Here is a 286,437-nt window from a genome sequence, read left to right on the forward strand (position 1 = left end):
TGTTCCATATCTAAGACACTCAGAACCTCTACAATTGCCTGTTGAGATGACTGGTTAGGACATTATTTTAATCATAGTTCCTTCCATCCAGACTGGCAACATCTATCTTATACTCAAGAATCTCCTTTGCAGGTGGGGAGTTGCTGTGCCAGAAGAAAAGCTATGGTTGACCCAAGTGACTTAACGTTTTTATGGCCTCTTACCAGCAGCTATATAAAAAAATTAAATATCTAAACAGCTGTGATGTCGGTTTGTCTCCTGGTGAAGAAGCAGAACATTTGTAATGTGCATCTCTAGCAAAGATACTGCCAGAGTTCTAAGAATTTTCAATCTGAGCTGCTGAACTTTTGTATGAAGTCCAACTTCAATCCTTGGTATTATGGAAACAAGATGCTTGCCCAGCAGAAAAACGCTCCGAATTATCTAAGGGAGATCTGCAAAATGAATCATTGAGTAAACTTGACAAACTATAATGAAATTTGCTGTCTAGTAGAGATGCCAAATATTATGAGTGCACACTGAAATGCCTCGAAGCAGCCACTTAATGCATTTTTCATGGTCTACCCTATACTTGTACACTCACATATTTTTGGGTTATCAGAAAATGTAGCGTATAATGAATGCTTAAAAATGATTGAAAAATAATTATTGGGTCATGTTACTACAATGCGCTATTTTATTGGTGGTTTAGATGCTGCGGTAAGTTACCACCACTATGGTTCATAATAATCAAAAGGATGTACTTCTCATCTCCACAATCCAGCAGAGTGTGGATTAGACAAATATAATGATGAAGAATAATGGGGGACATGTATTATCGTATCTGCGCCCAAAAAATGCCGGGATGTTACATTTTTGGGGCGCAGAATTGTTGAGGATCATTTATAATGAGTTTGTGCCAGAAAGAACAGATGTTTCCGACTATCCCGACACCTTCAGGTTTTTTTTTGGCGCAAGTGGGCGTGGCCTAACGTTTCCACATTATCCTCCATATGTATGTGTATCTTGCCAGCATTTTTAGGCGCAAATTTAGGCGAATAATAGACCAGGAAAAAATTGGTCTGAGAGCAAAATTAAGAGCATTTGGGCACACACTTCATTACTGTCTGCATTTTTCTGGCGCACGACTGATTAGTTCCGTCTGCCCAGTAATCACCAACAGCCGTGCACCACTTTAATACATCGGGCTGTGCTTTGCGGAGACTGCCGATGCCAACAGTCGTCCTTGCGGCACAATTAGTAAATCCCCCCCAATGTGTCAAAACAATAAAGGACACAGTGTTACAGCAGCTCTACCCTGTGAATAATGTACCGCATTTACTAAAAAGCACACGGTGCACCTGGCATGGCTTTCTGCCTAATATGGAAAGTGGTTGTAATGTTGTTGTTGGTGTAGAAAAAAACATTTATTACAAAAGAAACATAAGAAGACAAGGCAAAAGCAACAAAACCAAATTCAGAATACCGGAAGCGTAAAACTTAAAAGTCCCAGGGTAGGCAAGCAGGAAAGCTGGGCTCCAGGGCAGGCTGCTAGGTTCCTGGGCCGCTGGCAGGATTTCAGGCTGTTGAGTTCCTGGGCCGCTGGCAAGACGTCAGGTTCCTGGGCTGCTGGCAGGATTGGAGGCTGTTGGATCCCTGGGCCGCTTGCAAGACGTCAGGTTCCTGGGCTACTGGCAGGTTTGCAGGCTGCAGTGTTCCAGGGCCGCCGGCAGGATGTCAGGTTCCAGGGCCGCTGGCAGGATTTCAGGCTGTTGAGTTCCTGGGCCGCTGGCAAGACGTCAGGTTCCAGGGCCGCTGGCAGGTTTGCAGGCTGCAGTGTTCCAGGGCCGCTGGCAGGATGTCAGGTTCCTGGGCCGCTGGCAGCATACTGGGTTTTATAAAGTGTATAAAACGATAGATAGTTAGTATTGCATTGGGAGCAGCTGTGTGCTGTCTGTTCAGAAAACATCACATGGCCCATTTTCATGTCGTGTATCTGCCCTAAATCTCTGACTTTTTACCTAGGACCAATAGCAATACTGTATGTGAACATACAATTAAACATCTCGATATCCGATGCAATACAGTGCAATGACAATGAGCCAACTAATCCATATCCCTTTTTAGGTAAAAGGGTATAAAAAGAATTTTGAAAAATATGAAACAAAAAATACAGTTTATTTTTCCATGATTGATGCCACATTTTTGTGTTTATCTCTCACACTGTGTTGTGTTGTTCCTGTGCATTAAAATTAATCTCTGACCTCAAATGAAGCTCTTACCCTTCTTACCTAAAATGGTAACCTTACCATATAACCAAAGCTTTACTGTAACTCAAACCATCAGGCACTTTAATTCACAGCAGAACCCAAAATACACGTGCTACCTGCACTCATATGTTGGTCCGACCCCATGATCTGCACACATTGAACAGGGCAGGAGTCCTTGCATCATACAGAAAAATGATGCAAGGACTGCCCAACAGTTAGTACAGAACCAATGCAGCAGTATGGCTGTAGACAGGGAGTCATTGCCTCATATTTCTGTATGCTAGGACTCCCATTGTGTGCAGTCCGTGGAATCAGACCAACATACAGGTCCGTTTCTACGGGTTGCAGACTTTCACATGCTGCTACCTTTAGTATGGGACATTAAATTATGGCGAAATTTCCTTAAAACTTTTTTTACTGCTTTTTGTCTAAGCTACTGATCACCAATGTGGTAGATTAACATTGGTTGGACATTTCTCTCTGGTTTCCAACCACTTACTTCATGTGTGAAGAGGTTGAATGGCGGGGAACGTGTTTCTTGTGCGTTATAGGGGAAGTGAGCAAGCATGCAAAACTCAGCAGATGCTTATTCTTCATGCCCGCTGTGTCAGCATTTCTAACTGTCAGACCAACTCTCGATTAAGGCTAAATTCACACGGACGTATGAAAACGGCCGTATCCGGTCCGAACCGTTTTTCTACGGGTTACATACGGCCACATTCATTTCAATGGACAATACGTCCAACCATTTATATTGCCGTTTTTGACACCGCAGCGTACCGGTGTCATATAAAAATATAGAGCATGTCCTATTTTTCCCTGTAATTCAGTTCCGTATGCCCTAGAAGTCTATGGGGACATATACAATACGGGATACATACATGCTGCATACGGATGAAAAACGTTACGTATATACGGGCTCATACGGCCCGTAAATACGGGACTGGAGAAATCATACGGTCGTGTGAATGTAGTCTAGGACTAAGATTAAAGGTCATCTACCACCAGGATGAAAGAACATATGCAAATGAGCCTGAGGGGCTCCAGGCTGCATTAACACCCATGGAGCAGCAGCAGTAATAAAATACAAGGCATAATGGTGAAGGGAGAAGATGGGCTAACCCCTTTTATGCCCTTGCATCAGGTGATGGTGAAATTCACTATAACTGAAATGTCAAGAAAGGTGACAGATCCTCTTTAAGTAGAACCTTCTAGCAGGTCTACTCCGAATATTCAAGAATTAATATTCCACAAAAGAAAGAAAACACATCTGCTTTTAATATAAATTGTTAAATGTGGCAGGATGTCAAAACAGCCACAATAACTGAACCGTGTAATGGAGCCTGACTCTGGGTTCTCCGAACTAGGATGGAAAAGCTATTGTCAGGACAAGTCAGATAAGGAAACCTCTGTGTATATTTGGTTATATATGTCAGGAGAAGAGGATAAAATTGTGAGGGATTTGTCTCGAGCCAGGCGCCAAGAGGTTTTTATGCACAGGATGGGTGGTGAATGGATAATGAGAAGGAGTGGCAGCGTCAACCCCGGGAGCTGGATGTGAATCCAGATGTATTTGTGAGAAAGTAGAGGAAAAAAACGGGGTTATAAGAGTGAGACGCCCTACATCCAAGGAGTAATAATGGTTTGGTAATTTTTTGTAATTTTTATTGGAAAAGTGACAACGCGTTTCAACGCCGTAATGGCGTCTTCATCAGGTCAAAACACTGTGGAGTTACATGGTAAAAGAACATAAGGTGACATAATTAGTTAGTTAATGGGTTAGTGGGCACAGACATAAATACAGACATAAATAACAACAAAAAAAAAAAAAATTTTATAAAATACAAAAATACAATATATAACATATAAATATGAAAATACAGTGGTGTGAGGTAAAATATACACTGTAACAGAGAATAACCAGTAATTGGTCAAATAGTAGAAGGGTGATGGGCTGTATTAGTGAATCTATTCGAAGGGTCAGATGGTAAATTAATTGATTAATTAAATAGTTGATTAATTAAACAGAGTTAGAGTCAATAAATGCATAGATTGATGGTACATAGGGTGATTCAGTAAATGAATTAATAAATAAATTAATTAATTAATTAATTAATAAAATTGATAAATTACTGAAATAATAAATTGATAAAATGATAAAAAATTGATAAAAAACACACTAAGAATATGAGAGTAAGGTAGAGTAAGTGTGGAGGAGAGAAGAGAGAGGTACCTGTAAAGTAGAGTAAGTGTGGAGGAGAGAAAAGAGAGGTACCTGCAGTGAGACCTGCGGTGTTGAGGGCAGATGCTATGCTGCCTGGGAGTCCAATCCTGGGGGAGGAAATGCAGAGTGAAGAACGCATAAGAGACCGATGGAATGAAGGCAGTGTAGGGGATGGAAAGAGGCGCTTAACTTACCGCTGCGAACGGTATAGCGGGGAGGGAGGCTGCGTGCTGACACCGGCGTGAGAATGGACAGGAAGCGCGCCGGGTAGACACGCGGTTTTTTATTGTGACAGGCAGCTGATGATGATGCGGGGGCAGTGCGCCTGCGCGGGTTGCGGCACGGACAGGTGGATTGGGCGCACGGTAAGTTTATAATGTAATGTGCTGTGTGCAGGAGATGTGTGTATGTGAGGGGATGAAAAAAGTGAATAGATAGACTGGAGAATAAGGGAAGATGAATGAATGAAGTGAATAGAGGGATGAGATGAAGGGACATGGGAACCAGGAAAGATATGGAGGAGAATTGAATGGGCAAATAATTAGCAATGAAGGTGGATTGGGCGCACGGTAATGTAATGTGCTGAGTGCAGGAGATGTATGTATGTATGGGGATGACAGAGGTGAATGGATAGACTGGAGGAAGGGAAGATGAATGAATGAAGGGTATAGAGAAAAGAGATGATGGATAAAAAACATGGGAACCGGGATGGATGTAGAGGAGGATTACATGAATTAACATGAATTAACAAGTGCAAAAATAGGTAAAATGCTAAAAGATAATAAATGAAATGGAAGTTCTATTGAAATTACAATGAACAAATAATAATAATGAATAAAAATGAAGGTAGAAATAATGAAGAATGAAGAATGAATCAATTAAGATTAAATAAAATAAAATAAAATAAAAGCTAGGTTGAGCACAAATCAGACTACAAATTTGAAATTTAAAATTAAAAATTGCAATTTCCATAAGAGGGTAGATAAAGAACGATAATGATGGAATACAGAAGAGGAGGGGGTGTTGATCATGGGATTAGAATGATGTTTCGACCATGTCGTTAAGACCAGCGGGGGAGAGGGTGTCCAATTTGTAGATCCAGTATGATTCTCGCTGACGGAGTTTTTGAAATCTGTTGCTAGTGGTGGAGGGGATCTCTTCAATCGGGGTGATCCTGATGCCACTGAAGTCCTTGCTGTGTTTGAGCGCAAAATGGCTCGAGACGCTGTGTTTCAGGAAGCCGTTAGTAATATTGGACCTGTGGTTATTCATGCGGATGTGTAATTGCTGTGTGGTTCTGCCGATGTACTGTAGGTTACATGGGCATTCGAGCAAGTAGATGATAAAGGAAGAGTGACAGTTAAGGAAGGAGACAATTTCGAAAGCCTCACCGGTGGTGGTTGAGGTGAAAGACTTTCTTTTGTGTTGGATGTTGAGGCAACATAGACATCTGGATGTGCCACATTTGTAGGATCCTTTGAATGCCAGAAAGGTGGTGGATTGGGTCTTAGTAGGTATCTTGAGTTTGTTGGGAGCGAGTATGCTACGGAGGGTTTTGGCTCGTCTGAATGTGACTGATGGACGGTTGGGTAGGGAGAGTTTGAGATGAGGATCACTGAGTAAAATGGGCCAATGTTTAGTCAGAATGCGTTTGATGTTGCTGTGGCTACTGTTGTATGTTGTGATGAAATTGAGTGGGGGAGTGTTGATGTGGTTAGGTTGTTGGTGAGATGATGGTTGTTCACTTGATTGGAGACAATGGTTCTGGGTAAGGGATAAAGTTTTGGTATATGCATCTTGTACTAACTGTTTGGGATAATGTTTGGCCTTAAATCTTTGCTTGAGGATTTTGGCCTGGTTGATGAAGGTGGTAGTGTCAGAGCAGTTTTTACGGATGCGTTTGAATTGGCCGTAGGGGATATTGCGGAGCCATGGGGTGTAATGTGCACTGTGAAAGTCCAGGTAGCTGTTGACGTCCACGGATTTGAAGTGCGTCTTAGTGGAGAGGGAGCCTGTATCACTGAGTTGGATGGTGAGGTCCAGGAAGTCAATCTGTGTGGTGGAGAAATTGTGGGTGAAACTGAGGCCCATGTTGTTGTTATTCAGATGGTTGATAAATTCAGTGGCTGTGTCTATGTTGCCTTCCCAGATGAAGAACAGATCGTCTATGTACCGACGGAAGAAAATGATATGATCACGGAAGGGGTTGGGGTTGAGGATGAATTCTTGTTCAAACGTGCCCATGTACAGGTTAGCATACGATGGGGCGAATCTTGTGCCCATTGCGCAGCCTTTGGTCTGGCGGTAGATGTTATTCTCAAACGAGAAGGAATTGTGGTGGAGTATGAAGTTGATGCTTTTGAGGAGGAAAGCGGTCTGTGCTGGGGGCATCTTAGGGTTAGATGATAAAAAGTTCTCAATGGATTTGATTCCTAAGGCGTGTGGGATATTGGAATAAAGTGCCGATACGTCAGCTGTTAGTAGTGACCAGGTTTTGCGGTTCATGTGGGGGTTGGTGAGGTAATTTAATGATAAAAGTTCCTTGATCAGTTGAGTTGAGTCTTTTAGATACGATGGTAACTGGAGAACAAGGGGTTGAAGGTGGAGATCTATGTAGTGTGACAAATTGCAAGTTAGAGAGTTTATACCTGATATGATGGGGCGGCCAGGTGGGTTGGTAAGGGATTTATGGATCTTGGGTAGGTGGTAAAAGAAAGGGAGTGGTGGATTGCTGACAGTAAGGAATTGTTTTTCTTTCTTGTTGAGCAAATTTTGAGAGGAGGCTTCATGAATTAGATTGGTATAAGTGGAGTAATCAGTTGGAAGAGGGTTTGTTTGCAGTGGTTCATAGAAAGATGGATCAGATAGAATATTGTATGCTTCGGCAGTGTAATCTGAAAGGTCTTGGATAACGATTCCTCCGCCTTTGTCGGCTGGTCGTATGATAATGGTGGTATTGTCCTTGAGGGTTTTGATTGCTCTTTTTTCAATAGCAGACAGGTTAGAGTTGGTGCCTTGGAGGATTGAATGGGGAAGTTTTTTGAGGTCATCGAGAGCTAAGTTGTAAAAGGTGTCGATGGCCGGTCCTTTGTGATGTAAGGGGTAGAAATGGGAGGGAGGGTGGACCTGGACTGGTATCGGAGGGAGGGTCGTGGGGGAAGGGGGAGGTAATACGGGAATGGGGGTAGTGGACATACGTGTTGCAGATTGGACTGACTGTATAGCGAAATGTCGGTTGAGAGTGAGTTTACGGATGAAACTATTGAGGTCTAGGAAAAGTTGGAAGTCGTCAGCCTTAGCGGTGGGACAGAAAGATAACCCTTTAGATAGGAGGTCGAGTTCGTTCTGATGGAGGGTGTATTTGGAGAGATTGAAAATCTTGATGGGTTGGTTGGGTTCGACTTTCATGTTTAATGGATTCTTGTATTTTTGGCTGCTGGCTCTTCTTTTAGTGGTTCCACCACGGCAGCCTCGTGGTCTATTTTTCTTTTTGTGGAGGTTTTGTGACTTAGAGAGAAGAATTGAGTTATTTTGATTGGGCTTGTTAAGATGGGAAGTAGAGGTAGGACGGAGGTGTGGGGGGAAGGGTTCGGGGATCGGGAGAAATGAGTGGGACTCGGGGATCTGGAGAGATGGGTGGGAAGGGCTAAAAAAGACTCAGTAGAAGAGGTGCTGGAGGTGGAGGGTAACTCGGGGGGTGTGGGTAGTGAGGGAGGGGAAAGGGTAGGTGATTGGGGTTCGTCATGGGTCGACAGTAGAGACAGATGGAGGTTGTCTATGGGCTCGCGTGTAGTGTGGATGGTGAGATTAGTAGGGAGGCTGGCTAAATGGGCATCCAAATCAGCGGCTTTGAATGCATGAAGGGGAATGGGGCCAAGGGGGTTAGTAGGGGGAGGGGGGGGGTGGGATGGTTATAGTTGGGTAGGGTATGGGGGTTTGGATTGTTGGGGTGGTAGAAGCGACGTTCATGTGATCGGGGAATGGTGTGGGTGCAGAGGTTTTACGGAAGGTTCTGTTCTTAGTTGGTATAATGTGGGAGGGGGGCACCCTCCGGTTATTGTTTCGGTTGTGTTCCGGCCTTTTATCTGTTGTTGTAGAAGTCTGTTTCGGATGGTGGGTGTTGTTGTGTCTGTTTGTATATTTGTTGTGTTCTGGGTTGGTTGGGTGGGTGTGTCGTACAGGAGCGGCTTCAGGTGATCGCGGTGTGGGGTTGTCTGGAGTGTTATAAGAGGTGTGATGGTTGCGTGTATTGACCAGTTTAAGGCATTTCCGCTTGATTTCGCTTAGGTCGTGTTGTTGGGAGCGGAAATGGGTACTAGTAGCTAGATTTTGAAAATCGGGGTGATCTTCATAGGGTGATAGTAGTGTGGAAATGATGTTGATTTTGAGTGTTGCCTCCTTTTGGAGGTCGGATCGTTTTAGTATGATGAGGTCTATCAAGTCTCGAGTGAGGGTTTCCAGGCGGGTGTTCCATTTCTCGTTGAAGAGCTGGTCATTCGGGAAGGGAGATTTTAAGTCTACCTGGAGACTTTTGGGATAAAGGTTCTCTTTGAGGTAGAGTCGTAGAAAATGGGCATGGATGCTGTTGGAGGATTCCTTTTTCAGTGATTCTTCCAGGTCCAGGAACAGATTGGTCATGGACCTGGTGTCTTCCCTGGAAAAATGGTTCGTTGTTGGAGGTTCGGTGGTAGTTTTCGGATCAGTCAATTGGTCGATGAGGTGGTCCCTCTGTGCTTCTCGTGCAGCCAAAAACGAGAGCATTATATTTATCGGTGGGGTGGGGGGGTTTTCGTGTGCAAAGGCAGCCACCGGTGGATAACGGTGCTCGATCCCTTAGCCGGCTGGTTCGGTGGAACCCGCCCTGAGCCGGTATGGTTTCAGGAGAAGAGGATAAAATTGTGAGGGATTTGTCTCGAGCCAGGCGCCAAGAGGTTTTTATGCACAGGATGGGTGGTGAATGGATAATGAGAAGGAGTGGCAGCGTCAACCCCGGGAGCTGGATGTGAATCCAGATGTATTTGTGAGAAAGTAGAGGAAAAAAACGGGGTTATAAGAGTGAGACGCGCTACATCCAAGGAGTAATAATGGTTTAGTAATTTTTTGTAATTTTTATTGGAAAAGTGACAACGCGTTTCAACGCCGTAATGGCGTCTTCATCAGGTCAAAACACTGTGGAGTTACATGGTAAAAGAACATAAGGTGACATAATTAGTTAGTTAATGGGTTAGTGGGCACAGACATAAATACAGACATAAATAACAACAAAAAAAAAAATTTTTATAAAATACAAAAATACAATATATAACATATAAATATGAAAATACAGTGGTGTGAGGTAAAATATACACTGTAACAGAGAATAACCAGTAATTGGTCAAATAGTAGAAGGGTGATGGGCTGTATTAGTGAATCTATTCGAAGGGTCAGATGGTAAATTAATTGATTAATTAAATAGTTGATTAATTAAACAGAGTTAGAGTCAATAAATGCATAGATTGATGGTACATAGGGTGATTCAGTAAATGAATTAATAAATTAATTAATTAATTAATTAATAAAATTGATAAATTACTGAAATAATAAATTGATAAAATGATAAAAAATTGATAAAAAACACACTAAGAATATGAGAGTAAGGTAGAGTAAGTGTGGAGGAGAGAAGAGAGAGGTACCTGTAAAGTAGAGTAAGTGTGGAGGAGAGAAAAGAGAGGTACCTGCAGTGAGACCTGCGGTGTTGAGGGCAGATGCTATGCTGCCTGGGAGTCCAATCCTGGGGGAGGAAATGCAGAGTGAAGAACGCATAAGAGACCGATGGAATGAAGGCAGTGTAGGGGATGGAAAGAGGCGCTTAACTTACCGCTGCGAACGGTATAGCGGGGAGGGAGGCTGCGTGCTGACACCGGCGTGAGAATGGACAGGAAGCGCGCCGGGTAGACACGCGGTTTTTTATTGTGACAGGCAGCTGATGATGATGCGGGGGCAGTGCGCCTGCGCGGGTTGCGGCACGGACAGGTGGATTGGGCGCACGGTAAGTTTATAATGTAATGTGCTGTGTGCAGGAGATGTGTGTATGTGAGGGGATGAAAAAAGTGAATAGATAGACTGGAGAATAAGGGAAGATGAATGAATGAAGTGAATAGAGGGATGAGATGAAGGGACATGGGAACCAGGAAAGATATGGAGGAGAATTGAATGGGCAAATAATTAGCAATGAAGGTGGATTGGGCGCACGGTAATGTAATGTGCTGAGTGCAGGAGATGTATGTATGTATGGGGATGACAGAGGTGAATGGATAGACTGGAGGAAGGGAAGATGAATGAATGAAGGGTATAGAGAAAAGAGATGATGGATAAAAAACATGGGAACCGGGATGGATGTAGAGGAGGATTACATGAATTAACATGAATTAACAAGTGCAAAAATAGGTAAAACCCCCACATGAACCGCAAAACCTGGTCACTACTAACAGCTGACGTATCGGCACTTTATTCCAATATCCCACACGCCTTAGGAATCAAATCCATTGAGAACTTTTTATCATCTAACCCTAAGATGCCCCCAGCACAGACCGCTTTCCTCCTCAAAAGCATCAACTTCATACTCCACCACAATTCCTTCTCGTTTGAGAATAACATCTACCGCCAGACCAAAGGCTGCGCAATGGGCACAAGATTCGCCCCATCGTATGCTAACCTGTACATGGGCACGTTTGAACAAGAATTCATCCTCAACCCCAACCCCTTCCGTGATCATATCATTTTCTTCCGTCGGTACATAGACGATCTGTTCTTCATCTGGGAAGGCAACATAGACACAGCCACTGAATTTATCAACCATCTGAATAACAACAACATGGGCCTCAGTTTCACCCACAATTTCTCCACCACACAGATTGACTTCCTGGACCTCACCATCCAACTCAGTGATACAGGCTCCCTCTCCACTAAGACGCACTTCAAATCCGTGGACGTCAACAGCTACCTGGACTTTCACAGTGCACATTACACCCCATGGCTCCGCAATATCCCCTACGGCCAATTCAAACGCATCCGTAAAAACTGCTCTGACACTACCACCTTCATCAACCAGGCCAAAATCCTCAAGCAAAGATTTAAGGCCAAACATTATCCCAAACAGTTAGTACAAGATGCATATACCAAAACTTTATCCCTTACCCAGAACCATTGTCTCCAATCAAGTGAACAACCATCATCTCACCAACAACCTAACCACATCAACACTCCCCCACTCAATTTCATCACAACATACAACAGTAGCCACAGCAACATCAAACGCATTCTGACTAAACATTGGCCCATTTTACTCAGTGATCCTCATCTCAAACTCTCCCTACCCAACCGTCCATCAGTCACATTCAGACGAGCCAAAACCCTCCGTAGCATACTCGCTCCCAACAAACTCAAGATACCTACTAAGACCCAATCCACCACCTTTCTGGCATTCAAAGGATCCTACAAATGTGGCACATCCAGATGTCTATGTTGCCTCAACATCCAACACAAAAGAAAGTCTTTCACCTCAACCACCACCGGTGAGGCTTTCGAAATTGTCTCCTTCCTTAACTGTCACTCTTCCTTTATCATCTACTTGCTCGAATGCCCATGTAACCTACAGTACATCGGCAGAACCACACAGCAATTACACATCCGCATGAATAACCACAGGTCCAATATTACTAACGGCTTCCTGAAACACAGCGTCTCGAGCCATTTTGCGCTCAAACACAGCAAGGACTTCAGTGGCATCAGGATCACCCCGATTGAAGAGATCCCCTCCACCACTAGCAACAGATTTCAAAAACTCCGTCAGCGAGAATCATACTGGATCTACAAATTGGACACCCTCTCCCCCGCTGGTCTTAACGACATGGTCGAAACATCATTCTAATCCCATGATCAACACCCCCTCCTCTTCTGTATTCCATCATTATCGTTCTTTATCTACCCTCTTATGGAAATTGCAATTTTTAATTTTAAATTTCAAATTTGTAGTCTGATTTGTGCTCAACCTAGCTTTTATTTTATTTTATTTTATTTAATCTTAATTGATTCATTCTTCATTCTTCATTATTTCTACCTTCATTTTTATTCATTATTATTATTTGTTCATTGTAATTTCAATAGAACTTCCATTTCATTTATTATCTTTTAGCATTTTACCTATTTTTGCACTTGTTAATTCATGTTAATTCATGTAATCCTCCTCTACATCCATCCCGGTTCCCATGTTTTTTATCCATCATCTCTTTTCTCTATACCCTTCATTCATTCATCTTCCCTTCCTCCAGTCTATCCATTCACCTCTGTCATCCCCATACATACATACATCTCCTGCACTCAGCACATTACATTACCGTGCGCCCAATCCACCTTCATTGCTAATTATTTGCCCATTCAATTCTCCTCCATATCTTTCCTGGTTCCCATGTCCCTTCATCTCATCCCTCTATTCACTTCATTCATTCATCTTCCCTTATTCTCCAGTCTATCTATTCACTTTTTTCATCCCCTCACATACACACATCTCCTGCACACAGCACATTACATTATAAACTTACCGTGCGCCCAATCCACCTGTCCGTGCCGCAACCCGCGCAGGCGCACTGCCCCCGCATCATCATCAGCTGCCTGTCACAATAAAAAACCGCGTGTCTACCCGGCGCGCTTCCTGTCCATTCTCACGCCGGTGTCAGCACGCAGCCTCCCTCCCCGCTATACCGTTCGCAGCGGTAAGTTAAGCGCCTCTTTCCATCCCCTACACTGCCTTCATTCCATCGGTCTCTTATGCGTTCTTCACTCTGCATTTCCTCCCCCAGGATTGGACTCCCAGGCAGCATAGCATCTGCCCTCAACACCGCAGGTCTCACTGCAGGTACCTCTCTTTTCTCTCCTCCACACTTACTCTACTTTACAGGTACCTCTCTCTTCTCTCCTCCACACTTACTCTACCTTACTCTCATATTCTTAGTGTGTTTTTTATCAATTTTTTATCATTTTATCAATTTATTATTTCAGTAATTTATCAATTTTATTAATTAATTAATTAATTAATTAATTTATTAATTCATTTACTGAATCACCCTATGTACCATCAATCTATGCATTTATTGACTCTAACTCTGTTTAATTAATCAACTATTTAATTAATCAATTAATTTACCATCTGACCCTTCGAATAGATTCACTAATACAGCCCATCACCCTTCTACTATTTGACCAATTACTGGTTATTCTCTGTTACAGTGTATATTTTACCTCACACCACTGTATTTTCATATTTATATGTTATATATTGTATTTTTGTATTTTATAAAAATTTTTTTTTTTGTTGTTATTTATGTCTGTATTTATGTCTGTGCCCACTAACCCATTAACTAACTAATTATGTCACCTTATGTTCTTTTACCATGTAACTCCACAGTGTTTTGACCTGATGAAGACGCCATTACGGCGTTGAAACGCGTTGTCACTTTTCCAATAAAAATTACAAAAAATTACTAAACCATTATTACTCCTTGGATGTAGCGCGTCTCACTCTTATAACCCCGTTTTTTTCCTCTACTTTCTCACAAATACATCTGGATTCACATCCAGCTCCCGGGGTTGACGCTGCCACTCCTTCTCATTATCCATTCACCACCCATCCTGTGCATAAAAACCTCTTGGCGCCTGGCTCGAGACAAATCCCTCACAATTTTATCCTCTTCTCCTGAAACCATACCGGCTCAGGGCGGGTTCCACCGAACCAGCCGGCTAAGGGATCGAGCACCGTTATCCACCGGTGGCTGCCTTTGCACACGAAAACCCCCCCACCCCACCGATAAATATAATGCTCTCGTTTTTGGCTGCACGAGAAGCACAGAGGGACCACCTCATCGACCAATTGACTGATCCGAAAACTACCACCGAACCTCCAACAACGAACCATTTTTCCAGGGAAGACACCAGGTCCATGACCAATCTGTTCCTGGACCTGGAAGAATCACTGAAAAAGGAATCCTCCAACAGCATCCATGCCCATTTTCTACGACTCTACCTCAAAGAGAACCTTTATCCCAAAAGTCTCCAGGTAGACTTAAAATCTCCCTTCCCGAATGACCAGCTCTTCAACGAGAAATGGAACACCCGCCTGGAAACCCTCACTCGAGACTTGATAGACCTCATCATACTAAAACGATCCGACCTCCAAAAGGAGGCAACACTCAAAATCAACATCATTTCCACACTACTATCACCCTATGAAGATCACCCCGATTTTCAAAATCTAGCTACTAGTACCCATTTCCGCTCCCAACAACACGACCTAAGCGAAATCAAGCGGAAATGCCTTAAACTGGTCAATACACGCAACCATCACACCTCTTATAACACTCCAGACAACCCCACACCGCGATCACCTGAAGCCGCTCCTGTACGACACACCCACCCAACCAACCCAGAACACAACAAATATACAAACAGACACAACAACACCCACCATCCGAAACAGACTTCTACAACAACAGATAAAAGGCCGGAACACAACCGAAACAATAACCGGAGGGTGCCCCCCTCCCACATTATACCAACTAAGAACAGAACCTTCCGTAAAACCTCTGCACCCACACCATTCCCCGATCACATGAACGTCGCTTCTACCACCCCAACAATCCAAACCCCCATACCCTACCCAACTATAACCATCCCACCCCCCCCCTCCCCCTACTAACCCCCTTGGCCCCATTCCCCTTCATGCATTCAAAGCCGCTGATTTGGATGCCCATTTAGCCAGCCTCCCTACTAATCTCACCATCCACACTACACGCGAGCCCATAGACAACCTCCATCTGTCTCTACTGTCGACCCATGACGAACCCCAATCACCTACCCTTTCCCCTCCCTCACTACCCACACCCCCCGAGTTACCCTCCACCTCCAGCACCTCTTCTACTGAGTCTTTTTTAGCCCTTCCCACCCATCTCTCCAGATCCCCGAGTCCCACTCATTTCTCCCGATCCCCGAACCCTTCCCCCCACACCTCCGTCCTACCTCTACTTCCCATCTTAACAAGCCCAATCAAAATAACTCAATTCTTCTCTCTAAGTCACAAAACCTCCACAAAAAGAAAAATAGACCACGAGGCTGCCGTGGTGGAACCACTAAAAGAAGAGCCAGCAGCCAAAAATACAAGAATCCATTAAACATGAAAGTCGAACCCAACCAACCCATCAAGATTTTCAATCTCTCCAAATACACCCTCCATCAGAACGAACTCGACCTCCTATCTAAAGGGTTATCTTTCTGTCCCACCGCTAAGGCTGACGACTTCCAACTTTTCCTAGACCTCAATAGTTTCATCCGTAAACTCACTCTCAACCGACATTTCGCTATACAGTCAGTCCAATCTGCAACACGTATGTCCACTACCCCCATTCCCGTATTACCTCCCCCTTCCCCCACGACCCTCCCTCCGATACCAGTCCAGGTCCACCCTCCCTCCCATTTCTACCCCTTACATCACAAAGGACCGGCCATCGACACCTTTTACAACTTAGCTCTCGATGACCTCAAAAAACTTCCCCATTCAATCCTCCAAGGCACCAACTCTAACCTGTCTGCTATTGAAAAAAGAGCAATCAAAACCCTCAAGGACAATACCACCATTATCATACGACCAGCCGACAAAGGCGGAGGAATCGTTATCCAAGACCTTTCAGATTACACTGCCGAAGCATACAATATTCTATCTGATCCATCTTTCTATGAACCACTGCAAACAAACCCTCTTCCAACTGATTACTCCACTTATACCAATCTAATTCATGAAGCCTCCTCTCAAAATTTGCTCAACAAGAAAGAAAAACAATTCCTTACTGTCAGCAATCCACCACTCCCTTTCTTTTACCACCTACCCAAGATCCATAAATCCCTTACCAACCCACCTGGCCGCCCCATCATATCAGGTATAAACTCTCTAACTTGCAATTTGTCACACTACATAGATCTCCACCTTCAACCCCTTGTTCTCCAGTTACCATCGTATCTAAAAGACTCAACTCAACTGATCAAGGAACTTTTATCATTAAATTACCTCACCAACCCCCACATGAACCGCAAAACCTGGTCACTACTAACAGCTGACGTATCGGCACTTTATTCCAATATCCCACACGCCTTAGGAATCAAATCCATTGAGAACTTTTTATCATCTAACCCTAAGATGCCCCCAGCACAGACCGCTTTCCTCCTCAAAAGCATCAACTTCATACTCCACCACAATTCCTTCTCGTTTGAGAATAACATCTACCGCCAGACCAAAGGCTGCGCAATGGGCACAAGATTCGCCCCATCGTATGCTAACCTGTACATGGGCACGTTTGAACAAGAATTCATCCTCAACCCCAACCCCTTCCGTGATCATATCATTTTCTTCCGTCGGTACATAGACGATCTGTTCTTCATCTGGGAAGGCAACATAGACACAGCCACTGAATTTATCAACCATCTGAATAACAACAACATGGGCCTCAGTTTCACCCACAATTTCTCCACCACACAGATTGACTTCCTGGACCTCACCATCCAACTCAGTGATACAGGCTCCCTCTCCACTAAGACGCACTTCAAATCCGTGGACGTCAACAGCTACCTGGACTTTCACAGTGCACATTACACCCCATGGCTCCGCAATATCCCCTACGGCCAATTCAAACGCATCCGTAAAAACTGCTCTGACACTACCACCTTCATCAACCAGGCCAAAATCCTCAAGCAAAGATTTAAGGCCAAACATTATCCCAAACAGTTAGTACAAGATGCATATACCAAAACTTTATCCCTTACCCAGAACCATTGTCTCCAATCAAGTGAACAACCATCATCTCACCAACAACCTAACCACATCAACACTCCCCCACTCAATTTCATCACAACATACAACAGTAGCCACAGCAACATCAAACGCATTCTGACTAAACATTGGCCCATTTTACTCAGTGATCCTCATCTCAAACTCTCCCTACCCAACCGTCCATCAGTCACATTCAGACGAGCCAAAACCCTCCGTAGCATACTCGCTCCCAACAAACTCAAGATACCTACTAAGACCCAATCCACCACCTTTCTGGCATTCAAAGGATCCTACAAATGTGGCACATCCAGATGTCTATGTTGCCTCAACATCCAACACAAAAGAAAGTCTTTCACCTCAACCACCACCGGTGAGGCTTTCGAAATTGTCTCCTTCCTTAACTGTCACTCTTCCTTTATCATCTACTTGCTCGAATGCCCATGTAACCTACAGTACATCGGCAGAACCACACAGCAATTACACATCCGCATGAATAACCACAGGTCCAATATTACTAACGGCTTCCTGAAACACAGCGTCTCGAGCCATTTTGCGCTCAAACACAGCAAGGACTTCAGTGGCATCAGGATCACCCCGATTGAAGAGATCCCCTCCACCACTAGCAACAGATTTCAAAAACTCCGTCAGCGAGAATCATACTGGATCTACAAATTGGACACCCTCTCCCCCGCTGGTCTTAACGACATGGTCGAAACATCATTCTAATCCCATGATCAACACCCCCTCCTCTTCTGTATTCCATCATTATCGTTCTTTATCTACCCTCTTATGGAAATTGCAATTTTTAATTTTAAATTTCAAATTTGTAGTCTGATTTGTGCTCAACCTAGCTTTTATTTTATTTTATTTTATTTAATCTTAATTGATTCATTCTTCATTCTTCATTATTTCTACCTTCATTTTTATTCATTATTATTATTTGTTCATTGTAATTTCAATAGAACTTCCATTTCATTTATTATCTTTTAGCATTTTACCTATTTTTGCACTTGTTAATTCATGTTAATTCATGTAATCCTCCTCTACATCCATCCCGGTTCCCATGTTTTTTATCCATCATCTCTTTTCTCTATACCCTTCATTCATTCATCTTCCCTTCCTCCAGTCTATCCATTCACCTCTGTCATCCCCATACATACATACATCTCCTGCACTCAGCACATTACATTACCGTGCGCCCAATCCACCTTCATTGCTAATTATTTGCCCATTCAATTCTCCTCCATATCTTTCCTGGTTCCCATGTCCCTTCATCTCATCCCTCTATTCACTTCATTCATTCATCTTCCCTTATTCTCCAGTCTATCTATTCACTTTTTTCATCCCCTCACATACACACATCTCCTGCACACAGCACATTACATTATAAACTTACCGTGCGCCCAATCCACCTGTCCGTGCCGCAACCCGCGCAGGCGCACTGCCCCCGCATCATCATCAGCTGCCTGTCACAATAAAAAACCGCGTGTCTACCCGGCGCGCTTCCTGTCCATTCTCACGCCGGTGTCAGCACGCAGCCTCCCTCCCCGCTATACCGTTCGCAGCGGTAAGTTAAGCGCCTCTTTCCATCCCCTACACTGCCTTCATTCCATCGGTCTCTTATGCGTTCTTCACTCTGCATTTCCTCCCCCAGGATTGGACTCCCAGGCAGCATAGCATCTGCCCTCAACACCGCAGGTCTCACTGCAGGTACCTCTCTTTTCTCTCCTCCACACTTACTCTACTTTACAGGTACCTCTCTCTTCTCTCCTCCACACTTACTCTACCTTACTCTCATATTCTTAGTGTGTTTTTTATCAATTTTTTATCATTTTATCAATTTATTATTTCAGTAATTTATCAATTTTATTAATTAATTAATTAATTAATTAATTTATTAATTCATTTACTGAATCACCCTATGTACCATCAATCTATGCATTTATTGACTCTAACTCTGTTTAATTAATCAACTATTTAATTAATCAATTAATTTACCATCTGACCCTTCGAATAGATTCACTAATACAGCCCATCACCCTTCTACTATTTGACCAATTACTGGTTATTCTCTGTTACAGTGTATATTTTACCTCACACCACTGTATTTTCATATTTATATGTTATATATTGTATTTTTGTATTTTATAAATTTTTTTTTTTTTTTTGTTGTTATTTATGTCTGTATTTATGTCTGTGCCCACTAACCCATTAACTAACTAATTATGTCACCTTATGTTCTTTTACCATGTAACTCCACAGTGTTTTGACCTGATGAAGACGCCATTACGGCGTTGAAACGCGTTGTCACTTTTCCAATAAAAATTACAAAAAATTACCAAACCATTATTACTCCTTGGATGTAGCGCGTCTCACTCTTATAACCCCGTTTTTTTCCTCTACTTTCTCACTGGTTATATATGTATAATATACAGAGAGATAAGACATTGCTCATCATACTAATAATGCTAAGAAATCATCAAGAAGATTTACAAAGTTTTATGTACTTGGCGTTACTTCTTCTAAGAAAACACTGGCACGTGAATACGTCTTAGGGAATATTCATTCCAGGACTGCGGATCAAATCATTTTTCTTCCCCCATCTGCAGAGGTGACTGCAAATTCAATAGTAAAGCCATAAAATAAGGGAGACTAAATCAACACGTACAGAATAGCTGAAAGACTCAAGAAAATCCTGCACTGCTTAATCTGGATCAAAATATACTATTTCATTTTTAATTTCAGAACTTCACAAGTCATAAAGTAATGTAAAATATACTGTAGGTCATTACAGGGGCTCTGACCTCTTTTTTAGGACAGCTAAACCCATGGAGTTTAGGCTGCAAAAACTGCTGTGCTGCAATGTTAGTCATTGCCAGCTACTAAAACTGTATTCTTACCTTACAGCTAGGCCAAAACTTTATCTGTCAGAAGACCTAAAATGGAGTGGCTCTCTCAGAGCTAAGCCGAACTATGGGGGATGGGGGGTCTATTGAGGTATCATTACATTATAGAGATCATACAAGAGAACTTTACTCCAAAGCCAAACCCTAAATCTTACAGTTTAACCCAAAACGTAATGCTTACCATCCAGGAGGACTAAGATTGGGAACTTACCTCTAGGATGACGCTAAAATGGAGCAGAAAGGGGCATGAAGAAATTCTTACCTACCAAACGGGACTAAAAGAGAATCCTTGACATCAGACACATACACACTGGGGTTGCCATGTTACCCGACAGTCGGATCCAGGACAAAGCTATGGTACTTACCTTACAGCCGGATCCTTGCCAGAGCTACTTACCCTACAGCTGGATCCAGGACAAAGCTACTTACTCTACAGCTGGATCCAGGACAAAGCTACTTACCCTACAGCTGGATCCAGGACAAAGCTACTTACCCTACAGCTGGATCCAAGCCGGAACTACTTACCATATATCCAGATCCGGTACAAAGTTACTTACCCTACAGCCGGATCAGAGACAAAGCTACTTACCCTACAGCTGGATAAAGGACAAAGCTACTTACCCTACAGCCGGATAAAGGACAAAGCTACTTACCTTAAAGCCAGATCCATACCAAAGCTACTTACCCTACAGCCAGATCCGGTACAAAGTTACTTACCCTACAGCCGGATCAGAGACAAAGCTACTTACCCTACAGCTGGATAAAGGACAAAGCTACTTACCCTACAGCCGGATAAAGGACAAAGCTACTTACCTTACAGCCAGATCCAGACCAAAGCTACTTACCCTACGGCTGTATTTGGGACAAAACTACTTACCCTACTGCTGGATGTGGGACAAAGCTATGAACCCTACAGCCAGATCTATGACAAAGTTACTTACTCACCATACAGCCGGATCAGGGATAAGGCTTCTTACCCAACAGTAGAATCCATGACAAAGCTACTTACCCTACAGCCGGAATCATGACAGAGCTACTTACCCTACAGCTGGATCCAGGACAAAGCTACTTACCCTTCAGCCGAATCCAGGCCAAACACTACTTACCCAACAGCTGAATCCAAGAAAAAGCTACTTACCCTGCAGATGGATCTTTGACAAAGCTGCTTACATAACAGCTGGACCTATACCAAAACTACATATGTTGTGGTTTCATCTATAACAGAACATTTTCCATTTAGAAGGATCAAAAAAAGAACACTTACCTTCTACCTGTATCTGTAACAGAACACTTACCTTATACCTGCATCTGTAACAGAACACTTACCTTATACCTGCATCTGTAACAGAACACTTACCTTATACCTGCATCTGTAACAGAACACTTAACTTCTACCTGTATCTGTAACAGAACACTTACCTTATACCTGTATCTGTAACAGAACACTTACCTTATACCTGCATCTGTAACAGAACACTTACCTTATACCTGTATCTGTAACAGAACACTTACCTTATACCTGTATCTGTAACAGAACACTTACCTTATACCTGCATCTGTAACAGAACACTTAACTTCTACCTGTATCTGTAACAGAACACTTACCTTATACCTGCATCTGTAACAGAACACTTACCTTATACCTGTATCTGTAACAAAACACTTACCTTATACCTGTACAGGCGGTTCCCTACTTAAGGACACCCGACTTACAGACAACCCATAGTTACAGACGGACCCCTCTGCCCACTGTGACCTCTGGTGAAGCTCTCTGGATGCTTTACTATAGTCCCAGACTGCAATGATCAGCTGTAAGATGTCTGTAATGAAGCTTTATTGATAATTCTTGGTCCAATTACACCAAAAATTTTGAAACTCCAATTGTCACTGGGGCAAAAGAAAAAAAATTGTCTAGAACTTCCATTATAAAATATACAGTTTCGACTTACATACAAATTCAACTTAAGAACAAACCTCCAGACCCTATCTTGTTTGTAACCCGGGGACTGCCTGTATCTGTAACAAAACGCTTACTTTATAGCTGGATCTGTAAGAGACGTTTTACCTTACAGCTTTATGTATAAAAGACAAAGCTACTTACCTTATAGCTGCAGCTATAACTGCACTTGTACCATATAGCTGGCTTCATGACAAATCTACTTACCCTACAGCCGCATCCAGGACAAAGCTACTTAACCTACATCTAGATCAAGGACAAAGCTACTTACCCTGCAGCCAGATCCAGGACAAAACTACTTACCATACAGCCGCATCCAGGACAAAACTACTTACCCTACAGACGGATCCAGGACAAAACTACTTACCATACAGCCGCATCCAGGACAAAGCTACTTAACCTACATCTAGATCCAGGACAAAGCTACTTACCCTAAAATCGGATCCAGCCAGAGAAACTTACCCTACAGCAGCATCCAGGAGAAAGCTAGTTAACCTACAGCCGTGTCACGGATGCACCTGCGGATCGCAGGTACACCCGGGCTCCTCAATGTGAAAGCCCTCCTGTGTTGCTGCGTTTCCGGTGTTCCTCCGAGTTCCTGTGTTACCAGTATTCCTCTGTGTTCCTGTCATCCGCTCCTGCCTGCATGATCCGCGTGCCAGTCTGTCGCTGCTTGCCTGTACCGTGTGCCATCTCCTGTGTCCAGCCGCAAGAGACTCTCACAGTTGTCCCTAAGAACTGTGACAAGCCAGATACGAGACAAAGCTACTTACCCTAAAGCTGGATCCAGGACAAAGCTACATACCCTACAGCCGGATCCAGGACAAAGCTTTTTACCCTACAGCCGGATCCATGCCTGAGCAACTTACCCTACAGCCACATCTAGGAGAAAGCTACTTACCCAACAGCCGGATCCAGGACAAAGCTACTTACCCAACAGCCGGACCCAGGAAAAAGCTACTTACCCTAAGGCCGGATCTGGGACAAAGTAACTTACCCTACAGCTGGATCCAGGACGAAGCTTTTGACCCTAAATCCAGATTCATGCCAGAGCTACTTACCATATAGCCATATTCTGGACAAGGCTACTTACCCTACAGCCAGATCCATGCCAGAGCTAATTGCCCTACAGCCGGATCCAAGACAAAGCTACTTACCCAACATCCGGATCCAGAACAAAGCTACTTACCCTACAACCGTATCCATGCCAGAGCTATTTACCCTCCAGCTGGATCTGAGACAAAGCTACTTATCCTTCAGCCAGATCTGGGACAAAGCTACTTACCCTACAGTCGGATCCAGGAAAAAAGCTACTTACCCTACAGTCGGATCCAGGGCAAAGCTACTTACCTTATAGGCAAATCCGGGACAAAGCTACTTACCATACAGCAGGATACAGCACAAAGCTATTTACCCTACAGCCAGATCCAGGACAAAGCTACTTACAGCCGCATCCAGGAGAAACATACTTACCATGTGGCCAAATCAAAGACAAAGCTTCTAACTCTACAGCCGGGTCCATGCCAGAGCCACATGCCCTAAAGCCGGATCCATGCCAGAGCTACTTACCATACAGCTGCATGCAGAAGCACACTTACCCTGCAGATGGATCCAGGACAAAGCTACTTACCCTACAGCTGGATCCAGGGCAGAGCTACTTATCCTACAGCCAGGTCTAGGACAAAGCTACTTACCATACAAGCGGATCCAGGATAAAGCTACTTACCCTACAGCCAGATCCAAGCCAGGGCTACTAACCATATAGCCAGATCGGGGATAAAGCTACTTACCATAGAGCCGGATACAGGACAAAGCTGCTTACCCTACAGCCGGATCCATGTCAGAGCTCCTTCCCTACAGCCAGATCCAGGACAAAGCTACTTACCCTACAGCCGGAACCATGCCAGTGCTACTTAGGACAAAGCTACTTTACTCTACAGTCATCTCTAGGACAAAGCTACTTACCCTACAGCCAGATCTGGGACAAAGCTACTTACCCTAGATCCGGGAGAAAGCTACTTACCTACAGCCGGATAGCTCTATGCCAGAGCTATTTACATGACAGCTGCATCCAGGAGAAAGTTACTTCCCCAACAGCTGGATCCATGCCATTGCTACTTACCCTACAGCCAGATCCATGCCAGAGCTACTTAACCTACAGCTGGATCCAGGACAAAGCTACTTACCCTTCAGCCACATCCGGGACAAAATTATGTACCATACAGCCGGATCCAGGACAAAGCTACTTTCCTTATAGCCAGATCCATGCCAGAGCTCCTTACCCTATATCCGCATTTAGGACAAAACTACTTACCCTAAAACTGGAAGCGGGACAAAGAAACTAACCCTACAGCCAGATATATGACAAAGTTACTTACTCACTATACATCCAGATCAGGGATAAGGCTACTTACCCTACAACCGGATCCAAGCCGGAGCTACTTACCATATTGCCAGATTCAGGACAAAGCTACTTACCCTACAGCCAGATCCAAAGCTACTTTACTCTACAGTCATCTCCAGGCCAAAGCTACTTACCCTACAGCCAGACATAGGACAAATCTACTTACCTTGTAGCCGGATACAGGACAAAGCTACTTACCCTACAGCCAGATCCAAGCCAGAGCTCCTTATCTACAGCCGGGACAAAGCTACTTACCCTAAAGCCGGATCCATGCCAGGGCTACTTACCCTACAGCTGGATCCAGGACAAAGCTACTTACCCTACGGCCGGATCCATGCCTTTGCTACTAACCTTTCAGCCAGATCCTTGCCAGAGCTACTTACCCTACAGCTGGATCCAGGACAAAGCTACTTACTCTACAGCTGGATCCAGGACAAAGCTACTTACCCTACAGCTGGATCCAGGACAAAGCTACTTACCCTACAGCTGGATCCAAGCCGGAACTACTTACCATATATCCAGATCCGGTACAAAGTTACTTACCCTACAGCCGGATCAGAGACAAAGCTACTTACCCTACAGCTGGATAAAGGACAAAGCTACTTACCCTACAGCCGGATAAAGGACAAAGCTACTTACCTTAAAGCCAGATCCATACCAAAGCTACTTACCCTACAGCCAGATCCGGTACAAAGTTACTTACCCTACAGCCGGATCAGAGACAAAGCTACTTACCCTACAGCTGGATAAAGGACAAAGCTACTTACCCTACAGCCGGATAAAGGACAAAGCTACTTACCTTACAGCCAGATCCAGACCAAAGCTACTTACCCTACGGCTGTATTTGGGACAAAACTACTTACCCTACTGCTGGATGTGGGACAAAGCTATGAACCCTACAGCCAGATCTATGACAAAGTTACTTACTCACCATACAGCCGGATCAGGGATAAGGCTTCTTACCCAACAGTAGAATCCATGACAAAGCTACTTACCCTACAGCCGGAATCATGACAGAGCTACTTACCCTACAGCTGGATCCAGGACAAAGCTACTTACCCTTCAGCCGAATCCAGGCCAAACACTACTTACCCAACAGCTGAATCCAAGAAAAAGCTACTTACCCTGCAGATGGATCTTTGACAAAGCTGCTTACATAACAGCTGGACCTATACCAAAACTACATATGTTGTGGTTTCATCTATAACAGAACATTTTCCATTTAGAAGGATCAAAAAAAGAACACTTACCTTCTACCTGTATCTGTAACAGAACACTTACCTTATACCTGCATCTGTAACAGAACACTTACCTTATACCTGCATCTGTAACAGAACACTTACCTTATACCTGCATCTGTAACAGAACACTTAACTTCTACCTGTATCTGTAACAGAACACTTACCTTATACCTGTATCTGTAACAGAACACTTACCTTATACCTGCATCTGTAACAGAACACTTACCTTATACCTGTATCTGTAACAGAACACTTACCTTATACCTGTATCTGTAACAGAACACTTACCTTATACCTGCATCTGTAACAGAACACTTAACTTCTACCTGTATCTGTAACAGAACACTTACCTTATACCTGCATCTGTAACAGAACACTTACCTTATACCTGTATCTGTAACAAAACACTTACCTTATACCTGTACAGGCGGTTCCCTACTTAAGGACACCCGACTTACAGACAACCCATAGTTACAGACGGACCCCTCTGCCCACTGTGACCTCTGGTGAAGCTCTCTGGATGCTTTACTATAGTCCCAGACTGCAATGATCAGCTGTAAGATGTCTGTAATGAAGCTTTATTGATAATTCTTGGTCCAATTACACCAAAAATTTTGAAACTCCAATTGTCACTGGGGCAAAAGAAAAAAAATTGTCTAGAACTTCCATTATAAAATATACAGTTTCGACTTACATACAAATTCAACTTAAGAACAAACCTCCAGACCCTATCTTGTTTGTAACCCGGGGACTGCCTGTATCTGTAACAAAACGCTTACTTTATAGCTGGATCTGTAAGAGACGTTTTACCTTACAGCTTTATGTATAAAAGACAAAGCTACTTACCTTATAGCTGCAGCTATAACTGCACTTGTACCATATAGCTGGCTTCATGACAAATCTACTTACCCTACAGCCGCATCCAGGACAAAGCTACTTAACCTACATCTAGATCAAGGACAAAGCTACTTACCCTGCAGCCAGATCCAGGACAAAACTACTTACCATACAGCCGCATCCAGGACAAAACTACTTACCCTACAGACGGATCCAGGACAAAACTACTTACCATACAGCCGCATCCAGGACAAAGCTACTTAACCTACATCTAGATCCAGGACAAAGCTACTTACCCTAAAATCGGATCCAGCCAGAGAAACTTACCCTACAGCAGCATCCAGGAGAAAGCTAGTTAACCTACAGCCGTGTCACGGATGCACCTGCGGATCGCAGGTACACCCGGGCTCCTCAATGTGAAAGCCCTCCTGTGTTGCTGCGTTTCCGGTGTTCCTCCGAGTTCCTGTGTTACCAGTATTCCTCTGTGTTCCTGTCATCCGCTCCTGCCTGCATGATCCGCGTGCCAGTCTGTCGCTGCTTGCCTGTACCGTGTGCCATCTCCTGTGTCCAGCCGCAAGAGACTCTCACAGTTGTCCCTAAGAACTGTGACAAGCCAGATACGAGACAAAGCTACTTACCCTAAAGCTGGATCCAGGACAAAGCTACATACCCTACAGCCGGATCCAGGACAAAGCTTTTTACCCTACAGCCGGATCCATGCCTGAGCAACTTACCCTACAGCCACATCTAGGAGAAAGCTACTTACCCAACAGCCGGATCCAGGACAAAGCTACTTACCCAACAGCCGGACCCAGGAAAAAGCTACTTACCCTAAGGCCGGATCTGGGACAAAGTAACTTACCCTACAGCTGGATCCAGGACGAAGCTTTTGACCCTAAATCCAGATTCATGCCAGAGCTACTTACCATATAGCCATATTCTGGACAAGGCTACTTACCCTACAGCCAGATCCATGCCAGAGCTAATTGCCCTACAGCCGGATCCAAGACAAAGCTACTTACCCAACATCCGGATCCAGAACAAAGCTACTTACCCTACAACCGTATCCATGCCAGAGCTATTTACCCTCCAGCTGGATCTGAGACAAAGCTACTTATCCTTCAGCCAGATCTGGGACAAAGCTACTTACCCTACAGTCGGATCCAGGAAAAAAGCTACTTACCCTACAGTCGGATCCAGGGCAAAGCTACTTACCTTATAGGCAAATCCGGGACAAAGCTACTTACCATACAGCAGGATACAGCACAAAGCTATTTACCCTACAGCCAGATCCAGGACAAAGCTACTTACAGCCGCATCCAGGAGAAACATACTTACCATGTGGCCAAATCAAAGACAAAGCTTCTAACTCTACAGCCGGGTCCATGCCAGAGCCACATGCCCTAAAGCCGGATCCATGCCAGAGCTACTTACCATACAGCTGCATGCAGAAGCACACTTACCCTGCAGATGGATCCAGGACAAAGCTACTTACCCTACAGCTGGATCCAGGGCAGAGCTACTTATCCTACAGCCAGGTCTAGGACAAAGCTACTTACCATACAAGCGGATCCAGGATAAAGCTACTTACCCTACAGCCAGATCCAAGCCAGGGCTACTAACCATATAGCCAGATCGGGGATAAAGCTACTTACCATAGAGCCGGATACAGGACAAAGCTGCTTACCCTACAGCCGGATCCATGTCAGAGCTCCTTCCCTACAGCCAGATCCAGGACAAAGCTACTTACCCTACAGCCGGAACCATGCCAGTGCTACTTAGGACAAAGCTACTTTACTCTACAGTCATCTCTAGGACAAAGCTACTTACCCTACAGCCAGATCTGGGACAAAGCTACTTACCCTAGATCCGGGAGAAAGCTACTTACCTACAGCCGGATAGCTCTATGCCAGAGCTATTTACATGACAGCTGCATCCAGGAGAAAGTTACTTCCCCAACAGCTGGATCCATGCCATTGCTACTTACCCTACAGCCAGATCCATGCCAGAGCTACTTAACCTACAGCTGGATCCAGGACAAAGCTACTTACCCTTCAGCCACATCCGGGACAAAATTATGTACCATACAGCCGGATCCAGGACAAAGCTACTTTCCTTATAGCCAGATCCATGCCAGAGCTCCTTACCCTATATCCGCATTTAGGACAAAACTACTTACCCTAAAACTGGAAGCGGGACAAAGAAACTAACCCTACAGCCAGATATATGACAAAGTTACTTACTCACTATACATCCAGATCAGGGATAAGGCTACTTACCCTACAACCGGATCCAAGCCGGAGCTACTTACCATATTGCCAGATTCAGGACAAAGCTACTTACCCTACAGCCAGATCCAAAGCTACTTTACTCTACAGTCATCTCCAGGCCAAAGCTACTTACCCTACAGCCAGACATAGGACAAATCTACTTACCTTGTAGCCGGATACAGGACAAAGCTACTTACCCTACAGCCAGATCCAAGCCAGAGCTCCTTATCTACAGCCGGGACAAAGCTACTTACCCTAAAGCCGGATCCATGCCAGGGCTACTTACCCTACAGCTGGATCCAGGACAAAGCTACTTACCCTACGGCCGGATCCATGCCTTTGCTACTAACCTTTCAGCCAGATCCATGCCAGAGCTACTTACCCTACAGCCAGATCCGGCACAAAGCAACTTAACCTAGAGCCATATCCAGAACAAAGCTACTTACAATATAGCCAGATCCGGGACAAAGCTACTCAACCTATAGCCAGATACAGGACAAAACTACTTACCCTACAGCTGGATAAAGGACAAAGCAACTTACCCTACAGCCGGATCCATGCCAGAGCTACTTACCCTTCAGCCAGATTTGGGACATAGCTCTGTACAGCCATATCCAGGACAATTCTACATAACTTACAGGCAGATCCAAGCCAGAGCTACTTACCCTATAACTGCATTTGGGACAACACTACTTAGCGCGGAACATGCATAAGGCTACTTACCCATCAGCAGAATCAATGACAAAGCTACTTACCCTACAACCAGATCAATGAAAAATGTACTTACCCTACAGCTGGATCCATGATAATGCTACATACCCTACAGCCGGATCCAGGACAAAGCCACTTACCCTACAGTCGCATCCAGGACAAAGCTACTTACCCTACAGCCAGATCCGGGACAAAGCTACTTACCCTACACCCAGATACAGGACAAAGCTACTTACCCTACAGCCAGATCCAAAACAAAGCAACTTACCCTACAGCCAGATCCATGATAAAGCCTCTTACCCTACAGCTGGATTTGGGAAAAAGCTACTTACCCTTTGTCCGGATCCATGACAAAGCTATTTACTCTACAGCAGAACCCATGACCAAATTACTTAACCTACAGCTGGATCAGTGAAAAAGCTACTTACCCTACAGGCGGATCAGGGAAAAGGCTACTTACCCTACAGTGGCTTCCAGGGGAAAGATAATTACCCTGCATATTGATCTGTGAAAAAGATACTTCCCTTACAGCTAGATCTATAACAAAAACTACTTACCTTATAACTTAAACTATAACAGTACATTTTCCGTTTACCTGCCTTTGTTGCAAAACACTTACTTTATAGCTGGATCTGTAAGACACGTTTTACCTTATAGCTTTATGTATGAAAGACAAAACTACTTACCCTACAGCTGAATCCAGGACAAAGCTACTTGCCATACAGCAGGATCCAGGACAAAGACACTTACCCTAAAGCCGAATCCAGGACAAAACTACCTACCCTACAACCGGATCCATGATAAAGCTACTTAGCATACAGATGACTCAAGGACAAAGCTATTTAGCTTTAAGCCATCCAAGCCAAATACTACTTACACTACAGCAGCATCCAAGAAAAAGATACTTACCCTGCAGATGGATCTGTGACAAAGCTACTTAGATAACAGCTGGACCTATAACAAAACTAATTATCTAACAGCTGGATCTATAAGAAAACTACACATCTTATAGTTTAATCTATAACACAACATTTTCCATTTAGAAGGATCAAAAACAGAACTCGATTATCCAAGTATGTGTAACAGAACTCTTACCTTATACCAGTATCTGTAACAGAACACTTACCTTCTACCTGTATCTGTAACAGAACATTTACCTTATACTGGTATCTGTAACAGAACACTTACCTTCTACCTGTATCTGTAACAGAACACTTACATGAACAATTACCTTATACCTGTATCTGTAACAGAACACTTACCTTATACCTGTATCTGTAACAGAACACTTACCTTATACCAGTATCTGTAACAGAACACTTACCTTATACCTGTATCTGTAACAGAACACTTACCTGAACACTTACCTTATACCTGTATCTGTAACAGAACACTTACCTTCTACCTGTATCTGTAACAGAACACTTACATGAACAATTACCTTATACCTGTATCTGTAACAGAACACTTACCTTATACCTGTATCTGTAACAGAACACTTACCTTATACCTGTATCTGTAACAGAACACTTACCTTATACCTGTATCTGTAACAGAACACTTACCTTATACCAGTATCTGTAACAGAACACTTACCTTATACCTGTATCTGTAACAGAACACTTACCTGAACACTTACCTTATACCTGTATCTGTAACAGAACACTTACCTTATACCTTTATCTGTAACAGAACACTTACCTTATACCTGTATCTGTAACAGAACATTTACCTGAACACTTACCTTATACCTGTATCTGTAACAGAACACTTACCTTATACCTGTATCTATAACAGAACACTTACCTGAACACTTACCTTATACCTGCATCTGCAACAAAACACTTACCTTATACCTGTATCTGTAACAGAACACTTACCTTATACCTGTATCTGTAACAGAACACTTACCTTATACCTGTATCTGTAACAGAACACTTACCTGAACACTTACCTTATACCTTTATCTGTAAAAGAACACTTACCTTATACCTGTATCTGTAACAGAACACTTACCTTATACCTGTATCTGTAACAGAACACTTACCTTATACCTGTATCTGCAACAAAACGCTTACTTTATAGCTGGATCTGTAAGAGACGCTTTACCTTATAGCTTTATGTATAAAAGACAAAGCTACTTACCTTACAGCTGAATACAGGACAAAGCTACTTACCCTACAGCTGGACCCAAGACAAAGCTACTTACCCTAAATCCGGATGCAGGCCAAAACTACCAACCCCACAACCGGATCCATGACAAAGCTACTTAGAATACAGATGACTCAAGGACAAAGCCATTTACCTTTCAGCCATTTCCAGCCGAATCCAGGCCAAAAACTACTTACCCTGCAGCCGCATCCAGGAAAAAGATACTTACCCTGCAGATGGATCTGCGACAAAGTTGCTTTTAATCTATAACAGAACATTTTCCATTAAGCAGGATCAAAAACAGAACTCTCACCTTATACCTGTATCTGTAACAGAACACTTACCTTATACCAGTATCTGTAACAGAACACTTACCTTATACCAGTATCTGTAACAGAACACTTACCTTATACCTTTATCTGTAACAGAACACTTACCTTATACCAGTATCAGTAACAGAACACTTACCTTATACATGTATCTGTAACAGAACACTTAGCTTATACCTATATCTGTAACAGAACACTTACCTTATACCTTTATCTGCAACAAAACACTTACCTTATACCTGTATCTGTAACAGAACACTTACCTTATACCAGTATCTGTAACAGAACACTTACCTTATACCAGTATCTGTAACAGAACACTTACCTTATACCAGTATCTGTAACAGAACACTTACCTTATACCTGTATCTGTAACAGAACACTTACCTGAACACTTACCTTATACCTGTATCTGTAACAGAACACTTACCTTATACCTGTATCTGTAACAGAACACTTACCTTATACCTGTATCTGTAACAGAACACTTACCTGAACACTTGCCTTATACCTGTATCTGTAACAGAACACTTACCTTATACCTGTATCTGTAACAGAACACTTACCTGAACACTTACCTTATACCTGTATCTGTAACAGAACACTTACCTTATACCAGTATCTGTAACAGAACACTTACCTTATACCAGTATCTGTAACAGAACACTTACCTTATACCTGTATCTGTAACAGAACACTTACCTGAACACTTACCTTATACCTGTATCTGTAACAGAACACTTACCTTATACCTGTATCTGTAACAGAACACTTACCTTATACCTGTATCTGTAACAGAACACTTACCTGAACACTTACCTTATACCTGTATCTGTAACAGAACACTTACCTTATACCTGTATCTGTAACAGAACACTTACCTGAACACTTACCTTATACCTGTATCTGTAACAGAACACTTACCTTATACCTGTATCTGTAACAGAACACTTACCTGAACACTTACCTTATACCTGTATCTGTAACAGAACACTTACCTTATACCTGTATCTGTAACAGAACACTTACCTGAACACTTACCTTATACCTGTATCTGTAACAGAACACTTACCTTATACCTGTATCTGTAACAGAACACTTACCTGAACACTTACCTTATACCTGTATCTGTAACAGAACACTTACCTTATACCAGTATCTGTAACAGAACACTTACCTGAACACTTACCTTATACCTGTATCTGTAACAGAACACTTACCTTATACCTGTATCTGTAACAGAACACTTACCTGAACACTTACCTTATACCTTTATCTGTAAAAGAACACTTACCTTATACCTGCATCTGTAACAGAACACTTACCTTATACCTGTATCTGTAACAGAACACTTACCTTATACCTGTATCTGCAACAAAACGCTTACTTTATAGCTGGATCTGTAAGAGACGTTTTACCTTATAGCTTTATGTATAAAAGACAAAGTTACTTACCTTACAGCTGAATACAGGACAAAGCTACTTACACTACAGCTGGACCCAAGACAAAGCTACTTACCCTAAATCCGGATACAGGCCAAAACTAATAACCCTACAACCGGATCCATGACAAAGCTACTTAGAATACAGATGACTCAAGGACAAAGCCATTTACCTTTCAGCCATTTCCAGCCGAATCCAGGCCAAAAACTACTTACCCTGCAGCCGCATCCAGGAAAAAGATACTTACCCTGCAGATGGATCTGCGACAAAGTTGCTTTTAATCTATAACAGAACATTTTCCATTAAGCAGGATCAAAAACAGAACTCTCACCTTATACCTGTATCTGTAACAGAACACTTAACTTATACCAGTATCTGTAACAGAACACTTACCTTATACCAGTATCTGTAACAGAACACTTACCTTATACCTTTATCTGTAGCAGAACACTTACCTTATACCTTTATCTGTAACAGAACACTTACCTTATACCTTTATCTGTAACAGAACACTTACCTTATACCTTTATCTGTAACAGAACACTAACCTTATACCAGTAACAGAACACTTACCTTATACCAGTATCTGTAACAGAACACTTACCTTATACCTTTATCTGTAACAGAACACTTACCTTATACCTGGATCTATAACAGAACACTTACCTTATGCCTGCATCTGTAACAGAACACTTACCTTATACCTGGATCTATAATAGAACACTTACTTTATACCTGGATCTATAACAGAACACTTACTTTATAGCTGGATATGTAAGAGACGTTTTACCTTAAGCTTTATGTATAAAAGAAATCTTACCTTATAGCTGCAACTATAACTGCACTTGTACATATAGCTGGCTCCATGACAAATCTACTTACCCTACAGCCGGATCCAGGACAAAGCTACTTACCATACAGCAGGATCCATGCCAGAGCAACTAACCCTATAGACGGATCCAGGACAAAGCTACTTATCCTACAGTCGGATCCAGGAATAGGCTACTTGCCCTACAGAAGAATCCATGACAAAGCAACTTACCCTACAGCTGGATCCAGAAAGCAGGTACTTACCCTACAGCTGGATCCGGGATAAAGCTACTTACCCTACACCCGGATCCAGATTCAAGATACTTACCCTACACTCAGATCCATGGCAAAGCAACTTACCCTACCGCTGGATCCAGGACAAAGCTACTTACCCTACACCCGGATTCAGGGCAAAGCTTCTTACCCTACACTCGGATCGAGGACATAGTTATTTAACCTACAGCCGGATCCGTGAAAAAGCTACTTACCCAATAGCTGGATACAGAACAAAGTTACTTACCCTACGGCAGGATCCACGAGGAAACTACTTATCCTACAACAGAATCCAAGACAAAGATACTTACCCTACAGCCGGATCCATGAGAAATCTATTTATCCCACAGCTGGATCCAGAACAAAACTACTTACCCTATGGCAGGAGCCATAAGAAAACTACTTACCCTACTGCCGGATCCAGAACAAAGCTACTTACCATACAGCCACATCCGGGAAAAAACTACTTACCCAACAGCTGGATTGGAAGAAAAAGCTACTTGCCCTACAGCCGCATCCAGGAGAAAGATACTTACCCTGCAGAAGGATATGACAAAACTACCTACCTAACAGCTGGATCTATAACAAAACTACTTAGCTTATAGCTTAATCTATACATTTTCCATTTAGAAAGGCCAAATTAAAGAACACTTTCCTTATACCTGTAACAGAACATATACTTTATAGCTGAATCTGTAAGAGACGTTTTACCTTATAGCTTTATATATAAAACAAATCTTACCCTATAGCTGGAGCTATAACTGCACTTGTACCATATAGCTGGGTCCATGACAAATCTATTTACCTAAAATCCAGGACAAATCTACTTATCTTACAGCCGGATCCAGGACAAAACTACTTACCCTACAGCCAAAACCAGGAAAAACCTACTTACCCAAAAGCTGGATCGGGGAAAAGCCACTTACCCTACAGCCAAAACAGGGAAAAAGCTACTTACCCTACAGCTGGATCTAGAACAAACCTACTTACACTACAGCCGGATCCATGGCAAAGCAACTTACCCTGCAGCTGTATCTGAGACAAAGTTACTTATCCTACACCCAGATCCAGGACACAGCTACTTACCCTACATCCAGATCCATGGCAAGCTACCTACCCTACAGATTGATCCGGGACAAAGCTACTTACCGTAATGCTCGCTCAAGGACAAAGTTACTTAAGTTACAGCTAGATGCTTGACAAAGCTACTTACCCTACAGCTGGATCTGTGAAAAAGTTACTTACCCCACATCTGGATCCAGAACAAAGCTACTTACCTTACAACCAGATCCGTTAGAAAGATACTTACCCTACAGCTAGATCGAGGATATAGCTGCTTACCGTACACCCAGATCCATAGCTACTTACCATACAGCAGAATCCACGAAAGAGCTACTTACCCTACAGCAGAATCCATGACAAAGCTACTTACCCTACAACCGGATCCATGACAAAGCTACTTACGATACATCCAGATCCATGCCAGAGCTACTTTTCCTACAGCCAGATATGGAAGAAAGCTACATACCATAGAGTCAGTTCCAGGATGAAGCTACTTACCATACAGCCAAATCTATGACATAGCTACTTGCCCTACAACCGCATCCAGGAAAAGGCAACTTAGCCTACAGAAAAATCCATGACAAAGCTACTTACCCTACAGCTGGATCCAGAACGCAGGTACTTACCCTACAGCCGGATACAAGACAAAGCCACCTACACTACAAACGGATCCATGAGAAAGCTACTTACATACAGCCGGATCCATACCAGAGTAACTTACCCTATAGCCGGATCCATGTCAGAGGTACTTACTCTACAGCCGGAACCATGAGAAAGCTACTTAGCCTACAAAAAGATCCAAGATATGGCTACTTACTGTACACCCAAATCCATGACAAAGTTACTTAACCTACAGCCGGTACCATTGCAGAGCTACTTATGATACAGTCGGATCCACGAAAAAGCTACTTACCCTACAGCAGAATCCATGACAAAGCTACTTACCCTACAACCGGACCCATGACATAGCTACTTAACATACGTCCAGATCAATTCCACAGCTACTTTTCCTTCAGCCGGATATGGAAAGGCTACTTAGCCTACAGCCAGATCCAGGATAAAGCTACTTACCATACAGCTGGATATGGAAAGGCTACTTAGCCTACAGCCAAATCCAGGATAAAGCTACTTACCATACAGCCAGATCCATGACAGAACTACTTACCCAGGAAAAGGCTATTTAGCCTACAGTAGAGTCCATGACAAATCTACTTACCCCACAGCTGGATCCAGAACAAAGCTACTTACCCTTCAGCCAGATTCGTTAGAAAGATACTTACCCTAAAGCTTGATCCAGAATATAGCTACTAACCCTACAGCCAAATCCATGACAGAGCTACTTACCGTACAGCCGGGACAAGGCAACTTACCATAAGAAACAATTTTTCAAATGACCGGAGCTCATAATCTCAACATCGATCAATGCACAGTTCTTCCTTAGTTGTTCACCACTCCAAACACGAGAGATCACTTTCGGGAATAAGTCACCATTCAGACAAGAAACCGCTATATTTTCACTTCTGTCCCAGTCTCCTCCATTCACTGTGTATAAGAGACATATCCAGACATAGTGTAGACAGTTTCAGAATTTTAAAAGCTTTTATTATAAGTTGTACTCACATAAAAAGGTAAAAATGCGCATATCAAAATTTTTCCACGAGGACGCCAATCTCTGCCCGACCCAGGGTTTCGCCTCTCAGCTTCTTCCGGGGCATAAGGCTGGATCCAGGTCAAAGCTACCTACCCTACAACAGGATCCATGAGAAAGCTACTTACCATACAGAGGGATCCATGCCAGAGCTACTTACCCTACAGCTGGATCCGGGAGAAAGCTACTTACGTTACAGCCAGATCCATGAGAAAGCTACTTACCTTACAGCTAGATCCAAGAAATGGCTTCTTACCCTACACCCAGATCCATGACAAAGTTACTTACCCTACTGCCGAAATCGTGAAAAAGCTACCTACCCTACAGCCAGATCCAGGACAAAATTACTTACTCTACACCCGGATCAGGACAAAACTACTTACCCTACACCCAGTTGTATGGCAAAGCTACTTACCTTACAGCTGGATCTGGGAGAAAGCTACTTACCCTACATCGGATCCAGGACAAAGCTACTTACCCTACAGCCAGATGCTTGACAGAACTACTTACCCTTCAGCCGAATCTGTGAAAAAAAAATACTTACCCCACAGCTGGATTCAGAACAAAGCTACTGATCCTACAGCAGGATCCATGAGAAAACAGGATCTGGGAAAAAGCTAGTTACCCAACAGCGAGATCGGGAAAAAAGCTACTTACCTTGCAGAAGGATCTGTGACAAAGGTACTTACACAACAGCTGGATCTATAACAAAACTACTTACCTTATAGCTTAATCTATAAATCTATAATATAATATTTTCCATTTAGAAAGGTCAAAATAAAAGAACACTTACTTTATAGCTTGATCTGTAACAGATGTTTTACCATATAGCTTTATATATTAAAAAAATCTTACCCTATAGCTAAAGCTGGATCCAGGAAAAAACTACTTATCCTACAGACAGATCAGGGAAAAAGCGACTTACCTTACAGCCGCATCCAGGATAAAGAAACTTACCCTGTAGATGAACTCTATGACAAAGCTACTTCCCTAACAGCAGGATCTATAATAAAACTACTAACTCTACAGTCGAATCCATGCCAGAGCTACTTACCATATAGCCACATCCGGGACAAAGCTACTTACCCTGCAGCCAGATCCAAGACAAAGTTACTTACCCTGCAGCCAGATCCAAGACAAAGTTACTTACCCTACAGCCAGATTCGTGACAAAGTTACTTACCCTAAAGACGGATCCAAGACAAAGCTACTTACCCTACAGCTAGTTCGATGAGAAAGCTACTTAACCTACAGCCAGATTGATGAGAAAAGCTTCGTACCCTACAGCTGGGTCCAAGACAGAGCTACTTACCCTACATGTGGATGGATCCAGGAAAGAGCTACTTACCCTACAGCAGAATCCATGACAAAGCTACTTACCCTACAGCCGGATCCAGGACAAAGCTACTTACCCTACAGCCAGATCTATCACAAAGTTACTTACCCTACGGCTGGATGCATGTCAAAACTACATACCCTACACCCAGATCCATGCTAGAGCTACTTACCCTAAAGCAGAATCCATGACAAAGCTACTTACCCTACAGTCGGATCCAGGACAGCGCTACTTACCCTACTGCCGGATTAAGGATAGAGCTACTAACCCTATAGCCGGATCCAGGACAAAGATACTTACCCGACAGCAGAATCTAGGACAAAGCTACTTAACATACAGCCGGATCTATAACAAAGTAATTTTCACTACATCTAGATCTAGGACAAAGCTACTTACCCTAAAAGCCGGATCCGGAACGAAGCTACTTACCATACAGACGGATTCGGGACAAAGCTACTTACCATACAGCCGGATCTGGGACAAAGCTACTTACCCTTCAGCCGCATCCAAAACAGAAAAAACTTACCTCACATCCGGATTCGTAACAAAGCAACTCACCCTACAGCCAGTTCCAGGACAAAGCTACTTACCATACAGCCGGATCCAGGGCTAAGCTACCTACCCTACAGCCGCATTCGGGACCAAGATACTTACTCTGCAGCGGGATCCATGACAAAGCTAATTACCTTCCAGCCGGATCCGGTATAAAGGTACTTACCCTACAGTGGGATCTGGGACAAACCTACTTACCTTACAGCTGAATCCGGGACAAAGATATTTAACCTGCAGCCGAATCCCTGACAAAGCTACTTCTAATATAGTTGGATACGGGACAGAGCTACTAACCCTACAGCGGACCTGTGAAAAAACTACTTACCCTACAGCAGAATCCATGAGAAAGCTACTTACATACAGCCGGATCCATACCAGAGTAACTTACCCTATAGCCGGATCCATGTCAGAGGTACTTACTCTACAGCCGGAACCATGAGATAGCTACTTAGCCTACAAAAAGATCCAAGATATGGCTACTTACTGTACACCCAAATCCATGACAAAGTTACTTAACCTACAGCCGGTACCATTGCAGAGCTACTTATGATACAGTCGGATCCACGAAAAAGCTACTTACCCTACAGCAGAATCCATGACAAAGCTACTTACCCTACAACCGGACCCATGACATAGCTACTTAACATACGTCCAGATCAATTCCACAGCTACTTTTCCTTCAGCCGGATATGGAAAGGCTACTTAGCCTACAGCCAGATCCAGGATAAAGCTACTTACCATACAGCTGGATATGGAAAGGCTACTTAGCCTACAGCCAGATCCAGGATAAAGCTACTTACCATACAGCCAGATCCATGACAGAACTACTTACCCAGGAAAAGGCTATTTAGCCTACAGTAGAGTCCATGACAAATCTACTTACCCCACAGCTGGATCCAGAACAAAGCTACTTACCCTTCAGCCAGATTCGTTAGAAAGATACTTACCCTAAAGCTTGATCCAGAATATAGCTACTAACCCTACAGCCAAATCCATGACAGAGCTACTTACCGTACAGCCGGGACAAGGCAACTTACCATAAGAAACAATTTTTCAAATGACCGGAGCTCATAATCTCAACATCGATCAATGCACAGTTCTTCCTTAGTTGTTCACCACTCCAAACACGAGAGATCACTTTCGGGAATAAGTCACCATTCAGACAAGAAACCGCTATATTTTCACTTCTGTCCCAGTCTCCTCCATTCACTGTGTATAAGAGACATATCCAGACATAGTGTAGACAGTTTCAGAATTTTAAAAGCTTTTATTATAAGTTGTACTCACATAAAAAGGTAAAAATGCGCATATCAAATTTTTTCCACGAGGACGCCAATCTCTGCCCGACCCAGGGTTCCGCCTCTCAGTTTCTTCCGGGGCATAAGGCTGGATCCAGGTCAAAGCTACCTACCCTACAACAGGATCCATGAGAAAGCTACTTACCATACAGAGGGATCCATGCCAGAGCTACTTACCCTACAGCTGGATCCGGGAGAAAGCTACTTACGTTACAGCCAGATCCATGAGAAAGCTACTTACCTTACAGCTAGATCCAAGAAATGGCTTCTTACCCTACACCCAGATCCATGACAAAGTTACTTACCCTACTGCCGAAATCGTGAAAAAGCTACCTACCCTACAGCCAGATCCAGGACAAAATTACTTACTCTACACCCGGATCCAGGACAAAACTACTTACCCTACACCCAGTTGTATGGCAAAGCTACTTACCTTACAGCTGGATCCGGGAGAAAGCTACTTACCCTACATCGGATCCAGGACAAAGCTACTTACCCTACAGCCAGATGCTTGACAGAACTACTTACCCTTCAGCCGAATCTGTGAAAAAAAAATACTTACCCCACAGATGGATTCAGAACAAAGCTACTGATCCTACAGCAGGATCCATGAGAAAACTACTCACCCTAGAACAGAATCCATTACAAAGATACTTACACTACAGCCAGATCCATGAGAAAGCTACTTACCCCAAAGCTGGATCCAGAACAAAGCTAATTACCCTACGGCAGGAACCATGAAAAAACTACTTACCCCAAAGCTGGATCCAGAACAAAGCTACTTAACCAACAGCTAGATCCAGAACAAAGCTACGAACCTACATATCCTACATCCATATCCATCACAAAGCTACTTACCCAACAGCCTGATCGGGAAAAAAGCTACTTACCTTGCAGAAGGATCTGTGACAAAGGTACTTACACAATAGCTGGATCTATAACAAAACTACTTACCTTATAGCTTAATCTATAAATCTATAATATAATATTTTCCATTTAGAAAGGTCAAAATAAAAGAACACTTACTTTATAGCTTGATCTGTAACAGATGTTTTACCATATAGCTTTATATATTAAAAAAATCTTACCCTATAGCTACAGCCGGATCCAGGAAAAAACTACTTATCCTACAGACAGATCAGGGAAAAAGCGACTTACCTTACAGCCGCATCCAGGATAAAGAAACTTACCCTGTAGATGAACTATGTGACAAAGCTACTTCCCTAACAGCAGGATCTATAATAAAACTACTAACTCTACAGTCGAATCCATGCCAGAGCTACTTACCATATAGCCACATCCGGGACAAAGCTACTCACCCTGCAGCCAGATCCAAGACAAAGTTACTTACCCTACAGCCAGATTCGGGACAAAGTTACTTACCCTAAAGACGGATCCAAGACAAAGCTACTTACCCTACAGCCAGTTTGATGAGAAAGCTACTTAACCTACAGCCAGATTGCTGAGAAAAGCTACGTACCCTACAGCTGGATCCAAGACTGAGCTACTTACCCTACAGGCGGATGGATTCAGGAAAGAGCTACTTAACCTACAGCAGAATCCATGACAAAGCTACTTACCCTACAGCCGGATCCAGGACAAAGCTACTTACCCTACAGCCAGATCTATCACAAAGTTACTTACCCTACGGCTGGATGCATGTCGGAGCTACATACCCTACACCCAGATCCATGCTAGAGCTACTTACCCTAAAGCAGAATCCATGACAAAGCTAATTATCCTACAGTCGTATCCAGGACAGGGCTACCTACCCGACAGCAGAATCTATGACAAAGCTACTTACCCTACAGCCGAAATCCTAACAAAGCTACTTAACATACAGCCGGATCTATAACAAAGTAATTTTCACTACATCTGGATCTAGGACAAAGCTACTTACCCTAAAAGCCGGATCCGGAACGAAGCTACTTACCATACAGACGGATTCGGGACAAAGCTACTTACCATATAGCTAGATCCGGGACAAAGCTACTTACCATACAGCCGGATCTGGGACAAAGCTACTTACCCTACAGCCGAATCCAAGACAACTTACCCAAAAAAACTTACCTCACATCGGGATTCGTAACAAAGCAACTCACCCTACAGCCAGTTCCAGGACAAAGCTACTTACCATACAGCCGGATCCAGGGCTAAGCTACCTACCCTACAGCCGCAATCGGGACCAAGATACTTACTCTGCAGTGGGATCCATGACAAAGCTAATTACCTTCCAGCCGGATCCTGTATAAAGGTACTTACCCTACAGTGGGATCTGGGACAAACCTACTTACCTTACAGCCGAATCCCTGACAAAGCTACTTCTAATACAGTTGGATACGGGACAGAGCTACTAACCCTACAGCGGACCTGTGAAAAAACTACTTACCCTACAGCAGAATCCATGACAAAGCTACTTACGCTACAGCTGAATCCAGGACAGCGCTACTTAAAATACTGCTGGATTCCGGATAGCGCTACTTACCCGCAGCTGCATCCAGGACAAAGATACTTACTCTACAGCAAAATACATGACAAAGCTAATTACCCTACAGCCAGATCCAGGACAAAGCTACTGACCCTGCAACTGGATCTATGACAAAGCTACTTACCCTACAGCCAGATCCAGGACAGAGCTACTTACCCTAAAGCCGCATCCATGACAAAGCTACTTACTATATAGCCGGATCTATAACAAAGTAATTTACACTTCATCTGGATCTAGGACAAAGCTACTTACCCTAAAGCCAGATCCGGAACAATGTGACTTAGCGTACAGTACTTACCATATAGCCGGATCCGGGACAAAGCTACTTACCATACAGCCAGATCCAGGACGAAGCTACTTGCCCTACAGCTGCATCCAAGTCAAAGATACTTACCCCACAAGTCCAACATTTTCAAAAAAGCCGGAGCACATTTAAGATAAAATCCAAATAATTTTATTTGATATACATTTGATATACAAATTTTGCACTGGTCATGTCCATAGAGGGTGCAGGACATAGAGTCCTGACCATGATTAAGGCTTTGTTTTAAGCTGAGGTCGAACGCGTAGGTCGAATGCCTGCACCCTCTATGCACATGACCAGTGCAAAATTTTTTATGGATATCAAATAAAATGATTTGGATTTTATCTTAAATGTGCTCTGGCTTTTTTGAAAATGTTGGACTTGCCGGACGCTGTAGAAGCGCCATCTTGAAAGGATCCACCTTGTAGACAAGCCAAGGTTATGTGAACCTTTTTTCTTATTATATGTATACTTACCCCACAGCCGAATTCGTAACAAAGCAACTCACCCAGCCGGTACAGCCGGTTGAAGGACTAAGCTACTTACCATTCAGCCAGATCTAGGGCAGCACTACCTACCCTAAAGCCGAATCAGGGACAAAGCTACTTACCCTACAGCCAGTTCGATGAGAAAGCTACTTATGCTGTGCCAGATCGATGAGAAAGCTACTTATGCTGTGCCAGATCGATGAGAAAGCTACTTACACTAAAGCCAGATCGATGAAAAAGCTACTTACCCTACAGCAAGATCGATGAGAAAAGCTATGTTCCCTACAGCTGGATCCAAGACAAAGCTACTTACCCTGCAACCAGATCCACAACGGAGCTACTTACCCTACAGGCGGATGGATCTGGGAAAGAGCTACTTACCCCACAGCAGAATCCATGACAAAGCCACTTACCCTACAGCTAGATCAAGGACAAAGCTACTTATCCTACAGCCGGATCCAGAACAAATCTACTTACCCTACAGTCAGATCTATGACAAAGTTACTTACCCTACAGCTGGATGCATGTGAAAGCTACTTACCCTACAGCTGGATCCATGACAGAGCTACTAACCCTGCAGCGGATCTGGGAAAAAACTACTTACCCTACAGCAGAATCCATGACAAAGCTACTTACCACACAGCCAGATCCGGGACAAAGCTACTTACCCTACAGTCGCATCCAAGACAAAGATACTTACCCCACATCCGGATTCGTAACAAAGCAACTCACAAAACTACTGACCCTACAGCCGGATCCGGGACAAAGCTACTAACCCTACAGCCACATCCATGACAAAGCTACTTACCCTACAACCGGATCCATGACAAAGCTACTTACGATACATCCAGATCCATGCCAGAGCTACTTTTCCTACAGCCGGATATGGAAGAAAGCTACATACCATAGTCAGTTCCAGGATGAAGCTACTTACCATACCACCAAATCTATGACATAGCTACTTACCCTACAACCGCATCCAGGAAGAGGCAACTTAACCTACAGAAGAATCCATGACAAAGCTACTTACCCTTACAGTTGGATCCAGAACGCAGGTATTTACCCTACAGCCGGATCCAGGACAAAGCCACCTACACTACAAACGGATCCATGAGAAAGCTACTTACATACAGCCGTATCCTTACCAGAGCAACTTACCGTATAGCCGGATCCATGTCAGAGGTACTTACCCTACAGCCGGAACCATGAGAAAGCTACTTAGCCTACAAAAAGATGAAAGATATGGCTACTTACCGTACACCCAAATCCATGACAAAGTTACTTAACTTACAGCCGGTACCATTGCAGAGCTACTTATGATACAGTCGGATCCACGAAAAAGCAAATTACCCTACAGCAGAATCCATGACAAAGCTACTTACCCTACAGCCGGATCCAGGACAAAGCTACTTACCCTACAGCTGGATCCAGGACAAATCTACTAACCCTGAAGCGGATCTGGGAAAAAACTACTTACCCTACAGCAGAATCCATGACAAAGCTACTTACCACACAGCCAGATCCGGGACAAAGCTACTTACCCTACAGTCGCATCCAAGACAAAGATACTTACCCCACATCCGGATTCATAACAAAGCAACTCACAAAACTACTGACCCTACAGCCGGATCCGGGACAAAGCTACTAACCCTACAGCAATATCCATGACAAAGCTACTTACCCTACAGTCAGATCAAGTACAATGCTACTTACGCTACAGGCGGATCGAGGACAGCACTACTTACCCTACTGCCGGATTGCGCTATTTACCCTACAGCCGCATCCAGGACAAAGATACTTACTCTACAGCAAAATCCATGACAAAGCTACTTACCATATAGCCGGATCTATAACAAAGTAATTTACACAAAATCTGGATTTAGGACAAAGCTACTTACCATACAGCCGGATCTGGGACAAAGCTACTTACCCTACTGCCAGAGCCAGGACGAAGCTACTTACCCTACAGCCAGATCCAGAACAAAGATACTTACCCAACAGCCGGATTAGTAACAAAGCAACTCACCCTACAGCCGGTTTAAGGACTAAGCTACTTACCATACAGCCAGATCCAGGGGCACGCTTCCTACCCTTCAGCCGGATCCGGGACAAAGTTACTAACCCTACAGCCAGTTCGATGAGAAAGCTACTTACCCTAAAGCCAGATCGTTGAGAAAAGCTACGCACCCTACAGTTGCATCCCAGACAAAGCTACTTACCCTACAACTAGATCCACAACAGAGCTACTTACCCTACAGGCGGATGGATCTGGGAAAGAGCTACTTACCATACAGCGGAATCCATGACAAAACTACTTACCCTATAGCTAGATCAAGGACAAAGCTACTTACCCTACAGCCGGATCCAGGACAAAGCTACTTACCATACAGCCAGATCTATGACAAAGTTACTTACCCTACAGCCGGATCCATGACAGAGCTACTAACCATGCAGCGGATCTGGGAAAAAACTACTTACCCTACAGCAGAATCCATGACAAAGCTACTTTCCCTACAGCCTGTTCGATGAGAAAAGCTACCTACCCTACAGGTGGATCCAAGACAAAGCTACTTACCCTACAACTAGATCCACGACAGAGATACTTACCCTACAGGTGGATGGATCTGGGAAAGAGCTATTTACCCTACAGCAGAATCCATGACAAAGCGACTTACCCTACAGCTAGATCAAGGACAAAGCTACTTACCCTACAGCCGGATCCAGGACAAAGCTACTTACCGTAATGCCGGATCCAGGACAAATCTACTTACCCTACAGCTGGATCCATGACAGAGCTACTAACCCTGCAGCGGATCTGGGAAAAAACTACTTACCCTACAGCAGAATCCATGACAAAGCTACTAACCCTACAGCCATATCCATGACAAAGCTACTAACCCTACAGTCAGATCAAGTACAATGCTACTTACGCTACAGGCGGATCCAGGACAGCACTACTTACCCTACTGCCGGATTATGGATAGCGCTACTTACCCTACAGCCACATCCAGGACAAAGATACTTACTCTATAGCCGGATCTATAACAAAGTAATTTACACAAAATCTGGATTTAGGACAAAGCTACTTACCATACAGCCGGATCTGGGACAAAGCTACTTACCCTACTGCCAGAGCCGGGACGAAGCTACTTACCCTACAGCCAGATCCAGAACAAAGATACGTACCCAACAGCCGGATTCGAAACAAAGCAACTCACCCTACAGCCGGTTTAAGGACTAAGCTACTTACCATACAGCCAGATCCAGGGGTACGCTTCCTACCCTTCAGCCGGATCCGGGACAAAGTTATTAACCCTACAGCCAGTTTGATGAGAAAGATACTTACCCTAAAGCCAGATCGTTGAGAAAAGCTACGCACCCTACAGCTGGATCCCAGACAAAGCTACTTACCCTACAACTAGATCCACAACAGAGCTACTTACCCTACAGGCGGATGGATCTGGGAAAGAGATACTTACCATACAGCAGAATCCATGACAAAACTACTTACCCTATAGCTAGATCAAGGACAGAGCTACTTACCCTACAGCCGGATCCAGGACAAAGCTACTTACCATACAGCCAGATCTATGACAAAGTTACTTACCCTACAGCTGGATGCATGTCAGAGCTACTTACCCTACAGCCGGATCCATGACAGAGCTACTAACCCTGCAGCGGATCAGGGAAAAAACTACTTACCCTACAGCAGAATCCATGACAAAGCTACTTACCATACAGCCGGATCCGGGACAAGGCTACTTACCATACAGCCGGATCCGGGACAAAGCTACTTACCATACAGCTGGATCCGGGACAAAGCTACTTACCATACAGCCGGATCCGGGACAAAGCTACTTACCCTACAGCCAGATGCAGGACGAAGCTACTTACACTACAGCCAAATCCAGAACAAAGATACTTACCCAAAAGCTGGATTCGTAACAAAGCAACTCACCCTACAGCCGGTTCAAGGACTAAGCTACTTACCATACAGCCAGTTCCAGGGCCACGCTATCTACCCTACAGCCGGATCCGGGACAAAGTTACTAACCCTACAGCCAGTTCGATGAGAAAGCTACTTATGCTGTGCAAGATCGATGAGAAAGCTACGCACCCTACAGCTGGATCCAAGACAAAGCTACTTACCCTACAACTAGATCCACAACAGAGCTACTTACCCTACAGGCGGATGGATCTGGGAAAGAGATACTTACCATACAGCAGAATCCATGACAAAACTACTTACCCTATAGCTAGATCAAGGACAAAGCTACTTACCCTACAGCCGGATCCAGGACAAATCTACTTATCATACAGCCAGATCTATGACAAAGTTACTTACCCTACAGCTGGATGCATGTCAGAGCTACTAACCCTGCAGCGGATCTGGGAAAAAACTACTTACCCTACAGCAGAATCCATGACAAAGCTACTTTCCCTACAGCCTGTTCGATGAGATAAGCTACCTACCCTACAGCTGGATCCAAGACAAAGCTACTTACCCTACAACTAGATCCACGACAGAGATACTTACCCTACAGGTGGATGGATCTGGGAAAGAGCTACTTACCCTACAGCAGAATCCATGACAAAGCGACTTACCCTACAGCTAGATCAAGGACAAAGCTACTTATCCTACAGCCGGATCCAGGACAAAGCTACTTACCGTAATGCCGGATCCAGGACAAATCTACTTACCCTACAGCTGGATCCATGACAGAGCTACTAACCCTGCAGCGGATCTGGGAAAAAACTACTTACCCTACAGCAGAATCCATGACAAAGCTACTTACCACACAGCCGGATCCGGGACAAAGCTACTTACCCTACAGTCGCATCCAAGACAAAAATACTTACCCCACATCCGGATTCGTAACAAAGCAACTCACAAAACTACTGACCCTACAGCCGGATCCGGGACAAAGCTACTAACCCTACAGCCACATCCATGACAAAGCTACTTACCCTACAACCGGATCCATGACAAAGCTACTTACGCTACAGCCATATCCATGACAAAGCTACTAACCCTACAGTCAGATCAAGTACAATGCTACTTACGCTACAGGCGGATCCAGGACAGCACTACTTACCCTTCTGCCGGATTACGGATAGCGCTACTTACCCTACAGCCGCATCCAGGACAAAGATACTTACTCTATAGCAAAATCCATGACAAAGCTACTTACCCTATAGCTAGATCTATAACAAAGTAATTTAGACAAAATCTGGATTTAGGACAAAGCTACTTACCCTACAGCCAGAGCCGGGACGAAGCTACTTACCCTACAGCCAGATCCAGAACAAAGATACGTACCCAACAGCCGGATTCGAAACAAAGCAACTCACCCTACAGCCGGTTTAAGGACTAAGCTACTTACCATACAGCCAGATCTATGACAAAGTTACTTACCCTAAAGCTGGATGCATGTCAGAGCTACTTACCCTGCAGCAGATCAGGGAAAAAACTACTTACCCTACAGCAGAATCCATGACAAAGCTACTTACCATACAGCCGGATCCGGGACAAAGCTACTTACCATACAGCTGGATCCGGGACAAAGCTACTTACCATACAGCCGGATCCGGGACAAAGCTACTTACCATACAGCCGGATCCGGGACAAAGCTACTTACCCTACAGCCAGATGCAGGACGAAGCTACTTACACTACAGCCAAATCCAGAACAAAGATACTTACCCAACAGCTGGATTCGAAACAAAGCAACTCACCCTACAGCCGGTTCAAGGACTAAGCTACTTACCATACAGCCAGATCCAGGGCCACGCTACCTATCCTACAGCCGGATCCGGGACAATGTTACTAATCCTACAGCCAGTTCGATGAGAAAGCTACTTATGCTGTGCAAGATCGATGAGAAAGCTACTTACCCTAAAGCCAGATCGATGAAAAAGCTACACACCCTACAGCTGGATCCAAGACAAACTACTTACCCTACAACTAGATCCACGACAGAGCTACTTACCCTACAGGCGGATGGATCTGGGAAAGAGATACTTACCATACAGCAGAATCCATGACAAAACTACTTACCCTATAGCTAGATCAAGGACAAAGCTACTTACCCTACATCCGGATCTAGGACAAAGCTACTTATCATACAGCCAGATCTCTGAAAAAGTTACTTACTTTACAGCTGGATGCATGTCAGAGCTACTTACCCTACAGCCGGATTCATGACAGAGCTACTAACCCTGCAGCGGATCTGGGAAAAAACTACTTACTCTACAGCAGAATCCACGTCAAAGCTACTTTCCCTACAGCCTGTTCAATGAGAAAAGCTACGCATCCTACAGCTGGATCCAAGACAAAGCTACTTACCCTACAACTAGATCCAAGACAGAGCTACTTACCCTACAGGTGGATGGATCTGGGAAAGAGCTACTTACCCTACGGCAGAATCCATGACAAAGCCACTTACCCAACAACTAGATTAAGGACAAAGCTACTTACCCTACAGCCGGATCCAGGACAAAGCTACTTACCCTAATGCCGGATCCACGACAAATCTACTTACCCTACAGTCAGATCTATGACAAAGTTACTTACCCTACAGCTGGATGCATGTCAAAGCTACTTACCCTACAGCTGGATCCATGACAGAGCTACTAACCATTCAGCGGATCTGGGAAAAAACTACTTACCCTACGGCAGAATCCATGACAAAGCTACTTACCACACAGCCGGATTCGGGACAAAGCTACTTAGCCTACAGTCGCATCCAAGACAAAGATACTTACCACACATCCGGATTCGTAACAAAGCAACTCACAAAACTACTGACCCTACAGCCGGATCCGGGACAAAGCTACTAACCCTACAGCCATATCCATGACAAAGCTACTTACCCTACAGTCAGATCAAGTACAATGCTACTTACGCTACTGGCGGATCCAGGACAGCACTACTTACCATACAGCCAGATCCGGGACAAAGCTACCTACCATACAGCCGGATCCGGGACAAAGCTACTTACCATACAGCTGGATCCGGGACAGAGCTACTTACCATACAGCCGGATCCGTGACAAAGCTACTTACCATACAGCTGGATCCGGGACAAAGCTACTTACCATACAGCTGGATCCGGGACACAGCTACTTACCATGCAACCGGATCCGGGACAAAGCTACTTACCATGCAACCGGATCTGGGACAAAGCTACTTACCATGCAGCCAAATCCAGGACGAAGCTACTTACACTACGGCGAAATATAGAACAAAGATATTTACCGAACAGCCGGATTCATAACAAAGCTACTTACCCTACAACTAGATCCACGACAGAGCTACTTACCCTACAACTAGATCCACGACAGAGCTACTTACCCTACAGGCGGATGGCTCTGGGAAAGAGCTACTTACCATACAGTAGAATCCATGACAAAACTACTTGCCCTATAGCTAGATCAAGGACAAAGCTACTTACCCTACAGCTAGATCAAGGACAAAGCTATTTACCCTACAGCCGGATACAGGACAAAGCTACTTACCCTACAGCCGGATCCAGGACAAATCTACTTACCATACAGTCAGATCTATGACAAAGTTACTTACCCTACAGCTGGATCCATGACAGAGCTACTAACCCTGCAGCGGATCTGGGAAAAAACTACTTACCCTACAGCAGAATCCATGACAAAGTTACTTACCATACAGCCGGATCCAGGACAAAGCTACTTACCCTACAGCCAGATCCAGGACATAGCTACCTACACTACAGCCGCGTCCAAGACAAAGATGCTTACCCCACAGCCGGATTAGTAACAAAGCAACTCACCCTACAGCCAGTTCCAGGACAAAGCTACTTGCCATATAGCCAGATACAGGGCAACGCTACCTACCGTACAGCCGGATCCGAGACAAAGCTACTTACCCTGCAGCGGGATCCGTGACAACATACTTACCATGTGGCCAAATCAAAGACAAAGCTTCTAATTCTACAGCCGGATCCATACCAGAGCTACTTACCCTACAGCCAGATCAATGAGAAAGTTACTTACCTTTCAGCAGCAATAATCACAGAGCTACTTACCCTACAGCAGGATCCAGAACAAAACGACTTACCTTACAGCTGGATCCAGGACAAAGCTACTTACCCTACAGCTGGATTCATTAGAAAGCTTCTTACCCTACAGCTGGATGCATGTCAGAGCTACTTACACTACAGCCAGATCCAGGACAAAGATACTTACCCTACAGCAGAATCCATGACAAAGCTACTTACCCAACAGACGGATCCGGGATAAAGGTATTCACAATACAGCTGGATCCGGGACAAAGCTACTTACCTTACAGCTGGATCTTGGACAATGCTACTTACCCTACAGCCTGATCTGGAACAAAGCTACTTACCATACAGCCGGATACGGGACAAAGCTACTCACCCTACAGCCATATCCATGACAAAGCTATTTACCCTACAGTTGGATCAAGTACAATGCTACTTACGCTACAGGCGGATCCAGGACAGAAATAAACCCTGCAGCCTGATCCCTGACAAAGCTACTTCCAATATAGTTGGAAACAGGACAAAGCTACTTACCATACAGCTGGATCCGGGACAAAGCTACTTACCATACAGCCGGATCAGGGACAAAGCTACTCACCCTACAGCCATATCCATGACAAAGCTATTTACCCTACAGTTGGATCAAGTACAATGCTACTTACGCTACAGGCGGATCCAGGACAGCACTACTTACCCTACTGCCGGATTCCGGATAGCGCTACTTACCCTACATCTGGATCCAGGACGAAGATACTTACCCTACAGCAAAATCCACGACAAAGCTAGTTACCCTACAGCCAGATCCAGGACAAAGCTACTGACTCTGTAACCGGATCTATGACAAAGATACTTACCATACCGCCAGATCCAGGACAACGCTACCTATGCAGCCGGATCCGGGACAAAGCAACTTACCCTGCAGCGGGATCCATGACAAAGCTACCTACTCAGCAGCCGGATCCAGGATAAAGGTATTTTCCCTACAGTGGTATCTGGGACAAACCTACTTACCTTACAGCTGGATCTGGGACAAAGATATTTACTCTGCAGCCTCATCCCTGACAAAGCTACTTCTAATATAGTTGGAAACAGGATAAAGCTGCTTACCATACAGCCGGATCTGGGACAAAGCTACCTACCGTACAGCCCAGAGCCGGGTCAAAACTACTTACCCTGCAGCGGGATCCGGGACAAAGCTACTTACCCTGCAGCGGGATCCATGACAAAGCTACTTACCCAACAGCCGGATCCGGGATAAAGGTATTTACCCTACAGTGGGATCTGGGACAAACCTACTTACCTTACAGCTGGATCTGGGACAAAGATATTTACCCTGCAGCCTGATCCCTGACAAAGCTACTTCAAATATAGTTGGAAACGGGACAAAGCTACTTACCCTGCAGTCAGATCCAGGACAAAGCTACTTACCAAACATCCGGATCCATCTCTCAGAAAGTAGATTTCTCATGGTAGGTTTCCTTTAAGGTGAGAGTTACCTTTTAGCCTTAGCAGCCAGATAAGTCTTTTCTCCTCAGTTCAGTGTCTCACACAGTTTCAATGCATTTTCAATTCGTTTCAATTCGAATTGTCCCGGGTTTGTGGCGCATTGGCGCCGGCATGCAAGTGATGGAAATGGGGGGGCGTGGCTGTCGGTATTTAAAAAAAAAAAACTCTCGCTTGACACGCGCTTACCTGCACCCAGCAGCGGATGGTGAACTCCAGCTAACTTCAGCGCAGTAGCGACACCTGGTGGACATCGGGCGCACTACCTTAGTGAATCGCCGGAAGACTCGAATCCTTGACAGAGAACGTGCCGCTGGATCGCAACAGGACCGGGTAATTAAATCTGCCCCATTGTACTGCATGTTAGTTGTAAAATTTAAGGCCCCTTCCACACTTGCGTTGCAGATCACGTCAGAGTTTGATCAGGGTGCAATCAGGGTTTGGTCAGTGAAAAACGCAGTGAAAAACTTCAGCGCAGTAGCGACACCTGGTGGACATCGGGCGCACTACCTTAGTGAATCGCCGGAAGACTCGAATCCTTGACAGAGAACGTGCCGCTGGATCGCAACAGGACCGGGTAATTAAATCTGCCCCATTGTACTGCATGTTAGTTGTAAAATTTAAGGCCCCTTCCACACTTGCGTTGCAGATCACGTCAGAGTTTCATCAGAGTGCAATCAGTTTTCAGTCAGAGTTTGTTCAGTGTCTCAGTTTTTCACGCGCGTTTTCAATGCAATTTCAATGCGTTTTTCATGGACTCAGGACTGAGCTCTATCTTTTCTATGGCAATTGCTGCGTGAAAAACGCATTGCACTTGCATTGCACTTGCAAGTGTCTTAGAGTGCGATGCGTTTTTGATGCATCTCCATAGACTTGTATGGTGCGTTTTTCACGCGCGTGACTTGCAAAAGTAGAGCATGCTTAGATTTAAACGGGCGTTAAAAAAAATGCACACGCGTGAAAAAAAAATGCAAGTCTGAAAAGAGCCATTGATTACAATGGGTCAGAGTGCAATGCAAGTTCTGCGCGTCAAAAGCACGCGCAGAGAACGCTTGTGAAAAACGTGTGAAAGGGGCCTTAGTGATAAGTTTTTCGTTTTGTTCTGAAAAAAAGTTCAATTTGGCAAAAGTTTGTAAAAATGCTTCATTTTCCAAATTTGAAATGCTCTGCTTTCCAGACAGGAAGTAAAACTACCCAAAAAGCTTGATAATTAACATTTACGGAATGTCTGCTTTATGTTGAGATGATATTTTATGCATCCTCTCATTTTTCTAGGATTTTATAAGGTGCAGAACTTTAGGTGCGATTTTTCTCATTTTGATGAAAATTGCCATTTTGAGGGACAACTCAGCTTTCAAGTGACTTTGAGAGGCCTAAATAATAGTAAAACCCCATAAATTACCCCACTATAGAAACGTATGTAAAACAACTTCTAATAAAGGGAACCTACCACCACGATTCTACCTATAAAGGTAGAACGGGTGGTAGGTGGATGTAAGGGACGTGAGGAGAGCTCTTTTTAGAGCTAATCCTCATGTCTCCGCTAACTTTTGGTAAACTTTATTCCCCTAATATGTAAAGTTTGTTATGCGGCTACTGGGGCGTGGAGTAGCCGGGCACGAGGCTACACGGCACAGCTACTCCACGCCCCCAGTAGCCACGTTACTCCTCATACCCTGTTGTGTGCGGCGCGGCTGAGCAGCCACAAATCAGAGGCCGGGGCTACTGCGCATGCGCAGAACTCTGGCTCGTCGGACGAGGGCGTGCAGCTACGAGGAGCTGCGCACCACACACAACAGGGTAGGAGGAGTAACGTGGCTACTGGGGAGTGGAGTAGCTGTGCCGTGTAGCCTCGTGCCGGCTACTCCACGCCCCAGTAGCCGCATAACAAAATTTATATATTAGGGGAATAAAGTGTACCAAAAGTTAGCGGGGACGTGAGAATTAGCTCTAAAAAGAGCTCTCCTCACGTCCCTTACATCCACCTACCACCCGATCTACCTTTATAGGTAGAATCGTGGTGGTAGGTTCCCTTTAAGTCTATTAACCCTTTAAGTGTTTCACATGGGTTAAAACAATATGGACCTGTGACCTGTCACCCTAAAAAACTGCAATAGGAGCTGCTTACTAAAGTCAGCAGCTTCTAGTGCAAAAACAGATGCAGCAGTGTTACAATGATAGCGTTATCGAAAATCTCGGATAAGCCTAACTAACACTGCTGCGCTGTACTAACACTGTTGCGCTGCCTCTTCCTCGGACTGCTCCCCTCACTCCTTAGGCCAGCGGTGACTGCCGCGCGTCATGCTGCAGTCAACGTCTCTAAACCCACCTCCTCATGTAAACGCCGGACGGCTTTGATAGTGGTCCGGCATTTGTACTGTACTGCGCAGCAGAGGTTTCCGATAACGCTAGCAGTATAACAATGCTGCATCTGTTTTAGCACTAGGAGCTGCTCACTTTAGCAAGTAGCTTGTATTGCAGTTTTTGAGGGTGACACGTCCTCTTTAAATACTTCAATTAACTGGAAAAATAGAAATACTTACCTTACAGTAGGACCTACATGAGAACCTTTACCTTATAGCAGCATCTAAAGAAGAATCTACAGAGGCCAAACCTTGATGTAAGTGTCATTCTAGAACTCTCACCTCACAATCCTACAATGGCATCTTACCGCATATAAAGGTAGAAAACATCTCTTTTACCTTATAGCCAAACCAAAAATGGAACCCCCACTATACAGCAGGGGCCACAATGGAAACTTTGCGTTACCCATGTGCCTATAATCTACCTTACCAGAGGGTTAAGACTAAAAGAGAACCCTCCTCTTTTACATCATCAGCCAGACATTCCTGTCCATAAAATGGCCACAGATGGAGGGTCATGTGATCTCTAACTGTCCATGAACAATCACCCTGCCATGACCTTAAATTAGTATTTACAAATATAAAATAAGGCCATAGCAGGGCAATTGCTCATGGACAGATAGAGATCACATGACCCTCCATCTACAGCCATTTTAAGGACAGGAATGTCTGGCTGTTTCACTTTACATATCAAGAAAGAGGAGCAGAACTTCTAATAGATGTATAAATTGGTAAATTACCTAATATCCGGCCTCATTGCACATCTGCCTTTCTGCTTTCTCTAAGCATTTGAATTACACTATAATTGTGTGTTATAACTTACCTTGCTTCCTGACAGAATCCTCTGTGTAGTCCTAATGGTTGGGCTTTGGTTTGGATGCATTTCAAAAAACAACAAGTGACTTGTCTGTGCTGCAGACTGCATAGCTATTGTCCCCCACCTTTGTGCTCCTGTACAGCTCCTCCCTACGGCTCCTTAACAGCTCACAACCTGGTGAGCTGATATCAGTGGGAGAGAGAGGAGCTGTACAGGAGCTCAAAGGTGGGGGCTGAGAGGTGAGCAGTCTGCAGCACAGACAAGTCACATGTTCATTTTTGAAATGCATCCAAACAAAATCCCAACCCCAGGGACTACACAGAGGATTCTATCAGGGTGCAAGGTAAGTTATAACACACAATTATATTGTATAGCAATTGCTTAGAGAAAGCAAAAAGGCAGATGTGCAATGTATAAGTGTCGTGGGGGTTCTGTAAAAAAAATAACAACAAAAAATTATACTTACCTTATCTGACGCTCCCGTTGTCATGCACGGCCATCCGTCGGTGCCGTCCATATGCACAGTAGCAGACACGCTCCTCTCCAACTACTTCCACCCACCTGGCACACGCAACAGTCCCCGCACCTGATACAGCATTAATTTCAATGTGTACCCAACGACACAGCAGGGACAGTTGGGGGCATCCCAGGAGGGTGGAAGTTCTTGTAGCTCCGGACAACAGGAGAACCGGGGAAGATATGTATAACATTTTTTTTTTTAGCAGCCCCTCCCCATATATTTTCTGGGCTCTGTCCCAGGCAACATCTGAACACCAATAGTTTTGAATATATTGATAATGCAAAGAGCTTCCAGTTAGGGGGTTCACAATAAGAAGAGGAGCTGATGGGGGGCACAATATGAGGAAAACTTGCCCGGGGTTACAATATGAGGGTCCCACAATATCAGTGGGAGCTGCTGGGGGGGAGGGGGTGAGGGGCATAATATGAGGGTGAACTGTTGGAGGGACATAATATTAAGGGGAACTGCCGAGGAGTGCATTATATGAAGAGGTTACTGTTGGGGGGCTCAGGTCTCTTCACATACATCAGTTTCCAACAGTTTTGTTATTTTTTTTTTAACTAAAATCAGAATAACTGATAGTAATACTGAAGTAAATATGCTGATTTGAGGATGAAAGAAAAACGATGGTAACTGATGTATGTGAACAGACCTCTAAGGGCCAATGCCGGTTTTATCGCGGTTCTGCCCAATAATAAACCCTCCGGATTCCCACACAAAACCCCTAGTAAGAGGGCAGAGGACATATTGTAGAGGAAACTGACTCCTATGGGGAGAAATCATCAGCGGGCGATGACCACAACACTCTGCATCCAACGCATCTTTCATGTGTGAACACAGTCCTCAAATTGTACGAAGGTTTTGGAAAAGCGCATCATTACCGTCTATGGGGGATTTTATATTCATTTACTCACACGTTACATGTATTGGGGATGACGTCATGAGGCTGCGCTGAGGAGTAACCACAACATTTGGGAGCCGGTTCCCGCCGCTGGAGAGGTTATCTATAAAGTAGGCGGGTAGTCGCTATGGAGCCGCAGCGTGTGTCCCGCCACCGCTCAACGGTCAGCCGACAGGTAACCGGCGCGCAGCACCTACCGTCATGTGTGTACCCACCTGTACATGTATGTATTCATGTGTGCAGCCATCACGAGGAAATTATACACAATCACCAGGAAATACCTAAGAGTGTATTCACATTGGGCCTTTCCTCATCCAAAACGCATGAGAAGTTCTCTTCTCTATTACTGTGCAGTTTTCTTCCTGTGTTATCTTCAGTCAGAAACACAAATGTAAATCCCATAGAGATCAATAGGAGGCAAGGCAGTTTTTTTGTGTGTGTTATTATAATGTCGGTATTACTTTTGTCACATTTTCCCCATTGTGACCCATAATTACTTTCAGAGGGCAGTTAAAAAAAAAAAGTCACAAAAAGCGTTGAATCTCATAACTTTAGCGCACAGGTGCGGGCCTCGGCCCCATCGCATATGTGTTTCCGGGGAAACGCATGGGATAAGTAAGCAGCCCCCGATGTCTTGATACAGCAGAGACCTGCCCCTCCGCGCGCTAGTGTTGTGTTATAAAACGCAATGTTAGCGGCTTGTGTGACCGCGGCCTTAACGTTTTTTCAGTGTTTTTTGACAGAGTAAACAATCAAGATTAAACGTAACACTCTGCAGATTTTTAGAACACCTCAGGCCATGTTCACACAAAACACAATGTTAGGCCCCGGTCGCACCGGCGTAGTTTCGACCATGAGGCAGCGTTTACGCAATGCGTTGTCGGGTTGTTTGCTGCGTTTTCTGCGCATTCCAAATGCTTGAATCGTGATCACATGCTGAGGTTACTTTTCGTTTTAGCAAATGCCGTGGAAACGCAATGTAACCTTTGTATGTAATCAAGGCTGAAGCCTTGGGAATGTGTAAAAAAAAAAAAAAATACAAAAAAAAAACCGCAACGCATTGTGTGACTGCGGCCTGATGTTGTCACACAAATTGTTACCACAGGTTTTTTTGTGCCCATTACCAGTGCGGTAAGCACGCGGTGTGTCACCGTACCGTGACCAAGCCCTAAACAATAGGACACGTCTTATATTTTGCAGGATTTGCTAAACTTTCAGGGGTGAGGAACGCGGAACGCTCCCCCCTCTCCATTCTGCACACAGTATGTGCTAACCTTAGGATCAGGTCCAGGCGAGTACACAGCCGTGTGAATGAGGCCTAAGGGTGATGTCACACACGGCGCTTTGAAAGCGTTTTTGGGCCGTTTTTAAGCAGTCCGTCAAAAAACGCATGCATTAAAAACCGCATGCGTTTTTGACCAGTTTGAATTGAGATAATTGGTCAAACCTGTCAAAAAATGCATGATTTGTGACGGACGGCTTAAAAACGGGCCAAAAAAGGATTCAAAATGCCGCGTGTGCTTTCACCATTGGGGTGAAGACACGCGTGGCGTTTTTGGGCCGTTAGTGCGTTTTCACATCGTTAAACGCATCCATTTTTGAAAACGCATGCGTTTTTAACAATGTGAAAACGCACTAACTAAAAACGGCCAAAAAACGCCACGTGTGTCTTCACCCTTAGGCCGGCGCCACACGTAGCGCCAACAAACGCAGACAAAGTCGAGCCCACCGGAGCGGGCACGCAAAACACCGGCGGTTCGTTCCCGATCGCAGGCGTTTCCATAGAAACGCCAATGCGATCGGGCCGAGGCCCTCCCCGGTCGGCGCGACTTTGTTTGCGTTTGCAAGCGCAGACAAAGCGCTAAGTGTGGCGCCGGCCTTAGGGTGAAGACACACGTGGAGTTTTTGGTCCTGCATTTTAAAAACGCATCCATTTGGCTGCTTACAACCTGTTTACCTATTAAGATAATCGAGAAATATGGTCAAAAACGGATGGGTTTTTAAACGGTCTGAAAACGCATGCTTAAAAACTGACCAAAAACGCCAAGTGTGGCATCACCCTTGGGCTACATGCACACAATGTTATGCCACAGATGTGTCACGTCCGTATTTTATACAGCAGTCACCTTTCAATGTAGTTTTACTCGCTGCCATATTATTACAGTTCTGTATCGTTGTCACATCCACAGGGTGATGCCACACGTTTTTGAAACCGTTTTTGGTCCGTTTTTAAGGAATCCGTTAAAAAAAGCATCAGTTTTTTAAAAACGCATGCGTTTTTTGGAAACTCGTCCGTTTTTAATTGTGCAAATTCGGAAAACCTGTCAAAAACGGATGCGTTTTTTAATGCATGCGTTTTTAACGGATTGCTTAAAAACGGACCAAAAACTGTTTCAAAACGCCATGTGCAGCATCACCCACAAGGTGTTTCTGCAGCAGGTCCTATTCCTTTGCTGATTTGCACCTTCTGCCTTTACATAGAAGTCCATGTAGGTGTCAATCGCATGCTGTCCTTAATTACGTATCGGTTGTTGTTTTGTAATACAAAATTGTGTGACTGTAAGAAGCCAATGAAATCATTTTCCAGCCTTCTGTATTTTATATAGACCCTAAATACAGTGGACGTACGGGTGATACGTGAACCGTATTTGTATCCGCACTGGGGACAAAAGCTGGATACATTCGGTGGAGGGAGACTGTGCCTACCCTGCCACCCAGCACAATCCAGGGGTGCTGTCACATGGTGTGTTCTTTAGAAATGAAGATAAACAGATTCAAACCAGCCAAACACATGGTAAACATAAAAAAACAAATGCGTTTTCAGTCCGTTTAAAAGTGGTCAAAGGGTGATGGGTGTGGAGTTTTGAACGTGAAACGCATGCGTTTTTTGAAAAACGCATCAGTTTTTGACCAGTTTTAATTAAAGGGGTTATCCGGATTTAAAAAATGTCTTCTGGCCGGGCTGGGGAGGGCTATTTAAACACAATAAACATGTACTTACCTCCTCCGGGGCTGCCGATGTCCCGCGCCGCGGCCGGTCTTCTCTGTGCGCCAGTTTCAGCACAAGGGCGCACAGGGAGCTTCCGGCCGGCCAGATGCTCCCATGCGCACCATTTCCCAGCGCTTACAACGCTGAGAGATAGGGACGGATGGGAGGAGCCGTCCACATCGCAGACCGGAAGCTCCCTGTGCGCGGCTTCCGTGCCCCTGTAAACAAACAGGGGCACGGATCGAAGGGACCGCGGCGCGGGACATCAGCGGCGCTGGAGGAGGCAAGTCCATGTTTATTATGTTTAACTAGCCCTCCCCAGCCCGGCCATAAGAAATTTTGTAAACCCAGATAACCCCTTTAAGATAATTGGTAAAACCTGTCAAAAACGCATACGTTTTTTAACGGACTGCTTAAAAATGAATCAAACTGGTTTAAAACGCCATGTGTGGCGTCACCCTAAATCGTCCCCCGCTCCGCTTGCCCAGATATACTAAGAAGCTCTGGCCTCTTGGGGTAATGCAACACACGGCGGTTTTGGTTTTGGCTGTTTAAGCATGCATGCCAAACGCATGGTAAAGAGTAAAAAAAAGGATGCTTTTTGAAAACACATGCGTATTTGACCGTTTACCATGCGTTTGGCTGCTTACAACCTGTTTATATATTAAAATAATTGGCATTTTGGCACTTTGTGAAAATATGTGGCTTTTGGTTGTAGTTTGGGCACTCAATCTCTAAAAGGTTAGCCATCACTGGCCCAGGCCAACATTTCCCATAGATAACTGTGTAATATAGAATTGTATGGTGGCTAATTGCTTTATGTAGATTTCCATTGATCTTTGGTGTCTGTCTGTTTCAGGGTTATGTGTGCCCAAGGAGTAAACTGGATTGACTCACCATGTCAAGCAGACAGCTGCACGTATCAATTGTGAACCCAGCTCCACCAGAATACATTAATCGCAAGAAGACGGGCCGGCTCACTAACCAGCTTCAGTACCTGGAGAAGGTGGTATTAAAGGCATTATGGAAACACAACTTTTCATGGCCATTCCAGCAGCCTGTAGATGCTGCAAAGCTGAACCTCCCTGTAAGACTCTACTTCTGTAACGTCTACCTCTTGTTACTGTGTATGACCCTTCCCAGCTCCGATACATAGATGAAAACGGACTGCATAAGTACTAAGCTGCTTGTAACCTTCCACCTGCTTGGTGCGGTTTAGTACGTCCAAGGAGGATTGTGCATGGATCTGTGCTTGAAAAGCCATTAGGTTGTTTCTTGGGGCTTTGATTGTAAGTCTGTAGCAGATCCATTTTAAAATGTTCCAAGAAAAACCCCCCAAAACATTGCAAACAGAAGGGTATCATTTGCTTTCATAAATCTATCATCAAAATCGAGCACGGATTGTAGAAGGAAGGAGACCATGAAGATGATTAACAAAGTCACATCAATGATTTGAGGAAGTGTCCCTGGTTTATCATGATGGATTTTGATTTCCTTTTATTTATTCTTTTATTAGACACAAAAAATTAATCTATTTCACTTTTGTGTGTAATCTGAGAGGAAATAAAAACGGCATGCACTTCCATTGTTATCTGCTTTGTCATTTGTCAAGCAGATGAATGTAGCCCTATGCTGCATCTGTTTACGTATCCCTTTCCCCAACTGAATGGCTGCGTTCTCATGCTGTTTTAGAATTTCCATTAGAAATGCATTGCAGAAGCAGCATGAAGGAGAATCTACCAATTGCAGATTTATTTCCACCTCAAGACTTGCAAACAGGAATGAGCAACATTGCTCAATGGAAAAACAGTTGCTTGCTACAGATTTTAAGACTTACGGTCTATATATGTGATTTGGAGAAGCAACTACCCGTTGTACCTGAATTGAGTTTCTGAACAAGCCCTATCAGTTTTGGAGTGTACAGTACTCTGGGATCATGAATTTGCCATAATGTTGGTGGACTACCAAGAGGTACGATAATTATTTTATCAGCCTGGCGCGGTTGTTCTGTGCAGAACACTAATATAACTGAGGCTTGGAGTCCTCACCCAAAAACAGTTTATAGTACAAGAAATTTGGTAAACAAGCGGTCCTTGATTTTATAGATCAAGCATGTCCATGTGAAATAGACTGGTCGGAGCTTGTGAGGCTTCCTTTATGTGCCGGGGTGTACATGTCTTTCAATGTTGTGTTGGACACTGTAATTGGGAAAGTAAAGGGTTACCTAAAAAATACTTTAAAAACTTTTTGATCTATTCTTCCAGACAAATGACCCTGTATCCATGTATTGGGTTGATTGTGTAAAATCAATATCCAAATAATAGCAGCTTCTGTACTTCATCTCTACTCTAGTAGTAATTGGCTTTTACGGTACACAACGATGACCCAAATTCAACTCTTAATCCTGTTTTATGATTTTGATTGCTTAATACCTGTCACATTCTTAAGCTTTATGTGCAATCAAGCGATTAGACCTACCAATCACATTCTAGAAAAATTGTTTTTTTTTTTTTTTTTGTCTTGTTGTATGGGGCGGATGTGTGTGAAGGGTCTGGACTGAAAGCACAATAATTAGTGCAAATACTAGATCTTGGGGGCATTCCCCATACATCATTGTAGTGTCCTATTAAAACCTTAACCCGTCTATAAATATTATGCAAGGCACATTAATTGTCTAGTTCTTGACAAGTTATCCCAATTAGTCTGTTTTTCTGGGATGTGAGGAATAATTGTCTCAATGGGTAAAGATAGAAAGGTCGCCCTATCAGTCTTGCAGCAGCTGAAGTATTTCATCACGCGCTACTTAGTCTGTGAACGTTAAAATGAAATTCTAATAATTGCTGCTTATTATGTATCACTTTTACCAGTTAGCCTTAAAGGGATTTTCTTTCTAAAGCTATATGAATATCTAATTGGTTAAATCCTGCCTTCTGAACTCCCCTCCATGCCTAAAACTGGGCAGGGAAAGTGGTCAGTAAAATGCAATGGCCATTTCAACTGCCCATAAGTTTGTGCCCCCCTTGTGGAGAGTATGTGGGGTACATTCCATGTAGTTACATCATGCAGGACTAGGAGCCATGTTCATCTGAAGTGGGGTCACCATGTGATCAGATCAGTCTAACCCCTTCATGCTCCGTGGAGGATATATCCGCCACGGAGCTATGAAGGGTATATGAAGAGGGCTCACGGGCTGAGCCCTCTTCATACAGAGATGGGCTTTGCTGCATATCACAGCAAAGACCCATCGCTAACACCCGTGGTCGCTGCTTGCACCGATCGTGGGTGTTAACCTTTTCTTCTTTGCCGCCGGCATGGGCGCCTCCATGTTTCCACCGATCGTCGCTTCCCCGAACGTCATCGGGGGACGGCGATCGGTTGCCATGGTATCCTCGGGTATTTGTCTGACCCGAGGCTGAATGGCTTCTGCCTATCCATTATAATGAGCCAGTGGCTCATTGTAATGTATAGTGTGCAGAAATGCCATATACTGCGATACAGTTGTAGTGCAGTATATGGTAGGAACGATCTGACCATCTAGGGTTAATGTACCCTGATGGTCTAAGAAATAGTGGAAAAAAAAAAAGTTAAAGTAAAAAATATAATAAAATATTAAAAGTTCAAATCAACCCCCTTCCCTAGAACTGATATAAAACATAATAAACAGTAAAAATCACAGACACATTAGGTATTGCCGCGTCCCAAAATGCCCGATCTATCAAAGTATAAAAACGGTTATTGACGGCGGTGACCTCCGAGACAGGAAATGGCGCCCAAATGTCGAAACGTGACTTTTACACCTTTTTACGTGACCTAAAAAATGTAACAAAAAATTATCAAAATGTCGCAAAGTCTTCAAAATGGTAGCAATGAAAACGTTGACTCATTTCGCAAAAAATGACCCCTCACACAGCTCCATAGTATGAAAAAGTTATTAGCGTCAGAAGATGGCAAAATTCTTTTTTGTACACATTCGTTTAATTTTTGAAAATTGTATTAAAACACAATAAAGCCTATATAAATTTGGTAGCATCGCGATCGTACCGAACCAAAGAATAAAATAGTAGTAAAGATGTTATTTGGAGCGCAGAGTGAAAATCGTAAAAACTGAGCCCAATTTTACCACATGTGGAATTTTTTTCCGGCTTCCCACTACATGGCAGGGAATAATAAATAACATAACGGGAAAGTAATGTTTGCTATGCACAAAATAAGCCATCACACAGGTCTGTACACGGAAAAATGAAAAAGTTATGGATTTTTGAAGATGGAGAGCGAGAAATGAGCGAAAATACCCTGCGTCCTTAAAGGGTTAAAAGGAATAACTAAATAAGGCTAAGGCCACATCACCGCTTGTGGTGTCCATTACTCTACTCTATGCTATGGAATAAGAATCATAGACACCTAAAACTGATAAGAAATGGAAAGCCTTTCAATTATCATCTGTTCCTACTTTGAATATCAGAAAGTTTCACCTGTTATTTCTAATGGCAAAAGCAGTGCCGCAGTCTGCGTTATTTCACCGTTAAAAATGACAGAATTTAGCGATGGATAGCACGAATGGTGTGAACTGGACCCAAGGCAGTAGTGGTTACCTTTATATATTTATGTGAATAGTATCGTATAGAAAGGTGAGAAATGCTGGTGTGTCCCTTTAAAATGTAACAATGGGCACCAAAATTGCACTTGAATTTTTGCAGGCAACATATTGGATATAATTTGAACAAGACTGCCTGCCTAAAATTCAGTGTTGGCCACTGTGATCAGTCTTGTACATTCTAGACAGTATTACTAAATTTACCCACCTAGAGGCACAAGTATAAAATTGCATAAAAGAAAAACTGTAAACTGTTTCTCTCTCTCTCCTATCACTGTTAAAACTTGGTGCACTGAAAATAACTAAAATTTAAAGGGGTTGTCCACTTAATAAAATCTATTAAATACGGTTTGCATAATGAAAAGTTGTACAACTTGGCAATATACTTTCTGTATAAATTTCTCGCTATCTTCTGGATCTCTGTTACTGTGATTTAACAGGAAGCTTCATTGTTTAAAAAGTGGTCCCTGGTCATGTGATGTCACACAGGTGCACGATTCGTTAGCATCACACAGAACGGATTACTCCGCGTTGTAACACAGGGGCACGGCTTGTTATATCTGATGACCAGTGACCGGTTTTTACCCACAGGAAGTTAACCTTGAAATTTCCTGTTAAATGACAGCAAGCGGAGATCTAGTAAATTGCAAAGAATTGATACAGACAGTATATTGCAAAGTTGTATAACTTTTTATAACACAAATATACATTTTTGCAGTAAGTGGACAACCACCAAGTTTTATCACATTTGATTAAATATGTGTTGGTCAAGCACTTTCATATGAGTGTATGGTTTAGGGATACAGGTAGTACCCGGGTTGCGTACAAGATTTTAATTAAAATCATTTACCATATATAAACATTTCCTTAATTGGAATTTATTAAAAAAAGATCCTATTTGAAGATAATTGCTTATAAATGTAGCCATGTTTTCCCTTAGAAATGATATAGCTTCCTCGGATATGACCATCTCACATTTAGGCAGCAGTGGCTAGACATGCGCTATTGAGCCCTGTCTGACCACCTGGATTCAGCAATCATTACCACAGGACGGCTGCGGGACCTGCAGTAACTCCCGGACATTTTATATACAAAAAATATTTAGTTTCTTTGTACAAGTACGTCAGCAGAGGTGGCCGTATCCAAGGACACAGTCTTGTCTCTAAGGGACCATATCACTACATTTATGAGAAGTCGGAACAGTATATTTTAGGTCTGTTTGTCACTAGGGGTCGTCTGTAAGTTGGGTGTTCTTAAGAAGGGGACAGCCTGTATACAGGCTGTGTGTTCTCTATTGTTCTTGGCAACACTGTCCTATATTATTGAAAAAAAAAAAAAAAAAAACCCTTTTAACTAGCTAATCTCTGCTCTAAGCTGCCTCCTGTCCCAGTATTTTCCCAGTACAGCCGCTTGACACTAGCCAACTAGTGGGATCACCATACTCTAACGGAAGGTTGCTTTATTTTTTCCTCTATTTCATAGTTCAATGGGAAAGAGGGAACCAGACAAACACAGGTCAACCGAGCTTTAGCTAGTTAGTGTACTGGGATAGGTCCTCCAGCATATGAATTGTATGACCCGGCTAGGATGTGGTACTGCTCAATAGAGGTAACCTACACATCCAAAATACTGGGACAAGAGCAGCTGAGTTAAAGGTGTTTTCAGTAACGTATGAGAACAATTAGGGATACACTAGCAATGTTCCCCACAAAGCATCTGTTTATTCTTGCACCATACACTCAGATATTTGAGGCTGCTTGGCCATCAGATATTTTCAGATATTACATACTAATATTTTAGTATTTTAAGTAAAATGGATATGGAGCAAAGCTAAGTGATTTCTCGGATCTCATTCTGCTTTGTTCCAGCTTCCAAACTTATACCAAATGCACTAGCAGTGTGTCCCGGAGACGTCAGTGCTGGTCAGCTTCTAGCCCCTCCAAAATTCCAACATTTTCTGTACGCGTGCAAGTATGAAGTTATCGCTCGTTATGAGACACAGGTTTTTAAAATTGCATAGATGTATAAGAAAACTATTTAAAGTGGATTTCAACTCCTCAAAATGTGTTTATATCAAGTTAACTAATCGAATTTGCTTAGCATTAACGAAATTAAAATGGGGGGGGGGGGGGACCACAAAAGTATGTTTTCAATCACTAAAGGCAGGTTGGTAAATATGTGAGGTCTTTGTCATGATCCTTGACAGCCATCCTTCAGTGTAGAGATGTAATGCATACCGGTGTAGACTGGGTTCTTCTCCAGATGTTCCTCTGAAGCAAAAGCTGAGAGCAATTCCTCTAGAACAGTGGTGGCGAACCTATGGTACTGGTGCCAGAGATGGCTCTCGGAGGCCTCTCTGTCGGCACATGGGCTGTCTCCCAGGCACAGAGTTTGCCAGACATGGCATCTTCCTGCAGTCTCGGGCAGTCCAAGTAGTGCCCTGCTATTTTAAAGTGACCCATCCTGTGCTGCTTGGTCCTGTCCGAAGAGTGAAAAGGTGTGGACAGGGTCGGATTCTGGTAGCAATAAGTTTGTTACTGCCTAAATTGCTGTGTTGGCACTTTGGGAAAAGCTAGTGTTTTTTGGGTCTCATTTTGGGCACTCGATCTCTCAAAGGTTCGCCATCACTGCTCTAGAACATTGACTTTTTCTTAGGTTTGCTGGTCCATATAACTGTGTGTAGAGTCCTTCATATACCATTAGTTCAAAATGCAGAGAAATAGAGCTCTATTCTGCTCTGCTTGTAAATAATTTCATTGTGCAATAGAGAAACCGGGAGTCCGATGTATTTTCATATACAGTGACATTTGCCTAGCCACGAGTTTTGTTATTTTATAATTATATATATAATTTTTTTTTTAATGTTAGAAGATGAGTGAATCGAATTGGATGAAGTGAAATTCAATCTGAATTTCATGACTCAATCGATTCTACACAAATCTGAAGTTTGGAAACCGGGAGGTCATGGAACACTTGACCGAGATCCCGGAATGTTTTTTGGCGGGGCCTGATGCTTTGTCCCAGTCGCAGCTGATTCTCAAGACGTGGAGTCTTTAACCCCTTCACGCTCCGTGGCGGATATATCCGCCACAGCGCTTATGCCGGCTCGGCTCTGGATCAGAGCCAAACCGGCATCGGGAAACACGGGGTGCCGGCTGTAACTAATAGCCGGCACCCCAGTGTAACACCCGCGATCGGAGTTGTCTCCGATCGCGGGTGCTTAACCCGTTAAATGCCGCGGTCAGCGCAACCGCGGCATCTAACATGCATCTGGGGGATCTTTCCCCCACGATCGGCCCCCCCGAACCGTTTTCGGGGGGCGCCGATCGTTGCTATAGCAACTCTGGGGTCCGATCTGGACCCCAGAGTTATTTGCAAGAATTGCCGGTAAGATGGCGTCTGTGACGTCATCTTACTGGCACAGTGCCAGCCTATGCAAGTGTATAGGCTGACACTGATAATACTCTGCAATACATCAGTATTGCAGAATATTATCATGAAGAAGCAATCAGATGATTGCTTGTTCATGTCCCATGGTATAAAAGTGAAAAAGTTAAAAAAAAAAAAAAAAAAAAATTATTCAATAAAAAAAAGTCATAAATCACTAAAAATGCCCCAAACCCCCAAAACATATAAAGAGACATATAACTCAAAAAAAGTCTAAATCATAACACAACCCCCACATATATAGTATCACCGCGTCCGTAACAACCCATAGAATAAAAGTAAATCATTATTGAACCCCCACGATAAACGCTGTAAAAAAAACTGTTATAAACCCTCCAAAATTTATGATTTTTACCTTTTCAATCCCACAAAAAATGCTATAAAATGCGATCAAAAAACCATATGTACTCAGACATGATACTGGTGCAAAGTACAACATGTCCCGCAAAAAACAAGCCATCAACCAGCTCTGTAGCCAAAAACGTAACAATGTTATGCCACTTGGAAGACGGCAATACATAAATGATAGATTTTTCCCCACATTAGGGTTTTGTTTGACAAATTTAGTTAAACGTAAGAAAATATATTCATGTCTGGTATCCCCGTAATCGTATCAACCCATAGAATAAAGATAACATGATTATTAGTCTATACGGTGAACACCAAAAAAAAAAGTAAAAAATCCAGTACAGAATTGATGCTTTTCTACTCCTGCCCTCAAAAAAAGTTCCTAAATTTTCAACAATATGTGATACCAACCCCAAAATGGTAACAATGGAAAAAGCATCTCGTCCCGGAAAAAAAATGCCGTCACATGGCCCCAATAACGAAAAAGCGAAAATTTTATAGCCTTCAAAAGGGGCCAATGAGGAAACTAAAATCCTGGCAGCTGCAGCGCCCTCCTTCCCTTCTGCACCTCGCTGTGCGCCCATAAAACAAGTCACAGCCACATGTGGGGGGTCTCTGTACTCAGGAGAAATTGCAGAACAAATTGTATGGTGGGTTTTCTCTTTTTATATTTTGGAAATGTTTAAATTTTAGTGCTAAATGAACATATAAGGGAACAATATGACCATTCTAAATTTCACCTCCATTTTGATTCAATTACTATGAAGATCTCAAGGGGTTAACAATCTTCGTAAAAGCTGTTTCTGATAGCTTGAGAGGTGCAGATTTGAAAATGGGTTGGTTATATAGGGGGTTTTGATGCTAAATATGTAAAATTTCATTCAAAACTGTATTTATCCCCAAAATAGTCAATTCTGAAAATCCGGAAAAGCGATATTCTATTTGTAAGCCGCGTGACATCAAAATAAATTATCCAGACATTTCAGAAATTATGAAAATGTAAAGTAGACAAATGGGAAATGTTATTCAGCAACTTATTTAGGTGGTAAATCGATCTGCCTGAAAACGCATTTAGAATTTCGATTTAGAATTTCGAAAATGGCAAATTTTTCAAAAAATTTATCATATTTATCATATATTTCTTTTTTTTTTGTAAATAAACGCGAAACTTATCAGCCAAAATTTACCACTAAAATGAAGTACAACATGTGGGGAAAAAACAATCTCAGAATCGTTTCGATAAGTAACTGTGTTCAAAAGTTATAACCATAAAATCGGGCTGAGCCTTAAGCTACAAAATGGCTGCCTCCTTAAGGGGTTAAGAAAGTATCCAGCCTCCTGGAGCACTGACTTGGTCTCAGGGTGCAGTTTCCTCCCCTTCTAGAAATTTGGGAATGGAGGACCCGGTCCCCTCATGTCAAGTATGGGCTTCAGGAGGCTGGCCTACCTATTAAACTGGGTAGTTGTGTTAAGCTGTTTTCATGTCTATACACTTTATCTGGAAGGCCGCTTTACCTTTGCTACAGCAATTGCTACTGAAACAGATCACCATGTTGATTTTTTTTTTTTTTTTTTTTTTTCTACTTTTTGGCAGGATTATTATCAAATTATAAAGAATCCAATGGATTTGAGTACAATAAGGAAGAGACTGGAGTACAATTATTACCCAAAAGCTTTGGACTGCATGCAGGATTTCAATACCATGTTTACAAACTGCTATATATATAATAAGGTAGGCACCAGGTGGAGACAAGACATGAACCAAATGGGGCCTCTTGGAGCTTGTTGTTAGGGTTGCAGAATGGGATAGAGCCGCAGTCAGTGTCAGATTTGCTTGTTGGTTGTTTTTTTTTTTTTTTTTTTTTTTCAGCCTGGAGATGATATCGTCTTGATGGCTCAAGAACTGGAAAAAATGTTTATGCAGAAAATTGCTGAAATGCCCCATGAAGAAATTGAATTGTCTGTTGTTGGAAACAGAAGCGTTAAGAACAAGTTGCTTACATCATCTGAAGGAGGTAATTGTCACCGGCTGTGGTGCAGAACTGTTTTATTTCTGTAACTGCTAGATTGTTTTGGAAAAAATTCTGGTGTGAACATTTTTAGCTTTTTGCTTTTTTTCTTTAATCAACAATGAACTTTATTAAGGTCTCGCAGGACTCTATGTGGTAGGATCAAAAAGGAGCATGAGTACAAAAAAACCCTGATCACTGAGGAAAAAAAAAAAACATGCAAATGAATTTTAAAGGAGCTGTGTTGATCATGCTTTCTATATGTTATAGAGCAGGATGAGACATGCAGATTGATATTTTTGTGGGAAAAAAAGCAGGATAACTTTTTATTTATATCTTGGCTGTTGCCTGCCCTGCATGATGTAAATTCTCTCTGGAATGTCAACAGTTTAACCCAGGAAGAGGTACGGCACCGCCACACAACCACTAAGTTGGATAAATCACCGGGGCCAGATGGTATACACCATCAGGTTCTGCATGAACTATGTACCGTGATGGACAGACCATTATTTTTAATATTTGAAGATTCACTGAGGACTGGTTATGTTCCACAGGACTGGCGGATAGCAAATGTGGGACCAATATACAAAAAAAAGATCATAAAGTGATCCTGGAAACTACAGACCTGTGAGTCTAACTTCTGTGGTGGGAAAAATATTTGAGGGGTTTTTAAAGATTCTAACCTGGAGTATATCAACGTACATAACCTTATACATAGGGTCAACATGGTTTTATGGGAGATCGGTCCTGTTTAGACTAATCTGATTGGTTTCTACTAGGAAATAAGTTCCAGACTTGATCTGGGGGACACTGTGGATGTTGTATATCTGGACTATTCATAGTCATTTGACTATATAAAATGAGATTGCTGGGAATAGGGGATAATCTGTGTATTAGGGTAGGTAATTGGCTTAGTGATAGAAAACAGAGGGTCGTCATTAATGGCACAGTCTCAGATTGGGTTGACGTTACCAGTGGAGTGTCACAAGGGTCAGTATTGGGGCCACTTCTTTTTAATACTTTTATTAATGACCTTGTAGTGGGTTTACACAGTCAAGTTTCTATATTTACAGATGATACTAAGCTGTGTAAAGTAATTAATTTAATACTGAGGTCGATACTTTAGCATTACAGAGGGATTTGTGGAAGCTTGAGGAGTGGGCAGAGGAATGGTTGATGAGGTTTAATGTAGATAAATGTAAAGTTACGCACTTGGGCCATGGAAACAAAAAGTATAATTATGTTCTAAACCAGAGGTCGCACTAACATTTTTCCAGAAGGGTAATAATACTCCTTTCACGGTTTTTGAGGAGTAATTTCAGCCGAGGAGGAATATGAAATTTCCAGTAATACAAATGTATAACTCCTAGTTGTATAAGTGTTAATAGACCAATGTTCCATATGACTCTTTGTACTCTGATGTACTACCACGATCACACACAGCCATGTGGATGGGCGAACCTACTCACTGCTCCAGCCCGCTGCCGATGTAGAAAGTGATGTGACCTAAGCCCAGATCACATGACTTTCTATCGGAGCCGCAAGATGGCTCGGCAGGATAGAAGGGGGCGGAACTGTGGGTGTTGCTGAATGGTGGGGGCGAGAAAAACTTGGTGTTTTTTTGGGGAGTAAATCGGCCTTTAAAAGCGTCATACACTCGTAGAGGTGTTATCGGGATCTCTGTTCTAAACGGTCACTTACTTGGTAAAACTGGCGCTGAAAAAGACTTAATTTTAGTGACCAGAGCCAGGCGGCTGCTGCCAAAGCAAATAAAATCATGGAATGTATCAAGAGAGGAATTGATGATAAAGAAATAGTTTTGCCCTTATACAAATCCCTGGTCAGACCACACATGGAATATTGCGTACAGTTTTAGGCACCCGTGTATAAAAAGGATATAGTAGAGCTGGAACGGGTGCAGAGGAGAGCAACCAGGATTATTAAGGGAATGGGGGAACTAGAATACACTGACAGATTACAAAATTTGGGATTATTCAGTTTAGAAAAAAGACTGAGGGGAGACCTCATTACAATGTACAAATACCTGAATGGACAGTACAAGGATCTCTCCAAAGATCTTTTTATACCTAGGCCTGTGACCAGGACAAGGGGGCATCCTCTACGCCTAGAGGAGAGGCGATTCTACCATCACCATAGACAAAGGTTCTTTACTGTAAGAGCAGTGAGACTGTGGAACTCTCTGCCGCAGGAGGTTGTTATGGCGGACTCTATGTACATGTTCAAGAGAGGCCTGGATGCCTTTCTAGAGAGCAAAAATATCACGGGTTATGGGGATAAAACATTTACAAAATTCTTAAAGGTTGGACTTGTGTCTTTTTCGAGCATTATATACTATGATACTGGACATACCTAAATGCCTTACAAGGTAGGACGACTCTTTGAATACCTAACCCATACCACAGATAAATCGGTTATAAGACAAAGAAAATAAGTTATACCAAAACTATAACCATCATCTTGGCTCCTTTCGACTTAAAATAAAGCCTGCAGCTGAAACATTTTAACCTATTATTTTTTTAAATGTATTACTTTTCAGAGTCTAAAGAGGATATAGAGCAAACTACAGTTACAAAGAAAAAAGTGCCTTCTCAGAAAATGCACAGAAATCCTTTTCCACGGCCAGTGATTGCCATGATGCCAGAGAGAACGACCCTTGTTCCTTTATCCATCATTCGAACGACAACGACTGCCCCAACCAGCCCTGTATCCAAAGTAAGCTGTGGCGGGTGCTTAATTTGTATGAATAAACCTGCTGTTTTGCGTATTATTAATTATAATATATATTTGTGAGGCATAGGCTTTTCAATGCACAACCAGGCTTTGCTTGATGAAAAGAATCCAAAGGAGTTTATTTTGAACAGTCCATATATAACATAACAGGTTCAATAAACACCAGGCTCTTGTAGTTCCACAGACCAGCAGAAGGCAAAACACAAATCTCCACAATCCTAACCCCCCAGATTGCTGGGCAGTGACACCTTTTATACAATTGAAATACCCACAATTATCTGCAGCTTCCCCTATAAAACACCAGAGCTGCTGCTGGCCTGCCTCTTATAAGGTCAGAGCAGACACACCATGCTGCAGGTAAGTAGAACATAACATATATTACATAGTATTTTACATTGTAAAAGCACATTCCCTGGTTTTGGTACACAGCTCCCAGGTGGTGATACTAGACAGAAGAGAATAGAGCATTAGGTGGCCGGCCTAATGAGAGAAGTAGAATAAGAAGTCATTCACACAGAAGTTACCAACCAGGAAACTAATGTACCACAACCAGAGTTACAGAAAACCAGTTTTCAATACATGCGTCTTCTTCACAATATTATTACAGTGTATATTATTTTTTTTTTTTGTAAAGGAGATGTTGTTTTCTTACTGTAAAGTACTTTATAACACCAATTCTAACCCAAACATACCTTTACATATGTGTTTTATTGGCCTGATTACTAAAAGAAATGAGCGGTTTCGTCAAAGAAAGGATTTTAAAATTCTGTTGGATGACTGCACTCATGTGTTTTTCCCATAGGGCGCTCGGTACTTGCGTATCAGCATAATTTCTGCACACCCTACCCTTGTCGCTCTCTCTCGAGAGCCGGTGGCTTCACCATAGCTCTCAGGAGCTGGAGCGCATCCACTGTTAAGCCGGCTGGGCAAACTTATGGGAATCCTCAAACTGAAGCAAGGTTTCGGCAAGGAGATGCTTTGGCGTTTGTGTATTCAGGTTGCTTTGTTCACCGCTCAAACAATGGAGGAGCCCAGTCCACTGTTCTACACTGACAATAATGCTGCTCAATTCCGATGAGCTTGTGCAAATTATAGCCTCAGTTTCCTGTTCTTAGCTGAAAGGAGTGGCACCTGGTGTGGTCTTCTGCTGCTGTAGCCCATCTGCCTCAAAGTTCGACGTACTGTGCTTTCAGAGATGCTCTTCTGCCTACCTTGGTTGTAATGGGTGGCGATTTGAGTCACTGTTGCCTTTCTATCAGCTCGAACCAGTCTGCCCATTCTCCTCTGACCTCTGGCATCAACAAGGCATTTCCGCCCACAGAACTGACGCTCACTGGATGTTTTTTCTTTTTTTCGGACCATTCTCTCTAAATCCTAGAGATGGTTGTGCGTGAAAATCCCAGTAGATCAGCAGTTTCTGAAATACTCAGACCAGCCCTTCTGGCACCAACAACCATGCCATGTTCAAAGGCACTCAAATCACCTTTCTTCCCCATACTGATGCTCGGTTTGAACTGCAGGAGATTGTCTTGACCATGTCTACATGCCTAAATGCACTGAGTTGCCGCCATGTGATTGGCTGATTAGAAATTAAGTGTTAACGAGCAGTTGGACAGGTGTATCTAATAAATTGGCCGGTGAGTGTATATACACACATACAGACCAAAAGTTTGGACACAGCTCCTCATTCAAAGAGTTTGGTATTTTCTTAACTAAAAATTGTAGATTCACATTGAAGGCATCAAAACTATGAATTGACACGTGTGGAACTATATACTTCACAATAGATTGTGAAACAACTGAAAATATGTCTTATATTCTAGGTTCTTTATAGTAGCCACCTCTTGCTTTGATTACTGCTTTGCACACTCTTGGCATTCTCTTGATGAGCTTCAAGAGGTAGTCAGAAGGAAAAGTTTTACATAACACATGCTCTGTCTTATAAATGGGGTAGGGACCATCAGTTGTGTTGTGCAGAAGTCAGGTGGATACACAGCTGATAGTACTACTAAATAGACTGTTAGAATTTGTATTATGGCTAGAAAAAAAGCAGCGAGTCCAAATTTGACATCTTTGGTGCCATCTCTATACGCCTGGTTCCCACCATGAAGCATGGAGGAGGAGATGTGATGGTGCTTTCCTGGTGACTTTGGGGATTTATTCAAAATTGAAGGTATACTGAACCAGCATAGTTACCACTGCATCTTGCTGCAGCATGCTATTATATCCGCTTTACGCTTAGTTGGACCATCATTTATTTTTCAACAGGTCAATGACCCCAAACACACTCCAGGCTGTGTAAGGGTTATTTGATAAAGGAGGGTTGCTACGCCAGATGACCTGGCCTCCACAGTCACCTGAACCCAATTGAGATGGTTTGGGTTGAGCTGGACCGAAAAGTGTAGGCAAAAGGGCCATCAAGTGTTTAGCATCTCTGGGAACTACATCTCTGTTGGAAAACCATTTCAGGTGACTACCTCTAGGAATTCTCTTGATGAGCTTCAAGAGTATGCAAAGCAGTAATCAAAGTAAAAGGTAGCCACTTTGAAGAACTTGGACTATAAGACATTTTTTCAGTTCTATTGTGAAGTCCATAATGGTGAGCACCTTCTGTGGTTTCTGGTGCTGCTGGATACTTTTTGAAATATACACATCTCAAAAAGTATCCAGCAGCACCAGCAACCGCAGCGGGTGCACGCCATTATGGACTTGATCAATCCATATACAGTTCCCTGCACCCTTGAACTTTTCAAACTTATGCCACATTTCAGGCTTTAAACATAAAGATTTGAAATTGTAATTTTTTGGTGAAGAATCAACAACAAGTGAGACACCAATTTTGAACTTTTGTATAAAAATAATTAACTAAAAAGTGGGGCATGTAATATTATTCGGCCTCAAAGTGTAACCGTCATTCTGAACAAAAAAAAATAAAATACATAATTCTGCTCCATGTGTCCCTGGGAATTATTCCTCAAAGTGATTTTCCTCTCGGTCCTCATTTAGTACCTCTTTTGACCCATAGCAACCATGGTTTTCAGCTCTCAAAAAAACTACAATCAACATGATGGAGGGGCGAGGCCTGTCACCTCATCACAAGTGCCTGCTACTGACCAATGACACCAGAGCTATCTATCTAATATCTTTCTATCTCCTAGCCATCTATATCTATAAATCTATCTATCATCTATGTAACACTCTAGCACACCACATGAGGGCACAGCTTGGAGATTGTCTCCTGCCACTTCCTTGTGTGGGGAGATTGGGGGGGGGGGCTGCAGTCTGTCTGTGATGATTATTTGTGTATACACAAGTGTAGGGAAAGCTGAGGAGAGATAAGAGTTTGTGTTTTGTTACTATGTTAGTGAGGGCTTCTCCCTGCACATGACTGAGTGCTGGGGCAGTGAGACATGAGGTAATCAGCTGATTGGAGGGAGAGAGATGGGGGCGTGTCTCTCCCTCATAGTCTCTGCTTCTTTCTGATGACAGGGATGAGCTTGGCAACAGACATATGTGAGATTGCTGACATCTAGGGGAAGTCTGCAGAATACAAGAGGAAGGAGCAAGGTTCGGGTAACTAATCCAATTGCAAAAGTGCTTAAAATTACCTGCCCTACAACATATCAAAAGTTTTTTGAAATGACGGTTGCACTTTAGGTTAATACTTTGTAGCGCCACCGTTTGCTGTGATTACAGCTGCATATTGCTTGGGGTATCAGGTCTTACACATCTAGAGACTGAAATTCTTGACCATTCTTCCTTGGAAAACAGCTGGAGCTCAGTGAGGTTGGATGGAGAGCGATTGTGAGCAGCAGTTTTCGGCTCTTTCCACAGATTCTCGATTAGATTCAGGTCTGGACTGTGTCTTGGCGGTTCTAACACCTGGATACGTTTATTTGTGAACCTTTCATTGTAGATTTTTGCTTTGTGTGGGATCATTGTCTTGGAAGATAAGTCCCAGTCTCAGGCCTTTTGCAGACTCCAACAGGTTTTCTTCCAGAATGGTCCTGTATTTGGCTCCATCAATCTTCATATCAATTTTAACCATCTTCCCCTTCCCTGCTGAAGTAAATCCCAAACTGAGCCGGTGCCACCACAGTGTGTTGCTTTTACACCAAACATATCATTAGATTTTGGTTTCATCTGACCAAAACGCCTTCTTCCACATGTTTGTCTCCCAGTTGGCTTGCGGCAAACTTTTTAAACAAGTCTTTTTATGGATATCTTTGACAAAAAGTCTTTTTTTTTTTTTTTTTCTTGCCACTCTTGTGCAGTGTATGACTGATTGTTGTCCTGTGGACAGACTCTCCCACCTCATCTGTAGGTCTCTGCAGTTCATCCATAAGGATCATGGGCCTCTTGGCTGCATCTCTGATCAGTCTTCTCCTTGTTTGAGATGAAAGTTTAGAGGGAAGGCCGGGTCTTGGTAGATTTGCAGTGGTCTGATACTCCTTCAATATCAATGTGACGCTTGCACAGGGCTCCTTGGGAGGTTTAAAGTTTGTATTCTTTTTGTATCCAAATCCGGCTTTAAACTTCTCCACATCAGTATCTCGGACCTGCCTGGTGTGTCCCTGGGTCTTCATGATGCAGAGCCCTGAGACTGTGTGTGTGTATATTACTGTATAAGCTGAGGCTTCTAATGTTAACACAAAAAGTATAAGCCTAGGGTGGGAAATGCATTGGTCACAGCTTCCACACATAACATAGCTAACCAGCCAATGCCCCCTAGTATACAGCCAGCCAACCCAGGTATCAGAGGGTGTTTCCAGCAACGGTGGAACGGTGAGCATAGCAACCAGTATACACAATCACTAAAGCGCCTCCCTGACAAAGTGTCATGAAGTGCTTCTGGGCTGCTCGATACCCACATCTAGCGCGCATACGCTACAGCTCCCAAGAGCCAGGTGGTGTCACAGGGCTCTCAGGAGCGAGAAAGGTAGGGTGGGTAGCGCTGCTTCCTGCATGCTATAGGCGTGCATAATAATGCTGATATCCGTGTGCTCTATGTGATGAACACAGGAATGGCGAAGAGTCAATTTTAAAATCAATTTTTCGGCAAAACCTCTAATTCATTTGACTAATCAAGCCCTGCTCCTGCATCCACTTAACACGTATGTTTGGGTTAGAATGGGCGTTTTAAAGTGGTAGACTTCCTGTAAGGAGTAGTAAGTGATGTATAGTCTTGAAGTGCTTACTTATGTAACCTGCATGCCTCTCCCCCCTATTGTGACTTGGCACCTGAATTCCCCCCACTACGGTCCTAATCAATACATCAGTTAAAAATTTTAGGTATGTTATGCAGTGCGAGTGAGACTAGTATATAACTGCATGTATAAGGTTTGTAGCTATTTCTAAGGGCACTGTATAGGTAGTTTCTTGGTTCTCATCTTTTAAACCCTGTACAAGGATCTTGACTTCACTGTAAGAAAACAGAAGTGACCGTTGAAATGGGTTTTTCCCTTACGTCCCCATGACGGCCCCACCAGGAGGATGACCCCTTGACCTCTGTGGGGACAGGAAGCAGAGAAGTTAAGTCCCCACCCCGGCATCCATACTCCAGTGTCTTACTGTCCCTACACAGGGCAGGGAGCAGCGATGGAACTCTCCTCAAATGCTTCCTCCAGGTGGGGCAGTGGGGGGAGTGCGGATATGCAGGCACGGGTCTGACCCTTACCCTGCCAGTCCCGGACCTCGCCTCTACTCATCGCGCGTTCTCCCTGGCTCCGATGGGGACTGTTGTGCCGGCTCTACCCCCGACTCTGCGTAGATCCAGGGTACCCGGAAGTCGGAGCACACATGGTGGCTCTGGTCACGCGCTCCGATGCATCCTGAAGAACTTCCGGTCGCACTGGAAGTGACGTTTTGGGTCACTGAAAGGCCGGAGCGCACGTGGTAACCTTGGTCACGTGCTCCGGCGCGCGCATTAGATGTCTTCCGGTCACACCGGAAGTGACGTATTGGGGCTTGGCAGCGCCAAAATTTAAAAGGTTGGTCGCAGGTAGTCACTCTGACTCTGAGGTCTAGATCGCCTACTGCTACGCCGATAAGGTACTGTACACTATGCTCATGTGTTAATGTACTTAATACTGCAGTATATTGTTCTGCTGTATGTGAATAAGCCCCTCTTACCTATAAATTATAGGTGCCATGGAAGTATCTATCTTTCCTAGCGAGATCCTTGCCATGGAGTCTTCTGTATCAGATCCCCTGTCTACAGGTCCTGTGAGTGTCTTATAGATTTAAAGGGGTAGGGGCTCTATTTCAAGTAGATGTTATATCCCCTATAAAACTAAGCTATCGCTTCTCTCTTAGCAGGGGCCCAAAGAGAAAGTGAGGAGTAAAAGATCCCTCAAAAGATGGGAAGGGATCAGCCTATCGTAAATGCAACATGTGCAATACAAGGCTTAATTCTAACTATAAAAAAAAAAGTATGCCAGGACTGTTTGGATAACCTTCTAAGAGAAGAGAGAACAGGATTCCTGGAGGAGATATGTTCCTTCATTAAAGGGAAAGTCCAGACTTCTGTAGCCTCCTCCATAGCCTTGCTTAGCCTTCCTGGCCCCCCACCTAAAAGGGCCCTAATATGCGCCTCAGAACCTGAGGATAATTCTTCCGTTAAAGACTCTTTAGATATGGAGCCGTCCACTTCTCTATCTGCTTCAAAGATGGAATCCAGATATCTGTTTTCCTCTGAAGATCTAGACCAATTGCTTAAGGTGACTCCGTCAGGTTTTCGTCAAAAGAAGGTGCTTTGTCTATTGCAACCAGAAGAGCTCTATGGCTAAGACAATGGAGTGGCAATTTTAGGTCGAAATCCAAACTTTGCAGCATTCCATTTGAAGGGGAATTTGTGTTTGGTCCCGAACTTGATTCTATATTGGAGAAAGCGGCGGACAAAAAGAAAGGGTTTCCTGAGGCTAAGAAAACAGCCCTTTCAGGACTTTAGAGATCGGAAAAATTCATACAGAGGCAAAGGCAAACAAGGGCGCTGGAGCCATCTGAAAGGAGGTAGAGGCTTCCTCCTTGGCTCCAGTAATTCGACCTCCTTTGGGAAGCAATGACGCCAGAGTGGGAGGAAAGTTACGGGGGTTCCTTGCACATTGGACCAAGATCACATCCAACCCTTGGATTCTAGACAAAGCAAGGTTACAAGCTAGAATTAACATCTCTTCCTCCCCACAAGTTTATCCTTACCAAGCTGGCCTCTCAAAAGTCGACTGCTCTAATTTTTCAGGAAGTCCAGAAACTTATTCATATGGGCGTAATTACACCAGTACCAAAAGGAAGGTGGAAGTGCGGACACTTCTCCCCCTTATTTCTCATTCAAAAGCCAAATGGATCCCACAGGATGATTTACAACCTCAGAGGCTTGAACCAGCATCTCTTCTACAGGAAGTTCAAGATGGAGTCAATAAAATCTGCAGTGACATTGATCCATCCGGGAGCCTACATGTGCACGATAGACTTGAAGGATACGTATTACCACGTCCCTATTTACCTTCCGTCTCAGAAGTTTTTGAGGTTCACAATAGTCTCCCACAAGGAGAAAATCTATGCTTCCAATACAGGTCTCTACCTTTCGGGATTGCTTCAGCTCCGAGAGGATTTTCCAAAATAATCATAGAGGTAGTAGCCTTCTTGAGAACGCATCAAGTCCTGGTCATCCCATACTTGGACGACCTGCTCATAATAGCGGAAAATCGAGAAGAGCTTATTCTACACAGGAGCTTTACAATCCAGACGCTACAAGATCTAGGATGGATCATAAGCTGGGAGAAGTCTGCTTTGCATCCAAATACTCAGATCTTTTTCCTGGGAACCCTCCTGGACTCTGTGAACCAGAAATCCTATCTTCCCAGAGAGAAGTCAGAACGCCTGGTATGTCAAGTCAATATTTTTCTTCATCGCCAGAGATGCTCCATAAGAGATGCTATGAAGCTTCTGGGGCAGTTAACACCCTGCATCCAGTGTCCAGTGGGCACAGAACCATACGAGAGTCCTGCAGGGCTGGATACTGCAATCATGGGACAAAGATCACCTACATCTGGACAATTACATCAGCGTTACTCCTGCAGTCAAACAATCCTTAGTGGTGGACCATTCCCGCACATCTACAGAAGGGGGTTCCATGGCATCCCTGGCCCCTATTTATAGTCCAAACAGATGCGAATCAAAAGGGCTGGGGTGCGAACATAGCAGGGTCCTTCTTCCAGGGAAACTGGCCTCCTCCTATCCAAAGGATGTCTTTGAACTATCGAGAACTGAGAGCAGTCCAAGAAACCTTGAAGACAGCCAGTCATCTGTTGGTAGGTCAGCACGTCAAAGTTCTATCGGACAATTCCACGATGGCTTACCTTCAACATCAAGGGGGTACAAGATCTCCAGACCTTATAGACCTCTCAAGCGAAATATTCTCTTGGGCAGAAATTAACATCAAGACTTTCTGAGCACGAAAAAACTAGACCACAACGAATGGTGTCTGAGCCAGCAAGTATTCCATCATCTAACCCAGATGTGGGGCATGCCTGTAGTGGATCTGTTTGCCACCAGGGGAAATACAAAAGCGGATCTTTTCTACTCTCTGTTATTCAGAGACCGCCTCGAAGTTGGATGCATTCAGCCACAAGTGGGATGCTTCTCTGGCATATGCTTTTTTTCCTCCTCCTGTAATAGCAAGAATTCTTCGGAAAATTCAGAGACCGGTCCAAGGTCATCCTGATCGTTCCTTTCTGGCCCAAAAAGAGCTGGTTTCTGCTCCTGAAGAAGATGGCTCTAGCAGAACCTCTTATGCTACCTATTCAGAAAGATCTTCTCTACCAAGGGCCACTATTTCATCCGAATCCGCAGGATCTCAAGCTCTCAGCCTGGATCCTGAAAGGAGCTTCCTGAGGGCAAAAGGCCTTTCTGACAAGGTAATCTCTACTCTACAATCTAGTAGAAAACCAGTTACCTCAGCTATATACCTGAAAATTTGGAAGAAGTTTCTTTCTTTCTGTGGTCCAGCAGTCCCCAACCAGTCTTCTCCTAATTTCTTACAGATCTTAAATTTCCTGCAAGCCGGGTTCGACATGGGCCTTAAAACAAGTACCCTTAAAGTCCAGATTGCAGCACTAAGTGTGTTCTTTGATTCATCCCTGGCTGACCATAGATGGATAAAAAGGTTTGTAAGAGCGACTGTCCGAATCAGGCCCTCAGTGAAACCTTCAGTGGCTCCCTGGGACTTATCCTTAGTGCTAAATTTTCTTACTGGACCTCAGTTTGAACCGATTGAATCTGTAAGCCTTAGAAATCTAACGTTGAAAACAACCTTCCTAACTGCAATTACTAGTGCGAGAAGGATTGGGGAGATTCAGGCACTGTCTGGCGGAAAGACTAACATTCTTCTCCAATTTCCAGGGAAGAACAAAGGCCTCAAAAGCGTCCTTATCCAGATGGATTAAAACTATCAGAGAGGCGTATGAGTCTCTAAATAAGGCTGCGCCGGAAACCGTAAAAGCCCATTCCATGAGAGCGATGGCTACCTCCTGGGCTGAAAGAGGAGCCACGATTGAACAAATATGTAAAGCAGCTACCTGGTCTTCTTCACTTACCTTTGCTAGACATTACAGACTGGACATTCCGAATAACATGGACCTTTCCTTTGGGAGAAAGATACTACAGGCTGTAGTCCCTCCCTAAAAATAATTCATCTGGTATATCTCCAGGTGGGGCCGTCATGGGGGACGTAAGGGAAAAAGTGAATTAGTCTTACCGGTAGTTCCATTTCCTTTAGTCCACCGTGACGGCTCATATATTCCGCCCCCCCCCCTCCCCCCCCCCAGGTTATGTGATTTGATTTATTTAAAATCTTGCTTGATTTAATTGTGTATAATAACAGGCAATAAATCGGGTTGCATCCAAGCAGGTGGGGCCGTCATGGTGGACTAAAGGAAATGGAATTGCCGGTAAGACTAATTTACTTTTTTTCAGAGGCAATGGGAACAGTCAGTGTGTGGTGTGTGGTGTTTTTTTTTTTTTGCAAAGTTCCTTTAGCTAACCTATTGCAATGGCAGATTGGTAATACAAGATCAGTACACCCACCCCAGTGACCCTTTGACCCTTTTGTGACCAAAATTTTGTGCGATTTATATAAGGTTTTGTGAAATGTGTTTAGATTTTATTTGTACAATGCATTACGTACATTAACTCATCCACTTGTGTTTTATTAGGGAAAGAAGGGTATAAAACGAAAAGCAGATACTACCACTCCTGCTGTGTCTCTCATTTCAACTTCCTGTGAATCCTCTACTTCTGTAACTGGACCAAGACAACCCCAAATACCATCCAGTTTGGAAAAACCACTGGCTGACACTTCAGCGCGAGATCTTCCCGACTCTCAGCATCAAATTCAAACACTTAATACTCCTAAACCAGTATCTGAACAGCTGAAACACTGCCACAATATCCTCACTGAGATGATGTCCAAAAGACATGCCGGCTATGCCTGGCCTTTCTACAAGCCCTCTGACTCTGCCTGCCTCAACCTGCCAGGCTTCAGTGACATTATAAACTGTCCCATGGATATGGGAACCATCAGAGTAAGTACACGTAGGATTTCCACTCGGTGTAGATATTGCTATAATGCTCTTTCAGACAGAGCTACAACATGGTTCACAGCAACTCTCCGACCAGGTTCTCAAAACTGTAGGGTAAAAAAAAAACCCTCAATTAAATAAAGGAACGTAATCTGTTTTTAACTGGGAATTGATGTGTATAGGTAAAGTACACTGCTCTGTTCATGTTTAACCCCTTCCCGACATTTGACGTAATAGTACTGCATGGCGGGAGGTGCGTTCCCGCAAAATGCAGTATTATTACGTCAAGCCGACACCTGCCTCTAACACCCGTGATCGGAGATTTCTCCGATCGCGGGTGTTAACCCCTAACACGCCGCGGTCACGCTGACCGCGGCGTGTCAGAGGCATTTAAATGTAATCTGAAGGGAATCTGACCCCCCCGCGGTGCTTACCGGGGGGGTCCGCTGCTCCGATCGCAGCCCCGGGACTGCGAGATCTTCATCCGGAAGCCGGGTCCTGCCTTCTGGCAGGACCCGGCTGTAAGACACTGGGCATGCGCAGCATGCTCAGTGTCTTACATTACACAGTGCAATACATCTGTATTGCACTTTGTAACCTGTAAAATAGCTTGAACAAGTGATCAGAAGAAGTTAAAACAATAAATAAAGGTTTTTTTAAATAAAAATAAATAATAAAAGAAAGTGAAAGTCCCCCCAAACACCACATTTCACTTTACACAAGTAATAAAGTATAAAATACACTAAATCACAAAAAAACCCCACTTATTTGGTATCGCCGCGTCCGTAACAATCTGTACAATAAATCCTAATCATAATTGGACCCTCTAGGTGAACGTGGTAAAAAAAAAACCCAAAAACTTGCCAAAAATTAAAAGTTTTTATCAAATTGCTTTACAAAAAATGTTCTAAAAAGTGATCCGAAAAAGTTACAAGCGCCAAAATGATACCACTGAAAAGAACAACTTGTCACGCAAAAAATAAGCTTACAACCAGCTCCGTCAACCAAAAAATACTATAGTTATGCCGCTATAAAGATGGCAATACTAAAACAAATGCAATTTTTTCTATTCTAGTTTTCCTTCAATAAAATTGGACAAATATAAATAAAACTATATAAATGAGGTATCACCGTAATCGTAGTGATCCGTAGAATAAAGATAATATATTATTGTTATGCTACAGCGAACACCCCCCCCCCCCCCCCAAAAAAAAAAAATGCTAAAAATCCAAAACAAGAATTGATGATTTTATTTTCCTCCACACAAAAAAAGTTAATAAAATTGCTTCGATAAGCTAAACACCCTCTAAAATAAAGTTTTTTTACAGTGCATCGCGTCTCGCAAAAAATAAGCCCTTATTTGTCTAAATTGCTTAAAAAATAAAGATTGTATCGCCTATTCCCAACGCGCGTTGTAATAGAACGGTGCGGCGGGTAGTGACATGCCAACACGGTTCAGACACAGTGATCGGGGCAAGATGGCAGCTGATCCTAACAGCCATCCATCCTGCCCCATGGACCAGAAGGGTTACGTCCCCCCCCACACACCCCCAGTTTATTATCGCTGCTGTTGGCTCATCGATTCAGACGAGCCAATAGCAGCGAATTTACTTATGACGTCAGTAATACCAGTCACTATGTCTGTAGACACGGTGATCGGGGCAGAGTGGCGGCTGTTCCTGACAGCCACCAATTGTGCCTTGTGGTTCAGAGGGGTTTTGTTGCCCCCCTCTGTCCATGTTTGCCACTATTGGCTGGTCGATTTGGTCCAGCTAAAAGCAGCAATATTCGTCACAATGGGCATCGCTAGGGTGAATAAGAGCAACACTTGGCGATAATTTCCCTACGAAAAACGAAGATATGGTACAAAAGCGCTGGCCGTGCACATTGTTCAGATTATGCTGTACAACTCTTACGAGCTGTTCCAATGTGCAGGTCCTGCTGTATCATTTCTCCGTTTTCAAGAGGAAGATATTAGGAAACTAATATTGGGACAAGAAGGACGCGGCCCCAGTACCTCTGGTTTAGATGTTCCTGTATTTTGTCAGGGCAGCATTTTCACGGTGAATTCTGCTGCTTCTAAAGGTAGGACTCAATAAAGAGTCTGTTCCAAAAGAAGAGTTAGGATGGACACTATATACTAAGGATGGACACTACATACTACTAAGAGACCTGCGACAACTCCAGAGTGACAAAAGTTTAGTTGGTCCCCTGGTCTATTCTACCTCCTTATACGCAACATATTCACAATTCACGCCCAACCTGTTGTGAATTCAGTAAAATGAATAATTTAACAACTGGTAGGTCATGTTGCTCCCTATACCCCTCCATTATTTCATAAGGGGCGCCACATAACGGGCACTGAACGTTCCAGAAATAATTGCAATTTCCATCTTGGACTCCATCGCACATCGTATTTGGAAACCACCTGTATGTTCAAATACTCATTTCACCACGTGTATTACACTACACCACATATTACACCTTGCTAAATTCCCCAAGGGGTGTACATTCAACAATTAGGGTCACTTTTCGGGTTTTCCTCCGCTTTGGTACCACTACAGCTCTCCAAATGTATCCTGACACATGTGAAGGATTTCTTGCAAATTTGGCCTCTAAAAGACAAACACCCCTCTTTTCCTCTACTGTGCGCCCATAAAGCATTTTATATGCACATGTGGGGTACTTCTACACTCAGGAGAAATAGTTTTACACCTTTTTCGGGATTATTTAATATATTATCCCTTGTAGCTTACAAAAATTAGGAGTAAAGTGACATTTATAGGAAAATTTTCACCTTTTTAATGTTTAGGGCCTAATTGGATCATTCACCTGTAGGGTCAAATACATATATTACACATTGCAAAATTCTCTAAGGGGTGTGTGTTCAAAAATTAGGGTCACTTTTCGGATTCTTATCCGTTTTATACCACTAGGGCTCTCCAAATGCATGTCAAACATTTCTGTCAAATTTGGCTTCTAAAAGGCAAACCTCCCCCTTTCCTTTTACTGTGCGCCCATACAACATATACACATGTGGGGTACTTCTACACTCGAGAGAAATAGGTTTACACATTTTGGGGGTTTATTACATTTTTTTTATCCCTTGTGGCTATAAAAAATTAGGGGTACAATGACCTTTATAAGAAAATGTTCACCTTTGTCCTATTTAAGTCCTAATTAAATCAAACACCTATATGAACCAATACTCATATTAAACCTTACTAAATTCTCTAAGGGGTGTGCTTTCCAAAATGGTGACACTTGTTGGGGTTCCCCTCTGTTTTGGTACCACTACGGCTCTCTAAATGCATCCTGACACATGTAAAGGATGTTTGTCAAATTTGGCTTCTAAAAGGCCAACGCCCCTCTTTCCCTTCTGAGCTTCACTGCGTACCCATACAACATTTTATTTGCATGTGTGGGGCAATTTTATACTCGGGAGAAATGCTAGTACACATTTTTTGGGGTTGTTTCATCTTTAACCCCTTAACGCTGAAGCCACTTTTCACCTTCCTGACACGGCCCATTTTTTCAAATCTGCCCTGTGTGACTATAAATGGTTATAACTTTGAAACGCTTTAACATAGCCAAGTGATTTTAAAATTGTTTTCTCGTGACACTTTGTACTTCATGTTAGTTGAAAAATTTTGGTGTTATGTTTTGCATTTATTTATGAGGAAATCAGATATTTGGTGAAAATTTGGAAAAATTCTCGATTTTCAAACTTCAAAATGTTCTACTTTTTCCACACATAGTCATAACAGCAAAAAAAACGTAATAACTAACATTAACTGAATGTCTACTTTATGTGGACATGGTTTTTTAAGCATACTCTTATTTTTGTAGGATGTTATGGGCCTTTGAACGTTAGGTGCGATTTTTCACATTTTCATAAAAACGCAAAATCCTGCTATTGAGGGACCTGCTCAGGTTTCAAATCACTTTGAGAGACCTAAATAAAAGTAAAACCCCTTAAATTACCCCATTATAGAAACTATACCCCTCAACATACTTAAAACAACTTTTATGAAGTTTATTAACCCTTTAATTGTTTTACAGGGGTTAAAGCAAAATCGGATAAAATTTTGAAAGTACATTTTTTTTTGGCTAAATTAATGTGTTTTTCAAACAATGTACAAATTCTCAGTGGATAAAATACCAAAACGTTCCACAAAATTTGATACCCAACCTCTCCCGTGTATAACAATACCCCATATGTGGTGGTAACCTGCTGTATGGGCACACGCCAGGGCATCGAAGGGAAGCTGCGCCATTCAGAGCAGATTATGCATTGTCACTTTTTATTGGCTATACAATCTTTATTTTTTTGGCAATTTGGACATTTAAGGGCTTATTTTTTGCGACATGAGATGCACTTTACAAATACTTCATTTTAGTGGGTCATTAGCTTATTGATGAGATTTTATTAACTCTTGAATGTATGGGTGAAAAGAAAATTGTCAATTTTGGTTTCCTTTCTTTTTGTTTTTTTTGGGGGTCGTACACCGTACACTAAAAATACTATATTATCTTTATTCTACAGATTACTACGATTACGGTGATACCTCATTTATATAGTTTTTTCATTTATTTTTACAATTTTACTGGAAAAAAAGGAATATAGAGGAAATCTCATTTGTTTTTGCATCGCCATCTTTTCGGGGACATAACTTTAATATTTTTTTGTTGACAGAGCTGGTTTAGGGCTTATTTTTTACGTGTTGAGTTGTCCTTTCAATTGATACCATTTTGGCACACAACTTTTTTTGATCACTTTTTAGAACATTTTTGTGAAGAGATTTTATGAAAATTTTACATTTTTGGCGAGTTTTTCGGGTTTTTTTTTACGGAGTTCACCGAGCGGGCCCAATAATGTTTCTGAATTATTGTACGGATTGTTACGGACGCGACAATACCAAATATGTTGGGTTTTTGGCGATTTTGTGTTTTTTTCACTTTATTGCATGAATATAGGGAATGTTTGTGTTTAGGGGACTTTAACTTTATTTAATTCTTTTTATTAAAAAATGCTTTTATTAAATGTTTTTAACTGTGTTTTTTCACTTTTACAGGTTAGCTTGAACAAGTGATCCACTGATCACTTGTTCAAGCTATTCTTCACCTTACACAGTGTAATACAGATGTATTACACTGTGTAATGTAACACACTGAGCATGCTGCGCATGCTCAGTGTGTTACAGCCGGGTCCTGCCAGAAGGCAGGACCCGGCTCAAGGAAGGAGGATCGCGCAGCCCCGGGCACCGGCAGTCCCGGGGCTGCGATCGGAACCACGGACCCCCCCCCGGTAAGCGCCGGGGGGGGGGGGGGGTTGATTCTTGCAAAACGCCCCTAACACGCCGCTGTCAGCGCGACCGCGGCGTGTTGGGGGTTAACACCCGCGATCGGAGAAATCTCCGATCGCGGGTGTTAGAGGCAGGTGTCGGCTATAATATATAGCCGACACCCGCAGCTTCTGGCCCCGGCTCCGTTCAGGAACCGGGGCCAGAAGCTTGACGTAATAGTACTGCATTTTGCGGGAACGCACCTCCCGCCATGCAGTACTATTACGTCAAATGTCGGGAAGGGGTTAATGCCTTATGGGATACAAAAATTAGCCGTAAAAGTGACTTTTTTGGGATAATGTTCATCTTTTTCCTTTTAGGGACCTAATTGAAGCAAACACCTGTGGGGGAAAATACACATATTACACCTTGCTAAATTCTCCAAAGGGTGCACTTTCCAAAATGGTGACATTTGTTGGGGTTCCCCTCTGTTTTGGTACCACTAGGGCTCTCCAAATGCATCCTGACACATGTAATGGATGATTGTCAAATCTGGCTTCTAAAAGGCCAAAGCCCCTCCTTCCCTTCTGAGCCCTACTGTGTACCCATAAAACACTTTATATGAAAAAGTGGTGCAGTTCTGTGCTTAGGAGAAATAGTTTTACACATTTATGGGGTTGTTTCATCTTTTATCCCTTGTGGCTTACAAAAATTTGTATATAAACAGCTGAATGCAATCCAAAAAATCTAATAAAACATAACTTTTAATCACAAGTTTCCAATAAAATTGATAACGAAAATACAAATGTCTAAAAAATGGCTAGTATATTGATCATAAGAGATCAGAATAGATCAATAGGTCAACGGATGCACATTATATACATTTATGCATGACATGAGTACAGCATTGCATTATGTAAGGGAGATAAAAAGGTTTGGTCTCACCAATCTTCACTGGAACGGGTTGGATTTGTCAGCACTTCTGTAGGGAAGTACTCCGACTTACCCTGTTATTGCCCTTACTGCAGTCCTACTCCCGTTGTTAGTGACTCCCAGCCCTTACAAGGGCGGTCCCCAATACTGTCCCTGTATGCAGACTATTGCACCCTGTACTTCAAGGTTATTATTGAGTCCTCTTCCCTACGCGTTTCGTACACCGTCGTGTGCACTCCTCAGGGGAAACAAAATTTCTGCAGGTTGCAGTGTGTCATGAGTTGCCAAGACCGCGGCAACCCCACTTATTGATTGCAGGCGTTGGCCCTAATGCATTATCAAATGAATCGGGTGTGAGCAGTGGCTCATCACTACCCGAATCTGTCCGGCTAGGCACTAAGTTGTTCACTGGCGACGCGTAGGGAAGAGGACTCAATAATAACCTTGAAGTACAGGGTGCAATAGTCTGCATACAGGGACAGTATTGGGGACCGCCCTTGTAAGGGCTGGGAGTCACTAACAACGGGAGTAGGACTGCAGTAAGGGCAATAACAGGGTAAGTCGGAGTACTTCCCTACAGAAGTGCTGACAAATCCAACCCGTTCCAGTGAAGATTGGTGAGACCAAACCTTTTTATCTCCCTTACCTAATGCAATGCTGTACTCATGTCATGCATAAATGTATATAATGTGCATCCGTTGACCTATTGATCTATTCTGATCTCTTATGATCAATATACTAGCCATTTTTTAGACATTTGTATTTTCGTTATCAATTTTATTGGAAACTTGTGATTAAAAGTTATGTTTTATTAGATTTTTTGGATTGCATTCTGCTGTTTATATGCTTGAGACTTGTTGAATGCTGCAGGCCATTTGTTTTTGAGACTACAATTGTCATGGTGAACAATAAGGAGTAGTTTCGTTAGCTGCTAACTTACAAAAATTTGGGGTAAAAGTGACTTTTTTGAGAACATTTTCACCTTTTTTCCCTTTTGGGGCCTAATTGAATCAAACACCTGTTGGGGCAAATACACAAATTACACCTTGCTAAACTCTCCAAGGGGTGTACTTTCCAGAATGGTGTCTCTTGTTGGGGCTTTCCTCTGTTTTGGTACCATTATGGCTCTCCAAATGCATCCTGACACATGAAAACTTTTTCAGCCATATTTGCCCTGCAAAAACGAAACAACGCTCTTTCCATTCCAAGTGCCCCCCTGTGCCTGTACAGCGGGGTACAGTGACAAAATGGGTATTGGCATACTCAGGAGGAATTGCCCTAAACATTGTAAAATGCATTTTCCTTTTTAACCCATTGTGAAGGTGCAAATTTTAGTGTTCAATGAATCTATTGTAAGATAAAATTACATTTCTGTAATTTCACTTTCATTTATCTTTCACCCTCATGAAACGCTCATAGGGTTTACAAAATTCCCAAAGGTTGTTTTGAATATTTTGAGGGGTGTAGTTTCTAAAATGGTGTCATTTGTGGGGGTTTTCTATCATGTAGGCCTTATAAAGTCACTTCTAACTAAACTGACCCTCCAAAAGTAGGTTTTGATGATTTTTCGTGAAAATCTGTAAAATTGCACCTAAAGTTATAAGCCTCCTAGCATCCTAAAAAAAGGAAAAGATGTTTGAAAAATGTTGCCAAGTTAAAGCAGACATATGGAAAATATTAGTTATCAAGTTATTTTAGTGATATGACTAACTTTCCAAAAAGTAGAAAATTTTGAAAACATTGTTTTTTTCCAAAATTGTTGGCAAATTTCCATTTATTTCATAAATAAATACTAAACATATTGATTAAATTTCTCAACCAGCATGAAGTACAATGTGTCACGAAAAAACAATCTCAAAATCAACTGGATATGTTAAAGCGTTCCAAAGTTATAACCACTTAAATAGACACATGTCAGATTTTAAAAAATGGGCCGTGTCAGGAAGGTGAAAAGTGGCTTCAGCGTTAAGGGGTTAAAGGGGTTGTCCTGCTGTAGGTGATGCAGTTCAAAAGATAAGGCTGTTAAAATACATTCAATACGTTTTTTTTAAGCTTTACTTCATACTTTTTTTAAAAAAAAAATTTTTGTGCTAGTGTTATTTTTAACCCCATACCAATGACCTTTGGTCACAAAAGGGGTAATCAAATGCCAGAAAGAGACTAAATCAGCTGATTGTTGTGGTCCTGGGTGTTTCACCCCCACCAAACTGTTATTGACGACATATGTACAAGTCATCGGCGGGGTTGGGGTGTGTGTTTATTGGTTGGATGACGCTGTCACTTTCTGGCCTCAGAGATCCTGACCCTTTCAGGACACCAGGGTAAAAAGAGGTAGGTGCACTTTATTATGTTACTCACCAGTGTTGAGGCAGTATATGGAAACAAAATACCCCTTTTAACCCTTTCATGACCCAGGGACATTGCATCCTGAATGCAATGTAAGGTTTTGTAATTCTGTTATGCTCTTATATGATGATCTCTATGAAACCACTTTTTAAATCTGATTACAATTTTTACTTCTTTTTTCTTTTTTTTTTAATTTAACAATTTGGTTTTAAAATCAGCATTCTCATTTTTAACATTAAAGTTTTCTAATTGGTAGTAAAACTGAATAAGCCTTTACCAAAATATGTGAAAAAATATATACAGTGTCAATCCATCTCCCTTCCTCTTGTTCAGATTCAAATGCATGGACTTCTCTAAACTCTCCCTTCTCCATTCTGCATTCCGCTGCAAGGTTGGAAGGGGGGCACACTTCAAATGGCTGCATTTTTCTGAACCGTGGCACCTAGAAACACAGTTCTTGTGACATATTAAAGAGGCAAATCTTGTGTAGATATCTCAGTTTCTGTAACTCCTAGAAACACAATCCTTCCACTGTTCAGAAGATATATCCGTTTGAAGTGGGTCACTGTTGTGGCGTCTGTACATGTGCACATAGTAGTTAGGACGTGTATAGCTGTAAAGGAGTGAGAAAAAGCAGGTTGTGGGAAAAAAAAAACCTCTAAAACATTATGTAAAATAGAATTGAAATATATAAATGCTAAACTTCTGACACACAAACCGACCTGTACTATTGCGCTTTCCTATTTGTTCCCATAAAGAAACAGAGCTAATGTTATTCTATGGATGCATTCCCTATTTTCTACTATGAATCTCGCTGTATGGGATGCCATCTGCTGGCTGTCAATGCAGCCTGAAAAGGGGTTTGTGTTTTGTATATATGGTTTTGTAGAAAGTACTGAAAGTACATTACATTAACAGTACATTAACCATCAATGGACAATATTGAGGTCCTATTTTGCTGACAAAACTGTGAATGTAGCAGTGTACTTTGCACAGTAGAGCCTATTCTTGCAACAAAAAAAAAAACAGGTATAAATATCAGCTATTCCATCCTAACCACTCAATTTGGCCTATAAAATAAACTGGTGTGTGTGTGAACATTGATTAAAGGTAAATATTCTGGTAGTTTTGCTACATGGTTGGCAGACTGAAGTACTGCATGTGTATCCACTTTCTGTCGCTTTTTCTAAGCACATTCTACATCTGTATTCAGGATAAAATGGAGAATGACCAGTACAAAGACTCCCGTGAATTTGCTTCTGATGTTCGATTAATGTTCATGAATTGTTATAAACACAATTCTCCTGATAGCGAGGTGGTGAACATGGCACGGAAGCTGCAGGTTGGTAGTTTTTACTCTACATTTATCTACCTTCTCTGGTTGGGCTAGTCCAAAAATTCTTTATACTTTTTTGAAGATTGAAAATAAAGGTAAAGTATCAATTGATAGGAGGGCAAAATGAAAATAACCTGAGCAGGAAGAAATTGATATAACTTTTTAGAGCTGTCCTACACTGACAATAGATGTTTAAACCTGAAGATCCTCACTCCTAATGTTCAGTTTGACCATATTATTACTCTGCCATATGTTCTTTTGTCTGTGTGTGTCCCGTAGGATCTGTAGAGCGCTCTGGAATATGATGGTGCTATAAATACTGTATAAAGATTTGGATATAAAGACATTTACCATCAGTATACTGATGGTAAATGTGTCCCAAAAAAAAGTTATGCTAATTACCCTGGGGTGCTCAGGCCACCTCACCCAAGGACCTCAGGGAGCCTTGTGTTTAAATGTATGCACTCCTCCTAGCACTAGGACCACTAGCGCAACAGGGGTAGTGCAGAAATTAAAATTAAATGCTACCTGAGACGTAGCCCCAGTACCCCAGGGTAATTTTCGTAACTTTTGTAACTGTTTGTTTCCGTGTATAAATATAATAAGACCTCTTGAGGAACATCGGTAAAATGGCCGCATGACAACCTGTACTGCAGGTCAGTTTGTGCTGCAGGTATTCAGCCTGGTCAGGGAAGTGCGGCTTAGCTCCCCTTTTAAGTAAATAGTAGCTGAGCTGCAGTAACACAGTTTGGCCACTACCAGGACCCCAGAGCTATTCTTTCTGTGAATGTCTGTTAATTTTCAGACTGAACCTGTTTACCACTTATATAATCGATGCTTTCTACACATCAAACCTTTTGTGTATTCTGCCATTTGACACAGAAAAATGTGCAAAACGCTTCCAACTAAATCTCCGCTCAAATAGCAAAACCACTAATGGAAGTCATTAAAAGTAATTTTAATGCATCTGTTAGACATTAGTTATTATAGTTTTAGTGACCTGAAGTTAAAAGTCCACACAGGTGTGACCTGGCATACCTAAACTTTATTGAAGAGTATATATAATTTTTTTTAAATTCAGAAGTTGTGTAAGTGATTAACACTTTCCGTGCCTAAAGAATATTTCACTTGATTCCGCTGTGTAGGAGCTTGATTGACACAAACATATACAAATAAATATTTAATTACCAAAACGTTTAATTACCAAAACGCAATTATGCCAAGGAACTCTGAGTAATCCTCTCAACCCAAGAAAGACCAGAGGAATAACGTACAAACTATGTAGAAGATAAATGAATAAACTTTATTAATCCCAAAACATGACCATGGTCATAGTCATCCGGTTCAGTCACGTACTAAATATATATATAATTTTCTATTCAAACATTATCTTATGATTTGGAACACATCACTGTGATCCGGCTGGGCAAATCTGATAACTGTGTGTTACTATATCATGTCTTTTATTACAACTGATTGACCTTGTGTACTGTGGTTCCTGGCCTTGTAAACCTCTGTCTCTCCTGTAGCCATACTTTTTAAAGGATATGTTTTATCATGTTTTGTGATTAATAAAGTTTATTCATTTATCTTCTACATAGTTTGTAAGTTATTCCTCTTGTCTTTCTTGGGTGATGTATGTGGAGGAGCTCGGCCTATCTAGAATATGTGTGTCAATAGATAAGAGGTCAATAAAGTTTCTAATGACTTGTGTCAGCTGTCAGCGGGAGTTTGATAGGAAAATTGTACAAACGCTGCTAAGGGTGCAGTCACATGAACGTATTGTGTCATACGTCCTGTATTTACAGCCGTTATAGCAGGACCTATGACACCATAAGCTAGCTGTATGGCTATAAAATATTGTTGGCAGGCAAATGACAAATTATTGTCCTGCCCCAAATTTGGTTGCTTGGTCAGCCTAACACAAAAAAACACCCCTGCCTTAACCCCAAACAAAAATATTATAAATCAAAAAGTTCTGGGTAAAGGGCCCGTCAGAACCCTGGCTGACGTAGGACACATAAGTGGAGGGCTTGATCCCTCTTGATATGGTTACCTAAACATGCCTCCAGGTGGGGTTGTGGTGGGGGGCAGCAGGAGTAGGCACTGCTTTGAAAGATCTGCTGCACCGCAGAGAGATCAGTTTGGCACTGCAAGAAAATGTGCACTTGAGAGGGACGTGGTGCTGTTTAGTCCATGTTGGTGACGCATTTAACCCATTCCCGCTGAGGCCCTTTATCATTTTTGCGTTTTTCCTTTTTCTTTCCCCACCTTCATAAATCTAGAACTTTATTTTCCCACGTACAGAGCTGTGGGACTGCTTGTTTTCTGCATAAAAAATTGCATTTCATAGTGATGGTATTTAATATTCCATGCCGTGTTCTGGGAAGTGGGGAGAAAAATCCAAATGCGGTGAAATTGGTGAAAAACCACATTTTGCCCTGTATTCTTCTGGGGTTGGATTTTACGGATTTCACTGTGCACCCCAAATGATATGTCTAGTTTATTATGTGGGTCGGTGCGGTCACGGGGATACCAAATTTGTATAGATTTTATAATTTTTCATACATTTTACAAGAATTAAAACCTGTATAAATTATTTATTTTTTTTTTTTTTACAACCTTTTCATACTTCAGTGTATGCTTTGGGTTGTGTAATTTTTTTTGCAACTTTTGATGACCTTTTCAGTGCCACCAGTGGACTGTACGACCTTTTGATAACCTTTTCTAGAATTTTTTATTTTTTTTTATATTTTTCTAAATGGCAAAAAAGTGCCATTTTCTACTTTGGGCGCTATTTTCCGTTATGGGGGTTAAACACAGTGAAAAACGCTATTATATTTTGATTGGGCATTTTCGGACGGGGTTAACTAATGTGTTTGTGTTTTTTTTTTTTTTTTTTTTTTTTACTGTATTTCTATCAGTTTTATCAAAAGGGGGGTGATTTGAATTTAGTTTTATTATTATTATTATTTTTTTTTTCCATTTTTTTCAGACCCCCTAGGGTACTTTAACCCTAGGTTGTCTGATCGATCCTACCATATACAGTATGGCAGTATATGGGGATTTTCCTCATTCATTACAATGTGCTACTGTGAACCCTCTACATGCGCTCGTGTGACGTACTATTACGTTTCATGTCGGGAAGGGGAAAACCAGTATTCAATAATATGCCGCACTCTGTACATAAGTGAGGCAAACTACACTTCGTTCACTTTGCTTCACTTTTGAAAAATCTGGACCAATATGTGTTTGCCATTCTGGAAGTTAGTGATACTTTTCCTCATACCCTATTGCAGGCCTAGAATGATTTAATATAAATGAAGTGATTACTTGCCAACCTTAACTTAATCCAAGAACCTCTTCTACCAGGGCAATCGGCCACTCTATTTGGATAAATGCCATCTAAAACTTTCAACAACTCCTCACACACGCTCTCCAATTCTCCACAGTCAAAATCCCAGACACATCGGTCCCCCCCCCCCCCCCATGTTCTGGTCTCCCTGGATACTGCAAGTGTATACGGCAGCATATGGTGCACATAGGCTTTTATGGGGCATGCGGAACAGAAAATACTAGTGGAAATAGAACATACTCTACATGCCCCCGTATGGTACGGTGGGCAATATGGGTGGCCATATTGCCCTTTGAAATGAATGGGGCCCTTTGCTACCCGTGTATATATACAGTTTTCATACGTTAGTGTGAAAGGACATCTACCAGCAGTTTATCGGTGGTAGACTGTCTTATAATGTATGCTTGTTATGTATGTATGCTCTAGGCGATGATGAGCCCTTTTTCAGCTAGATCGTGGGGATCCATATGATGCGCACGGAAACCACGCACACGATTTTCAGACGACATAATGACGTCACCAGCTGTCTGGCCTGAGCAAGAGCCAGAGGGGCGAACATTAATGAACTGGGGAAGTAGTGGAGGAACCATGAGGCGCTCAGGTGACTGGAGCAAAACCTTCTTTTCTGCATCATAAGGACCCTCAGGATCTAGCTGAAAACGGACTCCTCATCCCCTTGAGGTAACAAACATTGGAGTTTTGCATTACAAAATATTTCCACTGATTTTATATTTTTACTGCGCGTTCAATTCCTTCCTTCTTGTGTTTTACATTTCAGGATGTCTTTGAAATACTGTTTGCTAAAATCCCAGATGAGCCTGTTGATGGCAGTGTGTGCACGCCGACCATAGTAAACCGGTACAAGTCCACATCCAGCGAAAGCAGCAGCACAAGCTCCTCGGAGAGCTCTTCTTCTGAATCCGAAGACGAGAGGGCTAAACAGCTAGCCTTGTTACAGGAACAGGTGAGGGGTTGTGTTATTGTGGATGGCATTCCCTAAGACATGGCAATTTAAAGATCTGTAGACTAAGGTACTGAGAATGCATGAAAAAAAGTTCTGAAGGCTGTGAAATGGACTCTTTCCCTTTTGTAGTACAGATGTCACATTCCCTTTTTTTTTTTTTTTGGTAAAACCGGCTGCAAACAGGCAGAAGTTTGTGGTCTGTTGGAGATGGTGATGCTCCTCACGCCTCCCATCTCAAAAGCTGAGCGGCTTTGCCGAAATCCAGGAGGGAATAGAATCTCCTCTCTAATTTGCCATCGCCCGTCCAGCTCAGTCATGGTGCGGTACTTCTACAACACCCAGTAGAAGGCGTATGGCTATGGTTGGGATGGCACTCTAAACTAGCAGAGTTAGGCATTGAATAGTGGTGCCATCAGAGTAGGGGGAAGGCAAGTAAAAGTGTGGGTTTTTTTTTTTGGTTTTTTTTTTCCCTTTTTAGCCTTTTATAACCTTTAACCCCTTAATGACCGCCCTAGAAAGAAGATTTCGGGACATCGGGTCAGTATAGTGTCGGTGTCGGGCTGTCCAGACCCGGCACTAACACCCGGAATCGGAAAAACTTCTCATCCCATAATAATAAGCCCTCGTATGTTCACATTACCAAAAAAAATAAAAATTTATAGCTTGTACAATGTGACAATACAAATCTGCTGTGAATAGCACGGCTTTAATCCTAAGCTTGGCGGTCCGCCATACAGCAGTTTTACACCACATATGGGGTATCCGTACACTCTGGGCATCAAGCGTTGCAGAGCGTTTCATCATTTAATTATTATGAAACTGTCAGTTTTTGCCTAAATGAATGTATTTTAAAAAAATAAAAATTAAAAAAAAAAATCTAAAGTTTCTAAATCGCAGGTCCATATTGTTTTAACCCATGTGAAACACTTAAAGGGTTAATAAACTTAATAGAAGTTGTTTTACATACGTTGAAGGGTAAAGTTTCTATAGTGGGGTAATTTATGGGTTTTGCTATCATTTCGGCCTTTTAAAGTCACTTGGAAGCGGAGTTGTCCCTCAAAATGTGAGTTTTGTCAATTTTCATGAAAAAAGTTCTGCGTCTCATAACATCCTAGAAAAATGACGGGACACATAAAATATCATCTCAAAATAAAGCAGACCTTGCGTAAATGTTAATTATCAAGCTTTTTGGGCAGTTTTACTTCCTATCTGGCAAGCAAGAATTCAAACTTGGGAAAAATGAAAAAATTTTACAAACTTTTGCAAAATTTTCACTTTTTTTTCAGAACGAAACGCAAAACTTATCACTTAAATTTTACAACTAACCTGAATTACAATGTGTCACGGGAAAACGGTCTCAAATTATTTAAAAAATCGAGTCTGGTCATTGAGCTGAAAACTAGTGTCCTTGATAAGGGGTTAAGTTATGTTGGCTTGGGGATAACTAGTTGAGCGGTGAGGGGCAAACGGCTAGCATAGAGGATAACTTAAATGCTTTGGACAACCCCTTTGAGGAGCCATGTAATAGCATATATCCCAGTGCAGCCATTAGAATATGAACATCCTATGTACATTGGTGGTAATGTAGCAGCAGGGGTAGGGGAGACCTACTCTGCACATTGTAACAGTCTGTGAAAAGGCATCACTGGGGGCTCTGGATACACCCACCAGAGCCCTTGGGCTCATTAACATAATTTTAAAAGTTGATTTTAGAAGGGGGGCGGCCATGGATAACAAAAATTAGAAGGTTACCACAGTCATGGTGCCTGGATCTATGAGTAAGTGTCCCTTGTTTACCATGGGTGATTTCAGTGGTAGATTTCCTTTTATCCTTTAAGACTGTACTTTTGGTGTGTTTCAAGAACCTTGTTTTGGTTGTCATTTTTTCAAAAGATCCAGTAATTTCGGGCGTTTGGCAATTTTTTTTTTTTTTTAGTTTTTATGTTTTGGGGGGGGGGGGGGGGTTTACATCTTTTTAACAGTTTCTCTTTCCTCCTGTTTTAAAAGCTGAGAGTTGTACATGAGCAACTAAAAGTATTAGCGGATGGCCCAACATCTAAACCCAAGAAAAAGAAATCCAAGAAGGAAAAGAAGGAGAAAAAGAAGAAAAAAATTAAGGAGAAGAAAAAGAAGCTGAAAAAGAAAGCTAGTCTAAATCAGAAGAAGAAAAAACTGAAACAAAAAGCACTGAAGAAGAAAGCTGCAGCCAGGTAAGTCCCCATCTTTTGGTCTCTATCCACTAGGACATTGGTGGTGACCAGAGGTGGCACTCAGAGCCCTCTCTGTGGGTACTCAGGCCATCACCAGAGAGGATTCCAGGTATCTTTTTGCAGTCCCAGACAGCCCAGGACAGTGATGGTGAACCTTTTAGAGACCGGATGCCCAAACTACAACCAAAACACACTTATTTATTGCAAAGTGCCAGCATGGCAATTTAAGTAGTAATTTATTGCTACCTGTTCAATCATATTGGCCAACAAAACAGTTGAAAGAATGAGGGCAAACTTTGACTAATGTAGCATCTCGCTATGGTCCCCCTGAACCGTAAGAAATGTGGCGCCTAGAGGAGCTCTAAAGAGAATCCTCCCTTTTTCCACATGGTCTACCTCTTCCTGCAGTCCCAAGCAATCAATCTGTTTCTTTAAAATAGCACTGAGAGCAGCATTTCATGAGTCTCCTGGGACTGCAGGCTGATTCTTTGAGTTCTATGTTGATGGCTTGGGTGTCCAAAAAGAGGGCTCAGAGTGCCACCTCTGGCACCCGTGCCATAGGTTTCGCCATCACTGGCCTAGGACTTGCTGTGCACAGAGCTATTTGTGACCGCGCTACCTAGAACTACTGGAGGGAGTGGGAAAGTGTGGACAGGTCTGGATTATTATTGTAGCTCCAGCTCTGCCCCTGATAAATCTTCCTGCTTAGGGGACCCTGGAGGGAAGCTGCAATGATCATCCAAATTACTCATATTTTCTACTTTATTGGTGTGCTGAAATGAATGAAAGCTGTGACAGAGCAGGGAGCATAAATCTAATTAAATTTCTATGTTGGCACTTTGTGATAAATAAGTGGGTCTTGGTTATAGTTTGGGCACTCGGTGTCTAAAAGGTTCACCATCTCTGCACTAGGAAATGTATGAAAATAATTATTGCCACTGTGTCTAAGGGCTCATTCACACGGGAAGTTCATGGGGACATGCATGCGGCCCCATATACCTCCCCATAGACTGCAATGGTGGCCCGGCAGCGGTACGGTGCCAAACATGTGACACCGATCCTCGCCGTACACTGCCAAAAGATAGAGCATGTTCTATCTTTTTCAGAGAGTGCAGATGTGCACCGCTTTTCTCTATGGAGGGAGGGGCTACCTCCTCCACTCCAGCACACGGCAGGCATACCACGTGTGAATGTACCCTAAGGATTGGTTGTTATTGAAGCTGGACTCTGTATACAGTTTGCAATACTTTACAGCACTAAATATCCTATTAATTTTCTTGACCAAAAAAGTAATGTTTTTTGATTTGCTTGCACAGAAGGGCAATCTGGTGAGGTTACTCTCCCCAAATGCACTGGTGGCCCTTTTTCAGCGCTGGCTGTGATACATCTTTACCACTATCCAGTACCTACCTATCTAGACACACTGCTTGAAACCATTGATGCTAATAGAGGACTGGAGTCTGTTTTGGCAAGAAAACTGGTGTGAAGGTTGATAAATATGGCAGGGCCCACTGGCTCCACCTTTGCCCTGCGCCTTAGCAGAAAGTGGGGAAAAAAGTTTAGTTGAGAGTGGCATAGAAAAAGGCACAAACCCACTTTTTTTGCTAAATAGAATTAATATGCAGTCGGGGGGGGCACTTATTAATGCTTATACTTTGTAGAGTTGCCAATAGAAAGAACATGTTTGCCCTTGTTTACAGTAGCACAACAATATGAGAAAGTAAGTATGGTCCCAGCAACAGAGGTTAGGAGTCTCTTCTCTGCTTTTCTCCCGAAACATGACTACATTTACAGGGGATGTAAGAAGGTGCTCAGGTGCCAGAGAGGTAGGAAATTTCATCCCAGTAGTGCAGGTTTGCACCAGAAATGGATAGAGGATAGCAAATTATGTAAAATGTATTTTTACTAAGAGAAATGGTGCAAATTGCTTTTGGTTGTCCAGGAGCTAATTTTTTTTTTCACTATTCGCCTCAGGTCTAAAAAAATAGTAAAGAACTTGTATTTCCCCGGTTCTTGCCTCCGGTCCTGTCACCGCTAGCTTCTGTTGGTATAGAGAAGGTCAGCGGTGACATGACATCACCGCACGGAGGAGAACCCTGTCAACATGATCACTGCAACAGAGGCTGGAGGGGAGGGGGCAAGAGCTGGACATGCCTGGCATAAGAATTGTACTACAGCCTCTACAGCCTGCCAACCTTCAGGCCTAAATTTTTATTTTTTTTTTAAATGGACAACCCCTTTTTTATAACTTTTCTTGATTTGTTCTAAAAAACTGTATTAATGATGAAAAGCAGAATTAAAGGGCTTTATTTACAAGTATTATAAGTATTAAAACTACTGAATTTCTGTCACTCTTCAGCGATTCCAAGAAAAAGAAAAAGAAGCTGCCAATATCTGACGATGAAGATCCGGCCAAGCCTATGTCTTATGACGAGAAGAGGCAGCTAAGCTTGGACATCAACAAGCTGCCAGGTGAAAAGCTTGGCCGCATTGTCAATATCATCCAGGCCAGAGAGCCGTCACTGAGAGACTCTAATCCCCATGAAATTGAAATCGATTTTGAGACCCTGAAGCCGTCAACATTGAGGCACTTGGAACGATATGTCATGATAAGCCTGCGGAAGCGACCTAAAAAAAACAGTGGTATGTACACTTACCGTCACCTCTTAAAGGGAACCTGTCACCAGGGACCTAATTTATACTAAAGACGGATTGTAAAAGCCAATGACGCCTACAGTGCAAAAATGCCTTCTGCCTTTTGTAAGCATTTGCATTACGATTTAATTGTGTGTTATAACTTCCTGACAAAATCCTGGCGTAGTCGGAGGCTGGGCTTTGGTTTGGATGCATTTCAAAAAACATGTGACTTGTCTGAGCTGCAGGCTGCCTCCATCTTTGTGCTCCTGTACAGCTCCTCCCTCCACCACTGATGTCGTCTCACCGGGCTGTGACCTCTGAGGAGTACAGCTGTACAGGAGCTCAGATCTCAATAGGGAATAACACAGACAAGCTGTTGTTTTTTTTAAATGCATCCATTGTTGTAAACGGAAAATGTGTTGGCGTAACTAATAAAAATGATCTGATTTTTTTAAAAAATTCATCCAAACAAAGTCCAGCCCCTGTAACTACCCCATGATTTTGTCAGGGTGCAAGGTAAGTTATAACACAATTATATTGTAATGCAAATGATTATGAAAGGCAGATTTGCACTGCAGGTGTGATGGGCTTCTGCAACCTGTCTTGAGTGAAAATGACATCCCTGGAGACAGGTTCCCTTTAAAGGACACCTGTCATCAGGTCTGTGTCACTTGTCCTGTCACCTCTACCTGTTGGAGCAGCTCACAAGGATCCCATCCCAGCCTTTATCTAGTTATTTCATACATTATTCATTGTAAAATCTTCTATTTTTGTCATGTAAATGAGGCTGGTCACATGGTCAGAGGCAGTGATGTCACCCCTGTTCCCCCTCCCCTCTCCTCCTCCTGCTCATGTCTGTGTGTAATGTATAGTAAAGCATTGCTAGTGTGTGTGATGCATCTGCTGACATGCTCTCCCTCCTAATACACAGGTGAGAGACAGACATCAGCTACACATGAATCTGACATGTTCTGCTGTAACATGGCTGCCTGGAGCTGCTGTATCTCTCCTAAACACACACACACACACACAGGCTGCAGGGGGCGTGCCCACCAGCACCAGGAAGCACATCATTATACAGCCTCACTCCATTATACAGATTGTCAGTCATGCACTGGGGGTGTGGCTGTGCCTCCCACTCATGAATAGAGTGGACAGCTTGAATATGCTAATGCTTCATTGGACATTTTCACAGGTCATTTGCATACAGCTTTAGGACCTCATTGCTTAGGTTTACAGGCATGTAGAGGGAGTTTATGAAAATATATTTAGTTTAGGGCGGTTATTTTGCATGACGGGTTTTCTTTAAGTGTAGCAGAGTTCAGGAATCCTCAACATAATGAATTCTTTTATTCGTAGGAGAAAAACCCTCTAAATCAAAAGACCAGCTTAATAAAGAGAAGAAACTGGAGCTGGAGAAGAGACTTGAGGATGTCAGTGGGCAGCTGAACTCTGCTAAAAAACCCAGACTAGCAGGTGTGTGGCTTCCCTAAATACATCCATTTATGTATCATGGAGGCAAGTTTAGAGTGGCATCGAATTCGGCCATGTGACTGGCAGGTCTATTATTTTAGACCACATTTCACTGAAACTGTGTAAATTTGGGTATTTCCTTGTACAATATGTTTGATTTTAATGAACTGAACATCTTCCTAAAATCTGTTGGATGTGTCAGGGGAGGAGGTTTATTGTGACACATATGCAATTTATTTATAAACTTGTCCCATTTCTAATCATTGTATTTTTGATCATGTTCTGCAGTTGATCAAACATCAGTCACACAGCCGATCGGTGGTCCACAGCGTTTGAGTGAAAGCAGCAGCAGTTCCACTTCCACCTCGGAGAGCAGCAGTGATTCCAGCACTTCCGACAGCAGCGACTCTGACTCAGGTTAGATGATCTGGCTATCGTTCATCTGTTCTATGATGAACTTGGGAAATACTTACAATGGTCATGTTAAATTAAACTAAACATTGGCGAAATATGTTATGGCATATAAACTGAGAAACACAAGAGACAAAGTGTATTTGAAGATTGAACAAAATCTTATTACAGCCTTGCTCCTCACAAACAATACAAGCTTATTCACACAAGCGTGCTAGGTCCATGAAACATTGAAAAATGATAGCCGCATTTCACGGAACACTTCCCTTGGAACGGTAGTCCAAGCATCATAGTAAGACACGATGCAAGGAGTCCTTGCAATCCTGTTGCACAAATGTCATTACAGTACTACGTGGCGGATCTGCTGGACTCCTTGCATAAAGTATAATTATGATGCTTGGACTCCCATCACTAGAGCAGTGAACAGTTAATAAAATGTGGCAAACATACAGTCCTTGAATCACAGATATTGTAGATGAGTGTAATCCCACACTGCATCTACATTGTTTTGAAGGATTCCCCAATGGATGCTGCTCTATAGTTGTACAGTGATATTCAGTAGACTTTTGTGTCCACAAGTAACTGGATATAATGCAATATATGTATTGCACAATGTCAGTATGAACTGGTAGATCCAGCAACTGTAAATACACTCTAAGCCAGCAAAACATTAGATATTGGTATTATTTAAAGGCTCTCACCACTATCTCTGCAGGTGAAATACAGAAACTAGAAACGTAAAGACTCAACAGAAGCACAGAACATAAATATTCCTAAGATACAGATGTAATTCTCATTGTCCTGGTCTCCTTTGTGTTTAAATTGTATTAATTATTAAGTAACAGAATCCGAAGTAGATAGTTACAGTTTAGATGACCTTTTTTGTAACCTGTATATAGTTGAGATGACCTGGTCTGCTTTTTACACTTGTCATTTTTCATATTTCCTGAAGACTTGTCTATCTAGATGAGCAGAAGAAGGGTGTGTATTGCTGCACAGCTAGGCTGCAGACACACATGGAGTTTTTGTGGCTGATTTTGAACCAAAGCCAGAAATGAATTGAGACAGAATGGGATATGTAAGGAAGGGCTTACACTTCTCCTCCCTGTAGGATCCAGTTCTGGCTTTGGCTCCAAAAATGGCAGCAGTAAAAGTGGCGTTTCATCAGTAAATGCACATGGAGTTTTTGTTGCATATTTTGTTGCCATTTTTGAGTTAAAGACAAAAGTGGAATCTGTAGGTTGAGGAAGTATAAGTCATTATTATTTGGCCCTTTCCTCTCATTGGGTGAGAAATGAAAAGCGAAAAAATAGAACAAAAACTTCATGTGTGCCCCCAGTCTTATGTGGATTTGCCACATGGTAGTCTTGAAAAATTGGTTGCTTCCGTGGGACCTGATTCTTCTTTTCTATCAACATTCCCATCTTAGACACTGCAGTAGAAATGTTAACTGCTCGGTAGAAGAGAATGACTCACAGGACTTATTTTTTGAAAGCGAGTTTGTTAATTATCAACTAGGTTCTAAAAGCGTATAGATTCAGCCATCCTCATCAGTGACGCTGCAAATTCACCATTCCCACCAGCGCACAGTAGAATATTTTTTACTCCTTAAATATCCTCAAATGCTGCTGTTTATATCCCATTTAGGTTATATTTAACATCCTGCTGCACGTGTGCCTATGGCCAATCCTGCACTAAGAATTCCTAATGTAGCACAAGATCTGGCAAGTGACGGATGTACTGGTCCAATCCTAGTGCAGCTGACCAGAACTGACATGTCTTGTTCAGTTCAGCTTTGTTAATGCGTAAAGAGATAAGCCCAAATTTTTGTTACACACTTTGAGGATAATGCGTGAAGGACTGTACCAGTCACCAAATATTAGTAATAAATTAAAGCACGGTGATTATCTAAAATATAACTTTTAATTTCAAAAATTAAGAACCCAAATTCCTCCAATAATAACTCATAAGCTAGCACATGCTACTGCATATGATCCATTGACTTGTAAACAACAGACACCAAAGTGTCTTAACGAGATCCAAATGGTAACGTATCTCATAGCCAGGGAAATGAAACTTGGTTATAAAATAGTGTATATAGGGTAAAAATAGAACGTTCTTACAAGTCCAGGAAGTTAGTGGATGCCGGCTCATTCCTACCTTGTGGGTGAAGATATATATCCCTTCCATACTATTTTTAGCCATATACACTATTTTATTTGGCATCTGGTTAATCTTATGGATTGACATTAATTGATGTTGTGACATTGTTTGGCTTCTTATTGCCACTATCTACTGATGGGGATTGATATTACACTGTGTTGGTGCACCAGACCCAATCTGTATTTAACCATGTGGGGTCTGCACACGGTTTTGATGCACTGGACTTAATTTTCATATAATTGTGCTAGGATCCTACACATTCTAATACATTTGAATGATCTTATATGTATTGTATGTGATCCTGATTTCTCTTTCCATATACTAATATAGATGGTTATTCATATAGACACTAAGTTTCATTTCCCTGGCTATGAGATACGTTACCATTTGGATCTCGTTAAGACACTTTGGTGTCTGTTTACATGTCAATGGATCATATGCAGTAGCATGTGCTAGCTTATGAGTTATTATTGGATGAATTTGGGTTCTTAATTTTTGAAATTAAAAGTTATATTTTAGATGATCACCGTGCTTTAATTTATTGTTAATACACCTACCATTTTTCCTGAGTTCCTCCAGTCTGTTCTATATACAGTTTTCTCTTTTTTTATTTTTTAGTTCTTATATCATTGTGATTTGAAGTTGATCTGCAGAGTGAATAGCATAACCTTGAACATGAATTGTTGGCTTCCTTCCTGTGTGACTACAATCAAATGATAATAAAATTGATCACTGCATCTGTGTCTTTATTTTCATTTGTAAGATACTAAATTTAATAGCATTGAGCTTAAAGGGGTTGCCCAGAGGTTGAAAAACATGGCTGCTGTCTTCCAAAAGCATCTCATACTGACCATGGGTAAGGCGTGTAATATTGCAACTAATAACAAAGGGAGAAAAGCCTGAGACCACTCGTGGTCTGGACCTATAGTCGCTTATACAGATTCAAATAAATAGCATTTCTGCAAAAAGGTCCTTTTGACCAAATAAAAAATATCTTTTATTTAATGTCAGTATATAAAACCAGATCTATGTATGGATCTGTATTTAATTGGGGTATATGTACAAAACCACGGTTAGAATTGTTATGTGGTGGGAGTTGATTCTTATCAAACAATATTGTGGTGGGAGTATGTGTACACTGGTGCTTTTTTCTTTTAAACCTTTTGTAGTTTGCTCTTGTTAGCTTTCACTGACTTATCTCAAACAAAGGCACTTGCTGGTTTATTGCAAACCATGTTAGCGAATATAATCTATCTTTTAAAGCATCCAACTTGCGAGCATTTTTGTTTGCTTGACTTTGAGTACGACACATACACACTCTGCTGATCACTTTTTCCCCTACATGTTGGGTGATTGCTCCTATGTGCCCGCTATTCTCTCTATTGTTACTACTCCATCTCCATTTATCTTGGCTTCCTAGACCTAAATGCCGCTGCAGTTCAACATCGGTGTAGATAGTTACACTATGCCTTAACGCCACAACTTTAAAGCTATAGACGCTCAAACAGCCCGCCGACATGTTTCGCTATATATATATCGTCCTGAAGTGGGCAAAGGGGCTGATCAGTGTCAGCCCCAAAACCGTGGATTTGTACATATACCCCAATTAAATACAGATCCATACATAGACCTGGTTTTATACACTGACATTAATTAAAAAGTTATTTTTTACTTAGTTAAAAGGACCTTCTTTTTGCAGAAATGCAATTTAAGTGAATCTATGTATTGCAACTAAGTGCTAGTCAGGGGCATACTGATCGTTGCTGCAGGGGGTTTGTCTGCAGCCGTCCATGATGGAAGAAGAAAATCAACTGTATGCTTGTAAGACATTCATACAATTGATTAAAAGTGTGCACATCATACATTGTGCATGGGCAGAGACCTGTACCATATGTGTGCTCTGCCTGCGCACACTGTATGATGTCATCAGCCAGTGCCGTATCATACAGTGTACAGGAAGGATATGCTTCTGCCTGCCCTGCTACACAGAAACCATAGGGACGAGATGAAGCTGTGGGGAGCCCCAGAGGTAAGTACTATGATTATTATTGGATTTCTTTAGTGAGGTGAGGCTGCTGGATAATTCACTTCTGAGGGGAGACCGTTGTTGGAAGAACATGCAGTGTTTGTGGAGTTAAGTGGAATAGTTGTTACGGTCCTTCCTAGCAGTCCCCACACAGGACACGTACAGAGGCATACACATTTTGATTGGGAAATTCATTGGTCACTTTCCTCCCTGTCTTCCCATAACTGCACCTCATGGTGGAGGTTCCAGTGACTTGTTACCTGACCTTTACGTGGTGGACAGTGCAGTTTACTACTGCTTAACTTTAACCAGAATGTGAGTGTATGAAGCTCAGATCTATGATAACTCTAAGGTTTGCTGTGAGAACCCACCCCCCCAAAGGTAGTTCCAATTCTTTAGCCACCCGTTGGCTTTAGTTTACATCTCCCCTATTGGCAGCATTGACCAGAAGCCACCTGCACTGTACATCAATATGACCGTGCCTCCTTTCTCTACTCATGGACTCCTTATGGGGAGGTTGAAGGGAAGCTCTACGACCCTGTTGGAGGTTCTTCTTCAGGTAAGTTTACCTTCATCTTCCTTTCTCTCGTGAGTTTTTTTTTTTTTTTTTCTTCTTCTTGATAATTGTCTTTGTTTCCAAGTTGCTAAAGATAATTTGCTTAAAGCTTGGCCTCCCTGATTGCATACTTATTGTATGGACACTTTAGAACAAGTGGGTCATCACTGTGCACCCCCTAGTTAGCAAAGCACCTAGTTAGTCTGGCGAGCATGTGAGCAGCTGAGGGATGGGAAGTTTTTGATGAAAAATTAAAGTAAAGAAGAAAACTAATAGTAACATATACAGATTGCAGATGCATGGGGTTATCGAGCAGCCCTCTGCAAGTGAATAGTGTACAGGTCAAGTTTGTACACAGAAGGGACACCAACCCCCCTGCCCTAAGGCTTCATTCATACGGCCATTGGGGGACGTATATACATTGTATATACACCCCCCATTGGCTAGCAATGGGTGCGCAGCACCGTCCCGTACCACAGGAAAAGATAGGACATGTCCCATCTTTCCCTGGAATACGGCACTATATGCCATGTTTCTCTATGGAGTGGAGTGCGGGTGAGCAGCGCTCGCCTCCCTCCTCTTCTCCCAGGGCCAACATGTGCCTGTCGTGCTACGGTACAGCAGGCACACGATCGTGTGAATGTAGCCTAAGGCCGGCGCCACACGTGGCGCTTTGTTTGCGCTTGCAAACGCAGACAAAGCGCCACGTGTGGCGCCGGCCTTAGGGTGATGCCACAAATGGTGTTTTTGGTCCGTTTTTAAACATCAATTTTCAGTCCGTTTTTGGCCGTTTACTATGTGTTTGGCTGCTTACAACCTGTTTATCTATTAAGATAATTGGGAAAAACTGAATAAAAAAAGGACCAAAAAACGCCATGTGTGGCATCACCCTGAGCCGTTTTTTTGAGTCATTTTTAGTTAGTGTGTTTTCAGATCGTTAAAAAACACATCCGTTTTTAAAGACTCATGCGTTTTTGTCAGTTTTTAATTGCGCAAATTCAGAAAACCGGACAAAAAACGGTAAAAACGGCCCAAAAACATCCATGTGTGTCCACACATTCAGTTTTTCAGGTGCAGTTTTTGAAACTAAAAGCAGGTGTGGATCATAATGGGTGAGACAAATAATTGAAATCTGCTGCTCCTCCTCCTACTTTTACTCCATTCCTGGTTTGGACATCAAAAACTGCATCTGAAAAACTGAACATATGCAGCCATGTGTTCAGTTTTTCAGATGCCGTTTTTGAAGCCAAAAGCAGGTGTGGATCATAATGGGTGAGGACTTATCATTAAGAAGTGCTGCTCCTCTATTTTCACTCCACTCCTGGTTTGGGCATCAAAAACTGCATCTGAAAAACTGAACGTGTGACGCACCCTCAACAGCAGCACTGAAGTATACTCATCCGCTGTTTAGTGGGGAAGAAGGAACGTGTAGCGCGCATCATATATATTTATGCAGTTCCATGTCTGTGAAACAAGGAACAGAACAGTCTGCTTCTTGGACCGGCCATTACCAGGGTGCAGTCAAATGAAGCGGTTTTGGGGTGTTTTTAAACGCATTGCAAAACATATGCATTTTAAAGCATATTACCATGCGTTTGGCTGGTTTGAATCCGTTTTTCTTAGTTTCTGGAAGTGTAAGCAGCTGTGAAACAGTTGACACTACTGCTTACCCTTCCAGAAATGAAGACTGTTTCAAACCAGCCAAACGCATGGCAAGGGTGCATCCACACACAAGGCGTTTTTGGTCAGTTTTTAAGCATGCCTTTTCGGTCAGTTTCAAAACACATCCATGTGTTTGGCTGTTTATTTTAATAAACAGGTTCAAAGAAGCCAAACGCATGGTAAACGGTCAAAAACGCATGCTTAAAAACGGACCAAAAATGCCATGTGTGACATCACCCTTAACATGCGTGTGCCTGGTTTGAAATATTTTTATATTATATTTTTTTCATTATTTTAACAAGAAAAATGTGTTTCCAATATACTTTCTGTATCGGTTCATGTTTTTCTGCATCTCTGCTTGCTGTCATTCTATAGGAAGCTTTTATTTTTTTTTTTTTATTTCCAGTGAACAGAAATCTGACCAGTCATACAGGTGCACAGCTCATTAGCACTCAAAGCTCTGATTATCTCTGTTATTATCGAGCAGTGCGCCTGTGTGACCATGGTCAGATTTCTGTCCACTGGAAGTAAACATAGACGCTTTCTATTCTGCCACAGATATACGCTGGAGAAGACCCTGATAGGTTGTGAGTGCAGTCTCCGTATAAACTGGATGGTAGATAGTAGAACTCACTGACATTCATTCCACAGCGTTGCCATTTGCATGAAGGGAGGATGCAATGGATGTGCTTTAGGTTCAGTTTAATGCCTTTACCTTAGAAATGACATGCCATGCGGTCAAAACACATTGCTACTGCACAGTGAAGATGAACATGTCTGCTACAGTCACAAATGGAGGACAGCATGAAGAAGGAGGAAGTGATGTCACAGAAAGAGGAGGAGAAGCTGGGTAACCGTGCATTATGGGATAGCTAGCTTAAAGATACAGCAAGCAAATTATCCAACAATAAAAACTTTGACCACTGGGTGGCAGCATGCATAACATGAGTATGAACATATCATTGCAGACTGAATGTACAATACAAGACCAATAACAGCATGGGCAATATGACAGGCTGTAACAGCATACTCCCCGTCTGAAATCCCTGGATTTCACTACATATATAGATCAAACATTATGTAAATGTCCTTTGGTTTAGAATGATGATTCTGAACCCTGCAAACAAAATGCAAATAATCAAACAACAATAACTGGAAAACTGCTGATCAGGAACAGTTCAATGGTAGATAATCCAGCTCGCAGCAAGCCGCTGTCCCTGGCATAGTTCTGCGTTGAGCGACTGAGTCAATGTACTTGCATTGTCCCTTCTGCTTGACTTATTCCTGGTATCAAGAGGACAGTCTCAGATATAGGCCTAATGAATGTCTTGGGGACTCCTTGACGTATGGTGGTAACTTCCACCTTACGAACTTTACCATCCTCACTAGGAAAGATTTTAGAGATGAGCCCCATGGGCCAAGAATTCCTTTCCACTTTCTGGTCCTTCATCAGGACAAGATCTCCCACTTGCAAGTTTGGTTTGACCTGCTGCCACTTTCTTCGTCCTTGAAGAAGAGCCAAATACTCCTTTTTCCATCTGTTCCAGAAGCAATTGGCCAAATGCTGAACATGTTTCCACCGTTTCTGATAGATGTTACCAGATGAAAACTCTTCAGGTGGACTAGGAACAGATCCGAGTTTCTGAGTGAGGAGAGTTGCCGGAGTGAGAAGAACAGGAGATTCAGGGTCTGTAGATAAAGGGACAAGAGGTCTGGAGTTGACAATAGCGGATACCTCAGCCAGGAAGGTGGTTAAGGTTTCATGGGTGAGTCTTGAGGAGTTTAAGTCTCTGAACATGGAGTCCAATATCTTACGGGTGATGCCTATCATTCTTTCCCATGAACCACCCATATGAGAGGCGTGTGGAGGGTTAAAGACCCACGTACAACCGTTGTTGGCCAAGTAATTTTGAACTGGCTTAGAATCTATCTGCAATTCTCGGCAGGCACCGGTAAAGTTGGTCCCACAGTCAGATCTCAGTTGTTTTACTGGTCCTCTGATGGCAAGAAAACGTCTTAAAGCATTGATAAAACTGGAAGTGTCCATGGACTCTATAACTTCAATGTGTATAGCACGTACACTCATGCATGTAAACAACACTGCCCATCGTTTGCTCTCAGCATGACCACCTCTGGTTCGGCGTGCAGACACTGCCCATGGCCCAAAAACATCCAGACCAACATAGGTAAACGGTGGCTCAGTGCTCGTCCTGTCAACTGGCAAGTCCGACATTTGCTGTTGTTGCAATTTCCCTCTTGACTTGCGACATGGAACACAGTTGTGAATTATGTGAGCAATCCGCCTTTTCGCTCCTAATATCCACAGGCCTGCGGCTCTTAAAGCACCCTCGGTAAAATGTCTGCCCTGGTGCTTGACCCTTTCGTGATGATGCCGTATGAGCAATGTAGTAACACGGTGATGGCCAGGAAGAATAAGAGGATTCTTTTCACACACTCCTAACTTGGCCTTGTTCAGGCGGCCACCAACCCTCAGCATACCATGATCATCAACCACTGGTTTCATGTTGATGAGTGGGCTGCTTTTTGGAATGTCCTGTCTGTCACGAAGACATTTCAGTTCATTATGAAAAGCACTCTCCTGTACATTACGTATCACTAACATCTCACTTAGTGTAATGTCTTCTGCAGAGAGAGGCTTGCGACACATGTGCCAACCACGACATTCAGTGCTATCGTTACTGGTATGAAAACACTGTGCAATGTGAACTAACCTTGCAATGGTGCGTACAAGTTTTAGCCATCTGGAAAAGTGGTGACAGTTCAAGCCGGACCTCCTTTCAGACTTTGTGATGAGGGTACTCACTTCAGGACGTATCTCAGGATCGTTGTCAGGATCTTGGAGACTGAAGACGTCTTCGTCAGATGCTTTTTTATTCTCCCTCAGCAAGAACTCTGGACCTGTCAACCAAGAAGACTTGGCAAAGGCGCTAACAGACGATGGTCTGGTAGCACAATCTGCAGGGTTGAGGTTAGATGACACATAGTGCCATTGTTCACTGTTGGAGGATTTTCTAATCCTTTCTGTAAAGGCCACAAAGTGATTTTTCATCTCAGGCTTGTTTCTTAATCTACATTGCAAGGAGATGAATCTGGATAATGCTTGTTCCCGATTGTTAGGAAGCCTGGCTCTTTCAGCCCTAAAGGGTAAGGGTGCAACCCAATGGTTAGATTGATCCTTGAAGCATTCACTGTCCATTATTTTGATAAACTCTTTATCTTCTATGGACGAAGCTACTCTGTTGTCATCTTGTGTCGTGCGAAACACTGATCCTCCTTCATAAGGTGTAAGAATGATGTCTGGTGCCTTATAGAAGTTAGAAAGATGCTGCTTTACCTCATAATGATGAGGGCATGGCCTAAAGTGAGTTGTGCGACCATTATTGAGCACAAAGGTTTTAAAGGAGTTCACTTGAGACGATCTAAGATTCTTATCTGAACACACATTGCCAATGATTACCCAGCCTAAATCAAGTCTTTGTGCATATGGGGCATCATCTGGGCCATTGCATTGTTGACGTACCTTATGAACTCTCAGAATGTCTCTCCCGAGCAAGAGAAGGATGTCAGCATTCAAGTCCATCGGATGGATCTCTTTAGCCAGGTGTCTCAAGTGGGAATGATGATAAGCAGCTTCGGGAGTAGGAATTTCCTCTTTATCATCAGGTATCTGGTCACATTCAATTAACGTTGGTAGGGATATGTGGATATTCCTGTTAATTGGAGAAATAATGTATCCAGTGGCTCTTCTGCCGAGGGTCTGTACTCGTCCAGAACAAGTGTTAAGGGTGTATGGAATTGCTTCTCCCTTTATACCGAAGGTTTCAAAGAACTTGGGTTTTGCTAGAGACCTGTTGCTTTGTTCGTCTATTATGGCATACATCCTGATGGCCCTTTCAGGTTGCCCTTCTGGGTAGACACTCACCAGACACACTTTGGCACAGCACTTGGAACCATTTTCCTTGCCACATACTTCCATGCAGGAGGAGGAGACAGTGGTAGTAGCTGAAACTTGAGCTGGTGGCTCCCCGCCATGCACTGTGAGGGCCTTAGATGCTGCTTGAATTTGTGGGTTGTCAGGAGAAGGGGTAGGATGCATGGCTACAACATGTTTGTCACTACCGCATTCAGTACACTTGATGACAGCCTTACAGTCTTTAGCGAAATGGTTTGAAGAAGCTCAACACTTGTAACATACTCCTAGTTCCTTGAGCATGTCTCTGCGTTCTTGCAAAGTCTTTGCCCTAAGCCCACGACATTCTTTCAGTGGATGAGGTCTTTTGTGTATGGGGCACATACGGTTAGGGTCTTTGTCTTTATGGACAGGAGCGTCATGTCTAGTGTTGTAGGATGCAGTCAATGGTACGTCTGTCTTCCTAACAGACACTGTTCCTCTTAAGTCTCTACGTTTGCTTGTTTGGTTTTCATACCTTGAGCATGATGATGAAGCTGGTAGAGTAGATTCTGTGAAGTCAAAGCTGGGATCATTCTTCTTCCGAGCTTGGTCGCTGATGAATCTGGAAAAGTAGGAGAAGGGTGGAAAAGACACATTGTGTTCTCTTTTGTACCTGGAGCCCAGATCTGCCCATTTTTCTTGCATGCCATATGGTAGCTTGGACACTATTGGGTTAACACCGTGAGCCGTATCAAGGTAACTCAGTCCTGACAGACGTGGATCTGTTTTGGCTAACTCCAATTCCTTTAATAGGTCGCTTAGGTCTTGAAGCTTGCGGTTGTCCTTGTTGGTGATCTTTGGGAAGATATGAAGTCTCTTAAATAATGCACTTTCTATGGCTTCAGAACTGCCATAAGTTTGCTCAAGTCTTTCCCATGCTGCAGCAAGACCTTCCTGTGAGTGGCCCGCATGAACTGCTCTCAATGTCTTTACACGTTCTGCAGAATCTGGCCCTAGCCACTTAACTAGCAAGTCGAGCTCTTCCTTGGCAGTGAGGTTAAGATCATTGATTACTGCTTCAAAGGTAGATTTCCAGGCTCTATAGTTTTCAGCATGGTCGTCAAATTTTGAGAGACTAATGTTTATCAGTTCTCTGCGCATCATATATCTGGCAAAGTCCGACATATCTGATCTACCACCTTGTGTCACCAGATTACCTTGCCATATCCCTGGGGCATGTAGATTCTCTGCCATATGGGGCTGAGATGAATCAGGATGAAATGAGGTAGCATAAGGGTTAAGCGGCACTTTAGTCTCAGGATGATCCACTCGTGTGATGCTAGAAATTACCTTGTTCTGGGTAGCTGGCGTCATCTCATACTTTACAGGCATGGCCGTGTGGTAGGTTTGAAATTGTGCTGGAGATGATTGTTTTAGCACATAGTTGGCAGTGCGGTCATCTGGGTCTTCCACTTCTGCAGGGATGGAGCAGTCATGGTCAGTAACTTGGACTAATGCTTGCTCAAGAACCTTTAGCTTGGCTAAGGCGGCTGCTTCCTCCTTTTCCATTTGGAGAATTTTCAGTTGGGCTTCTGCCTCCGCTTGTCTTTTCACCATTTCTGCTTCTTTCTTGGCAAATGAACTTCTGACACTAGCTTCCTCTGCATCAGCACGGATTTCTATAAGCTTGTCGTGTAATGCAGACCTACTGGAGCGGGAGGTTCTGGAAGATGATAGTGTACGTTTGGTTGAAGTGGACCGGTGAGATCTTACTTCTTGCAAGTGTGCAATGCAAAGTTCTGCCTTATTTTTGGCATCTTTCACTATGGTATCCTGTGTATGAAGTAAAGTCTCTCTCTTGGCTAGCTCTGCTATGGCATCATCAAATTCGGTATTACTCAGGAATGTGATGTACCTTGCAGACAGCCGCTGGTAGCGATCATAGGCGGTAGATAAGCGATTTAATGTTGTGCCTAATTTGGCTGCGTCACTGTCATAGCGTGATATGGCTGCTACACAGTGTTCAATTCTTTGCCATAAATCATCAAGATTAACACAGAACTCTTCCTTAATTACTTCAAAGTTCTCTCTGATCTTTTGTGTGGGTTTGGTAACACGTTTAGATCGTACGATTTGTTCCTCCTGGAACACAAACTCTGTATCTTGCACATCTGTGGGTCTGGTAACAGGGTGCACTTTGCTAGGTGCAGTGACAGAGGATTTTATAGAGCCTTTTGTGGACATGTTAATCCTTGTCAATGTGTTACTGTCTCTTTAAGATGGGGTTGCAGCTTGTTCACAATGGTGAGGAAGCCACGTGCTGCTAAGATGGCGGCAGCTCTATTTGCTTGCTTGCAGACTATGTGTGGATCTTGCAGGAACTACAGATTCAGCTGTGTTTTGACTATTCTGCCACAGATATACGCTGGAGAAGACCCTGATAGGTTGTGAGTGCAGTCTCCGTATAAACTGGATGGTAGATAGTAGAACTCACTGACATTCATTCCACAGCGTTGCCATTTGCATGAAGGGAGGATGCAATGGATGTGCTTTAGGTTCAGTTTAATGCCTTTACCTTAGAAATGACATGCCATGCGGTCAAAACACATTGCTACTGCACAGTGAAGATGAACATGTCTGCTACAGTCACAAATGGAGGACAGCATGAAGAAGGAGGAAGTGATGTCACAGAAAGAGGAGGAGAAGCTGGGTAACAGTGCATTATGGGATAGCTAGCTTAAAGATACAGCAAGCAAATTATCCAACAATAAAAACTTTGACCACTGGGTGGCAGCATGCATAACATGAGTATGAACATATCATTGCAGACTGAATGTACAATACAAGACCAATAACAGCATGGGCAATATGACAGGCTGTAACAGCATACTTTCTATAGAATGACAGCAAGCAGAGATCTAGAAAACCATAAGCAATTGATACAGAAAGTACTATACATACTCGTGTATAAGCCGAGTTTTTCATCACAAAAAATATGCTGAAAAACCTTCCCTTGGCTTATACACGAGTCAATAAAAAACTTCCATACTCACCCTCTGGAGGACCGATGGTCGGTGTGGCTCCCGATGTTCGGCGGCTCCTCTTCTGTCTTCCCCGCGGCTGGTCTTCTCTCTTCTCTGTGTTGTATCAGCCGGCAGATACGCATCCACGCGATCTGCCGGCTGGCGCACAATATCACGTGACGGTGTCGCCGCTGATGTCATCGCATGGATGCGTATCTGCCGGCTGATACAACACAGAGAAGCCCGGAGACCGGCCGCGGGGAACTTGGCATCAGGAAGCTGCCTGTAGGTGAGTATGGAAGTTTTTTTTTTTTTTTTTTTAAGGTGCTTGGCGAATGGGGATGGCAGTATACTAAGGGCAGGCCGGCTGTATACTTCAAGGGGGCAGGCCGGCTGTATACTTCAAGGGGGCAGGCCGGCTGTATACTTCAAGGGGGCAGGCCGGCTGTATACTTCAAGGGGGCAGGCCGGCTGTATACTTCAAGGGGGCAGGCCGGCTGTATACTTCAAGGGGGCAGGCCGGCTGTATACTTCAAGGGAGGCTGAGACCAATACATTTTCCACCCTCGGCTTATACTCGAGTCAATAGGTATTCCCAGTTTTTTGGTGTTAAAATTAGGGGCCTCGGCTTATACTTGGGTCGGCTTTTACTCGAGTATATACGGTATGTTGGAAAACTATCATTTTTCAACATACAAACATTTAACATTAATTTGACAAATTGGGATTACCCCTTTTAACACCAATGTAATTAGGCAAATCTCTCCTTAGGGGTTTGTATTGTTTTTCAAAATGCAATGTAAATGCCACTTGTGAACGCAGCCTAAAGAAAGCAAATATTTCTTTATACCTGTCTTGTTTTGGACCAGCAAGTTAAGGATTGAAGGCAAGAGGCCATTTGGCCTCACTATGAAAGGCCCATTTAAGGTTAAAAGCTTAAAGGGGTATTCTCATCTGGGCATTCACATCCATATTCATTAATCTGCCATTTGTAAGAAATGTTTACATATGACAAATGAATTAAATTTAAATGCCCCGATGGGAAAACCCCTTTAAGCTCTTATGTGGTCACCATTGACTTCTGGGAATGTGATTGCTGCTGGAAAAGAGACTTCCTTTTATAGATAATGGATCAGTTACTGCACAGCAGAACACTGCAATAAGCGATGTAGACATCTTGAACCACTAGGTGGTGCTATAAACCCATTTTGTAGTTTCAGGTCTATCCTATAATTTTATATTTTGACTTCAAGTGGTATAGACTGGCTGCAACCTTCATGCATCGATTACCATGAGAAAAAATACATTTACATTCATGCAGTCTCTATTTGTAGTTCATAAGACCGCATTGCAGTAGGTTAATCTCTTCCAATCCGAGCCAGTGGTCTCTTTCCCCCCCCCCTCCATTTTCTTTCCCACCTTTCAAGAGCAATAAGAACATAACGTCAGTGCACGTTTCCAGTGAAACCCGGTCTTACATTTTAACACCTTATCAACACTTGTCTTCAGCTTGGTGACCAGACTCGATTTTTTAAATCGGACATGTCACGATAATTGGTTAGAACTTCGGAACGCTTTGAAATATCCAGGTGATTTTGAGATTTGTTTTCTCAGGACACATTGTATTTTATGATAGTTATAAAATGTAAGTGATAAGTTTTGAGTTTCATTCTGAAACCTAATGAAAATTTGGCAATTTCGTAAAAATTCTTCATTTTCAAAGTTTACCCATCTGCCTGGATAGCAGAACATTTCAAACTACCCCAAAACCTGGATAACTAACATTTCCAGAATGTCTGCTTTATGTTGGAATGATATCTTATGCGTCCTCTCCTTTTTCTAGGATGTTATAGGGTGCAGAACTTTAGGTGTTGTGTTTTTTTTTTTTTTTTTATGAAAATCGCCAAAACTCACATTTTGAGGGACAACTCGGCTTTCAAGTGACTATGAAAGGCCTAAATAATAGTAAAACCCCATAAATTACCCCACTATAGAAACTACAGCCCTCAACATATGTAAAACCACTTCTATTAAGTCTATTAACCCTTTAAGTGTTTCACGAGGGTTAAAACAAAATGGACCTGCGATTTTAGAAACTTTTTTTTTTTTTAATAATTTTGGTAATGCAAACATATGAGGACTTATAATTTGGGAGGTGAGCTATAATGTATAGATAATTAATTTGGGGGGTCTATAGCTTATTCATGAGATTTCATTTACTATTTTAAGGGGGACACAAACAAAATTATCCTTTTTTATTTTGGATTTTTAGCTTTTTTTTTTTTTTTTTCTTTAATTGACACCTTTTCAGGGGCATAACTTCTGTATTTTTCTGTTGACAGCAGAGGTTTTCTTTTCAGTTTTTCGTGGGTTTATTGGTTTGTTTTTTTACGTCACTAACTGTGTTCAGTATTGTTGAAACAAACAACACACAAAAAGGTACAAATTTTGTGTCACTGCGTCCATATCAATCTGTACAAAAAATCTATATTGTACAGATTTGATACAGACGAAGTGATACCAAAAAATATGTACCTTTTTGTGTTTTATATACATTATTTCGATTTTATAAGAACTAGGGGCTTTAGGGTGGTGACACACGTTAGCGTTTTTGAACCTGTTTTTAGTCCGTTTTTAAACAGTCCTTTAAAAAAAAAAGTGTTTGTTTTTGTTTTTTGTTTTTTTTTACCATTTTTGTCTGTTTTTCCCAATTATCAATTAAGACACAGGCATAATGACCAATAATGACACAGGGCAAATTTTAAAGTTCTGGCATTGTCCTTATACCCTAAAATGGCTTGGACCAGAAGGGGTTAAAGCAGCTGTTTCATATAGTTTAGTTCCTTAAACTATATGAAGTTTTCCAGAGCCCTATACTAAATAACAGCCTCACGCCATAATATTATTCCCACCTTCAAACTTCACTGATTGGAGTGCTGTATATGGAGTGTTGGGCCGGCGGCACACGTGGCGTTTTGAACCAGTTTTTGGGCAGTTTTTAAGCAGTCCGTTAAACACATGTGAAAACGCATTTGTTTTTGACCCATTTTAATTAAGATAATTGGTAAAACAGACTGCTTAAAAACGGCCCAAAAACGGGTTCAAAATGCCATGTGTGCCGCTGGCCATAGGCAGTGCCTTTTGACCTCCCAAACATGTTGTGTAAGATGCCATCCAAACAGTACAGTGTCGGTCTTCTCTAACAACTAAAATGCTGCTGATCAAACTTTAAACCTGCTTGAGTAGTTTATACATTTTGCTGTAACTAATGTTGTCAGTATGTTTTGCAACAATAAGGTTTCAAAGGTCTTGCGAGAGATCCCTGGTTTTACCCGTCATGAGACTTCTTTTTAGAGGTCATCAGCAGAGGCGGTTGATATTATTTTTTACAGTGGCAGCATTGCTTTCTAATTACTGATAGATTGTAGGATCTTTTAATCACTTTTTATTCCTATTTTTTTATTGGTGGCTAAATGGCGATTTAGGCTCTATTTTCTGTTATGGGTTTTATTGCCAGGAATAATTGCTTTTATAATTTCATCAGACACTTTGGAACATATTTATGATTTTACTTTGCATAACTAGATTTAAGCTTATTTAATGTGTGTTCTATGGAAAGTGGGGAATTTTAGAATTTTTCTTGGGGGGGATTGATCGCTTATACAATGTACTGCAATACAACGGTATTTTAATATATTGTAGATTGTCTCAGACTGCCTGTAATCTAGAAGTCATAATTACAGCTATGGTCCGTGACCTTCATGACCTGCCGTTGATATATTTACGTTGGCCGGTCATGAAGAGGGTATTGTGTTTTCCATACCAGATATACTCAAGTATAAGCTGAGTTTTTCAGTAGAAAATAGATGTGCTGAAAAAAAACTAACTCTGCTTATACTCCAGTCTATTAAATAAAATCCACAGATCCTCTTCTTGATTGCTGAAGTAGTTTGCGCTGGCCACACACACTATGATGTAAGCAGTTTGTTGACATCAGTGTGTGCGCTGGCAGTGACAGGTCCGTGTGTGATGTTATAGTCTGTGTGTGGCCAGCGTGCAAGACTTGTTGCTGGCTGCTCACTGTAAAAATTATGCTAATAAGTGTGAAGGGCTCTGGCCTCCGTCTGTTACCTGTGCAGGAGCACATCTCACCCTCTTCTCTCCTGCTCAGTGTACCAGCATATAAAGCTACAGCGCCAAGGAGCACTGGTAATGCCTCCCAGAACCCTTCAGACTCATTAGCATAATTATAAAAGTTGATTTTAGAAGAAGGGGCCATGAATAACAAATATACTAAGATTGTCACATTGCCTGGATCTATGCATAAGTGTACCTGGTTTATTCAGGTTATTTATTGCCCCCCCCCCCGATCAGGCAAGTGATGAGTCTGATCGGGGAGGGGCTCCAGTATTGTCAGCTTCCCTCTCCGGCCTTCTGCACCAATGATTGCTTTCATCAGTTATAGAAGTGCTCATTGGACTCTGACTGTCAGCAAGTATTTTCACTTTCTATATCGTTGTCTGATTTACATCTCACTCCCATAGATGACAATCACTGATGGCTCCTTGGACAGTGATTGATTTCATTGTTATAGGACTCTATTTGTCTTCATTTAAAGCTAATTTACTACTACTTTCTATTTGTAAGACTAATCTTTATGAAGGTAAAAGTGGAGGACGTGTACTGTAATGAGATTTGCTAATAACCTTGTGAAGTTGGATGTATACTGTATTGTATATGTGTATTAGTCTACTGGCCATATAATAATCTATAATACCGAAAGTTGAGGATGATCGACAATGTTCCGGTAGTTTTACCTTCCATACTTTTGTTCTTGGCAAGATGAGCCTTTGTGTGGTCCAGCAAGGTGAACCTGTCCTTATCTGTTCCGGAAATAAATGTTACGTTTGGACATTTTGGGTTCTATTTAACATTATGGGGTTCACTGCCAGGAATAACAGTTGATAGATTAGGTACCTTTGTCCCAAAAGTCCCACCACTTTTATGGCTAATTTTTCTTATTTTGTTTATTTCAACTCTAGGGAAAGGGGGGGGGTGATTTGAACTTTTTTAAGCTTTTTTTTTTTTTTCCCCAGACCCTGTAGGGTACTTTAACCATAGGAGTTCTGATCATTCCTACCCAATACTGCAATACGGCCACCGGCACATTGTAACAGATTTACAGAAATGACTAAGCACAGACTCCATGCTGTCATGGAGTTGGATCTCCAATGACCTCTAGGGCAGGCATTTAGCAGGTTAACACCAGCGATCTGTGCCAGGCCCAATTGCTGGTGTTTCCACTTTCAGACAAACATATGAAAACGTCTGTATGCAACCCGTACCGTTGCGGTGCAGGCTGCATACACTCCCACGCATTTCAAGGGCAATACATCCATTATCTGGAGAGAAAGATAGAGCGGGTTCTATCTTCCTGTGGCTGTGTCGTGCTTTTTCCTATAGAGAGAGTGGAGGGGTGCGCTCACCCGTCGTGACAATTGTGGCCTGCAGAATTTCTGGGCCGAATGTTCACAGGCGCAGGGGTGTTCCTGCCCACACCGCTGCTAGTGTACAAATCCTGATAATTGTCTCCATATAGCTTGTCTTTAGTCAGCAACCTGATGCAGTGATGCCATTATACCCCCTGCATCAGGATACAGATGGCCTGCCAGATGGAGAATGTCTTCTAGCTCCCTCCCTCTCCATAACTTCCAAGTGTATCCGCAACTCTGCCATGGGTAACATTCACTTGGGATGTTGTGCTCTGGATGCAGAGCTCTACACATCAGAATGTAAGGACATATTGTATAGATATAGATATTGACCCTAATAGCGAAGATCCAGTGTGACACAGAATCTCTCTCTGCTGTTATTAAAACCTGTGTAAATAGAGTTGATGTGGTAACGCAAGTTTTTTTTTTTTTATTATTATTTAAATTTCTCACAGTAAATGATAGAATCTTTATGGTCTCTTTTGTAAATGGTTTTGCTCTTATATAGGGAACAAAAAGCTGGGTTTCCACTGCTGTCCTCAATCAGGTAGATCATGTTCTTCAGGCTTTATATACAAGGCTCTTAACATTTTTCATTGTGCTGTACATAGTGTTGGAGCTTAAGTAGAGAATGTTGCTTCTCCTCAAGCAATACTTCTTTTTCTGTCAGCAGAAATTTACCTAGTAAACCACTCTCAAGCATTTTAACACCTTTCACACCCTGTTTCTTTCATGGTGCAGTGTTGAGTCGTCATCATCCAGAAAACCAAGTGAGATGTAACTTGGAAGTCATGGAGGCGGAGAGCTCAGCACTGAAGCCAAGCTTTCCCTTACTTATATTGCCCTTTGCTGTGATTGACAGCGATGCATCCAGGCGCATGTGTAACTGGGAGAGCTTGACTTCAGTGACTTTATACAACCAATTTACATTGCACTTCAAAGCTGTTTTTCTGGATGATGCCACCATGATGGGCTATAAGGAGCATGATCTGCATGGTCTGCTTGTCTAGAAACTGGTAGTGGTTTATTAGGTTAATTTCCACTGACATGTTATTTTTATCCACTTCCTAGGATAGATCACTCGATCATGAGAGTAATTATAATGGGGTAAGTACTGAGCTCTTTCTGCCAAAGTGCTATAGAACGAGGTTGTGCCACCTGACCATCACATTATCTAATCCGGCTGAATCTAAGTGGCTCAGGAAAGTTTCTTCCTTTGCTATCCTATCCTGCAAAAATATATATAATTTTTTTTTGTTACCATATCAGACATAGGGCTATTTCACAAGACCCATCCTTGTGTAATGGCCTTAAGATAAAAAAACAATTGATCTACTGGAGTCAAAGGTACTAGTCACATGAAGTTCTTTTCTTCAACTTCCCTAAATCTGTGCATTTTTTCGTTAATTTTTCACTCTGCTCCTTCACAAAGCTATAACTTTTTCATTTTTCCATTTACTGGCTTATTTTCTGCCTAACCAATTTTACTTCTCAGTGACATTATATATTATTCCATGCTGTGTACTGGGAAGCTGCAAAAAAATTCCACATGCGGTGAAATTGGCAAAAAAAAGTGTTGTGTTACTTTCTCCTGGGCACAGTGCGCTCCAAAATGACACATCTACTGTATATACACTTGTATAAGCCAAGATTTTTCAGCACAAAAAATGTACTGAAAAACCTCACCTCTGCTTGTACACAAATCAATTAAAAAAAAAACGTACATACTCACCCTCCAGCGCAGTTCTTCTCTCTGTAACAGCCGACAGAGACGCCACCATGCACCCTGCTGGCCGGCGCACAGTATGACTCAGCGGTGTTGCCTGTATGCACAGTATGACTCAGACATGGTGTGCGGCGGCCGGCAGATCGCTTGGTGTGCGTCTCTGCCGGCTGTTACAACAGAGAGAAGACCAGCCACGGGGACTGGAGCATCGGGACCGCCTGAAGGTGCGTATGGAAGTTTATTGTGTTTTTTTTTTTTTTTTTTTTTTTTTTTTTTTTAAATGTGCTTGGCAAATGGGGCTGACTGGCTACATACTGGGAGGCTGTGACCAATGGCCAAGTCAATACGGTTTCCTAGTTTTTGGTGGTAAAATAAGGGGCCTCGGCTTATGCGATACTTTATTCTTTGGTTCAGTGCGATCACGGTGATACAAAATGTAATTGTGTTTTAATGCATTTTCAAAAAATTAAAACAAAAGGTACGAAAAAAAAAATTATTTTGCCATCTTCTGACGCTAATGGCTTTTTCATACTTTGGTGTACGGAGCTGCGTGGTGTAATTTTTTGAAAGATGATCTTTTGATCACTTTTATTATCTTATGTGAAATGGTGTGGCATTTTGGACATTTAGGCACTATTTTCCTTTATGGGGTTCTACACTGGGAATAACAGTTTTTATATTTTGCTACATCTGCATTTTTGGGACGCGGGACACCTAACATTTTTGTGATTTTTACTGATCAAGGTGATGCTCTCGATCTAGCACTGATTGCGGGTATTAGCAGGGGGTATTTGCTGCAATATGCAGCAAACTCCACCTCTGTAAGACGAGGGCTCACCCTGTGAGCCCTCTGCATACACCCTTAATAGCTTAGCGCTGTATGGCGCAGAGCGGAAAGAGGTTAAATTTCAAGTCCGTCAAACAAAAATGTTGTGTAATCAGCCTTACTATTTGCATTGGTGTATTGATTGTATTGGCAGTGATGGCGAACCGTTCCCAAACTGAAACTCAAAACCCTCTTATTTAACCCTTTATAAAGTGCCAATATGGCAATTCCAGCAGTAACTCATTGAAATCTTCTTGCTCCCTGCTCTACCACAGCTCAACTAGCATCAAACTCGCACCGTGTGCTGGATGGAACGTTAACCAATTGCACAATTAATTTCGATTAAATTAGCAATTTAAAAAATTTCCATAAATGGGTCTATTTAAAACCACAATTTGACTCTGGGTGCGTTCACACGTTGCAGTTAAAACTGCATCGCAATCAGCTTTGAGGTGGCTTTAGGTGCAGTTTTGTCAATTGAACAGGTGAAAGACATGAACTGAACGGGTGAATGACATTTGTGGAGCAGGTTTTCCCTTCAAAATCGAATTCACCCGAATTCAAACGTTGGTTAGGATGCATTTTATCCGGTTAAGGACCAGGCCCTTTCCTGTTTTTTCATTTACATTTTTTACTCCCCACCTTCAAAAATCTGAGCTGTGTGATTGCACTTCATAGTGATGGTATTGAATATTCCATGCCATGTACTCAGAAGGGGAAAAAAAATTCCAAATGCAGTGAAAATGGTGAAAAATGCATTTGCACTGTTTTCTTGTGGGCCTAGATTTTACGGCTTGCACTGTGGGTTGGTATGATCACGGGGATACCAAATTTGTATAGGGTTTATAATGTTTTCATACATTTACAAAAATTAAAACCTCCTGTACAAATTTTTATAATTTTTTTTAATTATTATTTTGCCATCTTCTGGCGCTAATAACTTTTTTCATACTTAGTTGTCTGGAGCTTTGGGTGGTGTCATTTTTTTATAGGATTTTTTTTATATTTTTCAAAATGGCAAAAAGTGCTATTTTCCGTTACGGGTTAAAAGCAGTTAAAAACAGTTATTATATTTTGATCGGGCATTTTCGATACCTAATGTGTTTAATTTTTACTGTTTATTTATATCACTTCTAGGGAAAGGGGGGTGATTTGAATTGTAGGGTTTTTTAATTAATTATTTTATTTTTTTATTTTTTTTTTACTATTTTTCAGACTCCCTAGGGTACTTTAACCCTAGTTTGTCTGATCCTACCATATACTGCATTACTACAGTATGACAGTATATGGGGATTTTCCTCCTCATTCATTACAATGTGCTGATAGCACATTGTAATGAAAGGGTTAAAACAAGACTGCCTCAGGACAAGCAAGTCACATGTTTTTTTTTTTTAAATGCATCCAAACCAAAGTCCAACCCCTGGGCCTACCCAGAGGATTCTGTCAGAGTGCAAGGTAAGTTATAACACGCAATTATTTTGTAGTGCAAATGCTTAGAAAATACAGAAAGGCATATGTGCACCGCAGGTGTATTGGGCTCCTGTAACCTGTCTTTGGTGAAAATGAGGTCCCTGGTGACAGGATCCCTTTAAGGGTATGAATACCATGATAATACAGGCAGTCCCCGGGTTACGTACAAGATAGGGTCTGGAGGTTTGTTCTTAAGGTGAATTTGTATGTAAGTCGAAACTGTATATTTTATAATTGAAGATCCAGACAAAAAAAAATGTGGTCCCAGTGACAATCGGAGTTTAAACATTTTTTGCTGTAATGGGACCAAGGATTATCAATAAAGCTTCATTACAGACACCTCACAGCTGATTATTGCAATCTGGGACTATAGTAAAGCATTCAGAAAGCTTCACCAGAGGGCAGAGGGGTCTGTCTGTAACTATGGGTTGTCTGTAAGTCGGGTGCCCTTAAGTAGGGGACCGCCTGTACTGAGCTGCAGAATAAAAATCATTTCTATAGGCATCTTTGATTTCATTTTTAGAGAATCAATAATCTACCTGCAGGAATGTTTTCTTCACATTTATATTCCTGCAGATATAATTTTTTTTTTTTACTATTCTAAGCAATTCGTGACCTTGTTTAAACGTCCTTGGTCTTTATGACTACATTATTATATTTTACTTTGGCATTAATTAGACCAGCCTATGTGTCCTCTCAAACCTCATTGTGCAAACAGATAAATGATTGCTGATCGTGTTGTTTTTTTTTTTCTTCCCATTTTTCCCATCTCAATTTATTTCAAGCCTGACCCTATTAATTTGTGTTGTGGCAGCCTTCGTTTTTCTTCTTTATCACGATGGCTGTCAGCACCTCTGCTTGCTGGAGGAAAATGCATTGCAGTCTTATTTAAAATGTCATAAAACTGTATAACTGTTTTGGTTTAAAATTGAATAATTTATTTGTTTTCTGCTGTGCAAATGTCTACCCTGGAATGCAATTAATTCTGAATATACTGATGTATGGTCCAATCATAATGGGAGCAGAGAGAAGATTTTTACCTAAAAAAAAAAATATAGAAAATGTTCAGATTATTTGTTCATGTGAAATGAACTTGAGTTGCCGCCTGTCTGAGGCTTTGGCGCTCATCTAAGGGCAGACGGTAGTTATAAATCCTGCCACACGCACATCACCAATTTATTATGTACAGGTTTTTTAAAATCAATAGGTGGATATACCTTTTTCTTGTTGCAATGGAAAAAAGATCAATCAATAGAATAATTAATAGATGCCTTTATTTTATTTTGCGTATTTGACCTGCCTGGCAAGTCTTCTATTCACACTCTCTAGGATTGGATTAAAAATGGAGGAAACCTTCTCTCTGGTGAATGTAGAATCGATAGTAGCAAAATATCTTTATGTAGGTTAGCAGGATAGATTTTTGGAATATCAAGATTGTGACGTTTTAATGGTGTGACCATCAATTGGACTGCAGAGTTTTTAACAAATGCATACATAAATAGTACAAGTGAACCTTTGATTTAAAAAAAAAAGTGTGTATATGCATGTGTATATGTATATATATGTGTGTGTGTGTAATATATCCCATTTCATCTTGCCAGCAAGGTAGACCAGAGCTTGCTGCTCTATGCAGATGGTAGGGGGAGCAGTGAGTCATAGCAGCTAGGTCTGCCCCTACCCTCAATCTGCTCCGCTCCATTGCAAAATCTGTACCAGCACCTCCATCTATCTTCTATTATTTATAAAATTGATCCCTTTTTAGGAAAATAAAACCCATATGACTATTTCTCTCTTTGTGGTTTTCAGATGACCCCTTTCATGTCATCTGTTATAATGTGTTTTAGCTCATGTAATCCATAATATGTTGTGAGCTATTGACATTTCTTAAGCCTCATCCATACAAATCTAATTGATTCATACAAGCTATACCATTAATCTTGCTACACTTGGCCGTGCGTGCTACATGTGACTTGATTTTGATTTGACAGAAAAGCATTTATTTTTGCAGGCATCAAATGTATCCCCTTATATTGTCATGGGAATCTGTGCATGCATTGCTTGTAAAGACGTCATGATTTCATATCATCTTTTACTTGATACATTTATTTTATGGTGAATTCTGATAAATTACTTAACTAAATGTGATAAATACATATATTTAGCAATGCTTTCATAATTCCAATATGTTTTTTGTTTTCTTTAGGCTATGTATACCATCTGGTAGCTACTTACCATTGTATATCCAGTGGCAGATTCCCTAAAACGGATTAATCAAAACTTTTGTTTTATAATGCACTATCCACTAATCCCCTTTATGTCCACTATACTTTGTCTCTAAAATCAAAGTTTATTATATGTAAATTATCTGCAGGGGATACTGGGGGCGTTACCATAGCCTTTGTGAGCTCTGAGGGTTCTGGCTATTATCCACCCCCAGTATCCCTGCAGAGATGCCCCCTGCATCTCCACAATGTGTTTGAAGCTGACGGCCCAGGCCAAGGTCGCACAGTATGTCAGAGACGTTTTGTGGGTGCAAAGTAGAATATAAGATTATAAATACAAGTCCTGCCCTGAGGAATCTGCTAGTGAATCTATGGTAGATATCCTTTAAACGGTATCTACCACCAGGATGAAGGACTGTCTGCAAATGAGCCTGATGGACTCCAAGCTCTATGGGTGTAAATGGAGCCTGGAGCCCCTCTGGCTCATTTGCATAGTTGTTCATACTGGTTGTAAATGTCCTTTAAGCCCAGTTCACGCCTTCATTCGGACCTCAAATATTATCCACTGTCACTAAAATGGTAATTGTCAGTTTCTGTAAGCAGAAAACTGGTCGGAAGGTTTTTTTTTTTTATTATATATATATAGAGGCAGTCATTCAGCTTTCTATTTTACCGATGTTGTTCACCATATGCATAAAAAACTCTTGTATTGCAAACGGTTTTTAATTTAAAAAATAATTAAAGATTTTTAAAACTTACAAAAACAGGGCCACAAATCTTTTGCCGATTTCCACCACAACATTTTTCACCCATTTTCCTAGAACATAGCATAGAATAATACGAGTTGCTACTGGAAAGTACAGTTTGTCCTGTAGATAACAAGCCCTCCTACAGTTCTGTACATAGAAAAGGATATGACTTGAGAAAGGAGGAAAAACCCCTTGGCTCAAAGGGGTGAAAAGCTGGACTTTTATTTTGTGTCTTGGCAGGTCCTTTGCCTCTGGTTATAGTATGAAGGACAACACTTGTATTACTATTGTCTGCACGTATCAATGTGTCATCTCGCGGGTCACCTATAAACACATGGCCTTGTAGGTGAACTGCCCTGAATCATACACATGGCTGTCTGGGGAAAGTTGTGGCCTAAACACTGAGAAAATTCTTATTTAGATGCAAATGAGGTCAAGAGAGGGTATACTACATATCTATAGTATGTCAAATGATAATTTGCATATAAATAAAAAATGTTCATCTAGGCCACCATATGTTTATATATGTGACCAGGGTGCCGACAGGTTCCTATTTTAAGGGATGGGAAGTCCAATGATCGTGGTATTTTAGGAACTTGTCTTTTGATTACATGCACATGGGGTTAACTAAATAAAACCATCGTCCTGTAGCTAAAGTGTGAGATGAAGAATATAAAACTAATGTATCCTGAAAAGGAATGACAATGAAGTCTTGAAATATGTCATGGTACGTATTGCTAAAGTATTGGTTTGTGTATAAATCATATATGATACATAACTTCAGTGTGTTATGGAAATTATTAGATCTGTATCTCTGAACCAGGGTTGGCTGATTTTAGACTCCTGACAAATCTGCTGTTTTGAGGGAAGATTTGTTGTCGCGGACTATGGCTTTATACAAACGCCGTTCAGAAGGCATTATTCAGGGTAAATGCACAAAATTAGGATTAGGTCAAAATCCATATCCAAATCTACCGCTTATAGATTGTGTGACCTTTTTGTTGCATGTCAATGTCCGTGTGAATTACTTTCTATTTTTTTTTTCTGCCCAATATTCAATGGAAGGTAATCCTGATTTATGCATTTATGAAGCAAACTTCTGTCCAAAGGAGAATATTGTGGCCTGACGCAAGTCTAACTTACACCATGTGATTTTCTGCAATTCTTCTGGTAAAATGTTCAATAGATGAATGAGAATAAAAACTGAAAAAGGCCACCAAAAAAAGATGAAAATGATGATTATTAGTTGTCCTTTGTAAGGGCTGAATTGGAGGTCTGAAATGAAGTTTATGGAGATGCTGTGGAATTCTCTGAAGAGGACTGTGTACATACCGGAAATATTTATTTGCAGGGAGAAATGGTCCTTATTTCATCTTTAATGGAAATCTTCATATATTTGTTATCCATGGCCTCCTACCTTCTAAAATCAACTTGTGCCAATGAGCCATAAGGGTGTTGGGGTTGTTACTAAAGCCCCTCGGTGCTGCAGCTATACAGGCTGTTACACTGTAAATCATTCACACACATCACCACTGTGTGCTTAAACCTTCTCTGCCACCATGAGATTACAGCAGGGGGGGGGGGGAGACGTGCCCAGTGTAACAGCCTGTGAAGCAACAGCCCGGAGGGGCTCAAGTAACATCTCCAGGAGCCTTGCAGTCTTATTGTCTTATTAGCACATTTATAAAAATCGATTTTTAGAAGGAAGGAGGCCTTGGATAATATGAGTATAAACTAAGCATATCACCCTGTAGGTGACTTTCCTTGCTTCATAAGGATGCCTTGAGAAAATCTTGTATTTTGTATGCATATAAGCTTTATAGTTTGGCATGGGTGTGGCTATATAGTTGCAGTGGGTGTACTTGCTCTTGTCCAGTTTTACCATTCAGCATCTCCCATTAATCTTTTCTTGACCCTTCCCTGGTGCACCACTTTTCGCAGCCAAGAACCGAAATATTCATGTGCAAACAAAAATAAGGCAGACTTTCCTATGATGCACTTGCAAGGTCATATCTTAAATATATCTGGGATGGGGAGACGAGCAACCCCTTCTAATATTGATGAATTGTGCTGGTTTAGGATTTTAATGTACTGGGAAACTTGGAAGAGGTTCTAAAAGAGAACGACTTTTGACTCTGTATTGTCCATGGGTTGTGTCTCATCTCATCACTGTTACAATTTATAAGGTTCTAAGGTGCAATTTCAGACAGTTTTTGGTGCTGTTTTCGTAAAAATAGAATCTTACCATTTTATGTCAGTTCCAAGCCCTGAGAAGATCAAAGCTCCTGAATTATCGAATCATCCTTGCTTGATATTTAGAGAAGTTCTTATTTTGCCCAATGTAATTGCTTTTATTTGTCAAATATATTCCTACTGTTTTTCTATTCTTGCTAGGGTTACTTTGTTGTCTGAAAAAATGTCCTTTTTAATCTGTTATTTTCTTTTCTTTTATAGATACTCAATATTCCAATAATGGTAAAGCAACGGCAAAACAAGACAAGGTAAATACAGGCAGTCCCCAGGTTACATGCAAGATAGGTTCCTTGGGTTTGTACTTAAGTTGAATTTGTATGCAAGTCCGACCTGTATATTTTATAATTGTAGCTCCAGACAAAAAAAAAATTTTGTCCCAGTGACAATTAGATTTTCAAACTTTTTTGCTATAATGGTACCAAGGATTATGAATAAAGCTTACCGTATATACTCGTGTATAAGCCAAGTTTTTCAGCACAAAAAATGTGCTGAAAATCCTCAACTCGGCTTATACACGAGTCAATTAAAAAAACCTGTATATACTCGCCCTCCGGCGGCCCCGATGCGCACCGCTGCTCCCCCAATGTCAGCACGGGTCCTCTTATTTATTCAGTAACATCATGCAGGGCGCCGCCATGGTTTTCTCCAGGCCGGCGCATAGTATGACGTCAGCAGCGGCCGCGTCATACTATGCGCCTGCCGGCCATGAAGAACTTGACCGCCCCCTGCAGGATGTTGCAGAAGACGGACGCGGAAGCCAGAAGAGGACATGGGCGAAGCGGCACAGACATCGGCGGAGCAGCGGTGCGCATCGGAGGGTGAGTATATACGTTTATTTATTCCTTTTAGTGCTGGGCTGGCTGTATACTATTGGGGGCAGGCTGGGCCGGCTGTATACTATTGGGGGCAGGCTGGGCCGGCTGTATACTATTGGGGGCAGGCTGGGCCGGCTGTATACTATTGGGGGCAGGCTGGGCCGGCTGTATACTATTGGGGGCAGGCTGGGCCGGCTGTATACTATTGGGGGCAGGCTGGGCCGGCTGTATACTATTGGGGGCAGGCTGGGCCGGCTGTATACTATTGGGGGCAGGCTGGGCCGGCTGTATACTATTGGGGGCAGGCTGGGCCGGCTGTATACTATTGGGGGCAGGCTGGGCCGGCTGTATACTATTGGGGGCAGGCTGGGCCGGCTGTATACTATTGGGGGCAGGCTGGGCCGGCTGTATACTATTGGGGGCAGGCTGGGCCGGCTGTATACTATTGGGGGCAGGCTGGGCCGGCTGTATACTATTGGGGGCAGGCTGGGCCGGCTGTATACTATTGGGGGCAGGCTGGGCCGGCTGTATACTATTGGGGGCAGGCTGGGCTGGCTGTATACTACAGGGGGCAGGCTGGCATTGATGCATTTCCCACCCTCGGCTTATACTTGGGACGGTTATACTCTAATATATACGGTAATTACAGACCCCTTACAGCTGATCGTTGCAGCCCGGCAGTACAGCATCCAGAGAGCTGCACCAGATATCCTTGTGGGCAGAGGGATCTTTCTGTAAGTAGGGGACAGTCTTTATAGGACTAACCGTCTGTTACACGTTAGGCCCCATGCACACGAACATGTATGGAAGCCGTATGGCAGCCAAACATACAGCCGCTAGAGTACGGCTGTCAGAGAAGTGCATTGTGCACAGTGTGGTGAGTACACGTGTCTGTCACCGTACTGTGCCTTCGCTAGAGAAAAGATCTTTTGCCATACGTACGTCACAGCTCCCTATGGGGAGGGATAAGGAGTGCCCACACCTCCACTTCTTGTTTTTAGAATCACTGGGGGGCCTGGTTTTCCGGTCTGGCCATCCTCTAGTTATCTTAACTTCCGACGACCCCTTTAATTCCAGCTTTGGCATCATGTAACCTTAATAATATCTTTCTTGTCTTTTTAGATCACTCCCACTGCTGTGCTGAGAAATTTGGTTTTAAAAGACTGTCCACCTGCTACAGAAATCCCCAGCCATCCATACAAATCCCCAATGAAGATTACTGATGGGTATCAGGACGATATTCCCTTATCACCACTGGGTAATGGGTTGATTATATATATCTTTCAATAGCAGATGATCTATGACCTCTAATGCATTCATCTCATTAGTGAAGTATAAATGCTATAACCATTAGTATTCCAACTGTTTTAAAGTCTATGGCACCTTTATGGAAAAAAAATAACCGCATTTTTAAATCTTCAAAGGGTTGTCTGGGGGGTTGAAAAATATGGTGGCTTTATAACTAAAACTGTCACACCTGACCGTGGTTTGTGTTGGTACAGTTTTTGTTGGTTGCTGATTTAGATACATGGAAATGAATGAATTGACTTTTTCGGAATAAAGCAGCCATGATTTTCATACTAGTACTGCAGCCAATCTTGATCAGATTTATGGCTGTGTAATGTTCCCTAGCACTGGTCACATCTTTTCTGCTGTCTGTAGCTCAGATTGTGGAGTTTGCTGTTCTTCCCTTCCCTTCTCTATTCAAATAAGTTTACCAAAAGAGTCTGACATTCTCCACTGTTTCGCTGTGGCGGATTGAGATGTGTCACACTGAGCTGTCTGATGTGAGATGGGAGTGGGGTGTGGCTGAGCGAGGGAGGTAGCAGGATTGAGCTGTATCAGGCCACATTCATATGACATTTTTGTACTGGGCTTTGCACTTGCCCAGTCTGATTGGTGAAACCCTGGACCTTCCTGCTTCCTTACTAAATAGCAGAGCTGACTCTAGAACTCTGTGAATCGTATATCAATATGGCGCTTGGAGTCCCGTCTCCAGGAGTGTTCAGACCAGAGTTCTGTGGTTTCTCTCCCTGTTCATAGATCAAGCTCGGCCAATTTTGTAGCTGCCTTTAGTGTATACGCCAAGAAAGTTTTCACCATACACACACAATGTGTCCAGGGCCTTGTACAGGCAGATAGAGGCATTCTTTTTCCATCCATCTGATTAGTATACGTTATATCCAGCAGGAAATACTGGATGAAAAAGCACAGCGGTCTATTATATGTAGACTGTCATTCGGCAACAGCTTTGAAGCAGCTTGGTTCTCTACTTATAACAAGAAATAAAGCTTATGTGATTAATAATTTTTATTTTATCTTTCCTCTTTATGAAATGCATTGAAGTCCATATCTTTTGTTTGTAGATATAAGTCATTTGTTGTCCCCAATCGTGTCTCCTGTCCTCGAGACCATTACTCCTACAAAGAAAGAAACCCCACAATTCTGTGAAATGAAAACGGAGAACCCTGAACAAGAGGTAATTCCTACGTAGTAGAACTTTTGGATATTTATGAAAATGCCTGATTCACAGCATCTTTATTCTTAATAACCTTTTATTGTTATTTCTTAGGCTACATTCCCAGGGGAGTAAGCGCTCCTCACCCCTCTCCGTTGAAAGATGAGCGGCCGGGCATCAAATCTGCCCAAATATAGGACATGCCCTATATTGTGCTGCGTTGCCGCCTGACTCGTAACCTATAATCGGGGCCTGCTAAATTAATGAAACCCCCATATCAATTTTACCAACCATGCCTTCAAAGATCTTCCTTTGTTCAATGGGGTATTGTCCTGCTGGAACAGAAAATGACCTTTCAAAAGTGTTCCCAAAACATAGAGAATACAGTTGTACAAAATAATAATTTTGGTCGATATTGTTAATAAAGAAGTTTGAATAGACAGAGGTTTGTGGATCTCTAGAATAGTATTTTACTAATTGTAACTAACAGGTACCCTCAATACCAGAACTCGGCATTGTATAGGCCGCAGGCCACACCTGGCCCTCTAGCTATCTCAGTCCTGCCCGCCTGAGCTCATTTGAAAATTTTAAATGAATGGGTGAGGTGCTAAAGGGATTGTCTGAGAGTTTCTAAAATAATTAGGAGCCAGGCTGGGCTTTTAAAAAAGTGTACTAGCCTCCTCCATCACTCCTTATGTCCCACACCGCGGTCCGGCTGATCCGTGCCCCTGCTAGTTTAAAGGGGCACGGAAGCTTTGTGCGGGGAGCTTCCGGCATGCCACTCCCATCCGTCACAATGTCCCAGCGCCTGATACAGTGCTGAGAGATGGGGACTGATGGGAGTGGCCAGCACTTTGTCCGGTCAGGAATTTTTTTTGGCGCATGGATCTTTTTGGCGAGAGGCCCAGCATCTTTGCACATTTGTAAAAGGGTCTTAGACAGTTTTCTAAGTACGACAGAATACCATAGACAGACTAATAAATATCCCCCATTGTTTCCATTTTTCCAGGCTTCATTAATCTCAAAGAGAGAGGAATTTCTTGAGATTAAAGACACATTTGTTCACCATGGAGAATCTATTGAATGTAAAAAGGAGCCTGGTGAGATTCCTGAAAATCCAGAGCGTAAGTGAGAATATTATTTTTATTTACGCCACAAGGCCATGGAGCTAGTGATCACAAGGACTCGGGGGAAACTTTCTAAGGATATTTCAAATAATGGTGACTTATTAAAGAGTAACTGTAAAGTGTCTTTTTCACAAATCAATAGCTCTTGGGGATGTAAAACAACTCTGCCTATTATCTTTGTTATCATATTCAGTAGTTTCTTGTCCTGATGTCTGCAAACTTATTAGACATAATGTAGGAGATTGTGTTCTGTAAGTAAAGCACCATAGGTTTCTAGGCATCAGTAGACACAGCTTTGCTCTGTGGATGGCGAGATAGCGGCATATGTTTAATAGAGGTTGGTCAACCTTGTAATAAATTTGATCCATTCGCCAACAGTCTACACATCATGAGAGCATGATGGGAGTAGGAGTTTTCCAACAGCTAGAGGACCACAGATTGGAGATATAAAGAATGGGTGTCCTGACTAAGGCTGCGACCACACACGTTATATAATCAATCTTCATGTATGGCCGAGGGTTGTCTCACAGAATGAAATTATTTCTATTTCCTGGACACGTTTTGATGTTTTCTGTTGCTCTCCTACATCCAGCATCAAATGATTTGTATAAATCCGCTCCGGAGAAAAGTCCTACAACAAATAGTATGGAGTCTCATCAAGGAGATGGTATCGTGAAGACCTCACCGGAAAAGGTATTTTTAGAGTAATGTGTGTTAGTATTGTTGGGTGTGCAGGACAAAATGAAAGGTTTTTGGGGAAGGATGTCCAATATTATTTCCCTCTATTGCTTGGAAGTTGAAGTAGAGCTGAGCAGTGTATGATAAATCGTAAGCGTCTAGCCGAGATCATGTGCGAGGAGGTAAGTGATTAGTCCCTATGATAAATGATGAGGCAGATAACGGAGCATTCACAAAGAATTATAAATGTTTATGGTCTTCTGCCATATTTGATGGATGGGGTATGATGTATACAATTCGCTTCATGCCTCCTATTCACTATTTTAATGAAATCTTCTGCAGATTCACAAATATAGCTTGGGGTTCATTTAGACAGCAGTCTGTGGGGATGTATATGAAGCCGCAAATTTGCAGCCACATGTATACATCCCCAATGGCGGCCCGGCGGCGGTACAGTGCCACATGTGTGGCACTGATCTGCGCCGAACACGGGGGAAAGATAGAGCATGCTCTACCTTTTTTTTTTCTGTGTGTGTGCGGCCTGTGCACCACTTTTCCCTATGGAGGGGGGGAGGCATATGGCTGTGTGTATGTACCCTTAGACCACGTATCTCCATACACATATGTAACAATGAAACTTTTTTTTATTTACTTAAAGGGGTATTCCAGGAATCTGTATAATTCATATATAAATGGGTCCTTAAAATATAAGCTTATATGTAATGAGTTGTTATTTAAAATTTTGCTCCCGTTAGCAGAAAAATGCTGGTGACATACACTGTGATGAAGAATTAAAATGCTACTGGCCCTTTAATCAGTCCATTAATTTCCTTGCAGAGCAGACACAGGACAGAAGATGCTGCTTGTCTCATGTCCACATCACATGTTCTGCACCTGCCTGGGCAGGTCATGTGATCACCACTCTTTTGGCTGTAGTGTGTTGGTTGCAGTGCATCCAGTATGGCCAGTGTTTTGGTGATGGCAGTTACACATCATTACTATGGTAACAGTGCAAGAAAACCTGTTACATCATCACTGGGGGCAGAGCATAAGAGGGAGGAGGAGTTACTGAGAACTAAAGGATCATGGAACTTGTAGTTTCCAGTGGCAGCCATCTTGGTGATAACTTTAGGGAGGCCATAAAATTTTGTGAATCATAAAATCAAACTATTTAAGCTTCATTTTGTGACTAATGACATTGAGTTTTGTTGCATTTAATTTATTTATAGCATTATGGGTTTTTGTGTCAGACATTCATATTCCCGGAATACCCCTTTAACTATATTGATTATTCTAATTGAATTGTATCCAGTGGTGGTCAGAATGATCTTCTCAATAGCCCAATAGTAGAAATCTGTCTTCTGCCCATGTACAAAAGGATGTAAATAGTAAAACGAAGACTGTATGACCATCCAGCACTGGCACATGAGGTGGACTTACTGAGAGGGAGTCAACAAGTATAGCAAGGGGTGCTATACAACTAAAGTGTGGGGGACTAAGGAGGGCCGACTTCTTGATCTGAACTCATCCTGACCTCCTTGCACAGCCACATACACACTGCATATGCGGTGTCCATATGAAGTGCACAGGACCTCCCAAAAATTACTTAACTTTGCCCTTTTCTGATATCCCAATTCAACAGTGTAGGCCACTGACCCAGGAATTACAGATTCTCTTAATTTAAATGAATCACTAATTAGGAAGGACAAGCCTCGCATAATGGTTGTGCTGGTGCCCTACTTGTGTTCTTGCTTTAGGGCCGTATCTATATATAGAGTTTTGGCCATTATAGCCATGTTTCTGGTGTAGGACAATGCCAGTTACTTTCTCTTTGTTATGTCAAATAATGTTATATCCATTACACTAATTGATGATTATTCTTTAACCTAGTAGTAATAGTGTATGGGGGGTAGTGATGTAAAGATACTACTTTTAAATTCAATATTAATAATAAAAAAGCCAGGCTGCAGATAAACCTCAAGGTCCTTATTGCAGCCTTGTTTAGCTTATATCTAATCTCTGTGTCACCTTAGCTTTCAGCATGATGTTTGAAAATAATGCTCATATTATTCTATAGCCAGGGAGAGAGCAGAAAGGGTTAACACTTGCTGTAAACAAACATGGGGAACAGGAGAGCACATCCCATCTTCAGACTGTTAGACCAATCGGACTGGACAACGGAGAAGTAACACTGTTAATAGGGGCACTAAGAAGCCTTTTTCTCTACATACTAGAACAGTGGTGGCGAACCTATGGCACGGGTGCCAGAAGTGGCACTCATTGCCCTTTCTGTGGGCACTCAGGCCATCACTGCAGGACAGAGTTCACCAAACACTAAATCTTCCTGAAGTCCCAGGCAACTTAAGAGTTGCTGCTCTCAGCGCTATTTTAAAGTGACACTTCATTGGCTGTTTGGAACTGCGGGAAAAATGAAAAGGTGTTGTCAGAACTGCATTATCTTTGGTGGTGCTCCTGCTGGACCCACCATTCTTCCAGTACTGAGAGACCCTGGAGAGAAGCTATCTGCCCTCTTTCTTTCAACTGTATTGGTGGCCTTAGGCGGCCGATATAATTGAAAGATGTGGAAGAACAGGTAGCAATAAGTTACTGCTTAAAATGCCACGTTGGCACTTCATGGTAAATAAGTAGATTTTAGTTGTAGTTTGGGCACTTAGTCTCTAAAAGGTTCACCGTCACTGTACTAGAACATAAAGAAGCAGGGTCACGGTGCACCAGGGGTGGAGGGTTTGGAATACAACGTGGCCCCCAAAAGAGGAAATGTCCACCTAGTGGCACAGGGCATGATGAGAAAATAACTTGGTCATCACTTTTTCAGGCTTGCGTACAGTGAGTATGGAAAGTATTCAGACCCCTTTAAATTTTTCACTGTTTTATTGCAGCCAAGAAAGTTCTGAAACCTACTAACTAAACCTATTTGCCAATCCAGTCCGTACCAATTACAGTGGGTACAGAAAGTATTCAGACCCCTTTAAATTTTTCACTCTTTTAGGTCTTTCCAATTGCTGCAATGAAACAGTTAATTTTTTTTAGTTTTTTTTTTTTTTTTTTTTTTTTTGCTCATAAACTGAAATATCACATGGTCATAAATATTAAGACACTTTGCTGTGACACTTTTTTTATTTAACTCATAAGCTGTCCATTTCCATCTGATCCTTATTGAGATGTATCTACGCCTTCATTGGAGTCCAGCTGTGTTTAAACTGATTGGACTTCATTAGGAAATGCACGCACCTGTCTGTATAAGACCTCACAGTGCATGTCTGAGGATCATGAGGTCTTAGGAAATGCCCAAGGAGCTGAGACAGAATTGTGGCAAGATACAGATCCGGTCAAGGTTACAAAAGAATTTCTGCAGCACTCAAGGTTCCTAAGAGCACAGTGGCCTACATCATCCTTAAATGGAAGAAGTTTAGGACAAAACCAACTCTTCCTCGAACCTGGCCATCCAGCAAAACTAAGCAATCATGGGAGAAGAGCCTTGGTGAGAGAGGTAAAGAAGAACCCCAAGATCACTGTGGCTGAGCTTCATAATAATGTATGTAATACATATGAAAACTGCATACAGTATGCAAGAAAACACATGAAGGTCTCCCAGACTGAGAAATTAGATTTGCTGGGCTGATGAGACGGAGATTGAACTTTTTGGTGTAAATGCTATGTGTTTTTTGGAGGAGGAAACCAGGCACTGCTTTTCACCCACCAAATACAGTCCCAGCAGTGACACATGGTGGTGGCAGCATCATGCTATGGGGGAAGGGACAGGATTACTGGTTGTAATTGAAGGAAAGATAAGTACAGAGATATCCTGGACAGCAACCTCTCCTGCTCTGTAACTCAGATGGGGCCCATGGTTCACCTTCCAACCAGACAATGACCCTAAGCACAAAGATAAAATAACAAAGCAGAGGCTTCAGAACAACTCTGTGACCATTCCTGACTCTCCCAGCCAGAGCCCTGACCTAAACCCAATTGAGCATCTCTGGAGAGACTTGAAAATGGCTTCAACCTATGTTCACCATCCAACCTGAAGGAACTGGAGAGGATCTGCAAGGAAGAGGCAGATGATCCCCAAATCCTTGTTGCATCATTCCCAAGAAGACTCCTGGCTGTACTGGCTCAAAAGCTGCGTCTACGCAATACTGAGCAAAAGGGTCTGAATATTTATGACCATGTGATTTTTCAGTCTGTCTTGAAGATATTTTTGCCAATTTATTAAACATTTTTGTTTTTTTTCTGTCAATGTTGGGTGCAGAGTGTACATTAATAAGCAAAATAAGAACTTTGTTTAATTGCAGCCAATTGGTAAAATTTAAGATTGAAAAATTTACAGAGGGCTGAATACTTTTCATACCCACTGTAATTGATAGGCACTTGATCGGCAAATGGGTTTAGTTTTAGCTAGACACAACGACCACAAGTAGTTTAGCAAGAAAAATTATTTATTAGCACCGTGAGCACGGGACTACACATTTCGGAAGCAACCCGCTTCCTTCATCAGGTCTGAGAAACCCTGTAAAATATACAATAAAAATGCTTTACAAACTAAGCAGAATTTATTAATGAGATATATAAGAAAAATACCCCAAACACACACACACCATTCCACTCTATCATAACAAGAAATAAAGTAACTACAATGCTGCATCAGAATTCTAGAATGGTCTTCCCTGTTTAACCTGTTCTTTAATTTTGTTTTTGGAATCTTCTAGATTGGGAAACCGTGGTTGTAAAGTATTTTTTAGGAAAGAGGGTTTGATTTTTTTATTTTTTATTTTTTTCTTTCCCTACTATAGACAGTAAAAGTCCAAAAATCCTGTTGGGCCATGTTCTCCAAAGCTCTTAATACCAACCTTGTGCCTATAAAGTCATCAAGTGACAGCTTCCAGCAGTTCAAAAAAGCTGCAATAGCCAAAGAGGAACGAGAAAGAGCACTGAAAGCTCAAGAATTTAAGAGACAGCAAGAAGAAAGAGGAGAAAAAATAAGGTTGTACTGCCTTTTTCACTAATAGATGTTGGATATTAGAGAACAGTGCTCTGCTGTCTCTGGAACCATCATAGGTAGTAAATGTTAGTGCTAGAGATAAAAGAGCAATGTGCTCAGCAATGCCAAAGTACCCAGGTGTCTAATTTACTATTTATTAATTAAAATCAAAACATTAAAGGGAGTCTACTATCATACAAAGCTGCAGAAACAGTGTTCTGGTTACTACAATAGATCTGGCTAACCATAATTGTGTGGTGTTAGTAGCAGCATGACGTTGATAGATGCATTAATAATCCAGGATTGCAGCTGGACTTGGGGGGCAAATTCTCACCCTGCTGTGTTCTTTGATCTGTACATTTAAACTGCTCCCCGGTCCCTGCCATCTGCTTCAATATTTATTGATTTGTTAATCAAATCAGAGGAGAGTGGTTGTGCTGTGAGATCTCAAGTCCAGCTACAATCCTGGAATATAAATGGATTTTTATTACAGTCCTGCTGTTTCTAACACCCACAAAGGTATCAATACACAGATCTCAGGGACTGCTCCCTATTAATAATAATTATAATAATTGCTTTCTTTATATAGCGCACACATTACGCAGCGTGTGGGAGGAAACCAAAGGACCTGGCGTAAACCCACGCAAAAACAGAGAGCCCTTTTATGGCTCAAATCTGCTACTAGATAAATGACTGTTCTGTGTAATGTAATATACTATGTGTATTTGTCCCTTATGATTTGTAAAACACTGCAGAATTTGGCGCTATATAAAGAGTTTTATTATTCAATTATATATTCATCTTTTAGATTTTTCTGGTAAGTGGTTGTTACGGACTACAGCCTGTGACTTGCTTGTATTATTACACTATTGATTGCAGATTTATTTCTATGATTTGCATTTTTGACGTCCACAATGTGTTACAGAGAGGCGAATGAAACGGATACAAGTAACTGCCCTTTTTCTGAGACAAAAAGCCCTGAAGTGCAGCCACCAAAAATACAAGAGCCAACCAGAGATCTCCATACACCCGAGCTCATCGCCCCAGAGGGACCCACTGAGGAGGAACGTGAGCTGGCGAGGAAGAAGGAACAAGAGAGGCGCCGCAGGGAGTCAGTAAGTTTTCTATCATTCGTTGTTTGACTTTGTAAAGTGTATAATGAGTAAATCCTATAAGAAGCTGCGGATACACACGAGAGGATTTGCCTCTAGCCATTTCTCTAGATGTTCCTCAACACAAACCTTTCCTTTAGAGAGGTGAACTCGATAAGCCACATCGCGTTTTTTTTGTTTTTTTTTTTTCGTTTCTCTTTTCTTTTTTGATTGCCACCTCCTAGATGTCCTTTAACGATAACCTCTAGAGGAGAATGTGACAATGTGACTTCTCCACATCACTCCGAGATGTGTGAATAAATTCATACTGTCTCTTCTCCTTTCCAGATGGCTGGGACTATCGACATGTATTTGCAGAGTGATATTATGGCGGATTTTGAAGAATATCTCTGCTGAGCCCTGGCAACGCTGCCTTCCAGGGTCCATGTATTTATATGTGTTGTAACTTTTTGTAAGAGCGCTACCAGATTTTGTAAGGCGCTTCAAGTAATGTAATAAAAATATTCTAGCACATTCAGTAATTACATCAAGGCCCTGTCCTGTCTTTCTTGAATCAGACAATGTCTATTGCAGCGCTCTGTAATATTCAGACAGCACATTTATTGTGGACTAAGCTCTTTGACTATTTCCCTTTTGAAGCCATAGATTATATATCACATATTATTTAAGCAAAAGCACCAAATGTAAAATATAAATGTATTTTGTGTCGTCGCTGAAACTATTTTGTAAAGCAGATTTTTTTTTTTTTTTCTTTTGTCTAATACGACCTTTTCTTTATTTTTGTTGCCTCTGTACAGCTGTCACTGTAATAAAAGCTGTTATATCCTTAATGTTGATGTTGTCTCAGAAGACAGCCTATGGCTACAGACGACCGCATCGCCACTCAGCTGATTTACTGTGTTTTTGTGTATTAAAGTGACAGGTTTACGTCTGGATACTATTTATTTGATGTAGCGAATGGCATCTATGCTTCAGTAGGTTTATAGAAAGAAAAAAATCTATAGCAGGAAAGGCTCAGGGACTCTTTAATGGCCTTTACATTGAAATAAGATGGAAAAGCATCCAACAAACCATAAGTGTGTAACAATGGTTGTTAAGATATTCATATTGATACATACAAACCATGTACAGAAGGTTATAATCTTTATCTGTATAGCACCATCATATTCTGTAGCACTTTACAGATCATTGGGGGTCATATACAGACAAAATACCTTGTTTCTTCCATACATAGGGCCCATGCATGTGACCATATGGGGCAGTGATATAGCCAAGCAATTTGCAGCCGCAACACAGCCCCCACAAAGATCTATGGGACCCGGTCACAGTGCGGTGAGTATATACATTGTCTCACCGCTCTGTGGGTAAACACAGGGAAAGGTAGATCACCATATGGGGAAATGTATATGGCTGGTTATACGTCCCCACGTGGCATGTGTAGAATGTGTAGAAGGAGGAGGAAATGTAATTCTTTTATTTTGGCATAAAACTGCAACAAAACAAAATGTGAATAAGGTTAAGGCTCTAAAAACTACATTTATCTTGTAAGGCTAGCTTCACATCAGCCATACTTGGTTCTGTGAAAAGGAGTCTACCTGCAGTTGTGATTATACAAATCTGCAGACAGTATTTGGTCTAAGCCCTGGAAAGAAGTATAACTATGGATTCCCTCTTGGGTGAGCTCTCTTCAGTGAATACAGCTCAGTCCTTGGTGAGCATTTTGAATGAAGGGATCAAGGAACGCAGTTTGAGGAGACTACAATCCAGGAATTTTTTAATGCATTTTTCACAGTCCTGCTGCTACTAACACACACAGATCTTTAAAGGGGTTTTCCAATGAAACAAAGTTAGGCCCTATCCACAGGATAGGGCTTAACTTGCTGATCGTTGGGGGTCTCAGTGATGAGACCCCCACAGATCACAAAAACGAGGAGTGGGACCCCTTGTCGCTCCAGGAGATTAACGGAGCAGACGGACGCTCATTAATGTTTTGCTCCATTCATCTCTATGGAGCTGACGGAGATCACCATATGTCGGTTCAGGACGAAATATGTGGCCGTTTCCACTGGCTGAACATAAGCGTGTGCATGAGGTTTTAGACTGTATTAAGACCCTCCTGCACATCAACAGTGGTTTGACTGCTATATGTGACATATGAGGTTTGGATTTGCAATTATTTTTGAACAGTTGCAAATTTTTGCACAACTAGTTCCTTAGTATTTCCTATTCCGGGAGGTGACTCGAGTAGATTGGCTCCTGAATTTTAAATTTTAAAGTCGCACATAATAATTCAAGCTCGAACATCTGCAGTGAGTTGCTAAATATGGTGCAAGTTGAATTCAAAACTAGAGTGGGTGAGCGAAACCTGGCGCAAATCAGATATTCTGCAACATTTTATACCAGAACACTGACATGTCACTGACATCTTCTCCCCAGTGTTTCTCTATTAGCACTGCTGGTATCCAGACTTTTAGGGATTTTTTTTTTCCATTACGGTTAAAGGAGGACAGTACATATTATTAATTATAGCATATGCCACCCAGAGCAGAGGTGTAAAAAATGTAATTAAAGTTCTACTGAGCCATTTCCAACTAAACTTTATATCAATTTTCTCAACTTTATAACATGCTGGTGTTAGAAAATATGTAAAACCTGCTCAGCTCCTCCTGCTCTGTAACATGCTCCCTGCAGATAGTACACTATATACAATCAGCTCAGCTCCTCCTACTCTGTAACCTGCTTCCTCCAGATAGGACACCATATACAATCTGTTCAGCTCCTCCTACTCTATAACTTGCTGCCTGCAGATAGGACAGTATGTACAATCTGCTCAGCTCCTCATACTCTATAACATGCTGTCTGCAGATAGGAAACTATATAAAATTCGATCAGCTTCTCCTACTATATAACATGCTGCATGCAGATAGGACACTGTACATTCTGCTTAGTTCCTCCTTCTCTATAACATGGGGCCTGTAGATAGGACACTATATAAAATTTGATCAGCTCTTCCTACTCTATAACATGCTGCTTTCAGATGGAACCCTATGTACAATCTGCTCAGCTTCTCCTACTATATAACATGCCGCATGCAGATAGGACACTGTACATTTTGCCTAGTTCCTCCTGCTCTATAACATGCTTCTTGCAAATAAGACATTGGGGCACATTTACTAAGAATGTCGGAAACTTCACTAAAAGTTCAGAAATCATGAATCTGTCGCTTCCCTGCACTGGCCCGACAGAGCTGACCAACTTTTTAGAGGTGTACATTTAACATAGGGCGTGCGACAGACTTTGCATGTAAAATAACGGTGCTCGGTCTGCTGGAACACCTTCCTACGCCTTGGGGCACCTTTACTTAGGGCTTTGCGCCAGTTTCCTGGCACATTCTTTTAGGTGCAAACTGCTTTCACAGGTATTTAAGAAGTGCCTGCACCACAACAGAAATTAGGGGGTGTTCCGATGCTCAGTCGGACCGTGGGCCAGATTAATCATGCAAAGTCCGACAGAAGTGTGTCGCACACCCTATGTTAAAGGTGCACCAAAAAGCAGTTGGTGAGCTCTCTCGGGGCAGTTCAGGGAGCGCCAGATTAATGAAGAACGTGCACCACAATTCATGAATTGGTGCACCCTGCACTATACAGAGGCAAACTGTATTTAGTGCAGTTTGCACTACTCCTAGAAAATGTGCCCCATTATGTACAACCTGTCCAGTTCCTCCTGCTCTATAACATGCTGTCTGCAGATAGGACACAGTGGGGGTCATTAACGTTTTTACGGCGGGTTACTCAAATTTTTCCGTTTTGCGCCGATTTTCCCTGAATTGCCCCGGGTTTTTGGCGCACACGATCGGATGGTGGCGCCGGCATGCACGCAATGGAAATTGGGGTGTGTGGCCGAACGAAAACCCTACAGATTCGTAAAAAAACGCTGCATTAAAAAAAAATGTCGCTGGACACGCGCTTACCTTCGCCCAGCAATGGATCGTGAACTCCGGCGGACTTCAGTGCAGCAGCGACACCTGGTGGACGTTGGAGGAACTGCCTTATTGAATCGCCGGGGTAAGTAAATCTGCCCCCATGTGTGATCTGCTCAGCTTCTTTTGTTCTACAATGTGCTGCATGCACTTTTAACAATCTGCCCAGTTCTGCTTTACAACATGATGCCTATAGATAGAAACAAATTAACAAATTGAATAATCACCAATTCTTGGAAGTTATGTAATTTGTTTTGCAGGATATAGGCTTACTCATTTTGATAGTATATAGGTATTTACTGTATAACATGCTAATATAGATCTATATATACACACACACACTCACCGGCCACTTTATTAGGTACACCATGCTAGTAACGGGTTGGACCCCCTTTTGCCTTCAGAACTGCCTCAATTCTTCGTGGCATAGATTCAACAAGGTGCTGGAAGCTCCTCAGAGATTTTGGTCCATATTGACATGATGGCATCACACAGTTGCCGCAGATTTGTCGGCTACACATCCATGATGAGAATCTCCCGTTCCACCACATCCCAAAGATGCTCTATTGGATTGAGATCTGGTGACTGTGGAGGCCATTTGAGTACAGTGACCTCATTGTCATGTTCAAGAAACCAGTCTGAGATGATTCCAGCTTTATGACATGGTGCATTATCCTGCTGAAAGTAGCCATCAGATGTTGGGTACATTGTGGTCATAAAGGGATGGACATGGTCAGCAACAATACTCAGGTAGGCTGTGGCGTTGCAACGATGCTCAATTGGTACCAAGAGGCCCAAAGAGTGCCAAGAAAATATTCCCCACACCATGACACCACCACCACCAGCCTGAACCGTTGATACAAGGCAGGATGGATCCATGCTTTCATGTTGTTGACGCCAAATTCTGACCCTACCATCCGAATGTCGCAGCAGAAATCAAGACTCATCAGACCAGGCAACGTTTTTCCAATCTTCTACTGTCCAATTTCGATGAGCTTGTGCAAATTGTTGCCTCAGTTTCCTGTTCTTAGCTGAAAGGAGTGGCACCCGGTGTGGTCTTCTGCTGCTGTAGCCCATCTGCCTCAAAGTTCGACGTACTGTGCGTTCAGAGATGCTCTTCTGCCTACCTTGGTTGTAACGGTTGGCAATTTGAGTCACTGTTGCCTTTCTATCAGCTCGAACCAGTCTGCCCATTCTCCTCTGACCTCTGGCATCAACAAGGCATTTCCGCCCACAGAACTGCCGCTCACTGGATGTTTTTTCTTTTTCGGACCATTCTCTGTAAACCCTAGAGATGGTTGTGCGTGAAAATCCCAGTAGATCAGCAGTTTCTGAAATACTCAGACCAGCCCTTCTGGCACCAACAACCATGCCACGTTCAAAGGCCTCAAATCACCTTTCTTCCCCATACTGATGCTCGGTTTGAACTGCAGGAGATTGTCTTGACCATGTCTACATGCCTAAATGCACTGAGTTGCCACCATGTGATTGGCTGATTAGAAATTAAGTGTTAACGAGCAGTTGGACAGGTGTACCTAATAAAGTGGCCGGTGAGTGTGTGTGTGTATATATATATATATTATATAATATAATATAATACAATTATCTATCTGCTCAGCTTCTTCTGCTTTATAACATGATGCCTGTAGGTATACAGAATTATACACTGTGTACAATTGGCTCAGTTTCTCCTGCTCTATAACATGCTTGTGGATATACACAATTATACACCGTGTACGATCAGCTCAGCTTCTCCTGCTCTATAACATGCTGCCTGTAGATAGGACACTATGTACAATCTGCTCAGCTCCTCCTGCTCTATAACATGCTCCCTGCAGATCATTTTGCATCTTTCAAAGATTCCATTTAAATGACATAAGTAACAATGTTAACAGATCAATGTACTTTCCACCGCCATCAGCACCTTGTCTCCATCCATTCTTTGACATTAGTAGCTTTTGCACTTCTATAATGGTTGCACTTGGAGCTGGTATCAGCAGATGCAGCCAAGGTTGTTCTGTTCTCCTTTAAGAGGCAGCATCAGCATCAGCACTGGCTGTAGTCACTCCCTCCCCTCCTCCTCTAGATTTTCTTCCCCTTGTTTCCATGACTTCTCGCACAGCTCTCCTCCTTGCCAGTTGAGGGTGTCCTCTGTGTGGATGCCTGGGCACAGGCTGGCTCTGCTGGTGGACAGTATGCTCGCCCTGCCCGGCTGCCTGCGTGCTGCGGCGTTCTGGAGCCTGGTCTACTCCTACTGCCTGCTCTGCGCCTGCACTGCGCTCATCAAACTTTTCTGCAGCCTCCTGCTCAGGCCAAGGAGGACCTTCCAGAGGATCCCCAGGGAGGTCACCCCAGGCTGCCTCAATGACCCCTTCCTGGGCACACACTGCTATGTCCGGATCAAGGTAACCCTAACCCTGCACCTCAAAATGATTCTGCACCCCCTGCTGCATCACTCCACACTTTGCAACTTCAAACTTGCATGCAGCATGCCTCGCATCCATTGTACAAGTACTGCAGCCCCCTGCACATTGTGGGGGATATTCTGCAGAGCTGTCAATAATGTATCAATAAGACATTGACACATCTATAGATATCTATGTATGACCCCGTGATGGGGGCTCTTACCCTCTGTATATTTATATAGCAGATGATTGTTTATATAAACAGGAACAGGATAACATAAATATTGACATTGTATGAATACAATGTGACCAGTTTGTATATGACGCTGTAATAGCAGGATGGCGCTAATTGTTCTAATAAATAGTAATTATAGTAAAATTAGCTTCATTCATAAATCATTCATAAATCCTGGGCTGTGACACATTTGTCAGTGCTTGCGGTTTACTACACAAGAGTCGCTGCTGCTGCTTGTGGCGTCTCAGGAGTATCAGTGCTGGATACTTTGTGTTCTGTAGTCATCCCTGTATATAACAAAGGCTCCACAGTCATCCTGTAGGGATTCTCTGCATCTCACTGTCATAGACCATGTGTATGGGTCCTTAGTGTCTATGGATGATCCCTTCTCTATGTGGATTAATACTTCATATCATTGATAGGAATAGAACATGACACCATAGGCACATACTGATGGATTAACCCTTCGCCACTGCTAAACGCCATAGACTTTCAATATTAGTGTTTTCTTGTCTCCTCCATCTCATCCATTGTATTATGTGCTATTTTTCTCCATCCTCTGAGCACGTAGCCGCTTTGCAGGTCACCTTCTTTCAGTGTGTGTTCAGTACCACGTTAGTAGAATAACAATTCACGCTGCCAAGTTGAGAGTAAACATGAAGCCAGGCTTTTCATTCAGGCAATTACTGCACCTTAATAGTGATTATCCCTTTAATTGGCATGGAAAGTGGAATCCAGCCTCCATGGCATCATTAAGCACTTGACCACTATTATTACCAGGGGTGATTCTGCTTTATACAGTGGCATTTGGTAAATTCAGCTTATTTTTCATGGTTACTGATGAGTTATGAAACAGCCTATTGTTCACGTAGAAATCATTCAGTTACAAAAAGCCTGTGTGTTATTTCCATCCTCAGTAGATCAGGATGGAGATAGAGTCTAATAGTAATTCTCCTGCCAGCAGAGAGAGAAAGTCACAGCTGGCGTTCAGATTCAGCCCCAAGTATAGAGCGTACGATGGGCATTAGACCAAATTATTGGAAGTCATAATAATACGCTTTCATGTGGCGTTCTCGAGGAAAGCTCGGCGATTTGTTTCCTTGTGCTTTGTAGCTTGATGGGTATTGTAAGGTGTAATTGGGCTCTGAGTATAGTGTGATACACATTATCAGTAGCTGTAACTTACTAATAACCATTATTGATCCCTAAATGTAGATAATGAAGCAAAGGATTTGTGTAAATGGGGGATGGAATCCCCTTCTCTACAATGCGAATGGCTAGGGAATTTGTCACATGCTAAGGTACTTGTTACAGATGCATTTGTTTCATGCTCTATTATAAACAAACTAATAGGCGCAAGTTAACTAAACTCATGCTCTATTACATGCTTCCGGCAGATAGGACATTGTACAAACTGCTCAGCTACTCCTGCTCTATAACATGCTTCCGGCAGATAGGACATTGTACAAACTGTCCAGTTCCTCCTACTCTATAACATGCTGTCTGCAGATAGGACACAATGGGGCTCATTTACTAAGGGCTCCGCTGCCGCACTTTTGTCGGGTTTCCCGACTTTTTCCATTTTGCGCCGAGAATTTTGGTGCACGTGATCAGATTTTGGCGCAATCGCTCCGGCTTTCGCGCAACAGAAATCGGGGGCATGGCTGACGTATTCGGAAAAAAAATGCAGAATTTAAAAAACTAAGTGTGTCGCAAAGTCAAGCACTCACATGCACCAAGAAGAACCAGGTGAACTCCGGCGGACCTCGGCGCAGCAGCGACACCTGGTGGACATCGGGCGCACGACCTTAGTGAATCGCCGGAAGGCCCGAATCCGCGTTGGAGAACGCGCCGCTGGATCGCGACAGGACCGGGTAAGTAAATGTGCCCCAATGTGCAGTCTGCTGAGCTACTCCTGCTCTACAACATGCTGTCTGCAGATAGCACACTATGTACAGTCTGCCCAGCTCCTCCTGCTCTATAACATGTTAAATGCAGATAGCACACTATGTACAGTCTACCCAGCTCCTCCTGCTCTATAACATGTTAAATGCAGATAGCACACTATGTACAGTCTACTCAGCTCCTCCTGCTCTATTACACACTGCCTGCAGCTAGGACACTAAGCTCATTCTGCTCAGCTCATCCTGCCCTATAACATTGCAGACCAAACGCTATGTACAATCTGCTCAGCTACACCTGCTCTGTAACATACTCCCGGTAAATAGGACACTATGTCAAATGAAGAAAAAATGGAGACACAACAGAGACAAAATGCAACAGATGTGCAACTGAACTGATGTAAAAGAGCCCTAATGTAATGTTGTGAATGGTCATTAATCATAATCATGTGACCGTGACATGCATTTGGCATGTGATGCGTGGTAGGTAATGATTTGGTGGGGGGCACTTTGAGTTACTGTTTTCAGCACCATTAAGCATGTACAAAAAGATTTTGAATGTTTCTTTTTCCTGGGGGAGAAAATATGACACAAAAGAATTGCCCTTGAATTTTCACTCAAACATTAGCAGAACTATCCTGCCATTGGTGGATTTGGAATCTCAGGGCATTTTCTGTATAGTCAGAGAAGTTAAAAGGTAATTTATTCAAGGGGGTGGTAATCTCATATTTGCTTAAATGAGTTTTACCACGTACAAAAGTTAGGCCCTAATCAGTGGGGGTCTCAGTGCTGAGACCCCCACAGATCACGAAAACGAGGGGTCCAATTGGGGTCCCACGTACCTCCGTCGAACCTCTTGATGCTCCATCAGACTAATGGAGCAGACCTCCGCGCATGACCGTTCTGTTCCATTAATCTTTATGGAGCTGATGAAAATTGTGATGGACCCCTCGTTTTCGTGAAGTGTGTGGGTCTCATTACTGTGACCCCCACTGATCAACAAATTAGGCCCTATTTGAAGAAAAATCTATCATCAAAGTCAAGCATGGATAAACCTGGGACACTTACTAATAGATCCAGGCAGTGTAACTGTGGTAATCTTCTTATATTTGTTATCCATGGCCTCCTTCCTTCTGAAATCAACTTTTAAATTTATGCTTATGAGCCAGAACGTCTTTGGGGAAACCACCTCTGTGCTGAAACTTCTAATGTTCCAGATGAATAACAGGAGCCAATGGCTCAAATAGCTCCATCCATGTGACCACACCCCCTTTTAACCAGGAAATTTTGAGTTAAAAGATAAGGGATTGGTGGCTCACAGCTGAAAACCTTTCCCTATGTAATTACATATGGATCCATTATGGAGCCAATTGCCAATAGCTAGATGCAGCGGGAGGAGGAAGTGCTGAGGAAGCAGGGGGAGGCTGTAACAGCCTGTGAAGCTACAGCACAAATGGGCTCTTTTTACACCTTCTAGAGCACTTGTGGCTCATTAGCATAATTTGAAACATTGATTTTAGAAGGAAGGAGGCCATGGATAACAAATATAAGACGATTACCACAGTCACGGTGCCTGGATCTATAAGTAAGTGTCTCTGGTTTATCTTGCTGGATTTTGATGGGAGATTTCCTATAACTTTTATTATTTTCCTTTGAGGACTTTGGGAAGTGAATGCAAAAATATGTTCATTCTGTTGCACCTTGATAGAAAAAGTCCCTCTCTCTCCGCATTAGTTATAATAAAAAAATGCCATCATATCTATAGGGTAGGGGACAAGTGTCAGATTTATGGAGTGGGATGGGGACCCCGGTATTGAGGCGACCGGTGGACTTATTCACTTACAGATTGGTTCATCTTGTGCTCGGGGTAGAACTCTGTGGATAGGGGGATTATTGTCTTTTAAGGGGCAACCACATTAAGGACATTATTACAATTGAATTCAAGGAATGGGTCTGGGTATAACCCCCTCTGCAGGCCAGGTTTCTGTGTAACCTTATGTGCTGCACATTTATAGACCAGCCATGGTAACTATTACAATGATATTATTAGACATGAATCGTGGCCTTCCCTGGGGATTTCGATGTTCAGGTTGTGTCATTTTGGCATGCGTGGTATCTGCGTTTATAGTGTTGGTGACAGCAGGTTATGTATCTGACCTAAAGCCCTGTATGTCTTTTAATATTGAATATATCATGTCATCTATTATTAATAGTCTGGACGCCTCCTATTCTTCCCCGGTAGAGCTTGTCTCATTGCCGTTAGTATGCGGCTCACATGTACTATCCTCCCTCACGTACTTCCTACTTCAAAGCAAAGCACTTTAGCCTGGAGGCTCCTAACACTTCCCACTCTAGGAGAATCACAATTGCGATGTGACCTATATTTAAATATGATAAAATGAACAAATTAATCTATTTATCATTCTAGTTATATTATATAGGATCATTTTCAAGATTGGAGATAAATTAATCAGTTCCGTTTTGGGGCAGGATTATCTTATAGAGAGAAATCTATTAGTTACCTACAGTGGAAGTGAAGATCATTAATAAAGAAAATTGTCTTCGGGGAAAGAACTAGATTATCAGGAAATATTATGGAGCTTATTAGTAGCATGGAATGGTTAATCGTCCTCCAGTATTAAATCCAATCATATAAATCCAGTTTATGCTTCTATCAGTTTTAAACAGGTATTTTGGTACCTGATATACTATAGAATGTTATACAAACATAGCGATTAGACTTTACCCCTGCGCCTTTCTCCCTAAAATACACTGGAAATGTGTCATTTATTCTGTACTACAATTCGTCATTGCTAACATATATGATATGTCTACCAATTCTGCAGGATTCTGGATTACGTTTCCACTATGTTGCTGCTGGAGAACGAGGAAAACCCCTTATGTTGCTTCTACATGGATTTCCAGAGTTCTGGTAAATATTTATTTAATTACAACATATGTTTTCTTTAATATGAACTGCAGAAGAAATTGCCCAATCTGATAGATAGATAGATAGATAGGTAGGGAGGGCTCTAGGGGCGCCACCAGCTTACTTCTAAGGGGGCCCACCACCAGCAATGTCTGACAGACAGCCACAGCTGCGAGCTGAATGTCTCTGGGAGTCATGCTGAGTGCCTGCCTCCAAGCTGTGATAGTGACTCACTGGCTCTGTCTGTGAGAGTGCGCCCACTTAGCCTGCCCATATTCAATTGCAATCTGCATGTAGCTTTTCAGGAGCTGGGCTGCATGCAGAGCAACACCTTATTTCTTCCCTTTGTACCCAACACTAGCTGGCAGAGGCTTAACTTGAGGGGGTGCCGAGGTTGCGGTCGCACCAGGGCCCAAGAGGTTTAGGGGGCCCTTATGGTGTCACTTTCCCATATGAGAAGACTATTACTATAAACCATACATTATAGTCGGGGGCCTGGCACAGACTTTGCACTGGGGCCCATCAGCTTCTAGTTACGCCACTGTTAGTTGGCTGAACTGGTTGCCAGCCAAGTCCTAGACAATCAGTGTTAGGTCTTCTTTCCCACAGATTGGGCCCAAGTGATCTGTGAGGAAGTAAATCTAATACGGATTGGAGGAGAAAAATGGTGCGTGGGACTGGCATAGCGACTAGGACTAGTAGTCAGTACTACACCAGCAGCTAGGATGACATGTGAGTAGGAGAAAGTTTAGAATGTTAATGATAATTTAGAATTGTAATGTGTATCACTGGCTCCCAGGGGCCTCTAGCTTAATCCAGCCCCAGATATATAATATAGACATGGAATATATAAACATCTATAACATTTTCATTGCATGTAGATTATGTCTTAGTGGATGCTCTCTGTTTCCTGGAGTAAATATTAGATAGTAGATTCCGCTAAAATTAATATATAAACAGTCATTTCAGCAGTTTCACCCCAGACTATACCTGCTGGAAAGATAATAATAGAATGATTGACATTATCAAAAAAGCTCAATGCAAAGGAATTGCCAGTATTAATCCTTACAGAACCAACTTATTTTAGACAAGACCAGAAATTATTTATCATTTTGTTATCATTTCCTTTAAAGGGAATCTGTCATGGTTCTGACCATACTTTTCTGTGTGTTGTTAAGTAGCAGCATGAGTGTGAAAAATGCCTTATATTCCAGGATTGTAGCTGGATTCAGAGCACTCTGGTGTGTAAGGTCTCACTGCACAACCCTTCCCTTTGCTGAGTCGCTGCTGTAGCAGGCCCCTACTCAGGGAGGATGGCTGCGCAGCAGTACAGTGAAAAGATCTCACTGTACTCTAAATCTAGCTACAATCCTGCAATATACAGTGACAAGCAAAAGGGTAACAATGTTTTGGACTTTAGAACAAACATCTAACAAACATCTACAGCTTTGAATGTATAACTACCCTCATTTTATATATCTTAGCTCTCACATAAATATGACTTGTAACTATTTAGCATATGCTTAAATATGCAGATTTCTGTCATGTAACTGCTTTTCTCCTACTGGTGGGACAAACATTTCTTCTTGTATACTACAAATTACATCCTGTAATAGTTCAGTGTGTTATTGGGTTGATTCTCAAGCGATAGGTCACTGGTTCAATTCATAGAGCAGCCATGAAGATTTCCCAAGAGAAGCAGAATCATCCAGCTTTTCGATAGCCAAACTTTCCAAACTGGCAAACTTGGAAGAGTACGATGAAGTCTGTCCACCCATCCCAGAGCCAAGAGATGGACGTCCGGGCAAAATATTGGAGATAAAATTGTAATCACAAGATCTGTCATTTCTGGCATGACAAACACAACAGTATAGGGAGCTCTAATGCGCTAATATACAGACCACAGAAATCCATGCAGGTACTGTGCAACATGTAGTACACAAATCTGACATGGTGAAATGAAAAAAATTAAAGAAGCTTCAACTTCAATATCATCATTAGTGGCGGCTCCATTTTGCAATAATGTATAAAAAGTAAACAGTAGAAGAATGGATGGGTAAATGGAAGGATGAGATGAAAGTCAATAGACTGGGCTTTGATAGGTGCAAATGGGTCTGGAGGAATCAAGAAAATAGCTATTGGCTATTGCAGTGATTTTCAACCTGTGTGCCGCGGGGGAAAGTTGCCCGAACTAGGCTGCCCCGGTGTCGAGCTGCCGCCGCGCCCCCGTATTTCTGCCCCATACTTACCTCCAAGTCCCACGTCGGCGATCCGCCCGTCTTCTGTAGCTCCTGTACCGCGCGGCCCATGTCACGTGACTGACGCGACCTGACGTCAGGTCGCGTAAGTCACGTGACCAGAGGCGCGCGGTGCAGGAGCTACAGAAGGTGAGCGGATCGCCATTAGGAGTGAAGGAGACGTCAAGAAGACATCAAGGGTAAGTATATAGGGTTATTATTTGTATAAGGAAGGTAGCTAGGGTTTTTTTTTTATTAGTAAAGGTAGGCTGGGGCTTTTTATTTGTTAAGGGGGGCCTCTAGGGCCTTTTAATTAGTAAAGGGGGGCCTCTAGGGCCTTTTAATTAGTAAAGGGGGGCCTCTAGGGCCTTTTAATTAGTAAAGGGGGGGCTCTAGGGCCTTTTAATTAGTAAAGGGGGGCTCTAGGGCCTTTTAATTAGTAAAGGGGGGCTCTAGGGCCTTTTAAATAGTAATGGGAGACCGCTAGGGCCTATTAATTTGTAATGGGAGACCGCTAGGGCCTTTTTATTAGTAAAGGGAGGCTGCTAGGGGCTCTTGATTAGTAAAGGGAGGCCGCCAGGGGCTTTTTATTAGTAAAGGGAGGCATCTAGGGGCTTTTTATTAGTAAAGGGAGGCATCTAGGGGCTTTTTATTAGTAAAGGGAGGCAGCTAGGGCCTTTGTATTAGTAAAGGGAGGCAGCTAGGGCCTTTTTATTAGTAAAGGGAGGCAGCCAGGGGCTTTTTATTAGTAAAGGGAGGCAGCCAGGGGCTTTTTATTAGTAAAGGGAGGCAGCCAGGGGCTTTTTATTAGTAAAGGGAGGCTGCTAGGGCCTTTTTATTAGTAAAGGGAGGCAGCTAGGGCCTTTTTATTAGTAAAGGGAGGCAGCTAGGGCCTTTTTATTAGTAAAGGGAGGCAGCTAGGGCCTTTTTATTAGTAAAGGGAGGCAGCTAGGGCCTTTTTATTAGTAAAGGGAGGCAGCTAGGGCCTTTTTATTAGTAAAGGGAGGCAGCTAGGGCCTTTTTATTTGTAAAGGGAGGCAGCCAGGGGCTTTTTATTAGTAAATGGAGGCCGCCAGGGGCTTTTTATTAGTAAAGGGAGGCAGCTAGGGCCTTTTTATTAGTAAAGGGAGGCAGCTAGGGCCTTTTTTATTAGTAAAGGGAGGCATCTAGGGGCTTTTTATTAGTAAAGGGAGGCAGCTAGGGCCTTTTTATTAGTAAAGGGAGGCAGCTAGGGCCTTTTTATTAGTAAAGGGAGGCAGCTAGGGCCTTTTTATTAGTAAAGGGAGGCAGCTAGGACCTTTTTATTAGTAAAGGGAGGCATCTAGGGGCTTTTTATTAGTAAAGGGAGGCAGCTAGGGCCTTTTTATTAGTAAAGGGAGGCAGCTAGGGCCTTTTTATTAGTAAAGGGAGGCAGCTAGGGCCTTTTTATTAGTAAAGGGAGGCAGCTAGGGCCTTTTTATTAGTAAAGGGAGGCAGCTAGGGCCTTTTTATTAGTAAAGGGAGGCAGCTAGGGCCTTTTTATTAGTAAAGGGAGGCAGCTAGGGCCTTTTTATTAGTAAAGGGAGGCATCTGGGGGCTTTTTATTAGTAAAGGGAGGCATCTGGGGGCTTTTTATTAGTAAAGGGAGGCAGCTGGGGGCTTTTTATTAGTAAAGGGAGGCATCTAGGGGCTTTTTATTAGTAAGGGGAGGCAGCTAGGGCCTTTGTATTAGTAAAGGGAGGCCGCCAGGGGCTTTTTATTAGTAAAGGGAGGCCGCCAGGGGCTTTTTATTAGTAAAGGGAGGCCGCCAGGGGCTTTTTATTAGTAAAGGGAGGCCGCCAGGGGCTTTTTATTAGTAAAGGGAGGCCGCCAGGGGCTTTTAATTAGTAAAGGGGGGCCTCTAGGGCCTTTTAATTAGTAAAGGGGGGCCTCTAGGGCCTTTTAATTAGTAAAGGGGGGGCTCTAGGGCCTTTTAATTAGTAAAGGGGGGCTCTAGGGCCTTTTAATTAGTAAAGGGGGGCTCTAGGGCCTTTTAAATAGTAATGGGAGACCGCTAGGGCCTATTAATTTGTAATGGGAGACCGCTAGGGCCTTTTTATTAGTAAAGGGAGGCTGCTAGGGGCTCTTGATTAGTAAAGGGAGGCCGCCAGGGGCTTTTTATTAGTAAAGGGAGGCATCTAGGGGCTTTTTATTAGTAAAGGGAGGCATCTAGGGGCTTTTTATTAGTAAAGGGAGGCAGCCAGGGGCTTTTTATTAGTAAAGGGAGGCAGCCAGGGGCTTTTTATTAGTAAAGGGAGGCAGCCAGGGGCTTTTTATTAGTAAAGGGAGGCTGCTAGGGCCTTTTTATTAGTAAAGGGAGGCAGCTAGGGCCTTTTTATTAGTAAAGGGAGGCAGCTAGGGCCTTTTTATTAGTAAAGGGAGGCAGCTAGGGCCTTTTTATTAGTAAAGGGAGGCAGCTAGGGCCTTTTTATTAGTAAAGGGAGGCAGCTAGGGCCTTTTTATTAGTAAAGGGAGGCAGCTAGGGCCTTTTTATTTGTAAAGGGAGGCAGCCAGGGGCTTTTTATTAGTAAATGGAGGCCGCCAGGGGCTTTTTATTAGTAAAGGGAGGCAGCTAGGGCCTTTTTATTAGTAAAGGGAGGCAGCTAGGGCCTTTTTATTAGTAAAGGGAGGCAGCTAGGGCCTTTTTTATTAGTAAAGGGAGGCATCTAGGGGCTTTTTATTAGTAAAGGGAGGCAGCTAGGGCCTTTTTATTAGTAAAGGGAGGCAGCTAGGGCCTTTTTATTAGTAAAGGGAGGCAGCTAGGGCCTTTTTATTAGTAAAGGGAGGCAGCTAGGACCTTTTTATTAGTAAAGGGAGGCATCTAGGGGCTTTTTATTAGTAAAGGGAGGCAGCTAGGGCCTTTTTATTAGTAAAGGGAGGCAGCTAGGGCCTTTTTATTAGTAAAGGGAGGCAGCTAGGGCCTTTTTATTAGTAAAGGGAGGCAGCTAGGGCCTTTTTATTAGTAAAGGGAGGCAGCTAGGGCCTTTTTATTAGTAAAGGGAGGCAGCTAGGGCCTTTTTATTAGTAAAGGGAGGCAGCTAGGGCCTTTTTATTAGTAAAGGGAGGCATCTGGGGGCTTTTTATTAGTAAAGGGAGGCATCTGGGGGCTTTTTATTAGTAAAGGGAGGCAGCTGGGGGCTTTTTATTAGTAAAGGGAGGCATCTAGGGGCTTTTTATTAGTAAGGGGAGGCAGCTAGGGCCTTTGTATTAGTAAAGGGAGGCCGCCAGGGGCTTTTTATTAGTAAAGGGAGGCCGCCAGGGGCTTTTTATTAGTAAAGGGAGGCCGCCAGGGGCTTTTTATTAGTAAAGGGAGGCCGCCAGGGGCTTTTTATTAGTAAAGGGAGGCCGCCAGGGGCTTTTTATTAGTAAAGGGAGGCCGCCAGGGGCTTTTTATTAGTAAAGGGAGGCAGCCAGGGGCTTTTTATTAGTAAAGGGAGGCAGCTAGGGCCTTTTTATTAGTAAAGGGAGGCATCTAGGGGCTTTTTATTAGTAAAGGGAGGCAGCTGGGGGCTTTTTATTAGTAAAGGGAGGCATCTAGGGGCTTTTTATTAGTAAGGGGAGGCAGCTAGGGCCTTTTTATTAGTAAAGGGAGGCCGCCAGGGGCTTTTTATTAGTAAAGGGAGGCCGCCAGGGGCTTTTTATTAGTAAAGGGAGGCCGCCAGGGCCTTTTTATTAGTAAAGGGAGGCCTTTTATGACTGTTTTAGTGTCATTTTGTGCTATTTTGGTTGGTGGTGTGCCCCAGGATTTTCTAAGTATAAAAAGTGTGCCGCGGCTCAAAAAAGGTTGAAAATCACTGGGCTATTGGATAGAAAATTGAAGGAGCTGTCAAGTTCAGTGGAAGGAAAAATATGTGATTGTTTCACAGACAAAGCCACTGGATAATTGACTAGATCGATGGCAGTTTTAATCCTAAGCTATATGCAAGTATCTTTCATACACTTGAGAACTGTGAGTATGATAGTTTCAGAAGGACAACGACCTAAAGAGATCATTGAGATTGGTGAAGAAGAGTTGCTGGATTTCCCTCCACTGTCTCCAGAGCTCAAAGGATTTAAAGGGCACCTACCACCACAAATCTACCTATAAAGGTAGATTGGGTGGTAGGTGGGTCAATGGGACGTGAGGATAGCCCTTTAAGGGCTAATCCTCACGTCCCTGCACTTTTTTAATAACTTTAATTTGGTATTTATTCAAATTTACTTATGCGGCTACCGGGGCGTGGAGTAGCCGCATATGAGATTACATGAGGCGGCTACTCCACGCCCCGGTAGCCATTTTACCCCTCCTACTCACCCATCTTCGGCGCGCAGCTCCGCGTAGCTGCGCACCCTCGTCCGGCGATCCTGCCGTCTGCGCATGCGCAGAAGAGCAGGCCCGCGCCTGCGCGGTCACAACTCCGAAACAGGCGCGGGCCTGCTCTTCTGCGCATGCGCAGACGGCAGGATCGCCGGACGAGGGCGCGCAGCTACGCGGAGCTGCGCGCCGAAGATGGGTGAGTAGGAGGGGTAAAATGGCTACCGGGGCGTGGAGTAGCCGCCTCGTGTAATCTCATATGCGGCTACTCCACGCCCCGGTAGCCGCATAAGTAAATTTGAATAAATACCAAATTAAAGTTATTAAAAAAGTGCAGGGACGTGAGGATTAGCCCTTAAAAGGGCTATCCTCACGTCCCATTGATCCACCTACCACCCAATCTACCTTTATAGGTAGATTTGTGGTGGTAGGTTCCCTTTAAACACTCGTGTGTAGAGTTTAAAGGGAACCGGTCACCAGGGACCTCATTTTCACTAAAGGCAGGTTGCAAAAGCCCATCACACCTGCAGTGCAAATCTTCCTTTCTGCCTTTTATAAGCATTTGCATTACAATATCCTGGGGTAGTCACAGGGCTGGACTTTGGTTTGGATGTACAGGCAGTCCCCGGGTTACATACAAGATAGGGTCTGTAGGTTTGTTCTTAAGTTGAGTTTGTATGTAAGTCGGAACTGTATATTTTATCATTGTAATCCCAGCCAGAACTTTTTTGGTCTCTGTGACAATTGGATTTTAAAAATGTTGGGTTGTCATAAGAATCAATATTAACGCTAAAGCTTCATTACAGACACATTTGATAACTGTTACAGCTGTTTATTGTAGCTTAGGACTAAAGTAAAATAAATTACCAATATCCAGAGGTCCGTTTGTAACTATGGGTCGTATGTAAGTCGAGTGTTCTTAAGTAGGGGACCGCCTGTATTTCAAAAAACAACATGTGCCTTGTCTGTATTACTCACTCCTCAGATCTTCCTGTACAGCTCCACCTACTGCTCCTTCTCAGAGGTCACAGCCTAGTGAGATGACATCAGTGGTGGAGGGAGGAGCTGTACAGGAGCACAAAGATGGAGGCAGCCTGCAGCTCAGACAAGTCACATGTTGTTTTTTGAAATGTATCCAAACCAAAGACCAACCCCTGTGACTACCCCAGGATTTTGTCAGGATGCAAAAGTAAATTATAACACACAATTATATTGAAATGCAAATGCTTAGAAAAGGCAGAGAGGAATTTTTGCACTGCAGGTGTCATTGGCTTTTACAATCTGTCTTTAGTGAAAATGAGGTCCCTGGTGACAGGTTCCCTTTACAGTACATCTACCACCAGGATAAAGGATTGTAACCAATCACACTGACATACTGGTGTCTGCCCTATTTGGTGGGATCTGCTCTTCTCTTAGCTTCTTATGCCTCGGTTTAAAAAAAAAGCTTTTAAAATTATGCAAATTAGGCTGAGGGTCTTCAAGCTCCTCAGGAGTTAATGGAACCTGGAGCCCCTCAGGATCATTTTCATACTTTTTAAAACCTTTTTAAAAACAATGACACACCTGCATGTCAGTGTACTTGGTGTACAATCCTTTATCCTGGTGGTAGATGTCCTTTAAGAAAAAACTGTACCAAATATTTACCCATGAGAGTCAACCAGTATGAAGTAACATTGGAAGTGTGACCTAGGATCAGGTCTCAGTAGAGACATGCTTGGATCTGATCAAGAGAATGCCCAGAAGCATTCAGGCAGTGTTGAAAGCCAAAGATGGTTTTACAGAATACTTTTTAGGACTTATAGTAGTGACAATGCAGTTACATGACAAGAATCTCCATAACTAAGTATATGCTAAATAGCTAAAAAGACAAATTTATGTATGATATAGTCAAGATGATTGTCTGTCTATAAAATGATGGCAGTCTCACACAAGCTGTAGATGTCCATGATATATGGAGCCTCCAAGTCAAAAGTTAAAATCTTGTCGCTTTAAATGCATTTCACAGTGCTGCTGCTACTAACAACACACATAGAGGTATGGCAGCACATATCTCCAGGGACAATACCTAACACTGTCTACTGCTTTGTATGGTCAAAACTCCTGGTGGATTCACTTTAAAATAACGTTGCTCTTTTTTCTGTTGACATGGATGTATCATAGGTTGTCTTATGGCGGGACAAGTTGTATGTTCAATACTACCACCTAAGCTTACATCTAGCATATTCATTCAGTTTTATTAACTCACTCTTCTGGGGGGGGAGTCACTAATATTCCACTTCTGCCTCTTTTTTGCATGTTTTAAATGTTGTGCTATTTACCAGGTAGTGTAAATAATGTTATTTGTGAGCATGAATAAGGAGGTAGCATTTGGGATTGTATTATGTTTTACAATTTGTACAAAAAAAGTTTTAAAATAAGTTTTAGGTTGCCGTCATAGTTTTTTTTTTTATTGTTCAATACTCCCAATAAGAGTTTTACTGCACATTTTGATTTTCATTAGTAATGTTTTGGTGTCATTACTAATACAGTGTTGTGACATGGGGATTAGATAAAAAAAGTACAACAATGTTACATATAAGCACAAATAATTACCTGCAGAATTAAACTACTTCGCCAAAGTTCTCACAAACCAATTAATGCCCTTAACCTAAATGCCTGGGCGTGGAAAAGGTCTTTGAACGGGTTAACTGACTCTTCATCAAAGGAAATCTACCACCAGGATGAAGGATTGTAAACCAAGCACACTGACATACTGGTGTGCCCCCCTCCCCACCCCCCCCCCCGGCAGGATCTGCTCTTCTTGTAGTTTTGTATGCCTTTGTTTTTATGAAAAAGAGGTTTTAAAAATTATGCAGATGAGCCTTCAGGGCTCCAAGCTGCATTGACATCTATAGAGTCGGGAGCCCCTGAGGCTCATTTGCATAATTTGTGAAACCTTTTTATTGTAAAAACAAGGTCCTAAGAAGCTAAAATAAAAGCAGAACCTACCAGAGGTGGCACAAACCTGTATGTCAGTGTGCTTGGTTTACAATTCTTTATCCTGGTGGTAGATTTCCTTTAAGAAGAACATGATGCAATGTATTGTCTATGTCTGCTTGCCTTGCATTGTCTACAATGGGTAGGTGATGGCGTATCCTAAAAACAAATCAGTACCAGCTAAGTATTCCTGAGTACCGCCACCAATCTGATACTGATTGTGGTAACATTACTCCAGCTAGTCCCGCAGCCCCTTTATAATTTACATCATTTTGGTAGTGGCTGCATCTGGTATTGCAGTTCAGACCAAATTATTTGATTGGGAGTGAACAGCAGTGATCTGCATTATCTTGCACACCCATTACTAAAGGTTTGGTGCTGTGCCTGGTAGACAATAAAGTGGATATTACAGTGGCTGTTGTGCCGTGGTGAAGGAAGAAGTGGCACCTCCACAGTCCGATATTGGCCTATGCTAAGTATATGGAATCAATACAGTAAAATGTCATTTTATAGCTTGGGGTCAGTGTAAAAGCTATATCAAAGATTGTGCCTCTAAATATATTCTGGGGAAAAACAACATGAAATCTACTCCACAACAGTCCATTGTGTCTACTAGCAAAATGAAAGCTATGAGAGTGAATTGTGTCGTATGCTGCAGACTGTCAAATATAAATGTTATACTACAGAAATAACACAGAAATCATCATTTCAGTATTTATTGCAAAAAATTGTGTTCTAATTGATGTGACACTGTGAAATGGAGTCAAATTGTCTCTGCTACACATCACTGGATTTATGTTTCCGTAATAGGAAAATGCATGATCAGAGTACAGTATTAGAAGTAATGGGGAAAAAATGAAATCTTTTTTTTAATTGTCTTTTTTAAGAAGATGTCGTTTTGTCAGTCATTTATCAGATAGTCTACCATATTCCACATTGCTGTATAGATACAGTAATTACCATTTACATCAGTCACCAGTCACAAATGTTCTACTAATGTTCCTATATAAAGGACGCACTAGGGACAGTTTTATAGGAAAACCTAAGTGTATAAATTGTTATTTTTGTAGTTTGACTAAAGGAGCAATCCAATTGATCAAATGTGTAATAACTCGTACAGGGCCTAAGAAGTCGATGCATGACATAGAGGTTTTTCATGGTAGAAAAGGGAAAACTATTCCTCCAGGTTCAAGGGAACCTGTCACCAAGAATGTCATTTTCAGCCGGCGACAGGTTCCCATAGCCTATGCCAGTGATGGCTAACCTATGGCACTGGTGCCAGAGGTGGCACTTGGAGCCCTTTCTGTGGGCACTCAGGCCATCACCAGAGATGACTCCAGGTATCTTCCTGCAGTCCCAGACAGCCCAGGACTTGCTGTGCACAGAGCGATTTTAAAGTGACAGGACTACCTGTGACTATTTTCTGCTTTATTGGTGCCTCAGGTGCTGGTATCAATGAAAACTGTGACAGAGAAGGGAGTATAAATCACAAATTACATTTCTATGTTGGCACTTTGCGATAAATAAGTGGGTCTTTGTTGTAGTTTGGGCACTCGGTCTCTAAAAGGTTCACCATCACTGGCCTATGCTATGCTGACTTTATATTTTTAATCCAGGAGGTCTGGTACCCAGGATTGATTATCCTGGCATATTCAACCATGGTATATGAAAATGACATTTCTATCTATGAACCAGATCATGTAAGGAAACCTACCTGAATTTTTTTTTGTAAAGCGCACATATTGAGCAACATAAGGTTTGTACATAAGGATTGTGAGATTAATCATTTTATGGTTCTAGTATTGCTTTCATACCATTGATTATTTTAGTTTTACCCGAATATTGAGAATATGTTTTTATAGCCTAGTTATTTTATCCGTAAAAAAAAAAATATATATATTTTTTTTTAATTCATTTATTATTTGTGTAATGTGACATATCTTGGTGCGTTATCCCTGTATGGTGACATCACTGTATGTTTTATCCTGTACTGTGACAGCTCTGAGCATTATCACTACACTATAACATAGCTGTGTGAATTACCTATGTACTGTGACATCACTGTGTAAAATATCTCCTTACTGTGACATCACTCTGTGCAGCATACCTGTACCTTGGCATCACTGTGTGTATAAACCCTGTACTGTGACATCACTGTGTATATTATCCCTGTACTGTGACACTGTGACATCACTGTGTACATTATTCAAGAATTGTGACATTGCAATTTGTACTATACCTGTACTGTAAAATTTCTGTGTCCATCTTCTCTGTACTGTGATATCACTGTGTGCATTATCTATTTACTGTGACATTGCTGGGTTTATTATCCCTGTACTGTGACATCACTGTGTGTATTATTCCTGTACTGTGACATCACTGTGTATTATTCCTGTACCGTGACATCACTGTGTGTATTATTCCTGTACTGTGACATCACTGTGTATTATTCCTGTACCGTGACATCACTGTGTGTATTATCCATGTACTGTGGCATCACTGTGTGCATTATTCCTGTACTGTGACATCATTATTTGTATTATCTCAGTACTGGGACATCACTGTGTATTATCCCTGTACTATGGCATCACTGTGTGTATTATACCTGTACTGTGACATCACTGTGTGTATTATACGCGTACTGTGACATCACTGTGTGTATTATACCTGTACTGTGACATCACTGTGTATTATTCCTGTACCGTGACATCATTGTGTGTATTATCCCTGTACTGTGGCATCACTGTGTGCATTATTCCTGTACTGTGACATCATTGTGTATTATTCCCGTACTGTGACATCACTGTGTGTATTATCTCTGTAGCAGGGCATCACTGTGTGTATTTTCTCTGTAGCAGGGCATCACTGTGTGTATTTTCTCTGTAGCTGGGCATCACTGTGTATTATTCCTGTACTGTGACATCACTGTGTATTATTCCTGTACTGTGACATCACTGTGTGCATTATCCTACTATTATTATTAATGCCCTGAATTTGTGATATCGTTTAAGGACTAGTAGGACTAAGACTGGAAATATAACTTCCATAGTTCAGGAATTCCAATACTGTTCAGAGCTGTGGATTGTGATTTTTTTGGATAGATGTAAATTTAAAACCCAACAAGGAAATAAAACTTCAAAAATTCAAGAAAAAGAAGCAAATAAATTATGGAAATACCAAATGTTAACAGAACATAGTATATCGTGGCCTAGCATTGTAGATAGAAGAATCGTTTCTTTCACACAGCCTTCCCTTATTGCTATCTTAGGGCATTGTACTTTTCGGAATCCCGCATTTCACTTACAATGTGTAACCATATTTCTATCAGAAGTTTTATTACATTCTTTATCATTGATGGGTATTGAGAAAGGCCATTGTCACTATGGGCTGCAAGGCAACTTTTGCTATGAAGAAGAATTGAGCTTTCAAAAATTTTGAGGTTAAGATTTGTAAAAATAATTAATGTCATTCATTTGCTGTGTATTGGGCTGCCAAAGTCTGCCAATGTCAGGGGAAAGAAGGATCTTGGATTTCAAGGGCAATCCTTTGGCTCTCAGGGGAAATAAGCAGTAGCCGAGAATGCATGTGTATGCTGGGTTTGGAGGAATAGCTGTCATCTGGCCAAACAACCATTTAACATTTATCTCCAAAGATGATTAATGCCTTAGGTCAGAGTGAATAACATCCAACCCTTCTGCCATTATAGATAAGGGAAAACTATGTTATGAGTGCGGGGTTTGACTACAACCGATTACAAGAATGGGGGTCCAGTTCTCGGTAACTAATGAAATGGGTCATTTTTTCCTATTCAATTGTATCACAGTCTTGGAAATTGCCTATGTGAGCAATGGAGATACTCAGGCGTTGCGCTCAGCAATTTCTAATATTCTCACAGTATGTTATGAAGTGACAGGATGCATGCTCGACCTGCCACTTAATGTGAACGGGACTCTCATTCTCAGGATCATTTGGGTCTGTTCTCATGATCAGTTAAGGTCCGATCAGGCACAAAGTGAGTAGAGACATAGAAACAATGAGGGACCTGTATCAGTGTTTCTACTCTAGTTTTCTGGTGTACAAGCACTGAAATTAATGCAATTTCTTGCACAATGCAAGAAATTAGGATTATTTTGTGATTACGCCACCTCCATACCCACATGACCGCTATGCCTGTGCACGTTCTAAAATCCTTCCAACATTTGTTCATATGTTTCTACCCAAAATGTGTAGGTTCCCCCTGGCGTTTTATAACCCCCTCCCCCCATGTATCTCACCACATATGATGGATAACCTAAAGGTAGAATCCTTCCCCTTTGTCTGCAACATATGTTTATATGATATTTCAGAAAATGTCCTTTATTCCCTGTCCTTCTTTTTACGCCTTACATTACCCCCTATCACTCTAGTCCTCCTAGAACATGATGTTTAGGTGGCACTTGGCCCTGTCTATCAGCACATGAAGTTGTACGATTGTATCTTCTCTTCTAGACATCTGCATCCCCCATAGCAGCTCAAAAGCATTACTCATATGTACTTTTCTTTTATACTTTTCGAATACAATTATCTTTTAGAAGTAGACTGATAAATGTAAGGAAAGAAGCTGGTGATGGGGAATAAATTGCTGCATTTTCCCTTCTCTTGTGTTTGATTGTCACTTTTGTTTACATGCGTCTCTCGGTTCTCTTCAGAATTTGGTGACGCTGTTAATAATCACAAAGTGTAGAAGCATTTTATTGCCTGCAGTGTGAATCCTGCTGGGCTCAACATATATCTCACACGGCCTCCATATTCATGCCCCAGTTATGAAAAGTTTTCAGGACTTAATATGATGTTCCATTCAGCACACACAGGCAATATCTCCTGTAGTCATAACAACTATATAGCTAAGGTATATTTTTTTGATGACTAAAAGCAACTGTAGTGTTGACTAACTTTGCCATCATTATTGATCCCTTAGTATTTTTTTTTTTTTTTAAATCTGATCTTTTTTATTAAAAGTTTTCTGATGTATACAACATACAACACAAGGATAGCAAAATACACAAAGTTTGGCCTAAGAGGCTCGCCAGCTGGCCAAGACAAGAATATGGACATACACACAAAAGAAAGGACTGTAGCAGCTGATACATTATTGGCAACAATGGGGCATATTTACTTACCCGTTCCAGTCTCGACCCCGTGGCGCGTTGTCGGGATTCGGGTCTGCCGGGATTAACTAAGGTGGTGCGCCCAATATCCTGCAGGTGTCGCTGCTGCACCGAGGTCTGTCGGATTTCACCTTCTTCTTCCTGGTGCATGTAAGTGCATCGCCTAGGCTGGTAATGTTCCAAAAAGCTACTTGTAATTTCTCAGCCAATGGCATATGATGGAAAATATATCCAGACAAATCCCCCGCCAAGTGTACTGTAGTATGGAGAGCCCTTGATAGGCATCTGGTCAATTCCCACCCTCTTCCCTAAACAAAACCTAAAAAATACAGTTAGAAAGGACAAACAGACATTCTTCCATTGGGAAGTAGTGGGCAAGGACAGGTCGCTCATAAAAAGCAAAATTACATCATTTTAGCTTATCGTGCAGTACCAAGAACCCAACAAAAGGTGTGCACAGTGGTCCATCAGATCCTATTTGTGAGGGAGAAGAGGGTTGAGTTGACACTTCTTCCTTTAACTATAGGATAAATTGTTTTCCTTATACAGCATTTTAAGCTATTTAAGGCCGTATAAGACAGGCCCTGGAACAATCAATATTTAAATGCCAAAGAATCTAAGGTCCATTAGTGGAAAACAGTTCCAGAGAAAATGACTGTTAGATAATACGTGGCATCTCATCTCACCGACCATATGTAGATTCACCGGTCTCCGTCTCGTTCAGTCTGGATGCAGCCTTCGTTCATGTCCAGCCATTCTGCAGCGTCTGCAGGGGAATCAACAATGTGGACTGCCCCCAAAGCTGTGACCTGCAGTCATGGAGGGGAAAGCATTGCATATGGGACTTGAAGATTATGTAGGCCTCTCTCACAACCAAAAATTTCTCAGCTCTGTACTCCAGCTGAGAAATAAGGAAATATGGCAACATTCCTGCCTGATTTGTGGTCGCCAAAGGATGTTATCCCGGTCCATTAATTGCAAAATCCTTATCAGAATAGGTCTTGGTCAGGGCCCCAGGTGCTAGGTGTCTGGTAGGCACCCTGTGTGCTCTCTCAATGGCAAACAGAGGAGATAACGCCTTCTCCCCAAATTTCTCTCTAAACCAAGCTTCAAAGGAGTTGACAGGATGAGAGCCTTATGCTTTCTTTGGGACCCCCAAAATCTGAAGGTTATTCCTGCGGAGGCGGTTTTTGATATCCTCAGATTTACCAATAAGATGAGACACATCTTGCACCATTCTCTTTATATCTTTCCTAACTGGAGGTAGTTGATCTTCTATATCACTGACACAATCCTCCACAGTGTGTATACACTCATTCCCTCTGCAGATCAAGGTGCAGCAAAGACATATCCTCCCTCAGACCTCCAAAATGTGGAGCGACACCACACTGGGATACAGAAGCAAACACATCTTTCATTGTAGGCTGTAGCAGCTTGTAGAGCAGAGACCTGGGTACCTGATCCTGCCAGGGCAGCCATCAGGGGGGGGGGGGGTAGTGTGAAGAGTGTTCAGGAGGCCCAAAGAAGGAGAAGGGGCCCCAAGTCCCAGAAAACCCTCCTCCCTTTCCAGGTGCAGGGAACTCACTGTGTACATAGGTGTGGATGATCATTTTTTTTTGGGGGGGGGGGGGGGGACTACAAAATTTGCCAGTCAGGGGCCCCAAACTTCCTAGTGGCAGCCCTGGATCCTGCACAGATATAACAAAGTCTGCTTCTTCTGATTCAGTGGTGATATTTATGTCTTAGGCAATGGAATAAACCCCTATATACTTTAGTATATAAAAACTCCTTCCACTCCAAAGTTGGAGCGCAGAGATCACAAAAGGAAAGGGCACCAAGAACTTGTCTAGGATCACTCATCATCTTCTTTCTGAGATATCACCCTGCTGAGATTGTCTCAATTAGTTCCTTTCTGAAATAGTCAGGTCACAGTGACACGATAGCCAGGAAGGAACAAAGAAAACTCAAGGAAAGGTGCTATGTTTTAAGAATACAGTCATTTAGATATGATGAGTAATTGAAATGTTATTTTTGGGTAAGTTGGAGAATGCTCAATCTTTTTTATGTTTCTTTTTTAAATCAGATAATGGTCCAGATATATCAGAAGTGGTGCATACTGCCTTTGTGATGTTTTCCTCACTCCTGTGCAGGTGGTAATTGCAGGTCAGATAATTCAATAATAGCGTATAGTGGTGCTATGTTGTGCACACAGTTTTTTTTCTTTTTATCTTTGATGCCCTTTCATTATACAGTGTGTGACACAATTGTGTCAAGTTGCAATAATAAACGTGGCACAAACTCGGACTTAGGGTACATGTACACAGTCCCCTGGCCCATGTATTGGGCAAGCACAGGGCCAGGAGAAGTTGGGGGGGGGGGTCGGGTACTCTTCACCCATCTTCCCTCCATAGGCTCACCGCACAGTTACTGGGATCCATACACTTCTAATGTGACCGCGATCTGGCCACTATTCCAACCGTCTGTACTCTAAGCACTACAATGCCCCTTAAGGTGCACAGTTTTCTAAAGTGTCAGGCAAAGTACCACCATGACACAAGTGGCAAAAACACTTTATAAATACATGTGCAAACTCCAAAGATGCTCTTTTTAGTTCAAACTTAGGCAAAAAACTGACACAGACACAATGATATATCTGGCCCAATATTTATAAGACACCTCCAACAAACATTTTTCAGTTAGCAAGCATCAAAATACTTGCAAACACCCTTTTCTGACCCAGCGTTCTAGAAGTAGTCCATACACAGTTCAAAGTGTGGGTGAGAAGCACAGGCTTCTTCTTTGGCGACACGGCCATGGGGTCATGGTGGATGGGAGGCCTGAGGTTTCCATACTTTTTTAGATTTAGCAATTGGGAACCTCTTTTATATACTTCCTACAACCTAAATCATTAATGCAGTCACATCACTCATGCTTACTAGGTGGGAATCTTCAGGTTCAGGGACGTACTGTAACTAGGAGAGACAGGGCCCCATAGTAGACTTCTGAAAGAGACCCCCCCTAACCCTTCAGAAAATATATATATTTGTATACTCACACATTTATACACTCTTACACACATTTATACACTTATGCACACACATTTATGCGCTGATATATACATTTATACACTTATACAGATCTGTTCCAGTAGGTGCTGACCACATAGCAGAAGTACACAGCAGGAGAACCTTAGTCCTGACAGTATCCTGTCCCCAACCTCTGCCCCGACATTTTATGCTGTGTACAGTGGAACATGTGCACTGTTATATACACATTGGGGGGTCATTTCCAAGGGCCCGATTCGCGTTTTCCCGACGTGTTACCCAAATTTTTCCGCTATGCTCCGATTTTTCCTGAATTGCCCCGGGATTTTAGCGCACGCGATCGGATTGTGACGCATCGGCACCAGCATGCACGCGACGGAAATCGGGGGGTGTGGCCATAAAAAAAAACCTGACGGATTCGGAAAAACCGTCGCATTTAAAAAAAAAAAAAAAAAAAAGTGTTGCTCAACACGCGCTTACCTTCACCCAGGGTAGGACGGTGAACTCCGATGGAATCGCGAATGGACCGGGTAAGTAAATATGCCCCAATATGCTGTACAATGTGCAGCATAATATGCATATAATGGTGCATGTACACGGTCCCCTGGCCCATGTATTGGGCAAGCACAGGGCCAGGAGAAGTTGGGGGGGGGGGGGGGGGTCGGGTACTCTTCACCCATCTTCCCTCCATAGGCTCACCGCACAGTTACTGGGATCCATACACTTCTATTGTGACCGCGATCTGGCCACTATTCCGATGCTCTTTTTAGTTCAAACTTAGGCAAAAAACTGACGCAGACACAATGATATATCTGACCCAATATTTATAAGACACCTCCAACAAACATTTTTCAGTTAGCAAGCATCAAAATACTTGCAAACGCCCTTTTCTGACCCAGCGTTCTAGAAGTAGTCCAAACACAGTCCAAAGTGTGGGTGAGAAGCACAGGCTTCTTCTTTGGCGACACGGCCATGGGGTCATGTTGGATGGGAGGCCTGAGGTTTCCATACTTTTTTAGATTTAGCAATTGGGAACCTCTTTTTATATACTCCTTCCTACAACCTAAATCATTAATGCAGTCACATCACTCATGCTTACTAGGTGGGAATCTTCAGGTTCAGGGACGTACTGTAACTAGGAGAGACAGGGCCCCATAGTAGACTTCTGAAAGAGACCCCCCCTAACCCTTCAGAAAATATATATATTTGTATACTCACACATTTATACACTCTTACACACATTTATACACTTATGCACACACATTTATGCGCTGATATATACATTTATACACTTATACAGATCTGTTCCAGTAGGTGCTGACCACATAGCAGAAGTACACAGCAGGAGAACCTTAGTCCTGACAGTATCCTGTCCCCAACCTCTGCCCCGACATTTTATGCTGTGTACAGTGGAACATGTGCACTGTTATATACACATTGGGGGGTCATTTCCAAGGGCCCGATTCGCGTTTTCCCGACGTGTTACCCAAATTTTTCCGCTATGCTCCGATTTTTCCTGAATTGCCCCGGGATTTTAGCGCACGCGATCGGATTGTGACGCATCGGCGCCAGCATGCACGCGACGGAAATCGGGGGGTGTGGCCATAAAAAAAAACCTGACGGATTCGGAAAAACCGTCGCATTTAAAAAAAAAAAAAAAAAAAGTGTTGCTCAACACGCGCTTACCTTCACCCAGGGTAGGACGGTGAACTCCGATGGAATCGCGAATGGACCGGGTAAGTAAATATGCCCCAATATGCTGTACAATGTGCAGCATAATATGCATATAATGGTGCACATCCTCCATTCTTTAGTGTGTCACGTCGGATGCCAGACCCCCGGACACTGCGAACCCCAAAGCAGCTGCTATGGCTTTTATCACTGTAGTTATGGCCCTGTCAATCTTTAAGAGTTTCAAGTAGTAGTACATGATCCGTTTACAGGACTGTTACCCCTATCTTGTCTGAGTGCCACAGCCACTTTAAAAAATGATCAGTGAGGTTGAATTTGCTTTTTTCACTTTATTCTAATTTTACTTATTTATGTTGTTGTGTGGGAAACCTGGTAAACAACTCCACGCTACCTAATTTTACTCAGCCGTGACCCCCCTCATTGGTAAATACAAGTTAGGCTCAGCTTAACATGCTAAACCTATTTGCATAAGTTTTTTTCTGTATGTAATTCGGGGGTGGGGGGGGGCACCATCTTGCCTGAGCTATGGTTAGCAGCATTTACACAAATTCTTTAAAGCAGCCACATATGTTAATACTGATAGTATAGCTACACACATATGGTGGAGAACAAAGAAGTGTAAAATAATTCAAGTAGTATGTATATCCCCGATGGGGTCTCCTTATCTTGCTCCGCCTAAATTGTTAGCTCCTTAAAGAGAACCCGTCATGCAAAATAACCCCCCTAAACTAAATATATTTTCATAAACTGCCATTAGAGAGCATTGCCTCTATCCCTTCATTGTCCCTCTACATGCCTGTAATCCTAAGCAATGAGGTCCTAAAGCTGTATGCAAATGACCTGTGAAATGTCCAATGAAGCATTAGCATATTCAAGCTGTCCACTCTATTCATGAGTGGGAGGTACAGCTACACCCCCAGTGCTTGACTGACAGCCTGTATAATGATGTGAGGCTGTATAATCATGTGCTTCCTGGTGCTGGCGCCCCCTGCAGCCTGTGTGTGCATGTGTGTGTGTTTAGGAGAGATACAGCAGCTCCAGGCAGCCATGTTACAGCAGAACATGTCAGGTACTTGTGTATATTAGGAGGATGCAGCATGTCAGCAGATGCAGCACACACACTATACTATACATTACACACAGACATGAGCAGGGGGAGGGGTAACAGGGGTGACATCACTGCCTCTGACCATGTGACCAGCCTCATTTACATAATAAAGAAATGATGATTTTACAATAATTAATGTATGAAATAACTAGATAAAGGCTGGGATGGGATCCTTGTGAGCTGCTCCAACAGGTAGTAGTGACAGGACAAGTGACACAGACCTGATGACAGGTGTCCTTTAACTTACAGTGTGGTTGGCTTATGCAAATACAACACCTATCTCGAGAAAAAAAGCCATTTTAACCAAAGAGTATGAAGAAAATATATCTTTATTAACTAACCAATGATACACAATTAAAAACAAGTAACAGGCTGGTCACATAAAAGGAAAACAAGGACACTACACAAAATCAGACAAATGATACAGGATGATATATAGGGGTAGGTACTATACTACGAGAGATGTGCACAGAAAGATATGCTATTAGTTCAAGAAAAAATGTCTCTATTATAGCATGGGACAGATATCCAATATTTAAAGTGCATAGTGCCTATAATTCCCAAATGCAACCTTGAATTAGTTCACATATTATGCTTCCCAAAACGGCATACCTTACTGCTAAAACACATGGAATTGTTAAAGCCTATTGCAATAGGGTCACGGATAACATATTGCACATACCCATTATCAGTAGTTCACCTGCCGTCTGAAACAAAATGCCACATATGCCATAGACACAATACCTGAAATTGAAGTCTATGTCAGGGTGTTGTAGGAGGAGGAGTAAATTAGCAGCGATCACCTAATGGTGGATCCCCTATATCAGGGGTGGCAAACAAATTTTCACCAGGGGCTACATCAGCCTTGTGGTTGCCTTACAGGGGCCAAAAGTAATTAAAATTACTAAATGTATATACTCAAGCTGTTTATACAGTAATACCTTTACAATTGGCCATTTGTGGGCAAAAGCCCCTCTGCCCTAACCCCTATGCCATTTCTCTCCTGCTCCCCAGAGAGACCAGACGGGTTACACAGGCGTGACCCCCATGCCTTATATGTTGAAAGGTTACCTGTCAATTCTCTGTACACCTCCTGTGATGATAATGGAATGACAGCTGAAAAGATATATCTCACTGGCTTGGTATGAAAGCCCCCCCCCCCAATTTTTTTGCATGAAAGTCACCAAAATCCGATCACATGCGACACAATCCCCTTCTAAATACCTGTCCCAGCGGCACAAATCCCCAAAGTTTCTAAAAGCCAACAAAAGTGCGATCATCCGCAGGACCCTTAGTAATTAAGCCCCTAAATCGTTACATGGGAAGGAGTAGCGACCAACAATACACACACCTCACCTAGTAGTTCTAGCAATTAGATTAGGCTCAGGTTATATAATATATATATAATATTTCTATTAATAAATCAATAAAATGTTTGACTGCATATAACAGGATGGGGGTCATTTACTAAGGGCCCGATTCGCGTTTTCCCGACGTGTTAACCGAATATTTCAGATTTGCGCCGATTGTACCTGAATTGCCCCGGGAATTTGGCGCACGCGATCGGTTTGTGGCGCATCGGCGCTGGCATGCACGCGACGGAAATCGGGGGGGGGGGCGTGGCCAAACGAAAACCCGACAGATTCGGAAAAACCGCAAAAATTACACTTACCTTCACCAGGTATAGGCCGGTGAATTTCAGGGCATTCCAGTGCGCCTCCGGGGAACTTCAGCGCAGCAGCGCCACCTGGTGGACGGCGGAGGAACTACCTTAGTGAATCCCGTCCGGACACTAATCCACCGCAGAGAACGCGCCGCTGGATCGCGAACGGACCGGGTAAGTAAATCTGCCCCGATATGTTTTAAGTTGATATTTTTATGTTCCACAATTTAAAATATAACTGGCCTGCGGTAGAAGAAAGTTTTTCCCTAGATATTAGTGTCAAACAACAAAATTTAAAAGGTCAGAATCTGTAACTTTTTGTGCTTAGACAGATACATTCACTCTGTCTCATCTAAAAGTATATTGCAAATAGTTTCTTACTGCATTTGCTGTGGCCAAAAACAAAACAAATCCAATATTGTGGTCAAATACAAAATCTTTTATTGTTTTGAACCCAAATTCCCTGCTGATTCTGCCAAGCATTGGAATCATGGAGATGTAGTTGCCATTCTGATCTATGACTAGATTGTCTCCCAAGACAGGAAAGGGTTGCCAGTAAACAACCATCACCAAGCATAGTCTCCAAAGCAATACTGATCCAGAAATAGATCATCTAAAAGTATTACAGGTTGCTTCAGTTATGTTATCTGTTAAAGTTTTAACAATTATTAGGACAAGAGGATGGATAATCTCCTTATTGAAATATTCAGGTGCAGATGTATCAAAATTGTATGAATCTAAGATGGACTTTATTATACTGCACCAGTTTTATCAAAGTCATACTTTGCACCTCGTATGGCTTTATTTATGCCCAGGTTGCATAATCTTTGGAGCACGCTACTTTTCCCATTAAATGGGTCTGCCCATGAAAGAAAGTTCTCAAATCTTAATCACTTAGTTATGCCAACATGAAAAAGATGTTACTCTGATAAAAATGTACTCTGGGTCCTCGGTAGAGATGGGTGAATTTTTAGATTCGCCGAGTTTACAGAATTTTCTGACAAAATTTGATTTGACCTGAATCGAATCATAGCGAATCATGTTAAAAAAAAACAGGTATTTCCTGGCTGCAGAGAGCCTGTAGGGCAGTGATGTCGAACCTTTTAGAAGCCGAGTGACCAAACTGCAACCCAAAACCCTGCTTATTTATTGCGAGGTGCCAACCAAAAATGAAAGCAGTAACTTACTGCTCCCTGTTCAATAACTTTCAATCATATTGGCCTCCCGAGGACAGCAACACAGCAGAAAGATGGAAAATGTTCATAATTTTAGCTTCTTTCCAGTTTCCCTCTGTACACAGAGAATCGTAGGGCCAGCAGGAGGTCCTCCAAAGATAAATCGACCCTTTCTAATTCTCCCTCTTCCTACAGTCCCAAGTAGCAAAGTCAGTATCAAAATATGACTGAAAGCAGCATCTTTTAAGTTGCTTGGAACTGCAGGAAGATTATTTGGGTCCTGTCTGGTGTGCTGGGGCGATGGCCCGGGTGCCCACAAAAAGGGCTTTGAGTGCCGCCTCTGGCACCCGTGCCATAGTTTCGCCACCACAGCTGTAGGGCGTTGTAGAATGTTGTGCCATGCTTAAAGATGGATAGGGAGCGTGGTTTGGTCTTCAAACAATGCTGTGTTTTAGTATGGCAGCCGTTGCTCTTAGAATCGCTTCAGTTCCATGTGCACTTACATAGGCCAACTTCACCAAATAAGTGAAGCGGCAACGCAGCCTGACAAGGTAACGTCTGTGCCAGCTTGAAAGAGGACCGAGCTGAGGGCCAAGATCCCACTATAACATCAAAGAGTGCACTATGTTGATTTGACACAGATTTCTTGATATCCGAAAGAAAGAATTGAAATTTGGGGAATACAGAACCCCAAAAACTGACACCCTGGACTTTGAGAAAAAAATCTTTCCATCAACTATGTGTTTTTGACACGGATTTCTTGATATCTACTTTAGTTACAAAAAAAAGAATTGAAATCACTCCATCAGCTACTGAGTACAAGCAGCTAGACGCTAGAGACAGCACATGCAGTGTGAAATGACGGGATTGCAAATGGCCATCTGTTTTTATAGGGCTGTGACATCACATAAGCCTGCCGGTCGCTGATTGGCTTACATGTCTGCACAAGTGATCGAGGGCGTTCCTTTCTTCTTCCCAGAGTTCTCTGCCCCATGTAACATGTTGTGCTTGCTGCAATTTTGCTAATAAAGGGGAAAATAAAATTAGTTCCCACAAATCATCGTAAACTTCGTGTAACGATCTGGGTCTGGTTTTGGAGTCTAAGTGTTGTAACTTTCTTGAGTTATTGCAGGCGGGAATCGTGGTCAGTAAGGCCAGAGGTCGGAACACAGGAGAGGCTTTATCAGTACAGAGGAGCAGGCAGGTATTGTAGTCAGGAGGAAGCCGGAGGTCGTAGCACAGAAGATCAGCGTCAGTATTGAGGGAGCAGGCGGGTATTGTTCGTCAGGAGGAAGCTGGTGGTCATTGCACAGTAGAGGAGTCAATCACAGGAGAGAAGGAGACAAACTAGACTACAGGCTGGAAGCACAGTAATCTTGCAAGTATGTATAGGCAAGGCTGGCTTTAAATAGGAAGTCCAATCTAGGAAGGGGTGGAGCAAGGCCAGGGAAACAGGAAATAGGAACAGGAAAGTCAAAAACTAGGCCAAGGATCAGCACTGGAGCTGTCCAGAGAGTTGCTTAGCTCAGTTGGTAGAGCTGCAGCCTGGGACAACAGCGTCCGCCGGTTCAAGTCCTGACACTTCGGTTTCGTGCAGAACCAAAATTTTCCTGAAATTCTAGACAAATTCCTCTTTGTTAGAATCGATTTGCCCATCTCTAGTCCTCGGGTTTCCTCCCACACTCCAAAACATAGTGGTAGGTTGATTAGATTGTGATCCCCATTGGGAACAGGGACCGATTTGGCAAGTTTGGTGTAGCGCTGCATAATCTGTGTGCACTATATAAATAAAGGAATTTTTATTACTTTGAAATCTTACTCAGTTTTGTTGCTGTTTTTGCTCCTATCACTGCATTCACTGCTCAGTGTAAGATTCAGCTCTGTGGTGGGGCACTAGCTGAACAGACGCTTCTGTGTTATGCTTGTGCACTGACAATGACCCACATTTATTAAAGCCCCTGCACCAGTTTTGTCTGACCTTGCACATGTATTTATAAAGTGTCCATGACACAGTTGTGTCACAGATGCACTATACCCAACGCAACAGAAGATGTTTTTTTTGTTGTAGAGCTGCTGCTGACCCCTCTACAGGCTGCTGGACAGGAATAGCCTCTGTTGCAGTCTGCGACCCTTCCCCGTGCTCCTGCAGTGCAGGAGATTCACGTTTATGTGAGAGAAATCAGAGCAGACAGGAAGAGCTGCCCAAACCTAGTCAGGACTGAGTTCATGGTCGTATCCAACGCCAAACAAAATATACAACAGCACTGGAAATATAACTGTGAAATGCTGTATTTTTGTTAATAATACTGAATTAGAGAATATGTTATTTTGCCATCCTAAATATATTAAAGAATGTTATCTTTATCTCTTTTATTAGACCATATGTTGTACCAAGTATAAAAGTATCTAAAATCCTTAATAAATGTGACACAAGGCATTAAAGGCTTGTGTCACGAGTGCTCCTGCGACCCATCACCTGGGTCGCAGGCGCACCTGTGCCCCTCTCCACTGCTCCCGGCTCTCGGCGTTCCACTCGCCTCCCCAGGATTCAGCGATGACACCGGCAGTGTGGCCCGCGCGTCCCCGCCTCCTAGGGTGTTCGTGCGTCAGCTTCAAGAAATTTCATGAGCCAGTGCTCCGATAATTGGCGCTGGCCGGCCAGCCATACTCCTTAAATTCTAGCCCCTTCCTGTGTCCCCTGACGGATCTTTGTGCCTCACCGCCTAAGAGAAAGATCCATAGTGATTATCCTGTGTTCCTGTGTCTCCTGCGTTCCTGTGTTACCATTGTTCCTCCGTGTTTCTGTGTCCCATGTGCCTGTGTTCCTGTACCCATCTGCCTGGACCTCCCGTTGCTGACACCGGATTGGACTTGACGTTGTATCTCTGCTGCCTGCCCTGACTTCGTGCCTGGATCTGACCACGAGACTGTGTCCTGCTAAGGTACCTAGACCTCGGCTGCCACCACGGGCTAGTCGCACCTGTGAAACGACCTGGTGGTATCCTGCCGCAGCAAGTCCAACCTGCTTTGCGGCGGGCTCTGGTGAAGACCAGGTATCGCTTAGACTCCGGTCCCAGATGTCGGCTAGTACCATCTCCCGCGGTGGTCCAGGGGATTCACGCATCCCGAATCCTGACAACTTGCTGATTCTCATGTATTCCAATGTGTAAGAATTGGTGTGAAAGAACACTGCTCAATAACCTGCATGAACTAGACAGATAACTAAATAAATGGATGGATGGATAGATAGATGAAATTCTTTCTGAATAATCCACAGTGACATTGAAAACAAAGGACAACTTCTGTTCTTATAGAGCCTTTCGTATGTAATAAACTGAATGGAGCACATTTAATTACCTGTCTGGAGGAGTTCACAGAAAGTGCATTGTCCAACTATAATGCACTGTGCTGTGATTCACTAAGATCGTGCGCCCGATATCCTGCATGTGTCAATTCCCCGCTCAGGTCCGCCGGAGTTCACCTTCTTATTCTCGGTGCATGTAAGTGCTTGAGCTTGCGTCACAATTTCAAAGTTAAATCCCGCGCTCAGTCCGAATCAGTCGGATCGTCCGACGGCCTGTCCCTCCCCCCCATTTCTGTTACATGAAAACCGGCCCAGCTGCGCCAAAATCCGATTGTGTGCGACACAATCCCCTATTAAATTTCCAAGGTTTCCCTGCACAGCGCCATTCCTGGAACTGCAGCCATTATCATATTGGAGAATAGCGCTGCACTGCAATTCTCTGCACAGCTGGTGGCATGGAGCTGCTGGATTACAGGGAAGAGGACACATCATTACCCAGAGGTCCAAAATACATCAATCATAGAGAGATGGCATATACTAGAAATATACTGTGTACATGAAATCTCAGAAAAATGTAAGAGGGCCACTGGCCATTACAAACTGAAACAAAAAGTAATGTTTGCTGCCAAATAATGTTTATTAAGTGCTTCATACAAAATTAGAAACAAGCAGCAAATAGAAGGTGAGAGAAAATAAGCCAAAAAGGCAGGTGTTGTATAGCCATGGTATAAGCAAAGCATAGTCCATAGAAAAATATGCAAAAAATACCATAAAATTAAATGAAAACAATTACACAATATATAATCTTAAATATGAAGAAAAGTAGGTATTCATATCCGATTGAATAAATGCAAAATAGATTACCGCAGTCTATAGAAGCAACATCGCAATGCAAATAATAATAACCTTTATTTATATAGCGCCATCATATTCCATAGTGCTTTATAAATTATAGGGGATATATACAAATAAATTATAACATTACAGGGTTCAAACAGTCATATGGAACATTGAGGGTTCTGCTTACAGGAGCTCACAGTCTATGAGGATGAGGGGGTGACACAAGAGCTTACAGTCTATGAGGATAAAGGGGGTTGGTCCAGCCATTCTTTATAAGGGAAAAGAGTAAAATAATTTCATAAATAAAGATGCTGCTGCTTGAACCTTTGGCCGCCATTCAAGGTCCATGGGACTGCTGAGAAGCCTTTAACTTGGTATCTGGTGTTTGCCGGATAACAGACGGGAGAAGGACACATATTGGGTTAGCAAAGAGAGAGTTGTAATTTCATGCAGTTAGTGAGTATGATAGGCTTGCATAAAGAGATGGGTTTTAAGAGCACGTTTGAAACTTTGGATGTTGGGTATTAGTCTGGGGAAGGGCATTCCAGAGAATTGGTGCAGCTTAGGAAAAGTCCTGGAGAAGTGAGAGTTTCAAATTAAGGTAGATCACTGGCATAACACGGATTGGGTGGTAGACTGAAATGAGAGAATGAGTGCCCTCATCCAAGGCACTTTGGAGAACAGGATTATAATGGTTTGTAGCCAGGTTATAACAGGAGAGAGATGGGGGACAGCGATGACCACACAGTTTCTGTGAGATGTTGAGTACTCTGTACAGGAGAAAAACTATTTACAGTAAAAGAGAGAAGGTTATGGTCTGAAAGTGGAAAGGTAGTATTAGTGAAGTCAGAGATTGAAGATACAAAATCAGAGAGTTGTAAGAGTCCTAAAGAGGCAGTTAGTGATGAGAGCTGAGAGGTAGAAGGAGAGGTGGGGGTGTTAATAGGAATATTAAAGTTCACCATGCTGACTGTTGGAATATCACAGGATAGAAAGTGAGTAGAGCAACTGGTAGGGTGAGCCACATGAAGTTAAGAATGGGCGGAAAAGGCTGAGGGTGTGGACCTCAAAAGAAGGGAAAGTGATAGAAAGCACAAAAGAATTGACCTGAAAAGTTCACCATGGAGAGAGTAATATGTCTAACCCTTGCAAACCACCATAGCACAGCGCAGCGGGGGAGGCAGTGTCATCCTGCTTGATCTATGTTTCAGTGATGGCCAGCAGGTCAAAGGACTTAGAAAGAAACAGGTTGTGCATTGTACACTGATCAGGCGTTCCAAAGGGCAGGTATGAAAGGAGCCTACTCCTAAACATCTTGCAAAAACTTTTGGGTTATTGACGATGCTGAAGGTGATGTTAAAAGAGTTAAGTCATGTCAGTTCTCATACATTATAGTCCTCTTTATGTTTTTTTCTACTTCTAGGTATTCCTGGCGTCACCAGTTACGAGAATTTAAGCGTGAATATCGGGTGGTGGCCCTGGATTTGCGAGGCTACGGCGAAACAGATGCACCTTCCTGTAAAGATAATTATAAATTAGACTACATAATTGTGGATGTAAAAGAAATCTTGGATTCTTTAGGTAAGATAAGTACAGAATAATGGGAAAGGGTGAAAATATTTCCATTTTATAAAACTAGTAGTCGAAATGAATAAAAGTTAAAAAAAATAAGGACTAATGATGGTTATTGCTTACTGATCCCTCCACTGTTTGGAAAGATCCTCACTGGTCTCTGCCCCTGGGCCTGCTCCACATATTGCTGAACTAAACACTGGCCACTACTATGCCCACAGCGAGTCATAACAGTGGCCAGGGATAGGATGAGTAGTCATTTTCTGTGTCAGGAGAGGTACTGAGAAGTAGAGGCTCTCAGTAAAGCTAAAACCAGAACTAGAGATCATAAAAAAGTAAGACTTATTTTTTATTTTACAAAAAAAACTGACATCCCCTTTATTGACCCGACACATTTTTATATGACCTGCCGTGGTATTCTAACCATCTCTCATTCATTCCTAGCGCTTTTATTTTACAGTATATTCCTTTAATATTTCACAAATTTCGGTTTAAGTGGCATTTACCCCAAATTACAACATTTTTATGTTAAAGAGATAAGATATATTCTTAGACATTGATGCAGAAAATGAGTTCACTTTAATAAAGGCAGTGACATTTCACAGGGAATGGTTTCTGGGAAGCATGCATATAGCAATAAGCTGAATTTTAACAGCTGGCAAACTCTGTTTCCTATAATATTCTCAGTGGAAGTCACTGGAGCCATAATCCACTGAATAGAAGTCATGATGGTTGATGTTCACATCATAACTGACCTGGAACGTTCTCCAGAGATTGCTATCAGAGGTTACATACTGTAATGGATGGCACTCATAGCGCAATCTGAAAGTAAATGGCATAGATGCCCTATTCAATCTAGAAGTGCTGCCCTGATCTGATCCTTATGTTGTGCCAGGCAAGTATCCAGATGCCTTCTTATTAGTAAAGGCGCAGTCTGTTTGTTTTTTCATGTATGGTAGGAGAAGCAATGTTCTTTTAAAGGGAACCTGTCATCAGCAATTGGTCTGATAATCCACTACCAGTATATTGTCAAACAGCATAATACCTTCTACCTTTTGTTTCCTTCATGTTCCTACGTGATGGCATCATCTAGAAAATCAACTTTGAAGTGAGATGTAACCTGGTTGTATAAAGTCAAGGAGGCGCAGAGTTTAACACTGAAATCAAGGTGGGGAGCTCTGAACGCCTCCTCCTCTGTGATTAGAAAACATGCACCGGACTTCAGAAGATCTGGTTAATGATGTCTCTGGATTCAGGAGCATCGACTACAGTGAAGGGGTCTTTCTGAGGGAGAGACAGAGTTAAAAATTTTGCCTCTTTACTTTTTGCAACCAATTTACATCTCACTTAAATGTTAATTTTCTGGATGATGCCATCACACAGGGCCATAAAGAAACATCTGGAAGGTATTCAACTGCTGACAAGTGGTAGTAGTTTATTAGGTTAATTTCTGCTGACAGGTTCCCTTTTAACTTCAGAAAAAATTTAATAGCTTCTCAAACGAAATATAATCCTTACATATGTTACAAATTGTATTCCTTGTTGATGGAATCCTACCAAATGCATTAGAATATCTGTTGTGTATTGTCATCTTTCCAAGGGAAAACGGTGTTTGCTTGTTCTATCCATTTTTTGTATGACTTACAATGTAGGAGATGTCAAGCATGTTTAGTACTCAACTTAAGGACAAATGACTTACAGACGTCCCCTGTCTCTGTCCATTGGGACATCTGGTGAAGCTCTCGGGATGCTGGTATTTTACTGAACTTTAGCCCCAGGCTGCAATAGGCAACTGTAATAGTTATGAACAGTAACTTCAATGAAGGAAGTTTCAGTATCACAGGGATTTACACTTGCACTTACAAAATATACCTGTTCCAACTTACATACAAATGCAACAAAGAACAAACCTACAGACTTTATCTTGTAGGTAACCCGGGGACTACCTGTATAGGAAATTATTGTATTTAATGAAGTGCAGCTCTTGTGTGATGTCGTTCTTTTGTGATTCCCCCTAGAAATTTATAGAAAAATAGAAATTGAGAGCATACCCCTATACTGCCTGACACTGACAGCAAGTCATGCTAACTACATAGCTTTTTTGAACACACCTCTTTGACTATTTATAATTGTTGACATTTCAGGAGGTGTGACTTTAAAGGTTAAAGGGGTATTCCAGGAATCAGCATAATTCATATACAAATGGGTACTTAAAATATAAGCTAATATGTCATTAGTTGTTATTTAAAATTTTGCTCCCCTTAGCAGAAAAATGGTGATGACATAGACTGTGATGAATAAACAAAAGGCGACTGGCCCTTTACTCAGTCCGTTAATTTCCTCCACGCGGAGCAGACACAGGACACAAGATGGCTGCTGGTCACATGTTCACATCACATGTCTTGCACCTGCCTGTGCAGGTCATGTGATCACCACTAGGTTTGGCTGTAGTTGGTTGGTTGCAGTACATCCAGTATGGCCAGTGTTGTGGTGAGACGTCATCTCAGTGAGGTAATGTGCAGGGATGGCAGTTACACATAATTACTATCATATAAGAGCAGGACAGCCTGTAACATCATCACTGGGAGCAGAGTATAAGAGGGAGGAGGAGTTACTAAGAACTAAAGGATCAGGGGACTTGTAGTTTCCAGTGGCGGCCATCTTGGTGATAACTCCACCTACTTTAGAGGGGCCATAAAATTTTGTTAATCATAATATCAAACTATTTAAGCTCCATCTTGTGACTAATGACATTGAGTTTTGTTATACTTATATATTTATTTATATCATCATGGGTTTTTTTATTAGATGTTCATATTCCCGGAATACCCCTTTAAAAGAACACAAGGAGAGATGACTCCTGCAGCAAGTGATAGTGAAAATGACATACCTTAATAGTAATTGGTAAAGGGGCTATCTTTTAGGCTATGTTTATAACATGGCTGCCATATTAGAACGAAAGAAATCTTTTCCAGTGGGAAGGTGGTCATGTAGCATATCAAAGACGATCAAAATTGCCTCCGAAATTATTAGCCAGAATGAGATTTGCAACTTTGCATTTTAATACATAAAAACGACATGTTGATGGTTCTCTAATAGACTAACGGTGCTCTGTTAGAACCCCGATACAGTAATAGTTCCTACACCTTTCTATAATTCCTTCTATACAAGGCAAACTTTAATAATAACGCCACATTTCCAGCCACTCATATCCCTCTAAGATCCCTACCCAGTACGATTCCCTGATCCTTTTTGTCAACCAACCAAAAAACTCCACTGGTAATATGTAACTTGTGTAAGTAAGAAATATGAGAAATAACAATAGTTGATCATGAAAATATTATTATACAATATAATAAGTGATATATTCTTTTATAGGTTACACCAAATGTGTCCTTATTGGTCATGACTGGGGTGGGATGATTGCTTGGTTGATTGCTATATGCTATCCAGAGATGGTCACCAAACTTATAGTATTGAGTTTTCCCCATCCAACTGTATTTACAGGTAAGTTCTATAAAATTCTGTAAATTTTGTTTACTGTATTTGTGTATTATATAAAGTGTGCTACATTACTCCATCTGTTTCAATGTTTTTTTTTTCTGTTTCCTTTTTTTTAACTATCCACATTCCAAAAGAAATTACTTTTTATTTACAGAGATGTAGGAGGCCTTGTTTTCTGTGGGGTTTATTTGACTTCCTATGGGCACAATTAAATTTTCCATGCAAAGCTGGGAAAAAAATTCCAAATTCTTTGATATCTACAAAAAGTGCAGATGTGCCATTGTCTTACGGGCTTTGTTTTTACGGCAGTCACTGTGAAGTCCGACTGACACATCTCCTTCATTCTTTGGGTCAGCATGATCACCAAATATATATATATATATATATATATGTATATATATATATTCTCCGCTTCTCCGCTCCTCACAGCGCCCTCACAGCATCGCGCTGAATGAGGGTGATGCACGGAGGAGCAGAGCCAGCTCTATGGACTACGCGGTCACTTGACTGCCGGGTCTAAAGGGGTTAATCAGAGCTGCTGGGTCTAATTATACCCTTTTTTTGTGAAAAACGTGTCCGTGAACCATATGCAACATACGTGATGTGATCTCCACCAGGTCAGATCAGTTTAGATCAGGTCTGACCTTGCAGAGATTTCCGCTATAGTCTTTGCTGGTTTTCCACCTGTTGGAAAGGGGGCTTATTACATACCTTACCATCACAAAACTGGCAGAGGAGGCATAGTAGCAGCTGCTGTGGCTGCTATGGCTGCTACCACAGGCGTTACACCACTGCTCAAGGATTTATATTGCTTTTCCATACAATCAGCACAATGCAATAGGTACTTGGATTTTATAGTCTGGCAATATTGTTTGAAGCACGGAGAAAAGGAGACGCACAAAAGATGTCAGTAGATGAGTTTTCAATAGATCAGCATCCCCCGTGATATCACAGCTCATATTGTTGTTATCTCAGGAAGTCTTTTCTAGTTGTGGATATGTGTAGGATCTGCAGCTGCTCTTGTGTTGAGGGAAATAAACAGATAAATAAGAAATGCATCTTCTTAGTCTCCGGAACATCTCTGAGAATAAATGATATTTTCCTTAGGCAGTGGTAACTGTCTGAGACTTCCATGGTTTCCAATGTATTATTTATCAGACTGTCAGTAACGCAGCATGACCCGCATCACTTGTAATGTAATGTGCATCACTGGGAGATTATTACAAACACTCACAACACACTGGAGTCTCTACATGCCAGAATCTAACAAAGGCAGCAGATTTCCATATCGCCTGTGTTATACAATAGATGACAAGATATAGCATTCCCCATGACAGCTTGTAAGACACTGGACCGAATCCTCAAGGTGCACTCGAGCCTCTCATTGTGCGTAAGCTTCAAATGTCACACTACTCAGTCAAGGAGATCTATACATGAAGGGCTGATCAAATATGAAAACAAATAAGAATATACATATATCATATATATACATATTCACATTGCATCTGCAACACCCCTGCCGATGCAAGGCAGAGGGGTTGCTGCGAATACGCCCCACCATGTAGCTTACAGCCTGTGTAGGGTCGGATCAACCCCACAGCAGGTCACTACATAACACAGGCGAACACTGCAGCGGTAGAGTCTGTCTGGTAAGGCAGGAGTTAATTCTTTATGTGATGTAATCTGTGTTGACCAATCACATGTGTTATATATTGTATCTGTGAGCTGGGATGCAATTGGAGGAGGAACCACCACCTGACCAGTGGGCAGGGCCGGTTCTAGACAAAGTGGTGCCCTGGGCAAAACTAAAAGTGGGGCCCCAAAATAAAACTATTTTATGACCAGTCACAGTCAGCAAGAGGCTCCTTTAGTATGGTAAAACAAACTGTAATATGGGAGAATTTTATAGGAGATAGATAGATGATAGGGAGATTTATGGGCAGCATGGTGGCTCCGTGATTAGCACTACAGCCTTGCAGCGCTGGTCAACATCTGCAAAGATTTTGTATGTTCTCTCTGTGTCTGCGTGGGTTTCCTCCGGGTCCTCCGGTTTCCTCCCACACTCCAAAAAATTTGGGGAGGGGGACCGATATTTTCTGAAAGCAGATACTTGCCCCATTTTCAAAATTGCATCAAAGATTTTATAGACATAGGCGCCTTCATGCAATTTTGATTCAAATTGAAACATTTTATTAAAAATACTTAAAATTTGACTTTGATGGCAAAAAATTTGATCCAAACAGAAAATATTTACCTTCACATCTCCTAAATGTAATACATGGACATTTGTAGAGTTCACAAATGTGCCCTATTGATATGTTCACATGAATAAATCCACATAATATCATTAACACTGTAATAACTAGATATCTGCTTTTCAGCTAGACATTTTTAGACAGTCACAACCTGCAAAATATATCAATAAAACAGAATAAAAAGTAAAGGCGACATAAAACCTATAGAATTTTGAAAGCAGACAACTAGGCGATGCATTTGGCAATTAACATTCAAAATTTCCTCTAAAATATGTACAAATCCAGAATACTTATATAAAGAAAATCTACTTTCCTAAAAAAGTAAGATGTGAGGAGATCATACAGACCCCACATATGTATATTCACCAAAACATGCAGCAAAGGGAACTGCAGAAAATTCACACAGATGTATCATTGTCTGTTCCTTAGACAATGGTAACCCAAATAAATAACTATATATCCATAAACCTCTCTAATGAGATAATAAAAGTCACGTTTAGATGTGCGCCATTGTATTAGCTGCACAATAACAGAACCCTCCGCGCTTCATAAGAATGAGAGTGAGAACGTCATAACATGGGTGTAAATAATGGAGGATGATGGGAAATAAAAACTTTATTCCAGGACATGTGTGTGTTTTTGGTGTTACATATAACTTTATGGACATGTTCTGGTCGCGGTGTAGTCACATTAGGCGAAGAGGATTGAATGTTCATCGTATCAGTCAATTTTCCCAACAAAAAATAACTATCACAAAATAAAAGGGAATAAGAGAGAATAGGCCACATTTATCACTTTTGTGCGCATAGGTGTAGTAGTTGTGCCTAAATTCTGGTGCACTGTTTTCCAGAATTATCACAAGCTTTTACAGAATTAGCACAACCATCTGTGATAAGTTAATTTCCTGCCTCTTATTAATCACTTTACTTTAACACAGTTTAGGCGCAATTTTGGCGCAGTTTCGGCGTAATGTTAGATTCAGGCAGTTACATGTGATCCTGCTACAAGCTCCTCTCTGCTTCTCCCACAGCCCAGAATGAAGATAACACTCACAGCAGCACCCAGGTGTGTGACACCCAGCACCCAGTGACCTCCTCAGCAGGGGATTCTCCTGGAGGGGATCCCCCAGTGCTGATCTCCTGCTGCACCCCTGTAATTCTGCACAGTATCCCCCTCAGACACACTGGTGATACTGTGCAGAATTACATGGGGGACACCTGTCAGTACTATGTGCAACATTCTGTAACGTTCTCTTCTCTCTTGCTGTGAGCTCTGGATTCTGCAGAATGTTTTGTAAATAGAAGGTGATGAAGTGTAAATAGAGTCTGCAGCTCCTGTCTGCAGAGTATCTAATGACTGTATTATCTGTACTAGTGTCTGCAGAGTATCTCATGTCTGTATGATCTGTTCTAGTGTCTGCAGGGTCTGGATGAGCTTTTCTGCTAGAAATGAGCTGTTCTGCAAAGGGGCTCAGTGCTTTCTTCTCAGTTAACGCCAGCTCCGGGCTGGAGTGTTTTTGCTCCCGTTTTTGCGCCTAAATGAAATGTCGCAAGTGATGAATATCATTAGGCGCATCAAAACATCTGGATTGCTAGGATAAATGAGGGAAAGCTGGTTATTTTTTGCTGCACAGCTAGCATTTAGTCACATTTAGTCGCAAACATGGCACAAAAAATGGTGCGCCTGAATGAAAAGGCGCAAAAACAACAGAAAAAAACGATTGATACATGTGGCCCAAAGTGTGTTCTTAGATTTGCATAGAGAAGGGTTAAAAACATGAGTATTAGTTGATATTATCCCTTCTCAAAATGTAGTACTAGTAACATATAAAGTGAATATTTCCATTATCTGTGAGGTGCAGCAGCTCCTGTGTGCAGTTAATGCTCCCTGCAGCCTGATGGCTAAGAATCTGGAGATGGGGGAGATACTTCAGGGGGCTATATCTCTGGTTCTGTGACTCATAGAACCTCACTTCTTTTTTCCTATGAAAGAAGAGAGTCTCCTCTTTTATATGAATCTAATTTGTGTTTCTAAAATGCAGAAAAACTGAGATATTAACTGCCGTCGGAAGTGATATTTATATATAAAAATGGCACCTGATATTCTCACTTTAAACCTGAATATCTCTAGATCCATAGCACCTAGAAACAAAATTCAAAATATTCATTTGAAAGAAGAGATTCTCCCCTTTCTCCCTGGGGGCCCTGGGCAATTGCCACCTTTGCCTACCCATAGCGCCGGCCCTGCCAGTGGGAGTAATAAAACCCCTGGTCAGGAAAGTTCTAGAGTTCAGAAGTCTTAGGCTAGAGCTGACACAGCTCTAGAGTTGGTGGATTAGAGACTCAGAAGAGTCAGAGTCAGTCAGTGCAGTAAGACAGACCAGATCAAACCAGTTGGTCAGAATGCAGCCAGAGCTCAGCTCTCTGTCTGAACAGCTCTGAGGAGCTAGTTAGTGAGAGAAAAGGGGTATCATCCTACCTTTAATGGTGATATCTGAAGCAACCCAAGACAAGCTGAAGCATCCTACTAGGACACAGCTATATCCCAGCCTGCCCTTGCATGCAGGCTGAAGATCCCTTCCTGTGGTTCCATCTCCAACTGCAGCCCCAGCATTCTACCTTTTGTCATGGCACGTTACCTACTGTTCCTGTCGGTTCCAATAAAGAACTGTAAGTTACTTTTGTTCAACATCTTCCTCCGGCTGGTCCCTGCTGTCACGGCTGTCACCATCACGGGCGCCCTATCCACCACACAGGGTCTCACACTTCAGACCCCAAAGGGTTGCCCCAGGGAGAACTACTCTAGCAGTCTCTCCCTCATCATTTCTTGCCAACACCACCCTGCTGGAGACCTGCCAGGCTGTAGGACAGCCCTCCGGTCCCCATACCAAGCACCGTGACACTAGCGTGCCTAGGCCGCAACCGCCAGCCACTCAGGTATTCCGGGACCCGGCTTTCTCTAGTCCCCGAGAAAAAGGCTAGGCCCCAGTGGGGGATGTTGCACATCTTTTGGACATGTTTAGCACCTTTGCCAGGAAAGCTCCAGGTGTATGCGCCCATAGACATTTACTGTGTCCGTCACATCCAGCAAGAGACTGCTCTATATCCTCCTGCTGCAGTGGGCAATACTTGCTCAGTAGAGGCCATTATAGATGCAGCTGTATGGCATCCATCTCCAGGTTCCTCTGAGCCGTGTTGTGGGTATTTCTATGATGATGTTACAGTCAAAATATGGACTGTTGCATCACTTGGAGGACCCCCACAAAACACGTAGCCCCCACAGGTGTCTGCTGCTAATGTTTGCTCCTCCTCCCAATTTAAGTAGGGGAGAACTGAACCAGAGAACATATTCCACAGCATGAGGATTCATTGGGATAAGCTTCAGCCCACTATTGTAAGGAGCCTAAGAGGTAAGCATTCATCAATTGGGGTGCCGGGGCAATATATTGGGTGCACTAGTTGTACAGTAAGCTATATTGAGAGTTTAGATTTTGGCGCAAGGGCTTAATGAATTGACGCATGACCGAAAAGGTTCTGGACTGTCTCCACATTCATGAAGGTGAAATAGAATTTGCTAAACCAGCTTTAAGCGAATCTATTTGTGCTCCAAAAATTGCATCATAAAAATTTTTGGGAACCTAGAAGCGCAAGAAAAGTGTTGGGATTACCAAGCTTGTGGTGCCGACACTTCATGAATATAGAGCACAAGGCATAAGAAGGAACACCCCATATCTGTTGTCAGGCTTCAGGGTAGTGGACCCACCGGACCACCGCGGACGATGACATAAGCTGACACCTTGGACCAGAACCCGCCCCAAAGCAGGTTGAACTGTCGGCTGTGTGGAACCACCAGGTCGTTCCACAGGTACAATTTTGTCCGCAGTGGCAGCCAAGGCGAGGTACAGTGACATTAAGCAGGATTGTAGTCGGGGACAGGCAGGAGGTCAGGACGGGCAGCATGTGATTAAAGTCGGGGATGTAGCAATAGGTCAAGGCAGGCAGCAGAGAAGCATATTCTGGAATGGAACCAGGGCCACAACGGGAAATCACAACAACAGCACTGGGCAAAGCTTTCTCTAAGGCACAAGGCACAAAGATCCGGCAGGGAAGACAGGAAGGGGCTGTGGACAGCGTGGGAACGTGGAGAGGTAAGAGAAGTGATGGGAGTCCAGGGGCACATATATGAGCAATGGTACGCCTGTGACCTGGGTCACGGGTCGCAGGAGCACCCGTGACACCTGCCATATTGTCATGCTATCAATGGCTGTCAGTGTCAGCTGCAGAGGATTGAAAGTCACTTGCCATCAGAACCACTGCAATACCAGGGGCATAATTAGGAGAGGCAGGACCCCATAGCTAAGTTTTGAAAGGGGCCCACTTCCAAATATGTATATTACACTCACTTATACATACACATTAATATACTTGCACACACATTCAACACTTGCACACATATAGATCACATACACATCACATATAGACACACATACAGTGTCATATACATACGCACAGCATATCTACACACATATGGTATATACACACCATACACCAAATACACATACAGCAGATACACATCACAGACACACACACATATATACAGCATATATACATCACATACATGTCTAGGCAGCATAATATGTAAATAAGGGTGCATATCCCCCACTTTGTCAGGTCGGAGGACAGGGCCCCCTAACAGCGTGCCCCATATTGACTACTATGGATGCCACCACTGTAGTTGCACCCCTGTGCAATATGATTGCAGAGTTTTGATGGTTTATCAAGGCAGCAATAAGGTTATGAAGGCAATTATCATATACAACATCAGTCATTCTACAGTATTACAGTCTGCCAGAGGCAAGGTCTTGTTTGATTAAATTGAGCTTTGGGCTAAGAATACTGCAATACAGCAATACACATACTACAGTATATTGGACACTAGAGAACATGCTGATTAAGTTCCATAGCAGGAATTAAAAATGTGTAATAAAAATGAAAATAAAGTCTTAAACATTTCACACAAAAAAAAAACTCCAAAATATAAAAATAGAATTACTTTTTTAGCTGCCTCTGCCTCAAAAGGGGAATAAACAGGAATAAATGCGAACAAACATTTTCAGGTACCCCTATATACACTCACCGGCCACTTTATTAGGTACACCATGCTAGTAACAGGTTGCACCCCCTTTTGCCTTCAGAACTGCCTCAATTCTTCGTGGCATAGATTCAACAAGGTGCTGGAAGCATTCCTCAGAGATTTTGGTCCATATTGACATGATGGCATCACACAGTTGCCGCAGATTTGTCGGCTGCACATCCATAATGCGAATCTCCCGTTCCACCACATCCCAAAGATGCTCTATTGGATTGAGATCTGGTGACTGTGGAGGCCATTTGAGTCCAGTGACCTCATTGTCATGTTCAAGAAACCAGTCTGAGATGATTCCAGCTTTATGACATGGTGCATTATCCTGCTGAAAGTAGCCATCAGATGTTGGGTACATTGTGGTCATAAAGGGATGGACATGGTCAGTAACAATACTCAGGTAGGCTGTGGCGTTGCAACGATGCTCAATTGGTACCAAGGGGCCCAAAGAGTGCCAAGAAAATATTCCCCACACCATGACACCACCACCACCAGCCTGAACCGTTGATACAAGGCAGGATGGATCCATGCTTTCATGTTGTTGACGCCGAATTCTGACCCTACCATCCGAATGTCGCAGCAGAAATCAAGACTCATCAGACCAGGCAACGTTTTTCCAATCTTCTACTGTCCAATTTCGATGAGCTTGTGCAAATTGTAGCCTCAGTTTCCTGTTCTTAGCTGAAAGGAGTGGCACCCGGTGTGGTCTTCTGCTGCTGTAGCTCATCTGCCTCAAAGTTGGACGTACTGTGCATTCAGAGATGCTCTTCTGCCTACCTTGGTTGTAACGAGTGGCGATTTGAGCCACTGTTGCCTTTCTATCAGCTCGAACCAGTCTGGCCATTCTCCTCTGACCTCTGGCATCAACAAAGCATTTCCGCCCACAGAACTGCCGCTCACTGGATGTTTTTTATTTTTCGGACCATTCTCTGTAAACCCTAGAGATGGTTGTGCGTGAAAATCCCAGTAGATCAGCAGTTTCTGAAATACTCAGACCAGCCCTTCTGGCACCAACAACCATGCCACGTTCAAAGGCCTCAAATCACCTTTCTTCCCCATACTGATGCTCGGTTTGAACTGCAGGAGATTGTCTTGACCATGTCTACATGCCTAAATGCACTGAGTTGCCGCCATGTGATTGGCTGATTAGAAATTAAGTGTTAACGAGCAGTTGGACAGGTATACCTAATAAAGTGGCCGGTGAGTGTATTCCAAAATGGTACCAACAAAAACTATATCTCATTCTGAAGAGAGGTCATCAATTTACATACTGGACAAACTTCTTAAAGTCAATAGTTTTGAGAAAACTACCAGTGCTAGGTAGCAGTCCTGGAGTGATGAAAGTAGCTGCAGGAAAGTAAAGATGAATTTATATTTCAGAATAGTATCTTCCCCATATGCAATAAGAACATGTCCTCACACTGCTGCCCTCTTAGCTCTGGGCATTATGCTACTCCTCAGCCCTCCCCTCTGCTCTGGGTAAATGCTTTAAATGGGTTATAATTGAAAGCCACATAGACATTCCCTTTAATTATCAAACCACGGTCACATACTCAAGACCTTGAAAAGACTAAAAATGAATTAAGTTTAGTAGATTAGTGATATGAATACCTTCATATGATTTTTGGTATAGTATAGAGAGTGTACTATTGTTCTCTTTACATACTGATGATATCCTATTCCATAGGGACTGATGTTCATCACAATGCACCAGTAATTGCAGTTGTGCCATGATTTATTATTGGTTGAATAAACCTATAAGAAAGGGTAAAGCATCATACTGTATGGGTGTCTTCTAGCAAACTCAGTACATCACTGTATTAAAAATAAATGCACCCTTTGATTTCTGCTATACTGCTCTTAGAAGAGGAATTATATAATCTATAACTCAAGCATTGCTCAGACAAATTAGGTTTTGTTCATTGTCCCCTGAAATTATTTATGTTTTATGGGACTTTTTGAATTGATCTTTTTTTAAAGCATAACTTTAAAGTTACTGGAAAAAATAATTTTAGCATAGCCGGAAAGAACCTTTGACAACAATTCCAAGGATACCTGTATCATGCGTCTACCTTCTTCCTAGCCTGAGATATAACTTGGTATATTTATCATCATCTTTTATAAAATCCTATTCAGGTCAACATCCGATTTTCTTGCACCCCTCTCCTACAGCCCCTCCCAAGAAGCCTCCTGTCATCTCTAGCTGTTCTGTATGGTTTCCCATGGTTACCAGGAAGCATGACAGAGTAAATCAGAGAATTGCTTATTTTTGCTTAAAGGGGCACCTGTGATCAGGTCTCTGTCACTATTTCTGTCACCTCTACCTATTGGAGCAGCTCACAAGGATACATCCCAGCCTTTATCTAGCCAATTCATACATTAATCATTATAAAATCATCTTCTTTATTATGTAAATGAGGCTGGTCACATGGTCAGAGGCAGTGATGTCACCCCTGTTACCCCTCCCCTCTCCACCCCCTGCTCTTGTCTTTGTGTAATGTATAGTAAAGCATTTCTGGTGTGTGTGCCACATCTGCTGACATGCTGCATCCTCCTAATACACATTTGTGATACACAGACATCAGCTACAGAAGTACCTAACATGTTCTGCTGTAACATGGCTGCCTGGAGGTGTTGTATCTCTCCTATACACACACACAGACTTCAGGGGGCTCCAGTACCAGGAAGCGCATGGAGGAGCCATTACACCATTATACCTCACATAATTATACAGAGTGTCTTTCAAGCACTGGGGGTATGGCTGTACCTCCCACTCATGAATAGAGTGGACAGCTTGAATATGCTAATTACTCATTGGACATTTCACAGGTCATTTGCATACAGCTTTAGGACAACCTCATTGCTTAAGTTTACAGGCATGTAGAGGGACAATGAAGAGATAAGGGCAATGCTTTCTAATAGCAGTTTATGAAAATATATTTAGATTAGGGGGGTTATTTTGCATGACGGGTTCTCTTTAAGCATAACAGCTAAGTATATAATAAAAAGTATTATAGAAAAGTATAATAAGGTACATTGAATGATGTTTAAAGTGTAACTAAACCTATGATGCATATTTTATTTTACTGCAGAAATGAATTGAACAGGTGGTAATAGTAAACTTTCTAATTATACGGTACTTCATTAAGTAAAGTAGCTTCTATGTGCCTTTTTCTGCTCTTCTTTATCCTGCAGCGAGCAGTGTATCTGAAGTCTAAGGATAAGGAATGGAGGGTAAAAATTAACTCTATACATACCTAGAGATATTCACTCTGTAAGGAGATCAGACTATCCAGAGACTGTCAGTAAAAAGATAAGTCATTAGACATTTTATCAGGTTCTTTATCTCTCAGCTGTCAGTGGATACAGGACAGAAAGCTGATTAAATAATAAAGAAAGGCAGAGAAAACATAGTTTACTATTATCTGCACTATTTATTTATGCCATTTTGTTAAAAATGTAGTTTAGTTTAGTTTAAAGCTTTTATGGTCAATAAACATTTATTGAAACGTACAAAACACATTATATATTGTACAGAGCTTATTGCTTGGACAATCCAGTAAAAACAGTAATAAGACATTAATAAAGCATTATAATACATTATTGTACGTACATAATGGCTTGATACATTAAGTAGCATCTCTGAGTAGTGTGCCGTACAAAGCATAAGAATACATACATTTGAATGGATAACCTGTAGCAAACAAATTGAGATTATGGCGAAAATGCATCAAGACTAAATAACAATACATTAGACAAACACATCCACATTCATACAAGCATTCATACAACAGTTGAATTAAAGATATGCCGAGTCCCGTACTACATCAGGCTCAGCATGAGTAATAGGTATAGGTTATAGTGAGACTAATAGTTTTAAAAGATAATGATCTGCGCAGACACTCAAGGAGTAACCCCAGATGAGATCCAGGTAGCAAGAGCAGGTGAGTCCTTGAAGGTCGCCCATGAGGTCCATGTAGAATAAAACACTGCCACTCTACCCTCATCTATTGCCTTAAGCTCTTCCATCCTTTGAATGTGAGATAAGGCTGTCACCCAGTCAGATCTCGAGGGAGGTGTGGTCGATCTCCAAAGTCTGGGGATGATCTGGCGTGTGGCCACTATAAAGTTTTTTGATTTTGGAGATGGAGCCAGGCAGTGCCGAGAGCAGGGCCTGTTCCGGAGTGAAGGTTAGATTAGATTTAGTTAGTGCGTTATACAGACTATTGACATCGTGCCAGAGGGGAGTTATTAAAGGGCAGTTCCACCATATGTGTAACATTGTACCTATCTCAGACTCACATCTCCAACATTGATTTGATACTTGCGGGTAGATTTGACTTAGGCTATATTCACACTGCCGTTGCCCGCCCGTACCGTACCGTAGCGGGCAACGGCAGTGTACGGGGAGAGGAGGAGGAGGTGAGCGCAGCTCACCCCCGCCCCTCTCCATAGCAACCTATGGCGCACGGCGCCGTATTACGGGGAAAGATAGGACAGGTCCTATCTTTCTCCCGGGTACGGAACGGTACGGTGCCGCACGTGTGCGGAACCTTACCGCTCCCGTAGGGTGCCGTGCGCCCATAGGAGTGTATGGGGGACGTATATCGGCCGTATATACGTCGGCCGTATATACGTCCCCCATACGTTCGTGTGAATGTAGCCTTAGTCTAAACGGAGTTCGATACCAGCAGGATAGTAGTTTAAAGCTTTTAAGTCATGGACCTTCTAAGTTTTTGCAAAGTGGTAAATATTACAATGTTAACATTTTTGTCTGAAACCCAGATCAACTAGACCTTCCTACCTCTCAGATTTGACATGTATGGGGTATAGATTTCTGGTTTATTACTTTTAGATTATACAATGTAATGAATGACATTTGCGGTTTCCCTGTTCTCCAGTGAGATTATATTCTTGTGTTGTAGATCTGTATTACATACCCTGCTGCTTCTACTTGCCCCGTTGTTCATCTCCAGGCCTGTAGATTTCTAATCTAAAAACAGTAACTGCAGTTTCTCTGAGATATATCGGTCATGCTGGTAAAATTGCAGTGACCCTGAGGTGAAATGCTTTTGCTTTCTAGCTTTTCTCTTCTAATTCTATAAGTATTGATTCTGTGGAAACTACAGAGCATGGAAGATTACTGCTCAGATGAACTGAACTTACATGTGCAAAATGATATGTATGGTAATGTGACACTTGAAATATGATGGATTTAAGTAAAAATATCTGGGTACTATGTGTTATTATTATATCTGTGGACCAAAATAAAGTACTGGCCATTCCTGAGGAATAACACAAATACTTGTTAACACATAATATAAACGACGCAATGAACTATTTTAAGGGGTTGTGCCAATTATAATTGTTGGGTGGTTGCCTGACTGCTGTGACCCCCCACAGCTCCATTCAATACAATAGGAGTGACGCTAATTGTTGCTATCTCAAACACAAATTTAATGTGTATGGGAGTCCAGTAGATGGACAATTACCAACACTCCTATATTATTGAATAAAAGGCAGGTTATATGCTTGAACCTGTCGTTCATTCAACTAGTAAGAATGGGACCCCTGTTCTTGTAATTGGTTGGTGACCCCCACTGATCAGATTGTTGGGTAGGGGATAGCAATAATACTTGGTTCACCTGCTTTAAGGGGTTTTCCATTAGGTGCTGGGGGTACAAGTGCCCTATATGAATGGTGTGCGGGTGCACAGACTGGACCACTACTCTCTTGACTTTTATTGGGCTTCCAAGACAATTGACTCCGCACCGGATCGCTGAAATGACTGGGGGTCTTGAAGGCCAATGTTCCTGTGGTCAGACACCAAAGGATCAAACACTTTTCTCTGCATGCATGGGTTCAACAGTAAATATGCTCAAAATTGTGAAGTAGTGTTCAAAGGTTAAAGGAAATCCTCCATCAAAATCAGGTTCCAGGATTATTAAATGACAGATTAGGGCAGAGGCAGGCAGGAGGAATCTACCTTTAGATCTACTGCTGATAGTAGATTCCTCATGGTAGGTTTTCTTTAAAAACTGAAGATTATTCACCTGATTTCACTTATGCGTAGATTTGGTCCCTTTTGATGTTACAGGTGTTATTCTCCATATGATCTCTCCATGATTGATGTTAAAAAAAATGTCCTTTCTTTGTTGATTTTCCCATTCCTGTTGGTAAAAAAAATCTCATCATTCTGTTACATACACACTTACATACACTTACCTTTAAATTTTATGATCCGTGGCTGTGTCTCAGTTTCATTTAAACTATTGGTAGAAGACACAACCAGGAACATCTCTAATGTTGGATTTCTGACATTCAGCCACACATTCCTTTTCCCTCATCAGCCAGACATTCCTGTCCATAAAATGGCCGCGGATGGAGGGCCATGAGGGTAACTGTTCATGAACAAACGCCCTTAGGATAGTATTCATGAATATAAGATCAAGGTCCTGGCAGGGCGATTGTTCATGGAGAGGTAGAGATCACATGACCCTCCGCCTGCGACCATTTTATGGACAGGAATGTCTGGCTGATGAGGGAAAAGGAAGGTTCTCTTTACATATCAAGAAAGCGGAGCAGAGCTGTGAATAGATGTATATTGGTAAATGACCGAATATCTGCCCTCCCCACACACACACAAACAGTACAAAAAACATGAGGTAACCAACCATGACCAACCCCTTTAACCGTTCTCTTGCCTTAAGGAGTAGATGTAACAAAAAATGTTTTTTAAAAGCTAGTCATCTTGTGAAAAACTTATCTCAAGATATTTCAAGCCAAGAGTAAAGTCAAGGAAGGACACACTGATGCTAGATAGCTGGTGGTAGAGCAGTGTAACATTATATTGAGACATATCCCTTCCCTTACCTGTGTGCACGTTCATTTACATTTCTTTCATAAAAACTACTAAGTAGAGGTACGAGAAATAATTCATGGGCATTTTTGTTTCAGAATATATTCTACGACACCCTTCTCAATTACTAAAATCTGGTTACTACTTCTTTTTCCAAATGCCTTGGTTTCCGGAACTCATGTACACTGTAAATGATTACAAGGTGAGCTGCCTCTTACATTACAGGTTATATATCCTATTGCAGATGTCATGTTATTTCTTTTCATATTCATTGTACAGATCACATAATTGATACATTACGTGCTTTGGGCATTACATGGCCATTATGTTTACTTTTCTTAATAGTTAGATCTAATTATTTTACAAAGTGCATGGTAGAACAAGTAGAAGGCACCGAGTGTATATAAAAATACATACATAGCCCTAAAATGGGAAAAAATTACAATAAGTACTTGAGCTGTTCTCTTCTGTCAAGTTGTTAAAACTCTTAAGCTACAATCACACGAACATATGGGGGACGAATATATGGCGTATATACGTCCCTCATACACGGCAATGGGCTCACGGTGCCCTACAGGGAGAGGTGCAGTGCAGCACACGTGCGGCACCGTACCGTTCTGTAGCCGGGAGAAAGATATTTCCCGTAAAACTGCGCCACGGCCTTATATCGCTATGGGGGGGGGGGGGGGGGCGGAGGTGAGAGGTGCCCAACCCCTCCACCTTTCCCTGGCGCCGATGTATACCCGCTGTACTACAGTACGGCAGGCATACATTGTGTGAACGTAGCCTTAATCTAATAATTTCTTAGTGACATTCAGGCTAGTGAATGTGAAATCTAGTTATGCAATGACACCTCTTTTGGTCCAACGCAAAATCATATACAGTATTTTTCGCACTATAAGGCGCACCATTAATATATCAAACGTCTAGGTTCATATATAAGGCACACCGGATTAAAAGCACACCTGATTATAAGGATGAATGACCAGCAGGTGGCAGACCTGCGCACAGTTCAAGGCAGCTGTTGTCTGTAAGTACGGGTCATATATAAGGTGCACTGGACTTTAAGGCGCCCCTTTGATTTCTGAGAAAATCAAAGGATTTTTTGTGCGCCTTATAGTCCGAACAATACGGTAATAGTATTAGGACCATTTTATGTATGCTTGCCGGGAATGCCAGCTATGACTCATACTCAAGTCACAATATAGGCAACACTTAAAGAGAACCTGTCACCAAATTTTTCCCATGAAACTACTAGCCCCCTCATGCCCTTTCTAGAATTTCCTCTTTTATGTCAGATTACTTATAAAAGAATTCTCCTCTAAAGTCATGTGAAAATGAGCAGAGAAGTGTCACATTTTTTCTTAGGTTCTGTAGCTCCTAGAAACATTCTTTTGTGTCAAATTGTAAAGAAAGGCTTGTGGTTCTAAGAGCTATGGGACTAGAGATACAGACAGGTGGAAATGTGAGCTGCAGATAAAAATCTAAATTTTCCACATTTTATTTAATTGTCGTTATCTCTAGTTTTGTACCTTGCAGAACTACAGATATGTTTCTCGGTTCTACAGAACTGTAGATCGGGATGTCTGAAGTGAATCTCCCCCTGCAGTCTATAAACTTGACTCATCTTTAAAAAAAATGTGACTTTTCTCTGTACATTTTCACATGAATTTTGGGGGCATTTTTTAGAGGCAAATGCGTGAGGTTTCACGTAAAAAGAACATTTCTCACTTTACTTGAAAAGGATGGTAGCTTTATCTGTAAAATCTTGTAAAATTAAAGGGACATGAGAGGGACCATTTTGGGAACCTTTGTTATCAAAGTATAGTCCTTTTAGTTTATACAAGAGTTTCCAGAAGCCCACAGCCAAGAAGTAGACCTTTATGTGCAGTCCCATGATCTACTGAAAATCTGCAGGACATATGATGAGTCTTGTCTTGCTGCCGACGGGTCACATGACTCGCAGCTTATATGGACAGAAGGGAAAAGTTTACAAGGGTAAGTACTACATGGGTGACACTATTAGGAGATTGTACCCTGACAAAAGATTTTTTAGTGGCTTGATATATATTTTAAGTAAAACATTCAGTTAAAGGATTTCTACCACCAGGATGAAGGATTGTAAACTAAGTACAGTTACATAGTGGTGTGTGTCCTCTCTGGCAGGATCTGCTCTGATATTAGCTTCAGATCTCCTGGTTTTTACAAACAAAGGCTTTTAAAATTATGCAACTGAGCCTGAGGGGTCACATACTCTATTAACATCTATGGAACCTGGAGCCCCTCAAGGGCATGGGAACCTTAAAGGAAATCTACAATTTGTTTTTATGTATGATGAACCAAACATACCTTGAGAATGCTGTAGCGACACTGATGCAGAAACACATCTTGTTTAATCCCTGATATGAGTGGTTTTGCTCAAAAAACAATTATAAAATTCAGGACCTTAGGAAAGCTGGGTGGCTACATAAACACATTATACATGGAGCTTCCTGAACTGCCCAGACAGGACTAATCAACCTGATCTGGATGACTCATATACAGCAGCTGGGGGGATGGTGCATAATTAGGGTAAAAGCAGAAGCGCAGAAGCGACAGAGCCTCATTATCATAATTTTATAATAGTTTTTTTTCAGCAAAACCACTCAGTTCTTGGATTAAACAAGATATGATTCTTCATCAGTGTAGCTACAGCATTCTCAAGGTATGTTTGGTTGATAATTGGTTCATAATGCATAAAAGCAAATGGTAGATTTCCATTAAGGTAAAACATTAATTTAAAGGACATCTACAACTAGGATGAAGGATTGTAAAGTATGTACAGTTACATATTGGTGTGTGTCCTCTCTGGTAGGATCTGCTCTTATTTTAGCTTGTAATGTCCTGGTTTTTACAAACAAAGGCTTTTAAAATTATGCAAATAAGTCTGAGGGGCTACAGACTCCATTAACATCTATGGTACCTGCATCCCCTCAAGGGCATAGGGACCTTTAAGAAGAGCAGATCCTGCCAGAGGGGGCACACACCAGCAGGTAAATGTGCTTGGTTTACAATCCTTAACCTGGTGGTAGATGTCCTTTAAAGAAATAGAATTTTTAACTTTCCTAATAGTGAAAATTAAAAATGAATTAATAATTCATTTGATTTGAAATTAGATAGATTTACTCATCAAAAGAGCACAAAATTTCTGCGGCACCATTATAAATCTGTATTGGAATAATATGTTATGAACATATAATTTAGGCTATATTCACACTAACGTGTGTCCGCCGTCCTGTAGCATGGTGGGCACGTGTCGGCGCCGGGGAGAGGAAGAGGGGGGGAGCCCTTCTCCATACAGAAACATGCGGCACTGAGCCGTATTTCGGAGAAAGATAGGACACGTCCTATCTTTTCCCCACTACTGCGTATATACCTGTACGGCACCGTGCACCCATTGCCATCTATGGGGAACGTATATATGCCGTATATACATCAGCAGTATATACTTCCCCCATACGGCAGTGTGAATGTAGCCTTATAATGTGTAGCTACACAACACATATGATAAATAGCATTGCAAATATATCATTTAAAAAAGTTCTGTAGAAGCAGTACACATGATGCTGTTTTGGCTTCACTATCCAAGACTAATGATCGATCCTAAATATGATGAACTGCTGTTGTTCTTGTAGATGGGGTTACTCAATGAGGTCACTGGTTCCCAGTGACTTGATAGGCTGCATTCTCATGAATACTGATTGAGCCTACAAAAGGGTTTCCTCTACTGTATGTAGGTGAGAGTTAGCTAAAATATGTATAAAACATATATATTATTGTGTTTCCACGTGCGATTTGGTATTGTTTTTGTACTTTTTATTACTTGTAGATTCTTAAAGATCTCTTTACTAGTGAAGCAACTGGAATCACAAGACATAACTCAAGGTTCACAGAGGAAGACATGGAGGCTTACCTTTATGTGTTTTCACAACCAGGAGCCCTCACTGGTCCCTTAAACCATTACCGGAATATCTTCAGGTGAGTGCAGACTCTTATCGTCCAATAAAACCTACACATGTGGCAAACTAAGACACAACAAATGCTAGAGGTCAGCCCTTTCGAAAAAGGTTTTTTGGTGGAAATTTTTAATTTTTCACACTCGAGACAAGACAAGTTCTTTTTTTTTTTTTTTTTTTAATGGTTTAATTTATTCTAAAATACAATGGGGGTCATTTACTTACCCGGTCCTGACACGATCCAGCGGCGCGTTCTCCGACGAGGATTCAGGTCTTCCGGCGATTCACTAAGATCATGCGCCCGATGTCCACCAGGTGTCGCTGCTGCGCCGAGGTCCGCCGGAGTTCACCAACCTATTCCTGGTGCATGTGAGTGATTGATTTTGCGACACAATTCGTTTTTTAAATTCCGCTGGTTTTTCCGAATCCGTTGCTCCTGATTTATGTCGCGTGAAAGCCGGGGCCGAAATCCAAACGCGTGCGCCAAAATCCCGGGGCAATTCGCCACAAAACGGAAAAAGTCGGGAAACCCGACGAAAGTGCGGCCGCGGAGCCCTTAGTAAATGAGCCCTATGTATTGATAAGGTAGAAAAAAATTAGTTGTAGGGTGAAAGGGGAAAAAATGTGTTGCCATGGCTTTTTAACTTTTCTTAGGATTTCATAGGTGAAAGTCCTCCTGAGTATACAATTTATTGGGTGGTTTGGGTGGCCATGGGCCCCTAGAATGCTTGGGCCCCGGGCTACTGCAACAACCTCCTATATTATAATCCACTATAGGCTCTTCGTGGAGGACCGGACAGAAAGATAGTTTCCACTAACTGCTTAAATCAAGAAGACAGGCACATATTTCTTTATTACAAAGTTTACTATTACCATCTGCATTATTGATTTCCAAAATTTTGTCAAAAGACTAGTTACGCTTAAAAAACATGAATTCAGAGCGTAACTGTAAAGTCACTAACAAAAAATGATTGTTAGCATAGCTGGAGAGAGACATTGATATCCAAATCATTCTGCTGGCTTCTGCCTAGCCTGAGATATATCTGGTATCTAACATTAGATTCAGATTCAGCTATTCCTGATGTGGGTGGGCAGTCCTAGTTGTGACATCAGCTCACCCCACTGAAGCCAGAAGAGGAAAGCATGTTTGTAAGTGGCCGATCTACACATCACAGAAGGTCCTTTGCATCAAACTAAGCACTTACAAATTATGCAGGACAGCTTGTTTGTAATTGGCCAACCTGAAGCATGTGATGAGTCACATGCTTGTGAAATCACTACAGGCCCTAGAGCCACTCTCAACAAGCCTCCTGTTGTCTCTTGCTGTACTATATGGTTTTCCTTGGCAACAACAAAGCATGGCAAATAGAGATTAGCCTGAGGGGCAAGGTAAAACCTCTGCTAGCAGCTAAACACCTGCAGATATCTAATTATAGAAAATTAGAGGATTGCTTATTTTTGCTTAGTACAGAGATAGGCAAAAGTTTTCATACTTTACAGTTGTACTTTAACCATTCAGTCACTGTCTGCACTTTTCAGGACATTATTGCTAGATTTTTACAGGATATTAGGAAATGTTGCAGAGGAAGCAGAACGGGATGCATTTTGAGTACTTCTTTTGTATTATGTTTTTCATTCAAACTACTTTTCTGTTCTGTTTTCTCCATGTAGCTGCTTGCCATTAAAACATCACCAGGTGACCATGCCCACTCTGCTACTATGGGGAGAGCATGATGCGTTTGTGGAAGTGGAGATGGCCGAACAAACAAGGGTCTACGTGAAGAATTACTTTCAGTTATCTGTACTGTCACAAGGCAGCCATTGGCTTCAGCAAGATCAGGCAGATTTGGTGAATACCTTGATATGGACTTTTCTACATGAAGACAGATTTCGAATAAAAGACTGATTTGGGCACTTATTATTTTAGACACATGGAAAGGTCTACTCTTGCTTTTAAAGTCTTTACTGCTAGACAAAAAAAATCCCTAGCAGGAAAATGGTCTATTGATTAAATATTTTAAAAAAATGAAATTAAGGGCCATATTTAGCTTGTCTCAGTGAACATGGTCACTGTACTGTGTCTACAATAATGTCACTGTGTATTATAAACAGAGCGGATTGTCCCATAAGCTGTGTCTATTGTCAATGCCAGTCTGATTTGTAGTGTTATATTTTGCACATATACATGCCTTAACATCTCTGAGTTTACACAGTACAAAAAAACATCATGGATGTCTTGGATATATTACATTATTTCAAATCGTTGTGTGGTGCCTTGTAAAACTTTTTAAAATTTAAATACAGGGGTGCCAGTGGCCGACTGGTCATATGGATATAATTTAGTTCTTATTTTTTTACTACATTTTGTAACATCACTGAAATGTTGTCACTACAAAGAACGGCCTGTCCTGATCCTGTGACTCTTTGTATTGGAATCTGTTCCGCTGGTTGTGTGTGTTTCTGCTGTTTGTTGTTGATTATAAGGATGTGAAAAATGAAATGTTTTACCTCACCTTAATAACTAGCACAATGTAAAATATACAGTTCTACTGTGCTCTTAGTCTGTGGCTTGGTTATTGGCACAATAACACAACATATTACTACTTCAATATTCTCTAGCAAAGAAACTGTTCACGGAGAATTTGTCATTAAAGGGCAGCCGTATGGAGACTTAAAGGAAAAGTACCATCAGATTTCAGAACCCCCATAGGCTGGAGGAGCTCTGGTGACAAAACCCAAAACACTTGTGCTTCATTAACATAAAAAAGTTCATTTTTAAAGGGAACCTCATTTTGACTAAAGACAGGTTGCAGAAGCCCATTACAGCTGCATCGCAAATCTGCCTTTCAGCTTTCTCTAAGGTTTGCAGTACAATATAAAAGTGTGTTATAACTTACCTTGCACCCTGACAGAATCCTCTGTATAGCCCCAGTGGCTGGGCTTTGGTTTGGATGCATTTCAAAAAAACTCCTCAGCTCTCAGCCCCCACCTTTGTGCTTGGAAAATGTATTTGCTATTTCTTAATGTGGCAAAATGCACATTTCAGAAAGATATGGATATATACTGGTACACAGCCAGGTGACCCCATAGTATTGCGTACTTGCTAGAAGAGGAAAAGACGGAGCCACAGGAAGAAGAAGGGGAAGGTTTGTATAGCATTTTTTCTCTCTTATGTGGACATTTCTGTAAGGAGAGGGGCCTTGTGGACATTTCATTTATGGGGGCTGCTTCTGCACCGTTTTTGGGATTTGCATGGCTTTGACAGGTATTTAACAGATGTCTGTGCTGGAATTGTGTAACACGTGATCTATTTTTGGCGCAGCTGCTCTGGCTTTCATGTGACAGAAGTTGGGGGGCATTCCATCGGAACGGTCTGACTGATTCGGGCTGAGTGCGGGATTTAGCTTTCAAATTGTGTCGCAAGACAATGCACTTATATGCACCAGGAAGAAGATGGTGAACTGTGTCTGACCTGAGCGGGAAAGCGACACATACAGGATATCAGGCGCCAGTGGCGTAACTAGAAGCTGATGGGCCCCAGTGCAAGGTCTGTGCCAGGCCCCGACTATAATGTATGGTTTATAGTAATAGTCTTCTCATATTGGAAAGTGACACCACAAGGGCCCCCTAAACCTCTTGGGTGCAGGTGCAATCGCAACCTCTACACCCCCTAAAGTTACGCCCCTGTCAGGTGCATTATCTGTGAACTCCAGGGAATGGATAAGTAAATGTGCACCTATATATACACGGTGCCCCATCACAGACATTATATGCACACTGTTCCCCAACACAGACATTATATATACACTGTGCCTCATAACAGACACTATGGTGGACATTTGCTTAGAAAGTCGGAATCTTCACTAAAAGTGCTCTGCCCGTGTATAATGCTCTGTGCGACTGATTCACTAAGAATGTGCGCCAGAAATCATGAATCTGTCGCTTCCCTGCACTGGCCCGAGTTCGCCAACTATTTTGAAGTGGACCTTTAACATAGGGCGTGCAACAGACTTTGCATATTAAATACGGCGCACGGGCAAACTGAGCGCCAAACACACAATAGAATTAAAAATGCCACAGAGGAGGATTACCATAAGTGTACTGAAACCAAATAGCAAGATTTCAGAGTAATACTTCTTTCCCAATAGAAGAGGGTATTCCCCGAAAATGTTACTATAATATATAAAGTTGCTTTATCCCCTTTATTTGCATAGACTTTGTTCTAAATGATTTATCTGAGGATAGGCTACTCTGTGGACTTTAGAGGTTATTATGATTTAAAGTAAACCTACTATTGGATTTGATGCATTATGAATTAAACATACCTTGAGCCTGCTGTAGCTACACTGAAGCAGGATCATATATTGGTTAATCCCTGTGCTGAGTGGTTTTGCTGATAAAACAATTATAAAATTATGATAATGAAGTTGTCTGGTTCTGTGGCTGGTTCAGCTTCTCCTAGCACATTAGTTATGCACTGCTCAGAGGATGATGTAATCCCTGAGTTGTGCCTGTAGGCAGAATAATCAATGGCTGCACCATCCCCCAGCTGCTGTGTATGAGTGATCCAGCTCAGGTTCATTTGTCCTGTCTGGACTAAGCCTCGTGTGTAATACAAGCTGTAATACAAGCTCCATGTAACTTGTGCAATCATGCAATCCAGCTTTCCCAAGGTCCTGAACGTTATAATAGTTTTTTCAGCAAAACCACTTAATTCAGGGATTAATCAAGATATGATCCTGCATCAGTGTAGCTACAGCATTCTCAAGGTATGTTTTGTTCAAAATGCATGAAATCAAATGGTAGGTTTCCTTTAATATGCATTATTGATGTTACTATTAGTAGATGATGTTTTGAAGTTCTACATTTCATCTTATCCTACAAGCAGATGTACTGAACTACCATACACTGTGAGTAACTTAGTAGGGCAAAATCACCTTACACTAATAGTAATGTAATATTTTAGTGCTCCAGGGTGGGTACTAAACACACAAATAGGGAACACAAAATTCTTTAATAGACATATTTCTTGTGGATCTTGTGTCTACAGTACATTACCATTTGAGGGTACAGAGGAAATGAAGGAAGACTTGTTCTATCTGATACACAGCACTTTAACTGTCTATTGTTAGAAATGTTATAAGTGGTAGAAGTTTTTACTTACATACTAGCATTACTCCCCCTATGATAATGGCCTTCCTGTGTTTTACATTAATTGGGAGCTGTTATGACCCTGCACCAAAGGACTACAATATTTAACATATAAAAAAAAACATTTACAACGAAATTGTCATTATTTGATTTACCGTATATACTCGAGTATAAGCCGACCCGAGTATAACCCGAGGCCCCTAATTTTACCACCAAAAACAGGGAAAACCTATTGACTCGAGTATAAGCCGAGGGTGGGAAATGCATTGGTCACAGACCCCCCCCCCAGTATATAGCCAGCTTGTCCCCAGTTGTATACAGCCAGCCCAGCCTGCCCCCAGTAGTATACAGCCAGCCCAGCCTGCCCCCAGTAGTATACAGCCTGCCCCCAGTAGTATACAGCTTGCCCCAGTAGTATACAGCCTGCCCTTAGTAGTATACAGCCTGCCCCCAGTAGTATACAGCCCTGCCCCCAGTAGTATACAGCCACCTCAGACTGCCCCCAGTAGTACACAGCCTTCCCCCAGTACTATACAGCCTGCCTCCAGTAGTATACAGCTTGCCCCCAGTAGTACACAGCTTGCCCCCAGTAGTATACAGCCTGCCCCCAGTAGTATAGAGTCACCCCAGCTGCCCCCAGTAGTATACAGCGAGCCCAGCATTAAAAAGTAAAATAAACTTATATACTCACCCTCCGGTGGCCCCGATGCGCAGCGCTGCTCCCCCGATGCTTGTCTTCAGGTTTCCGCGCGGACATCGGGGGAGCAGCGCTGCGCATCGGGGCCACCGGAGGGTGAGTATATAAGTTTATATTTTTTTAAAGTAATTTTTACTTTTGTATTGACTTATGCATAAGCCGAGGGGACGTTTTTCAGCACATTTTTTGTGCTGAAAAACTCGGCTTATACACGAGTATATACGGTATTCTCATCCCAAAGGAACAGAATAGCAGTTGCTTGATCTGAAATTAGTTTTTCTTTGTATTTTTAAATATTGATGACCTGCATTTGGTTTTACACTTCCCTGTTCTTTGTCTCATCAACACAACTGACTTTTACAGTATATAAAAGGCAAAGTAATATTAAAGGGGTGCAATCACTTTCTGATTTGTGTTGTCCGACTGGTGTGCCCCAAACTTATTCTATGAAAAGGGCGGCAGCTCAGGCTCTGAAATGTTACAAAGGCTGCTAATGCCTCGGTGAACTAAGCCGAACTATGTACAGTATTCTCCAAAGGACAGATCAATAGTAAGAATACAATTGATTTTACTTGTATTTTCTATCAAGTTAACGAATAAAGTGTTGCAGTTTTAAACTATTCAAAGAAAGAGGTGTCGGTGGTTCACAATGTGATGTTGGCTATAGAGGAGTAGGAAGTCTCCTGATTGAACAATGACTAATGGTTCCACTTTAATGTGAAACCAACAAACAATGGTGCGATACTCCGTTTGGCATTGATTCCACTAAGTGTATAGACACACGCAGATTACAGCTTGTCTGCTGCCAAACCTATAGATGTAAATGGGGGTCTAAGAGCCGCTTTCAATCAACTCAACAGAAAAAATCTCTGGAGACATCAATAGCCTATTCATTGTTTTTAGTTGTAAACCTTATCACCGGCCCAATTGAATGACAATGAGGTTAATCCTCATGTGGTTTGCAAATGGACAGTAACACACAGCTAATCTCTATACAAAACCTGTGAATATTTCAGTAACAGTCTATACAAGTGCTGCAATTGCATCAAATTTAGAGGTCCTATGGGTTGAACCCCCACAAATCTGCAGCTGGTAGTGACGATGTATAGAAAAGCATTAGTTCATATTGCACTGAATCCACTGAAGCACATTTTTCTGTAAAAAAAAAAATCACAGCCCTAGAATTATCAGCATAATCCTCAGGCTCAGAATGGACTTGGTAGACCTCATTCAATAGGACTAATGTGTTTGGAACCACTCGCCATGATTTTAGCAATCCACCATCAAAACCAGGGTGACCAGGATGAAAACTATAGGAAGAAAAAATTCTCAAAATCTTCTCCAAAAAACTTATGGGGGGGGGGGGGTGATTCATTGAGACTGGCATGTTTTTCTGACCTCTTACAGTTTTCTGGTTCTTCACGTTCCCTGGCCTGTCTTATTCCCACCCCATCACCCCTACTTTTTTTTTTTTTCAAAAAGTTGGAAATTCCATGGACCGGTACACCAAAAAAAATGAAAAACTGGGGACAAGGCATAACACATTGGGGCCACCCAAGGCAATTCAGTGCCGTGGCCTCTACCACCTTCAGATGATTAGTAACTTCAGGGGTCAGACCTCTATTGATCACTTTCTTTCACACGATGACATTACCATAGAGGCTCATAATGTTCTTCTAGACTGAAAGGAGTTTATATATCATATTTGCATCTTATGTTTTTGCAGGGATTAAATGCAAAATTGTTGACTACAGATTCTGCTGAGTCAGGAACTCTTTAATGTGTTGTGATATTGTTCATAGAAAATGAGAGAAAAGAACAATGACCCTTAAGCTTTATTAAATTGCAGCAATATATGCGCATCCAAGGGACTTGTCAAAGTACAGTTCTGTAGTGCTGAGGAATGCATTCTGTCTGAGTAATCTGCATTACCACAAAGTCATGGTCAGGCCCTGCCGAGTTTAGCTGGGACTTATTATAAAGCAATTCCCTACACAATTTGGGGGCTTAAAGCAAGCGGTGCACGTATCCTCTACTTACATCAATGGGCACATTTGGCGGTTTGTCATAAATTAATATTTAGAGATATAGCTATATTTGTTTTCCACTGGAGGACAATAAATGTCAGTTTCAAAACCATCGGGCTAACAATATATTTCAGTGATATATACATAATAAAAAATAATCATCATAATCTTTATTTATATGGCACCATCAAATTCTGCAGCGTTTTACAAATCATAGGTGACATATAGGGACACAAGAGATTACAGTCTATGAGGATGAGGGGGTGACACAAGAGCTTACAGTCTATGAGGATGAGGGGGTGACACAAGAGCTTACAGTCTATGAGGATGAGGGGGTGACACAAGAGCTTACAGTCTATGAGGATGAGGGGGGACACAAGAGATTACAGTCTATGAGGATAAGGGGGTGACACAAGAGATTACAGTCTATGAGGATGAGGGGATGACACAAGAGCTTACGGACTATGAGGATGAGGGGGTGACACAAGAGCTTACAGTCTATGAGGATGAGGGGGTGACACAAGAGGTTATAGTCTATGAGGATGAGGGGGTGACACAAGAGCTTACAGTCTATGAGGATGAAGGGGTGATACAAGAGCTTACAGTCTATGAGGATGAGGGGGTGACACAAGAGCTTACAATCTATGAGGATGAGGGGGGACACAAGAGATTACAGTCTATGAGGATGAGGGGGGGGCACGAGCTTACAGTCTATGAGGATGAGGGGGTGACACAAGAGGTTACAGATTATGAGGATGAGGGGGGACACAAGAGATTACAGTCTATGAGGATGAGGGGGGACACAAGAGCTTACAGTCTATGACAGTGTTGGCGAACCTATGGCACGGGTGCCAGAGGTGGCACTCTGAGCCCTCTCAGTGGGCACTCAGGCTGTTGCCCCAGCTTAGAATTCACCAAACAGGACTTGAGGGATCCTCCTGCAGGCCCAGGTAGCCCTGGACGTGAACCACCCTGGGTCTATCTGAGACTGCAGGAAGAGAAAGTGTGGACAGGGTCAGATTATCATTGGAGCCACTGAAGCTCCTGCTCTCGGCCCCACAATTCTTCCTGTTCAGTTGGTTGTCAAGGGAAGTTCCAATAGCAATCTGAATTTTCCAACCTTCTGTCAACGATATTGGTGTCCTCCGGACCGTTGAAATCTGTATATAGCTGTATAGCATGGAGCAAGAAGATTTTAATAATGTAATGCTAGAATTGCTGTGTTGGCACTTTGCAATAAATAAGTGCGGTCGGGTTTGCATTTTGGGCACTCTGTCCCTAAAAGGTTCGCCATCACTGGTCTATGAGGATGAGGGGGAGACACAAGAGCTTACAGTCTATGAGGATGAGGAGGTGACACAAGAGCTTACAGTCTATGAGGATGAGGGGTGACACAAGAGCTTACAGTCTATGAGGATGAGGGGGTGACACAAGAGCTTACAGTCTATGAGGATGAGGGGGGACACAAGAGATTACAGTCTATGAGGATAAGGGGGTGACACAAGAGCTTACAGTCTATGAGGATGAGGGGGTGACACAAGAGATTACAGTCTATGAGGATGAGGGGATGACACAAGAGCTTACGGACTATGAGGATGAGGGGGTGACACAAGAGCTTACAGTCTATGAGGATGAGGGGGTGACACAAGAGGTTATAGTCTATGAGGATGAGGGGGTGACACAAGAGCTTACAGTCTATGAGGATGAAGGGGTGATACAAGAGCTTACAGTCTATGAGGATGAGGGGGTGACACAAGAGCTTACAATCTATGAGGATGAGGGGGGACACAAGAGATTACAGTCTATGAGGATGAGGGGGGGGCACGAGCTTACAGTCTATGAGGATGAGGGGGTGACACAAGAGGTTACAGATTATGAGGATGAGGGGGGACACAAGAGATTACAGTCTATGAGGATGAGGGGGGACACAAGAGCTTACAGTCTATGACAGTGTTGGCGAACCTATGGCACGGGTGCCAGAGGTGGCACTCTGAGCCCTCTCAGTGGGCACTCAGGCTGTTGCCCCAGCTTAGAATTCACCAAACAGGACTTGAGGGATCCTCCTGCAGGCCCAGGTAGCCCTGGACGTGAACCACCCTGGGTCTATCTGAGACTGCAGGAAGAGAAAGTGTGGACAGGGTCAGATTATCATTGGAGCCACTGAAGCTCCTGCTCTCGGCCCCACAATTCTTCCTGTTCAGTTGGTTGTCAAGGGAAGTTCCAATAGCAATCTGAATTTTCCAACCTTCTGTCAACGATATTGGTGTCCTCCGGACCGTTGAAATCTGTATATAGCTGTATAGCATGGAGCAAGAAGATTTTAATAATGTAATGCTAGAATTGCTGTGTTGGCACTTTGCAATAAATAAGTGCGGTCGGGTTTGCATTTTGGGCACTCTGTCCCTAAAAGGTTCGCCATCACTGGTCTATGAGGATGAGGGGGAGACACAAGAGCTTACAGTCTATGAGGATGAGGAGGTGACACAAGAGCTTACAGTCTATGAGGATGAGGGGTGACACAAGAGCTTGCAGTCTATGAGGATGAAGGGGTGATACAAGAGCTTACAGTCTATGAGGATGAGGGGGTGACACAAGAGCTTACAGCCTATGAGCCTAATATCAATAGAAGAATATATCTGGCAGGCACAGTCCCAATACTACCGCTGACAGCTCAATACGCAACTCGGGATGAGGTACAAGGGCAATTGTGATCGCGGTAGGACCTTCCAGCGGTTCTCCGATCTGTGCGTCGGTTTGTTTACAAGGGCGCACAGAGAGTTTCCGGCTGGCCGAAAGCTCCTGGAGGAGCCGGCCACAACGCGGGCCGGAAGCTCCCTGTGCGCGGCTTCTGTGCCCTTGTAAACAAACAGGGGCACGGATCAGATGGACCGCGGAGCAGGACTTCAGCAGCGCCAGGGGAGGTAAGTACACATTTATTATTTTTAAATAGCCTGCCCCAGCCCGGTCCTAAGTTATTCCGGAACTCAAATAACCCCTTTAAGAGCACGTTTGAAACTTTGAAGGGTGGGTATTAGTCTGGGGAAGGGGATTCCCGAGAATTGGTGCGGCTCGGGAGAAGTCCTGGAGACGTGCATGAGAGGTTCGAATTAAGGTAGAGAGTAATCTAATATCACTGGCAATTGAATAGCACAGGCTTGGGGATAGACTGAGATGAGAGAAGAGAGGTAGGGAACTGCAGCATTATGCAGAGCTTTGTGGATGAGGGTTATTATTTTAAACAGTTTTGTCCATATTATCGGCACACAGAAATACCCTGCTGAAGTCACAGATGTTGCAATTCCATTTGATCAAGTTCATGCTCTAAGTCCCTCTAAAGAGTCTGTGAGAAGAGCGAAAGAAGTGTATAAGACTAAATGCACATGACCTTGTGCTTCACCCGGGCCAGAACCTGATGGATAAGGATGTGGGGGGAGGGGGGGAGTACTCCTCTTCTCTCCATTGGAAGGCGAGTGACAATGCTGCAAATCAGGTCTAAAATTGCACCTGCTTTATCTTTTGTGGCTGCCCTGCAATTTCTACATCCAGATCCAACCCCAATACTGTTGTGTGCATAAAGGATTACCGTATATACTCGTGTATAAGCCGAGATTTTCCGCACAAAAGATGTGCTGAAAAACCTCACCTCGGCTTATACACGAGTCAACTTAAAAAAAAAAAATAATACTCACCCTCCGGTGTCCGGATCCTCGGCGGCAGCTCCCGATTCTCGGCAGCAGCTCCGCTCCTCTCTTCTTTCTTCACTGGCGGCTCCTGGTCTCTTTGCTTACTTCTCTAGCCGGCAGTCGCGTCCATGCGATCTGCCGACGGGTGCACACTATGATGCGGCGCTGTCGCCGCTGATGACGTCATCGGCGGCTACACTGCCGCATCATAGTGTGCGCCCGCCGGCAGATCGCATGGACGCACCTTGTTGAATCTATGCCACGAAGAATTGATGCAGTTCTGAAGGCAAAAGGGGGTCCAACCCGTTACTAGCATGGTGTACCTAATAAAGTGGCCGGTGAGTGTAGATGTTAAAGGGGTTTCTAAATGTGTGTTTATTATAAAGGATCAACAAAATTAACATTCGAATTGCACAGTATTCTCCTGCTGGAACCCTAAGAATCAGCTGCAATATCCAGCAGAATTCAGGACAGTGTTTCATTCTATTTCTGTGCAACTACAAGGCCAATTAATCATCGATGATGCACACAGTGATGTCCCGTTACAGGGATTATACAAACAGTGATGTCAGAATACAGGAATAATACACACGGTGAGATCACTGTACAGGAATAATATACTTGTTGATGTCACAGTAAAGGGATAATACCCACAGTGGAGCTTACACACCACTTGGGGCCAATAGTGCAAAATTGTATAACCTCACAAAACCCCCATATGTATTGACACAGCAATAACTGTACTATAGACTACAATGTGATAACTGAATTTATGTCATGATTATGTCATGGTGCAGCTGCCATTTCCCCCCAAATTTTCATATTATAGTTAAATTTCCTTGTAAATCACATGGATTAAATGGTGCCGTGAATCCTCTACGACGGCTCTTTAAATGGAAAAATAAAAAGTTATGACCTTGAAAGGCAGAATTCAAAAGCCAGAAAAGGGTTGCGCCAGGAAGGGCATAACAAATTTGCGACAAATGATTGTACTATGACACAAGTGCATCATTATAGGAAACTTACCATGAGGAATCTACCATCAGAAGTAGATCCTCCAGAAGCTACTGGGGCGTGGAGTAGCCTTAGCTCCCAGTGCCAGGCCAGGCTATTACATGCCCCAGTAGCCCCTGCAGTTAATTTACATATTACTAAAATAAAGTTTTTACCACATTAGGTTATATTACAGGATTATTAAATTACACATTTGGGCAGAGGCAGATAGGAGGAATCTACCATCAGATCTACTTCTGATGGTAGATTCCTCATGGTAAGTTTCATTTAAGGATGTATGGAGAAGGCTCAGCAATTTCTATAGAGGGAAAATATAAAGTGTATTACAGAGCAGACACCCAAACACCCATGATCAATGTTGGCCCGAATCACGGGGGTCAACCATTATGTGCTGTGGGCATTTAAATACTAGTGTCGTATGGTTACCAACATATTTTTTTGGAAATGCTGCAAACGAAAAAAGGCCAAAAGCAAGAACCATCACTTTTTGCCCACTTTGATGATCGAGAGGTCGTACAATGAAACTTGTCCCGCATAAAAGACACAGGTCTGTACACCAAAGTACAAAAAGTTATGGCAATGTGGCTAATTCTTATTTGACAAAAGATTTTTATTTTTTTTTCAATGTACAGGCGGTCCCCTACTTAAGGACACCTGACTTACAGACAACCCATAGTTAAAGACGGACCCTTTGACCTCTGGTGAAGCTTTCTGAATGCTTTACTATAGTCCCAGACTGCAATAATCAGCTGTAAGGTGTCTGCAATGAAGCTTTATTGATAATCCTTGGTCCCATTAAAGCAAAAAATGTTTAAACTTTAATTGTCACTGGGGCCAAAAAATTTTTTGTCTGGATCTACAATTATAAAATATACAGTTCCGACTTACATACAAATTCAACTTTAGAACAAAACTCCGGACCCTATGTTGTACGTAACCCAGGGACTGCCTGTATTCAAAAATATGAAAACCTATATGGATTTCTTATTTCAGTGATCGTACTGAGCCAATGAATAAATGGGATGTGTTTGGGCCATACAGTGAAAGCCATAAAACAAAGCCCACAAGAAAATGGCACAAATGTGGTTTTTCGTAATTTTCACTGCATTTGGATTTTTTTCCCCAGCTTCCCATTACATGGATTGGAATATAAGACACTGACACTAGGAAGAACAATTTGTAATGCAGAAACGCAGATAAAAACCCTTCAAGCGTCTCTGTAAAGGGAAACATTAATTCTGGCTTTTGAATTGCTTTTGAGAAGACCAACAATGGAAACGGGATGATTAAGCGGTTAAACAGGTAAAAAAGAGATTAAGAGCCATACAGCTCAAACAAGTGACCATATAACATGGCCAGTGGCGTAACTAGGAAAGGCAGGGCCCCATAGCGGATTTCTGAATGGGGCCCACTCACCCCTTAAAAAATATAAATACAGTATATACACTCCATATATACACACATACATACACTGCCATATATACCCATGCATCATATACATAGACATACAGCATATACACATCACAAATACATACATACGGCATATTCACACCAAATACCCCAGATGTCGGAGCCCCCTGACACTGTGGGCCCCATAGCAGCTGCTATGGCTGCTACCCCTGTAGTTACGCCCCTGAACATGGCTAAATAGTAGAAAGCATACAGTATTTCGGCATAGCTCCCAACCATTGCGGGTTTGGCTTGGCAGTCCCCAGCGTTGGGAGAATGTCCCAGCTTGTGCCGCCTCCTGGTCCCCGCCCGACTCACTAGATCTGCACAGCAGGGACCTGGGGAGGACAAGGCGGCTACAATATGAGGGGAGATGGAGGAGCACAAGAGGCCAATGTATGAGTAACAGGGGAGGACAGGGGGCTACAATATGAGTGGAAATGGAGGACAGGAGGCTACTATTTGAAGGGAGATGGAGAAGGACAGGAGGCCACTATAGAAGGGAGATGGATTGCAGGAGACCACTATATGAGGGGAGAGGGCCACAATATAAGAGGGATAGAGGACAGAAAGTCACTATATGAGAGGAGGGGCCACTATATAAGGAGAACAGGAGGCCAGTACATAAGAGGGATGGAGCACAGGAGGTCAGTACATAAGAGGGATGGAGCACAGGAGGCCAGTACATAAGAGGGATGGAGGGCAGGAGGTCAGTACATAAGAGGGATGGAGGGCAGGAGGCAAGGACATAAGAGGAATTGAGGACAGGAGACCAGCACATAAGAGGGATTGAGGGCAGGAGGCAAGGACATAAGAGGATGGAGGACAGGAGGTCAGTACATAAGAGGGATGGAGGACAGGAGGCCAGTACATAAGAGGGATGGAGGACATGAGGCCAGTCCATAAGAGGGATGGAGGGCAGGAGGCCAGCACATAAGAGGGATTGGGGACAGGAGGCCAGTACATAAGAGGAGTGGAGGACAGGAGGTCAGTACATAAGAGGGATGGAGGACAGTAGGCAAGTACATAAGAGGGATGGAGGACAGGAGGGCAGTACATAAGAGGGTTTGAGGACAGGAGGTCAGTACATAAGAGGGATGGAGGGCAGGAGGCCAGTACATAAGAGGGATGGAGGACAGGAGGACAGTACATAAGAGGGATGGAGGGCAGGAGGCCAGTACATAAGAGGGATGGAGGACATGAGGCCAGTCCATAAGAGGGATGGAGGACATGAGGCCAGTCCATAAGAGGAATGGAGGGCAGAAGGCCAGCACATAAGAGATATTGAGGACAGGAGGCCAGTCCATAAGAGGGATGGAGGACAGGAGGCCAGTACATAAGAGGGATTGAGGACAGGAGACCAATACATAAGAGAAATGGAGGGCAGGAGGCCAGTACATAAGAGGGATGGAGGGCAGGAGGCCATTACATAAGAGGGATGGAGGACAGGATGCCAGTACATAAGAGGGATGGAGGACAGGAGGCCAGTACATACGAGGGATGGAGGGCGGGAGGCCAGTACATAAGAGAGATGGAGGACAGGAGGCCAGTACATAAGAGGGATGGAGGACAGGAGGCCAGTACATAAGAGAGGCTGTATGCTACGTGGGGCGGGCTGGCTGTATGCTACGTGGGGCGGGGTAGCTGTATGCTACGTGGGGCGGGCTGGCTGTATGCGGCGTGGGGCGGGCTGGCTGTATGCTACGTGGGGTGGACTGGTTGTATGCTGCGTGGGGCGGGCTGGCTGTATGCTACGTGAGGTGGGCTAGCTGTATGCTACGTGGGGTGGGCTGGCTGTATGCTGCGTGGGGCGGGCTGGCTGTATGCTTCGTGGGGCAGGCTGGCTGTATGCTACGTGGGGCGGGCTGGCTGTATGCTATGTGGGGCTGGCTGGCTGTATGCTACCCCCTGGGCTTATACTCGAGTCAATAGGTTTTCCCAGTTTTCTGTGGTAAAATTAGGTGTCTCGGCTTATACTCAAGTATATACGGTAATTAAATTAAAACCTAAAAGTTCAACCCCCCCTCTTTCACTAGAAATTATATAAATATGAACAAATAAAATCTTGAGGATGTACATTATTACTGATCTCTACCCACCTGGCACTGAATGCAAAATAGCGCCCAAATGTACAAAATAAGAACTTTTTACATTTTGCAACTAAATTTGGCATCTCCATGATCGTAGTAACCCAAAGAATAAAGGGGACAGTGAAAGTCGTAAAAACAGAGCCCATAAAAAATGAGACAAATAACTTTTTAAATTATAATATTATTATTATGTTATCACCAGCTTAGGAAATTTTTCCTAGGAATATTGAATGGGGCCATGAGGAAGGACAAGCCTCATCCGGCTCTGTAGGGGAAATAAGAGTCATGGCTTGTGGTAGGTGAGGTATAAAGAATAAATAGAAAGGGACTGCAGCAATAAGGGGTTAAATAAAGGTAACTCCTCCCTCATGACTACACTTGGTGGTCACACATTGGGGCAGATTTACTTACCCGGTCCATTCTCGATCCAGCGGCGCCTTCTCTGCGCTTGATTCAGGTCCGGACGGGATTTATTAAGGTAGTTTCTCCGCCGTCCACCAGGTGGCGCTGCTGCGCTGAAAAGCATCGGAACGCACTGGAGTTCACCGGCTGGGGCTGAGTGAAGGTAAGTGCAAGCTCCGCGACAGATTTTTTGTTTTAAATGCGGTGGTCTTTCCGAATCCGTCGGGTTTTCGTTCGGCAACGCCCCCCGATTTCCGTCGCGTGCATGTCAGCGCCGTTGCGCGACAATCCGATATCATGTGCGCCAAAATCCCGGGGCAATATAGGGAGAATCGGCGCAAATCGGAAATATTCGGGTAACATGTCGAGAAAACGTGAATCGGGCCCTTAGTAATTGACCCCCATTGTCCTTTAACCATTCTTTACTATGTTTCTTGCCATGAGGGTTGGACTGGCCACCGGTGTACACCTGCTGACTGTGCCCTCTGCTGACTCCATTTGGGACTTCATCTATATTTGTGTCCTCTGGGCACAGATAGAGTTGGGATCCTCCCTGCTGTATTGTACATCACAGACGCTCAAAGTGGCAGAGAGAGAAGAGGAGAGAAGAGATGCCAATAAGAGGGGGAAATCAATGGCGGATCCTCGTATGGGCGATGAAAATCCACAATGAGACTTTAAAAAAACCCAAACAATCTATACTCACCTCCGGGTTCTTTTTCTCGGCTCCACGGCTCCAACTTCTCCTTCCGCTCCGGTCGTGCACACTATGACGTGGTAGTGTCGCGTCATAGTGGGTGCGTGCGCCAAGAGGACAGGAAGAGGAGAAAACGGAGTATAAAGGTTTTTAAGAGGGCCCTGCTGTGTACATTTCATTACTAGGGGGCAATCTCTACTGTAGACTTGTAAAGGGGGACATCTGCAGTGGGCATTACATTAATAGGGGCATCTGCAGTGGACAATTTATTAAAGGGGGCATCTGCTGTAGACATTTTGTCTAAGAGGGCATTTGCTGTGGGCATTTTATTAAAAGGGGCACTCCAAATGCCCCCCGAACATTTTATTTAAATGGGCACCCCAGATACCCCCTTTAATGAAATGTCTACCTCTGATGCCCCCTTTACATAAATTCAACCCCCACCCCATCATTAATGAAATGTCCAGAGCAGGGCCCTCTTGAAAAATAAAAACCTATACTCCCCTTTGGCCTCTTCTCCCCGGCCCTGCGGCTCCAACTTCTCCTTCCAGTCCAGGCGCATAAACAATGAGGCGGCAGTGTCACGGTCGCGGTCATAGTGATGCAGGGTATGAGGAGAAGACGGAAGGTGAGTTTAGGTTTTTATTTTTTTCAGACTGATGGCGACAGACAGTGCTGTGGGGTTTGACCTCCTTGGGCCCCCCTCTTTATTGGAAAACGGGGGGCCCTTAAACAGAGTCCCACTAGACCCCTCATGATGACGGTCCTGGTGACGGGCATGTTTCATGACCAAAGCCCTCAGCTTTGCAACAATTGACTCCAATGGGGGGCAGTAGGGTACTGGGTATGGACCTAAATCTGTCTGGAATGTTAATAATTCTGATGGAACCTGATGTGGGGACCCTGTTAGGAATTTAGCTTTGGGGCCCAATGGCCACTAGTTACACCGTAGGGCCAGATTGTGGAAGTCCTTTACATACATGTACAACCAGTTTTCACATTGTTTCTAGTGCAAATTCAGACAGAAAACTGGCGCAGATAATAGACCTGCACCATAATTCCCTCCCGTATATCCGTGCAGCGTTATACGGCCATCGCCATGGGTTACAGCCCTAGCAACGAATATACAGAATGACCTGAGAGTTATGTATCACTGAAAAATAACCAGGACAAATCATGTGGAGGGTTAAACATGGTTTATTATACACAACCCTCTTCCTATACCTAAAGCTGTTGATCCAGAAGAAGGCGAAAAACCTGGACAATTTGTGTCTCAGGGAAAAATTCCTTCTCAACCCCCGGAAAAGGCGATCAGTTCTAAAACCCTGGACCAAGGCCACAATATAAGTCCAGTACTGCAGAACGTGGGGGATGCTCCCGGTACCATCGTCTCCTCTGGACCTCGCAGGCCGAACGTCATTCATCTCCACTGCTGAAAGAGAGAACACACACTGCCCCCTATAGGAGAGACAGGGGACTGTTACTAATAGTACCAAATAAAAGGTTGAAATAAAGACTTTGAGGCAGAATACATCACATTTACATATAATTATTAGACCTGTGTCTGATATCTAATACTTTAGTCTCAAAATAACTTCTCTCTCTCCTCTCTCACAGACTTGGCATTTGTGGTTGAGGATCACACAGACTGGATCTATAAAAGCCACCACCGGCCTCTCATAGGTTAGTAACTTCTGGAACATGAACCCTCACACAACCGGGTCACTTATGGCCGGACCCACTTACAACCTGCACATTCACAGGACAGGAGACTCGCAGACTGACCAGCACACAACCGGGTCACTTCTGGCCGGACCCACTTACATCCGGCACATTCAAAAGGACAGGAGACTTTCAGCCTGACCCTCACACAACCAGGTCACTTCTGGCCTGACCCAACATGCAGACTGATCACTCACAGGACAGGAGACTCACAATCTGACCCTCACAGAATTGGGTCACTTATTGCCGGACCCACTTACAACCTGAACATTCAGAGGACAGGAGACTCGCAGACTGACCCTCACACAACCGGGTCACTTCTGGCCAGACCCACTTACAACCCGCACATTAAAAAGACAGGAGACTCGCAGACTGACCCTCACACAACCGGGTCACTTCTGGCCTGACCCAATTACAATCCACACATTCATAGGACAGGAGACTTGCAGCCTGACCATCACATAACCGGGTCACTGCTGGCCTGACCCAACATGCAGACTGATCACTCACAGGACAGTAGACTCACAATCTGACCCTCACACAATCGGGTCACTCCTGGCCGGACCCACTTACAACCTGAACATTCAAAGGACAGGAGACTTGCAGACTGACTCACACACAATCGGGTCACTTCTGGCCTGACCCACTTACAACCCGCACATTCAAACGACGGGAGACTCACAGCCTGACCCTCACACAACGGGACACTTCTGGCCTGACCCAACTTGCAGACTGATCACTCACAGGACAGGAGACTCGCAGCCTGACCCTCACACAATCGGGTCACTACTGGCCTGACCCACTCACAACCAACACATTCAAAGGACAGGAGACTTGCAGCCTGACCCTCACACAACGGGTCACTTCTGGCCGAACCCTCTTACAACCCGCACATTCACAGGACAGGAGACTCGCAAGCTGACCCTCACACACCAGTCACTTTTTGCCGGACCCACTCACAACCAAAACTTTCAAAGAACGGGAGACTAACAGACTGACCCTCACACAATCGGGTCACCTCTGGCCTGACCCAACTTGCAGACTGATCACTCACAGGACAGGAGACTCACAATCTGACCCTCACACAATCGGATCACTTCTGGCCTGACCCACTTACAAACATGCACATTCAAAGGACAGGAGAATTGCAGCCTGACCCTCACACAATCGGGTCACTTCTGGTCGGACCCACTTACAAACTGAACATTCAAAGGACAGGAGACTTGCAGACTGACCCACACACAATCGGGTCACTTCTGGCCTGACCCAACATGCAGACTGATCACTCACAGGACAGGAGACTCACAATCTGACCCTCACACAATTGGATCACTTATTGCCGGACCCACTTACAACCTGAACATTCAAAGGACAGGAGACTTGGACTGACCCATACACAATCGGGTCACTTCTGGCCAGACCCACTCACAACCCGCACATTCAAACAACGGGAGACTCTCAGCCTGACCCTCACACAACGGGACACTTCTGGCCTGACCCAACTTGCAGACTGATCATTTACAGGACAGGAGACTCACAATCAGACCCTCATACAATCAGGTCACTTCTGGCTGGACCCACATACAACCAACACATTCAAAGGACAGGAGACTCGCAGACTGACCCTCACACAATCGGGTCACTTCTGGCCAAACCTTCTTACAACCGGCACATTCACAGGACAGGAGACTCGCAGACTGACCCTCACACAACCAGGTCACTTATTGCCGGAGCCACTCACAACCAAAACATTCAAAGGACGGGAGACTTGCAGACTGACCCTCACACAATCGGGTCACCTCTGGCCTGACCCAACTTGCAGACTAATCACTCACAGGACAGGAGACTCACAATCAGACCCTCATACAATCGGGTCACTTCTGGCTGGACCCACTTACAACCAACACATTCAAAGGACAGGAGACTCGCAGACTGACCCTCACACAACCGGGTCACTTATTACCCTACCAACTCACAACCAAAACATTCAAAGGACGGGAGACTTGCAGACTGACCCTCACACAATCGGGTCACCTCTGGCCTGACCCACTTACAACCCGCTCATTCAAACGACGGGAGACTCTCACACAACGGGAGACTTCTGGTCTGACCCAACTTGCAGACTGATCGTTTACAGGACAGGAGACTCACAATCAGACCCTTATACAATCGGGTCACTTCTGGCCGGACCCACATACAACCAACACATTCAAAGGACAGGAGACTCACAGACTGACCCTCACACAATCGGGTCACTTCTGGCCAAACCCTCTTACAACCAGCACATTCACAAGACAGGAGACTCGCAGACTGACCCTCACACAACCGGGTCACTTATTGCCGGACCCACTCACAACCAAAAGCTTTCAAAGGACGGGAGACTTGCAGACTGACCCTCACACAATTGGGCCACTTCTGGCCAGACCCACTTACAACCAACACATTCAAAGGACAGGAGACTCGCAGACTGACCCTCACACAATCGGGTCACTTCTGGCCGAACCCACTTACAACCCGCACATTCACAGGACAGGAGACTCGCAGACTGACCCTGACACAACCTGGTCACTTATTGCCGGACCCACTCACAACCAAAACATTCAAAGGACGGGAGACTCGCAGACTGACCCTCACACAACTGAGTCATTTCTGGCCTGACCCAACTTGCAGACTGATCATTTACAGGACAGGAGACTCACAATCCGACCCTCACACAATAGGGTCACTTCTGGCTGGACCCACTTACAACTCGCACATTCAAAGGACAGGAGACTCGCAGACTGACCCTCACACATCCGGGTCATTTCTGGCCTGACCCAACTTGCAGACTGATCACTCACAGGACAGGAGAATCGCAGCCTGACCCTCACACAATCGGGTCACTTCTGGCCATACCCACATACAACCCGCACATTCACAGGACAGGAGACTCACTTTGGATGATATTTGGACTGGTAACGTCTGATACAAGTTCCTACTTCTGTGCATTGTAATTCATTACGTATTTATTGAGAAGAAAAACAATATAAAGAAGTGATGCATCTGTATTGTGTGACGTGCGCCTCCTCTGGCAGCATCTGCTCTTCTTTTACCTTCTTATACACTTGTTTTAATTAAAAAAAAACCTTTTTTTAATCTTGCAAATGGATCCAAGGGGCTCTGGGCTCCATAGCTGTTAATAGAGCCCAGAGCCCCTCAGGCTCATTTTCTTAAATTTAAGGGTATAATAAGTTAATAGAAGAGCAGATCCTGCCAGAAGGTGTGCACACCAGTATGTCAGTGTGCTTGGTTTACATTCCTTCATTGTGGTGGTAGATTTCCTTTAAAGGGGTATTCTTATCTAGGCATTCACATTTAATTCATCTGCCATATACATACATTTCTTCCATTGCATCTGATGAAAAATAAAAATTACCTGTGTGAAGATAATTTCCTATAAGTGTAGCCATATTTAATCCCCTGGAAACTAGATAGTTGTCCTTGGATACGACCACCTCCACACCCTGGCAGAGATAGCCAGACATGATCTATTGAGTTCTGCCTGACCGTTCATTATGTGTAAGTTTGGGGAAATAAATTAAAGTGGAAAACCAAATGTAAAGGGAGGATAAATTTGAAGAGGGGTTTTTATTTAATGCAGAGTTGCATTAGGCCGTATTATACGGGGGGTGGGGTGGGGGGGTTGGTATGTAGATGTCACAAGATCAGAGAGTTGTGTTACTCATGGGGGAAGAATCGGAGAAGATAGTGAGATGAAAAGCAGTATCCGGCCTAGATAACTTAGTGAAGCCTGAGCCGGAGTCGCTTCTCTAACGAAACCCCTTTACCACCAGAATATAGTTACAGTCACTCGACCGCTGTTCACATTCGTTATCGGACACAGATTCTCCGCTCCGTCGCAAGCTCCAGGAATAACCGGCCGAGTCTTCTCCTGTGTGAGGATTCCTGGGAATAAGAGCACAGGCACATTACAGCCGCCATACAACAAGCTTTACAGGACCCTATGACAGCTCTTCCTGTCCCTAGTATAATATTATTTATACCTGAGATATGGCGTTCTGATGCTAATACAATGGCGCACATATTACACCCATCTAATAGTGACCTTTCTTATCTCATGTGATTTATGGATATGTAGTTTATTATTTGGGGGGTTACCCTTGTATAAGGGAATGTACAGTAATATATCTGTGTCTGTCTCTCACTGTAACGGAAGCGCTGTTAGGGCGCGTTCACACTTTGCGCTTTGGTTGTGTTTTCATTGCATTTGAAACGCATTACAACGGCTGATGAGAGGTGATTTGCCTAACGACATTACTGTTTACGTGTGTTAATACAATGTTAACGATTGCAATAACAAAAAGCACACGTTGTTAACACTGTGTTAGCACACGTGTTAGCATTGTGTTTACAGAAAAACAAAAATGTTAACAGTAGTGTAATTAGGCAAATCACCTTTCCTCAGCTGATGCCATGCGTTTCAAACGCAATGGAAACGCAGGCCAAACTGTAATTATCGCGTTCACATTGCGTTTACATAAACCTCTCGTTCAACATCATATCAACATGATGTAAACGTTATGTAAACTTCATCTTATACAGGTGAATCTCACACCCCCTGGTATAGAGTTTACCCCCCGTGTATAATGTGGCCTGGACCGGACTGTACCATGTTAGAGGGGTAGATTCTGGCCTGGGGGGTATAGTTAGGGTATAGTTAGGCTATGTACCCCGGGGTATACTCAGGTTTAGGGTATAATGTGGGTATAGTGTGGGTTATTGTGTCCTGCTACACCCAGTTCTGGATATCCACAAGGCTCAGCCATGGCATGTAGAGGGTACGGGGCTCGGGTACTGATCCGAATTCTCCCCTGGGTGATGTAAGTTCTAGCTACAATTATGTTTTGTGCCCCCTCGTCCCCTATGTAAGTCCTATATCTCTCTTAGCTCCGCCCACTGCTCTGCCTCATCTATTAGCCCCTACCCTTTCTTCTTTCTATCCTAAACTGAACCTCGAGCCCCAGTATCTGACCTTTACGATTTCGGGGAGTTTTTGGCACATATTTGGGGGTCCGGGCAGGAGTCTCCTCATTGTGGCAGCCGCTGAAGCTCGTATGCTCCTTCTCCATCCAGGAGACAGTTGGAAGAAACGGCCGTTGGAAATGGAATGTAGGGCGTGTCATAGATGACCATAGCAACCAATCACAGCCCTGAATCCAATTAGCAAAAGTGGATGAAATGAAAGCTGAAATATGATTGGCTGTAATAAAAGAAGGGAGGTGTGAGGCACAGCAATGGAATAAGGGGTACAGTTGGAAGGTGTGAGGCACAGCAGTGGTGACAGCAGTGAGGAAGTATGAGGCACATCAGTAGGATAAGAATTACAGTGAGGAGGTAAGAGGCACATCAGTGGAAAAAGGGGAACACAGTGAGGAGGTATGAGACACAGCGATGGAATAAGGGGTACAGTGAGGAGGTATGAGGCACAGCAGTGGGATAAGGGCTAAAGTGAGGAGGTATGAGGCACAGCAGTGGGATAAGGGGTAAAGTGAGGAGGTATGAGGCACAGCAGTGGGGTAAGGGGTAAAGTGAGGAGGTATGAGGCACAGCAGTGGGATAAGGGGCAGTGAGGAGGTATGAGGCACAGCAGTAGGATAATGGGTACACAGTGAAGAGGTATGAGGCACAGCAGTGGGATAAGGGGTGCATTTAGGACGTATGAGGCACATCAGTGGGATAAGGGGTAAAGTGAGGAGGTATGAGGCAAAGCAGAAGGATGAGGGGTACAGTGTGGAGGTATAAGGCACAGCAGTGGGGTAAGGGGTGGGGTGAGCCACAGCTGTGCGATAAGGAGTATAGTGTGGAGGTATGAGACACAGCAGTGAGACAAGGAGTACAGTGAGGAGGTATGAGGCACAGCAGTGCAATAAGGGGTATAGTGAGGAGGTATGAGGCAGAGCAGTGGGATAAGGGGTACCAGTGCGGAGGTTTGAGGCGCAGCAGTGGGATAAGGGGTATAATCAGGAGGTATGAGGCAGAGCAGTGGGATAAGGAGGCATTGAGAAGGTATGAGGCACAGTAGTGAGGTAAGCAGGCAAGGAGGAAGAATGAGGCACAGCAGTGAGATACGGTGTGCATTTAGGAGGTATGAGGCACAACAGTGGGATAATGGGTACAATGAGGAGGAATGAGGCACAGCAGTGTGATATAGGGTACAGTGAGGAGGTATGAGGCACAGCAGTTGAATAAGGGGTATAATCAGGTAGTGTGTGGCACATCAGTGGAATAAGGAGGCAGTGAGAAGAAATGAGGCACACCAGTGGGATAAGGGGTCCAGTTAGGAGGTATGAGGCATAGCAGTGGGATAAGGAGGCAGCAAGAAGGAATGAGGCACAGCAGTGGGATAAGGGGTACAGTGAGGAGGTATGAGGCACAGCAGCGGGATAATGGTTGCAGTGAGGAAGTATGAGGCACGGTAATAGAATAAGGGGCAGTGAGGAGGTATGAGGCACAGCAGTAGGATAAGGGTACAGTGAGGAGGTATGAGGCACAGCAGTTGGATAAGGGGTATAATCAGGTAGTGTGAGGCACATCAGTTGGATAAGGAGGCAGTGAGAAGAAATGAGGCACAGCAGTGGGATAAGGGGAACAGTGAGGAGGTATGAGGCACAGCAGTGAAATAAGGGGTACAGTGAGGAAGTATGAGGCTCAGCAGTGAGATAGGGGGTAAAGTGAGGAGGTATGAGGCACAGTAGTGGGATAAGGAGTACAGTGAGGAGGTTTGAGGCACAGCAGTGTCATGTTGGGACGCCTGATCTGGACATATTTCCGTTTGGCGGCGAAACAACCTATATGGCAAATAGATGCTCCTTACCATGGCTATGATGGGCCAGGGGGACCCTGTTTGAACCTTGCATAGGTCATCGGGGGTCAGCAATCTGTTGCTATGACAAATTGGAGTAAAATGTGATGAAAATGGATGCGCAGTCTACACAACGGAAGCAATGAAAATGTCAGCTCCTCCTGCAAAAGTGACTCCCTACACAGCTCCGTACACCAAAGTATGAAAAAGATTTTAGCACCATCTCCACGGTCAGACCAACCCATAATAAAGGGGACATGTGAAAGTTGTAAAAACAGAGCCCATGAAAAATGGCACAAATAACTTTATAGATTATGACATCATCACCTTTGTACATTTTCCAAGGAATATTGAATGGGGCCAAGAGGAAGGACGAGCCTCATCCAGCTCTGTACGGGAAAGTCATGGAAGCAGGGGCGTAACTACAGTGGTAGCAGCCATAGCAGCTGCTATGGGGCCCACAGTGTCAGAGGGCCCCATCATCCAACCTGACAAAAGAATGGACACCATTATGTACACCATTATATACATATACATTGTACAACATAATATGTATATAACATATATGTGATGTATAAAAGCTGTATCTGTGATGTATATATGCTGTATCTGTGATGTGTATTCTACACAATGTATGATGTGTATATATACTGCATTATGCTCTATACATGGACCTGTATACCGTGCAACTGTAACTCACATTTGTGAGCAAATAAATAAGTATATTTTTTAAGGTGTAAAGGGGGCCCTATTCAGAAGTCTGATATGGGGCCCTGCCTCTCCTAGTTACGCCACTGCATGGAAGGTGAGTTGTAAAGAATAAACAGAAAGGGACTGCAACGATAATGGGTTAAATAAAGGTGACTCCTCCCTCATGACTACACTGGACAGTCACACGTTGGGGGTCATTTACTAAGGGCCCGATTCGCGTTTTCTCGACGTGTTACCCGAATATTTCCGATTTCCCCTGTATTGCCCCGGGATTTTGGCGCACGCGATCGGATTGTGGCGCATCGGTGCCGGCATGCACGCGACGGAAATCGGGGGGCGTGGCCGAGCGCTTACCTTCACTCAGCCGGAGCCAGTGAACTCCAGTGCGTTCAGATGCTTTTCAGCGCAGCAGCGCCACCTGGTGGACGGCGGAGGAACTACCTTGATGAATACCGGCCGGACCCGAATCCAGCGCAGAGAACGCGCCGCTGGATCGCGAACGGACCGGGTAAGTAAATCTGCCCCGTTGTCCTTTAACCATTCCTTACTATGTCTCTTGCCATGAGGGTTGGACTGGCCACTGGTGGACACCTGTTGACTCCATTCAGGACTTCATCTATATTTGTGTCCTCTGGGCACAGATAGAATTGGGATCCTCCCTGCTGTATTGTACATCACAGACGCTCACAGCAGCAGAGAGAGAAGAGGAGAGAAGAGTAGCCACAATAAGAGGGGGAAATCAATGGCGGGTCCTCATAAAGGCGGTATGGGCAGGTGCCCGGGGCCATTGGCTACTGAGGGGCCCACGCCCCGTGCCCTATATGAAGATCCGCCATGAGACTTAAAAAAACCCCAATCTATACTTACCTCTAGGTTCTTTTTCTCGGCCCTGCGGCTACAACTTCTCCTTCCGGTCTGATCTGTGTGAGGTCATAGTGGGTGCGTGCACCGGGGTTTTTTTTTCAAGAGGACCCTACTGTGGACAATTCATTAATAGAGGGCAATCTCTACTGTAGACTTGTAAAGGGGGACATCTGCATCTGGGGGGACATCTACATTAAAGGGGGCATCTGATGTGGACAATTCATGAAAGGGGACATCTGCTGTAGATATTTTGTGTAAGGGGGCATTTGCTGTGGACATCTCTGTTAAGGGGGCATCTAATGCCCTCCGAAAATTTTATTTAAAGAGACACCCCAGATACCCCCCTTTAATGAAATGTATACCTCTGATGCCCCCTTTACAAAAAATCAACCCCCCCCCCCCCCCCGCACCCACATCATTAATGAAATGTCCACAGCAGGGCCCTCTTGAAAAATAAAAAACTATACTCCCCTTTGGCCTCTTCTCCCCGGCCCTGCGGCTCCAACTTCTCCTTCCAGCCCAGGCGCATAAACCATGAGGCGGCAGTGTCACGGTCGTGGTCATAGTGATGCGGGGCAGGAAGAGGAGAAGACGGAAGGTGAATTTAGGTTTTTATTTTATTTTTTTCAGACTGATGGCGACAGGCAGTGCTGTGGGGTTTGACCTCCTTGGGTCCCCTTTTTGATTGGAAAACAGGGGGCCTTTCAACACAGTCCCACTAGACCCCTTGTGATGGCGGCCCTGGTGACGGGCATGTTTCATGACCAAAGCCCTCAGCTTTGCTACAATTGACTGTAATGGGGGGCAGTAGGGTACTGGGTACGGACCTAAATCTGTCTGGAATGTTAATAATTCTGATGGAACCTGATGTGGGGACCCAGTTAGGAATTTTTCTTTCGGGCCCAATGGCCTCTAGTTACACCATAGGGCCGGATGTGTCTAAATAAGTGCAATCTAGAAGTAATGTGCAGGGGACAGCAGACTATTGAATACTGCCGCAGGGTCTCCAATTATATGGCACCCCCTGCGCTGCTCGGGAACTGGGCACCAACTTTACTATACAGCGCCCGCCACAAGTCTGTAGAGTCGCAGTATTAAATGTGTCACAAACTCCAACTAAGCGCTGACACTCCATATTAGGTGCAGATTTTTCTTTTTTTACATTTTTTTCATTTTGATTACTCACTAAGAACAGTTCTACTTATTACATAAAGAAATACGCAGGTAAGTGCCACACACCTACCGGTGGACGTCCTTCACATACATGTACAACCAGTTTGCACATTGTTTCTAGTGCAAATTCAGACAGAAAACTGGTGCAGATAATAGACCAGCGCCATAATTCCCTCCCGTATATCCGTGCGGCGTTATACGGCCGTCGCCACGGGTTACAGGCCTAGGAACAAATAAACAGAATGACCTGAGAGTTAGGTATCACTGAAAAATAACCAGGACAAAGCACGTGGAGGGTTAAACATGGTTTATTATACACAACCCTCTTCCTATACCTAAAGCTGTTGATCCAAAAGAAGGCGAAAAACCTGGACAATTTGTGTCTCAGGGAAAAATTCCTTCTCGACCCCTGGGAAAGGCGATCAGTTCTAAAACCCTGGACCAAGGCCACAATATAAGTCCAGTACTGCAGACCGTGGGGGGTGCTCCCGGTACCATCGTCTCCTCAGGATGTCACAGGCCGAACGTCATTCATCTCCACTGCTGAAGAGAGAACACACACTGGAGACTCGCAGCCTGGCCCTCACACAATCGGGTCACTCCTGGCCAGGCCCACTTACAACCTGAATATTTAAAGGACAGGAGACGCACATTCTAACCCTCACACAATCGGGTCCCTCATTGCTGGACCCACTTACAATCTGAACATTCAAAAGACAGGAGATTCACAGCCTGACCCTCACACAACCGGGTCACTTCTGGCCTGACCCAACTTGCAGACTGATCACTCACAGGACAGGAGACTCACAATCTGACCCTCACACAATCAGGTCACTTATTGCCGTACCCATTTACAACCAACACATTCAGAGGACAGGAGACTTGCAGACTGACCCTCACACAATCGGGTCACGTCTGGCCGGACCCACTTACAACCAACACATTCAGAGGAAAGGAGACTTGCAGACTCAACCACACACAATTTGGTCACTTATTGCCGGACCCACTTACAACCTGCACATTCAAAGAACAGGCGACTTGCAGCCTGACCCACACACAATCGGGTCACTTCTGGCCTGACCCAAACTGCAGACTGATCACTCACAGGACAGGAGACACACAATCTAACCCTCACACAACCGGGTCACTTCTGGCCAGACCCACTTACAACCTGAAGATTCACTGCACAGGAGACTCACAATCTGACCCCCACACAATCAGGTCACTTATTACCGGACCCATTTACAACCAACACATTCAGAGGACAGGAGACTCGCAGCCTGACCCGCACACAATCGGGGCACTTCTGGCCGCACCCACTTACAACCCGCACACTCACAGGACAGGAGACTCGCAGACTGACCCTGACACAACCTGGTCACTTCTGGCCGGACCCAACACATTCAACCAACACATTCAGAGGACAGGAGATTTGCAGCCTGACCCTCACTTCTGGACGGACCCACTTACAACCTGAACATTCAGAGGACAGGAGACTTGCAGACTGACCCTCACACAACCGGGTCACTTCTAGGCAGACCCAACTTGCAGACTGATCACTCACAGGAAATGAGACTCACATACAATATAAATAAGTGATGCATCTGTATTGTGTGACGTGCGCCCCCTCTTGCAGCATCCGTTCTTCTTTTACCTTCTTATACACTTGTTTTTATAAAAAAACCTTTTTTTAATTTTGCAAATGAATCCAAGGTGCTCCATAGCTGTTACTAGACCCCAGAGCCCCTCAGGCTCATTTGCTTAAATTTTAAAGCCCTTTTTTGTGATAGAAGGGCGGATCCTGCCAGAAGGGGTGCACACCAGTATGTCAGTGTGCTTGGTTTACAATCCTTCGTCCTGGTGGTAGATTTCCTTTAAATGGGTATTCTTATCTAGGCATTCACATTTAATTCATCTGCCGTATACATAAATTTCTTCCATTGCAAGTGATGAAATATAAAAATTACCTGTGTGAAAATAATTTCCTATAAATGTAGCCGTATATAATCCCCTAGAAGCTAGATAGTTGTCCTTGGATACGACCACCTCCTATTGAGTTCTGCCTGACTGTTCATTTCCACATGTCGGCTGTGGGACATACGGTTACTACTAAACATTTTATATGCAAAAACTGTTTGTTTTTTCCACAATCGCCCCAGCAGTAGTGGCCGTATCCAAAGACATCTTGTTACTAAGGGACAACATAACTACTTTTATGGGGAAATTATTTTTGATAACATGCAATTGATGAAATATGTATATTTAGCAGATAATTTAAATAAATGTCAATGCCCAGATGAGAAAACCCCAGTATCAGGATGAAGTGCCCACTGCCTTCTCCAAGGCTTCACCCTTCAGCTATGTCACTCTCTGGTCTCACAAGATGTTGCACATGTGTATAAGATGTACAGGCTGCGCTGCGCTCCCCCTCAGGCGTGTTTCGCTTGGCACTGGTGAGACGCCATTGTGGGCAAGCGAGATGCATACCTCCCAACCATCCCGGATTCGGTGGGACTGTCCAGTTTTTTGGGCTCTGTCCCATCGTCATGGGCGGCTGAGGGAATGTCCCAAGTTCTCTCCGCCTCCCCCAGTTTGCTGGAGGAGGTTGGTGGACAGGAAGAGGAGGCTGGGGACAGGTGGAGGCTGGAAGAGGCCGGGGACAGGAGAAGGATAGAGGACAGGTGGCTACAGGAGGAGGCTGGAGCAGGCTGGAGGACAGGAGGAGGAGTTCGGGAAATGAGGAGGATGGAAGACAGAGGGCTACAAGAGGAGGCTGGAGGACAGGGACCATACCATATGAGGAGGGGCAGAGGTAGGAGCACAGATAGTATTATGTGTAAGTTTGGGGAGCTAAATTAAAGTGGAAAACCAAATGTAAAGGGAAGATAAAATTAAAGAGGGGTTTTATATAATGCAGAGTTGCATTAGGCCGTATTATACGGGTCGGGGGGGGGGGGGGTTAGGCCAAAGTAAGTGGCATTCTACTATTGGGGGACCGTCAAGGTCGATATTATACTATGCTTGGGTGGATTGGGCAATAGGCGTGGTTTAGAAAAGGGGGTCCTTTGTCCCTCTTTCCCTCTCCCAAAAGTTGGGAGGTATGCATATGCGATTTTTAAATGGGTTGTTTCATAAAGCGTTGTGTTTGAAATCGCGACTAAACGCCACGTCATCTGCCTTACTCCCCCAATTCGCTTTCTGGTACATTGTGTGTTAATGAAGACCCTTTTACCGTCTTCCCGGACACCTGTTTTTAGTTGGCCAATCGTATTACAGGCCACTTCAAAGAGCCGCTAGTCATTGGTTAAGGTTGGTAATCAGAGGCGTGGCTTCCGGGAATGACGTTACCGAGCCGGAGAAATTCGAAAACAAAGTGCAAGGTGCTCGGGTGTGCGCGCCCCCGTCGTGCTCGCTCCCTCGTCTCTTACCTGTTGTCCGGCCTCAGCCGCGGGCTCCGTGTTTGGGTGTAGTGTGGTGGTCACCGGTCACACGTGTGCGTTTCCCACTGGATGGTTGTCCTGGTAACGGCTGTAGGAAACTAGGGAGGAAGTAAATAACAGCTGGTGTCTTGTATTGGAGGAGAGCTGCTGATGGCGCTGCCCTGAGGTTACTGCTGCTACATGAAGCCACATTTCCTGCTATAGACAACAAGCCACTACCACCAGCAACAGCAGCCATGGCGTCCTCCCGTCCAGATCTGAGAGGGTTCCATGCCAAGGACATGGCGGAGCGGCGGCGGCTCAGGGATCTACTCAGTGATCGGCATGGCAAAGATCTGCTCAGGTGATGTATGGACCTGTTATGTACATTGCGGTTTGGGTTGTACCGTTTTTCTTATAAAACAGAAAACGCAGCCCATTCTGTATGTCCAGCCTTGTATGTTTCCCGTTATTTGTAATCCACGCCTGGCGCTGGCTCAAAAAACTGCGCCAAAGAAGAAGCCAAAACTCCAGGACGGTCTCCAGTCTAAAGGGTCTTGGCACATATAAGAAAGCTTATGTGGGTAAGGCCAGTCCCTTACTAGGTACAGCAATGTTGTGCATAACTTGGTAAACTTTCCCCTTCTGCAGGTCACTTGACCCATTGGCAGCCACTTTAGGGGGAAAAACTTCCACCGAGATGTCCCTCCGTGATCATCACTCCCATGTCCCTGGTCTAAGGGCAGCCCACGGGACACGGGATAGTAAGGGACTGGCCTCCTACGAGCGGTTTACCAGGATAAGTCCGATATTTGTGACCCTATTAAGATATTACATTCACCCAGGTAATTTTTCCTATTGGTGGCCGACCCCTTTAATCCTTTATCCTTCGCAGAGCTGATTAAAGGGATTGTAGCAAGTTATCTGACTGTTATTCCAGGTCCGACTGGTAGGACCATCTCTGATCATGAGAACTCAATACTGTGGGAGCGCTGGAACTTGCCAAGCACAGCGCTCTGCTATCTCCGGCACTCTCATAGACAGTGAATAGATGTGCTGCCGATACCGGAAGGCTGTGTTTTACCATTTTTGGCACTCCCATAGTTTTAAATAGAGCGGTTGGACCTACCTCTACCTATTGCAGCTCTGCTCCATATACATGAATGGGACAGAGCTGCAAAGGGTTGTGTGACTTGATAAACCCGGGAAGTGGAGGAAATACGGGTTTAAGATGCTGAAGGGGGAACATGTGGATATTGGTGACAAATACAACAGATCATCAGGATTTGAATCCTATAGAATAGTTATTGATATGGAAGGTAAGTTCAAAACTCACCTCTCCTTCTTGAATAACGTTAAAAATCAATTTTCTCTCCAGGCTTCTAAATGAGGAAATTCATACAGATACAATAATTCAAGTTGGGCAAACAATATTCAAAGTGCACAAGGCCGTGCTATGGGCCAGAGTCCCGGATTTCTATAGGAGTGTTGGAGGACTTGACACAGGAGACCCCATCGTTGTGCAACATGTGGAGACATCTGAAATGCAAGCTTTTCTAAAGTAAGTCATACTTGTATATATTTCTGTAAAGATGAGAACAACCGTATAAAACCCATTACCCACGAGCGATTGTGATCCGTCATGCAGGATTTTCCAGACTGAACCCGGAATCGCTGATCTCGGCATGTCCCATCAGTTCAGTGGTTTGGTCCGTGAAATCCGGGCTTTATGCAAATAAATGGGTTATATACATTCACATATTGTGGGGGGGAACTACATATTTGAAACAGGATTTTATTCTGAGACTGGATGGATATAGAGTATTTAGAGGAATATCTGAAAGGTATATAAGCATATGGCCAACATCAGAGGTGTACGGACTATAGCAGGACAGAAGTGGTTCCTTCAATAGGTTCACAGTCCGGTATAGTTCACATTGGTGCAGGTAAATATGCTGCCACTTTTTCAGGTGTATTTGTTTAATTATTACTTTATTAATACAATTGTTTGGGGTTTTAAAGGGTGATCTACTCTTCTAACTGGAATGTTAAAGAGCGAGAAGATCACGTTCTTCAGATGCTGAACCCAGAGCACAACAGGAGCAATGTGGAGGATCCAGCTCTTCCAGCTGTGGAAAACGACAACATTCCCAAGAGTGAGGAATGTATCCCCCAGGGAATACACACAGAGGAAAACCACAACTATGATGGTAAGACTTACACAAACTAAACTAATGAAATATCACCGTCCTCTGCACTCTGCTCGCTCTCTAACACCTGTCCACTGCTCACTATGTGATTCACAGACTGGCAGGGCAGTGTGCAGCCTAGCCAATGACCTGGCAGTGGGGTTTCCTATGAAGCTGTCCTACTCTAGCCATTCAGTGCAGACCGATTTATTCATATTCAATCCAGAAATTAAGGGGGTCATTTATCCTTAGCCTAGAAATTTGCAGCGGTCTCTGTGTTTGAGGTTTTTTGCGGGTTTTCTTCTTCAGAAAAGTATGTGATAACACTCAGGGAACTTCCCACCTATCCACAGGATAGGGTTTAACTTGCTAATTGGTGGGATCTCCGTGATGAGACCCCCACAGATCAAGAGAATGGTGAGGACGGTGGGATCTGAGGTACCTCTGTGGAGAAGACGGCTGCGCGTGTCTATTCTGCTCCATTTATCTCTTAAAGAAAAACATTGCCCTTCCCTAAAATCTGCATAGCATAGGCTATTGGAACCTGTCATCAGATAAAAATTACATTCCTGGTTACAGGTTTCCTTCAAAGGAAATCTACCATTTGATTTTATGCATTATGTACCAAACATACCTTGAGAATGCTGTAGTTACACTGATACAGAAACATGTCTTGTTTAATCCCTAAACTGAGTGGTTTTGCTGAAAAAAGCAATTATGAAATTATAATAATGAGGCTCTGTTGCTCCTCTGGCTGCCTCTGCGCTTCTCCTCAGCATTCTCAAGGTATGTTTGGTACATAATGCATAAAAGCAAATGGTAGATTTCCTTTAAGTGTGTTCGGAGAACACATACCTGAGATGACTCGCATACCCCCTCCGTAGTCCCTGGACTGGTCCTTGGTCCAGCTTTCTGCTGCTGATAGGACAACAGTGGGACACGGTACTAGTGCTCCCAGCTGTCTGGGTGCAAGTCCTGCTTTCTTGGCAGGATGGTTGCTCCGCCTCCGGAGGCGGCCATCTTGCTGCGTGTCACGTCTGATACGCAAGTCATAGCTCAGCCATCACTGGTATAGACCCTACACAATGATATGTACCTTATATACCTGAGTATAACCCGAGTTTTTTAGCACAAAAAATGTGCTTATACTCGAGTCAAGAAAAAAACAAACTGTATTCGTCACCTGGCGCCCCACCCCCCGGCAGATCCTCTTGTATACAGCGCTGCTCCGGCATTGGTTCTGTGTCCCCGCATGGTCCGTTGCAGGGATCGTGACGTCAGCCACTCGCTGACATTCTACTATGTGCACCAGCATTGGCACACACTATGATATCAGCGAGTGGGGACACAATCGGGGGGGGGGGGGTCATCAGAAGGGAGCTGACAGGCTATATACTGGGGAGGCTATGACCAATGCATTTCCCACCCTAGTCTTATACTTGAATCAATAGGTTTCCAGTTTTTTTGTGTTCAAATTAGGGGTCTCTGCTTATACTCGGGTCAGCTTAGATTCCAGTATATACGGTATCTCCGCTGCTCTCTTCTGGTAGTTGCGGCTCTTCTTGTGGGTGGTGTATCTGTGTCCTAATGATTTTGGATTTCATATATGATTACAAGTCATATGCTTATTTATCATTTTTTTAAATTGATGTTCCTGTTACCACTAAACTTACCAGCCTGGGTTACTGATTTACTAGTTTGATGACTACTTGAGGTGCATGTATCATTTTTCTGCTTTAATTTATAAGTTGTTACCAGAAGATTGTCTTTTATGTTATTTGTAGATCCTATAGACCTGTCTAATATTGAGGCATCTTCTGACCTTGGCAAAGATTTGCTGTTGCTCTTCACACAGTCCTTTGCCACTGACCTAACCATCCAAGTGGAAGAAGCTCATTTTCGTGTGCACAGGTATTTAGCACTTTATATGTTTATTCTTTTATATTAGAAGAGAAAGATTCACATTAAACTGTAACAATGAAACTGAAGTGAACTCTGCTCTGCTATATCATTCACATACTGGCTGTGTGACTCAATATCAGAGGTGCACCAATATATATACATATTATGATGTACATAATATTATGTGTATTGCTATGTAGTAGTGGTATGGGGCTCAGCCTCTCATATTTATATCCCATGACTCCCTAAAGAGAATTTCTGAAGCGGTGGTGAATGAGGGGGTTGAGAGAGAGACTGCCTGTGTGTTAGTAACCGAAAAGAAATCGGCTCTCCTCTCCATCAGGAATACTCTTCAGTAAGGGGAACTGGAGGCTTGGCTGAGCAGGAAGGACATATTAATATGCCAACTACAGCTCACTGGAAAGACTGATAGGACTCATATTGGGCTATTTGTTTAGATGGTGATGATAATAATACTAATAATTCCTTTAGTTATATAGCACACAGATTACCCAGCGCAACACAGAACTTACCAAATCAGTCCGACTTTACAAAGGGACTGTGGTAGTTTTGAGGCATGGAGAATAACAATATAGGGATAGTTGTACTGCTGTATAATGGCAGTTTTAAAAGATCTGTTTTCAAGATGGGTCCGTTTAAGTGTGGCTATAGGTTCCCATAGATGGATGGATAGTTATATAATTATATTCTGCTATAGGTTGGTTTTTGCACATTATACATTTTAATGTCCTGGATATCACAATGTTTGCAGAGAACATTAAGCTTGGTGCCTAACTCCTGTTTTTTGAGCATGATGTGCAGATTTTAGATGATTCTTACTCATGCTTTGCCACGTACTAACATCTCTACCACTGCGCTAAGCCAGTTTTGACTGTAACACTGTGGGGAACAGATAAAAATGGTAATTGGGTCAGTCCCTTTGTGTTTTTACATACCGTATCATGTGACTGGTATAAACTAATATTCATGAAGGTTATCCTCAAGTATAAAATGATGCTCTATACAATTATGCATTTGTTTATGCTCAAGAATCTTGTATTTGTGTAAAATGGACAGGTTTTGTTTTTTGTCTTTTCTGATTTGCACATATCTAAGGCCGCATTTACACAAACGTATGCCCATGAGGTAGAGCTCCTCCTAAAAGCAAGTTTTATACTGTAATTTATTATCAACTTCTACCATTTACAGGGCTATCCTGTGTGCCAGGTCTAGTTACTTTGCTGCTATGTTGAGTGGATGCTGGGCCGAGACCTCTCAAGACCTCATCAAGATTGAAGGGTAATGACATATTAACATATCATGGACGCTCTCGTTCGTATCGTATCGTAAATGGTCTTTCCATGTAATCTTCATCTGCCTGTTTAAAGGACAGATCAGATCCCAAGGGAGCAAATGTTAGGACTCCTTCTATGTGTTCTCGCCCCATTCTAGAGTTGGCTGATTCTACTAATATTTTTTCTATAATGATGAATAAAGTTTAGAGTCTGCAGGAGGGAGGGTTATCTTAGAGGCCTCCATCTTTAGTTCTGTAGTACCAAGATGGCTTTGATGTTATATTACTGGTAAGAGTCTGATGGCATCAGGTTTGTGGCTCTGTGAGCTAGAGAACAAAAGATATACAAAAGTTAAAATAAAGGCTTAATTTTTATATGCAGCTTGAATTTCTAACCACGTCTTTAAAGGGGATTGCCATTGAAAGAAAATTCTCAAATTTCAGTCCCCTAGTGATATTTACACAATAAAGATACTTTTTAACCCCTTACTTTACAATTTTACTTAGGAGCTAAATTAGCAATAAAACTATCACTCACTGATGGTCAGTGTAAGATTCCAGAGTGTGCACGTGGACTCTCTAAGCAGATACTTCATAATTCCTCAGTGCTGTGAGATTCTGTGTTCTGAAAATCTGCTTACATTATCAGGGTCCAGGTTCATCTACACTTTAATTTAGCTTCTGAACACTCATTAGTATCTGACACTTAGTAAAAAAGAGATGAGTCGAATCGGAGATGATGAGATGGATATAACACACAATGACTCTCAGCTCTGCTACATCTGAGCTATAACAAACACTATCAGCTCTGCTATATGCCTCCCCCTGCTATATAGATTGTATGTGTCTATAGCTTCTAGATTTAGTCTCCACATGGCGCTGCTTGTTGTCAAGAAGTGCTCATATGTGCGTTTGTCCGAGCTTGTCTTGTGGGTCCAGTGCAGAGACACTGCAGGGAGCGGATAGGAGAAGCTATTCATGAGAAGAATCTGTCCTGCCTAACCCTAGTCAGAAGATTTACGGTCATATCCAGGAGCAACCAAAATTGTGTACAACTGGACTGACAGTGGACTTATCTGTGAAATGCTGCATTTTTGCTAATAACAGTGAATTATAAAATGTGTTATTTTGTTATCCTTACTATATTTAAGACTTTTCTTTGTGGGAATACCCCTTTAATTGACTGTTCTATAGATCAAGCCTGATGTTATCTGAAAGATGAGATTCATATCTTTAGTTTGACAACAGACTCCTCTTTTTTGGTACTATACTACTGAAGATGGTGGTGTCTGAAGTTTAGTGCTATCTAAACTTGACTCCTCTAAGGCAAATATGACTCTTCTCCATTCATTTGCACTTATATGAAATCTTCCCCTAGTGTCTAGTCATTTAACAGAGTAAATTATGGTTACGGCTTCCCTTTGAAGCATTGTCCAATGGGTGTTATAAATGTCCAGCCATAATATTTGCTGTGATTGTACAAAATGCTTGTATTAATAGTTTTTCATCTTTGTAGTGTTAAACAAGCAGATATGATGGTGATCCTACACTTTATATATGGAGGAATAATGGACCTTCCAAGCAACACTGATGCAGGGTAATTATTTTTTTTTCCTTTCAGTTTATAAATATAATTTATATGCAATCTAGTGAACACAGCAACGTGCAGTAACTTTTCAGCATTCCATTACTTTCCAACAGGCTGTTATATGGGATTATATATGTAGGGCATACTAGTCATCATTTAATAGTGCATGTTACTGTAGCCGTTCTATACAGTTTAGAGCCCATATTTATGTTTTAGGTTGGCGCCAATGCTCTTAAAGGTGTTTTCCCACGAACTAAAGTTACGACCTATCCCCTGGATAGCTCCTAACTTGCTGATTAGTGGGGATCTCAGTGCTGAGACCCCCACAGATAGCGAAAACGAGGGATCTGTGAGACCGTCACTCCGTCAGACTAATGGAGCAGACGGCCGCGCTTGAACGCTCTGCTCCAGTAATCTCTATGGAGCTGACGGAAATTACCGAGCACCGGATCATAATTTCCATCCGATTAGTAGAGCAGAACAATCATGTCCCGCCGTCTGCTCCATTAGTCTGGCGGAGGTCCGTCGGACCCCTCATTTTCACGATCTGTGGGGTTCCCAGCACTGAGGATAGGGCCTAACTTTAGTTCGTGGGAAAATCCCTTTAATGGGGATGTAATCAGACCTTTGTTTAGACCTTTCTTTAGTCAAGGGGAACATAAGTGTAAAAAGTATACTTTGTAACTCCACAAAGGTCATTGTCTTTAAGTCTGCTAATCTCATAACCAGAGACGGTGTCATTTCATATACTCTACGCACTGATGATTTCTGCAAAGAAAAGTTAGATCTGCTTTAATAAATAAAACGATAATTGTTTAAACGTCCTCTTTAATTATATTGGGAATTAGAAAACTTCACCACCAGTACCAGAGAATGAAGCTGTTCCACCAGCTCCATTCTCTGTAAATCCCAACGCAGAGACTTATTAGAAAGTGTCTTTCGTGTCTGACCCCACTGATACTTATGAATAAGGGATGGGCCCTCAATAGCAATAGGGTGTAAAACCCCCATTAAGTATTCATTTTGTAATATTGGTGCATTAACAATGTAATCGCCTGCTGATAAGCGTCTTCACCAGGTTTGTTTTCTTTTTATTGTAGTCAGATTCTCTCTGTTGCTGACATGTATGGATTGGAAGGACTTCGAGAAGTTGCCATTTATGCCTTGAAAAGAGATTACTGTAAATTTTTCCTGAAGGTACTTCATCTAGCAAAGTGTTTATTGTTGGACATTTATAAGTCACCTGTTTAAGAATGTACTTTGGGTAGCAAACATCAGTGGGGTGGAGGGAAGAGCACTGCTCACCCCTCCCCTGTCCATACAGCAGGGATTGTGTTGCAACACAGCGAAATATAGGACATCTCCTTTATTTCGCCGTGCACGGGTGAGGTGAGACAATATGTGCTCCCCGTATTGTGACCTGACACTGTAGACGTCAATGGGGACTGATGTGCGGCCGCGTATGAGCCCTAAGGGTCAAGATTTTGACATTTTTATTCCTGTAAGCATTGATTTTATCTCAAGTATTTAAAACTAACGTGTTGCCAGAAATTTAAATTATTAGCTGGTGACAGGTTTCACTAGTCTATGCTATAATGATTTTAAAAATGACTGTCAGCATTTTGAATATAGCCACTACTCTATAAAACTTTATTTCACATTATCTGTGCCTATCCTCCACACTCATCCAGCCCCTTCCCTCTGCATTGAGCAGGCAGGGGAGGGATTCATAGACAGGGAGCCAGGTAATGTGAAATAAAGTTTTATAAAGTAGTGGCAGTATTCGGAATGCTAACAAAGGAGTTTTTAAAATGCATAGCAAAGGCTACTGGGACCTGTCACCAGCTAAAAATAACATTCCTGTTAACGTTTTGCTGTAAGTTGTAACTAGCTGATCATGGGACCCTCTGCTATCGGGAGAACAAGGATCCCTTACTAACGGGTGGAACTGCAGTACAACCATGGACCCTGCCACCCCATTCATAAAAATCTACCATCGGGATCAAGGATTGTAAACCAAGCACACTTACATGCTGGTGTGTACAAAAAAGGCTTTAAAAGTTATGCAAAACGGCCTGAGGGCTCCAGGCTCCATAGCTGTTAATGGGGCCTGCAGCCCTCATGCTCAATTGCATATATTTTTTTGTTAAAAACATAAGAAGCTAAAATTAGAGTGGATACTACCAGAAGGGCACGCACCAGCATGTAAGTGTGCTTGGTTTACAATCCTGGTGGTAGAGTTCTTTCAAAGTTGGATTGTTATCCCCTATCTACAAGATAAGAATTTTATCAGTAGGATTCTGATAGCTGGGACCCCCACGATCACGAGAACTGGTGTCATGTTCTCGCTGAGTGAATGGATAGGCAGGTAAAGCAAGTTCTTGCTGTTCCCTTCAATTAAATGAGCGCGTCAGTAATTGAATGGGTATGAATAGGAACGGCAGGATGAATTCTCTGTCGCTTGATTCAATTGAAGAGAACAGGACCCCATTCTTTTGATCATTGGGTTTCCTAGAAGACAGACCTTCACCAATCAGATTGTTCTCTTCAATCCTACAGATGGGGGATAATAGTCAAACTTGGTAGAACCCCTTTTAAGACTGTATTCATAAATACAGGTTTTCTAAGAATTTTTTATTTATTTTATTATTTATTTATTTTTTAAATCAAAACCTGATTTGGGTCGTAATGTGAGAGGAAGTACAACTGACATGTGCGGCTCCTCTTCCATTTTTTTTTTTTTTTTTTTTTTCTTGCTTCTGGTTTTAGTTTCAGAAGGGGCATCAGAAAACCTGAACTTTAAAAACCCAGACTCGGTCTGCATGTACCTCTAGAGCAAGAGGAAAGTAACAGGACCTATCCTACTAGTATTAAAAAAAAAAAAAAAAAAAAAATCACATCAAAGCTGTATCAGACAGAATCAAAGCCCAATGTAGAGACATCACTGATGACCTGCTCTCTAGTAGTTCTTCTTGTCTTCCTTGTGTTTATATGTGTCAGCAGTAACATTTTTAGAAATGTTTGGATGGCAGCAGATGACATAGCAGTGATACAGACATCTGTTCCTACCAAAGTGTGAGAATCTGCTACAGAACGTCAGATGAATCATTTCCTACAAGATGATAGGAATTTAGAAATTTGCATTCAAGTGGTGTTTTTTTTTTTTTTTTTATGGTATTATTGTTTTGGGCTACATGTTTTTAAATGTAAATCCTATCACCAGACCAAAGATAGCTATGCAAGTCCTAAAGTAATGCAAGTGAATGGGGTTAAATGTCAAATTCCCAGGGCTACAGCATCTGTGATGGACATCTCCCAGTTTAGTGATGGTAGACATGTCCTAGTAAGATGTTCCTTAGGACTTTACTCTATATTCCGCAGTCACAGAAATCTAGATTATAGAATATAGATTTCCTTTAAATCCAGTGGGATCCCTTTCTCTAGCCACAAGTCTTTGTACCTCATCCTCTGTACAGAGGATGCCGCTCTCTGCTGGGAAACATAGGGTGGGAGTGTCTGTCTTGGAGGACTATAGAAAGTCTTTGTTGTCTTGTAACAATAAACTTGTTTCTTGATCTGGACCTGTAGGAAGTAAACGATTCCATCAACACTTCTTACCAGCAGATCGTGGGAATTGTTTGTTGGTGATAACGTGTACATGGTTTATACTTGAAATGTCTGTTTTATTGTTGACATTGAGAAGCAATTTATTTATTATATGTATTTCTATTCATTGTGTTTTAGCCTGTAGTGGGGATGCAGCAGTCTGTGGTGGAATGCCTGTATATTGCACACTCCGTAGGAGAAGAGCCTTTGTATACTTCATGTATGCGGTGAGTACATGTGATTCGTTCAGATGATACATTTTGGTTACTATGGGCTTTGTATTAATTGCAAGTAGACTGCTAAATGAGTGTGGGATTGATTACTGACAACCCTGCTGACTATAAGGATTGGGCTACTGAGTCTGAATACTAACTTTAAATACAGTGCTGGTCAAAGATGAAGTGATTGGAGCTGTTTGATTGTGGTTCATCCACTAATTAATTAAATTGGCCAATGATCTAGCAGCTATCTCTTATTGAAATGATATACCTTTATTACCAGAAACCCTGTTTAAATGGAGACTACCAGCCGTTTTATAGATCTGTGTAGTCTTACATTTATATTCCAGAATTGTAGCTGGACTTGAAGCAATGGGGGCGTGTTCTCACAATGCTACTTTTTAGAACTCTGCATTCTAACTGATCCGCAGCTCCTCCCCTCTGCTGTTATATCTAACCAGAACTTATTATGGCTTTTTGTGACGAGAGCTCAGTGCACTAAGTCCAGCTACTATCTTGGATTATTAATGCATTTTCATAGTCCTGCAGCTTTTAACAACCTTCACCAAGCTTCACAGATTTTCGGGGACAAGACTTAACACTGTCCGCAGTTATGGCCATAACAACTACTAGTACACTTCCGGTTAAATTGCAATAATTTATGGACTGTATCCTAAATGTTCCTTATGTTGACCTAGACGATTCTGCTTTTTGCAGAAGTTTCCCGGTTTATAGTAATGTTTGGCTATTCACATTTATTTGCTATAATTGTTTTGTTATGATTTGAGTGTTGTTATTTTATCGTTTTGCTATTTCACCCTTGTTATTTAGGTGGATTGAGAAGTATTTTGTGAAATGTTGGTCAGAGAGAAGCTTTGCCAATTTGCCGGCGGACTTGCAGAAAAACTGCCTTGACGTTTTGGTTCAGTCACTTGTAAGTATAGTCAGCTAATTGTCTTTTATCTCTATTATAATGCAGGCTGTCCGGCACATTGTCTAACTGGTGGCTGGGGGTGGTAACTTTGTGTCTCCATGCTCTGTCGCTTCTGACTGCCCCACAAGATGAGTTTTTCTAATATATTAAATTGGACACAGTCAGTGATGCATGTAGATTCTGCTGAAACCTAACGAGTTGTGCCTAGAATACTATAAGTTCTGCCAAATCCTTTGACTGTGTCTGTATTTTTCTAGATAATACTGTAAGCAGAAGGTAATGCCTAAATGTGAGTGGAGTAAATAAAATAATATATATATATATTGCAACATCATAGTAAATTATGCTTACACAGCATAAATGGTACTCACTGGGTCGACTGCATGATCTATAATCTATTTATTCAGGACCAAAGTTAAAATTAGCTCCTCGCCCGGCGCTTCTGTTCTGTTAACAAGGATTTCTAAATAGGTCAGTGCCTCCAGGATCAGAATTAATTCTCTGCACCAGGAATGTGACTGACATGTTTTACGATGTGCTTCAATGACACTGTCATCTTGGTGTTGATGTGAGCTTTCAGTTCTGGGGGCTTGTCATCAAACATATCATGTATATTGTGTTGCAGTAGGTGACTTCCACAGACCTCTAGAATTTGGAAATGTGTGATGTCATCCATATGAGTTTTTTTTTTTTTTTTTGTCACCTTATGATCATTGTAATATGTAATTTGAAGTTACTGATGTGTTATGACTTGATGTACAAGTGTAAATCATGAAAAGTTTTGCTTAACTAAGCAAGTCTCTAATTAGCCAAGTGCAGGTATGTAACAGCTAGCAGAGGTTTTACCTTTACCAGGCTACTCTCCATTTGCCATGCTTCCATGCATTTCCTCCTTCCTTTCAAAATAAACTTCAGATTATGGTGGGTGTTTCCGGAGCCCCTCTGTAGCAGCCCATGATTCTGCAGAACATGACAGTGCAGGGGGGGGGGGGGACCTGTTCTGTTCATTGTAACAACCAGTGAAATGGCCTCATGGAGGGGCTCTCGAAACCTCCATTAGATCCCCCCAAGACTCATTAGCATAATTGTGTGTTTTGTGTTCTCATTTGTTGAATAACCCTATTTATAAGAGTATACTTGTTGGTTGGTTGTACATCTCATCATGCAAAGGGGATGTTCTATGACAGATGAAACCTGTGTAGAAATGTGATAATTGTATTACTGATCATTTGTGATTGGTAAATAGAATTTGGACGACACTGATGTTAATGGGATCCTGTTCACACTGCAATATTCCGTTCAGTAATTTGCAGCAGTATTGATTGAGCTCTCGTAGGCAGGGAATTTGATAAAGGGAATGGGGTTTGGTTCCCGTTCTCGGTTCCTTAGTTCTGTCCAGCCCTTTAATTTGTGTTATGTTACCCAGACACCTACTCCGGTCCGTCATACCTCACCTCTATTTATATAGCGCAGTGCTGCAAGTCGATCCTAATAACATACATGTAACTACATAAAATACAATACAAAATACATAGAGAGGCCTCCTTTTCTGGACCACTATTAATGTGTATGTATGTATATACAATATATTATAACACTACACCAGCTGCCGGATATACACTCCGTCCCCAACTTAAGGACACCTGACGGACCTCTTTGCCCACTTTGATCTCTGGTACAGCTCTCTGGATGCTTTACAACCTGCAGTGATCCGCTGTAATGTGTCTGTAAATGAGTTTTATTGATAATACTTGTTCCCATGACAGCGCAAAATTATGAAAATGTCATTGTCACTGGAACAAAAAATAATTTTCTCTGGAGGTACAATTTTAAATAATACAATTTCAACAAACAAATTCCCCTAAAGAACAAACCTAAAGAATATTTTACGTAACCCAGGGACTGCCTCTATCCTGATAGCAGGAGTCACATGCAGTACCTGACAATATACATTTACATATAGAGACTTGTGCACAATAGCATGTATATATCTACTCCTCCGATACATGTGCAGGGCACAGATCCAAATGTGGAAGGGATATGGCTAAAGGTTGTTAATGCAGTTACATTACTGATATATAATTTTCTTCCTTCCAGTTAAATCTAGTTTTGTGTATTTTATACTCTCATTACATTAAAGGGGTCCCACAAAGACAAGCTTCTTATATAACAAAATAACACATTCTCTAATTCAAAGAAAAAAAGCATTTCACAGATATAATTCCAACCTGTCTCTATCAGTCCTGGTGTATACAATTTTGGTTGTTTCTGGATATGACTGTAAATCTTCTGGCTATGGTCGGATTATTCTCATGAATAGCTTCTCTTTTCTGCACACTGCAGTGCTTCCTGCCCCACCCCCCTGCATTACAAGACCAGCTCAGGCACAGGCACTTCCTGCTGGCCAATTTACTCTACAGACAAAGTTTTTATAGCAAAGCTGACTGTGTGTTTTAGCAGAGCTGGGATTGACATTGTGTTTTATATCCATCTCCTGGATCATATCTCCAGAGATCTCATCATCTCTGATCTGTCTTGTGTCTCTCTCTCTGTCAGATACTATTAAAATGTTCAAAAGCAAAATAAGTGTAGATAAACCCTGTACCCTGATGATTTAAGCATATGATCTGCTCATAGCACTAGAGGGATCATGAAGTGTCTGGTTAGAGAGTCCTCACCCACATTTTGGAATCTTACACTGTTGAAAATGTATCTTTATTGTGTAAACCTCACTGGGGGATTAAAACTTTCTTTCATGGGCAAACACCTTTTTTAAGATGAGAACAAGTTTATGACCCCATTTTCAACTGTACAGCACTGTTGAATTATTTGTTTCTGTACAGAGAACAATGAATCGTTTCTGAATTCTAGAATGTTGCCACACTTGTTTATAGTCTCTGATCATGAATGTGTTGTGTTGTCTGACAACTTGACTTTGACGTGTGTCTAGTGTCATCTCTGCTGTCATCGCAGTTTCCTAATTGCACACATTTCGGCATGGAGCGATGTCTATGGAGTCTGACATGACACGATGTGATATCGTGTGAGGGGCTTTTCTTCCCCAAATGTTAAAGCTTGCACAAGGCAGATGGTTCTGGGGGCTTTCTCTGTATGTTACTTGCAGAATTCCTTCACAATATCCATTGTTTTTCAGTCTTACAGGAATGCAGCGTTTCTGTTGATGGAAAGTGACCGGCTGATCAGCAGTCTTCCTGAGGTGAAGTGGGCAGAAAAGGCACGAAATTTGGCATCAGAATTACAGGAAGAATGTGTGAAATTCATGGTGGCTAACTTTTCCCAAATAATAAAAAGTGAAAGTTTTACTGATTTGTTACAGGTAATATTAAAGTAATTTCTTCCTGAGTTGTTATTTTGCAATTCTTTCAGTGTCACATAGTGTAAGGGGAAAAAAAACCCATGAGTGATAACATTTTTTGCACATGAGAGTGGTCCCTAATACGTGCGCCCGGAACTGCTTGAGGTACCTATACTAATCTACAGCAGATATTTCTGAAGATGAATATGAGAACTAGTATGGTGGAAAATGTCATAAAAATTGGGGGGAGTTTTGCTTTGACATCTAAAACATAATATAAATACTTCTGCCCCATTATATTGATGGTAACAATATGTTTACCAGAGAAACTTTTATTTTTTTGCTAAAAGCAAACTTTTTAAAAGAAGACCTGTCACCAAAATTTTACCACCCTGACTAACAATGCCTACTGATAAACGGTTGCAAGTCCTCCCCATATCACCTAAAATTAGCTGCCAATGTGGCCCTGTACCTTAATTGCAGACGTTTTTGGATATGCAAATTAATTAACTTTTACTAAGTCATGTCTGCTGGCTCTGACTCGTTTCTTCTCCCAGGCTGGCAGTGAACCACGCCCCCTTATTTTGACTGACGGCTTTGTGTCCCTTCAAATTACTGTACTTCCTCCTTGTGCTGTAGGGACGGTCTGCTAATATTCAGCTACAGACATATAAAGCTCTATGTACACATGGGAAATATTGTGTGAATTTATTTACATGGTGCCTTATGTTACATTCTTGACATATGACCAGTAACATCATGGCAGGTTCTAACAATAGCAAACAGTACACCATGTATGTCATCACATAAAATCACATGGAGGAAGGAGAGTAGTAGTCCATGGAGGCTGCTGTGACTTTGTGGTCAGATACATGCAAAGTACAGTTTTGCTATTGTTAAAAGGCTAAACGACCTGAGATGTCACCATGGTCACATGACTTGAACTGCTAAATAGTAAGGAGGCATAAGACATGGGGAGGATTAGATGGGAGGGGCCGGCCGAGAAGGACACGTCCCCTCTGATGCCAGGTAATATAAGATAAAATGTGATTGACGCGGATGTAAGGGAAACAATTTTTAGCTAAAAGAAGGGGGTCAGTAAGTTAATAGGGCTCTACAGGTTCCCTTTACGTGTTTTGGCCAACATTTTTTTTTTCAGACACTTTTACGACTTGCCCATCAAAATTGTGTAACCTAAGCAGCTTCAAAGTCTCTTATATTTTTGCGGAGTAAGCTATGCCAACAAAAAGAACCTTAAAGGAACTTGTCAGCATAAATTCACCTAATAAACTACTACCAGTATGTTATAAAGCAACTTAAAACCTTTCACATTATGCTTATTTCATGACCCAGTATGGTGGCATCATCCAGAAAATCCACTTCAAAGTGAGATCTATAAACCTTTTGTAAAGTCAGGGAGGCGGAGAGTTTAGTACTGAAGTCAAGCTCTCCCTTACCCAAAACTTCCCCTTTTGCTGTAAGTGATGATCCTGCATCCGGGGATATAAGTAACTGGCTCTCCAGAAGTCTGATAAATGATGTCAATCACAGCAGAAGGGGTTTTCTGAGGCGTGGAGAGCTTGACTTCTTTGGTTCTGAGCTCTCTTCACAGCTTACTAAAGGTTTTACTTTACATTTTAAGAAAGTGTTGCAAAACTTTTTAATACATGTCAAGTTGCCTAATATCCCAACCCCCACACCTTACAAAAATAATTGGCCAACACCTTTAAGGTATTTGTGGTTGATCCTGATTACTCTCCTTCATAATGTGAATGTATTGGGGTTACTGTTGGGGTGTGTTATTTATATGTGTGTTTTCGTGATATATAATGCATAACCTTTATCTCCTTGTGATGGAGGTGGCATCCATTACACCAATTTTCTCTATAGCCGATAACCTTGGTGATTATATAGCCCCGTCCTACACCAGTGGTCATGGCCTTTGTGGTGACCTGTATTTTGTTTCATACATTTTCGGTGCCTCTGTTGTATTCGTGGCCAGAATTTCTTTCCTGTATTTTATATTTCTGTCATCAGAAATAATTTAACAGCATTGCATTTCTTCTCCCCATTTAGGCCCAGGGGATGAGCAGCCGACCGTATCTTTTAGAACATGTTTTTAATGAAATTGAGAAAAACATTTCATTTCAGAACTGCTCCTCTCTTTACATGGCTATGGATGACTTATTACATTTGGCATCAGAAAATGAAATGGTAGGTGTCTCAATGCTCTTATTTAGCTGTATGATGAAAGGACTACCAAACCTCCTCCTGGAGGTAATGATTTTTAGCAGAGCATGATACTGATACTGTTATTCAAACATTGCCAACAATTACAGAGCAGCAAATGGAGACCGGAATACAGTTCTCCCAGGGTGTATGTACACAAGTACAAAGAACCGTCTACTATGAATATTTATATTAGGCTTGGTCTTCTTTAAAGGGGTTGTCCGAGAGTAAATTTAAAAAAAAGTAGGTTGCTGGGGGGAAAGGGGTGCATAAAATAATTGCCCCCCTGATCCCTCCTGGTGTCCCACAACGTGGACACTCTAGGCCACACTCCTGTTTAGTTACAGGGGCTTGTAGGCTCCGCTGAGCTTCCAGACGGTCACCATGTCCCTGCACCTGATACAGCACTGGGACAGTAGTCAGGTTGGCGTGCCCAGCCGCCTGGAAGTTGTCTAAGTGGAGCCTCGGTGCCCCTGTAAACAAATGGGTGCACGGCATGGAGGGACTGTGGGGGTAACATAGTTTTAGTTACTCTTGGTGAACCCTTTTTAATTGGTCAACCATCACCACAAAACTACATGCTGTCATGGACATGGGGTTTAGGTCCTCAAGATTTAGAGTTGTATTAATTGTATTAGATCCACCAAGATTAGTCTTAGATTGGTGGGAGACCCCCTCTCTACCTACTGGAAATAGGTGCCCAGACCCGACCCCCGGACATGCTCCCTACGGCAGCTTTATTAATAGAGGTGTGGAGGAGAGCTAAGCTGATGCTTGGACTGGAGAGCTGTATAAAGATCACTCCTTTATGGAGGAACCCACAATTCATCGAAGTAAATAAGTTACAAGAAGTAGGGGTATGGGAAAATAAAGGGATTCATAGGGTAGGACAAGTAGTATCCGATGGGGTGGTGAAGAGCTTTGAGCAGCTACGGGAGGAGTATCAGTTGCCACATAACATGTTTTATAGGTATCTCCATTTAAGGCATGCCCTAGATACTCAAATGAAAAGTACCCCATTGACCATTAAAAACCATTTAGTCATTAACACTTTGATCTCCCCAGGAAGTGGTAGGGAAACAATATCGCTTCTATATAGACAACTATTAGATGAATATCATAAAAAATTCCCGTTAACAATCCGATCTAAATGAAGCTGATATTGGGCCTATAACAGACTAACAATGGACCTCCATATTCTAGCTTGGACACCAGACCTGTCTCCAAGCGAGAAGCATAGGCTCTCTCAATTATTCCTATGCCACAGAACATATAAGACGCCAGTGTGGTTGTGTAGAATTGGCATAAGGGGGATGATTGTTGCCCCAGATGTGGTAGTGATGGGGCACATCTACTCCATATGATGTGGGAACTGGGTTTTGGAAGGAGGTACTGGAACTTGTAAAAAAGGTATATGATGTGCAAATCCCTGCCACTCCTATGGTTTGCATTCTGGGTTGGGTAGATGAAGTAACAGATGAAAGGGGACCTCGACTGGGCATTGCTCGTATGTTATATCAAGCGAGAAAACTGGTTGCGTATCACTGGATACAGGCTGCTCCTCCTACTAAACAGAAATTTATTACTAAAATGAACAGGATAATTAGGCTAGAGAAGGGGGTATATATTAAGAGAAAGGCTGAAAAGCGATTTGAGAAAATATGGGGGCCTTGGCTCGATTCGCCGAGACTCCCATGTGTGCACCTGCGCAGGGACCCGTTTAACACTTTATAAGACACGATATGGGAAACATGGTGTAATTATTGCAAACGGAAAATGGCTGTCATAAGCTTTATGGATGTGAATGTCATTGGAGGTCATAGATTTGGTCTGCTTTTGTATACAATGATAACCCCATCACATAATGTATGATGTATAATGTAAACTGTATGTTTGTTTTATGGTGTTTGTTGTAAACTGAAAAAACGTTTAATAAAAAAGAGTGGATTAAAAAAAAAAAAAAAAAGATTAGTCTTAGAAAACCTTTAGGACTGATCTCGTATTCGCTTCCTGGGTGTGAATGTGGGATTTATTCACAGCTACTCTAGGTGCATGTGTGTGTGGATCCCGCAGTTGAAGGGGAGCTAGTATAAGGCATTTTATTGTTTTCATTGCCCCCCGAGCCATATATAGCAGACTTTAGTGACTAGGAAGAGTATGAGTTCATGAATTGTGATGGTTAGGTCTGGTGGGAGGGATGTGTTAGGTGGAGGAGATTTTAAATCCCAGTTTGTCCATGTTAGAAAATGGAAAGAGAAGACGGAGGATATGGCCAATAGACACTCTCAAATTCTGTCCAGAAGAAAGGAGATATCTAGATTTATAGATCTGTCTCCTCAGCAGAGGAGAGGTATTGAAAGCCATAGGACTTAATGTGATGTCCTAATGTTCTTAATAAAACATTAAAAAGGGGATACAGAAAAAAGGGCAGCTGCAGGAAAGGGGACATTTTAAACATGGGACTGCAGTAAATGGTACATTATATTGGTTGGGGTTAGATATGGACTTTTTGCGGGGTACACAATTTTACCCGGCCCAGTCCCTGGTAAAAAAAAAAAATTGGGTGCAGACGGTCCCCAAATACAAAAAGGGAACACTGCCAATAAGGATCAAATAAAATGAGCAGCTTTAGTCTTCAGTTTATAGACTTGTATAATTGTGTTGGAGACATAATATGCTGCTCGTCTGTGATAGAAATTGTAATGGGTAAAGCATTTTTGCTGCCGGGTAAGCAGACACTGTGGGAGTGATGGAGGTCATCAAGCCGCTGTCTATACTGAAAACCTAGGCCCCAGCATAGAAATTATTTAGTCATGGGAGGAAGATTGCTTTCAGTAAGGACTGGATTTTGGCAAACCCATGGAGTTCCTGCACAATGTAATTGGAATACTTGAATGAAATAGACCGGTTTCTTTGTAATTAGACCTGCGGCCTATCGTAACAGAAAATGCATAAAAGGAAAATCCCAGCTATTGTTACCTTCATCTCCTTCTTCCCCTTGGAACTATCTTTTCATTATAGACAAATTGGGAAATTTGTAAACAAACCGTGTGTGTGTGTCTTAGAAGCTAAAGATGTTGTAGGTACTGTGACCAGTCACTTAGTGATGGTAGATGTGTCCTAGTAAGAAGTTCCTGAGGACCATTGTTCCTTGCGACATCTTCTATTACATCTCTGTGTATACCGCGATCACGGAAATATAGAGTTAAAAACGTTATGCAAAGTACCCTAGTGCGCTCGGGCTTCGTCAGGCGAGCGCCTCGGGGAGCCTGGTATTTTAATGTATGCCCCCCCCCATCCCGAGCGCATAGATAGGTGATTGGGGCGCTAATGCTACGGTGGTGTGCATACATTAAAATACTAGTCTTCCTGAGGCGCTCGGATTATGTAGCCTGAGCTCCCCAGGTTAATTTGCATACATTTTATAACTATATTTCCGCAATCGCACAATATATAGAGCTATAATAAAAGTAGTCCTGAGAAAACTCATGGTAGATGTCCATTAGCGCACCTCTTTATAAGCTGCCCAGACATGCTTTTCTTTTTTTTTTTAAGCCATCTGTCATTTTACTACAGATTCAGTTTTTATCTTTATGCAGATTAGCTCTTTAGTGCACCGGGGGTGGGACTGTTTCTGGGGCACCCATTTTTTTCTTTGTACCACTCATTTCTGGGATGAGTCCTTCTGTTAACGGTTTCTTTTGGTTGGAGGTGGACAACCTAGAAAAACATGTTTGACAAAGTAGAGCAGAGACCGGCACGAACCTGTTCACCGAAAAGTTTATTTGCATTAATATGAAAACAGAATTTTCTCAAATGAGAGATCGCAGGAAAAGTATTCCCGGAAAACTGGTAGTGTTTTACACTATGGTCGTTTTAAAGTAGGGGGTTTAGACACCCTTTCAAAGGGTTTGCCAATGAAAGAAAGTTCTCAAATTTTAATCCCCTAGTGATATTTACACAATAAATATAATTTTTACCCCCTCATTTTAAAATTTTATTCAGTTTTTATTGCTATTTTAGCAGTGTCTCAGTAATGGTCAGTGTAAAATAATGGAAACTTCATGTGCTATGAGATGCTGTGTGCTGACAATGTGCTTAGATTGTCAGGGTACAGGGTTCATCTACACTTATTTAGCTTCTGAACGTTCTACTAGTATCTGACACACAGAAAAAGAAATGAGACAGATCAGAGATGATGAGATGGATATTAAACAAAATGACACTCTCTCTCTGCTAACTCACCTATAACACACACAATCAGCTCTGCTATAAAGACCTTATCTGACTGTAACTTGTAGAGTGAGTCTCAAACACTTCCTGCCTGCAAGCAGCAGTAGGGGGGGGGGGGGAGAATCTGATCAAAGAATGAGAAGAATCTGATCAAAGTCCGAGCTTACTGTCTTGTCCACGGACAACCAAAATTGTATATACCAGGACTGATAGACAAGTTGGAATTCTGTCTGTGAAATGCTGTGATTTTGTTAACAGTGAATTAGAGAATGTATTACTTTGGTATCCTGACTATATTTAAGAATCTTGTCTTCCTGGAAATACCCCTTTTAAACTTGATGTAGACCTGTCATATTTTTGTCACTTTTTTGTTCTGTTGTTCTGCCTAAATTGTGGGATTGATGGATTTTATTAGTGTTTTTTTTTTCTGTTCCATAAATGTTACAAATCCACACTGAACCATTAGATGGTCATGTATAACTGTGCAAATTACAATTGATGTTTACGTGTGTGTCTGGTCACATTAAATATGGCATCATTAAATAGTTTGTACAGCTGCCAGCAGCCGCATCATCCAAGCGAGAATGAATTGCCGGTAGACTGAGTACTGTAGCCGTGTCCACCTGTTTTGTAGTGTAGTAGCTGTTTATGGCTATTTTCTTCCTAACGATGTGCAGGGAATGTGCAATTTTATGGATCCCTGACAACCAATCAGGTGTGTGCAGCCCGGGAGGTGGAAGTCCTCTCATTTTACCGCACAGCGATGTGTGACGTCTTCTACACTACTACATGAAACACTGGGGGACTCACTATCCACAAGGCTCTCCATTGTACACAATGGTCTGCAATGCAGAAGGATTAGATGGCTACCCATAGGTGACGGATGCAGAAGGTTGTCTGGAGGTTAAAAAATATGTCTGCTTTCTTCCAAAAAACAGCTCCTTTCCTGACCATGGGTAGTGCATGGTATTGCAACTAAGCTCCATTCATTTCTGTGCAGCTGTACTGCAATACCAGGACAAACAATGGTCAGGTGCAGCACAGTTTTTGGAAGAAAGCAGCCATGTCTTTTAAACTCTGCTTTAACTTGCCCCTTTAATCCCCTGCGAACCCTTTTGTCTTGCAGCAGTGATGTCATATACATCATTTATATTGTCCGTCACAGCAAGTCACTGGCCTCAGCAGTCCTCTACATATAAGAGTCACCGCTGAGGCCATTGATTTCCTGCAGCATTCATTTGAAACATTGTCATTATTCGACACCGCACTGGAAAATCTAGTGGAGAAATAATGTGTTATTCCTTTTTAACAAAAATTATTAATAACTGTATTCTTGCTATAACATCCGCACATTCTACTACCGATTGAGCTCACATGAAAAAATGTAAAAAATAGCTTAGCCAAAAACTACTACAGGACGTGGTTTCCGAATTAAGAGCTTTCCCCTTTAAATGGTACTCAACAGCACAGGGGTGCTGGCTCTGCAGAGACTGTAATTAACCTCTTCCATGCTGGGAGCCCGTGCAATAAATGGCATCGCAGCCCAGAGGCTCTCGCATAGTAAAGAGATTAAAGGATTTATCAAATTCAATTAGAACAAGACATGGGGACTGCATTATGTGCTCTGTGCTTGTGTATAACACAATGCAGCTCACGTTACACTATTTACTGACATGGACTATTTTGTGTAAGACGTATTATGATCTGTAAAATATTTGCAATACAAAACCTCCTTTTTATTTTTTTTTAAGCACAAGACAAACCATGTTTAATAGGTTGTACAAATATGTAGAGAAGGCGTCGCAGGTAAATCTGCTGCATCATACAATGTGTTCACATCCACAATCTCTCCCTGGAGTATTGGACTTTGCAGTCAGCTGGTAGAGAAAGATACCAATAGAGAGAGAATGGAGAATGTTTGTTTAAGATGGCGTTTTCGTCCGTCTGTCACCAGCCGCTGCACATTCACACTGGTTTCTAATGTGATGCTGCAGGAAGGGGAGGCAGGACGGTCTATGCAATGACATCACTAACATTGCTCGGGGAGTAAGTAGATTCAGCCAGAGAGAGGGAGAGGAATATAATGACGGGTTGCCATAGAAATGTACCTCTGAACAGCTGCTGATTTGTTCCTTGTACACAGGTTTTTACGTGCAAGATCCAGACTCTGCGTGATAAGCTGTGGAGCTTCCTGGTCCAGTCCTTTTATGCTGTGCGGCACACACAAGGCTGGAAATTGATGCGGCCAAGTGATCAGGAGCAAATACAAGCAGGTAGGTGGATGACTTTGTGCTATTTTTTTTTACAAATATTTGCATAATTCTCCATTTACGGGCAACATGCTTCCCAAATCGAGTCTATTATAATTATCTATCTCCCGATCAAAGTGATCTGCTTAAGCTTCGCCGCATCCGCTTGTCCCTTTGTAGATAGTGCTGCCTATAGATTATTATGTCAGGAACAAATGTCGCTCAAAATAAATCTCATCAGCAGAATCCTAAATCTGAAGCGTCAGCAATATGACCTATACTGCTCTATTGTCCAAAACCCCATTAATGTAAATTATGTCAGGGATGAGATGGCTACATGTCTAATTCTTTTATAGCAACAATATGATATGAATACAAGTTGATACATTGTAACAGAATGTAAAGAATCGCCACCCAGAAGAGAAATAAATCTGCACGTCCACTTCATGTATAATGCAAGCTCCACATATTATCTTTGTGCATGGTTTATGGAATTGGTTTATAATTGCTTCATCCATCAGCGCTCCCATGTTCTCACTTCCGCTCTCCAGTATGGATTTCCCAGAAGAAATCTTAGCCGCTTAATCCTCTGTAGTAGAAGCCACTCATGTGCCTGTACTGCGGTATAGACTGCTGCTGTGTCAGACGCCGTCATCACTGAGGTGAATCGCTTGCAGCACGATATTGTGTATTGGGGAAGACGGAAAAAAAATGGTGCATGATTTCCCAGAAGCTCTTGGCTCCTCTCCAGTGATATATAGTCGCTGGACATTTTGTTGAGATGTTAACAAATGCATAAATATGGCAAACCCGGCTGTCATGGCTTATTAACCGTGTCTTTTCTTTGCGTTCTAGTTGCCTTTGACAAAGGGGATGATAGAAGACTTGCAAAGAAACCCACGTTCACCAGCTCTCAGGTATGACAAACATCTGGATTGCTTATATATTCTGCGTGTATCTACTTTGAATGCTGCGGTGTCCACAAGTACAAGGGATTTCATCACCGCTGCACATTCTGGGTCTAAAAATCCAGTACATGTCATAAAATGGGTGAAAATTGTCAAATTCAATTCGCCTTACATTAATATTCAGGTGTGTTTTGACTACATTTGCCATATAAAATGAGTGTTTGTATCTGTAATGATGTGGCTGTTGAGCCTATGGGCTACCTATCTATTATGAAGGCATGATAATACAATGCAATACAACTGTGCTGTGTATCTGAGCATCAGTAATCCTAATCCTGCCGCTGCCTCCATCTAACTGGAAAAACAACAAATGACTCCATAGTCAGTGACTGAGACATTATAATTGCTGCATTTACTGACTTGGGGCCATTATTCCTTTTATTGCAAGGGCAAGCATAATATCTATATATAGTGCAGCACGGTCTCATGGCCTTTATGTGGGATTGATGTTTGTAGCCTGCTTGGCTGGAATGAATAGAAAATGCATTAGAAGTTTAGATGGTGAATGAACCGCATTCATTTTTAGATGCAAATTTTGGTGCAAATCTACCACTAAATCTGCATGTGATACTGCTGCCCTTAAACATAAAAGGCATATAAGATCCACAATACATACTTAATTGGCTATAAATGACCAACACGGCTGCTGAAGCTGGATGGCTAATTATAATCATGGACTTGGAGAAAGTTATGATGTCATTATTAATGGATGATGGGTTACATTATATTGTTTAAAGGCGTTGTCCACTTTCAGCTGATATTGTTTGTGTAATGAAAATTTGTACAATTTTCCAATATAATTTCTGTATCAATTCCTCACGGTTTTCTAGTTCTCTGCTTATTGTCTTCTATAGGAAGTTTCATTGTTTACTACCTGTGGATATAAACTGGTCTCTGGTCATGTGATGTCACACAGGTGCGCATCTTGTTATAACACACAGCTCTGATTACCCTCTATGATATAACGAGCCGTGCACCTGTGTGACATCACATTACTATTTTCTATCCAAAGGAAGTAAACACTAGGTTTCCTGTGTAATGACAGCAAGCAGAGATCTAGAAAACATTGAGAAATTTATAATGTATATTGAAAATTGTATAACTTTTCACTACACAAAATACCAGTTATATGCTGAAAATGGACAACCCCTTATGAGGGTTTTTTCCCACACACATCACCACTTTTATCTTACATCATAACTATATGAGCTATATAACTATATGGGAGCACTCCTAGTGTATGCCTATGATGGATACATTCCCTATATCCTCCCTCTAACAATGTGCCTGCTCCAGCTTTATCCAGGCTTCCAGGACAGTGAGAGGGAATGGAAAACATCATGGGCATAGACTGCCTTCCCATTTTCCTGCATTCCAGGTTAAGGGCCTGGGGCCATTTTATTGAAGGTATATCACAGGGAAAGCCTCTGTGATAAATGTCAGTGAATGGAAAGTTTACTCGCTGGACCACCCCCAAGGGCAAGCGACATCTGTCGCCTGTGGGAAAGTGATACTGTCTACTGTACACTGTAGGATAATATAGAAAAGTCCACTAGGTTATCGCCCTTTGTTTTTCTATAATTTAACAAACTCATATTTGGCCTCTGTCTCCCATTTGAAGTCTATGGACACGTTTTTATATTCTGTATGTCCAGCTTAAGTCCACTTGCACACTAGCGATGGGGGGAGAAATGCGACCATTGAGCGTCATTCCGAATGCTGATAACTAGAACTGAAATGTTCAGTTCAGTTCTAGTTCCTCAGTGTTTGGGCTGGACGCTCCTGTTCGCACGAGTTGTGAGTATGACATGAGTTTGGCGCATCACGATTGCTTGTGTGTAAGGGGTCTAAGTTTAGACAACACTGTTGATCTAAAAAAATATATATATATTGTGGGAATACATGTTTGTCATTGTTTATTTACCCTCACAGCAAAACCGATCTAGAAGTGTGAAGTTGGGAGAATCTCGGACAACGGAGAATAAGAGACAGTCAGACGGTGTTTTGTACGTTCATAGGAAGATGAAATCTGACTCTTTAGGCGCCTCTGGGCATAGCAACCACCTAACCAGGAGTTCTTCTGCAAAAGGAAAAGAGGAGGACCCAAAAGGAAAGGATATAAAGAAAGTTGTCACTAAAGGAGCAAAAGATGCAAAACCAACAGAAAAGGCAGCCGTGGCCAGACCAAAAATCAGTATAAAAACCAAATCTGAAAATGGCGACCTATCCAAGTCCGCTGAAACCAGTGCTTCCAAAGTAGATGCTGCCGGCACACCAAAACCTGCCTCTTCTGTAAGGACAGGGACGAGGCCCAAAGTGACAAATGGGAGCTCCAACCCACCAACAAAAGTGAAGTTACTGAAGAAGCCCGATAAAGACCCGGCTTCTCCAGTTAAAGGTTCTTTGCCGAGTGTCAAATCTATAAATTGCAATGGAGAACTTCCCACCTCCAGCTCATCCTCAGGAGAACATGTAGCGGAGGAACAACCAAACTCTGCAACAAGTTCTCCACCTGTCACTAAAACCTTAAGGAATGGTCTGGATTCTCCTAAAGACCAAGCAGCAGGTGAGTATATATCACCTTTTAGTCTTGACCTTGGTAAAGTCTGCCACGTGACAGACTTGGTAAGCATTAGCCTTAGGGTCAGTATAACAAATTATGTTCAGATCACTGCATTTTCATGCACAGGGATGATCTGAACACATCCACAGGCACCGTGTCCAGGCGGCTGCTGTTACTGTGCTGTATATGGGGCTAGGCGGCTGCTGTTACTGTGCTGTATATGGGGCTAGGCGGCTGCTGTTACTGTGCTGTATATGGGGCTAGGCGGCTGCTGTTACTGTGCTGTATATGGGGCTAGGCGGCTGCTGTTACTGTGCTGTATATGGGGCTAGGCGGCTGCTGTTACTGTGCTGTATATGGGACTAGGCGGCTGCTGTTACTGTGCTGTATATGGGTCCAGGCGGCTGCTGTTACTTTGCTGTATATGGGGCTAGGCGGCTGCTGTTACTGTGCTGTATATGGGGCTAGGCGGCTGCTGTTACTGTGCTGTATACGGGGCTAGGCGGCTGCTGTTACTGTGCTGTATATGGGGCTAGGCGGCTGCTGTTACTGTGCTGTATATGGGGCTAGGCGGCTGCTGTTACTGTGCTGTATATGGGGCTAGGCGGCTGCTGTTACTGTGCTGTATATGGGGCTAGGCGGCTGCTGTTACTGTGCTGTATATGGGGCTAGGCGGCTGCTGTTACTGTGCTGTATATGGGTCGTTGATCCACATGGGTTTTTTTTAACTTGTGCAAATTTGACAAAAACAATTGCTACAAAATCTGCCATAGAGAAAAATTGCATCCATTATAGTTACTTCATGTATTGTGAGCTGTGAATTCATCTAAAGTAATTGGTTAAATGAATATTCACAGACTGACATTTGGATCAAAGTCATCAAAGTTATATCACTAATAAGTTTGGGTCAGACACTTGGCCTCTGAAATTTAGAAATGGCTTCCTCTTCTCAGGTGACAAAGTACAGCTGCTGTGCAATGTATGGTTAGTAGGGGTCTAGTATAGCCCTTTACTTATGTTTCTTGGTGTATATTTGGAAAAAGAGATGCTTGCTGTTAAATGAAATCTGTGGTCTGATTCATACATTATAAAGCTGGGTCACTGACAGAATCTTCTTTGCACCCTGATGCAGGATTTGGCATTTTGTTAGTGTCTTTTTTTTTTCTAAAGATGAGCTGCAAGTGCTCTGAGGGGCATGTTATTGCCTGGGTTGTCAGAACCTGGAGGGGCTCTGGTGACGCACCCCAGAGCACTTGCAGCTCATTTTTAAAACCTGGTTATTTTAGGAAAAGAAGACAATAAAAAATCTCCAGATCCTGCATCAGGGAAAGTGAATTCAGTCAGTGATTCTGCTGTACAAAGTATGAACCAGATAGTTGGTAGTCCGAACTGTCTGTCCAACGCAGGTGCCTACATAAAGGGTGTCAGAGATTCTTGCTTGGGTCACCCGAGACATTAAAGTGATGAAAAAGTATCCCCTTGCTGGGATCTCCTGTGGAAGTACAGCATTGGGTCTTTAGGAAGAAAATTGTTCCACTCTTTTTCAAATTGCTTTCCTAGATAACCCCACTCTATTAAGAAGATTGCCTGGGGGGGGGATCGGTCTCAGAATTGGCTAAATGCTATAAAGAAGCTGTAGATAACGCACCTTCTGTGTCCACTCCAATGGACCCTAATTCCTGCTCAGCTCATTACACCCCTATTCTGATGGTTACTGGGTCACATGCCATAACCATTTTGGTAGTTTCCTAAGACTGTTTGCCTCACCAGCCTTTGTGTTTTCTATGGCAATGACATAACCGTAGATTCTTTATACGTGTTATGTAACAAAGTTGTGTGTCAGCTCATCACAGGTACAAAAGTGAGAAATGTTGAAGCCATTTATAGCTATAGAAGATAAAGGAAGTAAATCCTCCTAATGCATAGCTCCAGCAGTACCCATGCACACGGACAAACAATGGATCCACTGTCCGTTGATTATGGCCGTTGTGAGTGGAACAATGAAGGCAGAGAAGACTATCCAAGATGCAGATACGGGCAAGGATAGGACCTGCTCTGAGTTATGCAACTTGGACAGCCGGCTCTCTCACCAGGCTGGTGTGTATGATACCATAGAAATGGATTTATCTGTGTGATATCCGGACAAATGCAGTCCTGTCCCAAAGTTTGTGTGCATGAGGTCCAAGATTGAGGAAAAGTCCATTGCGCTGATCTTCTGCCCAGGTTTAGATTTGAAAATGGTGCCGTAAATAGTTTCTCTATGATTGTGCCAGGGAGAAACTTTCTGCTGGGTCCGTGGAGATCTGCCAATGCCAGGGTGGACTGTTTTCAAAGGGATTATCTTTTGAAGACATATAATCATTACTTTGGGAAACAAATCTGTTTAGATCTTGTAAATCAATGCTCCTTTTAATGAATGCACTGGTTGTGATGGCTCCCTTGATGCCTTTCTATTTTTACCTTGTCTGTTTTAAACCAGGTACCCTTACTCATTAAAATTATGCTACCAGAGCCCCTCAGTGCTGTTGCAATGAGAAGAACATGTCTCCCCCTGCTTTTGACCTCCTCCCTCTTTCCGTGTAATCTAGCAGCAGCAGGACGGTAGACCTGCTCTGCTCATTGTAACAGCCCATGAAGCTGCAGCACTGATGGATTCTGGAAACATTATAAAAGTTGATTTTAGAAGGAAGAGGCCATTTATAACAAATATAAGAAGATTGTCACAGTGCTTGGGTCTATAAGCAAATGTACCTGATTTTGATGGTAGATTTCCTTTAAAGAGTAACTGTAAAGGTTTTTTTCCACAAATCAATAGCTCTTGGGATGTAAAACTTTGCCTATTATCTTTGTTATCTTCAGTAGTTTCTTTGCTGTCCACTTCAGATAACCACAGCTGCAGTGGCTGTTTCCTCACCACGTGCTGATAAGCCCTATTAGTCTGTAGCTTCTTGGTCGGTTTCATGGGAGGGGAAGAGCTGCTGCTCCCTGCTTACAGAGGAGGAGGTCATGTGACAGTGAATGTAGCAGAGCTAGATGTGTGAATGCAGATGTCTCCTGCACAGCATAGTGAGGTACAAGATCTCCCTGTTCCCTATCATTCCCTCGATCCCATTCTGTGATTCTACAGAACTTTCTCTGTCTCTCTCTGTACCTCATGCTGCTCCCTCCCCCACCTTTTCATCGGCAGTATCATGTACTAATGATTTTTACCACCTATTACATGTTCCATGCTCCTCCATGTGATGGAAGCTGCACTGTGCAGTGTTAAGTGGATTTACTTGTGGGAGACTAAATGGATTTAATGCTAAATTACATTGAGAACACAAGGCAGCATGGGATCTATGGGCAAGCTAACTGGGCCTCAGCTTGAGGGCATAGACTGACAGATATTAGTTTCTGCCCACTTCACCTCTGGTTAGAGATTTTTGTCAAACACTTTCAGATCAGAAAATGCCATAACTTTGGAAAGAAAAGGAGGAGCAGCACAAAGCAGGCATCATTCTGTTTGTTTTCAGAGGGGGAATCACATATAATAATTTGGTAAAATCACTATAGCTTTACAGTTACACTTTGAATAAAAAGGAAAGGCACTGGCAAAAGGAGGACACTGCAACAGATATTGTTAATAAAGTATATTATAAAGTTACTACTTTTGCCTCCACTATTGATTTATGCAAATGTGTTTAAAGTTTTAGTTTTGCTTTTAATTAAGCAACAAAGTTTAAAAAAAAAACACAGCCAATGGCTTAATATACTATTCAACCCTATCAAACCTGCTCACCCCTCAACTTGCCATATGGAGCATTCTCTATCATTTTCCCCATACATGGTATGGTGGCATGTCTACTGGTTACCATACTGCGGCCGGTAACTGGGGACTTATATCTGCAGTTGGATATATACGTCCCCACAATGTGCGTGTGAAGGAAGCCTAAGATTGTACGGTTAGTTCGACACAGGACTTCCTGTGATTTATCTGCATGCTCCTCCAAGCACTGATGAAGCTGTTGTGATGGAGGGGTCGTGTGCACGACCCCCTCCAGGACACAGGAAATACCTAGGCCTGTGACCAGGACAAGGGGGCATCCTCTACGCTTAGAGGAGAGGCGATTTTACCATCAACATAGACAAAGGTTCTTTACTGTAAGAGCAGTGAGACTATGGAACTCTCTGCCACATGAGGTTGTTATGGCGGACTCTATGTACATGTTCAAGAGAGGCCTGGATGCCTTTCTGGAGAGAAAAAATATCACGGGTTATGGGGATAAAACATTTATTTAATTCTTAATGGTTGGACTTGATGGACTTGCGTCTTTTTCCAGCCTTATATACTATGATTCTATGATGATACTATGAAATCCTGAGTCTGCTCCCTACAGGAGAAAGAGCGGAACAAAAGCAAGTAGAAGCTTTCCTTAATGAAGTACATTACAGAGTTTATACTATCAACTGCTCTAGTCATTTCTTGATTTGGATTAATCTAATTCATAAGGTTTAGGTAAAGAACGTTGCCTCATGGTTTCTTCTCAAGCAGTGGTTTAACCCCATAGCGCAATAAGACGTACCCTTACGTCTTACTGCGCATGGGGGAGTATGAAGAGGGCTCACAGGCTGAGCCCTCTTCATACTCACCGGGCATTAGCTTCATAATGAAGCAAACGCCCGTCGCTAACACCCGCGATCGGTGCTTGCACCGATCGCGGGTGTTAACCCTTTGATTGCCGCCGGCAAAGCTGCCGGCGGCATTAAAGAGCCGGCGGCGCATGGGCGCCGCCATCTTGGCTCCGATCGTCACTCCCCGTGACGTCACCGGGGAGCGGCGATCCGTTGCCATGACAGCCTGGGATCACACAAAGATCCCAGGCTGTCATGATCGAGGCTATCTATTATAATGTGCGATCTGCACATTATAATAGATGGTATGCAAAATCCCCATATACTGCCATACTGTAGTATGGCAGTATATGGTAGGATCAATCAGACAACCTAGGGTTAAAGTACCCTAGGGAGTCTGTAAAATAGTAAAAAAAATAAATAAAAAAAAGTAAAAAAAAAAAAATTATATTAAAAAAACATAAAAATTCAAATCACCCCCCTTTCCCTAGAACTGATATAAATATAAATAAACAGTAAAAATCATAAACACAATAGGTATCGCCGTGTCCGAAAATGCCCGATCTATCAAAATATAATAACCGTTTTTCACTGCGTTAAACCCCGTAGCGGAAAATAGCGCCCGAAGTCGCAAATGGCATTTTTTTGCCATTTTGAAAAATAGAAAAAATTCTATAAAAAGTGATCAAAATGTCGAACAGTCCTAAAAATAGAAGCATTGAAAACGTCATCAGAAGTCGCAAAAAATGACACCACCCACAGCTCCATACACTAAAGTATGAAAAAGTTATTAGCGCAAGAACACGGCAAAATGAAGAATTTTTTTTCTGTACAGGAGGTTTTAATTTTTGTAAATGTATGAAAACATTATAAAACCTATACAAATTTGGTATCCCCGTGATCGTATTGACCCAATGAATGAAATAGACATGTCATTTGGGGTGCACAGTGAAAGCTGTAAAAACCAAGCCCACAAGAAATGGCGCAAATGTGTTTTTTCATCATTTTCACTGCATTTAGAATTTTTTTCCCGCTTCCCAGTACACGGCATGGAATATTTAATACCATCACTACGAAGTGCAATTTGTTACGCAGAAAATAAGCCATCACACAGCTCTGTACATGGAAAAATAAAAAAGTTATAGATTTTTGAAGGTGGGGAGTGAAAAATAAAACCGCAAAAACGAAAAAGGGCCTGGTCCTTAAGGGGTTAAGGTCCCTATTGCCTGTACAGGCTGTGTAGATAATGATCAGGGACAGACAGACAATGGTACACTTTTGCTGCCCACTTTCCATGTACAGAAGCAATCATTACTGCTGTATAGGAATAAACTGTTCATCCCCGTTCCGGATGCCTTTGTAGCCCCTTTATATAGAACAATGTGCTCATGCTTACCTGGTGCAGAACATTTTTGGTCAGAGGGAAATTTTTGGATGCTATATGTTACTCATTTCTGTTCATCATGAGAACAAAGCAACAACAAAACTTTCTAATTTTCTCAGTATCACTTGTCTCCCCAAACAGGCACAAAATCAAAGTCTACTGTTAAGATTTCCAATGGGACGGTAGCAAAACGCAAGACTGTTGAAGGAGAGAGTAAGGATTCGGGCAGGTAAGTTTTACATTTCAAATTATATACGATGATACAACTGAACACGGCCAGAATATTCTTCATGGTGCCTCTTTTTCTAAACTAACTTGGGAAAAGTTTGGGATAAAGATACGTGTTTGTTTTATTTAATGGGCCATCATTGCAGCCCTCAGCAGAATATTCGTTCAACTGATTTAGCTCGTCAGATGGGACCTCATCGCTCTCACTGACCTTAAAATTTGAGTGTGGCCAATCACTTTTTGGCAGAAGATTAAAGCGTAACTGTAAAGTTACTGACAAAAAATAGTTTTAGCACAGCTGGAGAGAGACTTTGTATCATGCTTCTAGCTTCTTCCTATTCTGACATATAAAATCTTCTTATTTCTAATAAAATCATATTCAGCTATTCCTGAAGTGGACAGCATTTCCTGGGTGTGACATCAGCTAAGGGCAGTGAGGCCAGAGCTTTGAGGGCATTCACGTGAATCACGGGCATGTTTGTAATTGGACTGCCTGTAACATGTAATGAGTCACATGCTTTTGAGATCACTTCAGGTCTTATTTTCTTGCACTGATCTCCTACAGCCTCTTCCAACAAGCCTCCTCTCTTCTCCAGCCGTCCTATACGGTTCCCCATGATTAACAGAAAGCATGACAAAAGGGGAGCCAAGGTAAAGCCCTGCTATCAGTTAAAAACTAATTAGAGTAAATTAGGGAATTGCTTATTTTTGCTTAGTGCACAGTTAGGCAAAAAATGTTATACTTTACAGTTGTACTTTTAACTTTAAAAACTAGTACAATTCCTGCATGAAAAACATTTTGTTTGTTTTGGGGATTTTTTTTTTTTTTTTCAGATCATGTTACTATTTTCTGTCAGCTTTCTTAAAATAAACATAGCAAATTGTGCATTGTAGTTTCTTTCATTCTCCGTTTTTGCAGCTCATCAACGAAAAAGTCTGCTGATGGAGGCAATGATTCAGGACTTCAGAAAAAGAAGGGAATCAAACTCAGCACTTGTACTGCTCAGCGACCAAAAAGTGCCCCCGCTGCTCTGTTGAAAAAGCCAGGTATATCTTCGATACAAAAGTGGGCAACAAATTTTTATTTTACTATTTTGCAATGTTGATAAGCGGGGCCTTGTTGTATCATATATATCTGTGAAGCTCATAGTCCCCGGCCCTGTGTGTTCTCTGAATGAGCCGATCTCTTTATTAGTCCATCAACAATGTACATGAGTTAGATAGAATACAGTAGACTTTGTTAATACTATTAAGTCAATGATTATTCTAGTATAAAGGGAACCAGCAATATGGACCAAACATGTAAAGGCCAAAAAGATAGGTTTGGGAAGAAAAATCTTCCCTTAATAACCTTCTTCGAATACCCTAATACGGCAGATTGTAAAGAAACTAGAAAATTAAAAAAAAATAGAAAAGGGAAGAAAAGGATGCATGCACAATATATCAGTGATGGGGAACCTTTCAGAGACCGAGTGCCCAAACTACAACCAAAATCCACTTATTTACCATGAAGTGCCAACATGGCATTTCAAGCTGTAACTTATTGCTACCTGTTCTTCAACATCATTCAATGGTATTGGCTCTCCTAAGGCCACCAATAGAGTTGAAAGAAGGTGGGAAAATAAGTTCAGACCATCATTGTAGGTTCTCTCCAGGAAGAATGGTGGGTCCAGCAGGAGGACCTCCAAAGACAATGCAGTTCTGTCAACACCTTCTCATTTTTCCCACCGTTTCAAATCAAGTGTCCCTTTAAAATAGCGCTGCGTGCAGCATCCCTTAAGTTGCTTGGGACTGCAGGAAGATTATGTGGATTTTGTCCTGTTTGGTGAAATTGGGGCGATGCTTTGGTTGCGTTTTCATTGCGTTTTGAAACCTATTACAACAGCTGAGGAGGGATGAATTGCCTAATTACATTACTGTTAACATTTACCAAACACATCATAAAAGCGATGTTAATGCATGCGCATGTTTTTGGAAGAAAGCAACCGAGTTTTCATCTTCTGGACTAGATTTTTAGCTTGTAGCAAACCAATATGTCCTTACGCTACAAGTTCCAGAACTATCACAGATCTCACTGCTACTCACAGCATCTTGTAAGTGTTTGCTGTTGCTAGTTCCAGGATAACTTCTACTGCCAAAGTGATCTATAATGCTCTGAATTTCTGAGCTACTGACGATTATTACCCTACCTGCGGCCTTGTGTGATTAGTGGACCCCAGGGCTGTGCGGTTGGTTTGGATCTCGCATCAATATCCAGTATGTTGTTGTAAGCTCAGGTCAGAGGCATTGGGGTCAGACTGAGAAATTTCATGTTGAGCCGGCTGACTATGTTCAATAAATGAATTTATCCTTTATGAACTGTATAGTGCGCCTTTTCAGGTTGTCTTGTGTAAAACTGTATTTGGAGATTTGAGAAGAATTCTACACGTATACTGTAAAATTGCAGATGTGAACAATGCTTTCTGTTACAGAATTATTTATTATTAATATATTATCTAAACTAAAGGTTACAGAGTAATGCAACATTTTTATGAATAGATACACATTATAGTGCATTCATCCTTTATCTGACATATTTTACATATTAATCTTTTTTGTTATCTTTCCAGGAGATGGCTCTAATATGCCTAAATCTGTCTCTTCCAAGCCACCTGAGGCTAAGCAAGACACAAAGTCAGTAACTCAGTCTCCCTCTGCAGACAGGCATGCACCACCAAATAAAAAGACGACAAAAAACATTGCTCCGTCTGCAAGCAAAACGCAGTCGAATGTGTCAAGTAATAAACATGGAGGCAGTAAAACCTTAACTCAGAATTGCAAAGAGCCCAAAGCTAAAGTACAAAGTACTGTGAAAACATCCATTGTAAACCATAAGCCGGGTCAGAAGAGCGCTCTTAGTGCTGGAAGAAATAACCACAGCCAGTCGGCTCAGTGTACTGAGAAAACCCCTCCTAAACCAGATGCAGGTGAGGGCCTCATATCTTTCGTAAATGAAGGCAAACAAGCTGCCAAATGTCAGCTTGTAGAAGGATCAGACCATCCTGCAGATCGGCCATTATCTGCACATGAGTGTTGTCATGATATTTCAATGAGCAATCAAGACTCTATGATACAGAAGCCTAATTTAGAGCACTGCCACTGCCAAGAAACTAATCCTCCAGCATCTGCTCTTCCTCACAGATCTAATTCAGAAGAAGATTTGACAGAAGTAATAAATGAAACAAAGGCGGTAAATGTTGACGGCACAGGGTCAGGTGATGCGCTCTCTGTGAACGTTTCCAGCGAACAGAAGTCAGACTGTAAAAATATCTGTGACTCAGAGAACTCAAAATGTGCTGACAGCTCGAGCGAAAGCGAGTTGTGTTCTGTAAAAGAAGTTGAAAAAGTTCCAAAACAAAAAGAGCAAGAAAATATGGCATTTCTGGAATTTTCTCAGAACTCTAGCTCTCATATGCCAAGATATAACAATACAGAATCATGTGTACAGAGTCAGCATCGTACACTTAATAGCACTGAACATTATGTGAACTGTTCATCCCAAGTTCAGATATCTGGGTATCGGAGAGATCTCATTGCAGAGGTCACTGATAACCATGAGAACTCTGATATGCACTACATAGGGCAATGGAACAATCACTCAAGCATGTTACATGAGCGTGAGAGTCCAGAATCTGAGAGTGGCAGTGCTAGTACATCATCTGATGACATCAAGCCACGGTCTGAAGACTATGATGCCGGTGGCTCCCAAGATGATGATGGCTCAAATGAGAGAGGAATCTCCAAGTGCAGCACAATGCGTTGTCACGATTTTCTTGGGCGAAGTAGTAGTGATACCAGTACTCCCGAAGAACTGAAGGGTTATGATGGTAGTTTAAGAATTGATGTCAAAATGAAAAAAGACAGCACAGAGCTATTCCGCGTCAACTCTACTAGTGATGACGAAGGGCCGAGAAGAAGACCTGAACCATGGCTGCAGAGGGATGGGCCAAGACATGGTGTAAACCACCCAGCTGTTTGCAGCAGTGTCCAGTTTTCTCAGGAGATTGAACACCTATCTTCATCAGCCGATGAGACTGAAGATGAGCGGTCAGAGGCAGAAAACGCGGCTGTGCAAGGCCCCCCTGATGCTGCTGTACAGCCTTTTCAAGGCATCATCAATTTAGCCTTTGATGATATGGCTGAACTCGACGGTGAAAATCAAAGGGGACCCGGCAGTAAACCATTTATGCGGTCTGTCCTCCTCTCCGTAGATGAGTGTGAAGAACTTGGATCAGATGAGGGAGATGCACGGAACACTGGATCTCTAACTCCTTCTGATGTGTTTGAGAAGAACACAAAAGTTGGTTCCTCAAAAAAAGAAGGCAGGCAGAGAGAAAATGCCAACAAGCACACCTCTACGCCTGCAAACCATGATGTCCTGGAAGAAAATGCAGTCAGTGGACAAGAAACTGCAGATCTCACGGCATGTAAGGGTTTCTCCAAACCAATGGAAAGTGAACTTAAATCGCAGGCACGGCCTTGCCATTTAGATCTGTACACAGAAATGCCCGCTGATGCACAAAGGTTTTGCTGTACAAAAACATCAAATGCTTGTAAGAGTCAAATTCTAGACTACCAAGACAGAGACAACCATGCACCTTCCACTGAAAGCTCCAACACTGCTTTATCTGCAGGTAATGAACATTAACCGATAGAGCTGTTATTTATTTTGTTTCCCAATTCTATAACTATATAATAAGATCATTACAGATCATTTATATATCATTTTGAATATATTAAGATTAACAGGACCATGTACATTACTTGAACAAATACATTCACCTTGTACAGGGACTTGTAAATGTTTTCATTAACTTTCTCCTAAACTGAGGACGTCTTGCTAGATCACAGATAATGGGGAATCACTGGTTTCCTTTCACAGTCATGTTAGGTTGATGTTCAACCGATCCTTAAAAGGGTTCTACTAAGTTGGCGAGTTATCCCCTATACACTAGATAGGGGATAACAAGCTGAATGTGAGAGTCTGACTGCTTGGAACTCCACCAAACACAAGAATTGACCCCAGCAATCCAGAGAATGGTGGTTTCTCTTTAACTAATGGACGTAGCGTCAGGTCGAGAATGTGTCCTGCTGCTCCCGGACACAGGTGCCTGTGATACCCGAGTGCTGTGCACAGCAATTTTTGACACTTCCATAATATTTAATGGAACAAGGACGCAATTTCAACTTTATGCTCCACCCATGAGAACAGGACCTCGGGGTTGTGCTCAGTGGGTGTCCAATAAGTTGGACCCTCTTTTATTAGCTTGTTATTCCCTATTCTTATATAACTTTTAAGGCTTCTTAAACTTGCAGATATATTGTCCTAAACAAGTGTCCATTAACACAATAGGAACGTGTGTGACACTCGATTTGCTTTCATTTTCACTCGGTGGGGATCTAAACAAACTAGGATTTGTTCATTCCCTTCGTCTGATAAGCTTCCCATATGAACATGGACAATGTAATTCTCAATTTATCTGTGTTCAGAACCGTGCAATTGCATTAACACCCTTTTTTGCTGGCACATTTACTCTGGGCATTTAGTAAGGTTTTCTCGGCTGATCATCAGCTGGTGTACAGGGCTCATAGTTTGGAGATTTTGATTTTTATATACATCTGTATATAATATATGTAAATGAATGGACTTATTTCATTTGTGTAGTTCTATTTGACATTGATTTACTGGTCAGTGTTCTAAATGTCAATAAGTGCCACCGCTCAAATATATTTTTTCATTCTACCTGATCCATGTGTTGGCAAGTACTGGTACCAGCACCAAGCTAGACTAACCTGGCATCCATGGCAATGTGTTTACAACCTGTCCATTGTCCTTATACCCTTCCCTATCTTGAAATGATATCAGGACTGTATTCAGGACTGTTTTTAATATTTTTTGTATTTATTTCAGAACATGTACTGTACATGAAAGGTCTGCTGGGCCATAAGAGGAACAGCAAACAAACTAAATTAGACATTTTAGTACCCCCCCCCCATTTCCAATATGGGGTGGGCTGGAGTGGAACAATGGCATACATAAAGCAAATAAATAGCTAATTTCTAGCTGTTGATAACGTAAAACATTGCATTGTAAAACATTACAGTAAAACCCAATAGATGGAGAACCAGGAAATGAGAGATCAGGGACTGTGAGTTCTACTAGACCTGGGTGACTGCTTCATGCTGCTTACTACAAGGCCCCTTGCACATAAACTTATGCTCACCCAGACATGAAGCCCAGTGCAGGAGGGGGCCATGATGTGGCCATAATTGTGCAGCTGTATCAACGCCCCCCATCCGTTTGTCTGCATGGGGCCTAAAAAGGGTCCCAAAACACCAATGGTAGTATATTTATGGGAAAACCAAGCCGTTTAAATGGTCATATCTACGGTAATTGCCTTCTCCTCATTTTAGGACGCATGCACGCTCAGCCAAGTGTGTATAAGCTGTGGTGGGTTGTCAGAAGCAGTCAACAACCTTTTTAAAAGGGATTTTTTTAGGCTCAGAATATTGATGTTCTATCCAAATAGTTAAAAGAACTATTCCCCATCGTATATTCCTCATGGTAGATTCCATGTCCTTGCAGCAGCTGCATTCCGTTTTTTTACTTTTTATGGGATGCAGCTGCTGTGTAAATAAAATGTAATGCTTAAATATGCTATTTAATTTGCAAAACTGGAGATGTGGAGTAGCCTCAGACAGCTCCGGGTGCAAAGGCTACTCCATGGGCTGTAGCGGGTAGAAGCGGGTCTGTAGTGGCTACTGGGGGCGTGGAGTAGCCCTTGCACCCGGAACTGTCTGAGGCTACTACACATCCCCAACTAGTTTTTCGCCTGAACAAGTGAAAAACAGTAGGCAGCTGCTGCCCGGACGTCTCCCGGATGCCATGGGGTGGCAGTTTTTGAACTTTTACGATCTTAGACTGGTGAAAGGGTTCTCCAGGGCTATGAAAACCCTCCCTGGAGCCAGGGTGGTAAAAAAAAAAAAAAAAAAAAAAGAATGCATACTCACCCCGCTCTGGGTCCCGTCCTATGTACTCCACTGTTTCTGGTGCTGGACCCTCTGCATGGCTGGAAGTTTCCAGGGGAGGGGTCAGTGAACTCAATTTATCCAATGAGTGGCACAGGAAGTCCCCTCCATTTTCCAGGGAACTTCATTTCCTGCATTGTCCCCTGCTCTGAGGAGGCCACTCATTGGCTAAAGTGGATCCCTTGAACCCCTGGAACTCCCATCCAGACAAAGGCCTGAAATCTGGAAGTACAAAGTCCACGCAGTCACCTTTGTCTATGAGCGATGTATGAGGCAGTCTCTGATCTTTTGCTGCTATGAATCTGTGAGGAAATAATTTCAGAATTTATTACTTTATGTATGACATTGTCCTTAATACTTTGCTCATATTATTTGAATATTATAAATATAATTTCATTCTTTTTCTTTACTTACTTTTTACCTCATTTGAATTATTCATATATATAATTATACATTGGAAGCAGCTTAGTCATCACATATTACCATCTGGCTTTGTTCTTTAGTCAAAGCTGTTTTAATTCCCCGCTATAACTCTCTTTGAATGGGTCTTTAACCCCTTAAGGACGCAGCCATTTTGTAGGTTAAGGCTCAGCCCGATTTTTTGGATTCTGACTTGCGTCTCTTTATACGGTTATAACTTTTGAACACTGTTACTTATCAAAGCGATTCTGAGATTGTTTTTTCCCCACATGTTGTACTTCATTTTAGTGGTAAATTTTGGCAGATAAGTTTTGCATTTATTTACAAAAAAAAAGAAAATATGATAAATTTTTGGAAAAATTTGCCATTTTCGAAATTCAAAATCATTGCGTTTTCAGGCAGATCGATTTACCACCTAAATAAGTTGCTGAATAACATTTCCCATTTGTCTACTTTACATTTTCATAATTTCTGAAATGTCTGGATAATTTATTTTGATGTCACGCGGCTTGCAAATAGAATATCGCTTTTCCGGATTTTCAGAATTGACTATTTTGGGGATAAATACAGTTTGGAATGAAATTTTACATATTTAGCATCAAAACCCCCTATATAACCAACCCATTTTCAAATCTGCACCCCTCAAGCTATCAGAAACAGCTTTTACGAAGATTGTTAACCCCTTGAGATCTTCATAGTAATTGAATCAAAATGGAGGTGAAATTTAGAATGGTCATATTGTTCCCTTATACGTTCATTTAGCCCTAAAATTTACACATTTCCAAAAGATAAAAAGAGAAAACCCACCATACAATTTGTTCTGCAATTTCTCCTGAGTACAAAGACCCCCCACATGTGGACATTACTTGTGTTATGGGGGCACAGCGAGGCGCAGGAGGGAAGGAGCACCCTGCAGCTGCCAGGATTTTAGTTTCCTCATTGGCCCCTTTTGAAGGCTATAAAATTTTCGCTTTTTCGTTATTGGGGCCATGTGATGCCATTTTTTTTGCGGGATGAGATGCTTTTTCCAATGTTACCATTTTGGGGTTTGTATCACCTATTGTTGAAAATTTAGGAACGTTTTTTGAGGACAGGAGTAGAAAAGCATCAATTCTGTACTGGATTTTTTACTTCTTTTTTTTTTGGTGTTCACCGTATAGACTAATAATCATGTTATCTTTATTCTATGGGTCGATACGATTACGGGGATACCAGACATGAATATATTTTCTTACGTTTTACTAAATTTGTCAAATAAAACCCTAATGTGGGGAAAAATCTATCATTTATGTATTGCCGTCTTCCAAGTGGCATAACTTTGTTACTTTTTTGGCTACGGAGCTGGTTGATGGCTTGTTTTTTGCGGGACATGTTGTACTTTGCACCAGTATCATGTCGCAGTACATATGGTTTTTTGATCACATTTTATAGCATTTTTTGTGGGATTGAAAAGGTAAAAATCATAATTTTTGGAGGGTTTATAACAGTTTTTTTTTACGGCGTTTATCGTGCGGGTTCAATAATGATTTACTTTTATTCTACGGGTTGTTACGGACGCGGTGATACTATATATGTGGGGTTTGTGTTATGATTTAGACTTTTTTTTGAGTTATATGTCTCTTTATATGTTTTGGGGGTTTGGGGCATTTTTAGTGATTTATGACTTTATTTTTTTATTGAATAACTTTTTTTTTTTACTTTTTCACTTTTATACCATGGGACATGAAGAAGCAATCATCTGATTGCTTCTTCATGATAATATTCTGCAATACTGATGTATTGCAGAGTATTATCAGTGTCAGCCTATACACTTGCATAGGCTGGCACTGTGCCAGTAAGATGACGTCACAGACGCCATCTTACTGGCAATTCTTGCAGGTAACTCTGGGGTCCAGATCGGACCCCAGAGTTACTATAGCAACGATCGGCGCACCCCGAAAACGGTTCGGGGGGGCCGATCGTGGGGGAAAGATCCCCCAGATACATGTTAGATGCCGCGGTCGCGCTGACCGCGGCATTTAACGGGTTAAGCACCCGCGATCGGAGACAACTCCGATCGCGGGTGTTACACTGGGGTGCCGGCTATCAGTCACAGCCGGCACCCCGTGTTTCCCGATGCCGGTTCGGCTCAGATCTTGAGCTGAACCGGCATCAGCTCAGCGTCCGATATATCGGACGCTGAGCGCTAAGTCACTGCGCTCAGCGTCCGATATATCGGACGCTGAGCGTTAAGAGGTTAAATTGCTGGAAGTGGAAAATGCAGATTAAGTGTTGTTTTGTTTAGTTTTTGATTTAAATTTAATTAAAGACTTGGTAATAGGCAGAATTATCTGGGCAGTATTTATATTCACAATGAAGCCCATTACACACGAGTGATTTTGGTCTGACAAACTCTCTCCTTGTGCTTGTGGGACTTACTGGACCGAGCCTAGGGTCGCTGAACTGAACTCAGTATGTCCCTTCTGTTCAGTGATTCTAGGTCCAGTCCAGTAAATACTGCAAGTGCATGGAGTGAGTTTATCAGACCAGACGGCCTTGACTTTCTATAGATGTATCTTGGGTTGTTCACACCTTCCCTTTGCCAATAAGTTGGCATAAAGAGAAATTGCCACATTAAATACATTGTCCGATTTGCAGGCTGCATGTTATAGAGCAGGAGGAACAAGTTGATTTATAGTTTTAATAGTTATAATGGTCGCATGGAGCGATCCAGTGCTGCATACCACTCCTTACACAGGGAAAAAGATAGGACCTGTCCTATCTTTCCCTGTATTACGGCCCATATGGCAAGCATTGCTATGGAGAGGGGAAGGGTCACCTTGATGTATGCAGACATATGTCAGTGTAAATGCAGCCTTATCCTGTTAGTTTGCTGTTCACCGCTTGGAGACGCAGGCAGGCTGACCCGTGGCAACATGGTTCTGGACTTCCTGTGACGTCCTGCTGGTTCTCGTCGAATGGAGGGGGTTCTGAAGTCATTACTGTCTGCATGCCCCCTCGGTCATGAGGTCAAGGACGTCCGCTTCAGCCCCCAACCACTAATGTGGGAGTGGCCTTTCTACTTAGGGGTCAGTAAATTGCGGCTCCTGGCAGCAAACGGCAAACTTTATCAGGGTAATACAGGTGACCCTATTAAGATCCTATACTTACCCTGTTAAAGTTTGTTATTTTTCCCCACAGGAGTAAACATTTATCAGCTTAGCTCCTTTTGCTCTGTAACAGGCTGCCTACAGAAAGGACAGACACATAAGAGGAGGAAAACTGGGTCAAAAAAGGGTGAACAAGCACAACTACTTTCTGTCAAGTATTTAGTCTGTGTCCAAAATTCTGCACCATGCTTTAAATTGGTTTTAAAGACTTGTTGCTTTGTGTTTTACAACATCTAGCTGCCTGGAGATTTGGGGCAGGCAGATTCTGATGATCACATACCCAATAATGGTGCTGGCTTTGATCACCCTTATTTATTGTTACTGCTGTTCCCAGTAGTGGATGTGTCCATGGTTTATATATGGACAGAACCACAGTATAGGGTTGTAATGTTATGTATTGCTTTGTCTTTTCTCCAATAACCCATTTTCTGTATCAGAAATATGCTTGCTAGGGTTATATCGCTGTTTCTTGTTAACTTCTAAACAGTAGCTTTTTTTAAGAAAAAAAATTGCTGTCTAGAATTATCTGTTTGTGAAATGTCTCTGTACCTTGCTGTCTTAATTGATCGTATGTTCGTCTTCAGTGATGATGGGTAAAAGAGCATAACTATTTTACAATGTGCAGTATTATGAATTATTTCAGGGCACATAGATGATATTGACTCAATGGCACAAACCTGCATGTATGACCATCGTCCTCCAAAGTCCCTTTCTCCCATATATGAGATGGATCCCGTGGACGGCATTGAGCAGAGGCTGAAGACTGAAGCTAGAATAATGGATATTGAGTTTGAAGATCAGCAGTTTGTAGAGAGGGACTGGACACTGCTGAGACAGCTGCTAGCTGATCACGGATCAGATGTTGATATCATAAACTCGGTCCCTGAGGATCTCAGTCTAGCGCAGTATCTAATCAATCAGACGTTGCTCTTAGCTAGAGAAAATTCCAAATCTCAGGGCAAGCCATGGGGCGATCTATCATCTCCGTTTGAGGACTCTACAAGTGTCACAGTGACTAGCTTCTCTCCTGACGAGTGCTCCTCCCCGCACGGAGAATGGACAATCCTCGAATTAGAAACCCATCACTAAAATAGCTATTTTTGCTTTTTCTCTTTTTTTTTTTTTTCTCGTACCATCTTCACCGGGATTTGTTACTAAACACTGTTCCAAGACATTAAGCCTTGCATTGATTTATATTCAACAGTTTCTATAGACGTCGGCGACCCTAAGTATACCAGGTTGCTTGTACAGACCCCTAACCAATATCCAACATGGCTGCTTTCTTTTCCGACACTGACAGCTACACGTTATTATACGAAGAGAATATTTATGATATACAATATATACAAAAATTATACTACATCGGCACAGACTGAACTGATGTGCTCTCCGCTTCAAGCGTCTGGAACGACATACTCATTCCCGTATATTTATAATGAAGATAGCTGAGCAAAATAATGCAAGTTGTGCCAAGGAGCACCGTTTTATTAGTTTGTTTTGCCTTGTTTGCTTGAAGAAGACATGGGCATGTCCGAGGTTTGTTTTCGTGGTACTTGGTAATAAAACATTTTGTCTTGGAAGAAGTCTGATTTAGCATGAATGCTCTGTATTAATCACTGAGTATATTTGCTTACCGATTGCATTTAATAGGCCAAAATGTAAATAAAACCAAAAGGAATGACCTAAAAATTATTTCTTAGATGTGTGTAAACGTAAATTATAATTGAGAAAAATTAAAACCTTTTTCTGAAGTCACCTGTCCAATATCTGGTAATTGTTTTTTTTTTTTGTTGATGTGATTCATCCTTGACTCAAAGAACCAGAACCTTTTATGTGTTGCAGAAAAATAAAGTTTTATTTGGGCAAAGACGGCAGCACACATCTGTGTCACAGGCCGACTGCACGGCAGTCGATGAAATCTGGTCAGTACTCGGTTTTGTTTGTCACAGACCGACCAGGGTCATGTGCCGCTGGCTTTTGGGTACATTCACACGAATGTAATGGGGTTTTGCTCCTGGGGGGTAACTGTGTGGGGTAACTTTATATTTTTGACGGATCTAGCCACCGTGATTGTGGTAATCTTATATTTGTCATACATGGCCTTCTTCCTTATAAAATCAACTTTTAAAATTATGCCAATAAGAAAGGCTACGGACATGTTATCAGAGCCCCTCCGTGCTGCAGATTCACAGGTTGTTACATTCTGAAGGAGCACTTCCCCCTCCTCCCACTGTGTATTCACTGCTGCTAAGTTCAGAGGGGAGGGTGAGTCTTAGACTTGCTGCTGCACACAGTACCACTGTACACACTGTAACAGCAGCCTGCAGTCTGAATTTTGGGTTCCTCATTGATCAGCCAGAAATGAAAGCCTTTGGAGAAATCACAATTCCCAGGCATCCCACACAACCAATTGATTCCGTATACTTTCTGCCGTGTTCCTCCAGAGATTACACAAAATAGTTTGGAGTCCCAGTATTAATACACCAGAATTTTGAAGTTAGAAGTCAATTTGAAATTTAGACTTTGCAAATGATTTTAGTGAATCTTCCCTGAGTACAGTACATATTTGCTTTGGAGTTGTTTTAATATCCCAAATTTGCTGCGGACACAGGTTTTAAGGGAGGCTACACAATACAGCAATGGATAGATTGTCGAATATGCGCTAAAAATTTGAAAGCCTGTGTAAAGTGCTATGCTGTTAGGTCTTACAAACTGTTTGGGGGACTACTAGCTGTTGTTTCAATGGCTAGCACTCGCCATCATGTATTTTTAGGGGCTTATACACATGGCAGTTGTTCATTGCCCTGTATATGAGCCGATTCCCCAAGCTGTAAAACTCAGAATAGGTCCAATTTCCTGCATGTGTCGCTTCCCCACTGAGGTCCACCGGAGTTCACTATCTTCTTCCCGGTGCATGTAAGTGCTGATCTTGCGACACAATTTTGAAAGTTAAATTCCGCAGTTTGTCCGAATCAATCGGGTTGGCTGATGGCCACGCCCCCGATTTGTGACGCATGCAAGCCGCAATCCGAACGCGTGCGCCAAAAACCTGGGTCAATTCAGGGCATATCGGAAAAAATGGCAAAAAAATGGTAAATGTGCCTCCATGTCCGTTCTGTAGGGTCTGTATGACTTCTTTTTTTAC

The 286,437-nt window shown here is 42.6% G+C and overlaps 3 protein-coding genes and 2 long non-coding RNA genes across 6 annotated transcripts; 3 read left to right on the top strand and 2 right to left on the bottom strand.

Annotated features, from left to right (window-relative positions):
• Nucleotides 1-1,381: 1,381 nt before the first annotated feature.
• LOC140104756 (uncharacterized) lies at nucleotides 1,382-58,136 on the bottom strand. Its single transcript, XR_011850403.1, has 3 exons — nucleotides 57,981-58,136; nucleotides 19,831-19,938; nucleotides 1,382-2,000 (listed from the first exon to the last, which is right to left on the bottom strand). It is a non-coding gene; the product is annotated as an uncharacterized lncRNA (long non-coding RNA).
• Nucleotides 57,944-145,699, top strand: BRDT (bromodomain testis associated). The gene is made up of 20 exons (XM_072128427.1): nucleotides 57,944-58,190; nucleotides 61,816-62,043; nucleotides 70,940-71,077; nucleotides 71,216-71,360; nucleotides 73,912-74,087; nucleotides 84,317-84,685; nucleotides 94,460-94,588; nucleotides 98,716-98,901; nucleotides 100,909-101,111; nucleotides 103,471-103,754; nucleotides 105,108-105,224; nucleotides 105,510-105,638; nucleotides 133,915-133,961; nucleotides 135,651-135,786; nucleotides 136,895-137,007; nucleotides 137,996-138,110; nucleotides 138,706-138,806; nucleotides 143,606-143,796; nucleotides 144,719-144,908; nucleotides 145,233-145,699. The coding sequence occupies exons 2-20, from the start codon at nucleotides 61,855-61,857 to the stop codon at nucleotides 145,299-145,301; spliced, it is 3,027 nt and encodes a 1,008-aa protein (XP_071984528.1). The 5' UTR covers nucleotides 57,944-58,190; nucleotides 61,816-61,854; the 3' UTR covers nucleotides 145,302-145,699.
• A 5,271-nt stretch (nucleotides 145,700-150,970) lies between these two features.
• Nucleotides 150,971-209,733, top strand: EPHX4 (epoxide hydrolase 4). The gene is made up of 7 exons (XM_072128428.1): nucleotides 150,971-151,289; nucleotides 156,272-156,357; nucleotides 185,276-185,433; nucleotides 188,803-188,931; nucleotides 203,283-203,386; nucleotides 207,053-207,201; nucleotides 208,851-209,733. Exons 1-7 carry the CDS (start codon nucleotides 151,044-151,046, stop codon nucleotides 209,083-209,085), a joined length of 1,107 nt encoding a protein of 368 aa, XP_071984529.1. The 5' UTR covers nucleotides 150,971-151,043; the 3' UTR covers nucleotides 209,086-209,733.
• A 15,844-nt stretch (nucleotides 209,734-225,577) lies between these two features.
• LOC140105193 (uncharacterized) lies at nucleotides 225,578-239,007 on the bottom strand. 2 transcript variants are annotated; one of them, XR_011850512.1, is made up of 3 exons: nucleotides 235,792-239,007; nucleotides 231,144-233,461; nucleotides 225,578-230,056 (listed from the first exon to the last, which is right to left on the bottom strand). It is a non-coding gene; the product is annotated as an uncharacterized lncRNA (long non-coding RNA). The 2 variants fall into 2 exon arrangements; XR_011850513.1 differs by having other exon boundaries at nucleotides 235,788-239,007.
• Nucleotides 239,008-239,032: 25 nt separating this feature from the next.
• On the top strand, nucleotides 239,033-285,043 carry BTBD8 (BTB domain containing 8). The gene is made up of 18 exons (XM_072129146.1): nucleotides 239,033-239,504; nucleotides 240,519-240,701; nucleotides 241,163-241,350; nucleotides 243,114-243,240; nucleotides 244,441-244,530; nucleotides 246,042-246,122; nucleotides 247,214-247,310; nucleotides 249,858-249,946; nucleotides 250,769-250,871; nucleotides 254,026-254,208; nucleotides 256,264-256,401; nucleotides 262,793-262,922; nucleotides 263,754-263,815; nucleotides 265,799-266,432; nucleotides 272,569-272,656; nucleotides 273,575-273,702; nucleotides 275,265-277,328; nucleotides 283,936-285,043. Exons 1-18 carry the CDS (start codon nucleotides 239,398-239,400, stop codon nucleotides 284,379-284,381), a joined length of 4,938 nt encoding a protein of 1,645 aa, XP_071985247.1. The 5' UTR covers nucleotides 239,033-239,397; the 3' UTR covers nucleotides 284,382-285,043.
• Nucleotides 285,044-286,437: the final 1,394 nt, after the last annotated feature.

The sequence above is a fragment of the Engystomops pustulosus genome, chromosome 10 (genome assembly GCF_040894005.1).
Source record: "Engystomops pustulosus chromosome 10, aEngPut4.maternal, whole genome shotgun sequence".
Taxonomy (NCBI): domain Eukaryota; kingdom Metazoa; phylum Chordata; class Amphibia; order Anura; family Leptodactylidae; genus Engystomops; species Engystomops pustulosus.

What these genes read in the sequence shown, in the direction of transcription:
- BRDT (XM_072128427.1), top strand. Translation starts at nt 61,855, where the DNA reads ATGTCAAGCAGACAGCTGCACGTATCAATTGTGAACCCAGCTCCACCA. An exon ending in AAGAAGAAAGCTGCAGCCAG is followed by an intron (nt 101,112 to 103,470) that starts GTAAGTCCCCAT and finishes GTCACTCTTCAG; the next exon opens with CGATTCCAAGAAAAAGAAAA. An exon ending in CAGCAGCGACTCTGACTCAG is followed by an intron (nt 105,639 to 133,914) that starts GTTAGATGATCT and finishes TTTCTTTTATAG; the next exon opens with ATACTCAATATTCCAATAAT.
- EPHX4 (XM_072128428.1), top strand. Translation starts at nt 151,044, where the DNA reads ATGCCTGGGCACAGGCTGGCTCTGCTGGTGGACAGTATGCTCGCCCTG. An exon ending in ACTGCTATGTCCGGATCAAG is followed by an intron (nt 151,290 to 156,271) that starts GTAACCCTAACC and finishes CCAATTCTGCAG; the next exon opens with GATTCTGGATTACGTTTCCA. An exon ending in ACACTGTAAATGATTACAAG is followed by an intron (nt 203,387 to 207,052) that starts GTGAGCTGCCTC and finishes TATTACTTGTAG; the next exon opens with ATTCTTAAAGATCTCTTTAC.
- BTBD8 (XM_072129146.1), top strand. Translation starts at nt 239,398, where the DNA reads ATGGCGTCCTCCCGTCCAGATCTGAGAGGGTTCCATGCCAAGGACATG. An exon ending in CCACGTTCACCAGCTCTCAG is followed by an intron (nt 263,816 to 265,798) that starts GTATGACAAACA and finishes TTACCCTCACAG; the next exon opens with CAAAACCGATCTAGAAGTGT. An exon ending in CAACACTGCTTTATCTGCAG is followed by an intron (nt 277,329 to 283,935) that starts GTAATGAACATT and finishes GAATTATTTCAG; the next exon opens with GGCACATAGATGATATTGAC.